This window comes from Chroicocephalus ridibundus, chromosome 5 (assembly GCF_963924245.1).
Source record: "Chroicocephalus ridibundus chromosome 5, bChrRid1.1, whole genome shotgun sequence".
NCBI classification, from domain to species: Eukaryota; Metazoa; Chordata; class Aves; order Charadriiformes; family Laridae; genus Chroicocephalus; species Chroicocephalus ridibundus.
Genome location: NC_086288.1, coordinates 4,759,150 through 5,011,542, shown reverse-complemented (window position 1 = coordinate 5,011,542; position 252,393 = coordinate 4,759,150). Strand labels below are relative to the sequence as shown.

Here is a 252,393-nt window from a genome sequence, read left to right as displayed (position 1 = left end):
TCTTTTACAAGTGATACAATTTTCGACATAAAGATATTGTAACTTTTCCTGCAATGAGATCACAACTTTTTTTTTCTTTGGCGATGTGTTTCTGTTCTGGGGGCTGGGGAGAATGTGTGTTTAAAAATGGATATAACAAATCCAATATTATACAGGAACTTGCCTGTGTTGTTTTAACTTGTGTATTGGGATGAATGGCGCACATAACTTGCCAAAAGTGAGCTGTAGTACTAACAAGTACTTCCACTTGTGGTTCCCTGGAACGGTAGTATTCTCTGATTTCAAAGAAAGAGGGCAGCGCCTCTAATTAGATGGTTCAGTTACATAAATATGAGAGAAAAGTCTCTGAAGACATCTTGCTGCTCTTTATATTAAAGGTCGAGGTGTGCTACGGAACAAAGGTGAAAGCTACCTATTGCTCTTGGGTTTTGAAGAACGGTGTTCAGGTGTTGGGTTTTTTTTCTCACCGGTTCACAAGTAGGATTGAAGGATCTTGTGAGGGGAAGGGAGGAGGAGGAATCTTCCTCAGCGAAATTTCCTGTTTACCTTCTGTGAATTGTTTTATTACAGAGCTGTAAAGAAAGCCAAATAATACATTTATTTTTTTATTCCAGTCCAGCAGCACTGGTACGAGAGTGGTAGCTATAGTCAGGAAGACCGTAAGTCCTTTCTTTCATTTGGATAACTGTAACATTTTACTTAGGAAATACAGGTAAAAAAAAAAAAAAAAAAACCAAAAAACAAAACCCCAACCAAAACCAACAACTACTCCCCCAACACTCCCCCTGGGTATACCTTGGTATGTATTCTACGTGTGCATTGTGGATAACAAGGGAAAAAAATTCCCTCTTTGCCATGGCAGCAAAGGTTTGTGTTTCAAGATAAAGAATCTAGCGGTGATTGGTGTTGGTGCTCAGCCAGCACTGAAATTGGCCAGACCGTTGAAGGAATGTTAAAAAGGAATGTTTAAAAATACACGTGTAACTCCAGACTGCATACCAAATCACGATACGAGGTCTGAGGTTTTACTCACCTGTTTGATCCGTACTGTTTATTATGCATTGAAAAGAGAAGACAGTTTTAAAATAATCAATCTTCAGAGGCAGCCGTCTGCCACTGTTTGGTAAGTACCGCAGACCAGTTGAGGCTTACTTTTTCTAATGAAAACTATACCTTTCAGTGGCATAAAACGGATTACAACTCTTTTAAACAAAAACCAACCACTGCTAATTTTTTTTTTAATTTTACCTTGAGCAATAGGGAAACTTCAGAAAGTATTTGCTGGAAGGTACTCTCGTCTTTGCGTGTTCCTTGTGGCCGAGAGGACGCACTAGGGTTATATTGTTTAGGCATCATATAGGAGTTCGAAAAATGGAGAGGTGAGGAATACCAAAACTTTCTTGAGATGTCATTGTGAGCCAATTCAGCCAATTGCTCCTTAGAAGAACAGCACTTTGCATTTCTGCATGAATTGGGGAAACGTGGATTGAAGGATGTTTTGATGAAAGTGTGTCAAATTTGGTGTTTGAACCACAAACAGCAGCCTTCAGTGAGATTAGAAGTGCTGTCATGAAAGCACTGGTCTGTGGGGAAAAAAAAAAAGACAGAAATGTCAACTTACAAACAGAGCATAATTGCACTGTGTGGAGCATTAATTGGCTTTTTAATGTTGGTGTGATTATATGTTCAACAGCTGTATGTCTAGGTGTAAGGACTTAGGGCTGGTGAGGAGTGATTGCTAAAGCAAGAATCAGATGGTAACTTCTTGCAGATGGGCATCAAGATTTTTGGCAGTCAAATGGTCTAACGAACACCCGGTGGTGTTTTTAAAGCAGGTATTTTTCACGTGTCTACCCAGGTGCTCAGGGCCCTCTTCTGTATAATACTTGGTTTATGATGCCGTAGTCAACTGATGGTAAAACAAGTGTTCATGTAGTGTCTTCATCTCGCTGTTAAGATTTGTCTAATTCTTTCGCCGAAGATGCCTTGCCACCTGTTGAGTCTGCTGCTTAAATGTCACCTTAATTTTTATGATTTGCCTCAAACTCTGCATTGGGTATCTTGTTTATAGAGGATATGGCCAATGTTCAGCAGTCCCAGGTGTTGACTAACCCCTCAGTCCTTCTTCCCAGTACTACGCTGTCTCGCCATATTGCAGAAATAACTAAAAAAAACCCCTCTTACCAACGTTCGTCGTTCTTCAGGAGATTTCTCTAGAGCGGCTTTGGAGATGTTTTACTGATACAATGGTTGATAGAGAAGAAATAATATTGGATGCTGGTCTACCAGACAGTTTTTGCATAAGGGTACTGACACCAGTTAACACATGCAGATGTTTGATCATCCGCTTTGGCAAGCTTAGATTCTCTTGCTGATACAGAGTTTAAACTGGCTTTATGGTGTTGCTTCTTGTAGTTTTCCGTGAATGTTACTAAAACACTTTGAAAAGCCAAGGTATCTTCTATACAGGCAAACCCTCAGGAGTGAATGTCCCAGCCCTGCTGCAGTTGTAGTCGCAGGCGGGGGATTCCTGTCGCCTCTCCTCTTAGAATCATAGAATCTTCATGGTTGGAAAGGACCTTTTGAGATCGAGTCCAACCGTATTCGTCCTTTTTTTTTCTGGATGGGGAGACAGAACTTTGTGAAAATTCATTATACGTTAAGATGATCGCAAAATAAATCTGCATATAGATATTTTTATTCCAGACTTAGAGAATGGGATACATCTCACAACTGGTACATCTTTGTACTAATAGTGACAACACGGAGGACGGAGTTACTTTGGTGTGCATCCATTTGTCTTGTTCTGCTTGTGATTGATTGCTGCATGACAAAACCGTATCTTACCAGAGTTTTATATAATTCATTATCTGAGTTCCATGCAAATAAACATTTTACAGTCCTCATATTTAAGAATAACCTAGGACAAGGCAAAGGTCAAAATTTTAATTTATTATCTATGTTTCTAGTCTTTGTTATGATAAAATAAAATCTTGCCAGATCTCATAAAGCCTGGGAGGTTACTTTTTAGGACTGTGAGGTGATGTAAATACATTGGTATAGGTAGTTTCCTTCTTTATAGAAAAATCTTTCACTGTGGAAAACAAATGAGGACAGCATGGAGGCGTGGGGGAGAAAATGACATGTTTGTTTTGAAATCTGGAAAAATTTGTTGTCCCACTTTGCCTGACACAGTGTTTCACTGGCTGGGCTGTGCGGTGTAATAAGTAACCTGGGAAAGACCTAAGCAGCATTTTATGTGTTTATCCATGCTGGTGTTAGAAGAAAACGCAGAATTACATCAGTTGTTCAAAACCACAAGGGGCAAAGGTGACGGAGGAACTGCTGACCCCACTTGGCAATTTGGGCGTGAAGGAGAAGAGAGGAAACTTTTAAGTGGCTGGTTTGAGATGAGCTGCAAGCAGTCAGTATAAAAATATTCAGCATCCTCTTGGATGCCTTAATGCATGTATCAGCCCAGTGCCCAGGCATAAACCAACGCAAGTAAACCAATGAGAAGTTTCTCCAATTCCTTGGCTTTTGCCCACTCAACAGATTAAAATGGGCAAAAGAGTTCCAGAAATGGACAAGGAGAGGAATGGAAATTGTTCAGCCTGAGGAAAAATAAGAGGGAGGAAAGGAAGATGTGTATTGCTGGAATAGCCACTGCCTCAACAGAACTGTAACACGATAAACCTGATCAAATGAAAGGTTCTAAAATAATAGCACATGAAAGCAAAACGGAACTCACCCATGTGCCTTTCCCCATGAACTCAGAAGAAAATTAAAGAGTAGCACGCTTAAAACTGATTCATAAAAATAAAATACTGTGTTGCGTAATAGGTAATTAATCTGAGCTATTGCCGTGTATCCAGCTCTGGAGCCTGCAGCACAGGAAAGACATGGACCTGTTGGAATGAGTCCGGAAGAGGCCACAAAGATGCTCCGAGGGTTGGAGCACGTCTCCTGTGAGGACAGGCTGAGAGGGTTGGGGTTGTTCACCCTGACGAAGAGAAGGCTCCAGGGAGACCTTATAGTACTTAAGTACTTTCAGTACTTAAAGGGGGCCTCTAAGAAAGATGGGGCAAACTTTTTAGCAGGGTCTGTTGCGATAGGACAAAGGGGTATTAGCTTTAAACTAAAAGAGAGTAGAAGTAGACTAGATAAAAGGAAGAATTTTTTTACGCTGAGGATGGTGAGACACTGGCTGTAGTTGCCCAGAGAGGTGGTAGGCGCTCCATCCCTAGCAACGTTCAAGGTCAGATTGGACTGGGCTCTGAGCAACCTGATCTAGGTGACGATGTCCCTGCTCGTTACAGAGGGGTTGGACTAGATGGCCTTTAAAGGTCCCTTCCAACCCAAACTATTCTATGATTTAATACGTGGCTTCAGCAATAATCAAGAATCACAGAATGGTTTGGGTTGAAAGGGACCTTAAAGATCATCTTGTTCCAACTCCCCTGCCATGGGCAGGGACGCCTCCCACTAGACCAGGCTGCTCAGAGCCCTGTCCAACCTGGCCCTGAATGCTTACAGGATGGTTTGGGTTGGAAAGGGGCAAGGCTTTTTTGTTGTAGATGCCCGAATGTTGTAGATACGTGATGAATATATGAGATTATATTCTGGCTGAGGTTAACAGGTTGCAGATCTTCCTAACGGGTCAAGATGTGAGAAAAGAAGTAACTTACCAGAGCTGGGAAGCAAGTTTCTCCTTAGTTACTGCAAAGCTGCATCCTTTTGCCTGGTATCTCAGGTATCGCTGGCTTGGAGACAAATAGCTAGGCTTGGTTTTTAAGTTTCAGTTACGGGCTGAATCTGCAGTGGTATTGTGCCAGGCTTTAAAGATCAGTAATCAGATTTTGCGTGGCAAGTTTGGACTGAATATCAAACCCCCATGAAGTGAGGAAAGAGGTGCTAGATCGCCACTTTGGAAGCTTCTGTAATTTTTTTCTATTATTTGTACTTCTCATAGGGTGGCTAAATATTATACGGACGTTTTCAAGGTTCATTGTGGAAAGATAGACTGAATTCCTGTGGCAGCTTCATAGGAAGAAAATGTTCTCATTCGAAACACAACCAACTTGTTTACTTCTTGAAACTAAGCAGCATATATGTGATAATCTCAGATATAGGCTTTGAATAAATTCCCTTCGTTGACTCCTCTGAGTTTTAGAGCAAGGAAAAGATTTTTAAGCTCCAGGAGAACCCACTGAGAAAGAACTCTTTATAAAAAGACAGAAAATAGATCTAGGAAAAATAGAGCTGTATAAGGAATTACAGCATTTGCTTATATTTATAAGAGGTTCTTCTCTGTGTTCTGCTTTTCTAGTCTTGACCTTTATGCGTCTTCTGTGTTTCTGTATCTTCCCTTTTTAATGTAGCAGCCTTTCTCTTTTACTGTGTACAGTTTTTGTGTATTTCAAATGTTGATTTGCCTCTTTGCCAAAGCCCCTTGGTATTTGCCAGTCCTCCTGGTACCGCTTTCCTGGCGGTACCAAAACTAGCTGTCCCAAATTTTCCATCCCAATTCTGCTTGTATGGAAAGCTCCCATGTACCCTCTGTAATCCTGGCTGGGCTCTGTTGGCTTTCTGGTGGAGGGGGACTGTTGCCCCCAGGGAACACTTCCAAGCTGAGACCTAAGACCATAACTTTCGTTAGCTGGTTTCATTGCAGACAACACCTTTCAACACCGTGAGCCTCACCTGTAAGCTTCCTGATGAAAGATATGTTTATTTGGCTTTTCCTTTCTGTTGTTTTTGGCTCTGCAGCTTCTGTCTGACGATCCAGAAGAAGGTGCGATGTTGAGTCTTTCGGTGATGCTGAAAAAAGCATGACAAGGAGAAGATGCGTGAATTAAAAATCTGTATTACTTTACTGGAAAAAGAAAGAAATGTTATGGGTGTTGTTTTAGATAAAATCATATGGAATTTGTAGTGTGATTGATCACAGGGTACAGTAAAGGCAACAGTTTTTCTTTCCTGGATCCCATTGCGTATTACTTAGGTGCAAGAGCTTTTTATGTTCTCTTTTTTTTTTTTTTTTACGGACTTCTTGCCACTGGACACTCATTCTGTCATGAACTGCAGCTCGCTGCCTCCCTATTTGGGCAGACTCATCTTTTCTGTGGAGCTGCACCATAAACAAAACCAGTGAGAAGATCCAGGTTAAAAATAGCCCTGCGGAAGTAAAACCTAGGTTATTCCCTGTTTTTTTGTTTCTTTCAGAGCCGCCTTACAAAAGCAGATGGAGCAGTGAAGAAAGCAATGGGTAAGGAGTGACCTGTAATGAGGGACAGGGACCGCATGACTACATGCTTTTGACGAAAAGGCAAATGAATCCACACCTCTTTTACAGCACTTGGGATTCTTGAAAGACTCATCAGTTTCCTTAACCTTTTTTTTTTCTTTGATTTGTGTAACTATGCATTTAGTTGACCCAAAGCGAAGAGCACCTCAAGCCACGAACAGCAGCCTATCGATGGGACCACCAATGGTGTTGCTGTAGAAAGTTTGAAACTGTGTGAAGAAAAGCAAGCTTTTAGTTAAGAAGTTTAAAGTAACATTATGGGTAAGACAAATTTCTTTGAAGTCACAAATAAATGGTCATCGCTGGTCAGATTGTATAAAAGCAGCTTCCTTTAGGACAGGTTATTCCCAGACCTGTGACCAACTTCCTTGACACTGGCTTTTTTGATCATTACCTGATCCTCAGGAAAGATCCCATTCTTGGCTTACAGGGTCCTGAGAAAATTGGGAGGGTCTCTGCAGATGACAGCAGTCCCTCCTCAGAAATACTGCGCTCTCATCAGCCTGGAGATAAAAGCCCCTCATGTGGGAAATGGACCCAAGGGTTGTAATCCAGGGGAGAGAACGATCCACCTGGATCGTGATCATAGTTTGCCCTCTCCACCTTTGCCCATCAGGAAACTCACTTGGGTGGATGTAGTCTATATAACTTGTTCTGGAAACTATTTTGAAGGGGCTTCTGAGCTGGGGCGGGGCTGATGGTGGCTAGGGGCTCCCTAGCAAGTGTGTCCTCTCAGGAGTAAGAGGAAAGGCAGAGGCTTAATGCTGGATCTTCTGGAGGGAAACAGGAAACCTAGCTGTCTCCTTTAGCTGTAGACCCAAACAATTTCACCAGGTCTGTTCATATGGACAGCTTCTGGGCAGTCCTGCTTTCCTGCGTGTGGGAGGAAAGGACTATGCTGTTAGGAAAGTTTGACGCTTCTAGTTGTGTAATATAAGGCAACACGTGTCCAGCTGCGTGGCTTCTCACGTTGAGGGCACACCTTGATCTATGTGCAATGTTGCTGTTGCTGTAAGAGAGAAAACAAGAGGCAATTCTTGAGGGGCGATGGAAGAATAGCAAGCATGTGGCCTTTTCCTCCTCCTTTCTCTGTTTTTTCCATCACTTGGTGTGAGGAGCGTGTTTGTGAAAGCTCATGGGACTTCAAGCCTAGGGCCGTCCCACCATGGCACTGGATGTCTTTCTACTCTGTCTGCCTCATGGTTCCACTACGTCCTTGAACCCTTTTTCAGATCTTTGTCCTCCCAGAAAAGTACACCCCGTGGCCCTCCTCAAGCAATTTCAGGCCACAATCTTTAGCAGTGTGCAGAATTTTTCCTATTCTGCTCCAGGACAGAAGAGACTATTTCGACCCTGCGCTGGTTGATATTGGGTGAGGTTATGTTCTCTGTAGGGAAGTCCTCACGCATCCGCCTTGTGTCCTCCGATCTCTCTCCCACGTTGCTTCCTCATGCTCTTGGCTGTGATCAGGTGTTGCCACAGATTTTCCTGGCTGCCATTTTTTAGCTATTTAGTGAATTTTAGACCTGTACCATTCTGTGAAACATTTATTTTTTTTAATGTACGTACCTGCAACTTACCAGCTTGCTGTCCCACCTCTGTTAAATTGTGTAAAAGCCTTTAGCCCTCTGACTGTAAACTATCGATTTCAACTATATTCTAGGCCGAGTTACCTGAATCACCGTGATCTTCGTAAAACGAAGGCAAAGTTGCGGGTCCACCTTCAGTGTCCGTTGGAGATCTGGATGTGACGAGAGAGGTCTTTCAGCTTCCTGTCTGCGTGTCTCCAGAAGTTTCTTAATACAGGACAATTAGTTCTCAGGCTGGCAGATCCGTGAGAACACCGTGTCCAGTCCCTGCCAAAGACGGGACCACAAACAGGTATGTCGTGTGTTGTTAGAGATCGCTATCCGTTTCCAGATACCAGTCATGCAAAGTGAACCAGTACATTCTCATTTACAAGTTTTTTTGTGCGTCAGCCCTATTCCATTCAGTTGGGCTAAATACCTATATTCCTAAAAATACCGAAGCATTGCTGCCTTCTCCCTCTCCTCTCTGCCTTTGCGTTTTCCTCCTTTTGCTCGGCCTCGCTCTATGAGAAATTTGGAGACACAAGGACCTCCCAGAAAAGTCCCTGCTCAATGGGAGTTCACCTCCACCTCCCCAGCACCGATGCCATGAAATACTGCTGTGGAAAAAAGCCGGCAGAGAGGCTACGTGTGTGGGAAGGGAGGAAAAGGAGTGCTGCCTTCATCTGTTAGGTTGTGAAATGAGGTGTTGAATACTGAGCATGCCTTTTCTGCCGCTCAGGTTTTGTGGTTAGATTGCTACAGTGTACACTTGGCTCTCTGCTTAACAAACTTCAGACCGTATCAGTAGCTGAGGAAGTGCTTGGTGAATAGCCAGCTCCCTAAGACGGGCTAATAAGAGATGAACAAGATACAGTCTTTGGATTTGCTGGAATTACAGGAGGAAGGAGCCGTCAGGAAACAAGACCTGAAATCCTCAGCGAATAGAGGTGGAGGGGGCCGCCTGGTCCAGGGCAGTCGCTGCGGGGTTATGGTATCTAGGGTATGTATGGGAGTTGAGGTTGCTGAGGTCTCAAGAAAATTCTTGATGGGCTACAAGATAGTAGCTTTTAAAGCTGAAGAGGTTATGGCTGACCGACATGTCGTGACAGGTCGCTCCTGTCACGACACGGACAGTGGAATCGAGTGCACCCTCAGCAAGTGTGCCGATGACGCCAAGCTGTGTGGTGCAGTTGACATGCTGGAGGGAGGAGATGCCATCCAGAGGGACCTGGAGAAGCTCAAGAGGTGGGCCTGTGTGAACCTCATGAAGTTCAACAAGGCCAAGTGCAAGGTCCCGCACCTGGGTCAGGGCAATCGCAAGCACAAATGCAGGCTGGGTGGAGAATGGCTTGAGAGCAGCCCTGAGGAGAAGGACTTAGGGGTGTTGGTTGATGAGAAGCTCAACGTGAGCTGGCAATGTGCACTGTCAGCCCAGAAACCCAACCTTATCCTGGGCTGCATCCAAAGAAGTGTGGCCAGCAGGGCAAGGGAGCTGATTCTGCCCCTCTGCTCTGGGGAGACGTCACTTGGAGTACTGTGACCAGCTCTGAGGCCCCCAACATAAGAAGGGCATGGACCTGTTGGAGTAGCTCCAGAGGAGGCCACAAAGATGATCCGAGGGCTGGAGCCCCTCTGCTGTGAGGACAGGCTGAGCGAGTTGGAGTTGTTCAGCCTGGAGAAGGGAAGGCTCTGGGGAGTACCCTTATAGCCCCTTCCAGTCCCTGAAGGGGCTCCGGGAAAGCTGGGGAGGGACTCTGGATCAGAGAGGGGAGCCATGGGACGAGGGGTGACAGTTTTAAACTGAAAAAGGGTGGATTTAGATGAGATATTGGGAAGAAATTCTTGTCTGTGAGGGTGGTGAGCCCCTGGCCCAGGTTGCCCAGAGAAGCTGTGGCAGCCCCATCCCTGGAGGTGTTCAAGGCCAGGCTGGACGGGGCTTGGAGCAACCTGGTCTGGTGGGAGGTGTCCCTGCCCGGGGCAGGGGGCTTAGAACTGGGTGATCTTTAAGGTCCCTTCCAACTCTAACCATTCTATGATTCTGTGACTGACTGGGGTCAAGGTTGCGTTGTTTCACACAGCTGCTGCGTGGTGCCCGCGCGGTCTCTGAATGCTTGCTCTTTGCTCTAGGTGTTGCCAGAACCTGTGATCTGGGGGGTGGTGACGACCATGGGTCCGTCCTGTCCCACTGCACAGCTCAGGCAGGGTTGGGACAAGCCATAGGAGAAGTTGGGCCATCCCCGGCTGCGGGAGCACCCGAAGCGGGAGCTGGCTGGCAACTTGCAACCAAGCATTTTGTGAAAGGGAAAAAAAGAGTTTGTTGACACTGAAGGTATCAGTTTCAGGAAAGGAGAGGCCAGTTCCCAGCTTCTTTGGTCTAGCCAGAAGACAAAGGCAGGAGGAGCTAAGAATATACAGCAGTGTAACAGAAAAAGGGCTTGGGGCAGGTATTTTAGTCAAAGAATGATGCTGAGACAAAAGCAGATGGGTAGAAGTTGGCTAGGAGAATATTTTTGTTGGTAACTTTACGATTTTTATCTTGCGGGACTGGAACGGTCTTTTAAACGGAGCTATGGGAGGAAAATGCTTCTTGGTTTCACCCTGGAGCTTGATAAACTGGCGACCTGCGCCTCCTGCCACACACACACGGATTTGAAAAACCCTTTTTCACCTCGACATCTAGGCATTTCTGGGTTTGGAAATAAGTTGGCAAAAAGCTTTCACTGCTCAAACAGTCCTGTCCTCTGTTTCGTAGCAGAGGCTTTGCTTCTCCCTGCTGTCTGTTTCAAAGGATAGCTTTCCTCAGGAATGCATGCTATTTTGCTTTAAAAAGACTTTAAAAGGCCTAAATGCAAACAAAACAAGCTGATATTTTTCTTTGAACTCCTAGCTTATGGCTTTTTTTTTTTTTTTTTGGAAACTTGTATTCCTCATTCAAAAAACCACTTTCTTCTTGTCGGGGATGAGGTGGAACAGCAAATGCACGCACCTGCGTCCGTGTCCTCATCTGCGCACCCGCGTCCTTTGCGGAGCTGCTTTTTTCAGGGGCTGGAAACACCCCCATCCCACGGGGGCTTTTCCCGCAGCAGGGCTGCTTTCCTCTCCCTCCCCGGGCAGCCTGTTAGAAACCCGCTGCTTCTTTTTTTTTCCCCTCTTCCCTGTCTCCCCTTTCCCCCCCTCACCGCGTCGCCGTCCTTGGCCGGGGCTGCGCTGCCACCTGCTGTCGCAGAGCCGGGCACTGCAGGGCTTGGGCGGGGGGGGGGTGTCCAGATTTGGGGTCCCTGGGGTGGCTCCTTCGTTCCGCTGCCCATTCTGAACTGTAAGGGGCAGAGCTTCACCCTTCTACTTCTGGGCCAGGAACATGCTCCAGAGAGTTAATACTCTTCTGAAATGTGTGTTTAAATCAAATACGGATAACGTGAATGATATCGGTAACGCATAAAGCGAAGCCCTCTGTGTCCCTGTGTTCCCTTTCTGCTACAGGATCACTGTGGTGCAGGGGATTTGCTTTCTCACTAATTTCATATTTACATCAAGTGGGTTGTGCAAGTCTCTGAGGGCAGGATTAGGTCTTTTCTGGCAGAGGCAAAAATCCTCGCCGTTAATATGCCCGACTTTGGAGTCGAATAAAACCATAGAATCGTCTAGGTTGGAAGGGACTCTTAAAATCATTGAAGGCTGGTGAAAGATAAGGATAATATTTTTTTTTTCATTAGCAGAATATGAAATAATTCTTTTAGAAGAAATCTTCCTGGCAAATGCTAGCTGCTGTTTTCAGGTCTTGCTGTTTTCTGGGATGGTGCCACATCTCCAAAGAGTGAACAAGCCTTTCCCCTCGTACGAAATCCTGGCGGAGCCTTGCTCCTGAGCAATCACTGCTCAGGGTGAACTTCCAGAACAGAGGGATGAACCGCAACCATCTTTCCGAAACAGGAACTAATAGTATCACTCCTATTTCCAGTCTGCTTCATCCTAAATAATCAGCCCGTGGTAGCCTGCGACAACCGCTGTTGTCCTGCGATATACCCGATCGCGGTGTGGGACGAGATGCTTCCATTGCTGAAATGGAACCTGGGGGACTAAATCATGCTGACTCTGGCTCTGCAAAAATAAAAAGAAAGCATTCCTCCTTCCTCCAGCCCCATCCAGGCTTTTCTTCCCAGCGTAGTGGGGATATGTTCAGAGATGCCGTTTCGCGGAAAGCCGGATAATGCTGAGTGCTGTCTGTAACTGAGTACAAGGCGGCAATTCAGTGAGATGTTTCTGTTGATGCTATAAAACACAAAAGCACGATTCAAGGGGAGCAGCCGAATCTCGGGGATGAAATTGCAGCCCGTGTGTTGTGCCGAGGATGGGGCCTTGTTTTTGCTAATCTACGGCAGCTCTGCAGCGTTTTCAACTTTAAATCTGAAGAAAAGATGGATGTAAATGCAGCTGTGAAAGGAGTTACTGATGGCAAAGAAATATGATATAAAAACATAGCCAGGATCTGCAGGCAGAGATTTATTTTGGCTGGGGGTGTGTGGTGGTGTGTGTGTGTGTGACATGTGCTTGCACGCGTGGACAAACACAAGTTACCAGTTTCTCTAATCTACCGGGGAAGTCAACCTTAAAAAATAAATGCAAGATGCTGTGCTTCTCCTTTGGCAGGGTTGGTTGATTTTAAGGTATGAGAGGTTGTGTCTTACCCCTTTATGCTGCATCCTCGCTCTCGAAGAAGGCGGGCACGTTGTTAAACTGAATAGCCACCCGCTTCTTTTTTTTTTATTATTATTTGTATTGAGGAATTCCTCACTTCCTGGGTGAGAAATGAGCACCTTTTCTCAATATATTCTCCCTTACTGTTGGACGCAAAAGTAGCGTAGGCTGTATTTTGAGTAGTTTGTATAATCAGGTATTAAGTACTGAAGGACAGTTGCCGTTTCAAGACTTCAGTGTGTTCCTCTCCTCCGCTCTTGCTCAGGAAAGATGCAAATGAGTCACGGCGTGGAAGTCGCCGAATATTGCAAATACGATTTTGTCGCTGATAAATTAACACACTAACCTCCTCAAGGCGACTTTGAAGGTTGTTCGAAGCATGGGTGGCATTGTTGAATGGCTTTTCTATGACATTCGTCTTCAACCCAAATGGATTCTACAATAGTTTAAAAAAAAGAAAAAAAAAAAGTGAGTTAAAACTTTAAAGGCTCAAGAGGAAATGTGTCTCATTACAAACTACCTGGGAATGTTTTGTTTTTCAGAGATGCCCTCTTAACTGTTGTTTTATACTAAGACAATAAAGCTTAAATAGTTTCATCAATCTGTTGTAAAATCAAATTAAGCTGATAACGTATGGTCTGAGTTTGCTCCAGGCCTGGATCTCAAGCAGGATTTTTTTTTTTTGTGAGATCCTCTTTTTGAAACAGAATGGGGAAAATTTTCCGTGATTAACCATTTTTGTGAGATTTTGGATGCATTTAAATGCAAAAAGGTGTGTGGGGGGAAGGTACTCCAGGTTTTATTGCTTAAGTGGCACCTTGGGGCGTTTATCAGCAGAGATGAAACCAGATCATCGCAGGAGTGAAGGGTTTCGACTCCAACTTCTTATTTCCATTTAACCCGTATACAAACCATCCTGCCATATTAGTGCAGTTTATTGTGAGACCATTCGTGTGCCAGATAGGATTCCCCCCAAGGACACGTTTCCTCCTGATTTTGTTTGTAAATATGTCGTTTTGTTCTAGCAAGGCTTTTTGCTTCAAGTTTCATTAATACGGTGGACTATTTACCCATACCAGATTGTGCTATTTGACTGCTCATATAGCAAAAATGATTACGAAGAAGATTAAAACACATCGTAGGTATTGCCTGAAGTTCCAAGGGCAAACTTCTCCAAAAAAAAAAAAAAAAGCTGCACTGCAAAGACAAAAGCTGCAGATACTCCGGTCCATCGCTCATTTGGGCAAGGATAGAAAGGTTTGAAAAGCCCCAGGGCCTAATTCTCCAGCCACAGGGTTGTTGTGCTGACCTTGGTGGAGGTATCCCCAAATGACACGAGTGAAATCCTCACCCTTCGGAAGTGAATTCAAACTTCAGAAGTTTTTGGGTGCAGGTACTATATGTGTGTGTTAAATCATGGTTACTAAATGTTTGTTACCCAGAGTGAAACTGCACGTGACCAGGTAATTGGTGATATAGGGTTGTTTTTTTTAAAAAAAAAACAAACCAACTTTTAATAAATTCTGCATTGTCACTTGGCATTTTATTAGGCTCTGGGATGAAAGTTTAATCCGTGAAAATGTGTGTCAAGTGGTTGATGAGTATAAATTGCTGAACAATATAAGCCTGTGAGGCTGGAGGATGCGGGGGAGAGACATTTCTGTCTTCCATATTGAGGAACTGGACTGTGAAATTAAGCGCACGGTTTTGCAACCTTGTTTTTTTGCCTTTCATTTCTTGGAGTTCCGTTGCTGCGGACATCTTCAATTTATGAAGACACCCAAAGAGATAAGAAATCCCCTGTGACAAAGACAAAAGCAAACAAATAAAGGGAAAAGCTATGGGAAGGAGGTTAAAGAGTGCAGGAGTCTGGTATGGCTTTAGAAAAGCCCTTGAGAAATCCAGATGTTATCCAAATGACATGTAGGATACTGCATCTTTTTCATCTTCAGGAAGGATAAAAGCATAAAACTTCCTGCCCTTCAATACAAGGCAGAAAACGTTCCCCAACACGTGCCCTCCCTGCCTTGCCCAGGCACGTGGAGGTGGGCTCGGGGCTACCCTCCAGAGTGAACCGGGGGGGGGTCAGACCAAAATAATGGGCTTAATTTGCAGGGAGAAAGGTTCTGGCTAGGCATGAGGGAAGCCAGGGGCCATGTCAAGGCCAGGGAGGCATTGTGAGTGCTTGCAGGGAGGGCTCTGGTGTTGGGAATCGTCTTTGGTTATTCAAGGCAGATGGGTCAGGCACCTCTCTGCGATGCCGTAGGGGCATCTGTACTCAGTTTGGGGCTGAAGGGTGGATTAAGTGACCTCTCACGGTCTGTTTCTTTCTCCAGTTCCTCGATGATGAGAGGAGGACTTTCCTGGGCTCTCCCTAGAGGCTATTGCTCATCCCAGTATCAAATAATGTCACCGAGTCTCTTGTCTCCAAGGCACGCTGCATGTCTGCAGCTTTCTTCCGCACAGGTGAGTTTCAAGTCTTGTTGTTATTATCTTCTCATGTTAACGTTAAAACAATCTGGTCTATTCCTGCCGGAGTTATATTGTACCTTCTCAGATGCTTCAGAAGAACAAAATTTGCTTTCCTCATGTAGGAAAACGTGACTTTCATAGGCTTTGGACTTTGGTTTAGTATTCGCATTATAGCAGAGTAAATGAGGTGTGTAATAAACAGAGATGTATAGAGGCTTTTCTGGTCATTACCCTAAGCTAGGAAAATAGCCTCTTATGCTGCTTGACTGAAATCTTGACGGCTTAAATAATTTTACTGGCCAAAGGCTTAGAGAAAAATATTTTGTCAAACTCCTGATTATAACAAAGAAGTAGAACAGACCGCACTCCTCGATTACAGAAGTAATTTCGATCACTCTTCTCCTACAAAAGGAGTGCTCAGAAAGACAGTTGACGTATAACTAAATCCAAATGTAAACCAGAGATTTCATGTTGCTTCTGAAATGGGAGCCTGTGGCATTCGCGGCTGAGGCACACGAGGGAATACAAAAGTTTCGACGTGGAAGATGTTTTCAGTAACATCCCCATTTACAAAGTGTTCTGCCACATCCTGGAGACGGACCAAATAGATTATAAAGAAAAGGTTCATTTACTCTGGATGGATGGCGCTTTCTAAAATAAAATGTCATCAGATAGAATTTTATCTGGTGCGGAAGCTACCTTGTAGACAAGGTCTTCACGATAGATGAATCTGGAGCTCTGAGCCTGAGCAATTTGGCAGGTCTCCCAAGATGACCAGAATTTCACATATTGCAGCTATTTTCTCAGTGCTTTAGCACATCCTACGGCTGCTGTGAGAGTACCTGTGCAACGCGAGTGTGCTCCGGGGGTCTGGTGGCCTCACAGGCTGTTTGGGGCAGTTTGCCTGATGGTTTTTAGTGGGGATAGATAAAATCACGGGGAGGTGCGTATTCCTCTTCTCCTTCATGCTCTTGGCATTACCACTGAAGGGTGACAGAGAACAAGACCAGTTACAAAAGAAACCAGAAAACGTGTTCCCAACTCTACTGCAGGCTTGTCCTCCAGCACACTAGCTGTCCCATAGCCTTTATGGGGAATATTTACGTGCCCGAGCTCACATTTGCTCTTCTTTTTCCTAGAACAGGGTCTAAATGCTTGTTCTTGTAGAGTGAAGCCCCGACTGAAGGAAGCTCTGGCACTGCAGCTAGCCCGGTATGTTTAAACTGTTCAGCAATGAGAAAACGCCCAGCATGTTTTCCTTTGTGAGGGTCACCGGCGTTGCGTTGGTGTCAATCCAGTTCTTGGTGATAGACTCTGGAAAGGGATCTGTTGGATGGTATGTAATGCGTGGTTTTGCTTTCTGTCAGTCATGAAATTAATAGAGGCTCTTTTTTTGCTCTCTTCCAGTGGTGCTTCCTGAATAATTCCATCTTGAGTTACGTTTTGGAGGAAAACATGAGGAAAGCACAAAAGGTATGCGTGCCAGTGAGCCTCGTAGGCACCTGGGGATCCAATGGTGCGGGAAGGTAGGATGGAAATAGGTAGGGAGCTGGATGTAACGGTGAAGAGTAAGCTTTAGCACGGTGGGATGGGGGAAAGCTTCCTTAACGCTGAGATTTACTTGTGTTCTTAATTTCTTTTTCTCCAAAGCCTGTAGCATTGGCCACTGCTGGGATTTGTACTGCCGAGCATCTGATTGACAGTAGGGATCGACATCTGGTGAGTGAGTTCAGTCAGTAGCTTTATTTGCTGAGAAATTAAGTGTACGAAAACATGAGTCAAAATTTATATATCAATGAGGACAAACACACTAAGTGCGTTGACCCGCGCTGCGTGGTTCATTCCCCAGCCTGACGCCGTCTTCTGGAGTGTCCTTGTGTATGTCCCGCTCCCCTGAGTCATTGCCTGCAAAACGGAGAGCCTTCTGATATGGATAATAAACCCATATGGAAGATCTGGGGATTTGCTGTCAGACGGAAGCAGGGCAATGCCAATACTGGCTAGTGAAAGCTGTACCTCTCATCTGATTCTTGATTCCCCAGAGGCGGCTGACAGAATAGTGACAGAAAGACGACAGTCTTCCTTATTGCAAAGGGCTACCACCACGCAGCACGCCAGGAAAATGAGAAATGCAAAATGAACAAGAGATCCAGTCTGCGGGACACTTCCTGCTGTTTTCACTTGATGGCGTGTTCACTTGTCAGGAGCCCCACAGGTGGTATAATGAAACCCTGTCAAATTATTCTGCTGCAATAAACCGGGGACCTGAAAACAAGACTGCCCTAACGGCAAAAATCCCTTCCCCTGGCAAAAGCCCGCCTGCTACCTGCAGAAGTGCCCAGAGCAGCTCGGCGGACACCAAGCACCCACAGGGCCACCACACCTCCTGGAGTGCATGCTTGATGATGTCTTAAACAAATATTCCTTTACTCACAAGTGTATTACGCTCATTAACCGGGGGTCCTCCATCTGAACTAGCCAAGGACGCTCGCCACCAGCTCACAATCTAAATTCGTGATGTCTTTCTTGGAGCTACCAGAAGAGAACGAATGACTGTGAAAAGCAAATGTAAGGCTTTTCGCTTCTTCCATGTTTCTGAGAAGTCAGAACAAAGTGGTGAACCCATGAATTTGGAGGGTGCTGTCTCACTGACGCTGAGCATATGGGACAGGGCTGACTTCTGACAAAAAAAAGGGGAAGGAGCTGCCTCCGTTATTCCAGCTCTGAAGAGAGGTACCATTATCTTTTTTTAAGAGTGGCTGCACAAATGGAGAAAAGTAACATTATTTTTCTTTTTTTCCCCCTAATGGACAGCCAAATCGCTATCTCTACAAATAAATATTTACAGAAAATATTAGTTTACAAATAATTACAAAACACGTAGTAATTGCGAAATAAAATGTATAAATATTTGCAAAATTAATTGCCGTTTGTTTCTAGTGTAGCAGATGCAAAAATGTCTGTTAAAATGTTCCTTCGTTGCTCACTAAATCCATAAGGAACATATTCAAATCTAGTGATGCAAGAGCTTAACACAGGTTACTCTTTTTTTTTTTTTCTCTTTTCTCTTTACATTGCCTGTGTGCCATGAAGATTAAATCAGAATCAATCTTTACATTTGAATGCCACCCCAAAGGAGCGTAATACTTAGGTTTGCGCTAGAGAAGATACGCTTGAAATCACACATTTTGACCAAATTGCCAAACTTTCCTGGTGGAAAGAACAAATAACCTTGTTTATTCATTGTCCGAAGCACATTTTCATGACAGAGGCCCTTACAATAAGTCACAGCGGTAGCCATACCGTGTTTAAGTTCTCACTGTCACGATGAAGTTACGTTAGTTTGTCTTGTCAATCTTGGAGTCACCGAGGAGCGGTGTCAATCTTTGAATCGTGGGGAGCGATGGCGCGGTGCAAGCGGAGGCGGCCAGCGGCACCCCTGGGTGTCTGCAGAAGCCTTGCCGTCAACCGGCTATAGACGTGCTTAGAGAAGCAAATCCCCTTGTCATTGAGTCAGCTGTGGGAAGTGGAGGCATGAAACCCTTGCTCAAATCAGGCACACACGACAAAAAAGCCCCTCAACCCTAAATAAGATAAAGAAACCCTTTGCCAAAAGCCTGATTCACCCAGTTGTGGCTGAGGGAGGCGCTTGCCCCAAGTCTGTCTTTCACCTTTAGAGCGCGAGTTCTTTTCCCATGGACACAGGAGAAGTCCTATCTTTTTGAGATAATAGGATTGAAATTGCCTCTGTAATAATGAGTAAAAGCAAACAGCGCTTTGTCTGCTCAGGGGACTCTCCTGCTTTGTTCCGGCTGAAGCTCATACAGTCCTCGGGATGGCTGGGACCTGGCAAGGCCACCGGTTTTGGACCTGCAGGGATTTTCTCTATAAACGTAGCGAAGGAGCAAAGTGTTTTAAATCTGCCGGCCTGTAACTCTGAGCGCCTGGTGCTGTTCCTCCTGGGCTTTCACGGCTCCGTAAAGCCTTTAGTTACCCTGCAGATAGCCTCAGTTTTGTTCCAGTTCATCCCTTGCCGTGAATCATCCTAACGAAGATGGAAAACAAAAGCTACGGGGGCAAAGGACAGCGGGCTTCTCCTCCAAAAGGAAGTTCAGAACATACCTTAAATTAACGGAGGAGTTCAAACGGGGATTGCGCGTCCCATCTGATGGCCCGGCCTGCACTGGTGCCAGCTGTGTGCCTCAGTCTAAGACTGCTTCCTAGTGGGAGGGCAATTTCATCAGTGCTGTCGCTAAAACCCCTTACGTAAAATAACAACTGCGTTCATATTTCTCATGCGCTTATCTCTGTTGCAGAAGTCTTCATTGTACTGAAAAAATTGTAGCGTGCAAAAATCATATCTTCTTTACCTGCTGGCTGAAGTTTTCAAGTTTGGCTCCCATCCCTTGCTATTTATTTCCACGTCCTCCTGGAGGGGCTGTTTTATCTGTAAAGAGAAAAACATTCAACGTGTTTCAAGTAACCTCGATCAAATTAGAAGCTGAGTGGGGAAACAAATGTTCCTTGGAATTCATGAAAGCTGGCCATCAAAAAAATTATGAAATTATTTAAGGTTTTATTTTCTGCAGCTAGAACAAGGCAAGATAAATCAGAGAAATGACATAATGTCTTCCAAGTGGCTGGATCCAAAGCTTTTGCAATTTTGTGTGCATCTGTATACCAGAGACCGTATCTATTTCCCTTTCATTCATATGCAGATACGCTGGGAAACTAACACATCTGATATTTAGCGGGTAAACATTTACAGAACCAAGTATTATACTTCCCAAAATAATTTAAAAATTGGCCTAGCTGCAAATTACGCCGAATGATGATCATCCGGGGGCCCGACAGGATGCAATTAGTGTTTGCCAAAGTCAGCAGAGCGGCAGGCGAGAGGGTGCCAGGGGGCTGGGGAGGACGCTGGGGAAGAGGAGATGGGGCATCAGCTTCTGTCTGAAAGCCCCCTTTGTCTCTGCCGGCGGCTGTGGGGCTTGGGCGGACCTCCCTGTGCAAGCCCGTTGCTGGTGTGCCCGCTAATGACCACTAATTGCTGCAGTAGAGCCTTGGCCCGTCAACCCAAACACGCGGGAAGGGGCCCTGCTCAGCCTCTCCCCAGTGACACTTAACGGATCGGTGATTTTTTTCAAGTGGCTTTAAAGCCAATTTGATTAAAGGGTGGTGTATAAGGTAGCTTTGCTCCTCCTGGAGAGCTTAGGTTTTTGTTGTAGTTGTCGATTTGCTGGGCCGTAGTCAGTTATCTTCAGACCTCTGTAATTTTTCCCCTGCTGAAGTGTTACTATGAAACGCGTCCGGTACTTTTCCTGTGGTTGGATCTGTCGGTGGAGGCTTCGGGGGGGTGGGAAAAAAAGCAGCTCTGAATAATTGAAATCGGGGTTTATGAAATCCCCCAAACTAAGGCAACCCAGTTAGAAACTCAGAAACCTCTTTTCTAAAGGAAGTGTTGGATGAGGGGGCGGGATGTTGATGGCTGCAGCTGCTGCGAAGCCGTTCTCCCAAGCAAAGGCAGACGGTGTTTGGATGGGGATCGAAAAAGGGAGCCCCAGGGCTGTGTGGATGGTTCTGTTCCAGCTGTAAATCTCTCGGTGCTTGTCTTCATGCTATCGCTCTTACAATTCACGTGTACTGCTAGACTGTCAGCACGTTTCTTTCTCTTAACAAGAAGCCTAAAAAGGGGTTTTATTTTTTATTTCTGTGTGTGGAAGATTTCAGAGGATGCTAAAAAAACAGGTTGGGACGTTTTTCTCAGAGGAGGTTGCCAGACATTGTAATTTTGTGTTACAAAGACACATAAAGGAAGAGAGAGAACTAATTACAAGGAAAACAAATCTGCAAAACCCGATTCTTGTTCTGAAACTCATATTTATTTTCCATAAGAGATCACAATTCAGGTAGCTATTTAACCATCTGCCCAAAAAGTAAGGTCAGGAATATTCCGTTGTCACTTATTCTCTTGCTTTAAGCTAAGCGTGTCCTTAAAAACCTAAGTGCCTTGGCAGATGGAGATAAAGCTTATATGGCTGACTGCATAAGAAAAAAAAACCAGGTCAGTTTGAAAACATACGACCAAAATCAAACTGCTCGGGTTGAAGACCCAGCGACCCTCAAGAGAAAATGTGCCCCTTGAAAACTTCTCTCCCCGTGAAGTGTTGAGGAGAGGGAACTGCGATGGAGTCTCGTGGGCAGGCGGCCATCAGCTCGCGGCAGCTGTGGCCGCAGCAGGGCACGAGGGAGAGGTGGCATCTCCCCAGCACCCTTGTGTGCGCTCTGGGGGCACCATCGCCACGGACGAAAATTAATACGGGGAGCTGAGGGGGATGCGAGACTAATCATTCAACTGCAGAGGAAAGGGGAGGGGGGGGAGGGGAAAGAACAATAAGAGTTCTTTCCTCATGGTAATTTTGTTGACGACTTATTAAATTACATCCCTTGTATGATGCGAAAGGACATCAACGGCCTTGGGATCGGCTCAACAGCCATCGGGATCGGAACGGTAATAAAACTCTGTTGACAAGTGCCACAAAGGTGACTTTGTTTTCAGAGCCCCTCTTAAATTTCTGCTTGATCGGAGAGGAATTAAACCCAATGAAGTTCTCACCGGGCAGTTTTAGGAAGAGGAGGAGTGTTGTAAGCGCTCATTTTAGTTTTGGCTAACTCTGCTGGAAGACCAAAGAGGCGCTTTAGTAGCAGATGATGTGCAAAAGCCAGAAGTTGAGGCGGAGAGAGTGATGTACCGACGACAGGGGCAGGAACACAGCCAACCAACACAGGCTGCGTGGCACCCGTATTGCAGGCATCCGAAATGGCATCTGACAATTTGGGGATTGCTGAGGACAGCGTATGTTTAAACTGGCAATATCGTCACACCCATGAACCGCTAATCACTGCCTGTCACAGAAGTGAGTAAAGAGAGCGGAATGAGGATCACCACATCCTGACGCCCTCTATATAAACACTCTCCGTACACCTGGATGGGGTCGCCGGCTTGTTTATCACATTTTTTGACTCGGTACAAGGCATTTTATAATGAGACAGGCAGGTGGCCCTGCAAGAGCAAAGCCTCCTACCTGGCAGCACGTAATTAATACATAAAAAATAAAGTCAGGTTTTCTCTTTGGCAGCTTGTAAGTATTCCAGGCATCGCAATGCCGTGTATTTTATGACAGCTTTGAGCTTAAGGAATAATAATAATAATAAAAAAATCTGTATTCAAGAATTTAAAGCATTTAGACGTGATAAACTCCAAGGGTGAGATTTTCTGCTGCCTCGCACCTTGTGCGGTGTCTCAATCGCTGCCCGTCCGGCACAATAGTATTCGCTCCCTGGGAAATGTCGACCCCCAAAATGGGGCCTGATTCCAATTTCAGATGAATCGATGTAAGTGCAAAGTGGCTTCTACAAAACCGATAGAGAGGGACCAGAAGGCCCCGGTTCTGCGGCTTTATGTGACACCATGGGATGCCACTGGCGGGAAGAGCCTGCCGTCAGGCTCCGGGAGCCACTCATCAGTATTCTGCTCCTGGCAATGATCTGAACACCAGCCGATTTCCTAGTTCAGTGACTTCCCGAACCGCTGCTGGAAAGCTCCCAGGAGGAGCCCCGCCGTGACCTTGTGCAATCTCTTTTTGCCAGGGAAAAAACGGTCCATCGGTCGCCTGTTCTTACAGCGCATCGGTGACAGGCCAGGGATCAAGGCTGGCGCACACGGGACTGTTGTGAGTCAGCAGATAAGAACGGCTTAAATTTAACTTTCATTTATGCCTTAAACATTGCGGGACCTTTTTTTTTTTTTTTTTCCCCTCTTTATGGTCTTGGAGCAGCGGTTCGGCGGAGGGTTTGGAGCAGGCATGGAGAGTCCTGTCTCTTCCCTGCCCTTGGCTGTGGTCTGGGCAGCCGGCCTCTCGCCCCTGCGATCCCTAGCTTTGGGTGCCGTGTTTTTGTTTGGAGATGGATATAAATGGTTTACATCTGAGCACAGAAGAGGGCTTGCAGGTTTTGGAAACTTCATGAGGTGCCTCTGAGAAATGGGGCTCCCTGAACACGGAGCCTATTGCTCAACCCTACCAGGTGCCCGTGTTCACCACTGCTGATGGCAATCGTGGCACCTTGCTTAGCCAAACCATCGGATTAATTAATCCAGTTTATAGATGGCACTGGGCAGAGGGGAAACGGCCTGCAGTCCCGCTGCGCCGTGGGCACGGACTTCTTTTTTTCTTCTAAATTTATTTTTAATACTGCTTTTAGATATCAGCCAATCGCACCTGAACCGTCGGCGTAGATGTAAGTTTTCCTTTCCCTCATGAAGGCCAACCCTGTCCAGGGGTTCTGCCGGCACCTGTTTAACCTCTCTCCTCCCACGTAAAATCTAGCACCCGGGCAGGCTTTGAGCTGATGTAAATCCCGTATTTCCATTCACATGCTTTGCAGGTCAGGCAGCCCACGTGCAGCTGGAGGTACTGGTGAAGAGAGGCCGTTTTCCCCATTTTTCCTAAAACGGTCGCTATCCTGTGCACTGGAAGGTATATGGGGAGAGGAGAGTCCATGCTGCATGTTATCAAAGACTTTTCTTTGGATTGCAGCTCGTATTCACAATAATTCTCTAAATTTATTCCAGAAGTTCTTTTCCCGAGCACTTTGAAGCCATACATCCAGTTTATAGACAAGAAAGCTGCAGCCCAGGAAGCATCGCTCAGCGGTGGAGGTAAGAAAGAGAACCCCAAAGCCTTCTGTCCGTTTTCTCTGTATTTTCGCGGGAAAGGGCAACACCTAAACACTTAAGCCGGATGCAAAGAGTGTGTTGATTGCTGGGACGTTTTACAGCTGGATGCGATCCTCCAAATTAGCCCAAGCTTGTGGTAAGTCAGTATTAAACACGAGGAGATGCTCTATTTTGGGGATTGCTGGAAACGATCAGGAATTTTCAGATGCACTGGTTTGGGAAATGAGCGCGTTGAACTCATGGTATGGGACTTTGAGAGAAGAGCTCTTACCCTCTTAAGCGCTCTGAGTTACATATTTATTTATTAACCACAAACCACCAGTGAAAAAAAGGCAAGATTTTGCCGCTTGATTTGTGGGTAGATAATGAGCACATAGATACATTTGTAGTCCTCAGGATCTGTATTAAGATTCATTAACTGTCTTGAAATTCACCGATTTCATGCCGCATCATCCAGGAATAGCTTTTTGTTAAATAAGTTTCCAGATTTTTATGTCCTTCCTACTCATGGAGGTTTTTTTTAAAGGGCATAAAAGAGACAGCTGTCTTCTCGAGCGTCGCCCCGGAGAATTGACCTTCCTACTAAGAGAGCAATCTTTCAGTAGGAGATGTTTGTGGGCACATTTTTGCTGCCCTTCAAGTTGATTTTGCTGAGCACATCCACGCAGTCTCAAAGCACGAACAGATTGTTGCCATTAACCTTATGATGAAACTTGATATTAACATATGTATAAGTAGTCTGTAAATGATTAACAGATGTTACGAACGCGTAGCGGCTATGCAGCCTGGAATATATGCGTACTCTAGGTGGGTAGGTGCTTTTGAATGGTGGGTAGCATGAAGCGCCAGCAACCCTTCGGTCACCTTTTTGACCTTATTTGACGCTCCAGGCTATTAGTCACTTAACACCTGTTGATTATATATAGGCTGGACATTAGGAAAAAATTCTTCACCGAAAGAGCGGTCGGACACTGGAATAGGCTGCCCAGGGAGGTGGGGGAGTCGCCATCCCTGGATGTGTTTAAGACTTGTTTAGATGTGGTGTTGGGGGATATGGTGTGAGGGAGAACTTTGTAGAGTGGGGTTGATGGTTGGACTCGATGATCCCAAGGGTCTTTTCCAACCTGAATGATTCTATGATTCTCTAGGCTGGATCTTTTATACTGTAGAGTCTAAACAGCACAGCGGGAGCAACACTCCTCTGTGTGTCCTGGTTTTGGTGGAGAAGAAAGTAAAGGGAGTGAGAACCACAAAGTTGGGGATGCAGAGTCTTTCCTCTGTGTTTAGGATGGCATCGCTGCCCTGGATTGTCACAGGGTCCCAGGTCCTGATATTTATTTTGAAACTTCCCTCAGTGTTTTGTTTTTTTTTTTTGGTGAATTTTATAACTCGGCATTATGTCGCCTGGCCCAGAGGAAACGGATTTATCTAGGCCTTCGCTTCATCGCCCAGTGGGTGCTAGTTTGTTGGTTTGCACCTGCTTGCAATTTGTCAAAGTCTCTTTTAAATGAAGGGGAAGGCGTGAAAGGCAGAAGCTGTTCAGCACCTTTGGGATAATCGGAGGCGTGTCAGACCCCGAAGGATAACGCATGCCTCCCATTGCGTGGTGAGATTTGCAATGCAAACTAACAGCGCGAGGGCAATTTTCTAGAGCGAGTTGAAAATGTATGAATTTGCTCAGTGCTTTTTTTTTCAGTCTGGGCAGCGAGCACAACAGCTGGACACGAATCGGGTAAGAGGACTCGGAGTGTTGCTGCCTCACGTTCTCGTATTTCCCTAAATCCAGGTCGGTAATTGTCTATGCTTGGCCGTCCCTAGATCTTTGCTTCCACTGGGGAGCTGGATGAGCCGGCGCAGTGACCTGGAGGTCACGGCCGGGCTACAGAATGCCGTGCCATTTATAGTAAGAGGAAAGGGTGGAAATCCATAATCGGAAATCTTGTAAAACCAGAAATTCTTTATCAATGCCATAGACAGGGGGATTGGGCGCACCCTCAGCCAGAGGAGCGGAATACGAAGCAAGTCGGAAATCAGGGCTGGAGCTGGTTTTCTTGTCGTCTTTGCAGCACCCGTTCACTAGAACAAACCACTTCTGCAGGGTAGCGCGCTCTGCTTAACTTAATGGCAGGTGATAAATCCCTTCCAGCTTTAGCTCAACGTCTTGGCTGCCTGTCGGCACTAAATTACATTAATGCTGGCCACGAACAACATTGCTGCCAAGGGGTGTGGCAGTGATATCCATGGAAAAAAAAATAATAAAAAATAATAAAAAAGTCAGGAGTGCCCGGAGCAGTGATCACACGCTTGTGCAGCCTAGAGCGGGGAGACGGCTCTCGTGAAAAGTGAAGCCCGAGTCTGGTGTTCATCGGTTGTCCCATCGGTTTGTCCTCAATGTGGGGTGGCTGGGAAACCAAGTTTTAGAAGGAAACGTTGAAGAAAATCAGTTTTTTGTTTTGTTTTTTTTTTTTATCAGGGAAGGAGGAAAGGGGCAGGGAGGGAGAGAAAAAGCTGGAAGGGGTAACATTATGTAAAAGGCTGTAATTGAAATGGACAAAAAATCAGCTGTTTTCCAGCACCCTGCAGCCCACCCTCCTGTCACCCCACCAGTTTCCCAGTGGGATCTTGGGGAGAACTTGCCGGGGTGTAATAAGATGGGGAACGGGCTGCCTGGGGATGCTGCTAGCCATCCTTTGCAGAGAGCTTACAAAAGCAGGGTCGGGCTAGTGAAAACCTCTGTGTAGCTGGTCCTGCTGTGGCCACCAACCGGCGCCTGGCGAGCCACGGGGTCCCTTTCAGTGCTGGGTTTCTGGTTCTTTTGATTGCACGTGAGGAGGCTCGATGACGTTTTAATAGTTTGGGGTTTTTTTTGTGCTGGGTATCTCTTCCACATTAAGCTATTTATAATATTGGTATTATCATTTTCCTTTGTGCCGCTCGAAACGTGAGCGGTGTTGTCTTTCACATCTCTGTAGTGCCGAAAACCCGTGCTGGGCAGTTCTGATATGTTAATATGTAAGGGCTGGAATGAAATCGTTAGGAGGAGTCCGGTATAAAACCAGGAAATTCAATGAATACAATAACTGCTGCACTCAATAAATCCGGTAAGCTCCACGGTGCTGTTTCTACCCGTAAACGCCGTGCTGAGTACGTACTCGGAGCTCTGATGAATTATATATACATCAGTGGTTACCCACGCTGCCTTCTCCGGTGCCTCCCCTTGTAGGCACAGCCTCGCGCTCCTGCACGGGCTGGACCTAAATCCCGTCACTCTCTTGTGCCACGCATTGGAAAATTTTATTTTTCTCTGCTCTTCGCGAGAACGAATAACACAGCCTGACCTGTAATTACTTCACAGCCTTGCGTTACTTTGCAGGGTTTTAATGCTAAACTAGTCTAGGCTTTCGGCTTCCCGGATTTGCATACCGACGATGGGTAGCTGCGTGGCCGTGGCTTTCAGGGGGGGATGGCGGAGGAGGTTTTGGAGGGCGAAAGTCAATAAATCACCACGTTTCACACCTGGAGAATACATGGAGCCTGCCCATAACAAGATTTCAGGTCATAAACTGTGCACATGGTTGCTCTCCCCTGCTCCCTTGAAAAAAAAAAATAAATATGTGTGTATATAGATATATAAAAAAACATATTCAATAGATTCAGTAGCTCTCTGAGAGTCCCTTGGGTACTTTTTTGCCCCCTCTCCTGTCACAGGTCAACACAGCTGATAAAGTATATGTGCTTATAACAGGAGAAAGCTAGCTGATAGCAGCACCTGAAAGCTTTCGTAATTCTGGGAACGCTACCCAGGTAATTAATTCCCTGGGATGAACGGGGAAAGCTGCTTGTCTGGACCAGGGCTGGCTGGTGGGAAGGGAAGTGCCCCCTTTTAAAATTTTTTTTTAAATGTATTTATGTGTATAGTATAAATAAATATATGTATACTATGGGGAGTGGAATCATAGAGTAGTTTGGGTTGGAAGGGACCGTTAAAGGCCATCTAGTCCAACCCCCCTGCAATGAGCAGGGACATCCTCAACTAGAGCAGGTCGCTCGGAGCCTCGTCCAACCTGGCCTTGAATGTTTGCAGGGTTGAGGCATTGACCACCTCTCCGGGCAACCTGGGCCAGTGTCTTGCCACCCACCTGCCTAATATCTAATCTAAATCTACCCTCTTTTAGTTTTTAATCATTAGCCCGTGTCTTATTGCAACAGGCCCTGCTAAAAAGTCTGTCCCTAAAGTGGAGCGTGTGGAATCCACAGCCCTCTTTTGGGAGGGACGGCTGTTTCTGGAGGATATATGGTGGCTAGTTTAGGAGGGGCAAATCTCTTTTAGAAGTTAGGAGCCTGGATGTGCATACCAGTGTGCTTCTGGGGAAACTGAGGCGGGGCACCCAGGCAAAGGCGTAGCAGGGGTTTAACGAGAATAATATTAAGAGCCTCGTTGATAGGAGGGGTAGGTTCGTGTAAGTCCAGGTGCTTTACTGCTAGGCGTGAGGCTGCTGCGTCTTTGAACCGTGGCTTCCGGTGTGCTTCGGTGGCCTTCAGGGTTACTGCTGGTGGCTTTTGTAACCTGCTGCTGGGGGAAGAGGTAACCATTAGCATCTCTAAGCAGGAATAAGAGCCGCAAAATGCACACGTGGATCTAGACCGCATGGATTAATTTCTGTCCGAATACTGGGTTTGGGTTAAGCTATGGCTGCCAGCAACGTTCCCTTCCTTTTGGCGAAGAGCTGCGTGTGCCCAGAAGTTACAACAGCCCCAAGCTCTAGTCCTGGGGACCTGCCTGTTGTCCTGGGGGGAGGCAGGCTTCATGTTTGTGCCTTGGCTACAGCACCGGGATGCTTGGTGGGGCTGGGGGAAACCGGTCCGATTCTCTGCAGCTGCAAAAGGAACGGGCAAGGCGGCACTTGCGGAGCTTCCTACCCTGGGAGCCCGGGAGTCTTGGTGAGAGCAGAAGGTATCTGTGGCTTTTTAGCTCCGCTTTTCTGCTTTACTGACCGCTGCCTCTCTTATCGGACGGGCAACGCATCTAAAATACTCAGTTTGCCTCCCAAAAAAGGGAAGAAAGTGCATTCAAATAAGAAATAAAAATATAAAAAAATAAATAAAAATATAATAATATGTAGTAATTATAATATATATAATGCATTCAATAAATGAGTTAGGAAAGAAGGGGTGGTTCTTTGCTACTGAGAGTATTTAAAGGTGGAGACAGAATTATTAAGGCCCCGTGCGAGAAGATGGCTACCTCGTTAGCAAGCTAAGCTGGCTTTAGAAAGGTTCAAGCCCAGGCAAAGGGCACGGAGAAAACATCCCCTTTTGAGGGCGTTTTTGCCCTCTGTTTTTCCTGCTAGTCGCGGGTAAATTCCTGCTGGATTCTCATTAGTGATGGGAAAGGTTTCTGGCCAGCCCTGTGGGAGGAGCAGCTTTAAATGCCTGAATTCACGGGGTGGTCCCATCCTTTCTGCCCACGGCCGCGTGTCCGACAGCCATGGGGCTGGCTCCCCCTTTATTTTAATGGGGCTGGGGCGGGAGAGGCTTCCACCCCGCCGTTATCCCCGTGGCTTTCCTGGTGTGTTGCGACGAAGCCGTAGCTTCTGTGGTTTGCTGCAGGCGTCCTCTCAGATGCTGAGGGTTTCGCCGACTGAATTGTCATCCCGTAGTTTTGAAAAGGAGCAAAGCTTTTCGATGGGCGCTAGGCTCGGACTTGAATCGCTTGTGCCACGTGGGTAGGTATTTTGTCATTAGGATAATGATATTGTTCGGTGGAAGGGGTGCTCGGTGATGCGCGTGACCACGTGGGGTTTCTTGGACGCGGCTGTGGTTGTGTCTTCTGGGGCGCAGGAGATGAGTGTACCCGTTCCCAAGTGCTCTGGTGTGGGCATAGTCTTATATATTTTGAAGACAAAACCACCCCAAATCCAGTGTACATCTATAGTCACAGCTCAGCCAAGTACTTCAGCGCAAACCCGTCAGTGTTATTTCGTGGGGAGAGGAGATTTTCCGCAATCGGAGACAGACTACATCTCACGCGCCAAACAAGGCTCGCAAAAGAGGAATCGGTTCGATATTCAGTCAGCTAAAATGAGCCGTAGTATTTATTCCCAGAGCTCTGTCTTCCCTAAATACCAGCTCTTCGTAAGTATCAAAGGTGCTTCCAACCAAAGTACCGTGCCTTCGACACCAATAAAAGACAGGCACCTGCGGATAACTCTTCCAAAATGGTTTTATAGCTGGTTAATCAATATATCACAACAGACATATTGCCTTTTATTTTCTGTTTATGCACCACCCAGGATCCGTGTATATAGTGGTGATGCCAGCGCAAGGATACAAGAGCTTGGGGATCAATATGAAACACTTCTTCAGCTGTATCGATCACCAGCTGCGAAGAAAGGGAGGACGATAAATTTTTGTATATTACCGTTCTGTCTCTGAGCCTCTTCAAAGGAAAGAACTGCCCTGTTTTTCTTTTCTATTTCTCTCTTCTGAGAAGATGGAAAAAAAGGTGGCAAGAGCTTGGGGATGTCAGGTCGTCTTTTATTTTTTTTTTTTTTTTTTTTTAGAGAGTGAGAGTATCTAATATATTTCTTATTTGACTTTTTGTCTTCTTTTCTGTCTTGGGAGGAGAGAAAAGTAGGGTGACAGCTAAAAGGGAAAGAATGCCAAAAGAGAGAAAAAAAAAAAAACCCAACAGCCCAAACCTGAGAAGGGGAGTCTTGAAATTCTTTTATTAATCTAATCAATATTTGTTTTAGTATTGAATTATTGAAAAAAAAAAAAAAAAAAAGGAATCGAATCACTTTTCCATTGCTATGGAAAGTGGGAGCTGCGTACCGCAGACTTCTGTAGCGCCGGGATCTAACCTTATTTCTGCAAACACTCGAGACCTTTCTTTGGCACAGTCTTCCCCTCTGAAAACGCGGAGGCTGTGGGTGTGCTCGGCATATCGCGGAATTAGGCGAGTGGGATGGCCACCCGCTCAAGGACACTCTTCTCCGGTTTATCTCCTGAATTACACTGCCGAAGCTTGAATTGTTTCCGTCAGCAAGCGCCTCTTGCCTTTCGGAGAAGCTCTGTGATAAGCGAAGGACGCAAAGGAAAGAGGTGGAATATGCCGAGCTTTGTATCTTTAATACAACTTAGTTTTCATAATTAATTTCGGGGGGTGGGGGGGATAGGGTTGATGCTGAAGCGTCGCGTTGCTCTACACAAACACAACGTCCTGAAGTCTCGGTGCTGCTCCCGCCCGAGTCGGGCACCGGCCGCTTCTCCTTGCTGCCGGGGGAGCTGTTTGGAGGGGAAAACAGTGATCGGAGCAGCCCGCGAGTGCGGCATCGGGTCCTTAATGTCCCCTCGCTTTCAGAGAAGGGAAGGAAAAGGAGTGAGCTTACTAAAGGACGTCTATAAAACAAAGCCTGTTCTTCCGATACGCCTCTTGCTCGTCAGCAAAGAATTACCATATGGCCTTTCAAGATCCGGAGCGTGCCACGGCGTCTTCTTATAAAGCTACAGTTCATGTTGCCTCCTTTTTCTGCCATCCCCGTCTGTACGTTGGAAACTGAAAACGATCCAATGACGCATATGTATACGGAGGTCACAATTTGATTATTTTGTTAAAGTTTTCTTAGCCTTTTCGTTAAATTGGGCTCTCTTTTTTGTTTTGTTTGTTTTTGTTTTAAACAGCTTTCTTGGGAGAAGAAAGAAAAACTTGGAACTCTTGTCTTACCCTTGGAATCTGCTGCACTGCCCGGGTGCGGGAGCAGGCTGGCCCCGGCACCCCCAAGGGAACAAGCCAAGTTTCAGAAGCCAGGCGCTCTTCGGAAAAGAGGCCATTGGATTGAGTTTGGTCTTTGCCTACCGAAAAAAGAGTTGACGGCTGAGGATCATCAGTAAATCAGGTTAGAGAGGAGACGGAGCCCGGGGGAGCGAGCGGCTTGCCTAGCGAGGTCTTGGGGAGGAAAGAGCCGAAGCTTTGTGCCCTGGTTCCTAGACCCGCTCCCACAGGTCCGTGTCCTTGCTCCCTGGTGATTAATAAGGTGTGGAAAAAAATGAGCTTCGCCGAGCCGTGAAATTGTGCTGGGAGGGTGGCATGTGGTGGGAGGGCATCGGTCAAAGAAAAATGTCTGCTGGGGAAAAAGAAAAGAGGTTTCTGCGTTTCCATAGGTTGTGAGTAGGGGCTGGCAGCGGTTTTGTCTGTGAGTCTCTAATGACAAACCTGTCTGTCAAGCGCGTGGTCCTCTACTACCTGGTGAAATCACCTCATTTTGGTTTTTACATGCTGAAACGGGTGAAGCGTTAGGAGGAATTCGGAAATCTGGGTGAACGAGAGGCTGCTGATGAAGCCGAATGAATCGCCTTGTTTGACTGAGTTGAACTTTGGGATTAAAAGAGAAAGCTGGAAGCAGCCGGGGGCGAGGAAGCGTGCTCTATCTGCCAAAACCATCAGCCTCGCAGAGGATAATCTGCGGTCAACCAAAACCTTAAAAAGCCTCCCCCAAATCGGTTTTAACCATTAAAATGGAGATACTGGTGAAATCCGTGGCATTTGGGAGCACGTGTGTGTCTGTGGGTTACCACCTGGGTAAGAACCCTTTCAAGCGCGTGCTCTGTGCGGCCTGCCTGGAGATGGCGTCTTTTTTTCTTGTATTCGCTTTCAAAGTGTGCCTCGTTCTCTCCTCTCATAAATAGCCCGTGCTGTAATCTGCCTTTGAGTGATGCTGGTGACTGTAGCCGAAGCGAGCGGCTCTGTGCGCGGCGGGGGAGGCGGAGGGGATGAGGTGTCGGGGTATGGGGGACTTCCCCTCTCCTGCAGATCCTGGAGAAGTCCGGCTGTGGGAAGAGGTTCACGTTGGGGGGATAGGGCTTGGGAAAAATCACAGTGCCCTTTTTGGAAATTTCCTGGCAGGTTTCACACCTCTGAGATAAACCCATCTCCTTCTGGGGTCGCAAATAAGCTCTGAATAATGCTCCGTGTTCATTTTAACCCCCCCCGCCCCCCATGCTGTAAATACAAAATGAAAAGGGTGGCTGCTTTTTCGTGCTGTAGGTGAGGGAGGATGAATCAGCGCAGCCCCCCCCTCCCCAGGCTGTTTAGCCGGGGGACGGCGAGCTCTGTGTCGCGTCCCGGGCGCTTGGCAATGGGCCCCATCGGCGTACCCCGACTCCTCGGGCGGGCAGCCAATTCATCACAGTCTGATCACGCCGGGACAAGGGTCCCGCTGCTCCAGCGCTGTGCCGGTGGTGTAAATTATGCAGTCCAATCTCGGGCAGGCTGCGGGAAAGACAGTCTATCAAAATGCCATTGCGCGGCGTGCACGGCTTGCTGCTGCTGGTGGCTGGGCAGGCAGGTAGCTGCAGACTCTGTTTAATGACAAATTTAATGATAGACTCCTGAAGAATTACTGTTGATTACTCTCCTCGTATTCGTTTGAGCCTTTCTCCCCGCGGACACAGACAGGCACAGAGCAGCCCTGCTTTAAATCACCTTCCAGCCCTGTATGACACAGCTCTGAGCGCCAGCTGGAAATAAAAAAGGAGGGGAAAAAAAAAAGAAAAGAGAGAGAAAAAGTATGTTTATTAAAGAGCCGGCTCGCCTCTCAGGAGAAGGGGATGTATACGAGGAATTAGAGGGGGCCAGGGATGCCTGATGGGCGACCAGACCTTTGGGGTCCGGGGGGGGAAGGAGAGCCGGTGCTCTCCTGGGTTAACAGCCTCAGCACGGGAGAGGGCCATCACAAAGAAGATAAGAAGTGATTTAAGACCTTCCTGCCAAAAAAACCCCCCAAAACAACAAAAGTTGGAGCTCGGGCACAAAATGTATCTGCAAAGTCACGAGTGTATTTTCCTATCGCTTTATGTCCCAAATTCTCCGCTTCCCGGGCAGAACCTCAAATCCTCTTTGCAGGAACAAAGCTCTTGGTCGCCCCATCCCTGCCCAGGACTTCACCCAAGGCCGGGGAAAAGGAGGAGCGTGGGATCACTGGCTCAGGGGAAAAAGCACATGTACACAGGTATGTGAGACAACGATGTCCATAGCATCGTGTCCGTGAGAGAAAAGGGCATTTGAGACATTGCGCTTCCAAGTGACAACGCGGTTTTTTAAAAATTAAAGCTTTGTTTAATCCCGTAGAACGACGGATGTTTTCTCCCTGACGGGAGAGTCCTCCTCGTGCACCTGAAGGCCAGTACCTCTCGTCTGCTTTGCGCTCTGGGCGAGGGACAGCTTTTGGTGGGACACGAGCAGCGATCCAGCTTAAGCCTTAACCTCCCCTGCCCCCCTCCAAACAAAACGGGTAAGGAGCGTATATAACTTCACGAAGATGGTTTGATCCCAACAGGATTCCGGTCTACCGAGACGCCCACGTGAAATTACATCCTCTCCCATCATAGAGCCCCCTTTAAACTTTATCATCAACGTTCCCAATGTGAAATCTTGCTCTTCCAAAATAACGTCACCGTCAGTGTTGCCAGGGTTTGGGGTTTTTTTTGGTTTTGTTTGGGGTTTTTTTGAGGATCAGGCTTTTGCTCTAACATCGTTTTATGGATTCTTTTTTGTTTGGTTTTTTTGCTCACTTTGCCTTTTTTCCTAAGTGATTTACCGACGTCTCTGTCATCGTTTCATTCCTTCTGAAAAAGCTTTGTTTTTTGAAGAAGCTGCAGCATGTCAGATTAAAGTGCAAATACCCACTTCAAGGCTCTAACAAGTTCTGTGCCACGAAGAGCCTTTGATTTCTGCATTTAATTATGTCTCATTGGATTATAATAATCCTGTTCCTCCTTGTTTCTCGAACTCGGTTTTCCATACTTGTCTTGCACTTAATTAAAAGTGCCTCCTTCGCCGCTAGGCTGGTAGTGAAATTACAGCCGACACCGGGGGGAACTTTGCATCTGGAGGAGTCTTATTTTTAACCTCTAGAACTCGGCACCTACGGGGCTCCTGGCGGGGGAACTTTCCTTCTCATATTGGGAAATCTGACAAGAAAGCAGTCCCATCGGCATCGCCGAAAGGTTGGATGAGGTTCCTCGGAGACCCGTCCTAGGTGGTGCCCAGCTTCCAGAGTGACTGGAAATCCACACGGCCGTACATCGTTTGACTTGGGCTTTGTTTTTTTCGGCTTGTAATTGCGGATGCGCCCCAGGGCGCGGAAAATAAGGGGGAGCTGACACCGAGCAGTGAGAGCCGGCGGCTGGCAGGGTGCTGGGGTAGCAGAGCCTGGACCTGCTGGGGAAGCTGGGGGTGATAATGGCAGTCTTCGGTGGCCGCCGTCCCCGTTGCGGGGTGGGTGGCTCCCCCCTGGCCAGGCCGTGGGACTGGACCCACCTCCCCAGGGCTCTGCGCCGGCCGAGGACTCCAGTTTTCCTCTGGCAGATCCTTTTAACGTATACTACATCGACACCCTAAATCTTAATCACGTCTTGATTCCTCGTTTTCTTTCCGTAAAGATAAATCCCATCTATTTCGTATTGCGTAGCAAAATGGTATCAGCCAGTCATGTTGTACAATAATATGGAAATCAGAACACCTTGAAAGCCGACTACTCGATACGAGGCATACATGATCTTCACTTTTTTTTGCCTTTTTTTTCCCCAGTCCTTGGTCTGCTTCAGCCCTGCCTCTCTCGAATGCCAACGGTTGACGTTCTCAGATTGGACCAGTAGGTTTTTAGGTACCTGAAGGGAAACCAGCTTTTCAGAAGTCTGCAGCTGCTCACACACACACACGCACAAAGGGCCACCTTGGATTTTGGCTCCCCAGTTTTGTTTTCTGGGAGTAAAAATACGTATATTTATCCCAGTTTCATTCTTCCCTTGCGTAAAAAAAAAAAAAAAAAAAAAAAAAAAAAAAAAATACTACTCATCGCAAGTCTAAAAAAGTGAAAGGCTATTCTGGAAATCTGCTGTTAAACATTTGCAAGGTATTTAGAGGTAAAAAGAAAGAAAAAAGTGTTGAACACCGTGCTAAATTTGGCTAAACTCTAGCTAATGTCTTGGCAAAGCTTTTCCACCTCCCCTTTTGCTTTTAATAGTGGCGTTTTACGATGGATCGTGAGTTTGTTTTGGACCTTTTTTTCACGGTGAAAGCAGCTTTGTTAGCAGAGATGGAAGAAGCAGCACTTGACCCTTTTCCGAGAGCCGGGGGCCCGGGAGAGGAGGGCAGATCTGCTGGACTGTGAGTAAAACAGAAAAACTGGGTGTGGGGATGAGAGGGGGAAAAAAAGGAATAAAAATCTTTGGACAAGTGAAAGAGCTGCTGTGTCCAAAACAGTGTTGTCTTACGGAGAGGTGTTTGGTGTTTCTGCCGAATGCCGGATGGCTCCCTGGACAAGAAAATCACAGTTTCACAAAGACTGAGCCAAATTCTTGTATTGCGCTGCTCCATTCCGGTCAAATAAAGTTACAGCGAGGAAAAATTTTTGCCTGGTGCCTGAATTCAATGCTTTATGGAAAATATCAATTATGACCCATGCTACATAACGCCTGTGGGATGCTACAAACTCCACGGCATTAAATGCAGGTGAAGTTGGTAAAGTTGTTGGAGTGCGCGTCTCCTAAATGCATCGTTTGCAGTTGTTTTGTCCAGCCGCTGTTCAGTGTCCGTGAACACGTGGGTGAGAGCCCGCAGATTTAAGAGCGAGATTTTACAAACTCACACTAAAACCTTTAGAAAGCTGTCTTCAGAAAAAATAATAGCTAATGCAGCACAATAAGTAATTCCAGTTCTTCCGAACAATTTCTGGCAGAGCCGTATGCTAGATAGTGTTCTAGTACGTTAATATGATTAAAACGTGGTTCTCGCATTAACCACCACCACGAAATGCTGCGAGGAGATAAAGAAAATGTTCTTTTGGCATTATATATATCGCTGCATTTTGAGTTGGCAGCTGCTTTGAGGCACAATATCTGCCTCTGGGGTCTGTGTTATTTGTGTCTAATTTATCTGGTAACTTTTCAGCTGAGGCAGTTGAGAAAGCTCTTTAAAATTTTCCAAGTACGTGCGGTCATTTTCACTTGTAATCACCTCATTTCAGTTTTATTCCGTTCGGCTCTGTTCGGTGGAGTGGATTTTCCTGCGTGGTCTATGACTCAAGACCCTTGAGTCACCCTGGCTTCTTGGGATCAGCCAAAGGATTTTAGGGCGTTACGCTTCTTACTCCTGAAGCCGTGATTTGGGATTTTTCAGATTAATGCGGCTTTTTCCTATGATCCCTCTTTTCTCCTTCCCGTGCTGCTGGAAGTGCGGATCTGGACATGCTGCTCCTCTGCCCCAGCTGTACCCACAGCCACAGGGCTGGCTTTTCAGGAGGCTCCTCCCAAGTTTTCCAGAGGCTCTTCCAAAGCATTCCCAGCCGGGTCCAATCGCTGCGCCACAGGGATCCCATCGTTGCGCTTGGCTGTTGTCTTTGCTCTGGTGGGAGCAGCGTTTAAACTCTGCCACCGTAACAGGATTATGTTTTTATACCCGGAATGATTCCGGCTTTTGCGATCCGATGCGGATTCCCACGGGCTTTTGATTATTTTGAGAAGCCGGCGAGCGACGGTGCGATTCCTCGAGCTAATGACAGCGAGGCACACGTAGCGTATTTCACACCGGAAGGAGCAGAGCTTGCTGGAGAAAGCCGGCTTTGGCTTTCCCAGGAAGTCTATAACCGGGGAAAAAACCCACCCCTCTTGCAAGCTGGCGGATGGGTCAGGACCTCCAGGGTTGTCCCTTGTCCGTGGGCGATGCCGGTGGTGGACCCCAGGAGCTCCCACAGCAGTGGAAATCCCCGGTGAAAATCCGCCCAGCTGGTCTGAAACCAGCCCCCTCCTCCAACACTGCTGCAAAATATGACAACATGGAGTATTTGAACGTGGCATTTGCCCCTCTGATCCGGCCCCTGTAGAAGTGCCTCTTAAGGCCGGACACCTCATTTGTGTGCCACTAATTTCCCTGCGTTGAGGACTCGTGGTTCGTGCCACCACCAATTTGCTCCTACTCTCACTTGCTAAATGAACGCATTGCACTCGCCTCTTAAATTAGCCACGAGCTTAACCCTCTACCAGAGTTCAGGAAGCCCGTCTGCCGCGAGGATAGGTTCAAATATGCTTTTTTTATTTGGGAAGCGCCACACGCATCGGGTCTGTCAGCTGGCTTTAACGTGGCAATTGTGTGGAGCTTGGTGTTCCTGAGATGGTTGGCTAGGACTCGAGGCTTTTCCTTCACCGTCGAGAAAATCCTCTCTCCAAGAAGCCCTTTCTGTTTCAGGAGGCGTTAAGTCATTTCCTATTCGTGATGGTTTTCACAAACTTGTTGCTGGCGTTACGGTCTTCTCTTCATTAACACATCTCTAACTGTGGTGAGGATTATTAGCAATGCAGCAGAGTTCAAACGGGCTCTCCTGGCTCTCCTGCCAGCTGGGAGAAGAACACTGTCCTGCGGCGCTCGGCCTCTGCAGGTCGTGGGAGATATCTCTGTAATCCAGACGCACGGAACCGGAGCATTTTCCTTTGCCCTTTTATTGCACAGGAGGAGGACGGGTATCTGCCCCGGAATTCAACTTCTGCTGGAAAACCAACAAAGCTATGAAGGAATAAATTATTAAGATAATTAATCAACAGGTGGGAAACGAAAAAAGGCAGCCAAAATGAAATGGAATTATCTGTGGACAAACCGAGTCCAATTTAAAAATTGGCGCTAAGCTTTGTAATTGAACACGCAAGAGCGCAAAACCCATCACTGGAAGAAAAACCAGAAAATGGATGTACTTAAGGTTGGGCATTTATGAAAGTAGTTTTATTGCACGTTACCAAATTTCATAATGTCTTCTTTGTGTCGCTGTTAAGTGTCCAGAATTATTCTTGTTTAATGAGTAAAATAAAAAGGTGCTTAATGTGCCGGCATTCAGTAGGTCCACGGGAAAGGCAAAGGATGTTTCTACTTTAGCACTCAGTGGTTTGTCAAATGGTGCCTTACGGAAGACAGGGAGATGGGGAGCAGAGAGGGGGCTAAAACAGGTGAAACGCTTCGCTTCGATCTCCTCAGGGCTTAATTCTCGGGCGGCCTTTCTGAAAGGAGGACAAATACCAATTTCTCATTGACGACGGAGCAGCGTTAGTGACTGCCGTGAGAACAGCACGGACAGGCCTGGTCATGAATTTCACAGCCCGCGGTTTTCCGAAAACCTCTAAAAGCTCTAGTTTTCAGGCCAGTCAGAGGTCACGCAAAGCCAGTGAGGTCCTTGCCTAGATTTTATAAACGCAGCTAAAATTTCCAAGAGGGCACACAATTACCAGCTCTAAGGATTTCCCTTTAAAATAAGCATTTATTTTGATAACGCTTAACAATCCCGCGGGACAAGGGCTGTCCTCTGTGCCAGCTCAGTTTTGGGGCTCAGGGAGCGTGTGTGACTTTCTCTCCCCGGTCGCTGTGTGATTAGCAGGTGGTTATTAGTGTGTAATTATTTGATTTTGGGCACTTTCTCTCATTGCACAACTCACCTTGTTGCCTGATTAGCAGCTGGCTCTGTTACGTGACCGTGTTAAGACTTAAGTTAAAAGTACTTGGGGCTTATGAAAGTATAGAGTTATTCTGAAAAAATGATCCGCAGCAGTACAGGAACAGTGATTTAGGATCCGCACTAAAACCTTCAGCTGCCGAGCAGGCTCCCGTGGTCATAAAAATTCTCCGTTATCCAGATGTTTTCCATGCCAGAGCCAAAACCCTGTTGCAAGATGTCCCCAGTATAGAACACGTCTGTCCAAATTTTGTATCTCGGCTTGTCCCACGTGGGAGGGGGAAGAAAGAAATTGCTTCTCGTGAAATGGGCTTTAGAAAGACCATGACAACGTGGTCTGTCTTAGAGCACCTGTAGCTTCCCACAGCGGTCCAGGCAAGCCCTGAAATAGTTCTTCTCCAGCCAGATCTTAACATGGGGGAAAAGAAAAGAAGTTTGGCTTCTTGGCCGTGCATCTGACCTTTGGAAAAATGAGGCTTTTGTCCATTCTGATTGTCCCGGCTGCTTTGGATTGCCTCCCTGTATCTTCCTAAGCTGGCAGTGTTTTTATCTTTGAGGTACTGGATCATATCTTTTAAGAAGATTGAAGGGAATTAAGTCTCCAGGCTCAACTCTCTCCGCTTCCAAGCAGCTGACAAATTTTAGTGTGTTCTGTGTGGCAGTTACTGGAAGTAGCTGAAGTCTGCAGAAGATGAACCGGGATCCATAAAAATGTTCTTCCTACTTAAGATGACAATTTATAATTTAACTGCAGCTCCCAGCTTAATGCTGGCAGATTTACGCGCGGTGCCATCCAACTCCAGCAGCTTCCCCGGATTGGTACTGGGCAGTGGAAAAAATGGGGAAATAATGTAGAAAAGCTAGCAACATCAAAGAAAACCTCAGCACGCTCCTAGTACGCGTGGTCTTAATTAGCTAGGATATTTAGAAGTAATTCAAGCGGGTACGGTTTGGGAAATGAAAGACGATGCTTACTTGGGAGACTGGTGTTTTCTCCTCCGTGAAAGCTAGGAGCATAAGAAATTAGTACAGGAAGAAATTGAGTTGGTTTTGAAATTCATAATTTCAATAATAGGTAAAATAAGAGATCTCGATGGTGAGGAGCAGCCCCACGGAGCGAGGGTAGGGAGGAAGACGTGGAGGGGAAGCAGGCCACAGCGGAGCAAGGAAGGCGGCCTTTTAGGAGGAGGGAAAATAAGAAAACTTTCTCCTTAAATAAAAAATTCATGAGCCCTGTATATCCGTATAATAAACAAGCATCAGTGAAGGCTACTGCAATATATATGTATTATTTTTTTTTCCTGAATATAAAGCCCTTGCTTCAGTTCACGTTGGTTTTTGTTGCCAGGTGCAGCGTAGGAACCCCGCGCAGCAGCGGATGTGGTAACTCTCAGAGGCTCGGTGGGCTTCTCATCTCCCCCCCAGCCCCGCCGAGCAGATCAGAGCCCCCCCGGGGAACCTGCCTCTGGGAAGGTGGGGGGCATCCCCCTGCGCTCTGCCGATTTTGACATCAGCGTTCAGCTGGGTACCGTACAGGGGGGGTCATCGCTCGGTAAGAAAGACGTGGACTGCTGAATATAGCCCGGGCACTAAACGTAGGACTTCTTAAATGGGCTTTTTTTTCTTAAACCGGCACCAAGTTTGTGGCGTGCTGTTTTAGACGGGTTCCCTGCCTACCGCTGAACCTGAGCAATCGGGAGTTTGGCTTTGGATCTCCATCTGAACGTCTCTCCAGCATTGCGGCACATGGGGGATTTCGTATCGATAAAATGACGGGGTTACCTAGTGATGCCGTGCTGGCCGAAAGGTGGTTTTGGCTTTTTTTTTTTGTTTGTTTTTTAAAGCAGATTGCTTATGAAATTTTAAACGCTTCACGTTGCAGAACAATTTTGCTTTGCTTGCTTGGTGTGATTACACACAGCTCTGCGGGAAGATGTGCTGTAACTACAATGTCATTAAATAACATTTTCTGTCGCTGGGTTTATTCTCTCCCTGAGAATATTTAATTGTCGTTGATGCCTAATGGGAACTGTGTGCCTTTGGAGGGCGTGCAGATTAGTACTGAGATGATTCCCTGGCCTAGACAAACACAGCCAAACGGAAAATTATTAAAGAAAAAAAATCTGTAAATAAATATCTGCCTCGCAGTAAGCTCTGTAAAAACTCGTCCTCTCCCGTACCCAGCTCTTTCTTGTAGTTGCGAGCGTAGGATGAAGGGAAGTTAAATTCCCCAGCAGGGCGTGTGTCTCACAGATAAGTCCTGCAAGACAGCAGAGCGTACAGCAGAGCGAGAGAAGTGGCGAGTACAAAGTCAAGTGACCGGCGTGCAGTTATCTCCCGAATTGTAAAGTGCATTTTTCAACCCCCATAGCGTTTTCTGGAACGGCGAGTTAGATGGAAGGAATCCCCCTCCACCCACCGCTGACCTGCCTCTGGCTGGAAAGAACCGCTGGAAAAAAAAACCCAACCCCAGGATGATTCTAACGACCAGCTCGTAAAGTTAGTTGACCTTCTGCGATGAAAAGGGAGTTGTGCATTAACATGTCGCGTTGCTATTCCCAAAGAAACGGGAGCGCTGTAAAACCAGCCCGGGGTTGGTTAGAGTGAGCCGTTTCAGGAGAAATGGATTCGTAAACCCGAAGTGGCAGACAGGGCGTTATTTAGATGGTTTAAATGTTTTTCTCCCCGCCCGGCAGCTGCAGCTGACTGAAACGCAAACATCAATCTGCTTTCCCTAGGAAGTCTTTTAATTCTTCACGAACGGACATGGGAGTATAAATTACACGTAGAATTAATTTCTGTCGTTCTGTAAATCAGTTTCTAACCGGAATTTGGATATTTACGTGCGTGAAAAAGTGGTCTTCCTCTCCTCTCGCTAACCGCGGATAGAAAAAGCCCTTTTCACAAACGGATGGGCTCGGAAGTTCATTTAGTGCTCCCAGGTTTCCACAGGTCTGGGGGGGAACAGTCTGATTCCAGGCGCTAGAAGAGAAAATGCGAACCTTAATGAATTTGATAAAAGCGGTAAATTTTTGGAAGAACTCCACTATCCTTTTACGAAATCGGACTCGGGCAGGAAACTCTGCTGAGCCTGGAAAGATTTCTCTTTAAGTCAAAAATCATTCAAGGTTCATCGGCGGGTTTCAGCTGTGATTTCCACACGGCTTCCCCCCCCACCCGGGGAGCAGCAAGGAAATAAGAGAAGTGGTCAAAAAAGGACAGGGATCTGTGAGTGACAGGAAAAAAATTGGCTTTATCATTAGGTTTTTTTCAGTAATCTCTTCATTTAGATGTAGAGAGGCATCTGGGATCCAAAGCAGCAGACAGGCGAATGTCTGCGAGGGCTTTTAAAAAGTGCCCAAGTGTCTGACTCCATTGATAACAAATAATGATGATAGAAACCCAACTGCTTTTGGGTTTCTAAGGGCCTGCAAGGCATTTTGTTTTTTTTAAAAAAAAAAAAAACAGACTTGAAGTTCTGAAATATTTGGAAAATTTTGCCTACTATGTCTGCCTTGTCTGAAAGCATCAAGCAGATCTGGAAAGAAGCCAAAACGGGTATTAAGATGTCTGTAACGTCACTTCTAATTTGCTTAACGATAAAAGCTCTAGCGAGGCGTAATTTGCTGTTCTGTAAGGCTTGTACTAGGAATCTTTGACTCTGATACGACTTAACCTCATTCCGACATAGATCTGTAAAACAAATGAATATTTTATAATAAAAAGTAGAAGCATTATGGTATTTTGGGGCGGGGGGGGGGGAATAATCAGTATCTCGTAATTCTGAGCGCATGGTTTGAGCCACCTTCAAGGCAATTTGCGTCAGCCGAAATCGGGCCCTTTTAACATTCCTCCAACAGAGCAGAGGAAAAAAACCTGGTGGGATCATGGAAGAAAGAACTTGCACAGGGCTGTCCGAATATCCACACCTCTCGCTGGGCACAGGTGGGTGATACTTTTGAAAGGCAGGGCCATAAATGCGCGTTCTGCAGCTTAACAAACATCTAAGCCTCAGACTTGCCTGAATTAACGTTCCCTGCCCAGGAGGAGGAAGAGGAGGAGGGAGGCAGAGGAGGAGGTCGACGGCACTCCCGGCGCCGGTGCCGTAAATCCCACGGTGCGTCGAGGACGGGTGAAAGCCTCGAGGAGTCGCTGAGGCAGGAGAAGCTGAGTCAGGGCACGACTTGAAATATACGGCAGAGGTTATTCGCGGGCAGATTTTGGCTCGGAAAATGGGAAAGAGGATTTAAGGAAAGAAGAAAAGCGCTCGCTCTATAACACACCATCAGAAGTCTTTATTCTGCGGCAGTGAGAAGAACCGATAATAAGGTGTGTGCACATCAATTATTTAAAACAATTCCAGCAAATACAGACTTTGACCTCCCTCACCACCACCCCCCTCAACAAAAATACTTTGAATGATCAAAATTTATTTGGATTCCTTTTTCTTCACCACCAAATGTTTGTTCAACGGGATTTGGTGTCGTCGCGTAGGAGGGGAAATAAGAAGAAGAAAAAAAAGAGCTTGGGCGAGACAGTGAAGGTTTTCCTCAGCTCTATCTTTTGTTTTGAAGTACTACAGAAATGATAAGAAGTCTTATAAAAGTCATCCAGTCACTGGAGCACTGAACACTTCAGAATCTGTGTCGCTTGCAAATCCTTATTTATTTCCCGCAGCTTTTCTCGATAGGATAGTGATGGAGGAATCGATTCCACAGACGGGTCCACACCTTTGCAGTCACACTAAAAGGATGAACTGGAAGGAAAAAGGAGAAAATAAAGCCGATGTAAGAAATGTTGTCTGAGAGGGAAATTCCTATCCCGAGACAGGACATTTAAATAGAAAAAAGTCTCCCAAGCAGGAATTCCTGGCAGATGGACGCAGAGATGTATATGAACTGGTTATGATGACGGACAGACTGACTGTTAAAGTTTCACGATCTGCTAAGACGAGGACGAACGCAGCGAGGTGATCGTATGAGATTTCAGCTCTTTGAGAAAGAGAATACCTGCTGGTAAGAGCGAGATGGCTCTGCGCCGAGCGCTAAACGGCACGTGCAAAGAGAGCCGCTCCTGACGCCAGCGGCCAACTTCATCTTACTTAACTACAATAAAATTAGACCCTTAGTCTCTGCCCATTTATATACCTGTGTTGTACCGGTTTTACACAGCTGCCACACGCTCATACACCTATTATAAACATCAATTTTAAAGCCATTATAAACATAATTTGCTACTGATGGAAACTAAATGACTAGTTTGGACTTGATGTCTGACTGTAAGGTGGCCCAGCTCGGGGGAAATGAGCACCCTGCACCCAATTTATTCTCGGCTGAGCGTTCTGGAGATGAATAATGTTCCCCCGTCTCATGGGCTCTGCCCGCCGCGTGCTTTTCAGACGCGTTGCGCCGGCTCAAACTTTAAGACGAATGGGAAGGAAAAGGAGGAGGGGGAAGGAAGAGGAGAAAATAGTCAGCTTCTCCTTTGGTATTCAGGGCATGTCCCCGCTGCCTTATTATCACATCAGAGAGTCCGGACCCATCAGCGCTTTCATTACGCAACATTTTCCTCCCCCGGGACTTTATAATTCCGCCATCTTAATTTGTTTTGGGGACACTCGGCAGTCTGATTCCCTATCAGGGAGAAAATTTGTGTTATTAGAAAACATCTTTGAGCAGTTAATCTGGCAACTTTATTTTAGACCTTGAGAGGTCAGTGCATAATTTAGAAGGTTTTGGATTCCGTTCTGATTGCTTCTCGCTCGAAGACGACCTCGGTAATACAAGCTTGGTTTTCCGAGGGCCAAAGTCCTGCTTTAATCTTCAAATAGGCTGCCACAGCCCCTGACGCCTGTGTCTGGCCTGTAGGGTTTTCTATTTCTGGTAGCCAGCGAGGAGAGGAGAGGGCCACGCGTGGTACGGGGAGACCAGAAGTGGTGCAGCCCCATGGCGGGGTGGTGGTGGGGACAGCTTGCAGCTCCTACCACGGCAGAACACCGACCAGGGGCGGGGCGGGGTGGGGGGGGGAAGAAATCACCGCTCAGTAATAGAAATCCAACCGGTGATGGATTTCCAGCAGCGACAGGGCTACGTGATGCTTGAACCGCATGGATTGTGCCTTATGAAACCATCTCTTGGGGGCCAGCCGGGGTCTGCCGGAATTAATAGGAAGACTCCCAGTGGTCTCCAGGGGCAGTAGGTCAGGTCCTTGGTGTGGCAGAGCTCCTTCAGACCTCTGCAGGAATACGTATTTCCAGAGGAATGGGAGCAAACTGCAGCCAGTAGGTAAAGCTCTTACTGATGTACGGCCTGCGCTGCACGGAGGTACGGCGGAGATGAATCCCGTAGCTTATGAATAGCAAAAGAAGGGCCAGCATTATCTTTCCCAGCTACAGCCCCCTTGCCGAGAATAAATGGTTCATTTTTATTGCATTTGTTTTGCTGGTCTTGAAGGATCCCAGCAATTACGTGGTCAGCGATATGAAAGGCATAAAAGAAACAGAGATCATTTACAGCGAGTTCACAGAGGCTCCTCTATCACACGGTGGCCCAGAGAAATTCTGTGTTGATGGGTCTTATTACAAGTGGAAGGAATGAAACTTTGAAATACTGTTATTTCATCTTTATATGACACATAATGAAGTCAATTCAAATGTCAGTTTTCAATGGAACACGAGATCTCTCGGAAATGTGATGCCCGTTCAAACTTAAAAAATAACAATGAGGTATAAAAATATCCAGTGTGTTTTGAGGACATGATGCTATTACGGAGCCAACACTTGGAAAGACTTAATTCTTTTTTTTTTTCTAAATTAAAAGCTAAGAACAAGAAATAGTTTTCCGGATTCAAAGCATGTGTCTTCCTTGAAAAACTCCTGAAATCAATTTCATGTCTATTTAGCTTTTAATCAACAAGTTATGAAGTCATCTTTTAATTAATGCTGAGCCAATTCTAATGTGTTTTAACAGCTAAGGCTGATTTAGATATTCTCAGATGCTCTTCTGTGACCAAGCCTTACCCAAAACTCTCCTCAGCCTAGTCATCTTTGGCTTTATCAGTGCTAAAACTTAAAAGCGTGTGAATTTGCCACAAAGTATGTAACTGACTTCCCCCTTCCCCCCAAAAGGCCCCAAACCCCACGTAAGGTTCCTTTTATTTGGCATTTAGTTTGCCCTAGCTCATTTTGAAGAGTCCTCCTGGTCGAAATGTAACTAGAAAAATTAGTTTAGGAAAACAGAACAAAATCAGAACCTTCCCTCAGACGCTGCCAGCTCCCTCTCGTCTTCAACAACTACAGCTGCGAGCAGAAATGCCATCTCCTTTTCAGCTCACCTAATTTTAGACCTACGCAGCTGAGCTCTCCCTCTGCACGCGTCGTCTATTGTCCTTTTACAATCAATAGAGAGGAAGAGGCAAGATTAATCTCGCGCGTTTAAGAAGCCTGCTTGGTGATGAGATGAATGGTGTCCTAGAAGCGCTATTTCCCTTCATCACCTATAAAATAGACGTCTCACTTCTGAGAGACGCACGCCATTTCGATATTTGAAAGCAAACACTGGGCAAACGCTTGTCTTTTGGGCTTTCCTGTGTGTTCGTGTACGTCCGTGTGTGCGTAGGTTAGTGCAGCACTGGCGGGGCTGGGATCTCACGGCGGGATCCTTATCCTATTCCCGCTCCTGCTGTGGGTCCTCCTGCAGAAGGAGCGAGGGCTGAGGTGGAGAGCCGGAGCGTAAGGGCCCACGCAGGGACTTGGTGCTGGGGGCACCTCAGCCTCTCCTGGAGGAGCCACCTCTCCCAAGGAGGGCAGTGCCGGCTCCTCGCATGGATGAGGGACCTGGACCAAGGCAGTGCTGGGACCAAGAAAGGGGCTGGAACGGTGGGGAGGGAAGAAGCAGCCGGGCACGTTCAGACGGACAGTGGTGGAGGGAAGCGGTGGAGGCCAGGTGGTGCCAGAGGACACTCACCAGCCAGTGAGCTCCTGCCGAGCTGGGAGCAGGACAGGTGGCACCGGGCTCGCTCTGGGAAGCGCTGGATTTATCAGTCCAAAATAAGGTAGCATCAAGAGCTTGGTGGACCCTCTCGTGATTTAAGAGTCTGGAAATGCTAAGATAGGTAGCTACGTGTATCAACTGGCTGGAAGCCCAAATTAAGTCAAGTGGTTTCGAACACCACAGTCCATAATATGGTCTGATTTGTGCTCCCCGCGGCTAACTCTCACTGGTCCGCATTCATGGCGCAACCCCAACCTCCGGTTCCGTCTCCTGAGCTAGGAGGTAAGGACCAAACTCGTGGGGAGGGGAAAGCACAAAGCCTCTGCGGCACCTGGAATGGCTTGTGCCGAGGGACTAAGACGGGGAAGTGTGAAAACTCAAACCTACTCCATTTTGTGCTGCATAAAGCACACGTAGCAAAGCTTTGCCAGCTTTGGTTTTCTTGAGAAAAAGTGTTAGAAGGCTAAAATGCCTAAATGCTGTTTGTTCCCTCAGCTTAAATTTCCCAGCGAGTTTCTGCCTGGTCTCGTCAACCTTGTCTGCATGAATCGGAGAAAAAAAGCACAGTTCATAATACCCTATTTTTTTGTAAACCACCCTTTTGTTTACCTCTGGGCACAAAAAAGTAGCTATTTAAGCGTTATGTTTGATCTAGATATACAGTAGGTAGATAGCAGGCACAAAAACATATGCGTCGTGCATGTGTATGTGATATATCGTGGATATGCTTGTCCTTTCAACTCCATTAAAGTCTACAGAAATAATTTATCCTTCAACAGACTGTAGGGGTTTTTTTCCAAAACCTTAAAAAATACTTTTGGTTATTAAAGTTTTTTTTTTTTCTGTAATAGCTTGCAGGCCGAGCTCCTAAATGACTAACCCAATCTCTTACTTTGAAAGCTTCGGAGCAAAAACATCGCCTTCCAGATCGAAACAAAATTGTCGATATTAGGTTATTGTCGGTACGCTGCTTGCACGGCCTGCTTAGATTTTAAAAGGTTTTGATAGTGTTTGAAGGAGTCGTATGGCGTTATGGCAAAATATTTGAAGGATTTCACATCTCGGAGCTCTGTCACAGCTGCTGCAGGAACCCAAAGGATGCGGTGAAAAACCTTATCAGGGTGGCAAAGCATCCATGTCCGAAAGACAGGCATCGAGATCTGTTAATAGCTATATCTGTACTAATACCTAATACTCCATGTGTCATAACCACCATGGATCCCAACTGCAAAGTGCTGAACCTCCCCCTGTGAAGCCATAGGAAAACTTGCAGGGGTGGGGGAAAAAACAGCGAAAAGAAATGTGGAAAAACCCCAGGGGACGACCAACCTCACGGTCCAGCGAGAGATGTTCCCATCCTTTGCCCGTGTCCTGACAGACTGCAATTCGTCACGTACACTGAAGTCAATCCGTCCTACACACAGTTTCTGGTTCTTCCTGGTGAACAGAGGAACTGGGCTACGCAGGAATCCCGGTCTGGATAAAGAGTAATGCCACGTAGCTCCGAATTATTTCCTGGAAGCTGACAAAAGGGGTCGATGCTAATAGCTGTCAGCGCGTGCATAAAAACAGTTGTCGGGTTTGGCTTTTTTTATTCTTTTGTGTGTTTTGTTGTTGGTTTTTTTTTTTCTTTTTTACTAGAAAGAGCGTTATTCATGAGGTCCTCTACTGACGATCACAAGTGAGTCGGAGAAGCAGGGGGTTTGACGGTGAAGGAGAATCGTCCTCAGGCGGGTCCCCCACCCTTGGGTGCTACCTGACCTTCTGCAGCTCCTGTCTCAGCCAGGAGGGCAGGGGCTGCCCCAGCCTGTGCAGCAGCTTGGACAACTCCACGTTGTGGTCTCTGTAGTAGCTCGACAGAAACGCTCGAGACTGAGAAGGGTGAGAAAAGAGAAAAACAACAGTCAAAGTAGGAACCCACCCGACGGCAGATTTCAGCGGGGGCTCCTGCCCAGGAGCTCCGCACCACTCCCAGAGAGGGGCTCCTAAGAAGGGGCAATTAATCTCCTGTCATTCAAAGCTCATTAAAAGCGTCTGGTTTTTAAAAACATCAAGCCAGCGAAAATAATAATAAAAAATAATCAGTGTGTTTATTTTAGGAGTCAAACAGAGGGTGAATATTAGATGTTAACTTAGATCTCCAGAAAGCCCTTACCTCTTGGTCCATTGGTGGATATTTTCGACCTTTGCTTTTTCCCAGGCACTTTGTTTTCCCTCCTTCCAGTAGCTGGCACCAAAAGCCTTTCTGAGGGTCAAACCTATAGAGGAATATATTTTTTGAAAGACCTCACAACGGAAGAATCTCTCAGCTACCGAGACTTCAGTGTTAGCCAACAATTATTGCTGCACACATCTCTCTAGATGACCAAAATACTGAGGACAGAGTGGGAAACAGCTTTCCACTCTTGTGAAACCTCTGGGGATTTCTTTTTTCCACAGATTTGCCTTGGGAGTGCTTCTTGCTCAAGGCAAACAGTGTTTTCATGTTGCGCTTTACCTACAGAGGCTAATTTTTATTCTGCTTGTCCAGCATCCAGGGTACAAGTTTCAAGCCTTGATCTAGAGGATGCCGGTCGAGGTCCTGAGTCTCAAGGATCTTACACGAGCCCACTCCAGACCGTGCCTCACGTTTTGTTCTCTGGTTTTGGTCAGAGATTGTATTTATGTCAAACTGCTCCGTGTATCCCTGCAGCAGGACGCTAACATTTTGATCAACTGCCGCTTGAACAAAGAACGTTTCATTGAAAAAATTACTAATTGGCTCCTTTATGGGAATTCGATGGGCCGTATTCTCCAGGACGTCACCGGCTGTGCTGAAGGGAAGCTCTCCCTCCACACGGCCAGTCGGAGCTGACGTTATCGCAGGTCGACACCGTCAAGGTGAGAGGGGTTAAAAAGGGCAAGCGGATCTATTTGCTGACTCCAACAGGCACAGACTCGCTTTATACAGAAAAGTGACTGTTGCACGACTACGGAACAACGAGAAATATAACACTAGAATGGTTTATGTTGATTTTTGAGTGAAATGAGCAGCGTTTGCGTCTACTGGAAGAACCGCTGGTTGGCTGGTGATAATTTAACTGCAACTGAGACGTTGGTTGTTCCGTATCGTTAGATCTAAATATCATTTTCATTCCAAAGCTGGCATCATAGCATAAACACTGTCTTAGCAGTCTTATCTGAAATACGCAATTTGATTTTGATGTCTAAAATTCAAAGATATAGGAATTTTAGATTAAGGCTTTAAAACACGTACTCACTAAGGAATGAACAAGACGCAGCGTTAAGTTTGGAATTTATTGCTGTGGGACTTGCAGCGTGCATAAAACATTGAAAAGCTTCGCATTTCTGCTATTCAGCAGATGTTTGAAAAGGATGAAGTATAATGGGCTGGAGCAGGGAGTTAATTAGTTACAGACTCCCTTTTTGCCCTGGGTCTATCCGTACGACACGGGCGCACCTGTAATTTCCTGCTGTACATAAGTGAGCTCATTTCTGGAGAAGGGTCGACCTTCGTGATTTTTTTTTTTTCTTGCCCAGCCTATTATTGCAGGCCTGACCCTTGCTTCCTAAATTGCCTCAGTAGCTGTATCAATTAAAAGTAAATAAATCATTGATTAAATGGGCATATCGATGATAGATTCATTTCTACTTTGGCCTTTTCCATCTGCTCATTGCATGGAGAAGCGCTTTAGCCGGCTTGAACTAATTTCCCAAGAGAAGCAGCAATAGAGTGATCTGGGTAAAACTGCAAAACTATGCCCCAAACAATATTTCCGCCTCAGAAGGAGCATATTGAACATTATTAAGAGGATCTGCAAATTTGGGTAGGGGAAAAAGAGGGTAAGACAGCTCGGGCTGAATTCACCCCATTGCGTTCAGGATCACGAAACTCTCAGGACCCCTGAAACCATCACTGGGCACAGCGGAAGTATTTATTTAAAAGCAGCGATAGCCTTAAGGCTAATGTTACAAGTGAGCTTTTTAAAGCAGTCAGCGGAAACCCTTGCTCCAGGTTATCTTCTCTTCCCTTGCAGAGTACGCCTGTGGCAGATGAAGGGCTGAAGCTGGACACGCGCACCCCCACCCCACCTCTCGGGAAGGCAGCACCCTCGCAACATCAGTTGATTTTTCCCCCTTTGTTTCCACTACTCTAATAAAAACTGCAGGTCAGGGAATCACAGCATCATAGAACAGTTTGCGTTGGAAGGGACCTTTAAAGGCCATCTAGTCCAACCCCCCTGCCACGGGCAGGGACATCTTCAGCTAGATCAGGTTGCTCAGAGCCCCGTCCAACCTGGCCTTGAACGTCACCAGGGATGGGGCATCCACCACCTCTCTGGGCAACCTGGGCCAGTGTCTCGCCACCCTCAGGGTAAAAAATGCCTTCCTTGTATCTAGTCTGAATTTAGGTCCTCTTTAGCAGTGTGTGCAAGAAGCGATGGCCCATCTCAGCCGTGGCTCTTACTAACCCAGCGCGATGTGCGCTTCTCTCCAGATGCCCGAGCCCTGCCGCTGTGTCCCCTCTGCTCTCTTTCCGTGGCTCAGATCAGTACCTTCCTTCTGCCTGGGTTCATTTTCCTCTCCTACAAGACGTTCATGTAATTACTCAGGGTGATGGACTTGTTGCTCGCTAGTGTTTGCAGGACTGGGTCCTTGGGCTGCTTTGTGACAACTTTAAAAATGTGTGGTATACAGTTATTAGGCAGTAATGACTAGGAACGATCCTGTGCAATCTTTTTTACTTTGACAGTCCTACCATAAAGCAACTACATTCTTTAATGCATGTTTCCCTTCCTTCCGAAATCCGTAGAGAAGCGTGTGCTTCCACAGCATATTTGCATTCTCGATGCCTCTAAACGGTGATTGCATAATTTTATAGATCTGTTTACAATCCCTTTTTCCTGTCCAAGCACATATAAGAGGCCAAATTTTTTCCTGGTGTGTGACTCCGCTAACTTTAATTTAGTTACAGAAAGGAAGATATATGTATGTGGGTGTGTATTTTTAAAAACCTAGCAGAAGGCACTGCAGATGTGCGGCAGCAGTTGTTCAAACATCAGTGGCTGAGCTGTGTATTCCAGCTCCTCCTGTATTTTATCTGCTTGGGAAAGCAATGACTTAAAAAATTACATTCTGGAACTCCAATTTTTTCCTCTAGAAAAAGATTTTGGCAAAGCAACATTTTTAAGACCAAAAGAGCAAAAAGCACTCCACTCTCACTTTATACTTACTATATAAATAACCATAAGCCTCCCAACGGAGAAAACATTAAACAGTAATCCTAAGCAGCAAGGAGGCACTGTGGGCTGGGTGGAAAGTCCATGGTCTCATTTTCCCGTGGTTTTCCTGGTACCAGCCTGCAGGGAAGGTGAGGTTCAGGCTTTTCTACTTCCCACCCCATGTGCAGGCTCGTGCTTGCACACCGAATTGGAAAAAACCTTCTTCTCAGCCCACAGGTGTCCTGGGGCTCTCCCGGCCCAGCGCTTCTGGCTGTAATGAAACGATGCTCCTCATACGGAGAGGCTCAGTGCAAAAAGCTTCTTACGATTTTCTGCTGGACTAAGAGGGGAGAGAGAAATTCAGCCCACTCCCGCCCCTGCAGAGACTCTGCCTTCCTGCGGGGAATCAAAAAATGGCAGAGAGAGAGTGTCACACAGGCCATTAATCCCCTTGGACGGTGAAAACCTCACCCTCCGGGCAGCGAGGATGAGAAATGTGATCCGGGCTCATCCCCGCTGCCTTTGCTAGATCCCAACCAAAGGCTGTGGGAAGTCAATCAAAGGGCTTTCCCTAAGTTCAGGGGACCTTGATTTGGGCATCTACTATTAGGAGCTTATAAGTTTACCAAACTTTAAGTGTACAGACTAAATTCTTCTATGCCATGTGTCCGGCTACTACCAGGTACAAGCTTGTCAGAATTGGCTCAACCATCTACGAAAATGGGATTAGAGAAGGATATATTTGGTCCACGTTAAAAGCAAACAATCAAAGAAACCACGCGACCAGATGAATCTTATCATACTGAGTGCTCCTAACCCAGTTGCTGTCATTAGACTCCTATACGAACGTGATAAATTAAGCTAAACCTTTCACACCCAAGTGGTTTTCAGCTTTGAGAGACCATCGCAAGGTCCAACAGCCCGATCAGCAAATGTCTGCTGAGCTCTTACATGCACAACTCACATCAGCTGAACGTACATTTTAAACAGTGGAGCGATGAGAGCAAAACTAGGTACCCTGAGAAAACAGGTCCTGGGCATCTCTGATCGAACACTCAAACTGAGCAGGTTTTTTTTTTTTTTAACATGAATCTGGGCCTTTGTTCTGCATCTAATAAAAATACCGCACAGTGATTGGTTCTGTATGTTGTGCAAAGTGGAGTTTGCATGTGGAAATGTACGCCATCGTGCAATTAAATTCTATAATGTCTTATATGTACGCAAGTTAAGGGAAAAATGGATGCGTGTTAAACATCACTTTAAGAAAACCCCAAGCTCTGCAAAATTATCATTGTTGTAATGTGTTTTTTCTTTGTTTGTAATTAACGATCAAGCGATATCGGTAGGAGGGGACGTAGACCGTGGTCCCATAGGGCAGATAATAAAGGAATAGACTCACGTTAGAGCTTCAGAGTAATTATAATGAGGAGAGACTCCAAGAAACTTCTGCACTTCATCCATCACAGTAGCTGGGTCACTTCTTAGCTGCTGTCCATCAATAATTAGCAACTGTAGGGGTAAATATGCTAGCTGTTTACAAACAGGACTGAGGTTAACCAAAGAATGACTTTATTTCCCTTCTGTGACAACATGGATCTAAATTAGCCCGTGACTTTGTACAGTGCTAATTACAACCACGTGGATGAACTTCTTTTTCAATTTACTTTTTACTCTGGTATGTTGAATTTCTGTAGGCGGGCACCTTGTGACGCTGTGCGTGCACATTGTTCAAATGCAAGAGTTAAATCGCACAAGCCAAAGCCCAGTCTCAGAGAATTCGGAGAAGAAGCGATAAGGAATGTAAAAATATTATTGAGGTTTACAACGTGTCCGTAGAAAATCTGTCATGGCATAAGAAAAATAACAAAAAGCTCATACAGACCTTAAAATTAGATGTTCAGAAACTATACAATTACATGTTTAAATGTGATATTGTGGCAATTTATCTGAAACTTACCATCAGCCTATCAACCATATAGGCTTGCAGAATTGTTAGCAAAGGGTTTTTTCTGTTTTATTTTTAATTAAAGATTGATGTGATGTGAAGTTACATTGATGTCCACAAGCAAACAAATGCTAAGACAATGTCTCAAAAGTCTCGTGGAATCTCAAGCAGTATTACTAATAACTATTCTGGGCAGACGTGTCTTATATTTATGGTGAAGGCTTATTATGAATTATTAAGTTTTGGAGTGCACAGGCCGAGTGAATGCGTACTACTGAGTGCCCATTAGTAAGCACTGTGAGTGCACTCTCTGTGTGCACCTTATTAAGAATGAGTGCATTTTGTTGTGGATCTTGTAAAATTAATCACTCTAACTATGAAACATGAGCGGTTACCGGTTTTACAAGAAATATGTCAATGTGCCCCTGAATGTTTAATAAGAGGGCCGTACTCGCTCTTTGCTACGTCAGGAGAATCATAGAATTGTCTAGATCGGAAGGGACCTTTAAGATCATCGAGTCCAACCATTAACCCAACACTACCAAAACCACCGCTAACCCATGTCCCTCGGCACCACGTCTGCCCGACTTTTAAATACCTCCAGGGACGGCGACTCCACCACTTCCCTGGGCAGCTTGTTCCGATGCTTAGTAACCCTTTTCAGTGAGGAAAATCTTCCTAATACCCATCCTAAACCTCCCCTGGTGCGTGAAAGGCGTGAGCAGCCCCGAGTGAGGGCAGAGAAGGAGCACAGGTAACAGGGCATGGGATGTTGGGCACCCTTTGCGGGCCCCAAATTTGCCAGGACAGCCCCTTCTGCTTTGGAGGACTAAGTTGGGAGGTGGCGGCTGACGAGGAGATGTGCCCTGTGTGCTCCTAGGCCAACACTGCCTGGGAATGCCCTTGCTGCAAGCTCAGCTGCTGGAGGCGGTGCTCCTTCCCCATTTATGAAAGAGCAGAAAGGCTAGAGATGAAAGGAGAAAGTAAATGACTAACTGAGACTTTCTCCTTTCTCCTGGAAATGGGATTGACCCGCTTCTCCTCTTTGTCGTATAGCTGAGACTGTATAAAAAGAACAAGTGAGGACTGCAAAAAAGACGGAGCTTCTATTTTGTTTTGTTTTTCCAGATCACCGACTAAATCGGCAACACTCAGTTCTGCCTCCTTTCAGCAAAATTCTGTCCCACATAGAGCAATCTCTGGAGATACTTGTTTGTTATTCTTGCTCATTAAATACCCTTTTACAACTTCTTCTTATGGTAAATACACATAATAACTGAGCTATGGACCACGTCCACAGGCAAAATATTTTGCAGTACTAAAATGTCTGCTTTAGGTTAATATCTGTAAATAATTTTTTTTAGTAATGGGAATATTCTTTAGGTCGATGTGTTTATGTAAATTTTTCATGGGAAAGATTATAAAAGAGGATTCAATAAAATATCTGAAGGAAGATGGGGCAAAAGAAAGAATTACTGTTCTAACACTGAGAAAGGCTAATTCTTTATCAGGATCAAACAATTGTGAAATTTTCTATGAAAGGGAGTGAGTGGGAAGCGTAATGACGTTTCTTTTTAGAAAAAGCCCTGGCATTTTCTAAATTAATTTGTCAAACCTTCCCACGTCGTCTCATGTTGCAGCTGCTTGTTTCTTGGGACCCAGAAGCCTTGGCAACCTTGGATGATCCTGAAAGGAACCCCCAAACTCCCCCATCAAGCCCATGTGGCCACAGTTCATAGCATTTTCCTGTTGCATCTTTTCCATCAGAAGACAGAAAAATCAACAGACTTCTACCAAATAGCCTGATTTTGTCAAATCCGCATTTCCTAAGAGCTAAGAGTTCCAGTGGGAAATATCTCATCACCTCTAATGATGAGGCCATACTCATTTTGGGACTTCCCGAGAATCGATAAGCTCAGTGAAACAACAGGTTGGAAATTACCTGTGAAGCAGGGTAGTGAGTTAACCATCTTTCGATGTGGACAGCGTACCATCCGGGGGTCAGGCATCTCTTCTGGAGAGTCCTTATCTCCGAGGGTGCCCAATGGCTGGACGTTATGACTTCGTAAAAATTGAATTTCAGGGCAGCGGGGTCCTCGTGGGATCGCTGATGCTAATGGGAGATATTTAGACACGTATCACAAGGATGCTGAAGATTAAGCTGTAAGCCTCCCGAGAGCTGTCGGGAGGGCTGCAGCCTCAGCAGCCCCTCGGGTCCCCACCAGTGCCACTTCTGCTGGGTAGGAGCCAAGGGGGGACCAGGATCCAAATTCTGCCAAAGTAGGCACAATTTTTTTTTTACTGCTTTTTTTTTTTTCACTTTGCATCTCACATCGGCAGTTGTAAAGGTGCAAATGAGATATTAAAAAGGTGCAAACTGCAGCCCTAGGCCATGTTTTATTTCTCGCAGAACTCATAAAAACAGTACCACAAATGGTGCATTTTATCCTTATTGCAACATTAGTAATTTGTGTCTGTGTAACACTGCTTTTAGTATTTTCTTCATCTGTATGACTACACCATATTTTACATGCATGCTTAAACGTCTCTCTAAAGGTAGGTGGGTTTTTTTTTAAATAGTGCAGACTTTTTATGGAAAGGTGTGGGCTCAGTAAAAGGCAAGAAAGAGCATCCTGGAATTTCCTCAGAAAAACAACAGGCTTTCTTTTGTTTCCAAGGAGAGAAAAAAAACCCCACAACAACTCTCCAGACACAGCTCTTTTTAACTCCTTGGAAACTCTAGAAGACACTGCATATATTTGCACAGCGCCTACACGCTGGAGGATGGGATGAGGTTCCGCATTCTCAGCATCAAGAGCTCTGATTTTCTAGCTAGGCCATGCTCCTTTTCCCCTGTGTACCTCCCTGGGCGAGGAATGCTGCTTTTCCTCCATGCCGTGTCAGCTGTAATTGAGATTAAACTGTTTGTTTACAGCTGGTGGCAGCTCTGTGCTGAGAAGTTTCATCGTTTATGACACTGGTGTCACAGGTGCCAACTGCAAAAGCTGGCACGCAGCAGCCTTCCGCTTCTACAGAGTGCAAATGCTTTGCGATAAATCCCATTCTTGCTCAAGGACACAAATTCCCACTGATGCTGGCCATCATCCCCTGCCATGGATTTCACTGTCCGTTTCTCAAAGGCAAGGTCCGTACCTGGTACCAGGAGTACGCCCGATCGGATGGGTCGATGAGGATGGTGATGATCTTGGCCTTGGGGATGAGGGAAGCAGCTCGTTTAGGGGCTTCCTCAGAATGGAAATAGTTGGCACTTTTCTCAAAGAGGAGGTCGGTGGTGATGTTGGAAGGAGTAGGGAAGAAATCCATGTACCTGGGAGGTGAAGAAACTTGTTGGAATTAGCAGGATCACAAAAGGGACACATCCCTGTGCTTCCTATTTCATGGTAGGTGAAAAGGTGAATTTTTCAGACATAATTCGCAGGAAGGAAAACTGAATTTCTCAGCTCACTCCGGAACTGGAATAGGGGGCCCTTACATGGTGCTGGTAACAGCTAAAGCCTCCATGAAGTCAGGTAATTAGGTTTTTTTCCTTTGATGGATGGAATTTTTGCTAATAGGTTCAATGTCAAAGGGATATCTTTCACCGGTTTGGAGTGAGTTCAGCTTTAGCTGCAGAAAAAAATGGGAAAAGTTTCAAAATGTCAACCATTTAATTTTAACATTGTTGAGATTTTCATTTTGGAACCAACACATCTTTTCTTTCAGACGTTTTCGGAATGCCAGATCTGAATTTTGGCTTTGAATGGTCTTTTCCACTTAAAATGGATTCTAAGTAAGTGAAACAGAAGGTTCAACTGAAAGGGCAAAGAATTCAAACAAAGCAGAAGGTTGAAATTGTTCCGCAGGCATTTTTGGGTGAAGAAAAACGCCACGGTTTTCTTTCCCTTTATTTTTCATGACACCTTGAACCGAGAAGCTGGTCGTAGTTGCGGGGAGAGCCTGCTTTTATCGGTCGGCCTCGTTTGCTCCGCACGCTCTCCAGGCTGTGCGGGGGCAAGGGAAACCGCTCCAGATTAATCTGTCTCGGTCTCGTGTGATGTTTGTCTTGTATTTCAGTTTTCACACAAGGATGAGAACTGCTGTTCCCCGTGGAAACGAAAGCCTTACAAAAATGCTTTTCTTACGCAAAAAAGAAGTAAAAGCAATATTTAAAGTTGCGATAGGAATAGCAGCTGAAATGGTGTACAGTGGCTTTTTTTCCTCATGAAGAGACGAATTGAATCTTACTTCATGAAAAGCTGCTTTTGAAGAAAAAGAGTGTAATTCAGTATAGATAACGGTTATGAAAAGTCAGAGGTTCTATTCAGCATGAAGACAGAGATCGTAACAGAGCTGGCTATTGTATTAAAATGCATGAAAAAAATAAGAAATTTGTTACTGTAATATCTAAACAAAATTGAGGACTTGATTAAACGTCCCATCATTACAAATCAGTTTCTCTTTCTGTCTGATAATGCCACGCGTAACAAATTCATCCAGTAATTATGTCGATGTCCTACATGCTGCTGTAATTGTTCCACTGTGATTTACCATGTATTAATAATGCACACTTCTTTTCCTGTTAGTCTTCTTACCAGTCAATTCCCTTGTGGTAGTTGTTTCCGTTGAAGAACTGAACTTCTTCAAAAGTTTTTGGACTAGGGAGATTACTGATAATGGAAGGATGCATCAGAAGAAATAAATAAAGCGCTGTTGTTCCTACGACAACAAAAAGAGATGCCGTTAGGAAACAGAAAAAACCAAACCTTTGACTTTATTCATTCAAGAAAGTACTTTACATCAATGCACGCTGAGATGTACAGGAAAATGACGTTAGCTTTTATGAGAAAGTTGCCTACTGATGAAAGGCCTGGGTAAGCACAAGGGGCTTTCAGAGGGAGGGGGGAACACATGCGGATTTCTCCGCTCAGCGAACTTTTCCCATTTCCAAACTCTGAATTCTGCCCTCTGATGCAAGAGCGATATTGCTGTTCACAACACTGCTTGCTTGACTGTGTATTTAACCAGTGAGGGAATTTGGCCTGAACACGTTTGTTTTGAAACTATTTACGTCGCACAAAACCTTTTGAAAGCGCTAATTATGGGACTGTGCTTTTGTTGCTGCCAGACCTGCACCTCTGTCCTCTGTGCGTTTTTCCTGGGGGTCTGCTATTGGGGAATAAATTGTCTACTTCAACGCTAACAAACCCGAATGTAGTAAGTATGCTTTGAAGTGCCAGTAACAGTACTTTTTTGGATTTTTTTTTTTAAAAAAACAACTGGAAATGATCTATGGTAGTAAATGAAATTTTGGAGAATGTGTCTTTAAACTTGCTCTTCAATGATTTGCTGCTATGCAAGCTATCATCGGACTATGAATCAAGACCTGCCGTCTCTATGTCACTGTCGCAGAGTTTCTGTGTGATCTTGGATTAGTCATTCATTTCCCTGCCTCAGCATCCACTTTGTGTAATATGTCCACAACAGCAAGAGCTCTCTTGGGAGTGGGAATATGGGGCTTAATTCAAATAATGCCCTGAGAGCCTCAGAGGCCAGCAAGGTGGTAAATACATTTATTGTCAAGTAGGGGCTCAGACGATGTTTGAGTAATTTCTCAAAGAACTTAATAATCTTAACATAGGGCAGCCTGACAGCATAGGGGGTTTTTTAATGGTGAATGAATGCAATTTTACTATAGTTGTCCCTTTCTGTGAAGTGAGGGAGTTACTGTCTGAATCCCGTAGGGATGGGGAGCCACCATCTCTATAGCAGGGAGCTGGCTTCGCTTTACAGGACACAAATACACAGGTACAAAATTGGGTGGTGGGGGGGCTGGCTTCGCTTACAAATTCATGACTTCTTACCTGTTTTCTGAGGTCCTATCACAAGAAATTTGGGTAGGTGGTCACAAGTTTTGTCTCTGGACCAAATATCCCTGTGTCGTTTATCGTCACACGGATTCTGAAGAAGAAAAGAAGATCATGCTGGGGGTCTCCTAAATGTACGCATGCACCCGAGTCGTTGCAGGATCTAAATGTTATGCACTAATGCCAGAGCCTTACACTAAACAGTAAAATCCCACATTTCCTCATAAGAATTCACTCTTGACAGATATTGAGCACTTGGGTACAGATCTGGTACGCAGGGACCAAACTCCTTCCAGGGATCCCAGTGAAGCCAGTAACGCTACACAGCTGTGCAAATCGTGGAAGGACTGGTGTCAAAATCCACACCCTGTGAGACTACTGCTTTTCCTTCTCTTCGTTAGTCAGGCTCATTTAATAAACTCAGAGTCCACAGGCACATAGGCAGGCATGTATGTGGTCCCTTTGACTAAAATTCAATGTGTATGTAATGGTTTTGCATGACTGAGGATTAAGTTCAGTCGTTAGAAAAAAAGAAAAGAAAAAAAAAGAAGGAAAAAAAGATTAAAACATTGATTTAATCAAGTTTTCATTTGAGGTTAAAATGGAAACCTCTGTTTGAATAGCTTCAAGGCATTACTTTCTTAGGTGACAAAACGGTTTCAGATGCACAGGACTTAGCGCCAATTTTAATTTATGTAAGAACCCGAAAGGAAGGACAAAATAGAAATGTGGGGTATTATTCGTCTCCTTATCTTTCTGCTACTTATGAATGCAAAATAAAAACGTGTGAACAGAAGACCCTACAGAAAAGGTTAGGACTGACTGCTCTTTAAAGCAGTTACCGTATAGATACTGCTTTTGCGTAGTATTTGGCCGGTAACAGAAGATACAGTTTGCTGGTGAATAAAGTTAACAAAATATAATGGAGAAAATCATTAACTGATGTGAATCACTGCGGCTCTGCTAAACTCAATGGAAATGTTATAGATGTATACTTCTTTTGCCAAGAAGATCTGGGCCAAAAATAATAGGGAAATTTCCTTCTCCTTTTTGCCAGTGTAAGGCAAAGTAACTGCACAGATCCCCGTGGAGTCACTCTGGATTTATGCCTGCATAGCTAAAAGCACAGCATGGCACAGCATATTCTGAATAAGAGAAGACCCAGATATGCGTAACAATGATTAGGAAATTACAGCGTTGAGATTACAAGCAGCGCTATTGTGCGTTTGAAACAGGGACAGAGAACAGTGAATCTGTGCAGAAACCCTCTTCCACTCTTAAAATCGCTGCCCATTTCTGCGTTTGCTGCGCTGACCCCTCCTGATTTCCCTTTTCCTCGCTATTTCATTGAATGGGGTTCAGATGGTGGGAAATCCTCCTCATAGCTGTGATCCAACATTACCAGTTCCTCCCTGAAAGGGTGCAATGAATCTGCATCGTTTGCCCTGAGATAGTTCTCGCTGCCAGCTGTCTGCGGGCATCTTACCAGTATCAGTTAACACAACGTGATACATCGGCAAAACTACAGACAGGAGGGATGGGAAGGGAAGCTTTCTCTCACATAAACGGCACTAATTGCTTTTCGCGTGCCTGGTTTGGCGTAAGCAGAAGCTAATCCATTTCTAGTCAAAAACACTGGTCCCTCAAGAAAACTTGAATAATCTAAGGCAGCGTGCAGGAAGAAATAACGTATCTGAATGTGAAGTGGGGATTTTTTATTTTTATATTTATAGAAAAAGATTCTTATTTCAACAAGCGGATTGCAACTGGAGGAGGAAGAGGATGCGACATTACCTGCCAAAGAGGGTCCGTCTGCTCCGGGAAGAGCTCAAAGTACTTCTGAGCCAGCTGAACTGGGGGCAGCGTCTGCAGTTTCAGGTTGGTCGAGCTCTTAACGAAGTTGGCCAGGTTCGCAAAGGTGTATAAGCCCAGGCGGTCGTTCCCGTAATTAGACAAATGGGTCATGAAGATGCTGATCTAGGAGGCAAGAGAAACCTTTCAGGGGCTGGACATCAGGAGATGGCAGCTTCTGGCTGGAAGGGCAGGCATGGGGGCTCCCGGGAGCTTTACCAAACCATCTCCACTCCCCCCACCTCCAAACCCGAAAGAAGACGATGACAAAGTTAAACTAGTTGCACTTCCTAGCCTCTCTGTGAGGGTCAGATCATAGAACAAGAGAATCACAGAATCATAAATCATAGACTCGTCTATGTTGGAAGGGATCTTTAAGATCATGGAGTCCAACCATTAACCCAGCACTGCCAAACCCACCACTAAACCATGTCCCTCAGCACCATGTCCACCCATCTTTAAATACCTGCAGGGTATCAAAATGAGTGCTGTTACTTGGCTGTTTTACTCAGTACATTGGCCTAAGATAGCACGCGCGATGACAATGGAATTTAATTACAGTGTTATCAAGAAATAACATCATAGTGGTAACTGAACAGTGTATATTTTCTTCTTTTTCAGCACCACCTCTGAAGCTGACAATCGATAATATGCAGCAGATCACACAAAGTACAAATTAACTAACGTGACCACAGCAAATAAACAGGAAAGCATGTCAGGCAGTGCACTTCTCAATAACGGCATCATGCCTCAAGGAGGCCTCGACGCCAAGTCAAAAATTAGAGGTATAATGTTGGTTACAGCGAACTTTGCAATATGGTGGTGGTAAGTTTAGCAGTTTAATTCCCAGGTAAACTGCTTGCTTTACAGATAGGTATCTACATCCAGGTGATCTCTTTTCGGATGATTAGGAATGGGGATTGCCAGCACAACTGTGAGCTTATAAAGGGATGTGCAGGTAGCAGAGGGGAGGCAGCATCGGCACCTTCCTCCTTTGAGAGCTGCAGCAGGAGATCTGGGTCTCCAGCACCCTGGGTGGGCGCTCAGGTCAGTGAGGCTTTTTTCTCCCCGTGTCTTGAGGGAAGCTGGTTGTAGTCTGAGTGATGTCTTGCACAACCCAGACGTGGGGGACAATGTTTAGGCTGTGTATGTTAGATATGCCGGAGATGCCAAGGTGTAGGAGGCTGAGGGGAGACCTTATTGCTCCCTACAACTACCTGAAAGGAGGTTGTAGCAAGCTGGGGGTCAGTCTCTTCTTCCAAGTAACAGGTGATGGAACAAGAGGAAACAGCCTCGAGTTGCACCAGGGGAGGTTTAGGATGGATGTTAGGAAAAATTTCTTCACCAAAAGGGTTATCAAGCACTGGAACAGGCTGCCCAGGGAAGTGGTTGAGGCACCATCCCTGGAGGTATTTAAAAACCAACCGTTGCTCCCACATGAAGATGAAGTCTGCCCTTTCGTACGTTGCTGTTTTGTGGTCCCGGTTTTGAGCTCTGCTGCTGACAAAAATACTGCGTCCGTCGCGCACCACGCTGGCCTGGCTTTCAATTAACCACAGAAGAAAAAGCCACAAGCTTTCCACTTTCACCAGCTTGCTCTGCCAACGTGGTGCTTCTTTAAGCATCAGCCCACAATGTTTAAAAACATGTCCATTAGTTTGTTAAATTATTGATAAGGCTTTTAGTACTCCTGTAAGGTGAAGATGGATGGAACTTAGGAGAAAGTGTCCCTTATGGCCCATCTGCAGTGTGTTTGCGCTGTGCCCACTTTATTTCACAAAAGGTAATTTATTCTTCGCTTTTATTCTGTTCTGAGCCCCTGTTGAGCCGAGACTGGCAGCTGTACAAGATCTTTTTTTCTGTCGGCTTGACTGCGCGGATTCCAGCGCCTGTGCATTTTATGACTGAAAGTGTTTGACGCAACTGGAGAGAACACTAAAAATTGCCCTGGTCTTTGTGCATGCCCGCGTGCAGTAGCCCAGAAACTTAGAAGCAAGGTAATGAATCTTCTTCTTTGGGTTTCCAGCCTACTGACCTCCTCCTCCCCCCTCCAGAAACCCCAACGCAAACGTATCCTTTCCGGTTTAGAGTTCAGCTCCTCAAAATGTGACATGCGCTTCCTGCAAACTAGTTTAAAATGCTGAAAAGGAAAACACTTCTAAAAAATGTTGATAGAGAATATAATTTTGTCTCTGAAGTGTTTTTTTGGTAAGTGCTAAAGGGTCTGTCAATGACATTTAATATTATTGCAGCAATTTAATATTATTGTAGCAAATAAAGTATGCAAGCATATCTACTTGCTCTTTTTGCCTTTTTTTTACACTTGATTTTGAATGAGATTTTTTTAAATGTAAAAAGATACTTATAGGAGATGGGTATTAGCTTATTTTAAGAGTTTCATTAGGCTGCACTCCAATCCAAAAGATCCAATTGATCACTCTTTATGAAGTCAAAAGATCTTGGACATCTCTCTTGACTTCTTTTGCTCCATTGATCTTTTTTGAAGTGGAAAAAACCCTAAATAGGATGCATTATGCATGGGATAAAACCATAACTAATTCTTTGCTTTATCTCCGTATCAGTTGAGACAAAAGGAGACGGGTCTTAACTGTTCGTGTTTACAGCAGGGATGGACACAAAAGTTTGTTTTCATGCTGATGAATCAATCCATAGAAAATGCAATAGCCTAGAAATGTGCTGAAATAGCACGATGCTGGTGCCGGGACACACACAACGCTGTCGCGCTGCTTTGCTGTGCTGTTTTGGTGGACCCAAAAAGGCTTCAGAACCAGCTTGGAGGGCAAGAGTGAAGAAATGGGTGCAAATCAAGGAGTGTCCCCTCCCGCGGCACTCTCAGCAAAGTTGGTGGATAAAAGAGAAAGAGCTTTGTTGTCATACCTTCTAGGACAAAAAGGAAGCTACAGCACAGAGACTGAGACTCACCAGCAGGCAGCACTTCATCAAGGTGAGGAAAATGCTTTTAGGAGGGAGGCAGGATGCCGCTCTGCGCAACAGAGCGCTACAAAGGCAATAAATAGTTTCAAATTCCCGAGGCTGGGGAAGGGGCTCTGGCTGGCTGGCATTACTCTTAAGGTTAAACTGGCACAAGCAAGGCGCGTTCCACGGATGCGCAGCGAGTCACCAAGTAAAATCCCTTGCTGTCACTATACGATCTCTAGCCAATGCGCCACGGGAAGCGAGGTGGGTTGTGTGCTGCTTTGGTGCCAGAACACAGACTCTTCGCAGGATGGTGGTGTTCAAATGATGCGGTTGGTTTGTACCCACGCGGTGTCTTATTAGCTCGGGCAATTTCTCTCTCCCTCTGTCCCCATTGCTGTGATCACTCATAATTTGAGAGGCGCAGAGGGACGAGAATGGTGAAGGTGTAGGTAGGAAAACTTTCTTTTTGCTTTTTTCTCTCTTTCTGCCATCCACCCTCTGATCTAGATCTCAGCCGCTGCCTCCCTCTAATACCCCGTAATACATTTTTCTCAAAATCACTTTCTCTCTTTTATACCCAGGGTCCTTTTTTTACAGAAACACACTTTTTAATTGTATTTTTAACCCCTCATTTTATTGTAAGAAACATCTATGGGTTTTTAGCTATGGCTTTCGAAGTCTTGCACAAAAAAAGAGAATTCTGAGATTTATGTTTTGCTCATGACAAAACTGAGGCGCAGAGGGATGGTGTGATTTGCAAAGAATTAATCTCCTCTCCCTAGGGTGACCCATGCAGCCCTTCTAGGAGCATCTTATTTCTATCTATATTAAATGGGAATGAATGGAGAGCTGTGGCCCACAGACGGTGGAAATTCTGATTTTACTGTTGTAATGGGCTTTTTTTTTTTTTCTCCTGGTTTCTGTTGCCTGCTCTGTATTAACATTTCAGAGATACCCACAATGGTCTGCAATTTCTCTTCTCAAAAGAAAGAGGTGGGAGGAGAACAGTGGTCCTAAATTTCTCAAAGCACCTGTGCAGTTAATGTGCCATCTGGCTGATGAATCGTATTAATTCCATTAGGCTGGGTGGGCAGGGGGAAAGAAAGGGTATTTTACGATTCCTCCACCTGACAGAATCTAACACAAGCTATATCCTGCATCCGGCTATTTACCAGCTCCTCTGCTCCTAAACCGTAATATTTAGTTAGTGACTTACTAACAAACCTGAACCGGTCACCCTTATGAGATTGCTTGTAAACCAATGACAGCACCACCACACGGTTTTACTGTCTGCTTCTTGTTTCCAGGGCTTTTTAAAATCAGTTATATCCAGAAATTTTAGATACACAGCGTATTCTCTATATGCGATGCTTGTATACAGGTGCCTGTGTTATATATATAAAATGACATCTAGATTAGTAGAGAAAAATAAAGGGCTGCTTTCAAATTTATTGGAATATAAACCATGCTAGATCTGCTTGTAGTGCCCTGAAACTGCATTCTGTACTCAGAGGTAACTTTCTCCAGATGCACAGCCCTGTGTACTTATTAATGCAGAATACAGAGGTTTATCTACTCTTAAGCACAGTCTTAACTAAAAGCACTTGCTTTTGGATGAAGGTTAGCTATCCATCTCTGGAGGGCACTAGGGTGCTAGTCTACCCTGAGAATGGAAATCCTATTCGTTTGTTTGGGGAGAATCATCCCAGAGAACTGCAAACCACTGCAGATCCTGCAGGGTGGACGTAGCTTTAAAGGGAAGTTTTCAAGAAATGTTGAACTCCGGTGGGATTTTCAGACTGGCTGGGTGACGCACGTCATGCTAGCAGTAGCCACGTAGCTACGAAGATCCCGTTAGCCGCTTGGCTATGCTTCCAGAGGCTTAAATTCCTTACTATACATGACCACTAGGAACATAAACATCCTGAAGGTCTCAAAGAGTAAAGGGACTTCCAAAATGAGGACGCATTTGCTTTTAAAACTCTATCCTTCCCATGTGGGCATTTGTTTACTACAGAATTTAGCTTATGCTGTACACGCAGCTTTGAGTGCAGAAATGTTTGATGTTTCACTTCAAAGCTGTGCCTTTGGATGACCGAGGGTACATCCCACCCTCAGCTGGTGCGAATCCCTCCAGCCTGAGTGAAATCTGCAGTTGTGTCGATTTGTACAGGAGCTGATATTAAATATGGCTGCTTCCTCTCTGTTCCCCAGGAGCCCGTGCTCCATAGCCACCACCGCCCTTGCCATCTATCCTAGACAATTAAAACGATTATGAAATTACCACAAAGCTTCTGGTTTCTCCTTGAGAATAACATACACCTACATGCTAGGACGGAGATTCACGGAAAAAGGACTGTCAGTGCTCCGGCTTCCAGCCGAAGTGTAACCCGACCAGTCTCACTGGTGTGCCCGGCCAGTCTCAAGGATGGCTATCCGATATTGGGAATCCAATATTGGCTGATACCTTTATGTTGATATTTGAAACTCTGCCTGTCCATCGATCTAGCGCTTGCAATGAAAAAAACAATTGCAAAACTTATGTACGAACGTGCTCCACCTCATCCCCTCAGCCATTCAATAATGGAATGGGATCAATGTTCCCTTTTAGGTCCTTTCCTCCTGCTCGTCCTTTGTCCCTTTCCAGCAATGGCTGGGAAGCCCAGGAATAGAGACAGGTCTCACATGTGAATCCTGTTCCTCTAAGGGGAACTTGTTCGCTGCCTTTAACAACTCTTTTCCTTGCTTCTGCACCTCTTAAATAAAATTTGCAAGAAAGGAGGAACTAATGCATGCAAAATAAACCAGGGGTATAGCTCAACCTCGCGCAAAACAAAGACGTGTTGGGAAATATATGGTGCAGGCATCCTGTTCTTGTAGAAACGTGCTGGCATATTTACTGCTCTTCTCCCTTCCTCTCTTGCATGAATGTTTCCCAGAAAAAAATGAATTTTGCTATTCTGTCTATTTCCATTGTGCTCCGAAAAATGCTGTACAGTTGCTCCAAGAGCAAACTCTCATAATTGGATCTAGATGGCAGCATGTTGTATTTCTGAATGTGTAAATGGGATGTCATGGCTGAGAAATGCAAAACTGTCAAGTGTCCATTTACTAATACCAAGTAGCTCTATGCTAGGCTGACCACAGAAATACCTCTTTCAGTTTCGAGTGTTTAATATATTTCACATCCTGACAGCCTCCTATTATGGATTACAGACTTTTCTTGTACCTTATGAGCCAGAGCCCCATTCACTGATAATGAATCCCAGAACGCGTGGGCCCTTAATGCAGCTGTTTGTGCAGCAGCACAAAAAGGAAGCTGGGAGTGAGATTTTTGTGTTGACAAAGCACTAATTTTAATAATGACAAATTGTTTCTCTAGAATTCAGCGCTATTCATATTCATGACCCTCCTGCTACTGAAGCAAAATCATTTATATGCCTGAAAATCGCTTTTTTTACTTTTACTCTATTTCCGCTCTGCACATCTTTCTATATTTTAGCATTCTTGACAGGATAATCAAATATTTTCCAAACATGATACCTCTAAAGAAAGCAACAAAGGCAGTGTTTGGAAAGAAACATTTTTGTCTTTGATTGAAGGGGAAAGAAAACCGTTGAATGGCGTTTTATTTCCCGTGCCCATATTCATTAGAGTGTCTGTATTCCACCCAAAGTGCTCCCGGCGATGGGAGGGGAAGCTGCTGTCGATCAGTGGTGCTACGTGGCCTTGGGACAGCTCTGCAAATGTTGTAGGGTATCTATGTTGTTTTAACATTCCCTATTCAAAGAGCGAAATTGTTTCTCATTTACCCAGGAACGCTTTCTACTTTTGCATTATTTAGTTGGTACGATTAAATGAATTCTTTATTATTGACAGAAAAATCCTGTGCGTTGTTCCTTTCCCTATGAGAATCAAGTTGCTATGTCTGTTTTTTATTTTCTAATATCTACCCAAGTCTCACTTTTAAAATAAAGGCTAAATCATGACCACATTCCAACACAGCAACTGTTTCCTGTGTTATATACATCTTTGGTATCCCTGACAAGTCAGGTCCTATATGAAGAAAGCTAGTTAGGAAGTTCCACTCCATTAGTTTGTTGTTTTTTTTTTTTTTAAAGCCCGCAATTAAAAAAAAGTGGATTTTTTTTTTTTTTTTTTTACTATTAGGGCATGCTTTCAGAGCCTGTGAAAAAATAACTGCTGCTGTTGATGACTTTATGCAATCAGTGCGTAGCTGCATTAGGGTGGAAAAACTAAATGGATTTTTTTATGTCTGTTCATTTGTCACACTTGTATAAGCGATCGGCAGTACATCTAATTGTGGCCAAGGTTTAATGACTTCTGTGAACGCGGTCCTACCAGTTACGTCTATGGGCTCCATGAAGTCTTTGCAGAAGTCTAGAGCAATTCAACCCTCCTGTTATAAGCACGTATTTTCTTTTTTAAGTGAAATTCATGATACAAGAATTTGTTTCGTTGCCACCTGTGTTTTCTCATTGAAAAGGCTTCCTTAGACTATAAACTTCCTCTAAAAAAATAATCAACCTATTCAGTTCAGACTCGACAATAAACCCCATTTAAAATCACACAAATGAAGAAGGTGAAAATGGATTTGGGTTAAGTCAGATTTGTACACCAACCATTTCTGACAGAATAACAAAAGCATCATCAAAGACACAGCTCTGAGAAGTCTCCGATGGTTTTGGTCTTCAGTTTTCAAAGATGATCACAGGAGTTTGTGTAAGGAGATAGCTATCAATAACCCTTTGCCTTGACGGTATATATCGCTCGCTCCTTGTTAATTCTGTCAAGCAACTACAAAATACTGGTCGAGGCTGTCGACCTCTTTAGTCATAATCCTCTGCAGATAAAAATCAGTTCAGCTTCAATTACTTTGTGCCGATGAAGAATGTGAGTATTCCTTGGCCATCGGTTTATGATACCAAATTACCTCTGGCTGCATCTATAGAAAATCGTGAAGCTTTCTCTGTTACTGCACTGAAATAATGATAATTCTCCCTTACTGTTCTTAATGTTGCATATATTGTCCTGACAGTACTGCCACGGCAGCAGGAGGGCTGGCCTGAGCTGATGGGTGAATGACCACTGGGGGCCAGCACCAGGCCAAGGTCTTCTGCAGTGCCTTTGAATGGTGTCCCCTAGGACACCATGAGGCTTGCCTCACAAGCCTTGTATTTATCACAGCACGGAAAAAGGCAAAAATTATTCTAAATAATACACTCTGCCTCCCCTGTATACGTAGGTAAAGTAAAATTTTTGCTTTTGGGTCTGTGGAAGTGAAATAACAACAGCACCGATTGTTTGGGCCCCTGACTACAGAAGCGCCAGTCAGGATCCAGAGAGGGGGCAACGGAGCTGGTGAGGGGTCTGGAGAACAAGTCTTGTGAGGAGCGGGTGAGGGAACTGGGGTTGTTCCGCCTGGAGAAACGGAGGCTGAAGGGAGACCTCATACCTCTCTACAACTACCTGAAAGGAGCGCGTAGCGAGGTGACAAGTACCAAGTGACGGGATGAGGGGAAACAGCCTCAAGTTGTGTCAGGGGAGGTTTAGATTGGATATTAGGAGAAATTTCTTCACTGAAAGGGTTGTCAAGCATTGGAACGGACTGCCCGGGGAAGTTGTGCAGTCAGCATCCCGTGTGGGGGCATTGCTCACGCGTGTGTGTGGGGAGATGACAGATGATGTCGGAGGGCTCAGGCTGGAGCCATCACCATCAATCCGCCTGCAGGCTCTGCTGCTTTTGCCCTCCTCAAGCTTTCCTGCTCCTTGGCCTTATTTCTAGGGAAGGGTCAGCTCTGCTTTCTTATTTGTGCGTGCCTGTTGATAAATGCCTAATACCTAATTAAATAATGACATGTTTGAGTAGCATGTAGATATTGCACATAATCCAGGAGGGATCACTTTATAGCACAGATTAAATATCTCTGTAGCAAAACTAATTAGTTTTCCAGAATTTCCAAAATATCTTATGGGGCCTCTTATTTGTGTGAGTGGAAAATAGTCAGAAAATGTCTTCCCGTTTGACTTTTATTTTAATGGAAATAAACAGGGCTCTCATTACTTCGAAGAAATCTAAATACGTTGCTTATGTTTTAAGCAACATTAAACCTCAGTTATGCGGACCGCAGAGGATACGATGAGATCCAATTAAAGAGCGTTTGCTCTACTCGTGTAGTACCTGCATAGCTGTGATTCTTGGGTAAGAGGAGGAGACCCTGCCACTCAGGAATCTGTGAAAACAGCTAGACAGCATTCAACCAGGGGAGCCAGCAGTGGCCAGGCTGCCAAACAGCTAATCACAGTGGTAATAAATATTTATGAACGCTGTGTTTGAGCCAAGCTTTGTGCTTGACTTGAGTCTCTCCGCATAGACACTGCGGGTCACCGGGGAATGCTCCGTCAAATTTCCCTCCCCTGCAATGACCTGGGGTTAAATGAATGTCGTCCCCTCACAGCTTGGAGATGTCCCTTGGCTACTCTGGAAGGTTCCAGGGAAGACAATATTTCTAGGCAGGAAGAAACTAGTCCTGAAACGAATATGGACCTCAAGTTTGGTGAACTGACCATCTTAAGAAACGACGCATTAATACCCATAGAGGAATCCCGGTATTTCAGACCACAGTTCAATACACCGGGCCAAGATGCAACTGCTCTATTTGCTTCAGCAGGACTTCAGTAAGTTCAGTAAGAGCCTGCCCTAGTGACAGTGCTTTTATTTTTTTAAACTGGATCTTCAATCATTTTTCTCTCTGTTTACCCTTCCAATCAATGAGTTAAAACACAATCCTTTGAGCCGGCTGACCTTTGGGAGAAAAGTGCTCACGTATCTGCTAATGGCAAATAATGGTCAAAATGGTTATTAGTTTGGAAAAGCATCCATAAATGGCTGTTTCTCTGACATTTATAGATACGCTTAAGTAAGATCTGGTTCTAACTGGTTTCTGAATGATGGAATGAATTATGTCTATTATCATTAACGTGGCACTTCATAGTCTCCGGGTAGAGGAAGGTAAAGTCTCCCAGAGCAATACTGACGTTCCCTGTGGAAATCACTGCCCAGGACCTTGTGTGGCACACAGAGTAGTACAGCAACTATGAATCATCCCGTTTAAACTGAGCCCTTTTATAAACACTGAACAAGAGTTTTCACCAGGATCCCTTCTCTCAGACTGCAAAGAAAGGAATGCCAGGCAAGTTGATATAGACTGGAGATGCAGGAAACGTACCATTTGTTTTTATAACTGTTCTACTGTCATGTTGCTATTTTAGCAGTTTTATGAAGAGCTGACTGCTCTATGTTACAGAGTATTCATAAATGATGATTAATTAATCCATTTTGGTGGCCTACTCTGAGCAAACAAACCTCAGAGTTAATTTAATTCTCCACTCTTGGTTTCAGAGGAAAAAAAAATACAGCATTTTCAGTTCACTAGAGGATATAATATTCTCAAATCAGCCACTTTCCAATTAATTTTGAATGGCGAACATAGCAAGGAAATTTTGTTCTTGTCCATTTACTTCTATTAAGGATTCATTTTCAATAATCAGAGAATTCTGAGTCAGCTCATTTTTACCTTAAAGGCTTGCTCCTGACAGTTTAATAAATTATTGTATGGTGTGTGCTTGAAGGTAACAGATTCTTTTTCTCTTTACCCAATAACCCTCTTGTTGACACCCAGTCATTTATTACTATTTCTGCCATCACCTAACTTGCTGGGAAGTAATTCTGATAAAGTACCAAAACACATGGTGTTGGAGTAGCAGCTTTCATAAAGAAGGAAAACGGCATGAAAGAAAGAAAGAAAGGAGATGTGTTAGCCTTGTAGTATTTTCTTCATGCTTTGAGTTTCAAGCTAATTAGTTTCTAAATATGCTGCTGAAGGCTTGAGTTTCCATGGGATAATATTCTCCCGTACCAGCTCTTTGCAGCTGGGGTAGCCATGTGGGATGAAGGAGAAAAGAATGATTTACAAAGAGGGGAAAAAAGATTTGAAAGCCTGAGCAAGGTTGGAGTGGATTTAATCAAACACTTGGAGTTGGAAGATAAAAGTGGCTTCAAATTTTCCGTTTGTATTATAATATTTCTATCGTGTTATCAGTGCTCACAGGACTTCTAGTTGCAAAAGGAAATACCTTTAGGGGAAGGGGCGATTGTGCTGTAGATACAGGCACTTCTGTAGTGTGCTATCTTTCAAATGTGTATGGGTTGTATTGAACCTGAATACGTGTTGTGGCAGGAAGAAAACAGAAGTGTTTATGATGCCCAGCGTGCGTGGGATGCAAGTCTTTTTCCGAATAAAGAGGAGATACTTCCCTTTTCCTCAGGCAAAAGCTAATGACTGAGTCCTGCAGTTACGCTCCCTGCCCCAGCAGCGCTGGCTGGATGCCCCTGGGACAGCAGCCCCGTGCTCCTCTCTACAGGGACGAGCATCTGGACACCGCCTTGTGCTTCGCTGTGACCTTCGCTTAGACGCAGTAAAATGGTTCTTTACATTCCTCTGGCAGGTTAATGGCCCCTGTACAAAGAAGAATAAGGCCCAACTCACCCTCTTTTTTCATTTCATTTGGTATGTTTGTGACCATTAAGATGAATTCTGACGTAGCTGCTTAATAGCAAAACCCCCTTTTAATTTGGCAGAATGAACATATCCCTCTTCCCGTGTTGGAGAGGGACAAGCCTGTCCCTACAGGCGATAGCCTGCTAATTATGGCTCAACGAGTATTGACATTTTTGTAGCGGGGAGGTCGCTTGCTTTCTTTTTCATGTTCCTGAAATATGCTGAGATGCTCTATTCACAGGGCCCTTAGCAGAACTGCGTTATGAATTACTTTTGGATTGCAGTGTATTTCCTACAATGCCCAAGGTTATTTTTTATTCTTTCTACAGCAATGCTCAGAGAAACAAAGCAAATAAAAAGAAAAATATTATTAACACTCGAGATGTTTCATAATAACACTCCCAAACCTCTTATGGAAGGTATAAATTAACCCCTCTCTGCATTTACTTTTCATATTTTGAAGCAATAATGTGTGATTCTCATCTGTTTTTGTGATGAGTGAGAGCAGGAAACAAGAACAAACTGTTCAAAGTATGGCACATGCGGGACGTGCGGAATCTAGATCTAACAGGCTGGAAAAGAACAATAACCCTTTAGTTACGGTGAGAGTTTAAAAATGTAAATGCATTTAAGTGGCCTTCAAAATGAAAAGTGTCCCATGACACCTACAAAGAATTTGCCGATCTCTGCAAGCGTGATCACGCCTTGTTCTAAGTTAGAATAATAATGTACCTTATTATGGACTGTCTGTAGCTCCTGAGTTGAGTTCAAAGTTACCTTTCAATCAGAAGTCTGATTCCACTCTCAACAACCAAATTCCCACAAAAGGAGCTAATCTGCCTGAATTTCATATGCCACATTTCATCTCAGGTTAAAGCTGCTTAGGGATGTTTGATTGAAGTAGGAAGAGGAGTTTAAAGAAGTGTTTGACTTTTCCCTCTTTCTGCTGCTTTTCTTTTTTTAACTTGAAAAATGGCTTGATCTATGAGTTGCAAAGATGTCTTATTTTGTTGGCTTTGTGGACAAAACCCGTTTTGTGCAGGGTATGCATGTGTCTCTAGATACTATGGGGTGATGCAGGTATAAATCTAGAGTAGAGAAATTTATATATATGAAAACAAAATGCAGGAATGGCTTCTGAAACTTCTTTATTGTGGAACTATGAAAAGGAGACAGTGGGAGACTGAATTAAAACATTCCGTGAGAAGAAGGGGAAAGCAAGAGTTAGCCCAGCCAGGTTCATGTGTCTAACAAGGAGGAAAAGGAAGGAAGAATAGGCAAAGAGAAGCAACTCGTGAATTAAGACATGGGATATAAGTAAGAATCTGCTCCTTGGCAGAGATCTTCAATTTAACCACCTGTCTAGGGACATCTGCCCTTCTGGGTTCGGGCAACAGAAAATCTTAATTCACTGTGTCCAGCCGTGACCCAGGACAGGGGTCGGAATGTCTTGAGATGGTGGGGGTCTCATATTAGGTTTCCGACTGGCAAGTAAATCCAATTAAGTGACTCCTCAACTAAGCAAGTGGGTCTTGCTGGTTCTTCTCCAAGCCTGATGCTCTTATTTTCGCTTTAGTGTTCGGCTGAGGCGCCTTTTGTGCTGTCACTTGCTGGCTTAATAAAAAGCCCTCTGGTTTAAAGAGATTTTTTTTTTTTTTTAGGAGAAATTACTCTCTCCCTCTTGTTTGTAGGGGCGATAATATTTAGGGCTGTATTTATTAGCTTATCTGGGCTGTTAAATGTTTATGACTGTTCTTTATCGTCTGTGAAGCAGGGGAGTAAAGGAGAGGAGCTAGAAAACAGATACCGGAAGACCTTGCGCATGCTGAAGATGTGATATATAGAACAGTTTGTAAAAGCAGGCTTTAAATATGTCAGAGCATTTCTCAGGAGACTGAATGAAGGGCAACGGTCAGAGAACAGGGACTGAACCCTCTTAGTTTTGAGCCTGACACTTGGATGTGGAAAATCCTCCCTAAGTTTCAACTCCAACAGAGTTCCCTAACTTTGCTGATGAGAAACCTGCTTTTTGCCGCTGAAAGTATTTCAGTTTGGGAACTGTATGTTATGAACATTATTCTTTAATTCTAAATGTTCAGGGTTTACATTTGGAAGCAAAGCAAGGGATCTGCTCTGTTCATCCCATTTGCTTGCTCCACCTCATGCTCCGTCTTTGTTCACGCCAGCGGGTGATGTGACTGTGAGCGTCCCTTAGAAAATCTGTTGCTCTGATTGATACCAAAGGTCTCTTTCAAAAGAAACAAGGTACCTTAATGCAGGTTGATGTTAATGCCAATTAATTTGCCTTTCTCTACTGGGTATATCAAAGACAAGAGCGCACGTAAAGTTGGTTAGGGTTTGATGGGAAGGTATTTAAAAAATAAAAACGGGGGAAAGAAAAGGAATATGGCGCAGCACTGCTGCAGTGAACAAAGAGGAAGGGGGATTTTACAAATATGTTCTGGGAATGGATAAAGTTATTCTAAGGGCAATTAAGCTATGTAAATAATGAGAAGTAGAATGAGAAAAAAAATGCTGAAAATGACTGAAATGTTCAACCCCCTGAAATGCTATAAATTTTTTTTATAGTTATGTGACCCAATGAAGCAAACATTTTTTAAAAAGTACCTTTGAAAGCACCTCAAAGCACTGCAAAAAGGTTGTAAAGAACTGGCGAGGTTTAGGAAGAGAAAAGGAAATGATGCTGTTTGAAATGGCTTAAAAAGTAAATAAACTTATGAAAGTCTTAAGTTGACTTTGTTTTCCTGTTGAAGCAGTGGAATGCTGTACACCTGCAGAGAAACCTAAATATTTACTCACAAGGGACTGGGTCGCTAGAACGCCGGTCAGAGCCAGAGAATTTTCTATCCCATTTGTGTAGCTGGCTAGTGTTATGTTCAGATTAAGGACACGGCACTCCTCTTGTCTGATGCTCTTTGGTATTAAATTCCTGGCTTTGAAGATATATCTTGAGTAGCAACGTAATTCCTTGTTTTTAAGATCTAACTACAATTAATACAGACATACATGCTGTTGCAGCGCAGTGGTAAGAATCGTATTCTTGTGGGAAGTTTTATTTTATTATCAAAATTAGATTAGGTACAAAAGCAGTTTTGTAAAACTTTTTTTACATTTTTGATTGAAGTTGTAGAGGTCTCTCTCTTTTTTTTGTCCTCTTCCCTTGCTTATTTCTACTGATTGTGGCGGTTTTGCTGCTTTATGTTAACCACTGCCGTGAAAGTGCTGACGCTATGACTTTTAGTTCTGTCCTAATTAGGATTTAGTGAATAACTGATTTTTTTGATGTTGTTTGTCAAACCACAAAGTAAATAACATCCATGATAATAACGACATAACATCTAGCTTTGGTCTAGCAAGAGAGAAAAACATATTTTGGTTGAATGTTTCATTGCTTTTCTTGTATCAAATAGGAAAGGAAAAATCCAACAGCCAAAGTAACGTCTCATTTTCCATCCCAAACCGTGTGCGTATTTCTTATTTGTAAATACATCTGAAGTTCCTTGTTATTGTTCTAAGCCTCCAAATGAATGAAACCCTTCAGAGAGGAGGCGGATTGATGCCGTTTGAAAGAGTTGCACTTATTTAGGTGTATTTCAAACCCAGTCTGTTCGCTGAGACTTTTTCCACTAACTTTAATGAGCTTTGCTTTGAAGTGTTTACGCAAAGAATAACCCCAAACTCTAGACTTGAGCAGCCTCCTGCATTAGCCGGATCCTGGAAAGGTCTGGCTGGGATTCTTGTAACCCTCATTAAAACTCAGAGGAAAGTTGGTTTGATTTCTGTCTGTCTTGGTGGAATTTATCTCCTTCCTCTGCATACTACTAAATCATCTCTGCCAGACATGACTCATCTTTAGGATTCATAAATTAGAAAGCGAAAATATCTCTCTGAGCCATTGAGTATTCAGTAGAAGCTATTTAAAAAAACAACTCCATCGGAAGATCCCCTTGACAATCTCTCAGCAAACTCTTTACCCTAATGCAATGTCACTGGGGCATTTTCTAATTTAACCATCTATGTGGTGTTGCTTCGTGGAAGTGCAAACATTTTTGGTATACGAGCTTAATATTTATTTATATTTGCTGAAATTGCTACCTCCAATCTGAGTAATGGAGAGGGTTTCTGTAAACCACTTGCTTGTCAAAGGCTCAGGAGGGGATAAAAGAGAATCTGCCAACAGCCTTCCTTGGTGGCACGTTCTAAAGTTAGGAAGGGCTAGCAGATATTCAGCTCTTGCCTTTTGCAAGGTTTAGTTGCAGGTTCCTCATCTGCAAAACTTCATTATCTCCCACCTGCTCCCTGCTGAGGACGCTTTGTGAACTTCTCGCATGTGAAGTACATGGAATATACACTCACAGAAGAAAGCGCGTTGCAGTCCATGTAATGCGATGTCAATCATACTGCCCATCATTATCATTAAAAGAGTTGTGGTCTGACCCTAAATTAGTTGTAAATAAATTCTTCCTATTTGATACATTATTCCTATTTAGTAAATTTGCTTCCCCACATTTAATTATTCTTGAAATGTGCTTCGGTAATCAAACTAATTGAAAAAAATGTTTAATCAGAACATGATTATTTAAATTGTGTTCCTACTTGCACTTGTTTGGGGGGATGGGATAAAAGATTATAAATGGCCGTCATAACAGCCTACGGAAACAGGAACTTCTCTGTGCCTTTACAACCCATCTTTGCTGCTAAGGTCCCGTTAAAAACACAACTACAAACCAAGTCACTGATCTGTGCCTGGAAACCCTGGTCTACATCCAGGCGAGGTGTTTTCCTGAAGAAAGCAGGATTGCAATGCAGATGCCATGCCCATGCAATGAGAAGAACCATGAGCTATTACTTGGTTTTTAACTCTTCTGGGGGCTGTTCCAGTTCGATGTGATTGACCTGTTAAATGTATCGATGCCAATGCAGGGAGAGTGTTAGACCGCTGGCTATGGGGTTGAAAAGCAGGCAGAAGTCCTCCTAGAAGCTGGCGTTGACGTTGAATTTTGTTCTGTTGTGCCTCGGCTGCTATTCATGCTAAAGTTTATTCATCCACTTATTGTGCATCTGCGCCTCTTCGGAACAGCTGGTGTCACCACTTATTCACAGACTTTCAGATTTCTGTTTCTTCGCCTCTGACATCCAAAGTTAGAAGGCCAGAAATAGCTGACAGTTTGTTTTTAGACAGCTAAATAGCTGTAATCCACAGCAAAAGGTGGTGGCGTGCTGATTTTAATCAAGGCACAAACTAGATAGCTGCCTCTGAAAGGGAAGCCAGGAGCAAACAGACACTTGGGCAATGTGTGGGACACCAGCCTTCACCATAGCTGCTTTGGGAAGATGTCACTGAACGGCACAGCTCACTTTAGTTCTTGTTATTAGCCATTATTTATGGGTCGGTTTGTTTTTATAGGTGAAGCGTATAGATTTCCAAGCATCTAAAGCCAAAATGTTGTTATATGTCACATCTAACTTGGAACTGTTGCCCAACTATTGTTAGGATCATCTACAGAAACATACCAATGTGAAAACTGGCAAAGGGAACAAAAAAAAACCTCCACAGAAACAAGACAGACGGGCAACAACCACAAATAAACCTGCTCAGAAACCCTCTTCTAACTTCTAGCCTACCTGATGATCAAGAAGGCACCTCATAAAATGGTAACAGAGTGATCATCTACTGTAGTTGTAGAAAGGGCTCTGTGAAACCAGATATTCCTTTTTTTGTTTGGTGTTTTGTTGTTGCTCCTGTGCTTTATCGAACCAGGCCAGGGTAACAAACAACACCACAGGGCAGATAACTAGCTATATAAGGAGATTTCTAACCCAATCCAGGACTCTGGAATGTGATCTTTTATGGTAGTAACACACATAATTTATATATAACTTCAGTTGTCATGGTAGCCTGGCAGTGCTGTGCGAGTGCACATGCATCCATTCTCTTTCTGCAAGCAGAAATAGTTTTATACCACCTTCACCCTCCAGAACAGGTTCCCCTTTCCTCTCGCTGTAGGAACGTAACTCATGCCAATGCCGGTGACGTTATTCAAATTCAACTGGATTTGCAATTGGCCAGCGAAATACGCACTCTGTCGATCCTTTTAACAAGACACCGTGTATTTTATATACTAATCTGTAAACTTTTTCAAATTAACCACCAAAACACTACACCTTCTCTTACAATGAATAAAAGAAAGGTCTTCCCATTTGTTCATTTGTGTGCTGTCCAAACTTGGTATTTAAAAAAAAGAAAAAAGGGTATATGAACATAGATGATTTTGTTTCCCACTCACACCAGTTTCCTTCTGAGGTAAGGCTAGATTTTTGCTTTTACTGTTGTCAGTCGGTGCATATTTCATAGGGTACTGTACCAACCTGACTTGAATGATGGTGAGGTTCCGCGGTATATCTTACTTCAGCTCACACATGATTAAATTATATTTCTTCCTGTCTGAATAAGCACTTATATTGGAACAGATTCATACTTAACTCAGAGTTAGGGAAGTGCATGTCAGTATTTCACTTGTGCTGCTTAGCTCAGTAAAGTATCAGTTTTGATGAGGTAAAGGTAGAAAATCATAAAAATGGGAGAAGGGAATCAAACATTAACAGTATAGAACTGCTGTTCTTTTCAAATACCACCCAATAATACATATTGCGCTCTCAAGTTATTAGAACATAGCTTGGTCAAAACAATGACTTCATGTACTGAAGAAAATAAAAGAAAATCTTTTTTTTCCCCCCTTTTCTTTGGAAGATGGTCTTCTAGCTCTGTCATGAACATCGCAGGTGCATGATCAGGCCAGGCTGGATGGGGCTCTGAGCAACCTGATCTAGTGGGAGGTGTCCCCGCCCATGGCAGGGGTTGGAACTAATGATCTTTAATGTCCCTTCCAACCCAAACCATTCTATGATTACATCTGGAATGCTTTGCCTGCCATTACAAATTGCCTTCCTAGGCAAGGTCCTGTGCTGTATCACTCCTGAAACCTAAGAGGCAGATGGTAGAACTGCTTCTCTTAATATTCTCTGTGTCACGCTCAGCTGGGCACCAAGAGCACCTGTCTGTGCTGCAGGACCCACCCAGGGAGGGATTTGGCCCTTTCCTGGGGGAAGCAATTGGACCCAGCTGGGGGAAACCTCCTGTGGGGCCAGCACGAGTGCTACAGCTCCCAGAAGGAAGACGCTCCGGCACTTCCAAGGTTGGTCCTGCTTGGGAGCTGCCTGGAGAGCCCAGGTTAATGAGTTCTGGAGAGTAATACGTGGTGGCACAGGCCTATCTGATTTCATTCAGGGTTCAATAATAGCCTTGAAAATAATTTTTAGACTAACTGAAGAGCTACCCTTCCCCTTAGCGTCAGCCTGTCTTTGGAAAGAACATTTGGACACGTTTGTTTAAAAGATCCCAAGGCTGAAATTGCTAATAAGCAACTGTGAGCTTTTGCCTTCTTGCTCATTTGCTGTGTCAGTAAGGAAGAAAAACCTGAAATTAGAGAAAAGATGAATTGTAAGGTAGGAAATCAGGGTGGCCTGAGCATGCTCAGAGGCTTGGGTGTGGTGATTGAGGAACTGGGGCTATTCTAAGCGTCTCTTATGGAGTAAGAATATACTCTGCTACAGACTGCTGCACTGCCTAAATCTTCAGGTAAGTGAAAGGTGCACAGGTATTGATCAAAGTATAGTAAAGCTAAGGATAAATTCCAGCAGCATCCCAAGACAGTGATGAGGCAAGTTACACTTAAGGAAACTACAGGAAGAAAAGCCAGCCTGGGAGAACTGTACGTAATGGAGAAGGGGGATAAAGAACAGGGATATTTTTTATTCTCAAATTAGATGTCATGTGTATGGTACAGAAAAATTCCGAACAGAAATGTCACGTTTCTTTAAGACGACTGAATCTTTGACTCGGATGCCAACTTAGCTTCCCAGCCAAAATTTTCACCTAATTATATAATACCAAAATCTATATTTAGGTCTCTAAATAAAAAGTGACCGGGATTTGGGAGTTAGCTCCACCTGAAGTTTCTTTAACTGCAGAGAAGTCAACGAGTACTGCAATTTAAAAGCACTGAAAATCAGGCCACCTGGCAAGACCCAGGACATTTATCTTGTGAGTAGTGCTGCTTGTTTGGGTGGAATGGGAAGAAGGGAAGACAATGGCAAAAAGATACTTGATATATGATTATTTTTTTGGTTCTTGTCCTTCTTCCTTCGACCTCTAGGCTGCTGTCTTAAATGGCACCACGCTGTTGTTCACAGGCGAGAGAACTGTGACTTTAAAATACGGTATTTGCACTTAGGTAGCTTTCCTCCTTGGTCCTTGTGAAACCCAACTGCACCTATGCACCCACCTACATCGCGTTGTCATAGGTGTATATTAGCACAGCGCAGTTCAGACCGCTTTATTAGATAAGAGAAAATTTCGTGGTAGCTCTGCAAATTGCCCTTAAAATCTGTGTTGCTTTTGTTTAAACCATAAATATGTGTGTGTTTATACATACATAGGTTGGTTGTATACGCACACATACGTACATACGTACAGTTAATGGTTCATGTAACGTTGACAGAAAAGAAGAAACGCAGCACTGAGCAAAGCAAAAATGTTCAATAGAAGGCTATGTACTGCTTGGGGTATTCTTTAGCTGCACAAAATCTATTTTTAAGAACCAGTGGTGGGGGAATGTATCAGGCCTGAGCTCTGAGGTTTCTATCGAGCTATATCAGGCGTGCCTGAGGAGCCAAGCTTATGGAAAAAAGGAAAAGCGGGATAAGATCACCAAGTTTTTTCTGCCCTCACTGGTTCCTCTCAGTCTCAGTTAGGCAAGTCAGCGCACTCTTCTCTCACGGGGACCCGGCTTCAGGTTGGGAAACAGCACAGAGCTGAAACTAATACATTTTCCAGTAACTTGTTGCATAGAGTTGTAGTTAGAAATCAGCGGAAGGCACTTTGCTCCTTTCCTCTTAAACTGCTTATTACCCCTGAGCAAGGGGTCTTGATTTTTATTTTCCAAACAAGGTCAAAGAAAACTGATCTCCATCCCTTCCTCCCTCCCTCCCTCCTCCCCGTTAGTCAAAAAATAGCAAAAGGAGGTACCTACGGGATTCAGGAGAATAGTGAGGAAGAGTTCACCTCCTCGGATACTTTTGTCGAGCTCCTGAGGACCCCCAGGATATTCCTTGTAAAAAATAGTATGGGTGAAAAGGCCACAGGTCTGTCGAGGGAGCACCTGAGAACAAAATAACAGCGCTGTTGTGACACTAAATTTTTCTGCAAATTTACCCTGGCACAGCCACCCGAATCCCTCCAGCAACTCCAAGAAATAAACCAGCAACCCTTTCTGCCTCTCTACTCTGGCGTGCTTATTTATGGGCTCCTTTCTGCCTTCTGTACTCTGGTGGTAAGCAAGCGCAATCTGGCAGATGTGGAGATTTCCAGCTCTGAAAAGCTGCGACACACATGGGCTGAGCTTTCCTGCAGTCCCGCTTTATTCAGCTCAGACACTCATAATAAGGGTTTGTTTCCTGGCATTTGGAAGAGGAGGAAAACAAAAAGCCAAACCTCTCTTCCCTTAGCAAGGTTAGTTTATTAGAAGATAAATAGTGCTTCCTGGCCATCTTCGCTATCTCAGGCAATTAATCTTACTGTTCTTGAGACACCAAATTTGTATTCGAGGCTGTGGACCACAAAAGACCTGTTGTTTTATACATTCCTCGGTCCTGAAAACCATCCTGAGCCCCTCATTCCTGGTTGTGAAACGTGTTCAGGACCGGTGGGATGCTCGTGTGAGAGCAGCCTGAGGTTGGCTCCCTGTCCCCTCATAAATCAAGAGGCTGCGTGTCGGAAACCAGCCATCGCCGGCGTGCGAACACAAACTCATCTTGGAGAACAAGACGGTTTAGTTACATTACTAGCTAGGTACTGCGGTAGAGACAACAATTGTCAGGGCGTTTGGGTATTGGGTATTTCGTTTCCCTCCAGTCAGTGTTGTCGCTTTCCTACTCAGTTAAAGCAACAAATAACACCGACATTCAGCAGAGCATTTTAATACATGTGTAAATGCACAGCTGAAATGGAGTCTATTCCAGTAGTAACTGGACTCCGTGCAGTAACTTCTTGGTTTTGATTAAGACGTTCCTTTTGTCTTGTTTAGGGGATGGCAATTTTGACTTTACATGCAATATTCAAGTCAGCTGGGACTTTAGAGCATCCTGGGACCTACCTTTGAAATACGTCTGACTTGTGCATATTCAGTTTCTGTGTTTCGACTATCTATAGGGTTGCAGCTGGCTGGTGAGACAGGCCAAATAATTTTATACCTTTTCCTGCCCTTCCCTCAGTGAAGTGTATATGTGAGGAACCTTTTCTCTCCTCGCACAAGCGTGTGGTCGGGAAGAGTCGGGCACGTGTCCGGTCCCTGGCTCTGGGAGTTTCGGAAGCAAAGTTTGGAAGGAAACCTGGGCCTCAGAGCAGTGTCATGCTTGCTGGAGGAGATTACTTACACCTGCTCACCTTCCCAGGTGGTGGATTTCTAATCCTTTCATGCATAAAGATGAACCTGAGCTCAAAACATAGGTCTTAGGCAGTTTAATGAATTTCAAAGTATGTGTCGATAGTTGATGGGACTACAAGTACATTTAGTTTCTGAGGATTATATTTGCAGTTGCCTGGGTTTGTGCGACTCTTTTTTTTTTTTATTAAAAAAAACCTGGCTGCATAACAAGTGCACTATTTTGGCATCCTTACAAATCCTCGATCACAGAGAATTTTAATGATTGCTGTAAAACTCGAAGCATTGGTAAAAATAGCGTATTTTTCAGTCACTTAAAGTACAATTGCTATGAAGCATGGAAATGCAGTGTACCATGATGCCATTGTGGATGAAGCCCCGTCTGTACCGTGCAGGTTTCAGGTGTGGGTATTCTTCTGTGCTGGTCACTCGGATGCGCCAGACTTTCTTCCAGGCCTCGTAGAGCTGGATGTGGACCGGGTAGACCCCGGAGTGGTGCGGAGCCACCGCGTACCCCATGTCAGTCGGTATGCCGTGCTCCTGCAACACAGCAGAGGGGGGAATAGATTTAGGAACAGAAAAAGAAGGTGGAATTATTCAAAGCTTATTTTTTCTGCAGACGGCAGCATTGGGGAAGCTGTTGTCCTTCGACAGACTTGTACCTATTTGTATGTAGCACAAGCTAAAAATGGAGGGGAGGTGAGGGGAAGTGGAATTACAGTCTGATAACTGGAGAGTGATAAATAATCCTCTTGGATTACGTACACTGTTATATGGAATAGATTTGCCTGCGTGTTCATTACATATTACATGTATTTTAATATGCATCCTACCTGTTTGGTTCTTTTTAAAGGTAATGCGGCAAGCTGATGCTGCATATTTACTAAGCTACCAAACAGCATTAGAGCAGTAAACAGATGGGGGGAAAAGAAAATGTTGCAGTGACATATGTGGGATTTTTTGCTTCCTATTTCTGAAATGATAGCAAGATTCCTTCCTGGTTTAATGAATAAATAATAAATAAATAAATATCCCCCATAGGTTCTGACTTGGCTTATATTTTTTCCATGGTATTAAGGCAGCAGCAAAACAAGCTGGACTTTGACGGACATATTTTTCATTTCATAAATATTTATTCAGCTCCATTTCTATGAGGAAATATGTGCATTTTCATGAATATGATCTATAGGTTATCTTGAAAATATCTTCCGCTGGCACAATGAGGTAGTTAATGTGCAGGCAGAAGGAATTAAGGAAGAAGCTTAACTGCGAGCGTGCTGGGCATGTTCCCTTCACTCCTGACGCTCTCTTGCCTTTGTTCTGCTCCTCATCCCTCCCGCTCCCGTCTTAGCGTGGGCTGTCTGAAAACCCCATCTGATGATGAGGCCTGATAACCACATCTATAGACCGGGATATATTTAAAAGAGAGCAAATTATTTGAAGTGTAAGCTATACATGTGAAAATGAGGTAATTAGTTTCATCGGTTTGAGTGACTGTTCAGAAACGCATCCGGCGTTTATCAGCTCCTGGCAGAAAGAAATTTGCGTTCTGCCTCTTCTCCTGCCCAGGCTCAGTTCCAGCAGCAGTTCCAGAAAAAGCCCTTTTCAGCTCTCCCACGGCATCTCCAGGTTGCAGGGTGTCCTGCTGCTCTGGCTCTTGCAGCATCCCTTCCCGCGCTCCGGGGGTTTACTGAAATCATTTTACTCCCCATCGTACAGGATGCATCAACTGTTTTCTCTTCATATAAAACTGATGTTCAGAGCGCAATGGCTAAAATGTGAGATGATGACTTTTTTTTTTTTTTTTTGTCCTTCCTCTTGCCCACATTATCCAAGAACTGTTGATTACTTTAATTCCAGGAACAGCAGGTTGTGCTGGGCATTTTTAAGTACTTTGCAAGGAAAGGCTTTTGGTTCTTTGACAAAAATTAAGTTAAATCTGTGGGGAACACTTGTTCATACATCACCTAATGCAACCACTTAAAATTATCCATTCCTTATTAGTAAAGATCTTAGGTTGCTGTCCAGTCTTGAAAAAAAGAAACCCAAACTTACTATTTTGTAATCTACTGAGAGCAAAATGTAATTGCTGCATATTAATGTTGTTACCTAGCTGAAAGGCATGAGTCAGTTTAAGGGTGAAATGAGGAACAGATCTATAATAATAAGTGTTGAATCACTCTCCACTATTTTTTTGCCAAGGAAAAAGCTGTATCTAAAGGTTTCTGAAAAATCTGGCCATTTATTACTGAGGAGTCTATGATGCTCACACTGTAAAATACGTTAACTTAAATATACTGTATTAATTTGAACCTGCAAACCTTCCCCAAACCTGTGTTAGGGAGTATACAGACAAAAGTGTCCTGAGCTAGATAATGAACACTGCTCTGCATGTCCAAAAGTAGGTACCTGGATGAATACATGCAAAATACTGTTTATCTGCTTACTATTTGCTGCTGGTATTGCCATAGCAACAGAATGGTGAAATGGTAATGTGCCATTCACAAATAAAATAAGGCATCTTTTCATAAGTTCTCAATATAAAAAGCTAATTAGCCTCTGAATAAAACCTGCACACTGCATAGTTCGTCACATAACCACATGTCAGTCACTCAGAAACCCAATATGACTTTTAGAAGAAACAACTGAGAAATAATCAGATTTTCTTTGGTCGGCTCCATGTTCAGTTTACTTGGGTAAATGAAATATTTTACTCTTTTAGTGGTTTCTGTTGCTCTGTTTCCTTTTTTCCTCTCATTTTGTTATTAAATTTAGTTTGGGATTGAGAACTAATGTCTTAAAGGAGGAGTATACATTTGAATCTAAGCTGTTGGGCAAAATGGGAGAAGCCTGTAGTGAGTATATTTTCTTATATATTCTACAGAACAATTTCCTACAAGATTTTATTAGGTTATTTTTATATTCAAGATTTCCACTGATTTATTTTTTTTATTTCAAAATTTGTTTATAAACTTTGGGTGTGTGTTCGTCCGGTTTGGAAAACTTCCGGCCCTTTTTGTTACGTTACGGTTGCAGTGTTACGGTCCTTCACACGCTTAAGCTGGGACCCCAGCGCTATTAATTTTGGGCAGGTTAAATTTGTATTCCTGTTTCACTTGTGCCTTAAGAGACTTTCAATTCTAACTTAATTGACAGCGGAAGCTGAAGCTGAAGCTGCAGCGGTGGATGCGTTCAATGTCAAAGGAGAATCAATGTTATAATCTGTTAGATGGGGGGGAGACAATTAAAACAGCTGTTGCATTTTTGGCAGAAAATTCCCTGAGAGTTGTCGTTATTTCCCATGCATTGGTTCGCATGATGGTGCCGTGGGGGAGCCGTCAGACTGTTTAAGGGCTGGACCAGACAAGAGGATGCTCTCCAGAAGCACACCTCACGTCCTCCAGACAGCAGTGAGCAAGGGGGATGCGTGCTCAGAATACCTCAGATTACCTCAAAGTAACCCTGCCTCCCATGCCTGCGTCTGGCCCGCACATCTGGCCAGCGGCAGACAGATGCTTCAAACCAGGCCACCCTCCAAAGTTACCTCGTCCACAGCCCAGGCGTGGGACTGGTACTTCTACAGGTGAGCTGAAAGGCTGAAGCAATCTGCCAAGGCTGCTTATCTCTCTCAATTATCAGCTTCACTCCAGCAAGGGAAGATTTGCTTGAAACTAATAACCTCTCTTGACCTTCCTATTTGTATAGAAAGGAGCTGTGTTTGCCGTGAGTCAGCAAGTGCTGTGTGTTTGCAAAAAAACCCTCGACTAAAGAAAGGGCAGGTAATGCAGAATGAGCACTGCCCTCCAGAAGGAGGTATATTCTCAACGAAGTTGCATTCCTACAGCAATTTTTCCATCAGCAGATGTTGGAAATTTGAATAAAAAACATCGTATGGAAGACTGACTATTTACATTAGCAGGATCTTGTCCAACAGAAAACCCCCAGTTTTTTATTGCATGAAATATTACATGTCCTCGTTAAAACACAGTAAGCAATAAAATGAAACAAATCCTAAAACTGTTTTAACACAACTGGCATTCTGGTTCTTAAAGATCACCGGTGATTTGTTTTACAGAAACACCTAGTATTGGCTAGTCAGAGAAAGAATAAAAAAGCAACCTTTTAATTTATTAAATCGTATGTCTACTGTAGGTCTTTTCAGACAATCAGTTGAACTGCAGCATTCCCTTTGGTGTACAGACTTTTATTAGATGAGAAAGTTAACACTACAACCTCAGATAAGTTTGCTAAACTTCTTGACTTTGTCCAACAGTAGGTGATAGAGTAAATTTAGTACTTTTTAAGATGTTACCTTCCAACGTTAAAAGATTTATGTAAGCTTTGCATATTTTTAGTACTGAGATATATTTTGTATATTGCTGCACATGGGTGAGATTTCCTGTAACTATAACTTTAACTGTAACTATAACTTTTCCTATTAACTTTCCTTAGTAAAGTTTCTCTTATTTGGCAAATGAATTTGCTACCACCTTGCTTGTCAGCACTCACAAAAATGTTGTTATTTTATCCTTTACGGACACATGATTTTTGTTCTCAAGGTTTATGTTTCTGGATAATTTTTATTGAATAAATATTTCAGCTTTCAATTGCTTTTAGTTAAATTCTAAACTTTAAAATCTGCTTAAAAGCTCTCTAGCTAGACAATACGGTTCGGCAAATGAGAGGTGGCTGTCATTGAGATATAGGGCTCTGTGTGGTGGTATTTGCTTTCTCCGTTGTTTCTTTCATCTCTGTGGTGTCCTTCCTTGCCACGTGGCTGTACAACGCGCCAAGCAGAGAGTACAAGGGGTCTTAACGAAGCGGATTTGCTGGTGTCGGTATCAGATCCAGGACTGACAGGGACACGGGCAAAGCCATCTTTTCACCAGTCTTGCACAGGAGTCTCCCAGATTTCACTACGACTCCTGTTCTAGGCATGCTTCACACTGTAGCAGACTACCGAGAGGCAGAGAAGATGTGAGATCTAAATCTTAGGTTTCTGAGGATGGGAAATGCAGAAAGGCAGTCCAGCGCTGAGGAAGCTATACATGACTAGGAAACGTGTAGACTCTGCATGTGCGTGGTACCAAATAAAGCTGAGAATGTAGAGGCAGCCTTAGAGATGTGCTGTCAAAGCACGCTCCTGGTGCGGACAAAAGCACTAATGAAGAAGGACCTTACGGTTAGGTAGAATAAATCTCATCCTGTCTGCAAAGGACAATGTCATCCTATATATGCAGAACATTTACAGAACATTTTCACAGGCAATCTCTAGAGGGCATCTCTCCTTCCTGACATTTACTACAGATATAAGTAATGCGACAAATTAGACTTTCTCTTCATCACATGTAGCTACTTTGCCTTTGATATGTGGTCACTGGTCTTCATATTCTTGGTATTTAATTGGTATATTAAAAGATCGTGGTTTCTTTGTGGTTTGGGCAGCTCAAAAGCTTTAGGCAGAGGAAGTGCTAATGTGCATCTGTAGCTGGTTTATAAACCGGAGATTGAAGCCAAGGAGCGTTACTAGACAGGCTCTGAATTGATTTCTTTGTTTTGTATATGCGTATCTCCGAATTGATTTCTTTGTTTCGTGTTTATGTCTCTCTCTCTCACTTCCTCGTATCAGATCACAGCTACCTTTTTACAGTCGATGATAGTTTTTGCCCTATCTACCGTGCTTTGGGCACGTGTGCTCACAAATGAGCACAGAAGATAATCAGTAAGCAAACAAATCGAGGGGAAAAATTTGTTTTTTCCTAGCTAATCCAAAGCTACAAGCTTTGGATTAAATATATTCTACTTGGTTGTGTCAGATAAGGATGTACAAAAGGGAGGAGGAAGTATATCTTGTGATTAAAGGATGGCAGTGAAAAGTTGGTTTGTTTTATTTTTGGAATATGTACTATCAGAGACTTCTGCTTGGGCAATTTGTTTACCTCTGTGTATCAACTGCATTGCCCATAACCAAGGAGAATAATACTTGAGATATTATCAGTTTGCAAAATTTAATCCAAGGCTTAATCCACTGGTGTCTTTAAAGGATTTTGGGATCCTCTGATAGAAAAGAACCTTAGAAAACATGATCAAGTTAAACCCAACTGATAATCAAAATAAATGTCATTTGCCTTTTCCTTCGCCAGACTCTGGGGCATACCATCCATATTTACATAAATAGGATAACACTGGGATAGCAAAGTTCTGGGTAGACTGCAACTTACTTTACCACAGTTAACATCTCTGGCTCTTGTTCCCGTGAGGCTATCGTGAGCGCTCGAGAAGAGATTTGGCAGGGAGGGTGGTGGGAATGGGGCTATGGATGGGGGGAACTGAGGGGCCCATCGCTCAGGCACACGTGCACGAGGATTTTGCCAGGCAAAACTTTCCACACTGCCTGCTGGATCCAGAGCAGCGGGGCAATAATGTTTACGGAAGATGTGAGAAAGTGTCTTACTCTCACCGACTAGGCATGAAACAGTAGAAACGACAAATATCTGTGACACATAAAATACAATAATTTGGGGGGCTCTTGTTAAAGGCAGTCTCCTGGTTCACAAGCAATTCATGTGTAAGGGAATCCGTTAAAGACTGTTGATTTTACTAAGCCCTAGATACGCAGAGGTATCAGCACTCAAATCAAGGCAATTAGATACCTAATTAGCAATTAGTTGTATGTATACAAAATTGTTTAGGTACCAGATTTCTACATCTATTTTGTGATACAGCTGTTTGAGGCAGGCTGCAATTGTAAGCCCCCATTTTTTAGGGCATCATAATGAGGTATGGATATATCTGTGTAAAACAGAAGAAGGTCATCTTTAAAAAGTGTCATCTTTACCAGCAGCTAAAACAGGAGGTGGGGAGATACAGTCAATAAATGGGAAATGCAACAGAAAACGGCATCAGCATCAAGCTGTGCTCCCCCGAGTATAATACTAAAGATGTTAGAGCACAAATAAAACATGTATGACATCAAGCAGATCTTCTATGTATTGCTCTAGATCTCCAATTTAAATTTGGATTCACACCGTGAAGTCAAACAATAATGAAAAGGGGTTTCCTTTAACTTTGGAGAACTTGCGGAAGCGCAGCTGCAGAACAAGGAGTTCCCTTCCCAAGTAAGATACGATTCTGAGGATGAGAAAGCAGGGGAGGATACAAAACTGCTCTGAAGTCATGGCTGGGACCTCTCTGATAGCTATCAGGAAGGTTGTCATATCGGGAAGATAAATTTCTCCCACAGAGAGGATTTCACAGGAAGCCTTTTGAAAAGAAATGTTCTCGTAAGTAAATTGTACAGCTCGTATGGATTCAAGGTTAAGAGGTCGGTACAAGCCCTGTCCAAATGTTAGCAGGAAATAAAACTGTAATAACAGCAGCTTTTCACTGACATCATCTCCTTATTTATAGGCACCCTAAGGAGTCTCTACCCTTCAGTGAGGATAGGGACATGGGCTTTATCTTTTTGTAGTTGAAGCTGCAAACAGATTCTATTACAAGACCTGTTTTCAGGCTATGTTATAAATTTTACTCCTAAAGGCAGTTTGACCCAGAGGACTTCATGTTTCCTGAATATACTTGAAGAATTTCCCCATAGGTTTAAAGATGAGCTGACCATGTATTTTTGAGATACAGATTACTTAAAAAAATTACTCTTGCATTTAAAATCTCAAATATATTTGGGTCTCCGGGCCAGGCTACACAAAAGGCACGACCAGGAATGAAGGCTGTGACAGTAAAGCAGCACTGTAGAAAGGAAAACAAGTCATCTAAAATGCCTCTGTCCTAACACCCTGCCAGGCAGGAGACGGGATGGGGGGAAGTCTGGCAAGAAGAGTAAACCGTTAAGCCATTTTTAATGAATTTTCTTTAAAGGTTGTTAGGAAAATATTTTCCTAAACAAGGGAATAATTTGCTTCCAACTGCTTGTTCAGGTATCTGCTTCTGCCGGTTTCCTGATGCTCCTCGGCTCCTGTGAGGGATGGGAGGAAGGGGCAGCTGCTAGCTGGCCTTTCTGAGCTGCAGAGGGCTGAGACTTGGGTTCCCTGAGCAGCAGAGAAAGACCCACCGTGTCACTCTGCTCTTTTGAGGAGCTTGGCACTTCTGCACCTTGTCAAAGACCACACAGTGCCTTTTCCAAAGCGAGCATTTATAGATTTCGGGTTTCCTTTGTCGTGCTTGATAAGCAAGTGGCATTAGCCTGCAAGGACTCTAAATGGTTTCCACCTGACCTTGGATTACAAGTACTCTGGGCAATGCTGGGAGGATAGCTCTTCTAAGTTAACAACACAAATGAGCAAAAATGAAACATCATTATCTACAAATATTAGCAACAGGTTAGCTATGTAAAAAGCATATTTTCAAGCAGGTTATCTAAAAAAAGCACAGTGAAATCCAGCAGCTCCTCTTATTTGCATCATTAGCTTCAAGATGCCTCACAAACCATACACAACGTTTAGGGTTCACTGCAACTTTCTCCCTCCCCTATTGAGGATGTTTGCACCAGACTTCAGGAAGCTGATAACCTTGGTATAGGGGTATAACCCTTTCTAAAGCTGAAAAGGCCAGCTGATACCTGCTGAGATTTCACTGCTTCTTGTCCCTATGGTCTCACAAGGTGAAGGTGGGTGAAGGGCTGCTTGCTTTCCAGAATGCCCGTGTCACTGAAAAAGGCTAAGACAAAATTCAGCCCAAGTTTGAGTCACAGAAAGGCTTTTCTTTTGGGATGAGTTTCCAATCTTGCTGCCTTATTTGCATATCTATGTAAATAGATATATACACACAAGTATAATTTCCCTGCCCGTGGCAGGATGGTTTGGAACTAGATGATCTTTAAGGTCTCTTCCAACCCAAATCAATCTACTCTATGATTCTGTAATATAGGTAAACGTAAGAACAGCTTGGAAAGCATAGCTATAATATGCAAAAGTATCCTAGTGAATCCTTTGGTAACTTTTACTCACTATTGCAAATTCTTTGTTGAGGATCATCTGCTCCACCAGTGACGACTCATTGTGGAAGAGGTGAGGCTGCATGTGACTCCACATATGGGGGAACCACCAAAACTCATCCACAGATCTCAACAGCAGGTCATCGCCTTCATCTTCCTCTTCAGTCCCTGCAAAAGAAAGAAAGAAAGAAAAAAAAAGGTAATAGAAAAGCAAGAGCAGAAATGTCCATAATTGGTCTTTAAACACAGAATAGGCTGCCATAAAACCTAATGTCCTTGGCCTGGATGTCTCCCTGTGCTGCAGACAGGCTCTGCCATATCACAAAAAGAGTGAGGTGAATCGCCATGGATCGTAGCTCTCCCTTTCCATTCCTGCCATGCTGTTAACTGACAGCGATTCTAACAAGAATTAGTTTTCAAGGGCTGATTATCGTGCGATTTAATGCACTAGGAGTATTTAAAAGTTCCTGCTCCCCATGAAGATGGAGACTGGATGGACTTCTAACCACCTGCTTTGGTCCGGCGTGGTTGTAGCTGGCCAAGGTGGCATCACTGAGAGCTGTGCGTCAGAGTCTTGCCAACTCCCCCTCCCCACTTATAGCTACTTCATTATTAGCCTCGGTAAACTGAAATCTGGAAATTTCTGGTAAAGTATGAAGCAAGTTTGCAATCGTTTCAAAATATAATTAGGTGGAAAACATGAAGCTGTAATGGCAAAGGGGTTCCAAATGTTTTTTCCTATGGTTCGGCATTCAGTTTTTGCCAGGTTTAATCTTGAAGTAAAAACAATAAAAACTCCTGTGTTAGTGAAGAGCATCTGCTTCAGGCAGAAGCAAGCATGTGTGGTTATAAGAAAGAAAACCTTCCATTTGAGAAATGATACAATGCTGCTTCCACCATTTGCAGACGTGTGTCTGCAGTGCTTTTTCAAATTGGAAAGGCAAAGTTACATTTCAGTAACTTCACCCCCAAATTACTCAATAATATTCAGTTTAATAGCAGCCTTCCTTCTTGTGCCTTTACCATTAAAATGCTTTTATTTAGCATCAGTCAAAGAAATAATTGTCAAAATCAGTCTACTGATGCAAACGTAGATATCTTTTCTTCCCACAAGCCTTCCGATGTTTTGCAAAACTCACTGGAAGAAAGTGCTTCATGGATGTCACTGTTTACTTTTGTGGCACGAGGCAGGAACATAGAGAGATGGCTGTTCGGTGCACGCACTTCAGCTCTTTATTTTTACTTTGCACTTCTGCGGTGTTTTTTGAAGAACGCCACTACACAAGGAGAGCATTACTTTGAAACTTTCTCCTGGTGTCACCGAATCACTTCACTCCCCTCCTTTGCAGCACTCTGCAAGCCCTTAGAAAGTTGCTCCTGCTGATGGGAGTGCTGCTGGAAAGAGAAAACAACCTTGTTTTCTAGGTAATTCCTTAGTGAAAATAAAGGACCGATGGCTGCTCCTTCTCTGAATGTCTGCTCCTTCGTGCAAAACTTCTGCACGCTGCATCTGTTCAATGACCGCTGTCTTGGTTTTGGGGGTATGTGGTTCACTTGCGGTCACACGCGAGGGAAATGTGATTGGGGGAAGAAACCTAACACAGGCTTTCAAAATAGGGCAGGAGAGAAAGGAATAGGAGTTTGTGAAGCCATCTGAAGATCTCTTTGGTACCCTAAAGGTAGAAAACTGAAGGTAGGGACGAAGAGGAAAAAGGTGGATATTTGAAATATATCAAGAACTACAATCATCTGACATAAGCCTTAGGTCAAAGTATAATTTAGTGCCATATTAACATTTGAAGTACGGTACGGTTCTTGAAATAATTTCATTTTTAAAAACTATGTTTTAAAATCCTATTTTTTCCTACTAATTTCTGTGTAAATTTAGGTACAACTAATCGAACTTCGCCCTAGTTCTTACCCTAACAAAAATCAAATAAGATAAAGCATGACACTTTCTAGTTTAAACAAAAAGTCCCCCACCCTGTAATGGCAGACCTGAAACAGAAAAGCTGGAAGTTTAACATTTGGTGGTGGTGTTGCTTTTGAGCACAACTTTCAAGCCTTTAAAAAGAGTGTTGTTTGATTTTATAAGTTCTTAAGTAGCGTTATTTCTAAAAAATCTCATGCAAAGAGGTGCAAAAGAAATGGATCGTTTGGTGAGTGCTTATATTGTTGGAATACTTTTGCCCAATCCCTTATGTTAGAGTATTGGAGGCAAAACAAGGGATAGGATTTTGAGGTTTTAATTTCTTCTACAATCAACATTCTTTATGTAACTTTCTATCTTTATTTTAATGTGAAATCTGAAAAATGCAGTAGACCTACAATGAAGGCAGTGAACACCTATCTGCTTTGAGATGCAGCATGCACTTTACACAGGTAGGTAATAATTCAAAGTTTGTTTGTGCATAATAAATAATCTCATATTTTAAAAGTACAGTCATAATTTAGAGTTCTCTTTTGAGCTCAAAACTCAAACTAAGCCTGAAGTTGCTATCAATCATCTTATAAATCTTAAATGCAAATCCTGAGAACATCTTAATTTCTATTGCCACAGCATGAACAAGTAGAAAGTGTTTGCACAACTGTGTAATTTTTTGCTAATAGCGTTATCTCTACAGTGCATAGTTTACCAGTGCCCCAGAAGGCAATGGTGGTGGTGGCGGCGAGATGATGAGCAGTGAGGCTGATGTGTCAGCTATTGTACTCGCGCACAGGCACACCAACTAGAATTGGTATTTGTAGTACAGATGTCAGCAACATCTTTTGATGAAAACGTATCGCTGTTTAATCTGCCAATGCGTTCTCACGCTCATCTCCCTCCTGTAGTTTTAAAATTATCCAGGTTTTGGAAAGGAGAGCAAAAGCACACATTAAGGAAGTCAACGAGGCACAGCAGTGGCAGTGCGCTAATAAAACATGTTGAATATCTGATGCTAAAAGCCCCTCTGGGTGAACAAGCCACTTTCACCGTAATTAAAGAATACCTTTCCATGTTCTATTTATAACGAGTCAATAAAGCGTATATTGCACGGAGAATACTTTGAAACCCTTCCCCTAAACTGATATGACAAAACGCCACCAACAACCCATAAATGAAGTGTTCACTTAAAAAATCAGATGCATCGCTGAGTACAGGCAGCAGCAGGTCCCTTAATGGAGGCAATGACACGCTTCAACTCATTAAGTAGTTCTGTGCTATTTTCGTAAGCCTTGAGAGCCTTAGAAGGACAGGCACACATGCACATTCTACTATTTTCTCTCTCTACAGCAGTAGCAAAACTCAAATTGGTCAGCATTATGTCAGCTGGGCAAGAAAACCTGTGACAACAATGTGGAGGCTGCTGGGATGAAGGAAGAGAAAATGTATTGGCAGGTCAGGGGTTTCATTTTGTAGAAAGGCTGCATGTTTTGTGCTAGCCACTGTTCAGTACATCATAGTAGTTATAATAAATTATCTCTTTCTCCACCTCCTCCCCTCCTTGAATTACCTTTCTCTGCAGCGTAATGACTGATACAAGCTTTACTCTGTAAATGGCCACAACCAAGCAGCATCCTATTTTAGAGTGGCTCAGAGCCTTGGGCTACTTTTGTTTATTTTGCTGTATTACGTGTGTGTCCAATTAATCTCCAGAAGGAATAACGACACAGGCAGGTCAAGATGAAGTGAGGAGAATACTGAAGTTTTGTCTCCGAAGTTGCTCTCTAATCACAGGTCGGCCACTGGCTTGTTATATGACTCCAGGCAAGTAATTCCATCTCTCTCTACCTCTCATTTTTCTCAAGCTCTCCAGCCTGTATCTTTAGGCTGTAAGGTTTCCTGGGCAGCAGTTGCTTAGCGTTATGTGCTTGCACAAGGGAAAACAGCCTGGACTTTGAAAGAGACAGTGATACAAATACATAATTTTGGTTTCCTTCTCTCTTCTCATCCCCCAGATTCTTCCTCATCTCCCTTTCTCCCAGGGACCTCTGTACTCTCCTAACAGGTGGTGAAACGGAGACATAAGAGCTGGGTAAGCTCATCTGTTTGGTGTTCAAATACTGGCGATCAAAATGCCTGCGCTGAGGGGGGTGATCTGCCTTACTCCACAGCTACCTCACGGCCCATGACAGTTGGGACTGCATCGTTTCCAGCTTTTAAACTTCCCCTCCCATCCTCTTGCTGCTCTAATGCCCCCTCCTCTGCTCCAGATAGATAAGCTTCTCGGCCTCCCTAGCATCACTCAGTGTCACTAAATGTGGCTGGATGGGTTGAGAGCTGAGGATTTTGGAGCTGGTCTTCAAAGGTGGGATGGGTACAGGGTTTGGAATGGAGAAGGACAGGAGGCGTCTCCTTTGAAGGGAGTCGCTGAACTTGGCTTTTTTTGCCTTAGCTGTACTAGGGAGCAACACGGCTCAGTGACAGCTGAGGGAAGCCTGAGGGGAATTGCAGTGACGTATTAAGGAGAAGGCAAATGAAGAGGGGATAAAAAAAAAAGGGGGGGGGGCCCATCATACTGTGGAGAAATGTAGCAAAAGAGAGAAAGGAGTCACAAGGAGATGTAAAAGATCTTCCACAGAAACACAGTGAAAGTGTGCACCTTGTTACTACACGGAGTGTGAAAGGAGCAGGGTTTCAATACAAATTTATTTCCATCTTGTTTTTCTTTTATCATCCTTGCTGATTTGCAGACCACTGAGATAGATTACCTTCACAGCCATAACAAAATCTCGTGCATCCCATTCAAACACCTCTGCCCCTTCAGAGGTTTTGACATACGAGTTTTCCAATCTGTATATTTCATCATACACACATCCTGGAAAAAACTTTAGTATGTCTTCTGTGCTTTCCTGTCTTTTGTGGAATTATAGAGATCTTAGCAGCTACTTTGCCTCCTTTATAACCCTGAGATTTACTACCACACATCTTTCAGAAAAGCACCAAGGGCATCTAGGTGTTCCTGAGTTCATCCACAGCATATCTTTGCCCCTTTGGACACTGAATTAGACACTGGATGTTGAAATGGTGGAGCATGTATTTCCCACTGCTCCACCGAGTCAACATGTTATTTAAAAAAGGGCATGTTTAAAGCTAGGTTTAAAACCCTGTCACCTATTTAACTGCAGCTACCTGAGAGCATGAAGTTCCTTCTTACCTGTGTGGTAAAATTTTCCTGAAAATCCAAGGTTGAAGGTAAAATTTGCAACCTGAGTGCGCAGTAAATTTTGAGTCTCTAGTAAAGCCTGAAATAAATAAGAAATTAACATGCATTTAGAAAAATGATTATTAATTTTTGGAATGCCTCATTTTTAAAAGTTGTGTCGAACTGAGGAGATACAAAAAAGAAGATCCTGTTAAATGTTTCATGTTTTGTCTCGGGCTTATTCTTTTTATAAGACTATTACAGTGAGCTTAATTTGTTCCATCCGAGTCTGATGGTCTAGCAATGCTAGTAATAGTACCTAAGTAGCAAAGTAGGTGATGGTTCTGTAACTTGGACCAAGATACTATACATTGTTTGCAGTGATCAATGGCAGGACTTTGATCGGGCCATTCAGAGGCAGCACTATACAAAACCACTAAGTCATCCATGCTTCAGGTTATTAATGAAGCTTGATGAAATGTGCTTAAAACCCAAAGCAGAATTAGGAATACAACTTCCCATCCACATGTGGAGGCACGGGGATTTACTTACCTGTGGAAACATTTTTGATTATATCTGAATACCCGATTCAGGCTTAAGTGTGAATGAGCAAAACTCCAGTTTTGACCTATGGTAGAAGCGTTGTCTGTGTCAGAAATTAAATCCCTGTTTATTTTTATTCCCTCCTCCAAGCAAAAGATAAGACCAGTCTAAATGAAATGGAGGAAAAGGGTATTGCTTCTAGAAGCAAGAGGTGTCATCTTGGTCACCTACCCATTTTTTCTTGGACTTATTTGCAACCACTAGAGAAAAGATGGTTCAGCCTGCGTGAGCTGCCTACGTTTACCGTTAGTTGTCAACTCTGCACTGCTTCTACCGATAGTCCTCGCTGCACAAATATCAGTCCGCTTTCCATCACCAGCCCACATAATTTAGACGTGCTACATATGTGAGATAGATAGTGCATGTATCTCCCTACTGCTCTTGCCAATGTCGAATGGGTTATAAGCTCTATTTTCATCAATTTTCCACATCTCCATTATGTGGCTCTCGATGACTTTTCCTGTTACCTATTAATAACATTTCTATTGATCAAGTGTTCACGTTCTTGCACGGCTCAAAGACAAAATGAATGCAGTGGTTTACACACAGTCCGAGTCCAGCTAATGTTTCCTTTCATTTGAAAAAATTACATTTTGTATGGTCATTAATAATTTCACACAACATTACAGGAAAATAGTTTTACCTTTTTGCTCAACCCACTGGTCTAATTTAAAAAACAACACCAAACTCTTAATTGTGACCATAAACCAAAAGTATCGCCAGTCCAGCGCAAATGATGAAACCGGGGTTTAAGCAGCTGAGATGCAGCCGGATGGTGTGCAACCCTCGTCCAGAGCAGAACTAAGCAGGTCAGGTTTCTGTGGTCTCATGTTTTATCATGTTTCCTTTGCACTAAAATGGGCTGGAAGGTACTGTCAGTTACCATCAGCGTTTGCTATAGGACCTTGACTTTTTCAAGTTCCTGACTCCCTCCTAATTACACAGATTTTTGGGCACTGCGCGTGTTAGACCAAAAGCCTCTTCTCGAGCCTCATTTGCTAACAGCCACCTTCCATAGAGGCATCGTTCAGGTGCCAGGGAATTCGGGAGTGTAACACAAAAGACTGCTAGACAGTGTGCATCTGCCTTCATTTTTTAAAACAGAAACATTTATTAGGTGCTAAGGAAGGTGGAAAGCAAAGAGAGTGGTTATCAGATACAACAGTCACCAAGCAAATTCCCTTCCTCGCTAAAGGAAATAAAGTCATGTAATGACAGTAAATCTTGTGCTTTAGTGTTAAATATTAAAATAGCAGTATGGTTTCCTGCCTATCTTGCCAGACATTAAATAAGTTGATTATTTCAATCCTGTGACAATTTCACATGTGGGACTATATTTACATAATATATAACAACTAAATATTCACTACAATATAAAACCTTAGAGATCAACACCCTGGTTAGCTAAGATATTGAGGGAAATCCCCAGTTGGTGAAAACTGGCACTAAATTGATACCATTAAAGTCACAAGCATAGAATCCGAGTCATTATATTTTAGAACGTAATTTTCCAAGGTATCTAGAGCATTTTATATATGTTGAGAAAAACTGATGGGCCAAGCAAAATCAATTCAATTTTCCTTTCTAGAAAGAACATCTTGAGAAATTATCATCACTTAACGTACAGTATAAGAGTGTATATGAAACAAACATCATTATATCGCTTTGGTTTTTCTCTCTGATTTCCCTCACACTCACGTCTCAAGAAGATGACAGAACTGCGGGATAGGCAAAAACCTTCCAGCCCAGTGAGGTCTCATTAAAAACACAGAGCGAGGATTAAGATGTAAATCCTGTAACCTGCAGTGTGTCAAGCATTTTTCTCTGTCTAAAGGGCAAATCTGTCACTCAAACTGGATTTGGCTTGGTCCTAAAGACTTTTTTTATTGCAATTTCCATATATGCATATTAATTTATATAATATGCAGCTAAACTTCCTTTTCATGACTTCACCGAATTTTAATACTAAGAAGATACTGTCAGCTAAGTCAGTCCAAACTTAGTTTGTCACTACTTGTCTGTTTGTACGGGGGTAACATCTTCGACATACTTAATATAAAATATAAAAAAAACAATCTCAGTTTAGGTGATCAGGGCCTACCTTCCCTATTTCTAATAAATATATATTCAAACAAAATTGCTAATGCTACTGCCTTCACTGATAATTTTGCACAGTAAATAATGAGAACTTTTGTTTCCTGTAGGTATAGACCTTAACAGCATGCCGCATAGAAAAGTGCCGCAGCAGGAGAAGAACAGAGAACTTTCTTCCATCGCCCTTCTTGCACTCTCCCAGGTGGGTAAATCCCTGCTTCTTTGCCTGTCTGTGAGGATAGTTGCCAACGCTGCTGCTCAGGCAGTCACAGAATCATAGAAAGGTTTGGGTTGGAAGGGACCTTAAAGATCATCCAGTTCCAAGCCCCCTGCCATGGGCTGGGACACCTTCCACTAGACTGGGTTGCACAAAGCCCCATCCAACCTGGCCTTGAACCCCTCCAGGGATGGGGCAGCCACAGCTTCTTTGGGCAACCTCTTCCGGTATCTCACCACACTCATAGTGAAAAATGTCTTCCTGATATCTAATCTAAATCCACCCTCTTCCAGTTTGAAGCCATTACCCCTCGTCCTATCACTACATGCCCTTGTAAAAAGTCCCTTCCCATCTTTCCTGTGTGCCTGTCTAAGGTCTTCTCGGCGTCTTCTTTTCTCCAGGCTGAACAACCCCAACTCTCAGCCTGTCCTCACAGCAGAGGTGCTCCGGCCCTTGGATCATCTTTGTGGCGTCCTATGGACCCGCTCCAAGAGGTCCACGTCCTTCCTGTGCTGAGGACTTCAAAGCTGGACACAGTAATGCGGGGGGGGGGGTGTGTCTCAAGAGAGGAGAGCAGAGGGGCAGAATCACGTCCCTCGACCAGTGCTCTGGCTCCTGGATGGTGCATGGTGGACAAACTGTGCATCCCTGGCATCCACTGCCAAAACCTTTCTGGGACTTACACAGCCGCCGTGCGATGCTGAAGGTATTTATTTTATTTTGAAGGGTTTTGCAGGACAGAGAAAGGCTATTGTATTTTAACAGCTGGAAATCCTACTCAACGCCAGGTGTGAACACAGCTATTCACACTCTGCCTGGTCCTCCTGTGCTGTCCCCAGCAGCCCTCCTTCCCTGGGGACTCATGGGTCCCTCTCCCATCCCGCTCCCTGTTGTATTCTAACGTGGGAACTTGACTGCCTTCACTGAGGGAGAATGGTAGGTGCTACCCACAACTTCAGCAGGCTAAGCAAAGTGCATTCTTGTAAGAGTCAATCCAAGCTGTTCTTTCAAATACAAAACCCTAATTGCCTGGAATCTCTCAAAACTTTCATCTTATTAATTGATTCTTTGCTTTTTAAATGAGGCTTCTCTCTGTGACATCCACAAGATATGGTTTCTTCTATATATTGCATTTACATTCAGCAGTCTTTTACATTAATCCATATAATTACCTTTTGTAGATTTGAAGTTGCCATGTCTTTATTCTTCATAATTGGTGCATCTATTAAGAAGAAGTGATATTTTCCCGCTATGTCCTTGTTAATTATAACTCTATCCTTCATTTACATAATAAACTTTTTGGGGCAATTTCTGCAGTAACATTTCATGCCTAATAGGAAGCAATTTGCTTTCCTTTATTAAGTACATTAAAACTTCATGCCCCAGACATCATTGACTGTAAACATTTGATTCTGCTCAAATTTAATGCACCAAGGCATTTTGCTCTGCCATATTAGGTTTATTTATGGGCTATGTTCTGGATTGTTAGCTGCTAATGAGACTTCGGCTCTTATTGCTCTAAGGCCTAAACACTAACCTCATTTTAATGAGTTCATTATTTGCTGCCTTCTGAATGGAAGACAACAAATTTTCCTTTTAATTAAAGGTCAAAACACCTCTGGCTAAGGGAAGTGTAGAGGTTATCAAATCCTTAGAGAAGGTAGAAGAACGACTTTTTCTGATTTTGATGCGAAGCATGGGCAGGCCAGGCTGAGGTAGAAGGTGTTTCTCTGGGGACCAGAACTCCAAATCTAGGCTAAGTGATAACAATGCTAAAACGTGGTACTAGTCTTCCCAAGCCGTGTTTTTTTTTTTTTTTTAAAAAAAAAGGAAACCCTGAAAGTCAGCCAAAGTAATTAAAGAGGCTTTACTCCTAACCCAAAGGTCTACGTGGATCAATGCTACTGCTAAAGCATGAGCCCTTCTTTGCATGTGCAATGATTTGTAGGGTGCAGAGGACAGATGCCAGATTAATTGAGCCAACAAAAACTAATCTCGTGTTTCTCATCAGGGAAAGTGAGGCAAATGTGATCAATATTGGGGGCTGTTTGTAGTGAGGCAGGGGTATACGCAGTCATGTGTTTGCGCGTCTGCAAATGCATGTAAAGGGGATTGGTGATCCCTTTCTTTTAAAATAGAGAGTGGAAACTTTAGTCAAACCAAAAAAGGATTAATTACAGGAATTAATACACAAATCTTTGTCCTTTCTCTAGCATTTTATACCTGGTTACCATCTTAAAGACAGGCTAACGACTGCCAGTTCACGGGCCTCTGATTTGAGAAGCTGCTCACATTGCAGGCAATAGTGTTAGAGACAGGAAAAAAGGTATTTGGGAAAGAAGGGATCACTGTCTGTGAGAGCAGCTGGTGAAAACTTAAAATCTGGTTTTGGAGGAAAATCCCAACAGTTTGTGAAACAGACATTGTTTAGCATGCAAACTGAAATTGTCAAAATGTCCTTACAACAGCTCTAAACATGATTTCTGCAAAACTGAACCAAATTCCTCGCTCTTGGAAGTGTTTCAGGGACCTTCCCAGAAGTTGTGAACATGTCTGAGAGCATCAGGAGAAGCCTAGGAGGGACCCAAGATTTGCAGGACCCAACGTTATCCCAATGTGGAGCAGGAAGCCCAGCATTTCATTTGGGCTCCTAGTCATTTGTGTGGCCTTCCAGGGGCAATACTGTGAATGTGAATTTTGGGAACCAGCAAAAACCTCAAGATCTTGAAGGTTCCTGTCTCTGTGGCAGGGACCTCTGTGGTGAGGGTGCCCAGGGTCTCCCAGCCTCTGGGGCATTCCACTAGCTAGAGCTTCCCAAGGAAACACGATCCCAAGTTACTACACAGCCTGTCCATGAGGACTGCACAAGGTGGAAGACAAATGAGAAAGAAAGGATCTAGTTCTTCATGCAGTTTGGAAGGAGTTCAAGGGAAGGAGGGGAAGTTAGGTATTTCTGCTTTTCAGTGTATCTATAATTTGCTGTCATCATGAATTATTTTATTTCCACAGACTCATTCTAGGAAGTGCTTCTGGCACGGGAGGATGTGCCAGTGACTGGCATCCCAGGGCTACATGGCCAAGGTTACGTTGCCCCATCACCATCTGAGGGATATGACTGAGAATCCTGTCAAAAATGGGCTAACTTGCCATTACTCAAAGTCATCATTCATTTGGGAATGGATCCTAGTGCTGGGTACCGATTCCACTCCTGCATGTTTTTTCCTTCTTTCGCGTGCGTGCATAAGATATATATATGATCACTATACACACATTACTATTTATTTATATGTACTGTAGATATAAAATATGTGCAAATATATAAACATAGATATTCCTTACAGTAAATTTTCTGTATGTGATGTTTATATACACTGCTTAGTAAACAGGATTTTTTCCCTGGACAGGTTGCTGGGGAATCTCTGTCCTTTGAGATATGATCTGATGTAACTTTGAAGTCACCTTTGCTCTGAGCAGGGGCTTGGACTATATCACCTCCAGATGTCCCTTCCCACCAAAATTATTTTAAGATTTGATGAAAATTTTCCCTGTATTTTTCACTTCAAGACAGTTTTCTCAGGCTTCTATGGTACATACTTGTTATTGATACCAAGAAGTCTTTCAATGCATCTATTCATTTTTGTTCCTAACATCTGTCCTTAATGCTTTTGCAGTTATATAGCACTGAGGTTCATTCCTAAGGTGTTCCGTGCAGCAATTTGATGGTGGTCTGTGGAAAGCTGGAAGACTACAAAGTGGTAGTTCTGGTCTTGATTTCCAGCTGAAGATTTGTAGAGAAAAAAAAAGCAAAGAATATTTTCAGCAATGTTTCTTTCCACTGCAAGCAGTTGCTGTCAGGATGTGATTTTTGATTGCCTCTTCCAATCCCCGAGATCTATGCTAGGAAAAAAATCTGATGATGCCTGCTGCGGTCCTGGCAATCTTCAAAGCCAATGCAATCTTCATAGGATTACCATGAAAGAATAACAATCACAGTAACTATTATAAGCATGGTGCGAAATAGCTAGTCACTGTTGTTCTGATAGGAAAACTGAATTTTTTTTAAAAAAGTGATGATGTCTGGCCTGACATAAGCGACAGGATCACTGCAAGACCAGGACTCCAGGTTCCAGCTTTTGGCGTTGAGCGCAAATTTCTGCCATAAGGGGGACAGTCAAATCAGCGGTATCTGCACTTCTTAAAACACAACTTGGTGAGGAATTTATAAACCCAGTGAAGCCGAGTCATTGATTTCTGTGTGGTGAGGATTTCAGCCCACTTCACAAGCTTATAACAATACAACAATATAACAATATAATAATACTATAGTGTAGGAATTATAAAGAATTCACATTATTGACTTATTGGCTAGATTTTGAAAGCAGTAGAGGGCTTAACGTTAGTCAAATCCTTAATGGGATTTTGAAATCACTCGTACGATTTACCCTATGCCAAAACTGATTTGAATAGCTGTTAACCAGGCACCTGATCAATGGGCAACTGTCAACCCTCACAGATGTACATTCCCTCTTAAGATGCTTTTCACCCGGTGCGTTATACAAATGGTGTCATTCCCCGTGCTTGCCGCAGACCCCTCATTGCTCCCAGCGAGGCAAGCAGGGCTTCGTCCATTGCTCTGCCTTCCTGAGATACGGGACCTCACTTCTTTTTGTATTTATTTCTGTGAAGTACTATGCTAATCTATAGTGCCATATAAAGAATTAATAGGAAGGTCTCTGATGGTGCTGAACACAGCCAGCTCTGTCTGCAGATCTATTTTTTTTTTATTATAGAGCTATTACTTGAGCCTGTTCAGCATTTCCCTTGAGTAACTGTCTTAGTGTGAGGTCTGAGAGGATATGTGGGTTTATTTGGAGCAAGAAAAAAAGTCATGTTTTGCACTCATATGTAGTATGTTTATTGCAAACAGAAGAATTTATTTTTCCTTTATGAGTGGGATACCCAATTTATCAGATCTACTTCTGCTGCTATTTCATAACTCCATGCTTAAGTCAGAAAATTGTCAGGAGCCTAATTGCATTTAATTCAGCACAGAGGAACGCATCTGTTCCGGTAAAGGTTCATCTAGTTTCAGCTGAATGGGATGAATGGGGTGATATTGCACCAAATTTAGTAGCACTCATGGCTAACTGGCTAACAACATCACTTGAAAACTCAGAAGGCGGCTTTTGGTTAAGTATTATGGGAGAGATGATGCTATAACAGTGACACAGATAACCCGGCAGTGAGAGCACCTTGACCAACTGCACATGTGTGGGTGCACGTATATAAATAACCGTGGTAATTATTCAGTCTCTCTTCTTGGAGAAAGGAATTCATAGCCACAGTCTTGTACTTCTTAGAAGATCCAGCCACAGAAAGCCCAAATGAAGAGCAAGGGGACAGTCTAACAGGGCAAAAAGCAAAAATTACAAATAAAGCACATTACTAATAAGCAGGATTTATTTTAACCAGCACCACACAGACGAGTCAATGAGATAGATTGCTTCCAATTCTCCAGCAGGATCTGGCTGGGGAAGGCGGAAGGCATTAGGGATGGTGGTGAGTGAGCGTCCACAGGACCTGCTGCTGGTACTGTCAGAGCAGGGTATGGCTGCAGTGGTCACCTGCTAGCAGTGATCACTGCTCTGTGTCAGCACTGTCTGCTCAAAAGATTTACAGCCTATTTGGAAATCACTGAGGGTCTTTAATACAAATCACTACTGATTCTGAAGGCTTTTTTAGGAATCCTGACCAAATCTGCTGACAAATCCTGGAAGGGGAAAAAGCAGCACGTGCCCAAGCTAAGAACGGGTGGTGATTCCGTGTGGCTGGGCAAGAGCCAGCTGGCACTAGCCCCACTGCTGACCAAAGTCCCTTCCCACAAGTTGCAGGGACAGGAGCCGGTGGCACTTTGAAGCAGGGCAGCGAAGGGACTTATTTCTTATCAATTCTGATTTTTCAAAAGTTGAAGCATTTTCAGCAAGAGAATCACAGAATCGTAGAATGGTTTGGGTTGGAAGGTCCGTGTCCTGCTTTTGTTGGGGGACAACAGTACCCCAGGTAGGGTCTCATGAGGCTATTTAGGCTTGAGAATCAGGAGAAGGTAATCTGCCAGCTGCAGATGAAGGATTTTTGGTCCAGTTTTTAAAACAAACAACATGATCAGGAATGCTTAGTCTAATTTAAATAGCTCCCCCATCTTCTCCCAGGTCACTCTATGCTCCCACGCTCCCTATGGTTGTAGTTCTGCTTGGCCAGTACAACAGGCACACGGAGGAAAGATAAGATGATGCTTCTTGCATCTTGTCCCGTACCCGCATCTGCACGAGGCAGGTGGAGTTTGTCTTTCTGTAATTCTGCTGGAGTGCTAGCATGAGAGAGGCCAGAAAGCCAGAGGCATCATCTAGCTCTGATTAATCGCCAACCCCCCCCCCCTAAAATAAGTATTGAACAGGAAAACCATCTTGAGGCTTTAAAGAGACAACATCAAGATTTAAAATAGTATTTTAATGCAAAATTCATGTTCAGTGATCGTGATCCTGTTGCAGCAAACCACATTGGTGTCGGTCATTGTGCTGTATGTCACTAACAGTAAAACATAGAGAGTGGCATTTACAATTCCTCTCAAGTAATGTTTGGGCTGTGCCAAAAAAGGATCAAAGTCTCCCCTTCTTTGCTACAATACAGATTCACAGCAAAGGACAAGTAAGAGTAATAACTACATTCTTTTAGTTGTATACGCTGCCTTTCTTTCTTGTCAGAATTGCTTCTTTAAGCAAAAAAATCCCCTAACAATAAAAAACCCCCAACCTGCTATACGTGGGCACTCAGTTGTTATAAATTATTTAAGGGCTGGACTAATGGAGGCTACCTTATTTATCTTCTTTAATTTATGGATTTGGATCTACTAAGGTTTAATCAGAGTGGGTTTTCTGTTCCTTTACTGCCCTTGGAAATTATTTACGTCAGTAACTTGTCATAAAAATAAAAATTCCTTAAAATTCTCATCATGGACATTTATCTCAAAATCCTGAACTCCTACCAGCAATCTCAAATTTCTACTTCAAATTTACTGCTTAAAAACTGATGTTTATGCTTTGTGGTGGAATTAAGCTTTTATTTTTTTAAACACACATTCAGTCATAAAGTAGAGATTGGAACAGAAGTGATATAATCAAAATTCAGGTCTGTCCTTCAGTTTTCAGCATGGGCGTGTTTGCATGGGGATGGATATAACCAGTGGCTTTGAGAGGGTACCACTTCTAAAGCTTTCGGGGGGAGGGGCGGGGGGACGGACACGGACAAGGAAACCACAGCAGTTGCTAATTTCTCCGTTCCTGTTCCTGCTGTCGGTGCTAAAAAATGGGGAATGTCCAAAATATCCAAATGCAGAAGGGCAGAGGAGAAACATGGTTCCCCTCAGCGCTTTTTTATCTGAGAACAGATATTTTTGAACTCTTTATGCTCAGTGTGCAGACTTTTCCAATTTTGTTGTCTTTCTCATTGTTAGTTGCTATTTTTCCTTGTAACCGCTTCTAAATGGAAATCTCAAATAGTTTCTGCGTACTTTTCCCATCACTTCTAGCACCTATACACCAGTTGTGTTTGTGGTTTGTTATTTTCTTTTCCCCTTGGCAAGTCTGTCCATTGCTTACCCTCTCCCTAAAAGTCAGAAACCAGGGAATCTAAGTTAAATGGATCCCGAGGAGCACCACAGAATCCTAGAACTATTTAGGGTGGCAAAGACCCTCAAGACCAGTCAGTCCGACCATTAACCCAACACTGCCAAGTCCACCACTAAACCATGTCCCTGAGCACCGTATCTGCCTGTCTTTTAAATACCTGCAGGGATGGTGAATCAGCATACAGTCTCCTTTCCATTTACTTCCAATGACCTAGGAATGCCTGTTTTACAGAAAGCCCAAATCACATTTAATCAGTCTGTTAGTTTCATAGGTCCCCTTCTATCCTCAATAGATTGCAATCAAAGATCTGGCTGCATTCTGTATAAAGTGTAACTGTGCTAGAACTGGAGTCCCTAAAATTGAGTAGGTTCACAGAAACCTCTGCAACATTTTTCTTTGTTCTCAAAAAACAGGATAGCTCGCTAGGAAACTTTTATCACGCAGCCTTCCCTGGTGGTGCTGTGGAGACTTCTATGTCTTCGTCAGTTATTCTGAAAAATTGAGTTTGCAAAATCTTGATGCGTAAGGATGTGCTTTAAAAATCACTAGGATTAAGTGTTGCTTTTTAATATTTTTGAGATGCTTGATACTTGTCTAGCAGAGCTTAACTTTTTTGACCCTTCTTCCTTCTTCGTGACGCCGTCTTGGATTATCTAGGGAGCTCACTTCAGTGTTTTGATCGTGTTTGTTAACTGGCATTGGAAGTTTCTGTAAAATGAAAAGGGAATTGCAAGGCAAATGTTCTTGCTTTACACCACGCTCACCTCTCTTACCAGAGGTCAGATTGCTTCTGCCACCCCCGCGTCCTTCAAGTTTAGAGTAGTGGGGGTTAAGGCCTGTTTTGTCCTCGAGGACCGGTTCAAAATCCCTCTGTCCCAGAAAATTCTCCTGCTTACCACTGTTTTATTATCCTTTTCTAGCTTGAAGACAGCATAGTAAGTTGTCCAGAGAAAGAAGCTGGAAGATCCAAAGCAAAATGGCAAGGCCCATGCTAAGTTTTTACTCAATTCTCTTGAGTAGAAACATCAAAGGCCAGTACATTCTCCAAGAAAATCAAGCCAGATCACCAAATGAGCCTGAAAAACTTGAAATCAACCATTTCAGAGGTTCCAGTAGGTTACTTTTTCATAAGACTAAGTGATTTTAGGTAAAATTGAGAACAAATCTCTCTAAGAGCCAGAGGAAATGCTTCAGGTCATAGCTGTATGGTTAAAAATTATCACCGCACCTTTCCAAAAAGTGGGAAAATTATACTCAGAGCAAAACTGAAGTACTGCCCTTCTTCAGAACACTCTAGATTACAGACTTGAAAAAACCTCAAACCTGTACCCTTGAGAAATTCAAGTGGTACGATGAAATTATCGAGAAGTATGAAGAAGCCTTTCATCCCTTCCAGTGACTTCCTAGGAAGGAAACTTCTGATAACAGGGAGCCCTTCTACCTGGCACCACAACCCAAGGCAGATCCAGAGACAGCAGAGAAGTCCAGGCTCCTGCTGGTTGTGACAGATGAAGCTGGGTGCCCAGATCGCTGGATGAGTTTCTACGCCCTCTGCTATTTAGGATGTCAAACCAAATTAGCCCTGAGCAAGGATAATAGCTGCTCCCTTGCCCCACCGGTGGGAGGTCTGGCAGGCAACTTCAGCCACCAGAGAGAAAAAGAGGTTTTGGGTGAATTTCCTACCGTTTGATAGAGCTCATCCCTTTCTAGATACCACTAAATCATTCCTGACAGGGATGACTTATCCCCAGGGCTTCTAAAACTGCTTCTGACAAACAACCTTTTTTGATTGGGATGCATTGAATTTCCCCAAGCACCGTGCATCTGTAAAGTATTTCCTGTTAGAAAGGTATGCTTGCGTCCTCTTCAAGCTCCTCATTCCTGATTTTCTAAGCTACACGGGGCGAATGCTGTGCTATGCCGTAAGTACACAAAGTGACTTATTTGGAAGGGAGAGTAAACATTTCTAGCACGCATTTTTAATCAGAAAGTGTTTACTGATGTCTTTTACGACCTGTTTTCTTGGCTGCTTGGAAGAGAACGGGAACATAATTTTGAGATTTCTTTTTCTCTTCCCCAACTTATCATTTGCCTGAGAACACATTCCTGTGGTATACAGAGCTTTCCACAGGGAATAATTATTGGTGAAAGATTCAGCCCACACCCTAGAAGAAGGGTATGTCTTCCAAGCGTAATGATGTTTGATGACAATAATAATACAGGGAAAATCAGTGTTTCTAATGTTTGTGATCCTTTGGTAAGTTTCACAATAGTTGAAATTTTTGGTTTTTCTCTGCTCTCACGTATATGAGAACACCAGCTGTCAATCTTTACGGTGAATAAGTTTCTAGCTCTTAAGAACAGTGACGAAAGCTAAGCTCACCTGCACATTAAATGCTTGCATAGTATTATCTCAGAAAACAAAAGATGCGCAGAAAGGTTGGGGGGGATGTTTGTTTTGGTTTTTGTCTAAAAAAAATATTCCTATTTCAAAGCCATTCACATACATTTTGGTGGCAGGCAGAAAGTGGCATTACTGAGCCAGTTAACTTTTAAATCTAGTTGCTTTTTTTATCTTAGTCATTATAGGTAGTACTTTTCTCTCTAAATATTCCCATAGAAAACTGGGTAGCAACCTGTAGTTTAAAGTATGAATCCATGTAACTTAGGATCATTAAACTGAGAAAAATGTTCAGCAAAGTATCAACCTTTTAATTATAGGTGTTACACTAAATTTCCACTCATTTCTGAAGTGAGAGGTTCTATTACTCTCCTAGGTGTGGGGGAGTGCCATAATTTTATTTTATACGGGAATATCTGTTTAAAATCGTAAATACTGGATTGTTCTGATAGGTTTTACTTGGCTAGTGCTCTGCTACCCAAATGGCATTGTTTGACAAAGTGTACATTCACATCCCGAAAAGAATTTGCAACTGTAAGATGAGAATTAGCTAAAAGATAGGTGGTATTTTTCCATTGTGGAAAACCTTCCTTATTCCTCAAGCTCTTCTATGGGCTCTAAATTCCCCCTTCTTTGTCCCCTCTCTCCTCCGCTGGGGTGTAGCCCACCTCAAACCTTCGCCGTCTGAGGCTATAGCGCCAGCAACCAGCCACTGGAATTGCTAAACACAGAATATTTCTGTGATGAATATCAGCTGGGTTTCATCAGTTCAGAAGAATATTCAGGCAGAAGAATATTAGAAGACTGGTTTTAACAGTCACATTTAGTCAGTTAAATGGTTTCAAGTGATTTTACTCTAGCCTGGTGAGCCCTCAAAGGGCATTCAACCAGCATCGCGCTGCCCTGTTGTACCCTCATGTCCATGGACGGGCTTTGTATTGCTTTCAGAGAAAGCCCAGTGCAATACACAGGGGCTGGTCGGCCGTGCCCCCAGCGTAAACCATAAAATAATGGTGAAAGATTAATAAACTCCTTTTTCTAAAGACAGTTTCTTTTCCCCTATGGCTTAGTCCACTGTATTATCAGCTATGAACACATGAGAGAGAAGAGAAGGGAATTTCCGCTTACCCTTCAGGAGAGCCAAAGAGTTAAGTTGAGCGTAGGTAATTTTATATTCAAGTCTCAGCCGAGATCCTGATCTTTGGAAATTTCTAAGCCACCCTTCGTCATCATCCTAAACCCCTGAAATCAATGTGTGTCTCGTCAACTCAAAACGTTTCCTCACATTAAGCAAACAAATGACAAGGTGTCACCTAGTCCGAGGCTTTGCCTCTTGCTGCGGAGCTTTGGGACGTACCTGCTGCCTGAAGGCTGAGAATAAATCCCTGCTGGTCTTTACCACCGAGCTGCTCCGTAACACCCACCTTGCAATATTTACAGCAGCGACGGGTACTTTTTATTTCCTGATAATGTACTGGCAGCGTGTTTCCAGTTACAAGAGAAATAATAGTGAAAGCATATGGGAAACCTTATTCCCTTTCCTAATAACAAATACAGTGGAATTACACTTTATAATACCACAGACATATTTGTTTACGATGCACATAAATCTTGGGATATGTTACTAGGAAGACACATGCAGAGCTTTTTTATTAAAGAATTCACATTCTGCAGCTGAACCTATTTTTTTTTAAAGAAATATGTTATTATTAACCATGCAGAGCGTAGCCTCATCAGTTCACGCTTATGCCTGGAGCCCTATTAAAGATTCAATAAATTAATATGATTATAGAGTATTTAGTCTCTATTAATTATAGATACATATAGATTAATGCTTATTTACCCATGTATATTCAATGAATATATTCAATATATTCAATCAATTTCCAAACGTTTGTGCTAATTTGTTGAAAAACCTACAGTAAATATTATTACAAAGGAGGTCTTCAGTCTGTATAGCCCTTAGGCTAATAGCCCTGGAAAATAGCCCTGATCCAGGGTCCACTTTGATCCTCATCCCTTGGGCTTCTCTCCCACGTTCTTCTGCTCTCCACCACGCTGCTAGTCACCCCAGAGGTGGCCAGCTGTGGCCTCCCCCCTCTCCAAAGCCCTGAGATCACAGTTGGAGCTGCTCTTGCCGAGAATACTTTTGATGCCAAACCCCCCCGATACTGAAATCAATATCAAAACTAAAATGATCCTGATCTTGGCATTGTATCTACCTATTAATGAGCCGGCTAATGTACAGACCCACAGACTTCTGCGGAGTTTAAAAACCCAGGGAATGGAGGATTATACCGAGCTTTACCCTGTTAAAACAATTGGATCTCAACCAAAAAAGCACTTGCGCTTTCAAGAACTGACGGTTTTAAGAGCCAATATTTCATGAGTTTCGGGGAAGGCAAGCAAATACGGTATGCTGTCAAAAATGTGAATTCAAGCATTCTTTATACAGCCCTTACTTGAAGGTCTGATGTTTTGGGGTGAAAAACATAGGTCCTTGAAGCCCATGGCTTTGATGCTATTGAGGCAGTTCAACTGTAATATTGAGACAACTTTTAGAAATTGCTTAAATGTTGATATTTTAGATTTAACATGTAATGTAAAAGTTACATTAATAATTCTGGCTTTTACATAAAATGAAGAGGCAGTAAAACCTGAAATATGCATTTCCTGGGATATTCTCATATTAAAAAATTCTCTCAGCAGAGTGTGAATTATTTGCATTTTTTAATTTCTGGAAGATCGGCAATTCCAAAGCTACATTTAATTATGATCTTTTGGATTTTTTTTTAATATTCTTCAAACTGTCCACTTTTCCCTCAGCCTGCCAGAGCAGACGAGCTGGCAGAATATAATTTTGTTTAAATCACATTCCGGTGGAACATTCTGCATTTAATAAATCAACATTTTGCCATGGGAAACTGTTTCACTGGAGCAGTCCAAGTTGATTGAGTAACAAGAATATGAACTTCATTTTCCCCTGCCTTGCCACTTTGCCATTTTGGAAGGATTTTTCACCCATTTAGTTCAAGGATATATGGCTAAACAAGCTGGAAGGAAGGAAAGATAAAATCCTAGTCTCTAATTCTTTAATTCCATCATACCTTGGTCAGAAAGTATTGGGAAGTAGGTACTAGTTTTAATATATTTAATTAGTGATTTTAAAAAAAATCGTGCAAAAATACCGATTAAATGACTACATCAATTGAAAAAATTAAACTCTCCCAGATAACTAATTCAGTCTTCTCCAATCAGAAGTGTTAAAAATAGCATGGATGTCACGTGCTAGAGAAGCTGAGTGTGTACTGTGCCACAGATCCCACTTCTGTTTGGGTGCTGCCTGAATGAAAATGTGGACAGCTGATTAAGAGAGTACTGGTAATGTGAAGACAGAACAAAAACGTAGAAAAGAGTCAGTTTATAGATAGGGAAACTGTCGCAGCCTGGTAAATGGTGTTTATAATTTGTGCTCCTGGAGGGGGAAAAAAATTATTCATCTGTGGCTTTATTTCCTCAAGAAAACATGAAAAATTAACACTGAGGTGATGTTTTGCTAATAGAGTATGTTTGGGGATGGGGAGGCATTAGTTTCTTTCAGGTGAAAATTAAACTAGCCAGTCATTGGTTCTGCTTCTCTAAAATGAGCCAGAAGCGGGATAACGGCTTTACTACTCAAATTTAGTGGCCTCAGAAAGGAATAGGTGACTCTAACCTTCCCTAGCTTGTCATAAATCTTACTGATAATTAAACAAAAAAGGAGATTTCTTTTTTTAAAGGAATCCAGGATTTAGGAGACCCTGTCTCACAAAAAACAAGGGAAGAAAAAAAGTAAGATTTTCACTCAACTTCAAGAATTTCAACTTGCTGAAACTACTTTTTTTTTTTCCCCAAGCGGCATCCACGTGTACTTTAACTTATCCACAGAACAACACTTTTGAGCTCAATGACCTTGGATGACAGACCTGGGTAAGACAAACTCTGGACTCCAAACAGGCAAAGTCGTTCTGAAAGAAACTCTCAGATCTGAAGGACACCACGTGGCCTTAGTTAGTCTTTCCGTGCTAAGCTTAACTGGAAATACAAGAGCTTTTTCTTTTATGCTTTACTAATCAATGATAAATGCTGGAGTTTTAAATCAGAAAACTTTAATATATGCAATGTGTTGCAATAAATCAAATCCTAATGAACAAAAACACTGTTCGGAAAGCTCCAGTGTTTTTACTAATACACTGGTTTGCAGGAAATTATGAATAACTTATACTTTCATTTTCTTGTTAATTTTGAAAATTAAATTCTATTAATATTTTTAAAAAAGTTTTGTTTTCATCCTGACATTTCTTGAGAGAAATTCCTAACTTTTATGAAATATTCTGTATAAAATATTGTAAGCATTGAAATTAGACTAGATGATCTCTAAACGTCCCTTCCAACCCCTACCATTCTGTGATTCTATAATTATATTTAATATTTCCATAACAAATTTAGAAATTTTGTCCACATGAAATGATGTGTACAAATCACCAGATAGTCTTGTATTATAGTAATATAATTGCCCATGAGACCAAAAAATTCTTTCATGCTTTCTTTGGAGAAATGTATTAATAGCAATAAAAATATTTTTATGTACCTATTGTAGAACTAGAGAGGTTTTTTTTACGATGTCATATTCAATACTAAAAGCAAGAATGTGAAAGAAATATGATTTTAATAAATGAAAAGACACTTATACTGTAAGGTCCTATGCAGATGAATCTGATAGAGTTAGAAAACTTGATTTTAGGACCACTGCATATTCTGGCACAGATAGAAGACTAATTTTAAGGAGAAGTATTATGTTATTAGGACAATGTTTCCAGAATAAAAGGTTGCTGTCAAAATAAAAACGTAATGTGTGGCTTACTCTCTGTGGGTGATGATGCTCTATGGGCAGTAGTCCTCAAATTACTTTTGCTTATCTCTAAGAAAATCTCCATAGAAGCACTGCCTTGTGTGTTTGGCCCATAAGGAACAAAGTTTTATTCCTCTCACCTCCCGTATTTATGCAGTAATTGTGTTTGCTGCCTGCAGAAAATGATTACGGTTGGACACAAAACTATGCTGCATCCACGTACATCACTCGGAAAGGGTACCACTGTGCATTCGGAAGAGGTGCTGTAAAAGGGATGTGTAGACAGCAGTGCTAATAAATGTATGGATAAGACATTAAAGGCCACAAAATGGAAATGAAGGGTAAGCTAAAACTGATGTTGGCATCCTGCTACCAAATTGAGAATAGGCTGGCAATGAAGCAGTGGTGGGATTTACTGGAGAACCTTGTTTCTGCTACCATGTGTGCGGCAATAAATAAACGGGAGCTCACCCGACCTGGCGAATGAGGAACCTGTACTGGCGGAAAAAATGCATGAAAGAAGGGAAAGCCCCTCTGTGAGAGAGTTTGAAGGAGTGGGGCAGCAAACTGTGATCTCTGCAAATGGAGTTCGGGTGTCCTGTAGAGCGAAGAGGGGGGATGTGTTAACATCTAACCCCCAGCGGGTGCTTCCAGGCATGCATGCAGCACACAGCAAAAACCACAAAGTGATCTCATAAAATTCCTAAGCACAGGGGCTCTGGGAGCCTATGGAAAGGGAAAGTTTTTCAGGAACTTCCCAGCACTACAGTGTCCACATTTTCACTGTTTTGTAAGTTCATGTGAGCATGGGTGAAGTTTCATGGGTGCTGCAAGCTTTTAGCCCCAAATAACATCAGCACTGTCACATATCTTGGTACAAATATTCCCAATCAACCCTAATATGGAGACAACGGAGGCAACCGAAAAAGAGTCTCTTGTGGCTACTATGGCTGCAAGCACTGCCCTGCTTTCTGAGCATGGAGAACATGCGACCTCTCCTCTTGGGACACTGTCACTGGCATGCACCTGTAGCATGGGCCACGGTAATGGAGAACAAGGGGATCTCCCACATATATCTGGTTCAGCCTGCTATATATCTTAGCAATGACATAGAAAACCCTAGAATTAGCTCAAACTATAACGGGTACTGGAACTTGACAATACAGACGGATGGATCAGCACTCAGTACTGCTGGTGCACAGATGTTAACCTTATTCTGGAGACTGGCATCTGGGGCGTCAACCATCTGCAGTTTCTTACCATCACCCTTTGCAAGTCCTAGCGATACTGCATTGCCACAGGGTCTGGTATAAAGCAAGAGACTGATAGAAACTGTTCGGTGCCCAAGAATCCCAGATGTGTACCTATTCACAGAAGCTGGCAGAAGCTATAATAGGTGTAACAACCAGACCTTCCCAAGAGATCCATTAAACACCAGGTCTTTGTGTGAAGTGGGTTTACCCATCACTTCCCATTGGTGCTCTTGGTTTTAAACTGGAGAGCCTTGATTTGTGTCTCCACAAAGGGTTGGAGAGTTGCCATGCCAATGGTCACAGGTCAAAAACTGACCATCAGGTCTAACTAGTCGGTATCTGATGGAAAACCACAATGCGTGTTTTATTACAGCTCGTGCTCTCACAGCAAACCCCGAATGCTTTGCATGATTTTATCTTCTTTTGCTTGGCCTGTCACCAGAATATTATCTGGTGACATAAACATAAAAGGCAGGATGATTTTCTCATCAAATTTGATTCTTTGTGTGTGTGCTTATGATCATTGCAAAAAAACCTCAATAAACTCTCTGATGCACAGACATCCCCCTCAGCAGTGAAATAACTGTATCCAACTGTCACAATTTCAAATGTTCAATGAAATCATTCTTTTTCTTTGTTTATTTATTAAAGTAGCTACACACAGACCATATGAAATTTCCTAAATAAAGCAGTTTCTTGCGAAGTGAATTTCTCCAGACGAAATCAATGTGTTTGTATGCAAAGCACTATTCTCCGACAAACTGCTGAAAGCAATATATGACTCACTCTAACAATTCCAAGCTATGCATGACTCATGTTGAACGATGGAGTCAGAAGGTCATTTGTTCTTATGTCTCTGTAAAAGTATTTGGACTCTGTGTATGTCCAGAGGAAAAGGAACCCCTGATGAAAATTGTCCAGCCCTTTGGGGAAAGCCCAAATCTTCCCATAGATGAATGCACAGCTCACTAGAAGCAATGGTCACATCCTAGATTTTGAACAAAGGCATTGTAATCTGCTTACAGTTTACTGGTTTTGAAGTTCCACGTGCTGGAATGTGATGTTTACCTTCAGGAATGATAATTAATAAACAGCATCTATCTACTGGAAAGTAATTTTGCACTTTAGAGGGACACCAAGCCCAGTGTTTGAGGTGCAGCTCTTTCTAGACTCTTATTCTGCCCTCTACATAAGCTGGAATTCGGTAACTTTTACCTAAAAGACATTTATCTACCTGTATGGAAAGAAGACAGGTGGAGACATACAACATTAGAAGTATTAATTGAAGTGGTCTATGGCCACAGTCATAGAAGAGACAAAGAAGATCATAAGATTTGATATAATTTGTGTGAATGTATGTGTATATAGGTATATGGATAGATTGACCAATCGATCGATCTGTCCAAGAATTTGAAACCAAGCATAGATGAAGAGTTATTTTCATACTACATTATGACACAGGGGTGGGCAGAAAATGCCCAGTTAATTATTGCTAAATATTTTAAATTTCAAAGTTCTCCTTTTCTCTTTGAGATTTTCTCTGTTATCTCACCTGTTTGTTCATCCTTCCATCTATTCACCTTTTTCTGAGCACTGCCATTTTCAAATCATTTGAATAATGCTAATGATACTAAATTGAGCTTTTGCTCTAAGTGTTGTTTCTTCTGCTCACACTTGGATGACAAAGGCATATTTAAAGTTACTTAAGCAAGACTGCTACTAAAGTAACTGCATTATGTATGGCATTCACAGTAATGTGTTTATGGCTGCATTGATGCTTTTAAGGCAATAATTATGACTGCTCTCTAAGTCTGCATTGGCTAGCCTTTTTGGAAAGGTATTTGATCGTTTCATAGAGTGTTATTTTGCTATATAGGAAGCAATTGTTATTGCTCCTTTTTAACTAATATGCATTGTTTTAAAACTCAGGTTCACGTAGGCCTCTTGAAAGGCTGATATAAAGCAGCCATGGGTTTGGATTCCTACGGATTTCCTAAATGTTATGAAAATGATTTAAATTAAATTAAATGAAGCCAAATTAAATAGAGTGCCACATATGTCCTGGAAATATACTCCAGCGTGATACAACCTATGACTTCAGAATTATTTTGGAGAAAGAATTCGAGATATCAGTACAAATCCAGGAAATTAGTGGACGTGTAAACAAAGGTATGTCTCACAAGACAGCGATGCTGAGCACAGGACGTGAGCATTAGATATTTCTGAATTAGACCAGTAACTAAAAAACTCTGCCTCTTCTATACGTTAAAAGACTTTGTGCTGTTTTTTAAAATTTCAGAATTATTAATCTTTTTCAAAATTAAGTTCTATTGAGTTCTTACAGCCAGTTAAAAAGCCAGAAGAATGAAGGAAGATTTTTCTCTGTTTTTTTTAATTCATTTGCTTGTTTTGTAATAGATTAAACCTCTTTTCTTGGGAAAAAACCCCATTCAGATTCATGATAATTCTGTGGTGCTTGTACAAACAAGATGAAATTGCACTGCCTGGAGTCTTGTAACCCTGCAGACAAACAAGACAGCGTGCCCTTTGGGACAGAAGAAAACCGAGTGATTTTTCAAACATTCAGGAAAATCTTGATTAGATTTGTGATAGAGGTACCCCTTTAATGTGTGGGACACGTGGAAGAAACATAATTACCTAAACTAATGAAATGAAAGAGCTAGAAAATTAGAGCCGCTAGAATTTGTGTTCTGGTAGCACCGTATTAAACAGTGTCAAGTTCTACCATCTCTTCAGCGGGTAACCTGGCAGACGAGAAAACCCCAAATCTATTAGAATTCAGGCAGGATAGACAGTTGATCTGCCAGGCTGCCAAGGAGAAAAATAAATTTTTTACTGATGGCAAAGGAATTGTGTTTTTTAACTACAGCAGTACTGAAATTCTGAATGAAAGAACAGGCTTTACTGAAACAAAAAAGTATGGAACGTTTTGTGTGATGGAGCTTGACAAGGCACTTGAGCAGTATTCACCACTCAAGTAATTGCAGAAAGAATTGGGTGATTCAAGAGACCCGAACAAGGAAAATATTGAATGAACTGTCATCTCTGATGAAGCAGAATGGAGTAGACACTCCCATTTTTTAAAAAGATTGTCTGATTATTAAATTTTTCTTCTAATGACTTCTCAGCTGCTTTTTAAATTCATTTTTAAAGGCTTTAAGACCATCCAAAAGTGGGAACTCCAGAATTTTGCTTCATTGTGCTGTTCGCTGCCACTCTCAAGTGCTTTAAAAGGTGACACGAGGGCAACGCAGCCTGTAATGACTAATGCTTGGCTGTCTCCTCTAGCTTCCTAGGCTCATACATCTTCAGGTTTTAGTTTCTCGCTGTACTGTCCATTGGTGTGGCTACTTTACTGACAGGAGTCTATTATTATAAAAAGGCTGTAGGGATGACTATTGTATCTTACATTATCAGCAAAAGTGATTGCAGTTTGCAGCTTCTGCTGAAAGAAAAAGACGCAGATGAATGAACAATAACAAAAGATTTCCTTCTAGTTGCTATTTATAGCACCAGGAGTTTCAACTTTTGCTCAAGCACTGGGGATTTTGGGGACTGATACATCTGGAAGCAATTGGATGCAGACTGAGGTACTGGGCTGCTGTAACTTCCATCATAATCTTCCCTACGGTAGGATGTGAGCGTAGGACGGATACAAGAGAGTAGAGCATCCAGAGAAACCCTTCAGAAACCTGAGTCAGAAATCCAAGTATCCATTATAATCCTCCTTGACTCTTAATTCAGGTTGTGACCACTGCTGGCAAATTTATACAGAAAACTGGCGTATTTTGTGACTCCAGCTGCCAAATTCTGCAAAGGGATGCAGAAATGTGTTCTTGTCTGTTGTTAAACAGAGCTTCCTCATCCACACGCCTGGCTTGGGGTCCATACCACCAACTCCAAAGAGCATGACAGGTGAGGCATCCCAGCAGAACTGAAGCAGGAACAATCATTAGTCTACAACAGTTTATTAAATTCCTTCTTTCAAAGGGCATTTAGACTTTACACACAGCCAGACGGAGAGCTTTACCCACCCTGTGCCCACCCGCAGCTTTGTGCTGACTATGCTTCTGCCATGCCTGATGATGTGGCGCAGACATTTCTAATTATTCCACCTGAAAGCAATTGTCCTTGCAGAAAGATCAGAAAAAAGCATAAGCTGGAGAGATTCAGTTATTGACCTCAGCCTCCTGCTGAGCCAGTACTCTTGAATTTGGAATTACCAGAAAAGATGCAACTCCAACATGAATTCTTGCCTTTCAAATACTTAAAATGAGCAGGAAATCACAGCCTTCAGGTGTTCAAGGCATTTTAATGATGGTGAAGGTCAAAGACAAAGCACAGACTTGTGGAAGTGAGGAGGTGTCAGAGACCAACGTATTTCAACTGAAGTAAGTGGACTGAAGCTTAGAGCAGAAGAAGGGAGTAGAACGCAGATGGCGATTCGGTGCTGCAAGGAGAAGGAGGTTTTGCCGTCAGCAGTAACACAAATGACATTCCCAAACATTGCTCCATCACTTTATGGTATCTCAGAAAGCACAAGGATCCTCCTGTCCTTACGGCAGCAATTAGAGGGAATACAGAAAAGGGAAGTGTAGTTTTTAGAGAACAATAGTGTTGGGATCAGCAATTTCTCTTTGATTATCAGCTCCAGCTGGGAGAGTGGGGGAAGAGAGGGAAGCAGGTGGCTCCTGAGAGGGTCCACCTGGAAGAAGGCTCTAGAAGGGAAGCTGTGCTGCAGTGCAAGAGTTTAAGAGGAGGGTAGAAAGCAAAAGGCTAATATTTTTTGATTTATTTTGTTATTTCTTAAAGAGTAAGAGCCTTAGTTTGTATTGTGATCTTGCAGGATTTTTTGAGTTAATAACAGAAAGTGTATTTGTGAAAGATGCTGAAAAAGCCATGGTCACTGTATTGAGCTCTTCCTGGGTGAGTAAATATTTTACTAGCTCATACTATATCAACAGAGAAAAAAAAAAAAGATGACTTTAGCAAGTTCTTACCACCTGTTTGAGTAACGCACCTCTGTTTGGGTGCTTGTGCAGTTAACGCAAAACCTTTAAAGTTTCTTTTTCTTTCTGTATGGCCATCCTAGACACAACATAACCAGACATTTCTAGTTTTTTTTGCTAAATCACTAATGCCAGTGATCCTGGATGACTTGTGTGGCTGGGAACCAATATAATTTGCAAGTACACGAAATCAGTAATTCTGCGAATTAACTGATGAATTCTTGAATCTTTTGCCTTCTAAAATCAAGCAGTGAGATAATATATTAGCAGGAGGGCAAGGGAGAAATTCATTTGCGGAGGCTTGCTAGGCTCAAGATAGATCTCTGCAAAGCTTGGGAAAATAGCTTTCTGTGGCTCTGCTGAGTTCCTGTTTAATTACTTAGCCACATATGACCTTGCACAACTTCTATAATACAAGGGACTAGGAGATCTTTTGTGGTAAACAGAGCCCATAATAACTCCGTTCTCTAATTTCTGTTCCTCTAGCTGATACCACACTTTCTAGAAACTATATATATATATCCCTGAAGCGCCTAATTGAGAAATGGCTTTGTGAGGGGATAAAAACGTTTTGAGTTGCAGGAAGTAATTACACAGGAACAGAGTTACTTGTCTTTTTATTGTTACATACAAATACTGTTATCAGAAAACTCATTTCAAGTCGTGTGTCCTTTGGGTTGGCAGTTATTGTACATCTGGTCACTGGAAGGAAGTGCCTAAGAGCTATAAGAGTGATGTTATTTAGCTGTGTTTTTCAGACAGTTTAGGAGGTGTGTAACTGTTCATTTGCAGATTTTTGCGTGCGCCTGGGAATCTGGCATGTGTGAAAGCATTCCCAAGGGACACGGGTGCGCAGCGCGCCTTAGGAAAGCCTGACAGAGTCTGTGTAACTCTGCAAAGTGAACCCATGCTGTTTGCAGTGACAAATGCCAAGAACTGAAGGAACTGGAGAAGTAGTGATGTGGTGTAACGCAGTGGATTGTACTGCGCTGAGAAATTTTCATTACAAGCCCTGCTTTATATGGTCCTCTTGTTTTTGAAAGCACTGTATAAATAACAAATACTTTCTTTTTTATTGGTGATGCTGATATTTTAAACGAGTGTTGCAGGGAACAGGATGAAGTGAGTTTTAAGATGTATGGCATTATAAATGTGGACTGGGGGGATTCTTTGGTTTTTGGTGGGTGTTTTTTGGTTGGCTTTTTTTTTTTTGGTCCTAACTATGCCTGGAAAATGCATTTCAGGAAAGAAAGAGGATGGTCCAAGTTCTGCTACGTTCTTGTAGAACAACATACGGAGCCTGTGCTAATCCCTCTAGATATCAGAGCCACCCACACTTACACATTATCACAGCTCTACAGGACAAACATTACCTGCCTCTAAACCTCATGGTGCCTTCATGTGTCACGAACAGCCTCTCACCTGCCATGAAAACACAACCCTCTCTGCCACAGCCGCTGCTTCAAAATGCATGGCAACACTTTGACGTGGGTCAAACATCAGCCTCCTAAATACTGTCTCCCTTTGCTATTTTTGCCTTTCAAGCAAAGAAGCTGCCTTAAGGCAGGCCCACTGGTTCTTAATTGCCTCCTTCCCCAAGTGACTTGGGAGATTGTTCTCTAACTGGCTGTAATTATCCTTTACTGTAAGCTAACCAAAGTACACTCTGATTTCAGTGTTATGTTCATTAGCAAGCATCCTGTTTTAAATGTTAATGTATTCTGGGAATGTCCATCCTATAAGAATGGACTGATTTTGTGTAGCAAGTGTTTGTGAAATACCCTGAGGAGCAAATCTGTACTGGGTAACTGATTTGAAATGAAACCCCTGATGTTCAGGGCAGAATATCAATGGATGGTCAAGTCGCAGAGTTGATGTACATGTGAACATTCCCTAAAAGGGAGGTAAACTTTTTATTGTCTCCAAAAGAGCACTCAATGTGAAGGTTGGTTCTGAGCCACTGCCTGCAAAAGACTTCTCCCTGTGGTTGTTGTTTTTGGCATGATCTCTTGCTTGAGTTGAAGAGTGGATTTATCCCATGAGTGGCACTATTGGTGGTTTTGTGATGGAACTGAGCTCCTAAATTAGGATGGGAGAAATGTGGGAAGAATGAAAGCTTCCCTTCATACCTTGACTCAAACGTGATCCAGAAAAAGACGACTCACCACACATTCCTTTAAGAAGCCATCTAAACAAAAGTCTGAATCCTAACAGATGTTTTCTCTTGTTATTTTCAAGATATGCAGCAGTGTGTACTGCTGGGTTTTTGGATGGGTATATCAGTGCAGCATATAAAAGTGATGCTGAATGCTTTTAACAGCTAGTGTTCTGCCATCCAGCTCCTACTCAAGCCCCTGGATTTGGAGTTTTCTGCCGTGTAATGAGCAACGAAGCATGGCTGCTCTGCCAACCACAGGTGGAAAGGTTTGCTTAGTAATGTTGTCAATGGCTGGATAATAGAGGAGGTGACTTGAGGTTTTTCTGCTGAGTGAGATTATTCCAGTCAAAAGTATGATTTGAATTTCCAAGTGACTCTGTGTGGACACTCTTTTATAGTAATAGGTGCTCTTTAACCAATGTAAAATAATAGACTTCCTTAGTGGAGCAAACTACATCAGCAAAAGATGCTCTCAAAAATGTGCAGGCAGAAAGCTACTGCAGAAAAACTTGTTCCACAATTGCCTTTTCAGTTAATTTCCTCTTGTATATAAGCCCCCTCTCAGAGCATTTTACCATATATTTCCGGAGAGAGAGCACTTGTGCACAGCGCTCACGTCTCAAGACGCCAGGCACTTGGAGTGCCTGGTGCTAGAAATCAGCCCTGATGAGCATTCATATGCCTGGTTTAGCTAATAGAATTATCCAGACTGTACTGATGTGCAAAATTGTTTTAATTGTATATGACGCTACTGCTTTTGCTGGGTACTTCGATACCTCTCTTAATGAGCTGGATGAGAAGGCAGATGAATACTTAAGTTGTAGAAATGGAAATAAGAGTTAAGAAACAAAACAGAAATCCGCATTTGTAAACAAAAGGCTCACTTATTGCTCATGAAAGCATTGGGGTGTTTACAGGAAAAAAACCCTCTAGAATAAAGGTCTGAGAATGTGATGTTGCATGCTCAGAAACTTCAATTAATTTCTGAATCTGACAATTCCCACATGTTGAAAACTGCAAGGAAGTAACTGTCATGCTATGAGCTCTGTCTATTCTTTCCAAGTTGCACATATCTTTGAAAATTACTCTGAACAAATGTAATGGTGTCCCTGGATACCACAGACTATGAAAACAGCTTTAAAAGAGCCCCCGAAGAACAGTCTGTGGACTTTTCACCATATCAGATAGTTATGTCATTTGCTAAAGTGTACGCTATGCTTCCATCCTGTCACTGGTAACTTTAAATGCTTATCTGACAGTCTGCTAATTAAAATTATCCTGCTAATTCTTCTAAGTCAAAAAGTGCCTATAACTTTTCCAGGCTTTTTTTCCCTTTTGCTCTTTTTAAATATAGTGATAGTTATGTGAGATTTAAAAAGGTAACCATCTTCTATCGCTCTGTCTACTCTTCAGAAATAGCGAAAGAAAGAATGCAGAAAATGCCTCTAAATGGTATTCTATATGTGTCACATACACGTGTGCACGTCTATATGCGCATAGGGAAAAACAAATTAACGCAGTATAAAACATAGGTTCTTACCTAAAAAATTCAGACATCTCAGCAGCAAACTTGCTCAGAAACAGTGATCCTTCCTTCTATTTAGTTTAAAAAAAGATCTCTGTTATGTGAGGAATAAAGTCTCCTTTGCTACCCAGGTGCTCTGGGTGAAGCCCTGGAGCAGAACAGGCTGCAAGAGGCAGCCTGTACGTTCACTGTATGCGTTACTGTATGAGGCCATCTCTATGTATCAACCTATATACACATACATAAAAGCATCTCCATGCATGTGGGTAAACAGACTCTTAAAATAATCTCAGGTTACGGTTTCTGTATCTGCTAGCCACACTTATACCCGTTCTTCGCACGTATATGTATCTGGGATGGTATACCCCAATTCTTGCCTTACCTTCACATCATTGACATTCATCCTGGTTCCCTCCTTCCCAACAAAGATGTCATCTATGTCAACCAGAATGTACCTATCCAAGGACAGCGTGAGCTTCTTCCCTGACAGGAAGGAGATGGCATCAATAAAGATCAGTTTGTGCAACCAGAAGGTCAGGTTGTTTCCAAAGAGGACTCTCTGAATCCCATCATGAAGCCCCAAGTCTTGGATGACAGTTGCATACAGAGCAGCCTTTGGCAATGCTGCAGGGGGTGGTCTAGAGGTCTGCAGTTCAGTTAAAAGCACAGGTTGATAGGTGGAATGGTTAAACTGGAAAACTGACCAGTCTTCACCAGGCAGCGGACCCTTCTCAACCCTTGGTGCTTTGGTAATGCGCAGCAAGGGAGACTGAGCGTTTACCACACAGTCTTTGAGGGCGACGTTATTGTAAAGATGTAATGGCAATCCTTTCAATTTTGTACTTGGGACGCTGTTCTCGTTGGCTTTATGAAAACCAATTATGCTAACACTGTATTCCACACAGTATTTTTCCAGAAGCTCTCTATTCCATGAGTCCATGGATACATACTTTAAAATATTCTCATATATAACAATCGTGTATTTTCCTCTTCCATTGTCTGTGAGAGGGGGAATATCTCCCTTAGCTGGCGCGATGACCATGTGATACTGAAATCTGCTGGACTCAAGGATGGCTATGATGTCTTGCCCCAGTTGGGAGTACTGGCTTTCCACAAACAGGAGGACAGTGGGATCAGTTTTAGATGGATCAATTGGCTTAGCTGTTTTCAGCTCCACAGACCTGTACGGTAGAAGCTTGAGGTCTTCACACTCCGCTTCTCCGGTGGTTTCCACAAGGGCCATTTCCTGCTTGTAGCCGGTGTAGAGGTAATAGGCAGAAATGACAATACTTGCCAAGCAGAAGGTTGCCAGGAGAATGACCAGCGTTCTGAAACTTCTGCGGAGCTTCACAATTAGATTCATCTTTTGCAGGACGTCCAACTTCTGTTGGACTTGCTGTTGTTTGTTTTTTTTTGTTCTCCCTCCCTAAAGTGCCATAGGAATGAGGAGATGCAGAGGTGCCGATTCCCCTCCCAAGACATTCATGTGACCATTGCAGTGCATTTATGAACCTGTTGGGGAGGTTATAAAGCTGTTGGAGCAGGAAGTCAAAGGATCTGGAAAGCTAAATTGAAAGAGGTTTTCTCAGAATGCAGCAGCTGCCAATAATCAATGAAGAGGACTCTCAACATGATCTGCAACAAGAAGCAAAAGGAGAGTAAATAAAATAAAATCCATAAAGCAATTAAAAACACACGTTGCTAAAGACGGTGATTGATACTGGTAATCTGAGTTAAGAGGGAAGTTTATGAACAGTTCAAGGAGCACTCAGTGTCACTTGCTTTCTTGATGTGTTAAGATAAGCTGCATTAAACAGCTCTCCCGTATTCTTAGGGTATAAAGTCTAAATGTGCCTTTTTGAGGACATGGATCTCTCTATGGATGGGCACATAGGTATGTGCCCTGGGCACAATGCCTCCAGCTAAAGGACCGGGACTTCGGCCTGTCCCTGCTGGGCTGAAGTAGCAGGTGCTTAAACCTGACAGCCTGGCCACCTCTGAGTCCCGGTGTTTCTACCGAAATTCATGAAAAATTACCATTGGTAACAAGAAACCATATGACTCTGAGGCAATTAAAAGTAACTAAACCTATGGCATCTTTCTAAATTATGTATCTTGTTTACCTATCAGAACAATGCGAGACTGTAAACAATGGCTGATTTTTGAACTACAAGGAAAAAACACTCTTTCCAGTTAGATACTTGTCAGCTGATGTGCCCTCCTCCATTAACTCCGATTACACTTCTGAGGTTTTTCACTCTGAAAACCATTCACCTTAAGCTTTACACCTCAAACTGGGAAACGCTTCTAAGAAAGGTATTAAAGAAGTTTGCCTAGCAGTATATTTTACAACTTGGGTATACGGTTCTAAGGAACCTCTGTAGAGGCCCAGACTAACAAAAAATACCTCAAACACTGCCTGAAGAGTGTCGACAGGTTGCGGTCGGAGCGGCGCGGCCCGGCCCGGCCCGGCCTTGCGCGGCCCCGCGGCTGAGGACGCGGTGGCACCGGCCCCGCTCCGGGGAGGGGACCGGACGCCTCAGGGAGGCAGCGCTTTCCCGGGCCGGCTTCCTCACCGCAGGTCCGCCGCGAGTCCTCACCGAGCGACTGTCACCCAGGACTCCGGCGTGACCACCCCAAGCCCGCCCAGCTTCCAGAACGTTCCAGAAAGAACTGCGCGTGACAATTTACCTGAGGCTTCGCGGGAGGGGGGGGGGAGACCGGCCGCCTATAGAAGCCCAGGGGAGGGGCTGCCCCACGCGCTCACCGGGACCGGCCGCCATTTTGTGGGCTGGGTCCGCGAAGGGTGAGACCTTTCTCTCTCTTTTCCTTTTCTCTGTTTTTTCTCTTTCTCTGACTACCTCATTTTTCCGAAACGGCAGCTCGATGACACGATGCAAAGCTCGCATTTGTAAGCTTGCTTCAACTTCAGCAAGGTTAGCTTGGTTAGTAAATGTTAATTGTTGTTTGGGCTCTTCTGGTGTCATTTTACCTCAGTTCTGACACCGGAACGCTGCAAACCTGAGTTGCGACAACCTTTTGATTGTGTCAGTTCAGGATCTTAAAAATGCGAGTGAAAAGTTTTTAATTTTGCTTTAAGTGCCTTGTACACCACTGTGCTAGTATTAGAGTACTCCACTGCTTGTGGGAGCTTATCAAGCAATGAACAGAGTGCTGGAGTAATTGTTAAATAATAGGTCTGCTTGCTCATGTTGAGTGAGGGTACTTTATCCATGGAAAGAAGTGAACAGAAATGAGAAAAAAAATATGTATTTAATAATGTCTTACGTATGACAGAAGAAATAGAAAAGAAATCACAGCTATCAGTAGGAACTCCAAATCATCCTGATAATTGTAGGTGTATTTGCCCCCCTCTGGTGCTTTCCTTGTTCTGTAGTTCTCTCTGCTTGCTGGGATCTCGCTTCTTATTGAACCTCCAATTAAGATTTTTATCAAAAGATAAAACTGGATCAAGTGAAGCATCCTCTGCGAGGCTGTGTTCCAGTTTTGGTGACATTGACGAGTCACTCAGCCCGACTCTGAGGGTTTATGGGATCAGGAGAATTGCTCTCCGTGGGACGGGCAGCCTCACTGGGTGGGTAATCTGCCCACAAAACAAGCTGTAGTTTTGTTAGCATGAGATAGGCAGGTATCTTGGAAACAATAATTAAAATCCTTCTTGGACTCTGCATTCTCTGCTCGTTTTCAGCACTAGAGGGCAATATTTTCTTGCTTTTTAGCAGGCAGCACCTGCTCTAACCTCGCCTCAGAGCAGGGTCTTGGAAATCCTCAGGGCAGATGAAACACCTTAATTAAGACCCTTATATTTAAAAATAAATAAAAGCCATGACTTCTGCTGTAGGACATCTGCCACTAAATCACACTGAATACTTGCCAAATGTCTCAGCCTACACCTGTAGCACAAGGGAGCAACATGCAAGGAGACCTAAAATTGCATGTTTTTTCCTCACTGTTCTGTCCTGCTGGATCTCCCAGGTACTGGTATTGCAAGCTATCAAAATGATAACACTTCATGAGCCAGATATTTGCTGCTACTATTGCTCATATTACTAAAATATGAGAAGGCCCTGACTTTATATTAGCTAAAACAAAAATATTGTCTTTATCACAAATTATATGATCCAAATAACATTTGTAAAATCTCTTCTGGTTAAAATATTAGTAATCAATTTAATGTAAACTAGTGCATCTGTTGTTGTACGCAGATGTTATATAACAAGTGCAAATATTCAAACTTATCTGGATGTCTAAATATTAGAATTGATAAAGAATTTGAACTTGCATATGGAAACCTGGCAATGGAGCAGATCTTTTTAGTTTGAGCATAGTGTTTGAACCGCACTGTTGAACTGATTATACTGTTCGGTAAAAAAAAGAAGTGTGAAGTAATTAAAGTTTATGAAAATAAATCAGCTGTATTAGCCATTAGTGGGACATTTTCCAAGGCATAATTGGAAGTTAAGTGCCGTTTGTGCCTCTGAAACTCTCCCCCTTAAAGTTCAACGGCTTTATATTCGCTCAGAAATTCAAATATCTTTGGAGTATTTCTGTGCTATATTAATTTGAAAAACATGAAAATAGGCCATGTTTCTTAATTAACATTAACAAATGTAGTTTCTTTTTAGAAGCCGGTGTTTGAGTTCCTGTGTTCTATTGTCACTGGTCAGCATTCATTGACTCTTCAGGTGTAAAGCCCAAAGCTGGGTACATCTGATCAAGGAATCCAGGTTACATTCATCCAGAGTTGGTCATCGTGCGTTCAGCTGACTTCCTAGACATGGGGCCTTCCCCAGAAAGGGCAGAACGCTGCAATATAACTCCATTGTGATGCCATAGCCATCTGCAGGAACTATAATTTTTCTTTAATTCAGGCAGCCAAAGAAAAACAGAGGTTTAAAAACTGCTACCTCGTTGCTAAATAGTACTTCCTGCTTCCCCAGAAAAATGCTTTTGATTGATGATTACAGCATACTGATTTGGAAGATGATTGATTGGGAGATTAGGATTCAACTATTTAAAACTGATCACACAATAGTGAAGAGAAGCAGGCTCTTATTAATACCATGTGTTAACATCTCATCAGGAATTAAAGCTGATTCTCTCATGGTCTGGTTCCTGTATGCAAACTTTCTTATGGGGCTTAGGGATTTAACAAGTGTCTTGACCAAATTAGGCGCAATTAACCAGTGCGGGGAATACAGATGTTACAGAAGGCAATTACATATTGCAAATATGTTAATTGCTAATGAGGGATACCTGAAATAATGATGTTATTGCCTGAGTAAACAGGGAAAACCCCATTAAGAGGGGGGGGCTGCTGCCTTCCATCAGAAATAGATGATATGTGGCAGGAGGACAGTGGTGAGTTCTCAGTGTGTAGGCTACCAGCAGGAACATCACAGCCTCACAGGGCTGTTGTGAGCTCTTCTCCTGCCCTTACCCCTCCTTGTAGGTAGGCTATGGATCTCTGGTCTAATTCAGCGTCTGGAAAGCAGGGATCTTGATGTTAAGCAAACAGTTGTGTTTATCCATCTTAAGGATTGAGCCAATAGACTTCCCATCTGCAGCAGGTTAGGAGCCTGGAGCTGATTACAGCACTGAGGAAAGGAGCAGGATGCTTGCTGATCCTTTGCAATACGGTCATCTCTGGTTGCCTGTCTGTAGTAGAGGGGAACGCTCTATGGGTAATTCCTCTGGAGGCAGGCCAGAGGTTTCCTCTCATCTGATTCCAGCATAAATCAGAAGTCAGAATGTCTTTATTTTCTATATATAGAGCTTTCCTTTAGGCAAAAAAAAAAGTAATGTAAACTCTTCCCTTTTTTTCCTTCCTTTCTAAGCTTGTATGACTCCTGCCATTTATTAGCAGCCCGATGATTCCATGATACCAACTTGCTGCTCCTTGCATATGAGTGCTCATTCAATACAGAAACAAGCAAACTGGTTTGAGTGAAAAATGACTCCTGTTGACCATTAGGAAAAGTTCAGGGTTTCTGTTCACTGCAGAGGAGAAAACAGCTTTTTTTTTTATCTCAGAAAAATTTCCAGGTGACTTCTTTACTGAGCTTGTGCAATTTGGGTGCTTCCTGAAAGTAACTTTTTTCTTTTTCAAGGTTAACAAAGTTGCAATGTGTTTTGTGTTGATAAATGTGGCTTTGCGCATGAAGGGTGCTGATGCCAGCTGCTCACAGCTTACCGCAAGGTTTTAGAAAACTCTTTTACCTAGGATAAGGTAACAGCTGGTAAAAGCTGTTGCAAGTTGTCTAACTTTGTTCTAACTCTCTCTTATAATTTCTGACTGGAGAGGCTGTTCAGGTCTTTCGCCTCTTTTGTTTTCAGTGCATAATCATCTGTAAGTTAAAACATTATTTCATTGTTTTCAGCAATTTGATCAGTCTATAGTGCACATATCATCTTCTGTGATTCCAGAAAGCTAAATGTTGCCAGAGATTGAAGTCGATAATGAATATAAAGCGAAGTGTTTGAAATACCTCACCTTGTGCACTCAGTGAAAGCTGGCACGATCTTATGCGTGAAGCAATACTTGGAAGCTAGCTAATCAACCTTTTTGACTTTTATCTTTCTTTGGATTTAAACTTTTCCAGGTGATTTCAGAACTTGGAGCTTTGAAGAAAAAAGGCTTCCTGGAGGAAAGGCAGCTAAAGGCATACTTGGAGGTAGGTTTTACACATACACATATTCTCACACATGTGGACATATGCTCACACCCCCACACCTCTTACTCTGTATATAAGATAGTTGGGAAACATGGTGTAAAGGTACTTAGGAATTCTGTAAACTCTTCACTCTCGATAAACTGATAACATCTGATTGGTGCAGACAGATTCATTCAAAGCTAACAGTTTGTCTCGCTCCAGGACCATCAAAGTTGACCTGTTTTTATCATGGTTTGTATTTTCAAGTGTGATTTGAAGCATACTATTAGAGTGGTTTTCTTTGTTTTCAGTGTTTTACTTGTCTTTTGACTGAGTAGGGGAATTGTGATTAGAGAAAGCCTTGTAATAATTATTTCTATTCCTTTAATACTTCTGAAAGCGTGCAGATAGCCACCACTGACTTGCCACCAGTCCCACTTCCTTGAACTCGCATGATAGATGTGCTGTCATAACAGCATGTAAGCAAACATATTTTATTCTCATTAATGCATCTGTGGTCTGAAGCTGCTGACTCACCAAGTGTTTGGGTTTTTTTTCTTGTTGATGCTTTTAGATAGGTAACTATAATCTCTGCTGATGAGACCCCCCACAAAGATATTCTACGTGAATCAGTGGGACGCTTTTAAAAATGTGAACTAATGAGACTATAAGGAAGGTACTGTTCTTTCTGCAAAACCTCCCTCACAGAATTATTGCTGCCTTTGATTCCCCAGCCCATATTTGACACTTCATGTTGTTTAACTTCTGGTAGCAGTTTATTCTAAGACTTAATCAGATCACACTTCTGGTGAATGTTGCCTAATGTTCAGTCTCAATACTTCTTTCTCCTGACCCATTAACTTCTAACAGTCCCTTGGTCATTTGGACCACCTATAAATGCACGTAAATATCCCATCTGTGATGTTTCAGTGACCTTTCCTGCAATTTATCAGTCTGCAACACTTCAGTATTTTTGAACATATGTAGTTGTAATGATTTCCTCAGAAATCACTGACTGCTGATTTTTCTTGAGTGTCAGGTGTGGAAGCTCTTAGAAATCAGTAATAATTTACGTAGTCTTAGGAGGACCAGGCATGAAGAGAGAACCTATATATATTTCTTGTTTCTTGACAGAGTGGCTCTAGTCACCATTGCAACACATAGGTGTTAATGACCACATTAATCCTTTGTGCAGCTCCATATGTGGCGAAAATGTTGCATAGCAATATCGAAATATCTGCTTTACACCAAAATATACATAGTATCTTGATGTCATCAGGAAAAACACCTTAGCTTTGTGTCCAGACTTAAAATAAAGAAATAATAATAAATGTATTGTCTAAATGATGTTTTCCAATAAATGTGTCCATTTTGCCTGAGTGATGGTAATGATATCTATCACTTTTCACCCGTAACTCACCAAAAATTCTGAAAAGCTGAATAACATTATTCTTGGGTACAGGCCTGACTTTTCCAAGGTCATTTGGCAGACTAGTCGTGGCTGAGCTGGAAGCAATTGCCCCTTGCTCTTGCATGATGTCCTTCAACAGGCTGGTGTCTTTACAGCCCTCATGACATCTGTAGAAAAGTAACTGAACTACCAAAGATGAAAAGAAGTTTTGAGAGATGATCTGAACGTCAGAAGCTTACTGCTTAAGCCACAATGACAGAGGCAAAATGTCATGGCAGAAACTTGTGGCTGAAAATGTAGCAGAGATTCCCATGGTACAAAGTTGTGCGTGTCCTACAGGATTGAGTCCTTGGAGCTGATGTTTTGCTTTCCCAGTGGGATTAATGGAGAGTACAGGTGTAATGAACATCCTATGATTGCCCCAGTCCCTTTGAATGAAGCTGGTGAATAAAAGCAGGCTTCACACGTTTGCAGGCTGCCTCAGGAAAAACATTCCTCCTGACCTGATGCAACAAATCTTCTGATCTCACTTGGTTAATGGCTTTTCATCACTTTTCAATTCATAGTTTAATGCTTCAATGGAAGCCAATTTGAATTCATTTAACTTTTCAAATAAAACTTTTGTGAGATGCTGTATCAGATGTTTTATTACAGTCTATCTATTCTGTTACTGTTTTCTAGTTTTATAAGGCTGTCAATTAGCGATCCAGTTTCAATAGAATGATTTGTGTTGTGAATTCAGTTGAGAGACAACATTTGTGCAATATAATGGCTGCCTAACTAGAGCTCCTTAAAGTCAATCAGTGCAATAGTCAAACTCTGTACATCTTGTTTGATCATATATAAAAGCTAAGGCTTTAAAAAAACAAAAAAATCTTTTTCTAGTTCTATTAGCATCCAAATAACTGCAGATTCCCTGAATCTATTCTGAAAATTTACCAACGATTATAGATTTTCTGGATAGCTATTGAAACTTTACTTTTTGGAGGTTTCTTATAGGAAAAAAAAAAGATTAAAAGCTCCCTTTTTAATTAAAAGGCCCTTTGCCTACAAGACATAGGGACAGGCTCTGGAATAGCTTATTAGAAGCAAAACTCTTTGGTCTTTATACTTTTTTTTTTTTTTAGTAGCTAATGGTTTCCCGCGCTTTCTGTCTTCCTATTGCTTTTATGGGACCTAAAAATGTTTGCCACCATACAAGATGATTAAAATGTCTCTTATATCAATGACAACATATTTCACTGAATAACATGTTTTGTGGTGTCTGTATCCTGTCACAGAGACTAGTTGTGAGAAAGTCTGATGTGGTCACATCTGTGCTAGGAATTAAAAGGAGGCCACTAACTTATTTCAGAGAGACTACTGCTGTCACATAGTAATGATCTATTACTACTGCAAAGGAAGTCTATTTAAACTCAGATAACAAAGATTTTGTACCTAAATCCTTAGAGCAGCACGTTTACCGCATGGAATTTAAACAGAGGTTTATTCTGAGTTTACTCAAGCCAGGTTCCAGCCAGCAAGAGAGCATTTTCAAGCTTTGGGTACATTAACTCTCATTATAACAGCTTCCCTATATTTATTTTTTAAGTAAATTCTACTGGTATCCCCTCTCCCCATCTTCATCCTCATTGGGTGAAGGGTTTTGTTATTGTTGAGAAGATTTGATAGAATACATAGCGAGTGAATTTGGTCCCAGCAACCTCTGATCAGAGCAGGTGTGTGGGCTTACAGCATTGTCTAAGCCACCAGGGCTGGTGACAACCCGGCAGGTGTTAGCCAGCAAATAGCCGTAATGGCTTTCAAGCAAAGTAAGGTGAGCAGAGTGAATGAAGAGAGGGGACCCTCCACGTGCCTCTTTGTGTGTGTGTGTGCTTCTTGAACTCCCAAATGGCATTGTTTTAAAAAGGAAAATTCAAACAGTCACTTCCACCTTGCTCATAAAATACTTGCATTTGTCACTGCTTTATCACATGACGGTTTTGGGGGCAGGGAGTTAAGTTTATTATGTCTCTCCTGTCCTTTCTATATATATTTAAATTGCTTAGGCTAGTCTCAGTCCTAGACTAGGTTCCAGGCAGTCCTTCAGAAAATTCTAGGTCTTATTAGGAGTTCTTTAAAACTGGAAAGATTAGCTTTTTGTGGGAACCAGCTATGGCTGCACATACTACCATTGTCAATAAAACTAATCTAGACAAACTTCATCATGTACTAAAAATATTACAATATCCAACAGACTATATCTCACTTTAATGTATTTAAGTATTTCAGAGGCTGCCAAGCAGACAAGAGAGTTCAAGGAAGTTTTATGGAAGATATTAATACAAATTCAACTTCTTTCTGGTTTTAAATGATTGGATGGGTATTGTTTGCCTATGAAGAGGAAAAATGCCTTGTGATGAGATGATGAGGCAGGGAACTGAAACTTTGAGTTCTCTTTCTGCCACCAACATCATGCGTTGCTCTCTGGAGGACACTGATTATTTTTTTCTTCAGTATTTCAGTTTTTCTATCTGTGCCGTGGGAACAATACCCTTTTCTACCTTTACATGGGCATTAGCTGTAGAATGTTCAAAGATGATTCATATTTGGTTCAAACGTATATAGCATAGATATTGCAAACAGTGCATTTAAGAAAGCTAGTGCAAAATTCATACTTTCATATGCAGTCAAATGTATTTGCAGTGCTTGCTTTCTTCTTCTTAATACCCTGGTTGTCGTTCTTTGTGTTTATTTCTGCCACTATTTTACGAGGTTTCTCTGAGAGAAGCCACTTTGTCAGTCAAGTGAAAGATCTCTTTAGAGATTTCTGGTGTGTCATCTGTGACCTATAGATACTGTTTTTCTTTTGGTTCAAAATATAAACAAATGTTTTCTTTCAAAAGAACTATTCTTTGTTCTGTCTAGATAAAGTTCAATTTAGAAATGCCACTAGTAGGATAAGGGTCCTACTTGGGAATTCAAGGGATTTTTTTGTTGAGTCACGCTAAGCTCAGAGACTGGAACTAGAACTAATACCATTAGAGCTATGTGATAGAATAGCGAGGGCTTTGATTAACCTGTTGTTTTTGTGAAAAATCTCTGCTTATTGAATTACTGAGGCATTAACTTAGTTTTGGAAGAAGAGAGGGGGTTATGTGTGGAATAGAAAAAAAAAAAAAATCTTACTGGTTGTCAAAGATCTTTCTGAACATACTGCCCCTGCACCAGGTTAGAATTAGTTAACGTTTCTTTCCGTTCCTGTTCTCTCCAGTGGACTGGGTGCACACCTATATTGTGTTTTCCAATATGCATCTCCAGGATGCATCCTGGAAGAGGAAGTCCAGCCTGGCTTTCTGGTTTATGGAAGAGGCTTACAAGCCAACAAAATTATGTCTCATTAGTTGTCACAATGATACACTGTAATCCATAAAGTTCTGGTTCAGACAATATATAAACAGGTATTTAATTTTCTGGCTGAACCTAAATATCTTCCATGGAGGAGAAAGCCTTTTCAGAAGTATTTTAGTTAAAAATCTGAATATGCAGAATGACTGCTGCAGATTCCTGCTGGCAGGTAGATCTTGCTACGTCCAAAGCTGATGAAGAGTTAGTCTCGTGTGAGTCTGAGAGTGTCAAGTGTTTTGAGTCATGCACTGCTTGCTTTGCTTGTCGTGTGGACAGTATGTACCACGGAGGTGTGATGATCTTTAATTGTGATTTTTCAGGTACAACTTATAGTAACGTGCACCCCTGCAGGTAGTTTAGAAATTGTAAGGTATGGGGAAACAAGGCTCAGTCGATGTTGTGTTAAAAGATGAAGCTCCAGAATCACTGCTTTAGAAGGAGTTATGGTTGCTCAATCAATTCAGAACAAACCTGGACCCTGAGTTGCCAACAGTGAGTACTGGCTTGTAGAGTGCCCTGTGGAGGAAGGGATTGCAGACTGTGTGGGCATGCATGGTTCCACCCTTAACAGCGCAAATCCTGTGTGGGTAGAACAGTGAAACCACTTAAAATGGCACAACAAATACAGTCTACTGACTAGCAATGAATAAAAATGCCCTAGTCCAGAATACCAGCTATTTAGGCAGGTAGTCTGGCAAAAGTGTCAAAGCAGATGGCCCTGCTTTTGTTAAAATTAAAAAAAAAAAAAAAAAAAAAAAAAAAAAAAAAAAAACCACAAAAAACTATGAGAGCTTTAGCATCAAAAGTGGCCAGTAAGTGTAATTTCTGTATCTTACCCAGAAGCCTAGACACTACTGCATTTTCCTCTCATTTCCAAAAATTTCTGTGTGAATCACTGACCACCTGCCCTCCCCTCTGGCGGTTTAGGGGGTGATAAGTATCCCAGTGAGAAAGAATAAATTCAAAGAATGCCCTGAGGCTCTCCAAGTTGAGCTCTGGCCTTCCTGCAAAATACAGTCCCATGAAGAAGGAGAGGATGTTGGATAAAACATCCCCTGAAACTAGAACGTAGAGGTGGGTGCATATTTCATGACAGACTGTTTTAACTTTCCAAACAGTCGCCTCTTTTATGGCCAGCAGCGACTATTAATTATTTATCAGAACACTTATTTATACACTAAAAGCTAAATGCAATCCTTTCAGTGGAAGCCTGGCAGAGTGCGGGCTGAAATAAGTAGCTGTGGATAGTCCTTCAGGAGGATTCGTTTCATGCACAGCTCTGCTCAGGGAAGAGCCTGTTCACAATATTCTGTCTGCTGTGTGTCTGCTAATGATACATACGTACGGGAGATTTAAGTCCAGCCCTTAGTAAAACTCTATGGCTGTAGATGCATTAGCTGTGTGTGCATTTTGCAGGGCTCTTGTGGGCTGTGGCAGGATGGCAGATGTTCCTTTCATCCGGCGGCTGCTTAAGGACTAACTCTGGAGTTGCAAGATTGTCCTAGCCAAAATTCTGCACCAGCAGCTTTGGGTGCAAAAGCGTACACTCTGTGAGTTTAGCTGTACCGTGGTCTGGGACAAACGCATCGGCAGCTGTACGTGTACAGATTTTAAATTGCTGTCTGTGTGATACTGTCTGCTTTAGGGCTGTGCTATGGAATACCTTGTCTTAGCATGTTTTGGGGGAGGAAGGAAAACTTGCATGGTAGCCTCCACGTGACATGAAGAAGCAGGGAAAACAAAGACTTCCCTAGGTTGTGAAAAGCACACCAGAGGTTCAGCAGGTTTTCCCTCACCCAAGCTAACTAAGCCAAGTACAGTTCTTATTTCATCAGCTTCCAAGGAAGAAGAAGGGAACCCCTTTCTTTTTGCTTATTTTCTCATGAAAGAAGCCCACCCTGCCCTGGCTTCTACTTCTCTGTCTGCTCTGGCTCTGCAGAACCCATCCTTACAGCAGAAGAGGCAGGATTAATTTGCTCCAGTTGTCTGCACTTGGGGAAAGCAGTTGTGACCCTTCCTGTAGCCAGAGGGAAGGAAATAGGTTTTAAATACTTCTCTGCGCCTTTCAGAATTGAGTTTAAATACATTATTTCTGGTGCCAATGTGTTTTCCTCATGAAATACTGACATGGTTTCTACACTGCTGTGCTGTTGCCATGTATTCTGGTGGCATTACTGTTTAGATAAAATATTATTAGTTTTCTATAGCAACTGTTAATTTCAGAAGAATCTGTGACTTCATTGTAATTATTACTGACAGTAGTTGTAATAAGTGTTTTGGATTGACGTACATGGTTTTCATTTTTTCACAGCACCTGATTTTTTTTTTTTCATAGCTCAATTTTCCTAATTGAAATGTTGAATTAGACATATTCTGTGTTTGTAGCTTGTGCTTCATGAGGGGCATTGCTTCAGCATCTCAATAGTAGCAGTAGAGTTGTTGCTGTGATATAAGCATTCTTCAGCCTTTCTCAAAATGTGAGACAGGACACTTTTAAGTTCCAAGCATTCTCCATCACAGAGACCCTCCTTCTCCCATAGTCCAGCCCCTCAACCTGCCCTAATGGTCCTCAACTGCATCCCAGGCCTGAGAACAAGGGACCTGCTGAACTGCCACTTTACACTGTATTCCTTAATCCTTGCAAATGATTTCAAACCCAGGCTCCCCTCACCTTGGGAAGTGTGGAGAGCCCTTGGCTCATCTTAAACTCAGTGCCCTGTTCCTGAAATGACTCCACAGGGTGGGGAAATAGCCGCTTTCCGCACAATTCTGAGTTATCCTGTCCTCCAGCCACACAGGCCCCAGCTTGAAATGCTTTGCTGCTCTTAGCGCAGGGTTTGCTTTGTTCAGAAAAGCCCATTTTGCAGGTATGGAAAGCATTTTCTTGGATGCATCTAGGAAGCTGAAGCATTAAGAAAGCTTTGCCAAGCAAACATTAGTGTATACATGCAGCTGAAGCTCAGCCCTATGGTCTTAGAGGCAGTCAAATCAAAATTGTTTGTGGGCTAAATCAGATTTGGAACAGAAATGATCTCAGGTTTTTTTTGGTTAAAGATCATTATATTCTTTCCCTTATTGCTTGTAGAAAAATAAAATTAGAAACTAATCTTTTTCTGATGGCATATGGTTAAATGAAATTTTTTGTTTATCTAACTGAAAAGTCAGTCACAACTACTCGTAACTCATCAGCATTTTCTTTGATTGGTATGTTACCCTGGGTTTGCAATGCGTGGCCATGTTTTCCTTAAAGTATCCCATTATACCTCTGAGATAGTTCCTGCACTGTAAGCCTTAAAAAAAAAAATATCTTGACTATTAGCATATTTTTCTCCCACTTACACTGAATGATAGTTGAACTCTAGAGAAGCTCATATTTCCCTGCATGCTGCCACATCAGCTAAGTTTGATCAGTGCCATTGCAAAGAGCAATATAGCAGATATCACAACCTCTAAACATCCATAAAGTTTTAATAGGACTTCCAGAACTTTATAGTGTGAGTTAACAGGGTGATCGGACTGAAATGGAAGTGTATGGGGGGGGTGTGTCTGTATATATATGTGTGCGTATGCAAGTGGTCAGTCGCTCGATCATCCTGCTGTGTGCTTCAATCTAATCCTTTGGATTTGATTTACTCCAATAAAATGAAAGTTAGAGGAGCATTTCTCCAGCCTCACAGAAAACAGTGGTGTCAACAAGACATTAAGATACTCCTGCTTTCATTTCTGAGGCTTTCAGGCATTAGGCATTTATTATGAATCAAAAAAAATGGCCATGTTCTGAGGAAATGGCAGAAAAACTAATACACAATCTTAAACTTGTGCACAGAGCAATGCCATTAGGAACATCTAATCTAATTGAGCAGAGCATATTATTTGAATTTATAAGGTTCAGAAGAAAACTGGAAGCCAAGAATTTCCTTAGTTAAATGCGACTTGGCATTTCCCCCCCTCGCCTCCCTCCGCTTCTTTAGAGCCGCATTTCAGAAAGCAAGTCAGACAGTGCAGCCTGGCTGACGGTAAAATGTGTGTGATGAAAGTATACAGATATAATGGGGTAAGACAGGGAAGCACCTGGCAACATCACCAACTCTTTAAACTTTAGGAACAAGGAGATTCTGCTATTCTTCTACCACCTGAACGTCTTCTAGCAGGTGGATCGTAATTAAAAACTACGGAAGAAACAAGGTGCAAATTACTTATTTCTCTTTTTATCTTTTGCTCTGATAACAGTCAGAGGTACAAAAGGCAGAATAACCTGCTACACGGGTAGGCCAGATTCTGCAGCATTTATTCACAGGGAGGGAGGGTCCAATCGATGCGATTAAGAGCTGTAGAAGTTAGTTAAAAAATGATACGGTAAATTCCCTGGGGAAAAGAGAACTTAATGAGTGTGCGTTTTGTATGTATGTGTGGTTACATTAGTGTAGTGCTTGTAGGAAGAGACTTTTATTCACCTCTGAACATTTCTCCTTTGAGTGTTTATTCCCAGCAGCAATGACTCGGAGCTGGTGTGTCAGCTGTAAGATAAAAACACTGGGCTCTGACTCTGTAGTCCTGTGAAGAGCAAACGCTGATTTCTTCAGTTTACCTCTTACTACCCGAAAAGATCCTTGCTTCCACACTGTGAATGATCATGCTGTTTTAAAAAAAAATAATGTTGCTGATGGATGTTGTTTGGATATCAAACCACTGTAAGAGAGCAGATCTGCAGGGCTTGGTTTCCTCGCAGTACAATTAGTCTTACTTTAAATAGTGCATGTTTACTATATATGCATGGAAACCTTTCACATTGTCATTTTAATACACTAGTTTTGCTTAACTTTGCTAGATGGTAGCAAATAAAAGCAAAGTATACAGAGGAGACTAAGAAGAATTGCAACCTTATCCTCTTTTATCCTCCCATAACTTCCCATGCTCTAACTTCTGTGATCTTTCATATATTTAGTCAGACGACTGTTTCCCCTTGGAGGGCGCGCATCCGTTTACATCGAGGGCACTTACATGCAAACATGGCACAGACTATCCCAAACTTTCAAATAATCCTTTGAACGCCAGTCTCTAAGCAGCTTTCTGAAGTACTTACTGTACATAATTAGGTTGTAGGCATACCATTTTACACACCATGTGGATATTTATAGCGGCTGAGAAACTGTTTTCTTGCCTCTGAGTACAGGCACAGTCTATATAGTCGTATGAATACCCAGCCAGAAGTATAGGCTAACGTAGCAATATGTGCAGAAGCTGAACAATAGCTTACCTAGTGAAGAATTTCTCTTCCTAGCGTGCGGGAAAGAGACATCTGCTATTCAAATCTCTTCACATGGCTCCAGGTAAACTAGGGAGAGTTTTTCAATTGATAGCAGCTGTCTGAGCGGCATCCCGGGAAGGTTCCTCTTGCTCCAGCCCCAGCAACTGAACTCTACCAGCACAGTCACATCTCATTTATACACAGACTGTCCTTTTCAAAACAAGCAGCCAGCTGGAATGATTCAAACCTCTGTTCAGCACACCGTTAAAAATGCAGCTTCCTTCTTGGACATGGGGATTACACCGGGGAGCAGCCAGGCTACAGCAAAAAGGCTGCGAGAACTATTTAATCACCCGAATACCAGCTGCTCCTGTTACTACTGCCGGTGCTGCCGCCGTGCCTCCTGTTTGCTGTAGTCAGCCTCCCTCTCCCTTGTATCTACAAGAGTATCGAGGCGGCTTTGCAGGGTGGTGATTGGCAGAAGCGGCCAATTCCTCCAGCTAATCAACCCCCAGACTTTCAAGGACTCGGAGCTGCTCTGATGTCATTCCAGCCGAGGGGGGAGATGCTTCACGCCAGGAGGACGAAGCGACGGAGGCTAATTCGGAGATGAGCTGCATTCCTCTCCCACTGCCGTGATTGATTAGATGCTCCGGGAGGATTTGCATAATCTGTCATTGTGCAGTTGGACCACCTCCCCTCCTGCCCGCCCACTCAAAATGCGGGAGGAAAAGGCCACTTTCAGCTTCTGATTTTACACCTGGAGTCTGCAACTGAAACCCTGGGAAAAAGGAAAAGTTGCAAGAGTCATTTTCCAGCAGGAGAACACTTGAGCCCCCAGCCCCCCACACCATCCCCAGGTGCTAAAGGAGGCTCAAGAAAATGGCAATACTTGAAGACTTTTTGGTTCCTACTCTTGTTAGGTCACTGATAAGATCACCTGGTACAACAGAACATGTTTTTTTTAATGCATGACCAAAATCAAGCAGAGGTTGCCCAGCAAGTTGGTTAGAAATGATCTCGCTGACACGACCTCTGGGTAGATACCAGCAAACAGATACCAGCAAACAGAGGCGCTCAGAGGTGCAAAGTATTTTCCTACTGTATGGGACACAAATTCCATCTATTTGTCGCATAATTTCTTATTAAAATCCTTTATCTCATCCAGCTACAGATGAAATCTACTTCCATAGCCAAGAAACATGATTGTTATGCGACTTTAAATTATATTACAGAGGAAAAAATAAACACTTCCTATATTAAAAAAATTAGATTTTATACCAATCTAATTTTCAATTTTTGCCAGCTTGACACCTTTCACTCCAAAACTGTTCTTTGTACGATACACCTTGGAATTGAAATTCAGCCAATTCTGTGCAGCAAATGTGAGGAGAAAATAGTTTTGTTCAAGGAGACTGGAACAAACCCATTCTGAGATGATGAATGACGCTGTAAACTCAGATTTGAATCATAGGAGGGTCAGCTCAACCTTTTGTGTTTCCAAAATAGGGTAAATAAATGGTGTTCCATGCAGTTTACCATTTACATCCTTCAGCTGGGACCTTCTACATGAAGAGCTATTTGCTCTCTGTGAATATCCAAGTTTCAAAGATGGTAGATATTCCTAACTGGGGACTAATTTATTCCTTCTGGCTAAATTAGAAACTGAGGGAAAATTAAAACTCGAAGTATGTCTGAGTCGTTTCCTGCAATTTCTAATTACAGAGCACTCGCTGGGGTCTTCTAAAAATGCCTTACACCTTTGGCTGGCTGTGGATTTGGGCTTTTTTTTTTCCAAAGACTGTTGCAAAGGTTCGGTGTTGGGTTCCCGCTGCAACTGGGTGGTGAGCGGGTGCCTCCTTGCATCCTGTGTGAACGTCAGAACTTAAGTTAGGCTGTAAACTGAAACCTCCAAATCAAGCGAGAGAGTCTTTTCCCAACACGAGGAAGACTTCTGGTGCCACTGGTCAAAAACCGCAAAAAATGCGAGAGCTTCCTATTACTAATCTGCTGGTGCAAAAAGAAAGAGCCCAGTTGTTTTGTTCCTCTTTCTACCCCTATTCTTGACTCCTAGCTGTACTGTAAGCACTAGAGACGTGCCTGTGAGCGGAAGGATTTGGCCACGGGGTGGGAATGTGCTGCAGGATGGCCCACGGCTGACGCCAGATGTGGTGGGAGCAACATTCTGCCCTTTTGAAGCTGCTGCCGCAGATGTTCCCAGGGCGGGCCAGTGGCCAAGTGGTTACGCATACCCTTGGGAGTGTATTTTAATTCAGCTGCTAAAGTCACTCTTTGAACTTAAATCCTTGGCTTAAGAGCGTGCCACACTAGATGAATTCAACATGAAGAAGCATGGCTGTTGGTTCACGCTGCCTCCGTATCTGTTAGCGATTCATTTTAAGTGGAGGATCAGGCGACTTACTATGCCAGGGTCTGCCCTTCTTAGAAATGTGTGGAAAGCAGTTGGTAGAATTGCTCCAACTTTCTTTATGTAACAAAAAGAACATGCTAACCCTTGGGAAAAAGACAGTACGATTTGAATTTTCACTTCTCCCTCCTTTGGGTAGTTGTGAGAATTGAACTCTTCTTGCTCGGATGCAAATGCATCCGAGTTGCCTAGAATGTCCTTCCAATCGAGATATTATTCTAATGCTCTGCTTTAGGGAAAAATATACAAGAAAGAAGATAGGACATCAAGAAACAGAAATGAAGTATGGATGGGGAGAAACAGTAAAATAAGGGAAATTCTAGTAATAAATCGACATATTAATGAGGTACCACATTTATGTTGAAATCCTTGCCACAGGGTGTGTGTTTTTTTGGATCTTCTCTGCAGCGCAGGTTTTGCATTAGCTGTCTTAAATTCTTTATTAGTTAATACTGATGTGATTTATTTACCCCTTGTATAGGTAGGCGATCACAACTGCCCAGCCCTCGCATCTCAGTGGTTCAAAGGTTATAGATGAAACCTACCAGTACTTTGCCCAAAACTGGTGTTACCTTTCCAAAACAATGACTTTTTGGTTTTGTAACTGTGGTTTTGTTGGGTTTTTTTGGTTTGTTGTGTTCTTTTGTTGTTTGTTTTGGTTTGGTTTTGTTGGTTTTTTTACTTCAAACTCGCTAGTGGAAGAAAGTGTTACTTTGTTCTGTCCAAATTTTCTCAGAGCTTACACACATTACAAGACATACAAATGCTTTACTTTTCTAAACCTAGTGCTTTCACATGGACTCTCTGCTTAGCACTGTGTAAGTTAACAGACTTTGTCAGGTTTTTTTTTTTTAAAAGGGGCATCTGCACTTAGACAAAAGGCAACTGCTGAAAATTCAGCATCCTTCTCCTATTTAGTAGCTTAAATCTGGACTCTAATGCTTACATTTATCTATTCTAAGTAGTATACTATCGCTACAATGTCTGCACACCTATCTTTGATGTATTTATCTTCACAGCATGTTATGAGGTAGAAAAACAATTCCTGCAGTTCTGTGCTTAGAAAGATGATACAGAGCAGACAAATACTTTCAGAAATTAACGCGTATAATATATGGTATCTCCCTGGTTCGCTCTTCCAGATTATTTGAAAACTTTCACTGAAATATTTGGATTGATGTTCTGTTGTAGTTTTATCAAGCTTTTGTTTTCTCTGACTGCCCCCGGTTTTCTCACCTGTTGTTACAGTGCTCTGATGACACTTTAATAGGTACTCTCTACGTCTCCTCTCAAAAACTACCTTGCAGCATGAAGGCCACACTTCAAAATTAAGTTGACTACAGTTCATATAACTGTCTCTTTCAGCCAAACATACCTCTATGGTCTTTATTGAAAGAAAGGTGGCTTTTGACACTTAAGTTCATGATGAGTTTCAAAGAACAAAAAATTACTATTGCTGAAAGGATCAGCTTTTCCTTAAGCTGTGGAGACTTCTTATGAACTTCCCTATAATTAAACAAGTGTGTCTTTAATTAAACATGCAGAGCAGTTCCTCAGCTGATGTAAATTGTGGAAACATCCATTGATTTCAGAAGAACTATGACAACTTATAAGAGTTATAGATTAGCCTCTAATTCTCTAGCAGCTCCTCAAGATATGCAGAATTTAATTACACTCACATCAAAAGTGCAAGAAACATAAAGGCATAGCAGAATGTGCTTTTTTTAGAGTATTCAAACATATATTTCATTAAGAAAAGTCTGTTTGGTTTTTTTGATGTCTCAATAAGTTGTCAGGTTTTTTTAATCTGAATATTTTGGCTCTGACTCAAAATGTGTTAGAGGTTTTATATGCTCAGAAATATAGGGATGAAATATAGATACACTCGGAGCCGAGTTTCATGCATCACAACTCAGTTATGGCATTCATGTCTTCTACTGAAAGTGCCTGCCTTGTCACAGGTTATTATTATTTCCCAGATGACAGTGGAGAATGTGTAGTCCACTTAAGCATGAAGCACTGATTGGAAACAACATCAACAGCAAAAATGATGCAAAGTCCTACAAACAAAAAAAAAAAATCAAAACCCATCAACTAGATTCCCTGACTGCTGACTTTCTCCAGCTGTACAGTTTCTATTCAGCTTCTATTATCCTCCCCTGTTTATGGTTGGACACACTTCTTCTGCAAATGATAAAGGCAAATCAGTGCATACCAGTTCTGTAATGACCTTTATCTTCAATTTTTATTCCTTTGTAAAATAACTTTGATGCCTTAGTGTGTTTTTGTTCCTGTAAGTTTTCGGATATATTAGTTTCTGAGAGTGTGTTGATATAAACTAATGTTGAAATATCTGTTAAACCAACATACATTCATTAACATCTAGCATTAGAGCAGCTCCACATCTCTAATTACATTACTATTTTATGTCTTAAGTGCTTACTCAACTGTAAAAATACAAACTCTGATCTCTTAAGTACTGTTATCAAGATACTATCAAAGCAAAAAATGAGTTTCTTCTGCTTAATCCAAAGCCTGATCTGTGTCACCACTTCCTGAGTTATCAGTTTACGGAGACAAGGGTTTATGTTGTGTGAGAGAAACATGTCTTTGTGTATCCATAAAGCCTTTTGGGCGCTTTCCCACAGTTTTCCCTGTGGAATCCTTCCTGGGTTCAGCTTTGGCCTGAAGTCATCAGAAAGCTCCTGGGAGGTAGGACTAGAACTTAGGAACAAAAGATCTTTTTCCCAAACCATGCTTTCATTCAGCAGGAGAGGCTGAAGCACCAGAGAGGGTTTATATTCTGCTCAGCCCCCCTTGTGAGTTGTGTTTGCAGCTGTAACACCTTGGCAGTGTACGGGAGCTGTTTCTCATTTGGTCTGTTTTCATGAACGCTGTTCTTGTGACCTCCCTGCCGATAAGCAAGTCAATCTATATTTGTAAATCCTCACAAAAACTAGGCTAAATGCAGGTCCAATTCATCCAATGACTGCCTCGCTCAGAGAAGCTTGCTGCTACCTCCACTGCATTGCAAACTGTCGCAAATATGGACATTTGTTGATCTAGAAACTCCGATTGCGCTCCCATTTCCCCTTTCTGTGGAAGTATGAAGAACCATTTATTGTGTTTCTTTCTCCCGTGTGACTCACGAAGTCTCTTCATCAGAGATCTTCACATAATTCCCCTTGACTCACAGAGAGTGCACTGCAATGAGAAATGGGCAAAAAATGGCCAGTTGTCTCTGCCTCCAGCGGGGGAAGAAGCCAGTCCAAGAGACAGAGCAACGCTGCTGGTGTGGAGAGACTGGTCCCTGCTGCATCGTTCTTCTGCTGAGGTCCTTTAAGCCTTTCTGCTTTCTCCCAGTCCAAGCTTAGTGGGGCTATTTTTGGAAAAAATAGAAATAAAGGAGGAAACCAGAATGTGCTCAAAGGAAAGGTATGTAACTTGGCCATTGGGGAGTAATATATATCCTTTTCTCTTCTCCCATTGCATTTTAAGGAGTAATTATCTAACAAATTATGGTATTATTTTGTGAAAGAAAGAGGTAATTCATTCTTGTTCCTCTATCACAACACTTGGGACCATGAGAACAATTATCTCTGTATAATATCAACATTCGCTTGTCATGTGCCAGCTGCATATCTGAGCCTTGGTGGCTTTTTAAGTAAAGAGAGAGTAATGGGGTTGTCTCACTGCAGTATGTTGTTTTCCTGATGGATAAATCAGCAAGTCATTACCTCAAATAAATTCTTTGAGGATCCAATAGTTAACAGCTCATGCAAGAGAACAAACAGTATAAACAGTGACGTAGTAGTAGGGCTGGTAAGATGCCTAGAGGAAGGTAGCTTCTAACGAAGAGGAATCCAAACCAACTGTTGGCAAAGCTGTTATCACAAAGAACGTCATCCATACTACTAAGTGATAGCATACAAATCTTAAAACTAAGCATTTCTTCTTTTGTTGTTAAAAATTAAGAAGCTCCAACACCTGGTTTAATGTATTAGGTGATTTTTAAATATTTTTTTAATTTGAGTTATTCAGACTGTGGTGTGATTCGTAAAGTAGCTTAATTAGACCATGGCTCCAATGGGAGTCCCCTTTAACACGTCTACAGAGGCTCTTTAAATACTCTAATCTACTTCTGAATAAAAGGTGAAACCAGGAATGATATTTTCAAAGGAGGAACTACAAAGAACATTTATGTTTCTCTTTTTACTTTTCTGTCCTTCCCTTCTAGATATCAAGCTTCCATTACATTCTAAGGATGACTTTTTTCTAGGTTAGTTCTCACAAGCATAGCTTTTTATATGCCCTAATTTAAAACTTTAAAAAACCCTCAAAGTGAAAAATCCATTACTAAAACACTTTCAAACTGGTATTCTGGCATTGCTGTAATAAATGGATCTTGTTGTACAGAGTGTTTTGTTTCACTTCTTAGCAAATTTCTTTTATATAATCCCATTATAATTTGTTTTCTGCTTCATCTAGTCCTATAGGAGGAGGCCTTATGCTTACGAGCTACTTCTGCTAATGCTCCAGCTAGCGTGGGAAATCTTGATGTCGAATGAAGCTTTTGTAAATCAGTTTCTGTTCTCTTCTGTGCCCCTCTCCTTTGCAAACTAGTCCGTGGTACTTGGAGGGACTTGGTCTTCCCTCTTTTAAGAAAATTGATTTCCTCCTGGTGATTATTGGGTACATAACGTTCTGCGCTTGAAAGGTCTCTGTACCGTGTTGTACAGCCTTTTGTTTTACGGAATTGTGGTTGTCTAGGTGTGCGAACATGTTCTTCTCCCTACGATGAGTACCTCTGTTAGCTTCGGTGGGATTAGTTGTGTAAGGAAAGTAAATACTCTGGGTCCAACGTTTTTATGTTACTATAAGCTCTAGCTGTTCATTACAGGAACGTTTTCAGTATCATAACTTTAAAAACTATGCCGGAATTTCGGCGTCCTCTCCAGTCTGGCAGAAGCTCTGGCTTACACTGGTACACCAGGAGTGATGTCTTTGTTTCTCTTGTGGGGCGCAACATTCTGTGCCGAACTGCAATGTTCACGAAAGCTACCCCAAACCATGAAATGTGACACACCACGCTAAAATGGAAATACAAGTATTGCCTCTGAGATCTGTGTTGGGACTAACGAAACTGTGCTTTGTCTCAACATTATGAAAACCCCCCACAAACCTGGGTTCAGCAAAAGGGAGGCTAACGTACTTCAAGAAGTTGTACTCTGACAAAGGATACCAAGATCGTGATTTTATATTTACATTGCACTGACTTTAGAAATGTGAAATCTCTCTGCAATGTCTGTAAGAAGAATAGAGTTAATAAGCTACAGAAATGCTTTTAATGTCTCACTGCTATTGATTCATTTTTCTGTGGTGGGAATTACTTACAGACTTTCAGCACTGCTCTCTTAGAAAATCAGGAGGGCAGCAGACGGAATGTGTTGGGGCTTTTTTTTTTTTTTTTTTTTTTTTTTTTTTTTTTTGAAAAAAAACCCACAAACAAAACAAAACCTTTGGAAAAAGAACCATTTGTTCTCTTCTCATGCCACTAGTGCTCAACAGGTTACATTTGAATACATCTGTTTCTGTCTACAGTGATGTTTTGGAGTTGCCTCTTTGCTCTCTGAGGACTTCTGGGCACTCTAGAAATAAAATTCAAAATGTTTGTGTATTTATACCACTGATGTGACTGCTGGGTTGTGTGCATTTTGGTTGAAGTGTTTGGTTTTTTTAAAAAAACATGTCAGAAAGGCATACACACTTTGAGCAGTGACTCTGTGAACTGAAATTATCATATAAAAGCTAAACACCAGTAGTAGATACATTTGTTACAATATGAAATGTAGGCTCAAAAGAAATAGATTAAATGATGAGAGAGTGATAGGTTGATTTTCGTGCTGGCATAGAGCTTTTAAGTTAAAAAGAAAAGCGTTTTAAGAAAGTAGATATTATACTAAACAAAATTAATAAGACAAAAGAACAGCAGCATGCTTATTTCAAATCTGTTACATCTTGTGCTCCCATAGAGGGCAATATTGTATAAAAGATAGGTTTAAGCCATGTTTTAGGGGTCTGCCAATTCATCTCTGCTAATATACTTTAAGGAAAATTGCTGTTACAATAAATTTGATGCTGCATTTCCCTTCAGTCAGGCTATGACTAATACACACAATAATGCACACCAAACCACATAACAGAACCTCGTTAAAGGTGAAGGAAATTAATTTTGTAGATTCCCTAATTGTAGGTTGTAATGGAAAAACCGACACATTTTAGCTTACAATTTTCTATTCAGTAACTGAATCACAGTAAGTGCTGTCTTTTATTAAAGTTGATTGAACAAACCCCTAAGAAAAAGGACGCAGGTTTGTGTTGTCAGTCCTGGGAATAGGATTTGTAGAGAGAGGTGTCTTTGGTACAGTGAAAGTATCTGCATTTCTGTATTGTATCTGGTATTTTTTTCCTGTGGAATGCATGGGTGAACCTATCATAATGTTTTAATTTACTTTTGTGCTTCTCTGATTTTGATGTGTTGTCAGCAGAAGGCCCCGGACTTCAATCTTTCTCAGCCTCCTGGGTAGTTGAAGCGTGGAAAGGTCCATACGCCTTTAAAATAACCTCATGTACTAAATTTTTCTCCTATCCTTATTCACCTGCTTCACAGTTGCTACCGTAGAGTTGTGTCACAAGGAGTTGTTCACATTCTCTACGCTGGAGGGTATGGGGGGTCTAAGTTCATCTATAGTGATTGGAGAGGCAATTGCCCCTTTGAGGGGAGCGTGAGCCTCACAGTTATATGTCTACAAGTAGACAGTATTAAGTGTCCCCGATGTTTCAGGTAATATTGTTTCAGGCAATGACGATAAAATTCACATGAAGAAAACCCCTTCACACGTGTCCTTAAATGATTCAGTCGGATTCGAGATGACTCTGATTAAGTCTCAAGAGGTGATAAGTTCCCAGATTTTGACTGAAATCATATTGGTTGATGCACTGATGAAGGCCTCCTGAATTAAACAGTAATAATTATTGCTCTGAGTAGTATACTGTTTACCTTCAAACCTCAATTAAAAATGAAGTTAGTTTAATGAGAAATATTTGCTTAAGACTGCACTTGACTGACTTTAGGCAGAAAATGAGATGTCTTCTTTGAAATGGGCATAGGTCACTTAGGGCCGGGATTCTGTATTTTTATTAATGTTAGCATGTAGCTCCTTCAAAGACTAAAGCCGCTGGCTGAGTCTAACACCTGAGGTGACTATACCTCACCTCAAGGTCCCGTGATCATCTGGATAGAAAAGCCTGTTGGAGTTTGCTGGGTTGCTTCCCCATCTCTGCTTACAAGTTGGCTTGCAGTTGAGCTCATAGCGTGTGTGTATGGAGGGGGGAGAAGGTGGTCACTGCATGATGCAGCTGAGCTGCAAGGTAGGGAAGGCACCCTGTGGTCCTAGTGTGGATATGCCCAAAAAGAGCCCTTCCAGGAAAAAGATGCTTCTCAGATGCAAACGCAGGTATCAGAATTTGGGACTACTGCAGATTGTGTTAGCTAAATGTGAAATAAATACGTGTATTCCCACCTAAGCTGTATACGTGCAGTGATGGTTACATGCTTCTTTTTTGATTTATATTCCAGTAGTGATACTAATGACAGGCCCCACTGTAAATGCTCTACTCAACCCTGGAGTTCAGTCAGTGAGGCTTAAGTTGCCTCACTGAGGCACATTGAGGCACTACTTGTTTCACTAAATGTTTACCAACATAAGTGTTCTGGGGAGGCGTACAGTCATTTCTCATTGCTGTCATCTCAGAAATCTTCACAAAGTAGGAAAGAAAAGCAACCAAGAGGAACAGATAGAAAAGCAGTTCTTCTGCCCATTGCATGTGTTTCACCGCCCCTATAGGGATGTGAATTAAGCCTCTTTCCATGTGCCAGAGGACCACCGCAAAACAAAGAACAGAAAGGGTATTTTAGGCATCTATGGTATGATCCTACTGGATGCCATAGCTCATTGAAGATGGGCAGGAGGTGCAGACTGAACGCAGAATGTTGTATGAGAATTGACCGTAAAGAGGTAGAGCTCATCGTAGATGATGTGGCCCTCAGGTAGGGCACTCCACACGATGTTGGGAGACAGAGGCACTGTCGGGGGAAAGAGCAGTCCGCTGACAGATACAGGAAGAGCAGCAAGTCCTACGTAACTTGGGCCAGAAAAGGGACAAAAATCTCATAATTAGTTCGGGGAAAATTTATAAGGGGGGCTCTATTCAATAAATACTAATGGTGTTTAGTGCAATCAGCGCTAACGCACTGGTTAAATAGTTCAAACTGTTTCAACTTTTATAAATATAATAAAAAAATATTTCCTGTCATCCGTCTGTATTGGGAAATATAAGAATACATACATTAGATCAAAAATAACAATTAAAAAATTAAGTCCAATAAATTTATTTGAGGTTTTTCTAGAATTACATGTTTTTATGGCCACATAGGCTACTGAAAGGGAGGATGAGAAAGAATGAAGCTTAATATTTGCTTTGTGAGTACAATTTCTGTTCTATTTAGGGCTAAATTCAGGCCTGACATTTCAAATGTAGTGTCACTAATGGAATTTTATCTGACCGCACTGGATTCAAACATGGTGTTGACAGAAATACACATTACCACGGAGCAACAGGTAGTTTTAGCGTTTAGTCATGGGAGAGAAAAAGAACAGAGAGCTTCCTGTTGTACAAAATCTCTCAATTTCCTTTTTCCTCCGTTCTGTACTCCTGATTTGCTAAATGAGACAAGAATCAAAAAGGGTCAACTGGTTTGGTTTTTTTCTGTCTGAGATTCTGCTTTAATGGACTCTAGTCAACCTTTCCCTTCCTACTTTAGGCTGGCCTGTACTGACTTTCTGAGACTCTTCCCTTTCTCCCTCTTCCAAAAGTTGCCTGGAAAATGTAATGATCTATGAGAAAATCCCAAAGACTATATAAATATATGAAATTGTTCCATTTTTTTGTCAGAATGCAGATTTTAGTAAATTCCAGCTAATCCAGCTAGTCATTTTTCCAAGACAGATTTAATTTGAAAAATAAATAAAAAAATGAATATTATAATAGGAAACTTCAGGTTTAACTATAGAACAACTACCGTCTCTAATTCACTTGTGAAGAAACATGGATACTTCACATTTTTTAACAGTGTGTTATTCAATAATCAATAATTCTCCAACAGTGTTGTTCTTTTCATTGATGTTATTCTACTGCTAATAAGTCATCAGTAATGACATTCCAGTGCAAAACGTATGTGGAAAATGAAGATGTGTCAATAGAATGTATTTAAAAATTATGTAAGTCATAAATAAGAGCACTAATTATGGCAGTGGATCTGTCTTCCATTGGATATGAATGAGGTGTGGGGTTAGGATATTAGTATTTTCTTCAGAGCTCTGTTCTGCATAACTATAGCCGATTTGCATAACCTCTGGGCTTTAGATAATCCCGCTGTAACATGGACATAAGAATTTTAGGTCCATTGTAAAGCTCCATAATTTTAAAGGCTTTGCACAGCTTGTGAAGTCTTATTGCATTACTTCTACAACAACTGAAATGCTGCCAACAGAATTATAGTTGGAAGAGGAAAACTTAAAGAGAGATTGGGTTAGTAATGGAAAACCACATAGTCAAGTGCATCCTAGAAGTTTAGTCATGCAAAAGATTCACCGAAGTTATGAGTTTCGGGTTGGTTTTTTTGTTAAGTCATAGCAGGTTTCTGCTTTGAAATGAAGGGGTAAAAATCTCTTTAAGAACTGCTCACTTTGACTTGCTTTTCATGCAAAATCAGGGCTGGAAAAATTGGAGAGAAAGTGTAATATTTGTATTTATGGTGTAAGAATAGGGAATTATTTTCATTCTGTCCAAGTCTGGAGGCAAAAACTCATTTTGGGGGCATTGCAGAAGCTTTCCGTTGTGCCTCATGGCCTTGCCAGAAGAAGAAACCCATCTGTCCCCGCACCCTTGTGTTGCATCTCTGGCCCCGCTGGCACAGGGGACATTGGGATGTGACTGTCCCGGGGGGATCCTAAGCACCCTCCATCCCAGCTGGGACCCTGCAGGTGGTAGGGAAATTGTGCAGGGTCAAGTACAGCAAGCTGTCAGCTCTTCACCCTTTCATCCAAAACGCTGGTGGTTGGAAGCCCTCCAGGTCGTAGACAAGCGAAGCCATCACGTTAACAACTGGGAGGTCTGTTCGCTCATTTCCTGCCTTTTTATCCTAATCTTTGCCTTTCATAAGCACCGCAATATGTCTGACAGAGATCCAGCTTCAATGAACACGTCCCTTCCACCTCATGCATTCCCACACTAGCAGGGAAAACAGAGGCGGCCAAAAATCACGTAATTTGAACACAGATACATCAGAATACTTTAAATGTACTGGAAGCAACCCAGCACAACTGCAGAATCTGCAATAGCATATTTGGAACTATAATTTTTTTTTTCTACTATAGGTTTAGGGGCCTTCTAGTGTATGTTTGGGCACCTGACAGCTTGGAAGGGAGAATGGGTGAAAATACAGATAAACCTGACCAAAAGATTGCCTGTCATTAGCTGCAGTGTGGGGATAGTGAGATTCCAGTTCAGTAGAAATCGTGTCGTTTCAGGATAAATCACAGTTTGAGGGTGCACCTGGTCTGATACAGTTTCCACAATTCAAAGATCTTTTGTGTCTGTTGCAGTTAAAATATTAGCAGGAAAAAGTACCCTAATTAAAAATATAATAGAGAATGCAAAAGGATTCAAGATTAACTAAGTAAAGGTTCAAAACAGAAACAGTTTAAAAGTCCTCATTGATTATTCTCCACTGCTTTTCTTGTTAGGTGGCTACACAGGCGTGCAGAGGAGACATTACGAGCAGGAGATGCTATTTAAGTCAGCATTTCACATACGCTTTTCCAGACACCAAGAACTTGTAAAACAAAGATGCAAATCTGAGGTGAGTCACAGCCTTAAACTCGGTTCAGGTAAACAGGAAAAGTCAATGACGTGCCAAAGCACGGAACTCTAAGTCCCTCAGCTGTCCAGACAGGGTTCACATTATTGTGCAGACAGGGCACACAGCCTTCAAACGGATTTAAAAAAATCACAGCGGCTATTGCTTGGATTTATTTGATGTTATCACTAAAATTTTCTTGAGTCAGCGGCCAAAAGTAGGTTTATTCTCATGCCCATTGTAAGAACCAATTCTGTTTCATACCAAAACCCACTTCCATTTCAAGGAAGTGCGAATTTAATTTGAAAACTAAATTAATTCCTCACCATTCAAAATTCTCTTCACTTTTTGTTGATGACCGGAGAATATTCACTGAAAACAGGCTTACTTAATTGTAATTCAGGACAGCCACACAGCTTTCTGTACTGAAAGAATGAAGCAAACAAAGTCAGCTGAAATAGAAACAGGTGTTTCAAACCCAGCAAGAAGATATGAACATGAAAGCTCTGCTATTAGAAAGCAAAAAGCTCATTTTCTCAGTGTTTAAACTTACTTTTTTGTGGTTGCTATGCTACCGTCTCTGCACTTACTCTGTGGTACTTTGAACCATAGCAAAAAAAGCCTTTTCTGAAAAAAACAGGCCTGAACTAAACTGAAAACCAATGTGAGACCATCCTGTGTAGTTTTTATAGTGGGTAAAACGTCATATTCGCCAGTATTTAATTCGGTCAGTCTGAGGAATCAACTAGCCTCAGTGTTTTTCCAAGAGTTTTTACATATAATATCTTTTACTAAGCTTATACCACCAGCGTTAACATTATTTGTTTCAGGATATAAGCGTGTTGCAGCTACTGATAACAGTAATAGCTGTTATACCCTTTAATATACGTGAAAACAGATGAAACTCTCAGTAAAAAAAATAATATTTGCATAATAGGAAAAAATAGCCTGTATTCACATGATATATCACAAGAGCGCTAGGCAAGTACTGTGGTATTCAGAAAGCAGAAAGTCAATACTAGGCAAATGTTCTAAAGATATTCAAAAGCTTTAATAAGCATATTGGTGAGGTAAGAAATATGGAAAAGAAGGATCACCCTTTGGAAATCCAGGAAACACAGTCAGCTATGAGCATAAAATTGTCATGATAGATTCCTTTCAAGGACGTTTCCAATAACCCTTTTAGGGGAAATGACAGTAGAAGACTTGAGCTGAAGAAGGCACAGGGGTCAAGGGGATGAAGCTTGTAACAAACAGTTGCACGTCTCTGGTGCTGGTTCAGCCAGGTGAGGAAGCACGGCATAGCTTCCACGACATGGGTCGTGGTGGCACTCTGCCAGATCATCCTGATCCGCTTTTCTGGAGCCCTGGGGCTTAACCACGGGCTCAGACAAGCAAGGAAATCCTGTTGTTTAAGGCTTGCGCAGCTAAACGCAGAAAACATGGAGCATTATTATGCAATGCCTAATGGTAAATTGGTGGACAGGATCCCCTCCTGTGCCTTATTTCATCTCCAGATTGATGGTTGCTGTGAAGTGAAAATAAATAAAATTGCTTACTGATAGATCCATCTCACTGCTCTCAAAACACCTTAAAAGAACCATTCCTTACGGAGGAATATTAGTCGTGCCGAAAATCTGTTCTCTTTTTCCTTTCTCTTTTACACACCTGTGTGCATACACACATGCTTGCACTTGGGATTATTAATTCCTCTTTATGCCTTTGAAAGTCTTCTCCCACGTGATTTCTCAGTTTTTCCAGCAGATTTGCTGTTTATCATATGGCTGTCACTTCCATGCTTCCATATTGAAGCAATAAGGAAGAGATGTACTTGTCTATAAACATCTAACTATAGTGACAATAAAGATGGTGAGGAATTATCGAGTACTTAAAAGATGTAATGAACTGAAACTAGAAAAAAGAAAATTCATTTTATGCATTAGGAGGAAAAGGCACTCTTAAGGGAAGGTCAGTCTTACAGTGGAATAACTTACTTAGAGAAAGTTCACCATCTCTGCAGAGGCGATGATGTGAATATTAGATAGGGTATGTGAGAAAATAGAAAGGTATAGAAAAATAAAGCTGTAGTAAATATTTTGTAGAAAACGTTAATGCACTGATAAGCAGCCGGAGGGCAGAGCTCAGTATTTTTGCTATTTAAGATTCTGCTCCTGCGCCACCAGCAGTTGTTAACAGCAATGGGAAGGGAGGGAGAACAAGATGATCTAGGAGGCCCCTCTCAGCTTTAACATCTATAGGATTCATTTGGCTCCCTCTTGGCACAGAAGTGAACTCACCCTACTCTGATTTATATATCCAAAGTTTTTATTTTAATACTCTTGCATGGAGCAGAAAAAATATTACAGCCTGACAGGAACTTTAAAAAGTTACTTGCCATGAGAAGAAGTGCATTCTTGCTCTTGTCACCGGGTATTGCTTATTTTCTGCCCACTGGCCACAAGTGCATTAAGCACTCAGTAATGGTAACACCAGTAATAAATAATTATCGTAAGCTGCAATATATGCTGTGCAAAGACTTTTAGCCATCATAAAGATTACTTTCTGTATTGTCAGATTTCTGTACTGTGGAATTACAAGGATTTATTGTACTGAAAAGAAAAAGCTGTCTGCTGATAAGATCACATATCAAAAATATGCAGAAAGGTTCCCTTTACATTTGGCTAAGGCAGAGACTGCGTTCTTCTTCTGCATCCTAATTTGGAGACTCAAAAAGGCTAGCTGTGCTAATGCAGAGAGCACTTCCCCAACCTGCCTTCCTTGTGTTCAACCACACGGGACCATCGTCTACTTATTCCACTGATGAAGTGCAAGGAGAAGGGGACTAATTTTTATATAGGACCAGGGTGTGCTGTGACCCAAGATCGGTGTGCAGTCTTGGGTAGTTGCTCATCTCTGGAAAACTGAAGAAGTCAGGCAGGAGTAAAACCCGGCCTCTCTTTTACTCCTAATATAAACAGCGAGCCAAATGAAGAAGGGAGTGGGAGGTGGAAAAAAAGGCAGTGTGTCCCTCTGCCTTTTCTTGAACAGCTTTGTGGAGTGCACACATGCTTCCCAAGGGTGAATCCCTCACAATATTAACGGAAACCATTTTCCTGGGGGATAAGTATCTGTTCTAACTCAGATTTTAGCAGTATAAATGGAATGGACAATTTTCCTGCTCTTCTATTTTTAAGATTGCCGTATCTGGGAAAAGTGGAAGCTTGGTTCCTAGGGGAGGCATATCATCAGGTGTTCTAAGTGATCATAGCTTCGTTGGCTGTACTTTATGAGAAGGAAGGATATGCCTCAGGGATTTTGATTTCCCTGTACTTTCCAGACTTTCCCCTAGGACAGTAAACGGCAATTATTTGCCCAGTGCAGATAGACGCATCCAAGATGTTCAATTTCCAGCAACTGCAAGGCAGCAAGTGTGAGTAAACGTTGTTATTTCCTGTTTATTTCTTGATTTCAATCTGTATTTCTCCCAGAAGGACTTTCTTTTGTGCTTTGTTTTCCTCAGTGATACACAACATTTTGTAGGCTTTATCTGCACAAAACAGACCAGACTCCGTTCCACTTTGTAACATCAATGTACTTCTTTCCCCTTTTAAAACTTGGATAGTCAAGAATGCACACAATACAGAATTTGTGAGGTCCTTGCACAGTGACCTTTATATCTTATCTCTTCATCCACCCCTCTCTAGTCCTTAAACTCTCTACTGTCTTGTTACATTCTTACGTGCTCCTTTCAAGTTTATGCAGGTTTCTCAGATTTCTTCCCAAGCATCCCATAGAAAAGCCCACAAAAATACACCTCAGTCTTAATTTCTTCCATCACCAACTAAACATTCATGCTTGGGATTCCTTTTAAATTTTTGCCTTTCCCCCTATTTTGACCCCAGGCTGTAGAGGGCTGTTGTCTTTCAGGTGACCTCATGTTCCAACCTTACTTCCCCTCTTTGGAGGCCCTTAATATTGATGAATTCAGGCAAGTGATCTCATGACACCTACTGTATATAATTATTCCTTGAGGTTTCTCTGGAAACAAAACTACTACTTGTTTGGTCCTCTTGATGAAAGCGCCTTCCGGCCTAGAGCAACGTATAGGTAATTAATTAGCAGCAATATGCTGCCACAGGGAGGGATGCTGCTGTGCTTGCCTGAGGAGGCTACACAGAAGTAAGCTCCTTCTCCCTGGAAGCCAGGCTCCTCTCATTTGAGACCCTGGTGTTTAAGATTTAAGAAGTTTAAGAACTGGTCAGGAGCAATCGTGAAACAGTGAATACAAATGAGGGACGAATAAAGCAGATGCCGGGTCTGCACTGCAACAGGATGTGTAAGCAGGGACATTGTCAAGCCTTCTCGGTGAGAGACGCATTTAAAGGCATGGCCAATTCAGTAAATTGCTTTTGTAATCTGTAATTTTACAAGGGTTTAAAAGTCTGGTTTTCTGAACTAGTAAAATTTCAAATGGAATATCAACACTCCCATTTTGCCGCTTTCCCTATGAATTTGTTTTGAGACCATAAGCTTTTCTCTCCCCGTTGTCTGTTGTTAGGTACTTCACTGGAGCTATCAACACAGTATCTCTGTGACAAAACAACCACGCCACCGGCTAAAACATTACTACAGCCAGCTGCATTCTATGGGATGCTACCACACTACATTAAGTGACAGCTGCCGCTCCAAGCCCAGTGCTGAGCAGAGCCTGAGGACTGGTGTGCTCCCTCCGTAGGGCGAGCAGAGCTGCACAGATGGCAGATCTGAACCACCATCATGCTCAATAGCTGATTGAGACTTCAGCGTTTGTGTCGGAGAAGGGTCCAGGCTTGAGACATGGACTGGATCCAAGTTTTACAGCTACTTATCGTAGAATCACAGAATGGTTTGGGTTGGAAGGGACCTTAAAGACCATCTAGTTCCAACCCCCTGCCCTGGGCAGGGACACCTCCCACCAGCCCAGGTTACTCCAAGCCCTGTCTGACCTGGCCTTGAACCCCTCCAGGAATGGGGCAGCCACAGCTTCTCTGGGCAACCTGGGCCAGGGGCTCACCACCCTCATAGTGAAAAATTTCTTCCTAATATCTCATCTACTCGTTCAGATTAGGTGCGGGTCAGAAAACTTGCCAAGATGGCCACATCAACATTGTGAGGGAGTTGAAGGGAGCAGATATGACAGCTTTATATGTATGTGTTCCTTAACTATAGTCACTGTAAGTAGGTGTAAATTGCCTACATTTTAAGAACACTTACTTGTTTTCATTGACGTGCCAGTGAATTTCTGGTAGTTTTCTTAAACATGATAATTTTGCAAAAGAAAAAAAAAAAGTTCCTTCAAGGGAACTAGCACATCAAATGCAACTCAATGTAGTGTTTAAAAATCCATTTGGCCTTTATCAGTCTTTTTGTTCCGTGCTGCAGTGTGTGTCCTGAGAGCAACGGCCAAATTAATTGAACAGCATTCCTAGTAAATGTAACTAGTGCCTCATTTAATCACGTTATACATTGTCACCCCCTTTAATTTTCTTCTAGGCTGAAACCCAGCATCTTGTTTGTGAGTTTAGATTTGGTGCTGAAATGAGCTTACGGTTTTTAAAGATTTTTCTTTCACTGCTACTCAAAACTCTTCTGCTGTCAGCATGCCTTCAACAGTATGACAAGGTTTTGATGTTTTGTTCCTGGGCCCTACTTTTATTTTATTCCACATTGCATTAAAAGTTCCCAGGCCAGGCCCATAGAGTTCTGAAAATCCTTCTGAATCTCTTAGTTTTGCTTCCGTTTTTCTTAGTGATATCTTTCAGTCAATTAGACCCAAATTATCAAATGAAGTCAAAATCTTGTCTTCATTACAATGGTCTCAGCAAGCAACAGCAAACAACAGAATGAAAAGTCTCTGGGGCTGTGGGGGCATCCTGTACAACCTGAAGTCCAAGCATCTACCCTTTTATGAATGCAGGAAGAATGTGAAGTGCTAATGATACATTGGACACAGAAAACAGGCACCAGCAGGGGAATTTTTTACCTGCACTATTCCAACAGAGCTTTTGAAAATAATTATGCCTTTTTTTATATTATTTCAATAGATCCTCACGCCTACTGTATTACAACTGTGCAATTCGAAGTACGAAATCACTAATTAAAATGTATTCACAGCAAGGTTATGTATTGAAGTGAAATAGTTGGGGTGGACACAGAATGCTCTTGAGACTAAATTAGCCTTTCACCTATCAACACAATGGAGAGAGAGGGAAAAAAAGAAAAGAAAAAGAAAAGATCCTGATTCCAAATTATTCTACTTTACTTGCATGTTCGAAGAGTTACAATTAGGGAATTGTGGTTTACTTCTATACAGCAAAACTAACTTAATGATATATTTCACCTTTCCACCAGCTACCCAGAGTCATGTTTGTACTGGAAGTCTCCAAATGAAAGGAAAGGTAGAAGGAAAAAAAGGTAGAAACAGTATTGAAAAACATTAGGCTGAGAAGCTGCTGCTGTCCCAGATGTGAGAAGGAGCCGTCGCGTTGACACAGCTGCCACAGGGCACGCCAGTTGGGTATGTTTTTTTTCTGAGCGAAGTGTGCGCTCACAAGTGGGAAACAGGGTAAGCAGGAAGGTGGAGGGAGTACAGGTAGAAGGGAATTTCCTCTCAGAGATGAATCTGTCCTTGGAGCTGTCGAATGTGATTTTCTGTGCCAGCCCTGGTGAATATGACCCTTGGACTTTTATTGTAGAAACCTGTCATCAGAATTGATGGAGGGTATTTTATGTCCCTCACCCTCCATCACCAAATTCTTTCATATTTGAGTCAACTGTGTTAGTTCATCTAGTGGGATTATGAGCTGGGCAATGAGCATTAGTCAAACCAGACGGTTTAAAGCAACAATTGCTGAACAGTTACAGCAATTAAATTTGGAATTGTGAATGCAAACATCAGGACTCTGGTTTTCTAAGAACTTGCATACAATCAGGAAGGAACCCGTATCAGGAGCACCAAATGTTTGATCAAAATGTACTTCGTGTTGAATATTGGTTGCTTGTGAATAATCTGAAGCCAAGGAATTAAACTAACTTTCTTTAAATTTCATTATCCAGAAAGAAGACTGAATACCAAATATCTAACTTCAAATTGAGCTCCTTGGTATCTCCTGCAAAGAGCCTGGAAAGATTATAGAGCCATGCTGCGTTTTCACAGCTGCGTGACTCACCCCTGTACTTGGTACAGCTTACGTATGAAGTAAATCAAGGTTGGTTGTTTTGCTAATTTCTGTATTCCACATGCTTTCCAGAGTCAGGCTTAGCATATAAAAAGTTTACTGCCAATATATCTGCAAAAAAAATGTAAAGATTGGAAAAACTTTATCTTTCACATTCATGACTAGAAACTAAATAAAGCGTAGCTACCTCAAGTTTTAAGGCACTTGTGGTGGCTTCTCAACTTACAGCATTTTCAAAGTAGCTGGTTTTCAGGGAATGGACACTCGCACTTTTGAACGGCCTCTACAACATCTCACAAATTGGGTGTCAAAGTTTCGGGGACTCAAAAGCATCACTTGCTGCAGACAGCCTTAGTTCTTGTAAAATGAACGTGAAGATATCAGTGCGGTGTGGAAAATGCTGAGCGTCAGTAAGGAGGGCTGTGTTTTCATTGCAAGGGTCTCTTCTGTGGTTTGGTGTTCCTTGGGAAGCTTATTACTGGTCTGTTTGGCTAGAAGAGTATGCAGTAGGGTCTATTACTCTGCTCAACCTATAGGTGTCATTACCCTAAAGGGAATTTACTCATTAACTTTTCTAGGACAAAATGGGCCTAAAGTAAAACTGCTTCCTCTAGCTTTAATTCCAGCTAGGGACACAGCTCCAGCTGAACGGATTTTGTTATTTAAGCTGCACCACTATTTTAAAGCAACCTTAGACCCAGAGAGCTAAGTGGAAGGGTTTGCTGATAGCTCACAGCTTTAGCATTTAGGTAAACTGCTAACCCAGACCGTCAATACTTTTTCAGGGAGCATTTTAACACCTTTTACAGCATACTGTGCTTTGCATCTGTGTTTTCTGGTGGCGATGCCTTCTATAATTGCTCTCATACATAGGTCCCTAAAGGTGTGTAAAAACTCGCCTTGTCATATTCATAATCTCTCATGCATAATCCGCTAAGTATTGACCTTCCGTTTCATCTTCTTACAGCTAATAAACTTGTGATGGTCACTATGAAACTGTTTTGGAGACTTCAAGAGCATTTGGAATAACAATAACGCTTTTACAGTGCCTGTTAACTTGACTTTGTTGAGTTTGAACAGAGCGCCACTGTTTCTACGATATACACGATTCTTGGCTTTTAGCTGTTTTCCCAGGCACTTAAATTTTAACAAAATGTTGGTTTCCACCTCTAAATCCCATGTGAAACAAAGACTGTGCTCAAGTCTCCTGGATTACATGGGTGTCTAGAATATGGTATGTCATATTTTTGAACAGGCTAAGAAAAGACTTGAAATCAAATAGGATAAAATGGGGTTGTTCTTTATTTCCTGATCTTCATCACATTTTTATATTTCAATTAACCAAATATTCATAACCACCTGATGCAGCGGTCTCATCCCATGTTAGCAAATCAACATACCTGAATACAAATATCTTTGTCCATAAATAAAACTTCAGAGCAAGTGTTCTAGAAGATAATTTTGTTCAGTATATTCATTAATGACCTGGATGATGGGACAGAGTGTATCCTCAGCAAGTTTGCTGATGATACCAAACTGGGAGGGATGGCCGACGCTCCAGAGGGCCGTGCTGCCATCCAGCGTGACCTGGACAGGCTGGAGAGCTGGGCAGAGAAGAACCTAATGAGGTTCAACAAAACCAAGTGCAAGGTCCTGCACCTGGGGAGGAAGAATGCTAAACACCAGTATAGGTTAGGGGTGGACCTGCTGGGAAGTAGTTCTGAGGAGAAGCATCTGGGGGTCCTGGTAGACAGTAAATTATCCATGAGCCAACAATGTGCCCTTGTTGCCAAAAAGGCCAATGGAATCCTGGGCTGCATAGGGAAGAGTGTGGCCAGTAGGTCGAAGGAGGTCATTCTCCCCCTGTACTCTGCGCTGGTGAGGCCACAACTGGAATACTGCATCCAGTTCTGGGCTCCCCAGCTCAAGAGGGACAGGGAACTGCTGGAGCGAGTCCAGCGAAGGGCAGCTAAGATGACCGAGGGACTGGAGCATCTCCCTTATAAGGAAAGGCTGAGAGAGCTGGGACTCTTTAGCCTGGAGAAGAGAAGGCTGAGGGGAGACCTTATTATGGCATACAAGTATCTAAAGGGTGGGTTGAAGGAGGATAGTGCCAGACTCTTTTCAATGGTTCCCAGTGACAGATCGAGGGGCAATGGGCACGAGTTGGAACATAGGAAGTTCCGTTCAAATACAGGGAAAAACTTCTTTACAGTGAGGGTGACAGAGCCCTGGAACAGGCTGCCCAGGGAGGTTGTGGCGTCCCCTTCTCTGGAGATTTTCAAGACTCACCTGGATGCAGCCCTGAGTGATGTGCTGTAGGCAGCCCTGCTTTAGCAGGGGAGTTGGACTAGATGATCTCTAGAGGTCCCTTCCAACTCTGAAGATTCTGTGATAATTGAAAGACTATATTTTTTCTTTTTTTTTTTTAATCATAATTACTTATAAATGGCTGTCTTGTTTGCAATGATTAAGATGTATTGCCTACCTACAATATTTGTTCTTACATTAAACATTCTGGTTCTTGACCTTACAACAGGAAAAAAGTATTCAGTCTCCTGCATCTCTTCAGCCTCCTCAATGCAACTGGGCTTCTGCCCGGCCACACTGGGCTGTTGTTGAACGTCACCTAAAATTACACCTGAAACGCTGATCCTGGAGGATTTGTATCTCCACTTAGGACTGCGCACATCCATTTAGCAGGTAAACAGGCGTTTCCAGGGATGCTTTAATACCCTATTATTCGGCAAAAACAGATACCGCAGCACTTTTATGGGTGAAGCTCAGAGGGGGTTGCTTAATTTTTTTTCTAGATGCTTACATAAAATTTTCTAAACTCCAAGATGTATATCTAATATTCAATCACGTGACAGTAATAGTGGTGCAATGCTGACAGAAAAGGCTATAGGTATACATCTGAGAATGTAATTTTCAGTTTTCCTTTATTTACTGGCACATAGCAAGCTGTCTTTTCTCTCCCTTTCCTTTCCTCCCTCCTGTTTTTGTTTCTTTTTCACGGGTATTAATTTGCTCTCTGGTGCTTGAACACTTTCTCTCTGTCCACCCATCCGCTGTTCTTGCTGTGAATATGTTCTTAATTAGTGTTCTAAAATGTGGGTTTATAATTATGACATAGTAGGCGGAGAGGACTGAGGAAAAACAGTACTAAAAGAGCATAATTATATTCAAAGGAAACAAAAGAAAAAATGAAACTTCAAATGTTCTCGCTTTCCATTAGGTTTTAGCATTGATTTCTGCATTAGCTCGTTCATAGTGATTCTGAGTTTAAAGTTAAATTATGTTGTCCATTATAAAGAGGGAGCTTTAGACCTCAGTTCAGCAGAACAAGTCTATTTAAATGTTTGAAGTTAAGCATGTGCTTAATTTTACCTTTCAGATGGAATTTTAATAAGGTTGTAGAGTTTCACAAGAACAGAATTTACACCTTAGTTTCAGTCTGGTCATGGCTTTGTCAAAGCGTTTTGACAGTGTCTTATCTTACAAAAACCTAAAAAAAAAAAAATCATCAAACAAACCATACACAGCAAGACTTTCCTTTCGGGGCTGATTTGGGTGTCATTGTATAATTGTGGTTAATGATTGTGGCTATATCAGATAAATGAGATAACTTTGCTGAAGTTGAAGAATAAATGGCATCTGCAATGATGTAGAAATGTTGAATACAGCAGAATAAAAATCAGTAATGGCCTATTGTGAAATGCAATATATAGACCTCAGACTGCTGTAGGCATGTGTCTGGTATATATTTGCTTCCTAAAGCCCAAAGAGCAGGGTCTGATCATAACTAGTTACTTACAGAAAAAGATTAAATCTGATCCCACAGTGTTCTAATATTATTAAAGGACACAAAGCCAAAGAGAGAACTATGGCTAAAATCTGGAGCTCACAAAACTCAAATGCAAACTATTGAGCATACTTTTAAGACTCCAAGTAGTAATTTTTTTTTCACTCACTTGCAGAATGATAAAGTAACTTCCCCATTGCTTAATGTCTCGGAATCTGATTATTTTTGCAACGGTGCGCTTTACCGAAGCTATTGATCTCAGTTCCAAATTAACATGTTATACAGGAGTTAATACAATTTTGTCATAATGGGTCCTGTTGCTTGTAGATCCGTAAACACGATTGTACTCTAAAGGAAGATGTACAGCATTTTTCAAAGTGATTAGATGACAGTGTTTCAGTGTCACTCGGTTTCAGCAGAAACCACAACTATTTGCCAGAAGAAAAAAAAAAGTACCCTGCCCAGAATGCTGCATGAATTAGTTTTATGATGTTTATGCTCTAGTCGCAATAATGAAAGACAAGAAAAATAAAACCAGTCATACCTTGTGAGTAAAATTAGAAACCAGAATCATTCTGAAGCATACGAATAACTTAAAAAAGAAAAAAATCAGCATTTCTGTAAGCGTGCTTACTGATTTCAGTCTTACCTAGAAGGGAAAGAATGTGGCACCCTGGATAGATGGAGTCCTCCTTCAGCTTCCTCCCTACCAAGAGCAAGGCAGGACTGAATATTTAGTGATGAGGAAGTTTCTTGTAAGCTTGCTGTCTAGATTTCTGTAGAAATAAAGCCCACATATTTTCTGATGCAGATCTAAATTTTTGAATGCTTTTCTGCGCAGACCGCAGAGCTACGTCTAAACTACCTTTGGTTTCTGGTTTGTAAAACCACCTGTATCCAAAAACACAGAGGTGTGAGGGACAGAGATCAAGCAGGAATCAGTGCCTTTTCCATGAGGTCCTCTGCCCATAAAGCCAGTTTATTTTTCCCTAGAATGAGGCAATAAGCCAGAACAGAGACTCTACGGACATCAGGAAATTTAACCCTCAGCTGGAAGGCTAGTCTTAAACTCTCCAGTTAATACATAGGAAAATCCCAGAAGACCCTGTGGAAATTCATGTATCTTGTTTCTAAAGTTCATAGAAATGTATGGAAAGCAGTGCAGGAGGCTGCAGTGCCACTAAGGCATTCTAAACTTGTAAAACAAGGGAAAATAAACACAGCATAAAGTAATATCAAAAAAGCATGGGATGTATCAAATTCTGATTTGCAGTATGGGAATCTGCTCTAACAATACAAAAAAGCAGAAAGATAGAAGAAGAAAGTGTCTGTGGTTTAGTGGCTGTTCCGCCTAAATATAAACTTCAGTTAATTTTTAGTTTGGTATTTCGAACAGAAGTATTCTGAGCATTTCACTAAATAAACCCTACAGGAATCCAGGTGGTAGCTGGATTTCAATCTGGATGTGATGAAAGATATAAATTTAGATGTCCAGAGTAGGCTGGAATGTGATTTCTCCCGTAAAGAAACATATTTAATGTGGGTGCTGACAGAAACTCTAATACAATTGATGCTGCCAACTTACCACCCAACGAAAGCAGAAAAACACAAGGAACGAGGCTGCTGCTTTGACTTATTTGAGAGAATGGATCTTGTTATTACCCCGATAATAAGGCTAAGCGGAAAAAAATAACAAATGTGTTTTATTTTGATTTTATCTGTCTGGGTCTAAAGCTGTTGTTTAGACAATATAACCTTCCCCTCAGTATGTTTGAGAAAGGAATGTTTGGTTGTTTATTTTCTGGTATAGAAATATGCACAACATAGAAACTTTCCCTATTTCTAGCTGCAAGTGTTGAGTTACATTCACTTTAGAAGCACAGATGAGCCCTGGCTTAAAAATCATAAACAAGGCATAATAACAGACTTATTCTGCGCTGGAAAGAATTATCATCTGGCATTTTTCATAAAGATTAGGCTACAGTATTTTCTTATCTGACAGGTTCGGTAATTTATAGATCTGCAGCATTTAAGGTTCTTGACTCAGTCCTTCCCTTGTTTGTTGGTTCTAATGCCTTATGTGCCTTCAGAGTTAAAAGTTCTGCCAAGTTTACATAGAAATTACTCACTATAATGTTTAATTAAAAACCTTAATCTAATTTGCAAATGTAACCCAGGGATTTTTTTTATCAGGATGGAGAAAAAATGTCAGGGAGATGCTTTTAGAGCTTTAAAGTTGGTCTAGTTTATCTGTGGAAATAGCTTGGTTTTCCTAAATGAACTCAAAAGCTGTTGAAATACCTTCTAAATTGTACCAAGTGGTTTTTTTGATTCCTGTAGCAATAACTGTAACCTTATTGCCTAGACTACTGCCACACCAGCTTGACTTTCAGGAGCTGCCTTTTGCTTATTCCGGGGCATATATTTTGGCTTGAAATTCAACACAAGATCACGTCAGTTTGAAAATCTTTCTTTCTGGAGGATTTTTGCTTTTTTGACAGCAGCTAACCTTTAAGGAAATTTATGAAGAAAAGAAATCAACGTTTCTCCCTTCCTTGTCCTAGTAAGTGCCCCCGTCAGGGATTAAGGGACCTCAAGGAATTTGGAAAGAAGTTGTGTCTTGGCAAGAAGATCTTTATGCACGAAGTGTGTCCAGGCCTGCATTGTGTTCTGTCCCTTTGCAACGGGCAGAGGCATACGGAGTCATGACTTCTCTTTCTCCTTCTCCTGGCCATTGTTCTGGAGATAGGCAAGTACTATGAGGTCCCTGGTCAGGAAGAGAACTGTTGTTTCTCAAAGTCTTCATCACTGCACAAAGGCCATGAGCAATCTATACCTAAGACTGGGTAGCAAAATGTGTAAATTTGGGGGGTTTGGGGTTTTTTTTAGCTCCTTGTGACTACTTTTTATATCATGTTATTCAGTAATAACTAAATAGAAGTCCTGCTGATGACTTCTGCATAGAATATAGATTAACAGTCTAAGGCTGATGTGGCTAATCATATTTTGGTAGGAAATAGCCATTATCTGATGCTCTAGAGAACAGACATCTTTGTCCATACTTTTTCACTGTTGAGGATTATATATGTCAGGTTTCTTGGGAAAAGATGCTGGAGATGAGGTTGCCCAGATTCCTCTAAATTTTGAAGTAGACTTTGGTTGTTAAAAATCTGTCAGGCAGCCTCTCAGTCAGAGGGGACAAGGGAAGAACAGATCTGTTTGTTTTAATAATCAGTAGATCCAAAACTGACCTACATACAATTTGTAGCTATTCTATTAGGAACTTCTGCCTGTGCTTTGGCTGACGTGTGGCTCTTCTGTACGTTCCTGTGAGAAAAAACTCTGGGCTTGTCGATTTTCTGCAGACTGTTCCTTATTTTCAGTAATACCTCGCATGGAGTTAATGTCCCTGAACGATTAGCTGTGAGAAGTGTGTGGACATAGGACAAGTTTGAACAAAGTGCAGTATTTGTTATCTTTGGCATCAAAGTAGGGGGTTTATTTGCTGGATATGTTTGTGAGGTCATGCAGTGCTCAAAATAAACTCTCCCCGCAGGATTAAATATAACTTTTAATTGTTATGTAGCTGATATAATATCCTAATCAACATCTTATCTTGGGTTTATAGAAACGTTATTATAAACATGCAACTTTAACCTTCGTTGATTTCAAGGACTCTGTCATTATCCCATTTTCCAGGGTGAGGTGATTTCTAATTACTGAGCATTCTGGTGCTTAATTTCATGTGATAAGCCTGAAACTAATAGATAAATGGTCTCGCTTCATTCTGAGGACAAAATCATTTGTAGAAAACAGAAAAAGGTGGAGAAAAGATATTTGAAAGAAAAGTCTGTAGACAGTACCTAGAAACATACATTTCACATAGCAAAATATCATTTAAATAAGGCTCACCTACAAGTTACTATTAGGTCACCAAGAAGTTTCTTCTGTGTGATTTTTTTTTAGCACTGTGCTAAAAGATCTCCACCAAAGGAGGTGATCATTTCATCTTTTTAGCCAAACATCTAAACGCAAGGCACACTGCACTAATCGGAGGTTCATTATTCATTGGGGTATTTTCTTTGTACCCCGACTATTTCCTTTGAAGAAGGCATGTGGATTATAGTTTCAAAATGCCATTTCTTTCTCTGTAATAGTACTGTACCTGCTAATGTAAGCTACCCACGTAGTCCCACAATGAATCATTGCTTTTTTGCAACTGACTTCAAATTTCTTTACTACCCTTTTTATTGCAATATTTTGCTAGGGCGTTTTAAGGACATGCTAGGTGGCTTACCTACCCTGAAAAGATGAGGAAGGCATATAGATACATATACACACACCTCTCTATGTATATATATAAAGACACCCAAAGATACCTATTACTGGGATGCAAGTGGCGAGATGGGCGAGACCTTTGAAGTAAGCCTTCATCTTATTGAAAATACATACAACCTCTTGTTCTTTTCTCTAACGAAGATCTTTAGAAGATTTATTTTTTTGTGAGTTCCATTTTGCAGCATGTGCATAGCCAAAAGTGGACTCTCAAAACAGGGTTTCTGTAACCCAAGTCTATCTAATTCCCGTCCACCATTGCCATTAGAAAGGCAGCCAAGTGCCCTGTACTTAGCTCTGCAGTACTTGTTACCCTCAAGTACAGATTTTCATCAGTGAAAAAGAAAGCCAGACGAGCAACAATCGAGGCATTTTGTGGCAGTTAAAAACCTCTCCCTTTTTCTTTACCCTCTGCCCATTGAGCAGCTTTGTTTGAAACAGCTGGTCAGCCTCAGCTTAAAGAGTCTTGGGGACTGTTTATGTCATTGCTTTTCGTTTTAACCGTTCAGCACTAAGGCTAAATTGCAAAGTTGGGGATGCCAAATTAAGAGTAAATTCCTGTTCTGACTTGATATCTCTGCAGATGTCAGCCCTTACAAAACCTGATCCACTCCTCAAGTGCCTTGTAATCAAGAGAGTGTCATTGATCTCTGTCCCACCTCGACACCTACTGTGTGACACTGCAGAATGTGGAAGCTATAGTGCCATGGCTCAATGGGGGTCAAAAGGATAGAGACACACATAAGAAAAGATGAAACAATAATTTTGACCTATGTATTACACACTCTGTTGTACATGAAGTTACCGTAAAAATAATAGTCTTACAGGAAAATCCTCTGACAGGGCATCAGGCTGAATAACTCTTTGCCTAGGCAAAATATCGCCTTCCAAAGGACTCTGCTTTTGTAAGTCAGGTTTCGTCTGTGTTTTCATCTGGTGTCTTTCTTAACTGTATCTTTGTGAAGATGGCTTCATAGTATATTGCCATGGGATTCTGTAGGTGCCTTGGAATCAGTGGAACGTTAGCAAGGAGCCTCTTTAGTATGTATAAAAGAAACTCTAATTCCAGAAACAGCAATTTAGTGTTTAGGAACTCCTGGAAGATAGACCAACGTTCCACCGGTTAATAAAAATATACGAACGGGAAAAAGTCCATAGGTGTGGTAGGTGTGCATATCCTTGAACTGTCTAGGTGAATCGAAAATGCTTTGAATTCCTTTAGTAAGGACAATAATGCACCCTTTCTGAAATGAAAAATCCTTTGATACAAATATTTTTATCCTTTTCCTCCTGTTGTTGCATCATAGGAAGAGAGAACAGAAACCGAAGGCACAGTTCGTAAATACCACAAAGAGTTCTGGTTTTGTGCCTTCCCAGCTATCAGATATTTCCTGGATTTTCAATTAGTGGTGCAGGGCACGGACTTTGTGATCAAGATTAGATGTTTTGCTTCAGAGAGAGTGGGGCTTGTTATTTCCTGAGCAGAGTTACTGCTGTACCTTGAGGGGCTGAAAAAGAAATTCACTCCTATGTCTGTCCTGTGATATTTCAGGTATCTATATAGGGTGCTACAGTTCATTACAGAAAAAAAAGTACCGTGGAAAGTGTTGCGAGTCCTAAATGCTCAAAAATAACTTGTCTAGCAAATTAAATGTAATGCTAACAGTCTGTTGATAATAGTCTCCCACTGCTGTCTAACCTGGGCCCACAAAGAACAGGGACGCCAGCAATTGCTAGCTACACGAGCTGTTCCTTCAGCTCAGATGTTGATGGCTGAATGTTTTTTTGTTGCTGAAAGTCAAATAGGTGATTCCTGCTGAGCCTGATGCAGGTGTGCATACAGCCAGCACCTGCCCACTGTACTAGGCTTACACACGTTTTTACGTGCTATGCTCTTTGCATATATGCAATTAATGTCACAGAAATGTAGAGCCCTCACAGCAGCAGGCAAGACCCTCTCTTACACTGGGGCCGTGCTCAGTATGGAGAGTGGGAGGTGTATGTGCATCAGCAGAATCTCGAGCATGACTTGGATTTGCTATTAATCATTCATCTTTGCATGGAATCTTAAAAAGGACTTAGACTCTACAGTGCCTTGTGTTTGGGTAGTGGGCCCTTGTGTTAGCATTCAGAGCCCGTGCAGGTTGTGTAGGCTTTCTAGACAGTACAAGGTTACAGTGAAGATGTGCCCATGCTATATATCTCTGAGAGACGTGAGCATCAGCTGAGTACTGCAGGAACATGGTATTTGGCTGACTGCCTAAAGGAATCCAACACGGCCAACACACTAAAGAAGCAGCCCCCTGAAATAAGGCTGTCTAGCGCACAGTTACTGAGAGCAAATTACGGGAGATGCTGAGTTTAGTCATGGTGAAGCTGCTCCTCAAGAAAGTGTCTCCTTCTATTGATGAACCTGGAGGAAATCTCCAGAGGGGTGAGATGATTTCACAGAATCATGGAATGGTTGGGGGTGGAAGGGCCCTCTGGAGATCATCTCGTCCAACCCCCTGCCCAGAGCAGGGTCACCCAGAGCAGGCTGGACAGGAATGCATCCAGGCGGGTTTGGAATATCTCCAGAGAAGGAGACTCCACACCCTCTCTGGGCAGCCTGTTCCAGTGCTCTGTCACCCTCAAAGTAAAGAAGTTTTTCCTCATCTTGGGGTGGAATTTCCCGTGTTCCAGTTTGTGCCTGTTGTCCCTTATCCTGTCACCGGGCACCACTGAAAAGAGTCTGGCCCCACCCTCTTGACACCCGCCCTTTAGATATTGATAAGCACTGATGAGAGCATTGATTTCACTCATTTCTTTGTAAAGCACAGCTGCCAAAGACAGAGCACACGCTGGGAAACTATCCCGCTCCTACTCACCTCTTTACAGCATCTCAATAAGTAAATCACTCAGGCATGGAAAACATAGAATAATTTTCATTTTCTGCTTTAGGTTTTTAAAAACTTCATTGTTCCCCACACTTTAAACACAAGGGTCTAGGGTCAATGTTGAAAAAATGACCAAATACCCCCCATCTCCCAAATTTTACTTCAAAATTATTATCCAAATAAATGGGCCAGAGGGACGCTCCAGGCAAAGCAGTGTTCAGTGGTTCTGGCAGAATTATCGATGGCTCGCACAGTAGTTGGAGGAGAGCTCTTTTTATTGACTTTGTGTTGTAATAAGGAGCCATAGATTCAGTAGCACATCTATCTTTCTAAATAAAAAAATGCATTACTTCTGAAAATGTGTTATTCTCTGTCTCCATATGTATAGGAAGAAAACTCTATGTTTCAGATGTGATTGAAGCGATTCCTGTGTATAATACTTTTAACATGCACTTATCAGCATGCACAAGCACGTGCAGACAAATAGTAAAGTGCTTCAGAATGTTTCGAAATAAGAGGCATGTTACTAATGTATTGCTAGTAAAGACTTTGCTCCTGATGTCATTTGTACAATGCTCATATTTAAGCCATGCCTTTAACTTTCCATTGTGATTAAACTAGGGTGGCTATTTACCTACAAAAGGGCAGAGTGTTAATGTTCAGCCCTGTTTATTAACAAAACATGCATATGCATGTTTAGCTCTGAGTGCTGAAGTACCCCATTTAATTCTTGTAATGTGCAAGCCAGAGTTTGATCAGAGCTAAAATCTTGAACACAGACTCTGATTTTGATTAGTGGCACTTACGCACCGAGGCAGAGACATTTTGTATCTACATTTTAACTCCATTTGGCTTAAAAGTAGAATCTTTTTTTCCTTACATAAAAACCTGTAAATCAGATAAGAATTGATTATATTTGTTGGTTTAATGAAGTAAGATAGTGGATTTCTGATTAATGCATTGGAAAGTATTTATATAATGGAGAGTCCTGCCATCATAAATCACTTTGTGGCGAATGCAACAATTTTTTATTGGAGGTCACCAGAGTTAGCAGCAAAATCAATTCAAATCAAATCATCAAATCACACAGCTGCTGTGTACGTCAGAAGACTGCAAAGGAATTAATACACTCACATATTTGCTCACCACGCATGCCTAAATTAAATATTAACAGTTTGCATGAAGTTGAAGATGTGTTGCATTACAGCCGGTGAATATGCTTTTATGCCAGGCAGTTCAGGTACCTCTTCAACAGAGACTGACTGGAGTCTATATGTAAAAAAGCAAACTGCATCCTGTCAGCTAAAGAATACATCAATAGTGTTTTCCACTATAGAGACCAGGATCCAGTTTTGAAAATGTGATTAATTGCTCTCACAGTGAAATTAGTTCTTTTGGCAAGAAAAGTTCAATTCTGAACTTTTAAACTTTTTTTCATGTTGTCTACACTAATACCCATGGAGCGAAATTGCTGCAGTGGGTGGTGTTGAAGCCATTTCTGCTTCCTCTGTAGCTCAAGTTCAGAGTCTGCTATCTCATAATTATGTTTAATGAGCAAATTCTAAAATACAAGAATATTTTCCTTCCTTTGTTTGGATAGAACTTGGCACAAGGATGCATTGCTCAGAGACAAAGAATGATGGGTCTTAAACTGCTTTTTTTTTTTTTTTTTTCCCAATAAAAACAGTAGCTGTTCTCTGAAACTGAAAACTCCTATGGAATTATAAGGAAAAAACTAAAAAAGCCTGTTTCTTCTGATACCCTTTTTTCCTTTGGGAAAAATATATGGACATTTACTATTCAGTCTGTCCAAGGAAAAGGATCATAATGTATGTTCGCCATTACTTCCCTAATTTATCTTCTTTTAGGTGGTAGTAATTGATGCAAATTCTCAAATAAGTAAGTTTCTTGGAAGATTTTAGTACTTCTGGTTTAAAATTACTGGAAGTTTCTTGTGTCCGCCTGGAGTCAGGACTCCAGAAGAGATGATCTCATTAGAAAAGTAGCAAGACAGAAGAGCGAAAGACCCCGGGGACCAATTTATATCCTCCAGGTTCTTACAGTTAGTTCATACGCCAAAGTATTGGTGAATGACAAAGGACATAGGACGCAGAATGGGAAACCTCTGAACAAAACATCAATAACACAGTTAAAAGCACCGTCTCTTCAGCAGCAGAAATACCACTTAGTGTGATACTCTAATGGAGAAGACTTCCTCTAATATTTATGAGCATCTGCTATGCAGAGGACGCCCCTAGGTTCCTAGCTGTGCAAGAGGGAGTCAATTTATGCTGCGCGTCCTATTTACCACCATGACACAGTTTATCAGTGTTCGGGGTGAAAACTCCATCTCGGTTGTGCCGTGTTCAAAAACCTTGCAGTGTCTTCAGGAACATGCGAGTGTTTGTGGCTCTGCAGTGCCACAGACTTACAGCTCGGCATACTTCTGCTGCCACTGCTGAAGATAAGTCAGTGGCTTCCAGTATGCATATGGTGAGGACTTAATTGCTGGTTCGTACATCAGTAATATTCTAGACCTTCTAAACCATGTGCTTGGTTAACAGAAAGATCTCTGAGCAGGTATCGTTCCGAATTGATCTGTTCAAAGTTTAAGCTGTAAACTAAGTGACAAGAATAATTATAACGGCAAATAGATTAACAGACGGTCAGTTCCTTGCCATAGAACTACAGGATGTATTTAGCAAGTCAGTGATCTAAATTTAATAGCGAAAAATCCTGTGAAATGGCCTAAATTGAAGTCTTTTTCCAGGATCTGCAATTATATAATGTAATTAAACAATAGAGTAGTCACTTGGGGAATTAAATAAGGCAAGAATTACGCCTGCTTTTTCCCTACTCTTGTTTACGAATTAAGCTCCAAGTCATGTCCAAGGGACATCAGGGAAAAAAAAAATTCTGCTCTTTATTTACACCTGTGCAGCTCCATTTGGCCCTAAGCCCAGAACACCGTGAACAAAGCAGAACCACTTTTCACTGGGCTGTGGCCCCTTGAGCACAGTAATGCAGTAAAATGGGAAGAAGCGATATAAAATTAGATGAAGAAAATCTTAAACCCGTTCCTGAGACCTATAGGCTTGTATGAATTAAACAAGATCACTTTCATGTGTGCTAGATCCTGCCTTCTATTTCATTTCACAGGAGATAACGTGCCACCATCTATTAATACCATAAATAATTTGAGTCAAAATAGATCAGGCTAATTTCCTGATTTCTCAGGTACCTAGTAATAATGTAAATGAACTCTTCCTTTCAGAAGCTAAAAATTGACTATATAGTTATACATTATGAGTTATGAATTTATATGTCTTACAAACTTATTTTGGGTGAGGGCAGGCCTCAGGCCTCAGCGGGGGCCTAGGCCCGGGGATGGTGCTTGCTGGGGCCTTGACTGTATGGGTCAGTGGGGCCGAGCCCCTCCTCGTTCCCCTACTGGATGTGGGGCTTGACAGAGGAGCTGCCACCATTTGAAAGCCCCACGCCGGGTGCTCACCAGGCCAAGCACCGGGAGAGGGATCGGTGCGCTGCTGGAGAAGGGCCTGCCTGCCGCCACGTGCCGAGGGCAGCGCCTCGTCCACACGACGCCCTGTGCTGGGCTCGTCCTCGCCTCACCATCTGGTAGGAGAAGCTCCTTTGGCCGGCTCCAGTTGGTCCGTGCTCCTCGGCCCCTTCCCGGTTGGTGAGGTGAGCACTGTGCTCGGGGCAGCCCCCGGTCTCTCCTCAGCAGCCCAAACGCCATGGGGATGGCTCCCACGTGTCTCTCTATCAGAGGTTAGACTGGATATTAGGAGAAATTTCTTCACCGAAAGGGTTATCAAACATTGGAACAGGCTGCCCAGGGAAGTGGTGGAGTTGCCATCCCTGGAGGTATTTAAAAGGCGGGTGGATGTGGTACTGAGGGACATGGTTTAGTGGTGGTTTTGGCAGTGTTAGGTTGGACTCAGTGATCTTCAAGGTCCCTTCCAACCTAGACAATTCTATGATTCTGTGAGTCTATATAAATTAAAAATTCATTTATTATAAATTACATATTATAAATTATATAATGAGGCACCTAAATTAGGTTTCAGCACCAACATATGATAAATGTGGATTTGCTTCACCTTTAACAGTTAGAATGGGGGTACCTTTTCCTCCAATGTTAACCCCTAAACTCCTGCTTTGCTTGCAAATTGTGGTGTTCCCGAAGGCTGAGAGAAAACTGTACTTAAAAATATGCTGTTAAAAATACTATAACACAGGAATAAACAAGAGGCCTACTGGGAGCTGACTAATGGAGTGTTTCCTTGCATATATGAATAACCAATGCGGCGCAGACTGAAATCTAACTGTTGTACATCATACCGACAAAAAGCTAGTTCTTAATGCTAGAATTAACTTGACTTATGTGAAGCATTCATAACTTGCAATCTTCTTTTTCGTGTTTTGCTGGAAAAGCCATGCCTGATGTTTTCTGCTGTAACACATTAAATTTAATGTAACTGAACTTGATTCTGCAAAGTGGGTAGGCAGCATTTCCTGTGCTAAATTTACCTCTAACAGAGAGGTTACTCAGACTCAACCGATATAACTCATCATATGATGCATTATTCATAGTAGTGGATTTATTCTTAATCCCATCAGCTTTATCTCCAAATAAATGGGATCGTCCTTTTGAGGGAAACCAATCTTAAAAGATGTTCATAAAAACTACGCTAGTAATTGCCGTGAAAAGCATTGACTGAAAGTTTGGTAAATCTTTCCTTCAAAATTGGGTCTAATTTTTCTCACCTTCACTTAAAACAGTTCTCTTGGGTTTATCTTGGCCTATATAATCCTGTTTAGTCTTTCAAGTACCAATTTTCAAGATGGAACTTAGGGAAACAGGTAATAATTTTGCTTTTCCCCAATGTGCAGAGCACTGCAAAACACAGAGGACAAAACATGCTAAGTTTTGCAGGGTGCAAAACACTACTAAATCCTGCAGTCCTTCTCTATTAAAGCTATGAGACTCTTTGCCGCGTGAAGACTTTGGTTTTCTCAGAGTGGATTGTCAATCCTTTTGCAGTCAGTCACCACCTACCATGCTTTAATTAGAGATGATTGTTATTTCCAGGTTATATGGGTGAGCTTACAGGTAGTAAGATTCAAAATATTGTTATTACTAATGACATTATGACATAACAATCTAGGAAATATGATTTTAAATATATAGCTGTGATTTAATAAAGCTGAAACGGTTTGAATGGTGATACTGCCTATGATATAAAATTAAGATGTCAAAGACTCAGCCAGCGTCAGCACACCCATCACACCAGATAATGCTTGAAAGAAGACATTTAGGGCAACTTCATAAATGCCCTAGGTACAAGGGAAGTCACAAAAAAAAAAGGGCAACTGTCATCAATAAAGGGAAACTGCGGGCTGGCATGTGGCACCTTTCTGGCAAGCCTTTTCCCTCAGCTTGGGATGCCAGGCCCTGCCAGCCAGGTCATTTGGGGGTTTTGTCAAAATGGATCCCGCTCTCAAGTTGGGCTCAGTTTAGTGTCTTCGTACAAGTCCATAAAGATGCTTGTGGTGTTTGGGATGTAGGTGACTGAGCAAAGTCAGGTACCCAAGTGTGTACCGTACTCTGACAAATTCAAGACTGAAGGCTGGTATGACCAACAAAGGCAATACAGAAATGCCTAGTTTTCAGAAGCTGGGTGTTGGCAAGGAACTGTGACAAAGTTTAAGGAGTGACAGAAAACTTGCTTACAAATCACCATCCCTGGAGGTGTTTAAGAGATGGGTAAACGTGGAGCTTACAGACATGGTTTGGTGGTGGGTTTGTCAGTGTTAGGTTAGCAGTTGCACTCGATGATCTTAAGGGTCTTTTCTAATCTAAATTATTCTATGATTCTTTGCTATTGGTCAGTTTTTTAACTTGAGAGACTGATAAATATATTTCTGTGCTGCTAGTCCATTTTTGGGACAGTTATCTGTCCCTCCCTTTTTTCCCTTCTTTAATCTAAAATAGGTCTCTGAGTTTTTACCGCATATGAAAATGGCAAGTTGCCCACAAAAACTCTTAAGTTTTATGACGTTGCACTACATCCCAAGTGGGTAGAGGATGGTAGAGGGATTATCTCTGGGATGTTTATTCTTTTGTAGCAGCTAGAAAATTCTTATATTTGCATTCTGTTTTGATCTCCTGAGTCAGTTCCTTTTTGTGCTGATGGATAGTCGATGAATGTGTCAGTGTGACACCATGGAGCGTAGTCTCAGTTAGTATTACGGGAGTTATACATGTTCACAGAGAGAATAATAGTCCCTTGTGACACAAACATTTAGAAGCAAGCCCTCAAATAGAGGATAGTGTAACAAGCATTTTAAATAGACAGTGTCATTCCTGTTAAATAGACAATATCATCCTGTTAATATCATTGCTGGTGCAACTTCTGTATTTTGTGGTAAAGAGCCATGTACAGGCAGACAGGCTGAGAGTCTCTGGACAAACCCCATCAAAGGTGGTGCCTGTTGTGTGCAGACCAGCTGAATTAAATCAGCACCAGGGCTGTTGCCACCTGCAAAACAGTCCTAAAGCACAGACGTGGTGCAGCACTTATTGACATGACACACAGTGTAAAGATCCTACACATTTGCAGAAGACTTTGCACATTGACTGTTCCAGATCAAGTCGCTTAGGAAGTGGAGAGCCTTAAGGTATATTTTGAAATGCAAATAATGCAGATCATCACATGGTGGGTTTGTTTTCCCCTCTCTATAACAAGGAGGAGCAGCAGTCTGGGCAAGGGCTGCTGAGGAGCCTGACAATTATACGCCCCAGCTGTGGGAATCTCATTACCTGCCCCAGTTGTGGGAGATCAGGCAATTAGGAGTGGCTCTTAGAAACGGGCTGGGAGTTGAGGGTGGTAGTTTTGTTAGAGGGAACGTGGTGGGAGTTGGTTGGACGTGAGACAAGGATGACCAGGATCTTTTGTAATGCTGGAGGTATGTGTGTTTTATTGGCATGGTAGATGAGTTTTGTTCGTGTTCATAGCAAGAGATGTTATGGGTTGCTATGGGGTTGCAGTGATTGTTCTCTGCTGAGGGTACCGGAGCCTCTCCAGTGGGCTGTGCTGGGTGTAGCTGTGTGCTACTATAGTTCAGGGGCTTTCAGAGCTTCCAGGCAACCTGGGCTGTGGGGACAGCGAGTCAGGGTCCTTTGGGGATGTCTGTGTTGGTATGGTCTTATCTCTCTGCGTTGCTGTCAGCTTCGCTGTGGGCCAAAGCAGGATTTCTGGTTTTGTGCTGAAGCTGTAGGCTCCTGCTTTTGTACCCCAACATATCTCTTAGTAGCATATGTAGCATGCGGCTATGTCAGAAATATAGCTATCCACGCACGAGGGATCAAATCTGCTAGGAGGATGACATTAACTTGTGTGTTTGAACAGTCTAGTTGGTTCTGCCTCCCAGTTAACGCAGTCTTCTTGTCTGTCTTCTGGTAATGGGGAATTTTTTTTTTTTTTCCAAAATACCTGCAATCCTGAAGTACATGCTCAGTATTTGGATTAAATATAGTTGAAGAAAGTGACTGAAAGGACTTTAATGTATATGTATATCTGTAGTACTGTGTAATATCTTGGTATATCAGCCCAAGTTGGGTTTGGCATCTTCAACTTTAATACTGGAATGCTTGGGCTGCTCTTGAAAGCAAGAGACTAAATGCTTGTGAATGCCGGCCAGGTGTTTCAGGTTGAACCTAAATTAAAAAGCAGCCCCATAGAGTCACAGGCTGACCTTCCCTGCTGCTACTTCAAGAATTACCTTATCCTGGTGTCATCTCAGTTCCTATCACGTAAACTCGCACAGTTACATCAACATATTTTCTTAGGGATACTTTCATACACCCCCCAAAAAAATGTTCTTGAGAAAGGATAAGGCTCATGATGTTAAATAACTGTTGACCTCTTAGATACTTCACTTTTAAGCTCTTCCCCCTAATTTAGCTAATTCTGAAGCAGCTTTGAATGCTTTCGCCTTGTTGTCTTGAATGCTTTTGCAGCTCACTTCTAAATGACTCTAAAAAGTGCGTGTTTATTTTACCAGCAAATTGCATCTGCTCAACTGAGTAACATCTTACCTACTTTTTGCCTGTCCTTTCCTCTTAGGTACATAGTTATCTTTAATTAATGCCAATATTTGTAAGTTGTTTACAGGAGGTTCTGGGTTTTCTGCAAACTGGCATACAAATGTCTGCTTAGGAATATTTTTTTTTATCTTGCTGTGAGCCAGTGTGATAAGAATTAGGTCAAATGCTGTAACTACAAACAATGAGGGGGGGAAAAAAGGAAATGAAAACTAGCCTTTGTAAACATAGACAAAAAGATTTTGGTATTGGTAGCAAGGAAGACATAATATTTTGTATGATGGCTGTGAAAATATTTTTCTTTCCCCAAAAAAGTTGATGTTACAATCTTTAAAGTACAAAGTAACTGTTGGAGGCTGAGTTATTGAAGTGTGTACTGGTGGGGGGAGGAATTAATGCAAAAATTACAGCAAGCTTTTAAAGCTTTTAGTACAAGAAACTTGCTTTTATGTCAAGAAAGCACTATCTTGGAGCCTTGAAATGTTTGGGCCCTGGGTTTTTTAATGCTGTTTCACATTCCATAAAGGCTTACTGCCTTCCTTCTAAATACGTGTCAGGGAATTTTCAAGTCAGACTTGTAAATCAGTTCAAAAGATGTTGGGGAGGACCCTCTTAAGATCTGGGCTGCTCAGGCTCACGACCTCTCCCAATTTAACAAGTCTCCCTGAAAGCAGCTCGGTTTCCCCATGGTCAGATCCTGTTACAAACCCCGCTTTGCGTTCAGTCTCAGATCTAGGCGCAGTTGGGACGAGGCCCCGGGTTTGATACAGCAAAATGAATCTTTATCTAAAGAAAACATATTTCTCCCTTTTGGATATGATTCTGAGAGCCAGAATAGAAAAGTATTGACTGAACTGAAGCAATTATGGGTGGTGATAAAATGTTCCAAATCCCCTGCCTGGGAAAGCTGCGCAAATAAACTTTTCTGTCTCCTTCTGAGCCCTCCCTTCTTTCTCCCGGTGAGAGGAGATGGCTCAAGTAGACTGCAGCAGCCTGGTTTGCTCCGGAAAGGAAATACTCCACTGATGGGAACCAACAGCTCTTTGACCACACTGCCTAAGCAATACCCATAACAGAGGAAGGCATATGAGAGAACTTCGAGTGTTTGCCATCTTAAATAAGGTTGAACTAAAGATTTTTCCTTAATTGCCCCAGTGGAACTGAAAATGGCAATTGTTTCTATCATGCAGGGAGATACACTTTATTGTCAGCTTGTGGATTTGGCTAAAAACTTGTGCATTGGTGTTTGTCAATTGCTTAATATAAAAAATAAATGCACACAGTGCCATACAGAATGTCAGTTCTGAGAACGCTCTCCTGTGACATGCAGTCTAAAAGCTACAGTAACTGAAAATTTAATGTGCATTGTAGTGTGGAAGACTCGCTTTCAATTGAAGTAGGTAGAGCACTTAATGAAAAGTTTAAAGGAGAACAGCTTTCCTCATGACTTTTCTGCAAATGTGTATGGACTACTTTGCAGCCTCATCAGTAGAAGCTTATGTTTCTTCTAAGATCTTGTTTTCCAAGCATGCTTGCTGCACGTTTTTTTTCTTTCAGTTGCTTCATCTTCTGGAAGCAAATTCTGCACAATGGGATAGTTGACTCTGTCTGCAACCTCAGCTCTTCTGAAATGTTTGTGCTAGGAGTTCCTTGTTTACATTAAACTTTGCCCAATAAATAACTTTTAAAAAAATTTTTGCAAATACTGCAACAGCAAATAATAAATAATCAAAGAAGGGCAAACACATTTGGAAATGTCCAAGATGCCTGAAAAATTAAATATGTTACATATTGTGAAAGGATGCAGTGTGTTTTCTGGTAGTCCTAGGTTGGTGTCAGTACCTTTGCTTTAATGACCTAATAATAAATACTACCTCCTAATTGAAAGAGTGAGGCGCTTTTCTTCTTTCTTTTTTGTTTTTGTTCTTTTTTTTTTTTTCAGAACTGCTCCTAGCTAATGTAGCCATAGTCAGAATTTGTAGGAGGAGTAAACCTGGTTGTCTTTTCGTCTATTACGGGATAGTAGCCAACTCTTGTGCTGCTGGGTCTCAGCTGAGATCACCTGCCAGCCCTGCAGACAAGCTTTTGTCAAAAGAAGATATGAGCCTGCTTCAGTTTTAAGGGGAAACTGGTATCTTGTTTGTTATCGGTTAGATAAGAGGTAACATAGTTTTCCACTAAGGCTGGCTGCACTGAATTATGAATGAAAGGTGTTCCAGGCACAAATGCATAGCCATGGGAAGAGTTCTTAGAGATAACTGTGAGCCTATAATAGCTTATTAAAAAGCATGGGACTCTTTAAATGAGCAAAGAAGGGGGGAAAAAAGCATTGCTTTTAGTCTTCTTTCTGAAAACTTTTCTCTCCTGCTGTGTTTTGTCAGACGTTTGACCAATGTATGTCACAAGTGAGAAATCTAGCACTTCATTTTTGATTGAATATTAAATGCCAGTTGTTTTTTCCCTTATGCCAAAGCCTTAATGAAATTCTTCAGGCACTGTCCACTCAGTTGCTCTGAGAAACCTTAATGAAAATCAGAAATCTTTCTGACAATTAATGCAGGAGTAGACTGCAGAAAAGCTGTTTTTTTAAAAGGGTAGTGTCTGCTTCAGAGAGTAGGTGTGGAAGCATTCAAAAACCGCTGCAGTGAGGGAACTTCTCCACAGGCTGAACATAAGTCTAACCGTGAAAACAGTGTTGCTGGCTGTTTGATTTCTGACCTAGATCTCAACTTTATCTTCAGAAACCGTTCAGCCGAGGGATCTTGCCTGTACGTTGTTCCAAACACCAAATTAATTCCTCAATTTTTTCTTTTAATTATTTTTTTAGATATCTGTAATTCGTTAAGTTTTATCTTCCAACTCTTGCTATATTCCCAAACTTCAGCATGAACTAGAAAAAAAATTCTGCAGGAAGCAACAAACATATGAAATTTCTGAAGAAACTGGAAACTTGATTACTTTCTCAAGTTTATTCTCGGTTATCTAGACTGAATATTTCCTGGCTCTCAGTTACGAGTTAAAACATGAGCTATCTGCCTACCTGGGTGGGGGGGAAGAGGCATTTTGTACTTAGTTTTACCCTGAGCTATGTTCTGCCTTGTAAATGTCAAATGTAACAGAAGATCTTCTGGTCTCAAGTGATCCCATGCTTTGGTTTGAGTCCCAAAAAAGTAGGGAGTGATACTGAGGCTGTATTTGAGCAACCATGTTCCTAGTCAAGAATTAACAGTCGTGGCTCTTCCCTGTGCTTGGATATGCTGTAGGAGGGTGAAATGAGTGGAGGGGTGAGGGCGGGGAAAGGGTGAGGGAAGTAATGGAAGAAAGGAGAAACAAGAGAAAAGAGAAGCAGTGAGCTGTGAATATCTATTGCTTTGCAGCATTACTCAGACTGTATTCCACACATTGAATTTTTTCAGGACTCAAGTCGCTTACAGAGATGTTGAACTGTAGGTGAACTGCATTGCTCACCTCTTTGAAACGCCGACCCTCGTAACTAGCTGGGGAGGATCAACTAGAGTGTGACCTGTGCAACTTAAATGCAATGCTGCCTGATGATATTGAGCATACACAATTTTATTTTTTTTTTTCTATAAGACCTCTTTTCCCCGGGAGAAACAATTGCAAATAATGTTGATTAACTTTGAGATGTTGTATGTCGAGTGCACATTAATTTTTTAAAAAAGCTGAGTGCTTTGGGAACTTAGTGGAAGTAGACTTAAGGCTTCTAATCAAACAAACCAAAAAATCATTCAGCTTTTCTGAATTTAGGTGAATGGTTGTAGACATAAAAACTAGTTTAATCTGTGGCCAGGTGACCTTTACCATACACTATCAAACTCCAGTCCCTTGTGCGTGTTTATGGGAATCTGATGATAGCTGAGTAAAAATAGCTGTATTTCGGTATGGATGAAACAAAGTCTTCTAGGGTGGGGGAGAAAAGGAAAGAAGGTGAAGAGAAAAATATAATCTTTCTTGAAAATGACAGGCTGTTCTAGCTGGAACTTCCAGCTGAAATACTGGCCTGAGGCACTTGTCGAGCATGGACTATTACACTCCAACCAGTTTAGCTTTTGCAAAACTATTGTCAACAGCAAGCCCTGAGAAGTGTCAGTCAGCGTTAGCTGCTGAGAGTAGTAAGCGCTCTTAGAGGTAAACGCCACCCTACAAAGGGAGGGGGAAGAGGTGGAAATGGGCAAACTACTTGGAAGCCCCAGAGTCTGGGGTGCTTGAATAAAAGCATCAGGGGGGTTTTATTGCCTATTTTGTTGTCTTGCCTGTAAGGTTTGTTCTGGTTTTGCTGTTGATGTCCAGTCACACATCAGCATAGTGTTTAGTATGAGATTAAATGAGGAACATAGGATTAACCTTATCCCTTGTGCGAGACTGAGAAAGTACTGTTGATTCGGTGTGTAGTGTCTGGTTGATGATGTGTATATCATGTTTGTCTATGTAAGTTTTAGAAAAAGTAACAAAATGCTATGGAAATATATTTTTCCTAATTATGAAATAAAGCTAAACTGGGGCGGGGGGGAAATTCTAGAAGATTTTTTTCATGATAGCGTTCTGCAAGGTGAGTTTTGTTCACGGAAGACTATTGGATTTTTTTCAATAATCTGAAAAGCATTTCAATGTTAATTTGTGCTTGGCTTAGCAGAAAAAAAAATATGAGTATCACATCAGCTTTGAGCGTGTTCTAACCTACAGAATTTTTAATAAAGTATTATTCAGGGCGAACAAAATTCGGTACAATTGTACAAAAGCTTCCGCACCTAAGGAATGTGCAAGAGTCTCCCATGATTTCAGAGCTTCTATTGTAGCATTTGGAAAATGTGAAGACAGTCTGGTTCCATGGATAGAAGAAAACTGGGGAAAATGTAAGAAAGGAGAACCTAGACAACTTGGAACAAGTAAGACAAAACTGGGATGTAGAAGGGGGAAAAAAAAAACCCACAACAAAACAAAGCCCCTCAAATGCTTGAAGAAGTTTAGAGAACAGTATAAAAGCAGATAGTTTATAAAGATGGTATGTCAAAGGACTGAAGAATGAACAAGAAAATGCTTTAAACTTGAAGGAGAAGCATTTTTTCAGAAACCTGTTTGACTCGCTGAGCATGTTTCTCCAACAGCAGAGAACTAGCAAGCATCTTCAGGCAGAACACTTACTCTTATAGCAAATATGCATGCAGCACTCTTTGATATAGTGAAAATGGAGTATATAGAGTATTAAGATGTTTAACACAATCATTACCATGGATTTATATAGCATTTAGTCTATTATGTACTGACAGACTGACAAAACTATTTCTAAAAACAGCGCTTAATATACATTGTTAACTCTTGGTGACGTGATTAAAAGGGTCCAATTCTGCTTAATCTGGAGGAAAAAAATCTGGTTTACTTGGAGGGAGTAGGATTACATTTTAACAGAGGAAAGACTAGCTGATATGTACCAAGGGAATCTGAAACGCAGCATAACTGTGAAAGAAAATAGTTTCATAGAACATCAAATTCAAAGTAAAGCTATTTTTCAAATTTTATTTGCTTCTAAGTAAAGTCAGTTTTCAATAGAACGATTTTCACTTCTGAGCTCTTTTTGCAGCTCTTAATGTACTGTTAACTTGTTGCAAATCTTGCTTTTGCCTTGGAAATTCTTGGCAATGAAAATTTTCATCCTGACTTAAGGCCTAATGTTATCAAGTGAGGAACAGTCTCCAATTTTTCAAAGGTAAGAGCATGCCTACTATGATATACAGTAGCCTTCCAGTTAAAACCCATAATGCTTGATATCTTGCTGCTATTATTGCTGAAGAGAAAACTGAAGACTGAAATGGACCCATAAATATATTTGAAAGTATCAAACTGTTGGTATTGGTAACAAAGGCAGAGAACGAGAGTCGAGGTTTTTTGACTGGATGATGCTGTAGCAGCAGTACCTGACTGCACTAGAACTAAGGTGTCGCCAAAGGTTGACCGAGACGTTCAAGGGGTTTTGTGGGTAGGACTTTATTCTGTAGTAGTTTGAGGTATCTTGGTTTTTAACTGTACAGAAGCTTTGCTCATAACTGAAGAGAAATCAAAAGCAGCAGGAAGGCTTTAACCTGCAGTGCTGCTTGGCCACTTCCTTCCCCCCCCCTCCGATGTGCATGCCCTCCCTTCCTCCCACCTTCTGTTTGTTCTTTTCTGACAGTTATTCTTCTATTGTCCCCTTTGGCCTCCTATCAGGGATACTTTTCTTCTCTGCTTACACCTGTCCCCTGCCATTTCCATGCTTTTATTTATGTCTTCTACTGAGGTGGTCGGGAAAGCAGAGCAAGAGTTACTGTAACGTACAACTTCCCTGTGCGCTAGAAAATTGGCTGCCCTGCCTGCAGGGGATGGAAAAGGGGTTAGGTAGTGGTCCAGCTCTGCTACGAGGAGTGCAGAAGAGGCTGAGCACAAGGAAGGCTCATGGAGGTAGCATTCACGTGGGAAAAAAAAAAAAAGTTTAGTGTGTTGTAGGAATGGATCTCCCTGACAACTTCAGTCACCGCTCCGTTGTGCAAGCAGCAGCTTTAATGGTATAGAGGCAGGCTTCTATGTTTTTATAGCAAAGACAATGAGCAAATATCTTGGAATCAGCCTGATCTCTCCATGCCCAGGTCAGAAGAAGGCTCAGCAGCCAGAATAACACTGGTTGCAATGTACGGTATAATTTGGTTCCAGAGCACTGGCAACCTTGGAGGTTTATGACAAAGCCTAAAGGAGATGCTGTGATAAAAGGGACATTCGAGGTCAATGTTTTTTCCTCTGTTTCATTTAAAAGAAAAAAGTGCAAAGAATTCCTTTCCTCAAGTTACTCTAGTGGAAGATGTTACTGCTTTAAAAAAAAAAAAAAGTTCCTCAGACTTGCTTATGCAGACATCCATGGATATTTTGCTACAGAATCATTTTCCTTAGTAATGAGGGAAAGTTATTTAGCTGTTATCAGTAAATAGTGCATCTTAGAAAACTTGATGCTTTTCTTGACATTTTAATCTCTTTCTAGATCCCAGAAAGCAAATAGCATCATGATTTTTCTCAAAGTATTAGTGAGATTTATTTTAAACCCCCACAACCAAGCCATGTAAACAGGTGTTAAGTTCTTCAGCGATGGCTCAACTGTTAGAGCTCTAAAGTAATGTTAATCTTTTTTCTGTCAAAGTGCCTTTCATAATATACTAGGATTGTATGAGTTTCTATGCCTTACATAGGATTAAATTTTCAACTGTCAAAAAGTTCTTTCAGAAATGATTTGCACATTTTGTAGTCTGAGTCTATGTGCAAGTGGCACATCAGGTGAAGACCATCTCCCTAATAACTGGATGGTGCAGGACACATCTTTAAGATTTTTGAAGTAAGTTAATTGCAGTTGTGGATTGGGAGAGCTAATCTCTTAAGGCATGAATATATTGAAAACCTTTGGTCTGTTTTCTTCATTTCAGTGTCTCTGTTCTGTAACATTGCTATGCATGACTTAAATGAACAGCTAGTGCGGTTAGTCAAATGATAGAAAATGAGCAGTTTCAATGAAAATGTTAAGTATTTTCTATGGTATCATAGCATAGAAAGACTGATGCATTTTTGCTGCCTTGTGTAATAACAATAGGCATCTGTATGCTGCTGCTTCTGAGGTTCAGACCCTCTGCAGTCTCTTTGCTGGCTGTATTTCATTAACTTTTATAAACCTCTTGCCTTCAATAACAGCAAATGAAACTGGCACAATGTCTCCCTCTAGGCCACAGACAACTCCAACTTCCAATAATTCAGTGTTGGAGCTGAATAAAAGACAAATTATTCTGTCATGTGTCAGTAGCTACAATACATCAACCAGTAATGCAAGGTACTTACTGTGAAAGAAGCAGGGATATTTTCAATTACTGCCAGCTCCTTAATTATCCACAGCGCAGGGGTGTGTGAAGCCGCGCAGCTCGTTGTCTTGTAGAAAGCACCGCTTCCTGTTTGGCTCCAAAACCCTGGGTTTCCTGTGCTCGGGCACATGGGACCAGAAACAAAACTTGTGGTTTCGGTGGGTTTTTTATGTTAGTTTAAGAAAGTACGATGTGTGATAAACTGAACTCTGTTTAAAAAAAAAAAAAAAAGGTTACTGAGGGGTAAAAGGAAAAAAAAGAGTACCTTCTGGAGAGGACGTGTTTGTGTACAGCAGAGCTGGAGTGGGGCACAAGCAACCACAAGCGCTCTAAAACTTTTGCTTTCTCCTGGACAGACTTTATATGAACTTGCTCAAAGCAAAACAACACATGTCCCTTCCAGGCAGCTCATGGATGCTCTCTGCCTTTCGGTTATTCTTGTCTTAACGGTCTAATGTCCATGCCTTGCCTGTGGTGCAACTGCAATGGTTGAGAAGTGATTCTGGTGACCAGGCTGAAGAGCCATCCTCCTGCCTAACCCTGCTCCAAAGAGTGACAGAAACAGTGTTCTGGTAATGTCCTTCCCAGTCAGATCTATCTTCTCTTACCCCCTTGAACTGCTGCAGCTGATTTTGGTCTTTTTTTTTTTTTTTCTTTTTTTTTTAAACTTTGTAAGACCCCAGCAGCACATTACTCTTTCAGTTGGGCAAAAACTTTGATGCTGAAAGGCAACCTACTGAAAATTTAGCAAGTGACTTCCCTTACAGGCAATAAAAGAATACTGGCAAATGCTTTTGCTACAGCATCTCCTCCCCTCATCTTTCTTTGTCACTTTCAGTGAACAAATATCTGGGTTTACTCTTGCAATCAACTTCCTGAAAAAAATGAAGTTAGCAGTTTCATTTGTCCAAGTAGTTCAGAAATACTATGACTCCAATCAGTACAAGTTTTCCCTCTTTAATAACTCAGTGCTGAAAATAAAGATATTCTTCCTTCTTTGAGGCTTTGAGTACCTATCCATGAAGGCCAGTCATCTTAAGAAACCTGATTTGAAATAGAAAGGTCTCTTATTGATGAGCTTTTTACATAGCAGGCAACATTTTGGAATAACGATGCCAAATAATGTTTTCTTTTTTGGACTACAGAGCGTTATTTCTCCACTAAAAAAAACCCACCCAAAACAAACAACCACCTGAAATCTGGCATTGCAGGCATATGTGTGATCTTACTGTGAGCTGATTAATATATAAGGATTCAGCCAAAATTCTTGTGTAAAGGAGAGGTTGATTTTCTTGAGGCTCACTCTTTCTGAGAGGTCTTTGCTTATTCAGATTTCAGAACACAAAACACCTTGCTTGATAAACGCTGCCATCGTGTGTGTGTGGGGGGGGAGTTGTGCTGGTTTTGTCTGGGATAGAGTTAATTTTCTTCATGGCTGCCTGCATGGTAGGTGCTGTATTTTGGCTTTGTGACCTAAAAAGTGTTGATAACATACCAATGCTTTAGCTATTGTTGAGCAGTGTTTGCACATCATGGAGCGGCAGGGTTGGCAAGAGTCTGGGAGAGGACACAGCCAGGAGACCTGGCCCCAGATGGCGAAGGGGATATGCCATACGATACCACATTGTCCTCAGCAGTAAACCTGGGGTTGGGGCAGGGAGTTTGCCAGGGTTTGCTGTTCAGGGACTGGCCAGGCAGTAGTTACCTGGTTGCGAGTGCTGCTTTTTGCATCACTTGCTTTTCTTTTGTCTTGTCATCTTTTTCTCTTTTACTTATTAAGCTGTCTTTATTTCAACCTAAGAGTTTTCTCATGTATGCCCTCCTGATTTTCTCCCTGCTCCTGCCCAGTATGGAGGTGTGAGCAAGCAGCTGTGTAGTGCTTGGCTGCCTACCATGGTTAACCCACAACAGGGGTCATGGCCAGTTCAGAAAAATTGCATGGATACCGGGAGCTGGAAATTACCTGATTTAATGCTGTCAATCTTTAGCTTCTAGTTGGCAGAATTATACAAGTTGCTTCTGTGATTTATTGCACCGCTGGTTTTCAGGAGAGGACAAATATGTTTAATTTTTGCTAAGTAATGTATGCATACATGCATACAACAAGCTACTTTGTCAATGTCACATTAATTACCCAATAATATTGAACTTAATTCTTTCCGTAAACTTAGATGTGTGTTTCCTTACATTGTAACAAATTATGTACTAAACCATACCTGTTACTGCCGAAATGTTTCTAGTAAAGCTTATCCCTGCCAATTAGCTTAAAAATGAACAGCAAGAGATTTCCCCTGTCCCTCTACTTACTACTTCAGGTATTATAAGTGTTCTCCTTCAGTTTGTATACACACTTTGCTGTTTAATAAGCATCATCATATGGTGGTTATGTTGCAGAAATAGCAGTCAAGTTAGTCGATACAAATTTTCTCTTCCTGGCCTAGATTTCAGTCAAGGAAAGAACTGTAATCATTGTATCCAGTTTCCCTAATCCTATCCTCTGTAAAGAGAAATACTTCAATTCTTTATGATCTTTCATCAGGATGCTCTGCAGATGACCTTAAAATAACTGTTTCAATTTTGAAAACATCTTTGTTCAAATGAATCCTTCAGATTACATTTCTTGCTTTTAAAAAACCCAAGCAACAACAACAAAAAACCCCAAATCCTGTGCTCTGGGCGTTTAAGAGCTTGGAGAAAGCATCATGACTTGCAGTTGTTCTGTTGGAGGGAACTGCGAAAATTATCTTCATCTAGTTTGGGTCTTTGTTTTATGGTTGGCAAATGAAAGAAAACAAAAAGAGACATGTTATAAGAAATGTTGGGTTGGGTTTTTTTGCAGTTGAAAACTAGCAAACTTAGTTACTGGCTGACTATCAAAAACCTTTAGATATGTCAAAATACTCTAGTACAAAATAACGTGGACAAACAATTGCATCTGATGAACAGGAGCATGGAAAGGAAAACCAGATTAGAGAAACATAAAAGAAAGGAAGAGGAGGAATACTTTGTTTCCTGGCAACTTCTTAGCAATATACTGCAGTCCAGAAATGGTTCCCTGTAAATTCCTTCCGTATGACAGTGATGTGAAATCTTACAGCTCGTATTTGTAAGCTATCCTTTTTGTTCAGACAATAGAAAGCCCTGTTCTTGACAGCACCAACAAGAAACCCAAAGGTGGTAGGACTTCACTTCTAATCAACAGTTTTGCATTTGATGCTGGTGTTAATGATGAATAACCCAAAGCTATCACTTGGGATGCTGGGATGGCTTCTCTGCTGCACTGAATTTCTACTGTATTCAGTAGATATAGAGGCACCATCAGGGTACAATTTGTAGTTCTCAGTCTAGCTCCACGGTTGTTTAAAGCCATCCAAATACTTGCCTAACGTTGGCAGGTACGTTTCAGGAGTTTGTCAAATCACTTAAGATAGCAAAGACGAGTGAGCAGTGCCTTCTATCCCTGTGGCTTTAGACACAATATCTTATGAGTCGGGGAAGCACAATTCAGGTGGGTTTTCTATTTTTAAGAGGGAAGACTCTTGCTAAGCACTGGCTGCTTTCTCTTTTTTTGGCTGCCTGATTGAAAGAGATAGTTGCCCTATTTATTCGGTCCTTGCTGTTTGCTCTCTTACTGAGAGCTTATATGGGTAACATAAGAAACAAACATGTACCTGTTGCTTTCAAATGTGTGCTACCTGAGTATCTGAACAAATATGGACACTTTGCAAGAAAGCAATTTGTTTTATATACAGTAAGATGTAAGGAAACTCAGGAGCCATGTTCAGCGCTAAAGTTGGTGTAGTTCTGCTATTTAAAAAAAAAACAAACCCAAAAAAGACCCAAAATTAGGCAAAGATGATTTTTTAAAGTACTCTATGTTCACTGCAGAATATGTCTCTTTAAAAATATCTTCTTGTAACCTTTAGACTTAAACTCTCTGTACAGAAAATCCTTCTGAGAGTAACTGTCTGACCACACGTGTCCTCCTTTACAAAGGAAAACTTACTCTTCAGAATAATCCCTTTTTTTTTTTTTTTTAAGAAAGTTCTTAAACAATGATGCCAAGTTATGCTGTCTGCAGCGACTTTTTCCTAGATAGGCTCATGTGAAAAGATAATGATTGGTGGGCTATATTGTGTCCTGACAGAAGTTCTGTTCACAAAGATCATCCAAAATGGTTAATCAGACTAAACTAAGGGGGTTTTTTATGCTTTCCGTGGATTTATCTGTGGTGCGAAGGTTATGGAACACTGTGGCCTGTGGACCAGCTCTCTGGGGGCTGTCTACATCTTACGTACATCTTCCCTTCACCTGGGGAGGTCCACACAACTGAAGAATCCAGATTATTTGATGCTCTGTGTGGGCTGGTATCGAGTGCTTCTCTTCTTCATAATGGCACTCGCACAGTGTAAGGCAGGATTTGATTAACGAGAAGGCAGATGTTTTTTTTTAAGAATAGCTGAGATCCTTCATGTCCCCCAGTTATAGTACAAGGAAATCATCACAACAGGTCTGGCAGGACATGCTTCATTCATCTCTTAAGGCTTATTATCTGAGCAAACTTCAGAAACATGTCAATGAATGCCTTAAGACTATGACAGCTCATTAATCGTGTAGTCCTGCAATAAAAATAGACATAAAATGCATTCGTTACTTCTCAAGCAGTTACATTTGTTGGGTTTTTTGTTAGCTAATGTTGAATGATAGCTAATTTTCCATAAATAACACTCACTTTACTTAATTTTTCTAAGTAATCGGTAAAGTTTTAACAGAATATCTTGACTAACAATATGTGTAAATGTAGATTAATGAGCTTGAAATTCTAAGTAAAAGTTTGTGCTGAAATATTTATTTCTTTAAAGTGGAGCTAACTGAAGATTATTCTCCTGCAGTTTTATTACATGATATCACTTTTGCGACTAAAGAAAAGTCATATAGAATAAAAGATACACAGTTCAGAAAATGAGAGACACAGAATGAGGAGTATATATCATGTCAGTGGTTCCTCCTTTGAATCATCTTTAAAAAAAAATAAATTATTTCAGTTCTTCTCCTTTGATGCCAGTTTACCTGTACTATCTCATCCAGGAACAGTAAGCAAGTTTTGTGAAAAGTAGCAATGGGGGCTGGTTCCCTTAAAGCACTAGGTGTTTATTTCCCCTTCTCAGTCTACAAGTGTTTAACTAAATACGAGTTAGTGTCTTTTCTTGAAAATATAGCCTTTGAAGATCATAAATCAGTGGACCGCACTAGTAGCCAACAGTTAAAGTTTAAAACCCGATGCGTAGAGGAAAGAAGATACTGTGAACCGATAAACCTTCAGAAATGAACGAGTTTGCTTAAATGCGTGAGGGATTTTGGCGAATCAACGGGGGCAAAGCTTGGTCTTACTTCTACACAGATGGTTTTTTTAGCTAAACTTTGAAAAATTGAAGAAAAGAAAAATAAAATGCGTAGATGACGTATAGAATGAATATAAACAAAAGTAAAACTAATGCTAAATATGGAAGTGTTATAAGTGTTGGCTTGAAGACATTAGACATTCATCACAGGGTCTATTAAATACAAATCCTCTGCCTGGGTCTTAATTGTCATTCCTACTCTGCACAGACCTCACCCCAATGAAGTCTGTAATCATTTTGCCTTCGGCTTAAATAAAATGCAGGATTCATTCTTTTGTATTTTTAGTGTCTTTATGGGATTTCTTCCAGTGGCATATTCTATGTTTAAGGGGGCTCTGAGGTGGAAATTTAAAGTGAAACCCTGCTTTCATGCAAATTAATAGCAAAAGTCTGAGAGTTCCATGAATTTGCCATTAATGTTTGTCAGAACCAGCCTGGAACTGGAGACCAGAATACACAGTGATTTAGGTGCAGGTTTGAAGCACGTAGATGATTGTGTTGGCACCTCAATATGAAAACGCTGGAGTCATCAGCGACACCGGAGTTTGAAGTCTAGCTTAGCAATCAACTTGGCGTTGCTTGCAGAGAAAGATATCATTCAAGGGGAAGAAGCAAACTATATATTAAGCACTAAAAAAGAGGAAGACTATATGTACTTTCATCATAGTGAAATAAGGGCAAAATGCTGGAACTAATTTGTAATGAAATTGATACAAACTTTCCCATTTCTGTTTTTTCTTATGATCGTAGAGCAACATTTCCCTTCATTTGACGCTTTTGATGATTTATCAGTTCTGTTTTTGAATACAGGTGTGGTGATAATATTTACCAAACTCTGAAATAGGTGATCCTGGCTCCTGCCTGATAAGGGAAGCTGTTTGTTGGTCTGCAGTACAAATATGTATGAGTTTAGTGACAGAAAAACAAAGGAAAATGTGAATGCATTGATGTTTCCTTTTGCCTTTTTTTCTCCCATATTTTTTGAAAATAATATCTTTCAGTGCCAGAACTGTGGAGCGGTCAAAAGGACCGGGGGAGTATCAACTAAGAGAGCAAAGAATAAAGAAACAAAAATGAACTGAAGTGATTGAAAGACTAATCGGATTTATTTTTTTAAAATCATCCAACCTTGATGCTGTAAGATGAAAGGCTCAATAGAAAAACAGAAGCAAGAGTAATGGACAGAGCACAGCACCAGGAATTAGCCAAGACATTAGGCCACGTTATTTCTACTGGGGTGTATATAAATCTAGATCAGATATTCCTGAATAGATTGTGGTCTTGTGTCCATCGCTGATTCCTGCTGAGAGTGAAGGAGGGTTGTGCGCTGTCCTTCTGAATACCTGTCATGGGCTGTTTTGATATCTCAAATTTACGGGACAATGTTCTATGTAAACTAGTAAATTTAGTAAATTAGTATGTAAAACTATTTTATGACCTCATTAAGAAATATAACAAAGAAGGGTTCAATTTCCTTTGTGCAGATTATAGTCCATCTTGTGAATTCACTTATTTACCACTCGAGTCATGAGGTTTCATAACTTTATAACCTGTAACTCTTAACTTCTGCGCCTATGAGAAAAATTAGTTCCCCAGCCGATGACAAGAGTGTTCATCCTTCCTCCTCTGTCCCTGTGCGCAAGTTCCCTGTATCACAAGAGGGAGCACAAAAGCCTTGGCAGTCCAGCTGCTGTTAGATCTGCTTCAAAGAGTTTTTGGGTAAACTGATGTTTTTATACCTTCCAGCAAGGAAATTTGATCCTAAACCATTTCCATTGTGAAAAATCTTCCAGGCACTCAATATGTAAAGGTGGTGGCTGCAGGAGGCAGCAATCTGCAGGTGATAATCTCTGTATAACGGCCTTTGAGCTCTTTCTGGCCACCTCTCCCGCTTCTGTGGTGCTCTTTCTTTGACTTAGTGGTGCTGCTCCGTTAGGTCAGCATATGTCAGGCCTTAGGATGAGCTGTGTTAGACGAAATCTGAGCAGGCGAGTGAACAATCGCAATACCCAGGAAGGTTAATTTAGGCATTTATGCTTTGATACCAAAGTGGTGTTTTGGGATTATTCTAAGGACTTACAGCTAGATTGCCTGGGCTGGGAATGCTGATGTGTAGATGGTGATGCTGAGGAACGTGGCTTAGTGGTGGAGTTGGCAGTGTTAGCTTAATCGTTGGGCTTGATGATCTTAAAGGTCTCTTCCAACCAAAACGATTCTATAAATCTATGCTTCTGAGAAGACCACCCCAGCCTCAACACACAGAGAGGAAGCCTGGGCGCTTGGAGCCTGCAGAGGAGCCCAACTCATTACTGTACCCAAATTTTTGGAAGTGAAATTAGTTCCAAGGGCTTGTCTCTTCTCTCTCCAGCACCCTCCAAATACCAGTCACTGATCTTGGGCAAATCTTGCATAAGCATGTATATAGCTGCAACTCTGCGCAGTATTGTTGCTGTGATGTTCCCCATTTTCTTTACGCAGCAGGACATAATCAATTCAGGCATACAAAAATGACTATGTATTAATGCCCCTAGGAACAAATTTAGATAATTCATGGAGCTTCTGTTAAATTGGTGTAAATTGGAGATGTATTCTCATCGTACTGCCTCTATCAAATTCCTCTGCAAGTGATCTCCATTTTCTTTTTAGCTTTGGGTGGTGTTGCCCAATTTTCCTACATAATTTTTACTGTTTAACAATAGAAGGCTGGAGATTTGATAGTAATTTCCTTTCTGTTCTGAAATAGCGGCCTAATTTTTTAGGATGGTATACTGTAAATTGCTGTGTGTTCCTCAGAAATGGCTGTAGATACTCAGCGCTTTGTAGGTCTTATCAATAGGATATGAAAGCACTGGAGACTGCAAGTAAGGAACGTACATGTTTTATGAGGTAGTTATGCCTATAAGTTCTGGCCTGTTGTAAGACATTAACTCTGTGTTCCCACTTTCAAGCCTAGGTGAAAGTTTTCTGTACTTTGATGTTGATTAATACTTAATTTTCATAGACTCTGAATTCATAGTAATTTCATTTTTGAAATAGACATCATGCAAGTTGAAGGAGACTGATTTATTTCTTTTATTATTTTTTTCCTTGTGCAAAATGCAAAGACTTCTGAAAAGGAGAGATAATCACTGTACATTTGTATGTTAATGTTACCAGGTAATCATCCTGAAAGACTGAATATGATTAACACCTTGAATCATAAACTAGAGAAAATGTACAACACTTGACAGGGAGTGAAACATCTAATACAATGTGAAAACATCTGGCCAGGAAATTGTTTTCCAAACACTGAAAATTACAAGCAATTATCAAGTATTTTACCTGACTATACTCATAACTCTGTTTTAGTGACACTTTAACTGATATTACGCTTCATTTCTCAGCAGTCTGATTTTTGGATAATCACCCTAGATTTGTGATTTACACTCTTTCATCTTGCCGCTTGATGTGCACGGCAAATACTTCTGTGGTGTACTTTAAGGGGGCAATCAAGGCTGGAGATGAAATAAGGCACTCTTGTGACAATTGAAGGGAAGAGCTTAATTCGGCAGTTCTCATCAGTGAGGGATCTGACAGGAGATCCAGGTGGCCCTAAATCAGCTTGAGCTAAACTTCTGGGGAAGTGAGCCTGCGCATGCCAATTTTCTTAGCGTAACATAGGCGTTATTTTCAAGAGCTTTTCTTGAGGCAGATGTAGGTCCACACAACTTTGGGATGTGGCAAATTGCCAGAATGTGGTGGCATGTGTATTGGCTAATAATAACTTAGGATGATGCTTATCTATGACGTAGATACCAATCTGTAAACCCTTCATGAAAAGAAAGGGCAACTCCATCCTTTGCATACACATTTATACTCAAGTATGCATTTTTTTTTTCTATTGCATATTTTCCCGGAACAGAAAGTAGAGTAACAGGGGACAGAGTCAGAGGATGCTAGGTTTCTTTTGACTCCAAGAAGGCTTGTGGCTCATAAATCCGGATGCTGTTTCTGACTTTGGAATATGATTGTGAACCATTCGTGATTTTTATTGTGCTAATAACCCTCTTCCTGTAGCTAGCCTCGGTCATTAAGTAGAAACTGCCTTTTCATCTCGGAAATGGAGCTTCCTATCTCAAATCATTCCAGCACATGCCATCAAACTGACGTCCCTAGTGGCCACTTCCTCATCTCTTAGATGAAAGTTGCAGTAAGAAAAAAATGGCATTCTGTCCCTCAGCGGGAAAGTTCAGAGTCAGTCAGATCCTGACATACTTACGTGGCTCTAGCAAAACAAAAAAACTGGATGTAAAATCAGGTTGGTTTATTAAGGAAAGTGAATTTGCACCTCGGGTGGTGATAGTGCTTCACTGTCAAATGGCCTATAAGGTATGTAAGGTCAAACCATTGCATTCTATAGTATGACTACTGACTGTACTACATCAAGCGATGTTTTGTATGTGAGCCTTTTAACACAACATGGCAGGCCACTTGGTATCGAAGATAACATAGAAATGCAAAGTGTTACTGGCTTTCATTTTAACTTCAGGTAACGTGACCTCTTGGAACGGCTATACATTGATAATCTAGTATTTTCATCATGCCAGGAAACCATATAGGTTTTATTTTGAAATTATTTCATTCTACAGTGCTCTCTTTCTTTAATATTTTCAGGTTGAGGAAATGTTCTTGCTTTTTTCCCAATAATCATTTTCTTATTTCATGAGCTGGAAAAACAAAAGGGAAACTTTCAAGCAATTTAGTGTTTTCAGTCTGAATTATGCTGAGAAAATCAAAGGCTCAAAATATTTCAAGGAAAGGCTGAAATAATAAAATGAAAATGTTATTTTTCACTGCAATTGAATAATTCATATCTATGCATACAATAGGATTAAAGATAAATGGAACAAGGGAATTTGAAAAAAGAGGAAAAACTTAAAATGAAATAGTAAAACAACCTGAGTTCTGCATCTTGAATTTTCCTTTTGTTTTTCTTTGAGCAATTAGTTGCAATAAGCAACCATTAATTGCAACTGCAACCATTCTGGTACTAATATAGCAGCATTTTCTGTAGATGACCTGCTGGAAATTTTTTCTAACAACTCTACCAAATGCATAATTTCCTGCTGGAATTCTGTTGCATCGTTTGACAGCTGCTTTCAGAACTTACTTGCCGTACTTAATCTGTATTTGCTCTAAGGCTTTCTTCTTTTAAAGTGTTTCAGGAGATGGAGTTCATAGATTTCCGAGCCATAGGTGAAAGCATTTTAGATACCCTTGTGTCACTTTAGGTGACAATTATTTGGGGCGAGAGAGCACAAAGTGAGATCTGTAATGGGGGGGGATTTTTGAAGTATTGGAACTGTACAGAAGGGTTTATGTAACGGTCCTGTACAGGTTGTTTCAACCTGGAGGTTGGTCCATCGAGTTCCCCAGCGTTGGTGTATCTGAGAGGCGGCCTGCTCCTGAGCATGCTGGCCTGTGGATGTTCTGAAGTAAAGCTTTTATTTCACTGCAGGAGCTGAAGTTCTACCCAGGCTTGGAGTCAGCAAGCGTTTCAGTGCAGGACAGTGGCCAACCTGCTCAGTTTCTTGCGCAGATGTGTTTTGTTCCGTAGAGTAGCTTCCATGCTGTTGAAGTCCCGATACAGACATTAAAAGTAGCAAACAAACTAGGAAGAGTTTCTGAGGGGAGTATTTTAGACTATGAGTCAAAACAAGTGAGTCATGAATCCAGAGGGAGGAAAAATACTTGTATATTTAGAAATTTCAGTTTGAGATATTACTATAATCCTGTCTTATTTTTTTATTTTCTTATATTCCTGAATTGTTAACCTCATAAAGGAAGCTTTAACCAAGCTAACTCATTAACAGTTCTGTATGCGAAGAAAAAAGTGCTAATTTAATGAAAAATTTGCAAATGAGAAGGCTAGTTTTAAATTCAAGCAGTGAAGGAACACTGAATCCTCTACGGACCTGGCCTGCTTATACTTTAAGTGGCATTTTCAGTCAGACTGGAAGCGGGTCAAGGTAAGTCCAGGGAACCAGAAAGGTGTATGTGCTTCTGAATATTCAAAAGAAGCAAAAACCAGGAGAAATAAAGATGACTGTTGATTCGTATTTGAAATGAAATATTTTCAAGAGGTGTTTAAGAGTATACATCAGTGTGCCTTGTTGCATTACACATCTGTTATCTTCAGCTAAGACTATGCCTGACTCTGAGCACAGAAATTCACCTACAATTTTTCTATTTATAAGAGTTTAAAATCACTGCTTGGTATTACTTGTTCAAAATATTTTAGGTATTCCATTTAATTCATACACAACATGTAATCTGAAAGTTACGTGACTCAAAGGTGTCTCCTTTAATCTGTCTAACCCCAGAGACATACTTCAGGTATATCTGATGTATGGAAAATGTTGCCAGTACAGCAGTCCACTGGACCTCTGGAGACCTGACCTTGGTTTTGTCTACCGATGACTAGGCGGCTCTAGAGAAACCACATCACTCTTCTACACCCTTGGTTTGTCTTTCAGGAGGAAAAAGATAGTATCACTGACCTTTATAAAAAGTTTGAGACCTAATTATTTATGGATTAGGTAACGTTATAGGGTAGGTAATATAAGTACTAACTGATAAACAGCTATCTGAGAGAATACTGCAAGCAGAATAAGTGGGAAAGGTGTTAACAGCCTCATTTAACAAGATGACCCATAAATACACAGGCTTCAACTGTGTTATACTGAGTGAATCTGAGAGTAATATATTGGAGAATCAATATTTAACTTGGAAAAATGGCGTGTTAATTGTGTCAGGGTTTGGTGTCCTTGATTTCAAAGCGACATTTCAACAATGACACTTACGGGATCAAATACAGTGATTATGTAAAAACTTGCTAGTTTTTTGCTTACAAGGAGAGCGTTTTTACCTCTGCATTTTTCTTAGATGAAATCACAGCTTAGCCAGTGCTCAGTCAAAAGCACGTGGTGGTTTGAAGAGGAGGCTGAAGGCAAAAGGTGGTTTTGACCATTGAAAAAGTATGTTTCACTTACAATAGGGTTAAACACCATTACATTTTTTTATATGTGCTGATCTAATAATCATGGCTCTTATCAGGTTTTCATTGAATGACACTGTAAAAAGTAGCTTTAAAGGCTCTTTGTTGTGATTTCATTCAACTGAATGTCTTGTGCTCACGTTTTACCTTCTTCAAATTCTTTAATATGGAGATTTCAGGAGTTTTGACATATTTATTGTACTGAACACTTTGAAAAGATCAGTAGGCTATGATTTCTCTTTTTTAATAAGTTAGAGTAAGCAGCGTCTGTATTTTTGTACAGCACAGCCCTATTGCTCTTTTAAACAGTGTGCTGACAAAACAATTTCAATATAATGAAACAGCTCACTGCAACTTCTCTAGAGAAAATAAAACTGAAGTTGATGGCCTGGTTGTTTCTGGCAAGGCATTTTGTCATGAATACTGTTAAAGTTCCACTTTTCTCATTAGACTAGTTTAGAAACAGCAAAATACCTAGTATTAAAGTTGCCTTATTTGTTCTTAGTGTGAACTTTGTGTTGTGTAGTGAATATTGATGTAAGTAACAGAAAATACCCAGAGCTCTGAAGCATTGGGTTTAATGATAATCTTTGACTAGAAAAGTGATACTAATTTATACTAATTTCGCCTTTCAGTTGCCTGCAAGGTTCGTTAACATGCTGTAAAACGTTTCGACATAAGAACATAATGGAAACCCAAATATTTGATTGACGTGGCATATATACAGTCAACCAAAGTATTTTGCTCTAGCTGATTCAACAATTGAAATTATGAAAAGCAAAAATGCAGCAAAATAAGGATCGTTCTGGTTATTACCTTGTACTCCTGAAACTTTACATCAGTTATCCACGGTTTAATCATTCAGCATGGATAAATCCTAGCAGAGAAACCATCTTAGTCTGTGTGGACTTGCTTATGTTGAGTATTTGCACAGGAAATGCACTTAGGAAATCTGGTCTGTGTGTTCAGCTAATGCATTTAACCTACCGAAACGTGAATTTAGGTATTTACTTAAGTAAATGACTTAAAAATTCCAATGACCGTCAAATCCTCCCCTCTCCCCACCCCCCCCCAGAAAAAAAACACCCCAAAAACCAACAACAAACCAACCCAACCCTAAGCATTGTAAGAATTAGGCTTGATTGCTCCTTCAGCTATAGAGTTTTTTGACTACTTGCCTGCTTGATACAGATTCAAGTCTTCTGTAATCCTGTTGTCATTCAGGAGGAAACTGGAGGAAAATAGAGTGGGAAAAGGATGCTTTCTTGGCTGGGAACAAGATCTGCTGAGAAAGAATTTATGGGTGTTCTTGGGGACGAGAAAGACCTAAATGTTGTGATTTGGTTTGCTTTTTTTTTTTAAACTTTGACCCTGGTAAATACTAGAAGGGAATGTTACTAATGTGGCTTGTGGTAGTTTCTGTATGTGTGGTATGCTGTGCCTTGTGATGAGAGTGTGTGGTTTTCTAGTGCTTCTGCAGAGCGATGACACAAATGAGATACTTGTCTCATATATTTGGAAATAGACTTGAGCAGAACATTCGATCGGCTGCAGGCTTCACCTAATGTATTCACAGGTCTTCAAAGTTAAAACCCGAACAAGCTTTACAGGCAAGGTTTGTGCGATGGTTTCAGACTACAGGAAACGAAATAAGAAAACAGATCACCATAATCAACGCTGTGGTTATTGGGATGGTTTGAGCTCTTGAAAATACATCCTTGAGAATCTTTAGTAACTTGCTGAGTGAAGAGTATTTGTGCTGTTTTGACATCCATATGAAAACACAGCTTCTGCGGTCAACAGATAGCTTTGAAACTCATGCAAAATGTAGTCTTTTAGGTGAAAGTGTCTACTGCAGTCTGCAGAATGCTTGGCATTTACTGAGCTTGAAAAGTAAGAGAAAAGGTCTGGTGGCACTGCATGTTAGCTCTGGGGAGTGTACTTTATGCAGATGGCCTAGAAATAAGATGTCTGTGCCCTTGCGTCCTTATTTCTGTCCTAGCCAGAGAGGTATGTGAGGGAGAGAGCTGTCTGGAAAGGAAATACAGAACTCGGATCATTTCAGTTTCTCCAAATACGATGTTTTGTACGCAGGTGTAGCTGCTCTGAAAGAAGTTGTAATCACAGCTCTGGGAAATCCTTAAGGAATTGCTATGATTGTGTTCACATCGTATCCCTCATGCACACACCTCTTAGAGCTCTCCTTCAGAATTGTTCTCTTTCTGAACTAACATCTTGATCGATCTGTCCCGCTATCCATATCTTTGCCATTAGATCAAGCTCAAAATGAGTAAAATAGGTTACTCTGCTGCTGCACTTTTCTCCATGGAACATTGTCACCTGCTTCCTTCTCTTGTGAACTGTCTGTGATTCGAGCATATATAACCTCGGGTATTAGGTTTTCCTATGTTGCTTTAACTTAGTCTTTTTGGGTGCCTCTAACCGTTACAGATTCTTTCTCCAAAGCATCTTTAAGAGGTGTGCTCTGCTCTATTGCTCCCTCAGCAGACTTTCAAAACTTAATGTCCCAATTTTTGTAACAAATTCAGGTATGATTTGAAAACACTGCCAGAAAATTGTGTACTGCTGGTGGCTTTGACTGTTTTTTACCTCCTCTTTGTATTCCTCTGCAGGCTTCCAGTTTTCTTTCACGTCAAACATTTTAACTTCACCTTCAGAGGCCCTTGCTTCCCTTTACACTTTTCACATTGTTGTTTACCCATAGGTTGCATTCTGCCTAGGTCCGTTCTCTTCAACTAGACACTTCTGTATACCTTTTTCCCCATATTGACCCCACGTTAGATTTGACAAAATTTCTAGAAACATCTGTAGGCCTCATTCTTTCAAACACCTTATTTAAGCTCCACAAATCCTGACAGTGACTCTTCTGCATACATGTCAGCTGTCCATCATGATGATCTGCGTGTCCCTTGATTTTTCCAGTGCTGCTCCAGTTTGTCCCTGTTGATTAGCCCTGGCTGGTTTTACGTTGCAATAATGGCTTTGCTGCAATGAGTTTATAACCTGTAGTGTGCTTGTAAAGTGCTGCTGCAGTGAAATTCTGGACAGTGCTTTTTGGTGTGTAGGAAGGGTTTGGGATTAGGGGATTTTGGTTCATCTCCTGTCAGTTGTGAGCTGTTTATTTTAAATCCTGACTGCTCAAAGTGAAAAACTTAGTAGTATCCCATAATCAGAAAGTGTTGCTCTGAAAACGTGTTCTGTACCTTTGTCCAAGACAATACAGGGGCAATTCACGAAAAAAATCCTCTGTCCAGAAAGGAATTAAACTAACAGTTCATGATGATTCATTCTCCATTAGCATTTTATTCAGAATGACTTCAGTAGTTTGAGAAGAGAATTTCATCCGGATAGTTGAACTGCTCTTAAAATGCTTGGCTGATGTTTCAGGATTTACATAAAATGTTGGATTTGTTTGTACTTCACCCTGATTTTACACCATAAGAATTTAGACATGGATGTGATGGTTCCTTGACACTTCTATCGCTAATTTAAATAAAAATTATTGTTACGTGACATTAGACAAATTGAACACCCTGCACACTCTGAGGGGCAGAACTACTGTGTTACATGTGTATATATATTTTTTTTTTTTTCTTTCTTGGTAAAACATAGATGGAAAAAATTTCCTGAATATTCAGATGTTCAAAAAATAGTTTTGTGCTCCGCTATGTTTATGCGCATTGTTAGCAAGATACTTTACTGGATCCCTAAATATTAAACGTATAATCCACAGAAGCTGATAGGTGCTGGTTCACTTCCAATGCTTTCAGACTGGGTCTAGATTATATTGCTTCAGTTGCACATCTTCTTTTTACTGCTTATTTTTCTGCTTTTTGTAAGTGCTCTTTTACAGTTAGATTTTGTGTCCTTTAACAAATGTTATAGGCTCTAAACAAGGACAACGTTCTCTCAAATTTTTATCCCTGGTCTTCAATTCTAGCCTTAATTTAGCTATTGTGGACTGTGTTTCAGTGGATTAAGCGATCTTTGTGCATAAAGTCAGTCAAACGTTCTCGTGGGATGAAAATGATGGATGATGTATATTGCAGTTGGACATAGGTGATTGTTGCTAGGTTCCCTTGCAACTGAAATATTCTGTTCTTTGTTATTGCCAAGTCTTGTGGACAGCGATGTTCAGACTGTTGTGCGCTATTAAATATGCGGAGGTGCTCAAGAGTCGCATGAAACAAACTGTAAAGAGAAGTAATCATATGAAAATTTATTGAATGAGTCCTTTCAAGAAAGGATTAATTCCTGGCAAAGTCTACGAAAAGCAGAAATAAAACAAACGTCCAACCTATAAATCTGTTTGACAAAACCGATCCCACTTGGGTGGGGATCTAGGTGACTGACCTGGGCGTTTCAGTACCACAGTGACAACGTTGGACCACAGCATCTCTGTTTAACCTGGGAGGCAGGTGCTCACCACCTTATCTGCTGGAGTCTCGGAGCTCTGGTTACCCACTGGGTGTTGTGGTTTTCTTTTCGCTGGAAACCAGGGTATGGGAGGAGATGACAGATACCCACATCTCAGCAGGAAAACGGTCCTGGCTTTGCAGCTTTGGACATAGGTACTGTTGCCTCTGCTGCGTGGCATGCATGGGAGAGGTAAAAAATAAGTTTGAGTAGTAAAGAAGCAAGATGCTTTGGAAACATTTTACCTGTCTTGCAACCCCTTTGGATTATCAAACAGCTTACATTTTGTCAGTGCCATTAATATACTTCTTATGAATAATTATCTATTTGCGTGCATGTTACTCTCCCTGCCGCATAAACTTTAATAACCCCTAACCTGATCAAAGATATTTTGTTCAAATCCATTTTTAACAGTAGGCTCTTAAATGTCTTCTGATATTCTATGGTAGCAAGGATAAATTTAACAGTTTCTGATACCCCAAGAAAAAGGAAGCTAAAAAAGAGTTATCGTCATCTCAGAAAAAGTATCAAGAATGTTAATTCCAAGAAGTAACTTGCTTTTCTACAACAGAAAAGTTGAAGACAAACTAAAACTAGAGCTCTCCAAAATGTTTTAATCGCCCTTATAGTATGCTGATGGAGTATAAGAAATGCTACTTTTTAATTTAAAATAAATCCAACTTCTGCCTAATGTCTGTGGTGGGCAATTTGCAATTATGATCCTCGTGATGAGATTCCTCCATGAAATGAGAGGTGTATTATAATTTAAATAGAGTTGTAGATCTGGTTGATTTTAATTTGTGACCCAGGGGTCAGTAGTTATTGGGTGTAATAACCCTGCAGTAATGTGACTCTTCAAGGCACATTTGTATAATGAGAAATCATAACTAGTTATAGGAAGCATGATGATATTTTTTTGCCTTTCCAATTCAAATCGGCTGCTCTGTCGGTCTCCGTTTTATATGCTTAAAACTCCAGTTAACATGGGTTTTTGCTATAAAAAGCTCTGAAGCTGTTACAGCAGCATCTGACTTAAAGAAGTTTACACATTTCTGTTGTTTTCAGCATGCAGCCGTAGTCTGTTGTTTACTTCTTCCTGAAAATTCAGCCTCTCGTCAATGATATTGCCAGGAGTTGTGATTTTGGTGCACTTCCGCTGTTTGCCACTCTTCCCCATCCTTGTGACTTGGGTGACTAGTTGATTACAAAATTTATATACTCTTTAACTACCAGGAGACAGTCCAAACCTGTAAGAGCTACACAGCTAGTTGTTCTTTTCACCTAAGCATTTAAATATGTCTTGCGCTGAGACATGGTAACCAGCTTAATTTTTTCCTGTTGAATACTCGTGCGCCTGTCGGGGATAAGTCAGCACTACCTTAATGTGCTTGCCTGTTCCTGAGGAAATGCTGTTGTGGCTTCAATTCCAGCAGTAGTAACGATCTAGAGAGACTTTATTTTTCATTTCTCGTTGGTTCTACTACTTCCGTTTCTGCAGAGAGCTGGAGCTTTCTGCAGGATCGGAGGCTGGATTTGAGCTGAAGGGAGTCACATCCTGCTGAAGCCTCAGCCCAGGGACACGTTAGAGCCCATCACATCCTAATTCCCATGCTTTTTCCCCAAAGGGAAACCTGAAAGCGAGCACTTTGCCTTGTTTCAGGCTGCAGGTGGAGACACCAAGGAGTGTCTGCTCCCTGTGCTTGGGTGTCGAGGGGCTCGAGCTGCTCAGGCACCCCGTTATGCCCATGAGGCTTCTCTGATGGGGGAGCAGGATCTGGGTGGTCCCTGCTTGAATATAGGTTTGGCCATGCTACACACTGCTTAAAAATGTCAAAGCTTGGTGTCTCAGCACGTTCTTGCTGTAGTATTAACTGGAGTTACTTGGCTTTGTCAGCTTGCAGTGAGGCCACTCTTGCTCGCATATGTCCATATACACCTGTGAACACAGAGAGATGCAGGCAGGGATCAACGTGCTTCCAGCATGGCTGGAAGTTTGCTGGAGTAGATCTGGCTGTTCTTGTTGGAAATGGGTGTGGATTGCCTCTGGAAAGAGACATGGGATGAGCAACAGAAAAAAGTTGCCTATGCTCCAATTAAGAAACACATCAGGGATCGTTAACGGCTGTCCCAGCTGGCTTTTCAGAAACGCTGTTGGCAAAGAAAACGTTGTGATAGTCCGCAAAGACAGTGTCGGGAGTGGGAGGGGGGAATAACAGCAACGACTTCTGGGAAAGAAAGGAAGAAGTACTACAGGCGAGCAAGAACTCAGATGAGTTTATATTTTTATATACAATATATATTTATTACATACACTTATAATAAATCTTTATAATGTATTTATAGTTGCACTGCACCCACAACTATTGCATGACACCGTCGGAAGTGGCTGCAGGGTTAAATGCTATTTTAAATAAAGTAATTCTGTGCCGTATTGGTTTCTTTATTCATAACAGATTTGAAATATGAGATCTAACAGTGTTCTTGGACTTTAAATTGAACGTGGTGCGCACACATTGCCTTTCAGAGTGTGAATTTCTTCAAACCTGAGTAAGGAATGGCCTTATGTTTCTATCCTTTAGCTTATCAGCTTGATAAAATAAGTAGTACCTGTTGAAAAATTAATGAGCCTACTTCATTAGTAGTAGAGACAGAAATGATTATCAAATGGAATTTTTGAATCACAAGATGCTTCACAGATGACATGCAGGTGGTGTTGTAAGAATGGTAAGTTCAAAGTGGGCATTTAGCCAGGCCTGCTACAGTACGTTTTTATGAAGAAGTATTCATGGAGTCAGCTTTTATAGCAGTGTTAGTTCTCATTTTACCTTAATACATCAATGCTTATTGTCAACAAGCTTTCTTAAGGAGTTTATAGGCTAAATTCTTAAATTCTTCCTTCAATTGCACTCAGCAGAGGTAGAAATAAAACAAAAATAACTCCCACTCGTGTATAAGAAAATATTTTCCTGCTGCAGAAACAAAGCAACTTTACTGAGGGTAGACTATTTAAAAAGGAAAATGAAACCCAGAGGTCACATTTGCTGTTCAAGTCAGGTTTATCTTCACTGAAAAAGTAATCTTAATGCTCTCTGCTTGTGATTGACTATCACTTTTTAATCCCATGGATTTTTTTTTAACTCTGTAGGAAAGGTATATTGGCTACATGCCACTCATCAAAACTGTATTATTTGTATTAATGTATCAGGACTCTCAATGAAAGAAGAAAAAAAGCTGTACGAACACCACAAAAGCAGTGATTCTCCCTGTAAGCTTTATAATACAAGAACAACTGGGTACCGGATGTTAAGTCCGCAGATAGAACAAGATAATGCGCTCTAACGAGGTTTTAAGGCTAATTTCTGTTTGCACAACTTTTGGCTCAAGTCAGCGACAGCTCTCAAATCTGAATTCACATCAGAAATCCAGTTCGTGTGCCATTTGCATCTGAAATATTTAGTTGGAGTCTTGCATGGGATTTTGATTCCGAAATTACCCTGGTAGAAGTCAGTAGCTCAAACACGTCTTTTCCCGTTCCGCTTCTGGATGAATTACAGAAGATCTGAATGCTGGATTTGCAGTGCCTTCTCCTGACAGGGTTTTACTTTTTCATTTCTTAGTTAGACTAATGACAGCGTCTGGTACAGAACATAAATGGACATGACACTAGTGAAATGTGACTTCCAAAGAATATCTATCAAATATTTTTTGTTGCTGTTCAGAAAATCCAGGCTGGAGTCTCTTTATCTTGAGTCTTGTCATAAGTGAACAAGTCTCTGCAAACAAATTAAACCTGGAATAATTTAGATATACTAAAGCAGGTAGAATTTGATTCTGAGCTCAATATGTTAGAGGAGATCAATGGAGCAAAATCAGAACTAATGACTGATCATCGGTCATTTGTATCAAGTAAACTAAACCGAAACTTGCAGAGAGCCCAGTGTAAGTTATAGTCAGTTAATAAATAGCTCTTTAAGCCACAAAAGATGCATTAATTTTTTTAATGTGGGATATAGACCTAATTAAAATTTCTTCTTGCTGACCGAGGAGTACCTTTTATGCTATAGTTTGGGACTAGGAATGCCAACTTTACTGCTGTTGTTCGTATGGCTGATGAGAACTGCTGCGCTGTGTTTCTTCATTTCTGTAATACAGGAAATAAGTTTTCTTTTGTTCTGCCTTAGTCCACAGCTTTCTTCCCTCTGAACTAGAATGGCTTTGTGTCCTGGATTTAAATGCTCAGCGTGACGCGATATGAATTCCTACATAATGCAATGCTGCTTTTCACTGGAAAGATTCCTAAAGACGCGGTTCCCTGCATCTTCCTCCCAAGGCCAAACAACAACAAAACATTAACATCTCAACACTTTAAAAATGTATAAGCAGCATACAGAATAACAATGCTCTAGTAATTTCTGAGGTATCCGGCGCGATGCGTGGGCGGTAAGTGATTAGGCTATTAGTACATAGCGGCTAGGTCTGCACATCCCCCTGAGACTTCAGCGTCACTGTTGTCAGGCAGCAATAAGACTATTAGTTTAGTTTTGATCGCGGCAGGGCTCTAAATCAGTGCCCTCTGTGTTTTTGTCGCTCCTCATTCTTTTGTCAGTTCTCCTGGGAGTTTTGAGATGATGTCACTTCGCTGTTCACAGTGTCTGACTGCTTGGGAGACAGCTTTGCAGAGCTGTGCCTGTCACGGTGACAATCTTCACAAACAGCCTCCGTGTCATAAGGGCAAAGATGCACAATGTTTTGTGGATTTTCTCTTTTTTTTTTTTCTGAAGTAGCAGCAGCTCCCTGGATTTCACACAGAGTGTCTTGTTTTGCTGTGGATATTCTCTTTACGGCTGCAAGCCTTCGGCGCTTGCTTCTTCAGTAGGCCAGAGCTTGGCCTGGTTTCAACAGCAGGATGGTCTGTATGGGCTGTTCCTGGTGCTGGCTTGGCTGAACTCAGGCCATGCCTTCCCGTGCTGGGGCTCCCTTGCACTAGGTGTATTTCTCAGTCACATTCATGAGTCTTAAAGCATTTCTTGCTGGCTTCAGCGGGTAAAGAATTGCTTACACTTCGTGTCGAATTCTGGTGGGGTCTTTCAGTGGATGGTATTCAAGTGTAAACTCTTCTCCAATAAACCCCATAATTTCGTGCCCTAAATTTTAAGATTCCTATGGTCACAAACTCTGGTTTCTTTATTTTTTTTTCTCCACCTTTACAATACAACCTTCTCTTTCAGATTGTTCTTTCAGATGGGTCTGTCTTCACATTGCATACTGCAGTTACTTTGTAACAGAGGTAATGAAAAATTAGTGAACGTCTCATAAACATAAAAATCTGTTTTCAAGGAAAAACCTGTACCTTTCTTGTTAGTGTCTGGTGTTCTATACGGAGAACAAAAAATTGTACACCAAAGGTGCTACAGAGTACATGTGAAACAGGCAAGGAGGCACAAGCCCTAAAATACTATTGATTTGGCAGGGTGGGAAATGAGCTCTGCATGCTCATTTTGGGGATATCGTAACTATTTTGGGTATTTGGTGGGCAGCATCACAACAAAGAATAAATTTTAAGGAATTTTAAGTTCTAAGGAATGTTGTAGTCCTGAAGAAGTCTGCCATGAAGTTTGACGATGCTTGCAGTGCAGGGCACAGCAGGGGGCTCCTTTCGGGTCCGACTTCTGAAATTTCGTTGTTGCAGATACGCTCCCTTTAAACCTTCAACCTAGCTAAAATTCTCTCCTAACTCCTTAGCGTTCTCACAGCATTGGTTATGGCCATTTTTGTATATCCGTGAGAAATTTGAAATCTTGAATCTGCACTGACTCTTAGATTCAAGTGGAGAGAAAAAAAAACCCCACAACTCAGAAAAGATAGGGTTGCCCTAAACATCTGTTGTAAGCTATGACCAAGGCTTTCTGGTGTACACCAGTAGCAGATCAGAGCTACTCTGTTAGGCTGGGCTGTGGACGGGAAGGCAACACCAGTACAGACCTTTCCTGTGTATTTCTGTGACCTTATATTGCCTATGATATACAGTATATTGTGTATTGCGCATATGCCCGTGGACAAGGAATTGCAATTCAGCTGTTATGAGTGGTGTTATAGAGCAAATATATGAAGGATTAGTTCAAGAGACCTCACTGCCTAATAGCTCCTCTGTCTGACCTTTCATAGCTTCTTCCCTCATACCTGGTTTGCGCTGATCCTCTATATCTTTCTTGTATTAGCTGATTCTTTTAGCTAGCTCTCCTTTTTCCTCTCTTTTTGTCTGAAATAGCTGAGGATGTACCTCCATCTTTCAGAGCACATACTTGAGGGCTTTAATTTCCAAGAGCTTTCACAGAAGTATGGGTTACTTGAGCTGCAGGTTATAGTCGTAAAACCCCAGTATTTTCTCTAATAATTTAAAAGCAAAGTAGCGTGTGCAAGTATACTACAGTGGAGTCCCATCTTTTCTTATTTTCTACCCACTCGAAGGTTAAGGAAGAAATCACTAGTTTTGAGGAGACTACTGCTTACACAGTGAAGTCAGCCTAGAAAGAAGACGAGGACGGTCTTCTGACCAGAAGCTTTGAGTAGGGTAAAATCTGGATGTCATTTTTCAAATCAATGTGCCGTTAATGAAAATAGACAGAAGGAATAAACAATATAGTTTAACAAGCGGGAAAAGAATTCCCAATCTTTCACAACAGAAGGGTGGAAACAGTAGCAGAAAGGTGACATGCAGTAAATCTGTACAGTTTTGACCTTGAAGAGAATGGTGTGTAACTGTATTACCTGATTTCCCTCTGGATCAAACCCAAAAAGATGTAGGAATGGCTTGCAGAAATTGTCAGAAAACAGAACCTTCAGAAAGTGGGCACAATTACGTAAAGTCTTTTCAGATTTCACTGAAAGAAATGAAAAGGAAGTAATGTTGTTGAAAGTCCTCAAATAGTTATATAGGGTGTGCAGGGTTACCACAGCACAGTACTGTGGAAGAACAGAGCATTTTCCTACAAAGTAATGCTAGAGGGGATTAAAAAGGCTCACCAACACTTCAGTCAACTGTATTGAACCAGTAGAAATAAATTGCTCCACAAGATTGAAATACAGGTTCTTCAAAACGGCTATACTCCACAGGGCTAGGAAATACTTCGCCTATTCTGTTGAACTTCAGGTTTTCAAACATTTTTCTATTCTACACTGGGGGGAAAAAACACAGTCACTAAACCTTAGTAATCAAACTGTCTTAAAAACTAAAAACATCAAAAGCCAAATGAGTAAAAATAAATATTTATGCACTGCAGGACAAAAATAGAACTGGGGCTTAAAACCTGGATTTCCTGTGCTCTTTCTCCATAAACCTGATGATACAGATCTAGATTTGAAGTGCTTTAGAAGCAATATTCTTAACGTTTGGGGTGTTGTTCCCAGGAAGCTGCTGAGGCTTTTTTTGTTGCAGATCATTTCATAGCTGCACGGCTATGTATTGCTCTCTTGTGGCAGTGGGAGGAGGTCAGAGTGCCAGCCTCCACAGTGCAGGCAGAGCTCTGGAACACCCCGCTTCGGATTTGGGGAAGCCTGAAACTTCTTGAACTCAAGTGTTTTAAAAATCCAAATTCGCTACCTCATTCAGAAACACGTCCACCTGAAACTTCCTCAAAGAGGAGAAATATAAACATACACTTTCATGTTATGGATGGGTGGTTTTGTGTCCTTGCTGTTGTACTAGAAACAGAGAACAATGGGGGCTGATGGCAGATGGGGAAAAAAATCTCTTTCACCTTTGATTTACAATGGCTTAATATGACATGGGTCTGGAGGCCACGGTCAGGCAGAGAAGGACTAAGAAAGGATAATAATCCTGGGGTTAGAGCATGACTGCAGAAATCAGTGTAGGTCTTGTTAAGCCTTGGGAACTTACTGAGAAACGTCTTATGTGCTGAAGAACTTCAGAAAGTATCTGGGGAGAGACTAGCTTTGAAGGTCGAATTTTTGAACTTGGGCATCTGTGGTGAGAACTAAATGGCAGTAAAATAGTTCTGCTTGTATCTCTTGTTTCTCATTCCGGAGGGGTTCCTGCACTGACACAAAAGCATTCGTATTCTTTAAAATTGGATGTAGCATTGCAAGTATCCGTTCTCAGAATGTGCGAAACAAATGTAGTAACTGAGCTCACGAGGCCAGTATTTTTTCATCTGACTCCTTCATCCTCCTGTGTGAACTTCCCTCCCAGTAACAGGCACTTCATTTTCCAGTGCAAGAGAAACACTTTCAAATGAGTTCTTAAATGGTCCATAAGTAATGTACGTGCCTAAAGACTGTGCAGAGCCCAGGGGGTCCAAATCTCACAGAGGAGTTCTAAATCTCTGCAAATATGTCATCGGGAAAGAAGCACCGAAGGTTTGCTTTGATAAATTTGGAATAAAAAAAAAAACCCAACACCTAAGTGAAGAGAGAGCTAAACAAATGCAGTGAGTAACCAGGGTGTTTCTTGTGCAATTTATACTCTGTTACTGGCTGGAGTGGATGGCATTCTGTTTCAATACGCGTCAATCTTACAGTTAGTAAGCAATACGTATTTATATGTTTATATACTCCAGAAAAGCAACAGTGCAAGCAGCATGCATTTTTCTGGGCTTACTGCATGTTTATATTACAAATGTATATAAATACACATCTATATCTGAAAAAGTGTTGCCAACCTGCTCCGTATTGACGCTTAAAAACTTTTTTTAACCATTCTTCATCTCAGAAACAGAATCTCTAGGTTATGAAATAAAAGCAGAATTTTTATATACGGAGAAGTCTTCACAGCGAAGTTTCTGGATTAGTTTACTTCTTACTTTGTTAGAAGTTAGTTACTTGCATTTTCTGTAATTGAAGTTGCTAGCTAACTCTCTTGGTTTAATGTAACGGTGAGGTGGAGCCTTTTCAGACTGAGGCACAGGAATTCCTCAGGAGAACAACTGATAATGCAGAAATGCAGACTCCTCGGCTCAGAGCAGGAAAGGGAGTCATTTGAAGGGGCTGCTTTAATAATATACGTGTTAAATGTATGTTGCGTTGCATACCTGGGAAAGACATATGGTTGAAGAGCCTTTAGGAATCGCTCCGGGACCGGGTACTTGAGAGATCTGCTTCATTCGGTGTTTGTTCCAGCTGTCTCTAAATCGTATAATGTTAGTCTCAGACGTACAGTTTTCCAGTCAAACTTTGCCGTAATAACCGTGAATAAATGACGTTATATAACACAACTTAGAATATTTATAACCACTGCCTGAGCTCGCTGACAGCATTCAGTCCCCGAAACAGCGCAGACGCCCGCACGTTATCAGTAGTTGCTTGGAGTTATTTCATCTCTCCGCTCTGAGAGGCGGATGCTTCGGGACTCGTCTGTTTTATCCAGCTGTGCCTGTAGAAGACTTGTCTGAGGGCCCTCCTTAGCACACCTCCCACCTGGAAACAGGAGGAGCTCTCTTCTGCTCCTCCCTATGTTTATACCTCACTGGAGCGTGAACGGTCCCCTCTGGGTACCGCAGGTATTAGTAATAAGTAACTCGCAGTAGAGAGCCATGATACTGTCACTCTGAGGAATGGAAAGTACCTTAAAGCACGTTGTATTTCTCTTCGGTGGCATTTTTTTCTCTTATCTCTTAGCGAACGTATGGAATTTGTTATGGTGAGCATGTTTGCTCTGCTTTTTCTGTTAAGTGCAGGATCAGCAGATTTAAAAAGCCATTTTTTACTACTCTCTAATTTCAGTACTAAATGCAAGTCATATTTCTCCATCATTTGCTTAGTATTTTGAGACCTCACCACCAGCCATTCAGACTGTTTGATTACTCTCTTCGTTAATCTTTGCAGTTAAATGTAGCTAAGGCCAGTATTTCTTTCTTATTGACTCATTTTTTTAAAAAAGTACTACTCCTGCCATACCCTGGAAGGTTTTTCTTTGTTATTGATGCGGATTCTTTCTTGACAACCTGTTTTCTAGCAATCAATAGAAAATATTTATTGTCCTTCTTGAAAATGTGAGCTCTGAATGATATTGAAGTAGCTACGTTTTTCTGTGATGCACTCAGTATCCTGGTGCGTTTTGGGTTTGAGAGGTCTCCTTTGCATTGATTTCAGGGCTGAAATGTTATTGTGGCTACTTTTGCTCAACCTGACCTGTGAAATTCTGTTGTTGTTCACGCAATATCTGATATCAGTCAGTATATTTAAAAAAATTTGGGAGTTGTTGTGTATGGTTTTAAGCTCTGAATGTTATTCTGCAGTTCCTACATCTCTCTAACAGATACTAAGCTTAGCATGGAGTTCTTTTGTCTCTGGTGACTGTGTTGCCCGTTACTTTGATCATGACTCGATTCGTGCAGAAGTACTTTTTGTGTGTGTGTGTCCACAGATGCGCATTGTGATGCCCAGCATAACTCTGGCAAAGTGATAGAATCTGTAGCACTTTCCCCCTCTCGTCTGTCCTTGTAGAATCCTTGTCTTGGCCTCTGTCAGTTGTAATGTTGCTGTAACTTGAAAATGTGGGTTTATGTCACTGCCCCCCAAAAGTTCATTGAGTAGTCGTAATGTATTTCTGATGTCTTAGTCCTGATCACAAAGCTGGTTTTTGTGGGCTTGTTGTGTGTGTTTGTTGGGGTTTTGGTTTGTTTGGGTTTTTTGGGTTTTTTTGGTTTTGTTTTTTTTTTTTTTAGGACCCACAAACATTGCCAACAATACAACTCCTGCTAATTGAGTATAAGCTATATTTTTAAGAGGACTGGTTTGTGGCCCAGTATAACTAAGTCCTATGGGTTTTGAACTGAAACTTGGGCGTCTGTGGTGAGAGCTAAATGGCAGTGAAATAGTTCTGCTTGTACCTCTTCTTTCTCATTCCGGAGGGTTTCCTGCACTGACACAAAAGCATTCGTATTCTTTAAAATTGGATGTAGTGTTGCAAGTATCTATTCTCAGAACGTGCAAAACAGAAATGTAGTAACTGAGCTCACAAGGCCAGTATTTTTTCATCTGACTTCTTAGAGACATTAAAGTGCTTGCATTGCTACAAAATTTGTTCCCCTTAATCTACCTCAAAAAAAGAAGTTTCCTGAAAGACTGGGATGATCTCTGCAGTTGTGCTTCTCCTCTTGCTCTATGAAATTACTCTAAGTTCATGGGAAATGCCGAGACGCCTGGCATTGTTCTGTGTTTGGTGCTGCGACATGATGTTATCTTCAATGTGCATCACCATCCTAGGTACCGATAATGCAAAATGAAGCTTACTTTTTCCACTGCGGTGAGCTTGACGTGAACAAGAAAAAACAATGAGATGATCCAAACGAATATTTTTTTTTTTATTATTATTTGCACTTACTTAATTGTAAATATGCAAACTCTGTTGGTGTGTTGCATTCCACAGTCCCTAAAGAAGGTCCCCTGCGAGCACGAGGCTCCAAATACGGACGGATTCCTGCAGCTGAGTTGCTGAGGAGATTCTCCTTTACCAAGTGCGCACCAGAATGTGTCCTAAGATAAATAGAGCTTTTGCTTCCGTGGAATTAAAGCTGAGGAAGTTACTTAAAACTTTCCTAAAATGCAATGATGGGGAAATTATGCCTCTGAAAAAGTACTGCGCTTTTTTTTTCTCTTTTTTTCTTTTTTTGTTCCCCGTGATGTATTATTCCTTGATTAAGAGAAGAAAGCCTGAGCAATGAGTCTTAAATTAGATATCTATTATGCTCCAGGCAAGGAGGCCTTCCAAGCAGAAGAAACTATTGATCCCGTGTCTGGCTTTATAGCACATGAATACAGAGTGCAATCCATTATAAAGTGAAAGCAAAACCATTAGCCTCCTCAAGCATTCAATTAGACTATTACTTTATCTACCTTAATTGATGCTGCTAATAGTATCATATTTAATTGTTTCATATAGGTGGAAAACATGCTTGTTAGTGAGTCTCTGCTAATTCCCAGACTGACATTTAGCAATAGCGGCAGAGCTGTAGGTGGGTTCCCGATCAATGTGTGACATATCACCTTAGTGATATCACTGGCATGGTCTAACACACTTTGTGCTCATTTCGAATGAATTCAGTATCCGGCAGCTTATGTGGAGAGCACTGAAAGTTTACTTTCCAAGGGATAGTACTTTATGAAATAGTATCACTATAATTGTGGGAATTATTCAATAACCGTTTTTTAATATTGTTCCTCATGTCCCACAGTCTCCTCTCAAATGTTTTGATAGATTATTTTAGCTACAGAATCAAGTGAGAGTTTTTCCTCAGAAGAGACACACACACATATATATATATAGAGAGAGAGAGAGAGGTGTGTGTATGTATAATAATATATTAAAAGTGTATATTTGGATGTGTATATACAAATACATTGAATGCATTTGTGCATATGTAATACACATATACACATGTATTTGTATCATGGATAGGAGATCTGTGCCTCAGATCCAGAAATACTGCATTTGCAATAAAAATATCTTCTTTTACAACTCTAACTCACCTTATACATCTGCAAGGATGTATCTAACAAATTAAAACTGGCTCAAAGTAGGGTAACAAAAGCCTCCTGAAATTTGATTGACCTAAAAAAAAAGAAGTCATTGAAGGCACATGACAAAAAAATATGCAACATAACAGTAATTGCAAACTCTTCCATCCATTCTGTGTAAAGGTTTGGTTTGTCTCTACTAGTAGCCTGTTCTTCATCTCATAAATATTTGCAGAATTTTTTGTCTGAATGCACGTGTTCTGAGATGGCGCTTAGGATCTTGCATCTTCCTTTCAGCTGATAAAGTTTCCAGTCTTCACTGAAGAAATGAAGTAGCACTATAACTTCTAGATTGCTTAGGATGGTGCACTATATGTCTTACCTTTTCAGTATTTAAAACTTGTATTTTCTTAATGTTTTCTTCCACCTGGAAGCTCCTTTAAAAACTGGTAAAGACTTTGTCAACTTCAAAGATAAATACAAGTTCCAGTTCATCTTTCTTGAAGTAGCTGTTTTGTGGAAGCTTCAGGTCTGGGTTAATAGACCCTTACTGTTTCAGACACTTCTTACTGATACTGGAAAGAGGTTTTTATTTTTCTGACATGAAAGACGGACTGACTCCCTGGGCTTGCTTCCAACAGTGGTCAGAGTTGTACCGTGCCTTGCTTGCGGGCAGGTGGGCTTTGCCTCGTTTTGTTGCAATAATGGAAATCCGGCAAAGAATACGTGCCAGCTGCTGCCTGGGTGTCGAGAACCGCAGCATCCCAGAGGTCACATCTATTTCGCTGGGTTGTAAATAGGTTAAAGGATTGACATAAAAATGTGTTGCAAATCAACTTAATATGCAAGGGTAGGCTTGAAATGGCTGAAGAATTAAGTAGGTAGTGAAAGCCCAGAAGACTTTAAGTGGTATTTTTTTTCTAGTGCCAGGGTGCCATGTGTCTTACGAATTTGCATCTTCTAACAACCATCATTTTAGTCTCTGGGAAGCTACACATGTTTGGATTGCACGGTAAGCAAGAATGGTTTGATCTCTGTATGTGAACGGTAGCTAAAATTTTAAATGTTACTTACCTCTTATAACTTCTTAATTACCTGGAGAGCTGATGAGAGAAGATAGTTCTAGTTACAGGAGGACTGAGTGTCTCTACAACTTGGAGGGCAGCATTTAAAATGAATTTGATATCATAACTGTATAGAAGAACTTAAAAGGTGGTTTTCATTTAAGAAAACAAACAAACAAATAATGTTATCCTACTACTTGATACTTTGTTTGGAAAGTTAAAAACAACAAATATAAAAAGGTCCTTGTTAAAATTACTCGCTGCTGATGTTTAGAGAACAGCTGCCAACTTTCACAAGGATTCTGTGTGAGAATGAAACAAAAACATTTATATATTTTTATGAAATGGAATTGGTGAAACATCTATCACCAGTCTGAAAGGTCAAGTTTTCAATTTGAGCCTCTCTAGTCAGGAGTAAGCAGGGAGTGTTCACCTTGGACCTTAGATATCGTCATGTTCAAAGCTTTATCAAAACTGATGCATCTCTGAACTGTTCTGCTTGTGAAACAAAACATTTCAACAAAGACGGATCTTACACTGCTTGGAGCTGTTATATGCTTCTGTGTTAGCTTATCAACTAATAGCTTATTTGTAAGCAAAAGACAAATATAATTTAAAACTATTTACAATATATTAATCGTTTTATCATATGATGCTAACTACATATGAGTGATACGCAGTATAATTTTTATGCTTATTTACAGTTAAGGAAAACTAAGTAATTGATTTCCTCCTCCTTTATGGGCGTAATTGTTCTAAAATGTGGACTTCTCTTTTTTTTTTATATGCTATTCATTTCCCTACTTAAACAATACTGGTTTTTCTAGTATACAAACACATGTAAATACATAATAATATGGTTGTGACATAAAAAGCAGTTGTAGGAAAGTATTACAATTATATGTATGAAGTTACATAATTTACATTTAGAAAACTGTCAAACCAATCTTCTTTCAGATGTCCATGTATCTTATTAAATATTACTGTCAATTTGTACTGCTGGAAACTTGAGAACAGTCAACTGCGTTTTACTGACAATAAGTTTTGAAGTAGGATTATATTACTCGCCTGGAAAATAACCGAAGACAAATTGGAAGAGAAAAGTCTCTCTATTTTCCAGCTCAATAAGATCTTTAACTGTTACATAAATTCTAAACTATACAGCATGTAATATTTGAAAAGCACTTTTGACTTGAACATGAGATAAGTGGTTTTGTTCTTATATTGCATCAGTTTTGAAAGTCTAAAGGACATTTCAAATAATCAAATGGCAGCACTAAACCATGAGAATGTAATTATCTTTCTACAGCTATTCTTAGCTTCGCTTTGAACAGTTTGATAATTGAATAAGTCTCCTACCAATTTTAAGTCAGATTCACAGTCTACATCACTGTGTAATGGCCTTTATAATTTCTTTCTCGGAGTTATTTTGTTTAGCATCTGGGTTTTTTTTCTTGGCTCTATTCTCTCGTACCAATATAAAATATAAAGCAAATCCTCCAGTGATAGATTTCGTTCCATCGTATTGCTTATTTTCTTACATAGTTATAATTGCTAGGTGAACTAGCATCGCAACAACAGCTTCTAATGACATAACATTTGAATAACAGAAGAGAAATTTTGTGGTTGGATAACCGGCTTCTATTGCACTGCTCTAAAATCTTTGTAGGAGGGCAGTGCTGTGACCCGGTGTCACAATAGTGATATAATCTGCTTTAGATCTGAATAATTGCGTATTGATGTTTATTAATACTATATACGCTTCGAAACAAATTTACCAAGCTTTTAATTTTAATGAATGCCGTTAGCAGGTTTTTCTTGTCGCTTATTGCTATTATTACAAGTAAGTAAGGTAATTAATAATCTGCACGGCCCTCTCTAGCAAGGGTGTGAAAGCACGCATCCTCAACTGGTGGGCATATCTTCTAGATCTATTAATCGACTGCCGTCCGTAGATGATTGACTCATTTGTTTTTAACGCAGTGTACTTTTCTTAGCATCACAGCAGTCAAGATAGGTATAGGAGAGTGAAGAGCAAGTGCAAATAGTCTGCCATTTTGATTTGTAAAAAAGAAAATTCTGTCAATGTTATTTAGTAGTGTTCCTCAATTGTTTGGGGTTTTTTTGTATTTACAAAGATTACACAACCTTTTTTACATATTGATTTCACCGGTAACTCAAAAGAATTCAGGCTAAACTGTACTTTTGTATGTTTTGTCAGCATATGTTGTAATGTGCCTATTAAAAAACAGGTGCTTTGCTGTTTCGCAGTCTGCCTCTGTTCTACTGACCATGTGTGGCCATGGGATACAGCCTGAGAAACAGACTCAAATCTAAACCCCTCGTTTACAAAACACTTAGAGGTTTTCTAGCTATGTGTTTTAGTGAATGTGCATTTAGCAGTGGGCAAGAAGTTTTACTAGTAAACACCCCCTCTTCTTGTTAGACAATATCGGATTTCCTTCAGTCATCATCTCTAAAAGCACTCATTTGCCCCGTCCTGCTTAATGTAGACACTGATTAAAACCCACGTCCTGATGTTACATACAAGTATGATGGTTCTTGTCATCAACTGCACACCACATGGTCCAATCCTCCTTGGAAGTGAAGAATAATTCTCTTATTAGCATCATAATAAAGCATAAAATCTTCAAGGACGGATTGAAGTCAGATACTTGATTAACTTAGTCCAGAATATGGTTGATCGCCCTGTTCTTGAAAGGGGGGGGGGGGGGAGGTGGGTGTATGAAAAAACAACTTCAGCCTTCTACAAATGTGTGGAAGACTTTGGCATCCGGACACATGTGTTACTTCATAATTTTTGACAGATTTCTAAATGACTGGGGAGGGATAGGCATGTAGGTATGGGGGTTTTTTATGTTTATTTTATGTTATTTTCCCATCCAAGAAAAACAAAAAAATGCCATTTAATGATGGTGGCGGCACTAACTGGAGAAAGGGAAGAAAGGAGAGCATGGCTGTAAAACTCTTTCCCGTTTGTTGTGAGGAAAGATTTGAATCTGCTATACCTGTCAGCAAAGCCATAAAAAAAAAGATGGACCATCTTATTACTGATTATATAGCTCTCTGAGTTTTTATGATTTCACTGACAGCCAAACACCAAATGAAGATATTTATTTTTTTCCTCTCTTCCAATGTACGCGAGGTGTTTTATAGTCTAGTGCTCTCTTCCACCCCTCCCCTTATGCTTTCATCTCTCCATACTTGTTACGGCTGTCCCCGCCTCAAAGCTCTCACTATTCCCTCTCTGCTTCCATGTAAATGAGTCACCAACACTTTCTGCTGAATATTCTGATATTCTCTCTCTCTCTCTTTTCTTTTTAAGCTGTCTTGAAGTAGATATATGTAGGCTGGTGGGATGTTTGAGGCCATACTGTGCCTGGTTGTATAGCAACAGATCTACCTGTCACCTGCAGCATGCTCAATTAATCACGGCAACAATTCTTTGTTTTTGTTGTGACATATTGTTATGGGATCAGCCCAGTAAATCAGAATGTGCGACACACCTGCAGTCAATCACTGAGGTTCACACTTAAGTTAAAAACAAAGTTTTGGCAAAGTTTACTATTTCTTTCCACATCCACAGCTATGAATCCTATGCCTGAGAACATCTAGAGCTGATTTATGTGGTGTGTTGGTACACACATCCTTTCGCTGGTTCTTCAGTGTAAGGTTCTGATATTAATTAATTCAGCTTTTTAAAGCACTTATTAATTAGGTACAGAATTTATAATGGCATACCTGGGGGGGAAAAAAACCTGAGTGCAGCTGAAACCTTAATTACTTATACAGGAACAAAATACGAACACTAAAGAGGACTCATTTCGGAGACTAATTTGAAATTTTAGTCTCACTTTTTCCCACCTTGTCATTATCTTATGTCTGGAAAATAATTTTTGTCTCTCTTGGCTAGGAATAGGGAGTGAAAATGCAAAAAAAATCATCGAAATGTCAATTACTTTTTCTAAATAAAGACTTATTAAAACTTTTTCTAATGAGCCTTGGAATTCTATAGCTGATCAAACACTTCAGCAAAAGCAGTAATAAGCCCATGTGAGGGTTTGCTCAGTTTTTAAAATATTAATTTATTCGGTATGTTTGCTTAACATGAGAAGAAGTTTTCTTATTGTGTTCCAACAGTTCTGGTTTTGTCTCAGGTTAGAAACTAAGGATAGGTAAAATGATTTAGTACAATTTTTTTTTAAATTAAGCTCTTAAGAGTGTAAATAAACCGTCAGTTTGTTTCATTTCCAGTGTGGAATAAAGCTCTTATATTTGTCAAATCACAGTATGTCATAATCAAAATCTTCAAAACCGTCTGACGAAAAGAAGTAGCGTGAGGATTCGTTCACTGGAGAGACAGATAAAATGAAGGCACAAACCAAAGAAAGCTTCTTCATAAAAATTTTTACATTTTCTTTTAAATTATTGTACATAGAAGTAGAGAATTGCTTTCTGAATTCCAGCTATGTGCTCCTTTGAAAGTCTCTTCTTGAAACTGATTTCAGTTCTTGAGATAAATGTTCCTTTAATCCAGCAGGGAAAGAATTATTCAAGATGATCTGTATTAACCTAGCGGTTCCCGTAGAAGCAACAGGTAAAAACTCTCACCGCTTTTAATGTGCTCAGGGGTGGATTTATCATTAGGTATTTCAAAAAGCTGCATTCTACATCTCACAGCGGTTTTGCCCTGGTGACTGGATATTGGGGTCGCTGTGCCCCACCTGCTCTTAGCTCTGACTTCACTTTCACCTCAAATGAGATCCAGTGCAATGATTTTCAGTGCTATTCCTGTCTGCCCCAAATCCATCCCGGCCTTGAATCAGGATTGCAGGTTTGTGTCCAGTACCTGGCAGAAAAATCTCATTGAATTTGGCGTGTTTCCATTATGTCTTAAAAACTAGTAGATAAATAGAAATCATTGTTTCTTTGCTGCCACTAACCATGGTGCCTCATCTATGTATTCTTCTAATGGTTGAACTCTTTTGTAATAAATATATCACTTTGGCAGGGTTGCCTCACCTTAACGGGAACATTTTGCAGCTACGCAGCAAAGAGACCAGAAAAAGTGACGAGACTGTCCCTGTCAGCGCTTCTGCATCCTGCTGCCTTTCTGTAAATAGACTCCCCAGCCTTAATTGACAATTTTCATGTGCACTTACAACTAGACCTTGTGGGATGCTCTTCTTCATGGGGCTGAATGCAGTTACCTCCTTTCCACATAGATCTTGTTGGTGCCTAGGAACGAATCGCTTTATCCAAGACGATGTCTGTCCTCCTTGGGAAGAAAAAACCCAACTTCAGAGTGCAAGAGATGAGTCAGGAGGCTGCCAGCAATATGGTATTCCATCGACAGTCCTACCTCTTCCCTTGTTCTTGTCACATGCCATCCATGCTTCCCCCTCTTACAACTGCATGCGGATTGCCGGGTAGCGTAAGTGGCAACAGAGGATCCTCAGCTGCACTGTGATGTTGGCAACTTGCCACTTAGACCTACGTCCTGGAACAGAGACAGAAATTGCCAGTAATTGCACCCATTGACATCTGTACCACTGGTTGTCATACACAGCAAAGAAAGGAGCTTGAGAAATGCCGCTGGAAATTCAGGGCCAGCTGTGGAGCTTTGAAGCCGCCCTATCATGCTGGCATGGACAGGAGTGCTTTTCTTTTGATTACAGGTAGGAATCTTAAAGCTAGCTAAATTAAAGATAACTATCTTTTAAAAAAAGAGGAAAAAAACCCTAAATAGCTGAATATTAGGAAGCATCATTCCAACGGCTATGTGTGAAACTCCAGAATAACGTCCTTTCATTTATGTATTGCGTCACCTCTTACGCCACGTTCAGAGGAGTTGTGCCTCGGGTAGTGTACAGGATGTGTTAGCAGAGAGGAGTGAGGTCCACAGGTGTTCTCAAATCTAGCTACCTTTTTTGTGTCCTTTAGTCTGCAATTACAAAACAGGATTTCAAATCTACTTCTTGCAAGTTGTTTTTTTTCTTTCTTTATTTAGCTGTAACGTTGCTTTATGTAATAAAACTCTTTTTTAAAAACAAAAAAAAACCAGCAACAAAAAAAACCCAACCAAACCCAAAGAACTCCAGTGCAGTTAATCTCTTATGAAAAGAGATATTTAGAAACTGTCTTTAGGCCTTGATCATCTATATAAAGTCTTCGATACACCACGTTTTCCACAAAGGATGACATTGCTATTAATCTAGTCAAAAAATCAGCTCTAGGGGGATGCAATATGATAGAAGGAAGCAAATATGAAAAATTCCCAGTCATGACATACGGGAGAATCTTTTGCCTCTAAAGCTTTCTTAGTGGTATCATAAAGGAGCTCTCGTCTAGCAACATGCCTTATGATAGATTTATTACTTCAAGCTAATTTCTGACTATAAGCAAATACCGCGGGTAATGTTCAGGACTACCTATAAGTGGTTTCATACAGCAAAATTTGAAATATACCCTAAGCATTAATTTATTGGAAGCTGGGGCTCGTGCGCCTGAAGTTCTGAGATTCACAGAATCACCTAAAGCAAAATTCTTTGGACTTAGTCACCTGCAGCTGGAGAGTTAATGCTTTTTAAAAAATGTACATGGGTACTTTATCACATGGGGATGAAGCACAGGAAATGAATTTCCACGCTTCTTAAACTGAGATATTAACATATAATAAACTTAAAGAACTTGGAGGGTTTTAAATAATTTAAAAACAAAAAAAAAAAAGAAAAGAAAACAAAAAAAACCCAAGTGTAGTATGTAGATACGGTGTCCTGAGAAGTAGCATTGAAAGCGCTTGCAGGATGCTGTGTGAGGTATCCAGATACAGATGCATTTCAGGAACATAGGGGAATGTTATACTTTGATTTATGTCAACAGATAGCGTTCTCTCTATGGAAATTTTAATACTAATCTCTTTCAAAAATGTACACTGAAAGTTGTTGGGTTTTTTTTATTAGCGTTTGTATCTTACAGATTTTAATTTTCTGTTTTTCTCTGTTTGCCACTCCAACACTCTCCACTCTTTTAATACAGCAGCAGCAATCGGGCTGCTGAGGTCACAACTAATTTTATAAATCCTGGCATTTTTCTCTTCCAACAGTCCAGCGTAGAGGATATGAATCTGTGACAGACTCACCAGCTGGTAGAGGTGATAAAATATCAGGTTACAATTTCATAAATAATGTTAAAATATATATATCATGATCTGACAGATAAATTGAACCCATTTGAAATGGCAGTCTGTCAACTTCCCAAGGTGGAAAAAGCTGATGTATCTATTCTTGAGCCTCTGTTTCAATGATAGTTTGTCACAGTTTAAAACAAATGCAGGGTCTTGTGTTTTGGGGTGAGAAAATAAGGTGCTCTGCAATGCGCAGGCTAGAAAATACCTCCAGGTTTCTTCAAAGAGGTCAGGGTTGAAGAATACTTTTAAAATTTGATTCTTTGCCAGTTATCACCCCTCCGTTGCCCGGATTGTGCCATCGCATGTCACTTTATAAAACCTTCCCCCTCTGCCCCTTCTTTAATGCACTTCAGGTTTCGGACGTGCCCCTCTGCAGCTTTTAACTACCATACCAGGTCACTACTTCTTAGACTTGTCTTTGGTAACGTCGCTGTCCCTGGCCTTCCTAGAAAAGCATCTTGTTTTGAAACAGGGAGTTGAGCATGTGCCCAAATGATGAGATGCTTTTAGGAGCTGCATGAATTGTTTGGGAAGGACACCAGCCCCTCGTTGCTGCTTTATGAAATCTGTCTGAGCTCCGTATCAGCTTTTGTAATGGAACCTCCGCTCCCATCCTTCCTGCATTGATGGCTTGCCCCTCACCTATAGCAACGTAGCTATTTTTTGTTGTATTTGTAGCTGTCCCTCGGTTCACAAGTTACAGATTCAGCTGCGAAGGAGCAAAAATATAAAAATTACTTTTGCGTAGGATCGCTCAGATCTAAAACCAGTCGTAAAGAAATTTAAGAGAGGAAAATACCGTCCTGTTAAACTTCTGATGGGTTGTTTGCTTTTTTTCTTGTATAAATCGTTCAAATAATCAGTCTGCTGATTAATTATGCTTTCCATTTGGAACAGAGTGACCAAAGATCAAGCATCACTTTGACTTTGTTTTTTTTCCTTTTTTCTTTTTTTCTTTTTTCCTGCTGTGTTTTTAAAAAAAAAAAAAAAAAAAGTTTTAAAAAAACCCAAACCTGTGATGTCATATAAACTTAGTCTGGGGTTTTGAACCTTAAGAAGCATGCTTACAAATCCTCTGCTAAAAGAATGTTTTATGCTTGATCATCGTGGCTTGTATTATTATTATTCTTCATTATATTATTTTTCCTTCTCGGAAAATTGTTGGGTTTTTAATTTTTTTCTTTTTCTTTTTTTTTTTTTTGGACGTTAACTTTACAAAGCTCAAAATGTATCTACCATTGTCTGCCCGATTTAGCAATGGGCTTTTTCTGCTTTTCCTGGTGTTAGTTGTCATAGCTCGATTCAAATCAAGAATTAAAGATGTCTATGTTTTGCTCCAATTCCCAGGTATTTTTTCAGGTCATTTTATTACTTTTTGCTTTAAAGTAATTGAGTAATTTAATTCCTACCCCCATAAAGAGTATACTTTCAGACTGATATGTTTTCCATGTGGATGACAGAATATTTGGTGGAAGACATTACAATCCAGCTGATATGCTACATTATAACCAGCCTGATACAGGAGTATGTTGGCCTTTTTAATACTTTTTTTTTTTTTCTTTCTTTCTCTTTGCTGTTACACTGTAGATACCCTATCACTAGACTGGTAGAAACTTCCCTTCTTTCCAGCACCACAGGAAGATTGTCGAGAACAAGCCTGGCAAAGTATATTTAGTGAGAAACTAATGTATCAGTTGCGTTTTATTTTCAGTCTATCTCTAAGATTATATGTTGTTCAAGACAGTTGTGTGTGCAAATTAGAATTATTTGTGTGCTTTACTAATGAAACGTTAATTAAACAACAAAAATGTTATTACCACTAGAAAACAATCCTTGGGACCAAATGGCCTTTTGGTCGTGGAAAGGACTAGGACTATTATGAGTAATTTTTATTTTTTTTTAATATTAAAAATAGGTATCAAGTATAAGAATAAACGCACCTTAACTGCTAATTCTGAGAGGTAGCTGCAACGCTGGTTTTACACCTGTAATTCAGTTAATATTAGTACCTGTTCTGCATCAAGCTGCAAACCTTTATGTTTTACTTGCCAAAATACCTGTCTCTCTTCTGTATTTCTGAAGTTCCTTGTACAATAGCTACAACAACTACAGGTGCGTAAGGTCACCTCATGCACAGCGGTCAGGCATTTAATTTGCCGGTTTTTGCCTTTTTTATCATTCTGCTTGTAGTGCAATCAGCCTCCTGCTCCTGGAACTTGGGGTTGTAGTGATTTCTTAATATTGTGTATTAAACTGTTCCAGCTCTAATTTTGAACCCCGGGTTAGATCTTCTCTCTTATCACCACTTCCCTTCCCTTAGGAGTTCACTGTACCTGAACACTGAGCTCCTGGGGAGGTTTCAGACTCTTTCAGACATGGTTTAGAAACCAGCTCTTGGCAGGGCTGCTTTGGCGGAGTATCCTGAATATCCAACGGGCTTTACGGGAAGTACGTGTAACACTGAAAACAAAAGTGCAGATAAAGTTTGGCACCAAAGGAATAAAAGCTCATGGTTTTATTTAAATAATTAAACTGCATATTGAGCAGTAATGAGCGCACTGTCTTGACTGTGCTGGCAGCGAGCACATATCTGCCATAGCCTGGAGGGACTGCACGCTCTTTAGCCTTTCCCCTCTCGCTGAGAATGCTGCTTAGTGCTTGTTGTGGTCCTGGCTTTTTACAGCTTGGATACCTGCCAGCTGGAAATTTCCTGAGACCACAAATCCATTTCACTTAAGCCCGGTGTACATCCATCAAATGCTAACAATATATGCTGTACGCTCTCATTTGTTCCATCTAGTTGCCATTTGTAGAGACATTTGGATGGTGAAGGGCATGGGTCTGAATAGGCTCTACCATTCTTTATAACATAAATAATCTAAATATATATATATGTGTGTGTATGTTTGTGTATTGCATCTAATAACGTCACCCTCAGGCAAAATGGTTATCAGATGGGAAGGTTGAATTGTTGTGAGTACCAAAGACTTCTGATATGCACGAATAAATGCCTAGTATGTGGCTTATGAAACTTCTGTTAATTTAAGGGTGAGGCTCTATTTCTTTTCTTTTTTTTTTTTCAGGACCTGCAAATTTTTGCTGGTGTGGAAGTAATTATTGATATCCTCTTCTCATCTCTCTGTTTATCTGGGCCCTGTGACTAGAGTGCTTTATGGACTTGACAAATGAAATACAGATTTCCCACTTAGGGGAGGAAAAAAAAAAAGGAAAAAAGAGGGTTGGGGAGAGGAAGTCAACATAAGGAAAGACAAGTGGTCACTTTAAATGTACCATGGGAGGCAAATGAGTATCGGATAGTATTTCCCAAAACCCCTATGTGAAGCCATCTCTGATTTTCAGTAAACCTTTCAGGGGGTAAACTCTGGCCTATAGGTTGCATATCTGCTGGACTTTTCCTTGTCCCCACTTTTGCTTTCAGACGCTGTGGCCAAGAGAGGATATTCACAAATGTTCAAGTACAGGGTTTCTATCACAATTATTTCTCCTTAAGAAGCAACGCTATTTTTTCTTTAAATACTGTATGTGAAAAAAAGTAGACTAAGTGTTGTGGTGGTGAAATTGGCTTTGAAACTTACTCTGCTGGATATTGGAGACATAAGAGATTCACAGCAGTTCAGCGATGTATCTCCTCTGAAATGATAAACCTCTGAATGCTCCCTTTTATTGATGGCAACAACATGCAGGGCTTGTTGCGGTGGGGTTTTTCTGCCTGTGTGGTTTGTTTGCGTGGTTTGTAATGACCCATTTTCTGGACATCATCGTGCGGCTCTGTAGCTCTTACCCATCACTCTGCAAAACAATGTGCAATGCAGGGTCTCCCTTATGGTAGTTGCTTCTGTACTCAAACACTGGAGTGCTACAGCCTACCTCTGTCGCTACTCAAATGGCCCAAATGCCCCCAGAGAAGCAGTCGTCGATGTACTGATCCACAGAGGAATTGCTTGGGGGGGTTCTCCCCTCCCACTTCAAAAATGTCGCTAAAGAGGTTAAATCCTGCTCCCTTACTCATGCAAAACCAGTCACTGATTTCACTGGTACCCCTCGTGCAATCAGGGTTTGCATCGTCATCTTCAGGGCCATCGACAGGTTTCTATCTGTGAACTGAAATCGCACCAACTAATTGGAAATTCCTGATTCCTGGGAATTCCTTGGCCCAAGCATAGCTCACAAAACTGCTGGCTGTATCAAGGTATCTCATACTATTTAATTCAATCACGTTGTTTGGGTTACATATTTGAAGTAGATTCCGTATCCACAGTTTTGTACAGGGATAATTCCTCAACATGTAATTGTAGAAATTTTTATAGGGTTACACTGAATCATAAATCAATAACCTGAGGGGGAAAAAAAGTCGAAAAATAATAGTAATAAAATTTATAAGTAAATGAAATTCCCCCTCTTTGACTTGCTATTCTCTAATAACTGCATTTGGTATCTATAAATGATGCAAGAAGACAAAGTGTTTTCTGCAGGGAAGACAGCATTTTTTAACGATCTTTCAATGTTACATTTCTGACAAGGTGTTAATGCAAATTTTCAGGAAGACGGTAGGACTTGTAAATGTGGCTGACAAGTATTTATTTTTTCTAGTTTGTTCCCACCTTTGTCATTTTCTGTGTGACATAGTTGTTTGTATTTCTGCAAGTTCTTACAAATGTAAGTTGCAGAAAATCCCATCAAACAAGGTGATATCAACGTCCCTTGTTTTTGAAACAATTTAAAAACAAAAGGAAACCTCGCTTTTATACTGACTCCTCTAAAAATGAGGAAAGATAAACAGGGAACAATATAGAAAAATGTGATGAAGTGAGGGATTCAGGCAGTTCTAATCAACCGTCTAAAGACAGTTTATAATGGCAGACAATCCCAACAAAACTGTCCCTGTAAGTCACCTGTAATAACTTGCTATATAGGAGAACGTTATTAAACTAGGTTGGTATTGACAGCTCTCTACCAGGCAAGAAATGTTTATACTGACTGTTAGTATAGAGCAGGTGAATGGTTTTGTGAAGATACGTATTAATCAGCGTATTTCCATTAGTAACTTGAATTTCCCTTCCGGCCAGCAGGTCTACCTGTCTCTGGTGTATTTTCAACAGTTAAGGAAGGGGAGTTTTAAAGTTAGAATTTAATTGGCATTTAAATGATTTAAGATAATGATTTTGTTTCTCTTCATGGCACCAAGTATTTGTACAAAGCTAGAATCTTATATACTGCTATGCCATGTTATTTCAGTAACAGAAATTCTACTGTGACATGGCAATTTGTTATTAAATTAGTTCTCAAAATAGGTTCCTTTTAAACTATATTCAATTTCTTTTATGTGATTTCTGTTACGTCTGGGCAAAGTATATTGAAGGGGAAATATACTTGGTATCATTCAGTCCAGGCTGTTTTTTTTGCAGTAAACTTTCAAAGTGATAACTCAATATTTTGACTTACTGCAAGATACGTATATTAGGTAATAAACATATGCACCATAGACAGACATTTTAGTTATGATTTTTCATCTTCCTTGTAAATGTAGTTTGTATTCTTTATTTGGGGCCCAAGTTATGTGCTTGAGTACGTAATTACTGTAGTTGAAAAATCCTATTTAGGTAACTCTTCCTCTTTCAGAATTTTATCTGCTGTCATAGAAAAGGGAAAAGTAAAAATGTATTTCTGCATTCCTTTCGTAAATCTTCTGCCGTAGGGATTATTTATTGTGTACGTGGTGAATAGAAAACTTCAGAATTTGTCAGAGTTGAAATTTCATCCCATGTACAAAAAAATGATTAGGGCTGTGTTATCAAGTGCTACTAGGAAATAAAATTGAATTTTGCGTTTAATTTTCCAGGTGTGAATGGTACCCATTTTTATTTACTGTTAGTAGTAAGTCCCATGTTTATTCCAAGTTTCTGTAGAAGTTTGGTCTTGTAAACACTCAAATTTTATTTATTAACAATCTCAAATTTTAGGTAGAAGTAGGTAGGCTTTGATTCTCAGGCTCGGTTGATTTTGCCCCAAAAGTTCTATTTATAAAACCCAAAATATTAATCAAACTATATAACCCCTGATAGGACTGGAAGGAGAGGGCCATATGGTGTTTCTGTAATCAGTCTTTACTGGGACTGTGGATATAGCGAAAGGACTTTCTGTCAATTCATCATTACTAATAACAGCCGTGCCCTTGTGTCGCGCCATTGACAAATGATTTTGTTTCAGTGCTGGTATTGGCATTTTGGCAATCCTTCAAATAGGCTAACGTACTGCCTTCATTAGTTTAATGAGAAATACGTTTGCATTTTTTCGTGAGAGAGACCTAGTAGAGAGCTGTATTTGTGGAACATGAGGTTGCTCAAGTATTTAAAATATATGAGCAGATGCAATAAGGTCTTTGGTCAAGCTGAACGTGCTATCTCATTTGGTGTGTGTCCTAATGAATTTCAGGCGGTGTTGATACTAATAATTTGAAAATGTGCACTTGCTGTATTTCTGCAGAAACACATTTCCAATATTCCTTTTCAAGTAAAATGACTCTTTGAACTACTTGTCAAGTGTATTTTAATGTGGCTAGTGGTTCCTGTTATCGAAAGTCAATATTTAAACTGTTCTCGCACACCTTGAGTAATAATAAATGGAGAAATATACTTCAGGCAAACAACCTTTATTTTAAAGAACTGGGGCCAGCTGGGGTTTGCAGCACATCGAAAGTGAACGGAGCCTTTTCAATAAAATGATGCAACTGAACTAATGGCCTTTGATAATTGGGGAGCGAATCCAGTGCCTGTAGTTAAACGGGTCTTCTACTACCACATAAGAAAAGCTGAACTAGAAATAAATAGGAAGTGTCTCTCCCAGCTGTACTTTAGACTACGTAAAAATCTGTGTGATAAATAAGGATAATTAATAAAGAAAAAAAATAGAAGAAATAACAGCCTAGGCGTTTCGTTACTTTATGTATCAGTAGTGTAATGATCTTAGTGAGCGTTAGGAATTAATACAACATCCTTTTAAATTGAGTCTTTACATTGATTCTTACAAGGTTTAGAGAAACACTGCAAGTTTAGGAATTAAGATCAGTAGTTACTGTTTCCAGCGTTGAGACAGTAATTTTAGAAATCTAAAGCAAACTGCAGTACTAAGAAAAAGGGAAAATCTTGCAGGTAACATAACAGATCTATCGTATTTCAGAAACAATGTGCAGTGCATCATATATCACAAGATACTTGCAAGCAGTGATTCAAACTGATAAAGCAGACCAAAGAGCAGCTTGGTGGGAGCGAATTCAGCAGCCTGAAGTGTAAGTGGTAAAGCAATAAAACATGTTTTTGTGCTGCAGTACTTAAAAATACTGTCATGTGAACTGGGTAATACTAGAGCCACACCATTAGAAACACAAAAATATCGTAGGTTTATATTTATTTTTCAGATTTATATCTCATTAAATTTGTCAAACGTATGACTTTTCCACAAGAACTGTATGAATCCCTGTTCTTTTACTTTATTTGTGTGTACAGTCATTTAAAAATGCAATGTTTAAAACCTTAAAATTCTGTCATGATCAGCGAGATGCTTAGATGTGAAACTTTGGCAAGTTAAACAGAACTTAGAAGAGCCTGCCTCATTGTGGTAGCATTAGGGAAGAGATAGGATCCAGCATTCCTCAAGGCTCTATGAATTTGAAAGGCGTTTCTCAGGCTTGAAATGACAAATGATTCTAGAAAATTGTAGTATCTTGGAAACCAGAACAAAGTTTTGTCAGGAGTATCTCCTCAAGTAGTGAAGCGCAATTGAGAGTGGGGAGGGAGTCCTCATCTGCACAAATAGTCCCAGCTTTACGAGTGAAGAAAGGTGTAGAAAACTGCTGAATCTTCAAGTGGTGGTGGGAATTGGTAGAGTTAGGTAGTTACATAGACCGAATACATTTTCCAGTTAAGAAAATATTAATAGAACTTCTCGGAGTACAAATCCTGCTGTAAAGTGCTCAAACTAATCTACGAGGACTGTTAACAAAACATAAAGGTCAAAGTAATTTCTGTGGAAAAACGTATCAGCATTTCTCTGTGTTGGAATAGTTTAGATCACAGCTTCAAGAGGTGGTTGCATATTCTGACAAAAACAGTCTCAAGGCGGGTAGATGAGATGGCTCGTTGGGGAACCCCAACTGCTGACCTTCCCTGACGAGCCATCGGGGTGTTCCTCACCTCCGCTACACTGATCCTCCACTCCGAGGATCCTCCTCCTCTTCCCTCCTTCTCCTCTGAGCTGTTTGGAACCCAAAAGAGAACAGGTTTTTCACCTGCTGTATTTTCACATGTCTCTTGCCCTTTGCCTCATGGTTGTGTATATGGTCCTGAGCATATGCCGGGCTGCTGGAGGCTCCAAATAGCTCCCTCACTCAAAGGGATTTACAAGAAGTCAGCTTGTGCTCTGCTAAGCAGGACCCACAGAAATGGGGGCCCACCATTGACTGAGCAAATAATTCTCATCCAAGGCTTTACATTTTTGACATGGTAGAGGCTTTAATTCTAAACTTCCAATTCTCTGAAGTTATTGCAAAATTTTACCCATTCAAATACCTTTTCCGAGCTAGAAAATTAAATTAAAGAAATGGAACTATTATTACAGTTCTTTACAGGAGTGCTAATAATATCAAATATATAATTCTTATGGGAAAAATTCAAATATAGTGGGTGATTAGGGTGGTATTACTGCCTGGCAAACAGAAAATTACTGTAAGCGGAACAGCGGGATGTAAGGATATTGTGGTGAATTATAAAAACATTTGGCACATTGCTAGAGTTTCTCTCTATGGTACTGTGTTATCTCATTTCAAATATTGTAATTAAAATTGGACAAACTTTGAATTAATGCAGCTGAGACTTATCTTCCCAAATGCACTCTAAAATTTTCCTCTGTCCTTATTTTGCATAAGAGAGAGTGAGAATAGAGAATTGTCATAAGGTCCTGGAATTTCTTTCTTACCACACTGCAAGTTGAGTTCAAAAATCAGTGTTCTTGCTTGGGCCTTTCACAGGCATATGATGCTTATCAAATGTTTCTCAAACATAAAGAGGCTGGGAAAAAGATTTTGACTTCAGTAGCTTTGCCTATTTTAAAGTAGATGTGAAATACACTTATTGTGAGAGCCTGGGTGGAGAGCTGGAAAGGGAACCGCATTTATACTTTTTCAGAAAGGAAACAAAGCATGTTTGTAATACGGTTTGATCAGTAACAGCAGCACAGCTTAAATCTTGAAAGAGGCGATGTCAACGAATGTGAAGGAAGAAAGGTTAAATTTGTATTTTTACCAGTTAAGTTCTGAAACCTTGAAAATTTTACGAGAGATTTTTAGATCTTTTAGGAAAGAAAGAAAAGAAAAAAAAAAGGACAACAGGTGATATTCAAAAGGATCAGGATGGTCAGCTCCACTGGGATTATGTGCAGTTTTCGGGATGGTGGTGGGGGAGCGGATTCCCCTTGGGAGATGCCTCCTGCCACACTCAGACCCACTGCGCAGGCACGGCTGCTCTGGGGGATCGAGATTGGCAAGGAGTTGATCCAGCAGGAATTCTGGCAGCAGGTGGCTGGAAATTGTTTAGCCGACTTGGAAACCATCTGGTTTTTAAAAGAAGAAAGGACAAAAACAAATACAGTAAAGGATTTATAAGACTAAAGCTACTTGCTAAACCTTTTTAAGACTGGTATGGAGTTAAGGTACCTGCCAATGATTATGTTTTGGTCAGCGCTCATACTCCGAAAATAAACCTTGCTTCAAAACGTAGGTAACGTAGCATAACACAAACACCATTCCCCAAATGTCTCTAAGACAATTTTTGCCTTCACAGTATGAAAATCTGTGGTTCCTGGACATCTGAGCACTGGCTTGTTGTGTGTTGTTGTGCCAGACAGGTACGGAGAATAAAAATACTTGCGGTATCTGAACAGTCTATTTGAAATATGTGGAGTATGATTGTTATGATTGTTTTGGTAATCGCTACCAAGTCTTCTCCATTTTGTCTGTTCTCTTCCTGGCACAGCTGTCGTATTATTGTAATAATAAAAACCGTATTGGTAAAATATCATCTATACATAACTTTTCCTGCCAAACTTTTCTTCTTCTGCCTTTCTTCCGTGTATCCACACATGGATAAGAGAAACCTTGCAAAAATACCTACTGTTTTTCTGCTGTAGAAAAGGTATGGCCTTTGATGAGAGATGAGCACCCTATCTTTTTGCTAGTTCCTCATTTTCTTTGCTTGTGGTACTTATTCCATACAAAATATATCCATCCAACTTAGCAGGACTAGTTATGTTTCATTTTTAAGTCCTAAGTGGGCAACTAGAAGTGTAAAAGTATAAAAGAAACAAGAAGGACTCTCCTGGAAACTGACTTTTTCGGTATATTATTGCTATGGAAGGCTTACGTGAGAAAACACAATTTGTCCTTCTTTGAAGATAATAAAGAAAAGCTACTCATATAACAAGTCTCCAAAGTAAGGATCTGTAAATCAAAACCAGCATGCTGTTTCTTCAAAAGCTTCTCTTCCTATTTTGTTAGATTTTATTATTATTTTTCTTTTCATCCTATGCAAAGATCTGCAAAGTCAGTCCTGAAGCTGGTTCTTTCTGCAGTGCCTTCCATGGAGCTAACGTCTTATTTTTTTAAAATGCACTGCTTGAGTAAGTGCTAGTGAAGGCCTGGCCCCTTGGTAGCAGTAAGTGGATGATTAACTCCGCTTCCCTGGCAGTTTAAGGGCAGATGATGATTTTAGCTTCTCTAACCGTATGATGATCAAATGGAGTTCCCAAACTGTCCAGCACTGACAGACAAAAAGTTGATTTCCCCAAGGCTGCTTTGACTAAATTTATAGCATACCTCTGACAGAGAAGACTTTAGATTTAGATTTAATTTATGTTTGTGTTAGTTTCCCTTCTGTTGCCTTGGGACTGACCAAACCAGTCAGTTTCTCTAACGGGGCCGGTGGAGGTTTTCCCATCTGCTGCTTTTCTTTTGTGTCTATTGATCCCCTTGGGTAAGGACAAAATCTTGTGTAAACTAAGGAAGGAGGTCACACTGGCCAGCGTACCATTTTGCTGATGCTTCCGTAACGTTGGATGTCATTCAGTAGTTTCAGTAGTTAGAGTATTCAGCCGTATCCTTAAGAATGTGATTTCATCTGGAAACACGAGCGTCCTTCAGATCAGCTGAAGATAACTACAGGACCTCTACAAATTCATTAATGCATATGAACAGACAATTGCTCATATGTTGTTCTTTGAATTTTTTAACATTTAGAAGCACATCAGTATACTAGACAGCAAAAAAAAGAGAACAAAAGGACTTCTCGTTCAGTTCTGCCTCAAAGAATTCTGTGTCTAAGCTTTGTTCCTGTTCCAGGTTGTATCTTTATAGCCTACAATCCAGTTTTCCCACAGAATGCTGCTTTCTTTGTTACTTGTGAATAATTTTGGCTAGCAACAGGTCTTCATGGTTTTCCTGATTTTTTGTTTCAATTTTTAGCAAGGAATTGGTATTTTTTTAATGCTGAAATTCAAACGGTGAAGCACGTGATATTTTCCTTCAAGGTGTATTTTCAGAAGATATTGTTCTTGAGACCTGAGTGAATTAGATACGAGCATCTTATTGGTATCTGTTTCTCACAGTTTTTTCTGTGGTACTTTTCCTTCCCTTCCCCCGCCCCCCCGTTGAAATATCACTATCCTGGATAACTTAATTTATAGTCAATACTGTAAAAAGAATATTCATCCATTCTTTAAAGAATGCATTTCTTTGGTTATAAAGTACCACTATATGTTTAAGACATTTTCCTTGAGGTAACATCAGTTACCACAACTGATATATTTTCTTTTGAAGCCGCCTAAATAATTGCAGTGGCTAACTTCTGGCAGCCTCTAGAAGGGTATCAGGTCTTTCTTGTTTTAATTTGTCATATAAACTCGTGATTTGCATCACTTCATAACCACCTAATCGCGAAGCTTCGAACAGACCACATGCTGCTACCTTCGATCTTGCTGGAGACCTGGGGACTTGCTGTGGCACTGCGGTGTCCTGGTTTATAGATTCAGCGCGCCTTTCAGTATGATAAATTCTGCTATCAATTTACATTGTAATTGCTCGTAACTCAAGCTATATTGTAATGCAAATGAAGATGTTTATTTACTGCTTCCGAGATAGTCAACATTACTACAGATTTTTCTAGAAGACATACGGAGGGATGAAAGAACAACCTCATTTAATCAGCTTACACAAAGATTAGACTGGAGAGGCTGTGCTGTTGCTTGTAACTTGCTGACATGTGTCTTCTGAGACGCTCTATCTTTTGCATGCCGTACGCCAGCGTCGCACACACCGGAGACAATCCCTGTCATAGCTAATCTCCTTTTAGAAGTCCTCCTGTAGGTGGAAGCAGACTTAATGTTTTTTCTTCCAAACTCGCTCTTATTCAGGAGACGGTCTTGCCAGTTGTGTTTCCGTAAGCTGCCTTTTCCTCTTCCCCGGAGATGCAGATGTCTCTTGATTAGAGCAGATGCCATCTCCTGTCCTTGAAAAACCAATTACCTCCCTGGAGTTGACTCAGCACGAATCTGAGTCTTTCAGTAGCACGGTTGCCTCTGCTGAACTTCATAATGCTTCGGTGTGTATGTTTGTAAACATGTCTGACGGACCACTAAGTGGGGTAATTACCTGTAGTTTATTAAGAGCTTGTTAAGATCAAGCACAACAATAATAAAAAAACTCTGTGGGTGGATAGCACATCTGAGATTATTTTTCCCCATCTTCTTTATCCTAAAGACACTGGTAATAGCTATAATTAGGAAATGTGAACCTCTGTTCTGTTATCTAGCAGGTGTTTCCCATTAAATAATCATTTAGCCTTTTCATCCTTGCTCCGGCTTAAACATCTTTAACTCAGGAGGACTGTCGTGTTAATAATATACAACACTCAAAATCTCTGTTAGTTTTTTGAATGAGAATTAAGCTGAAAATATTGGTAATGCAGAACTATGAGCATTTGAAAAAAAAAAATAGCACTGAGGTTCTAATTGCGTCATTCAGAAAAAAAGTTGCAACTATTTCACGTCTTATGATGTCACGTAAAGGCCTTTTTCTGTAGAAAAGATCGTTACTTGAGGTGCGTGGAATTGATTCCTCCTTCAGCAGTTCAGTCGTGGGCAGAGTGCCCAGACTAAATGAGTTTTGCAGGCCCTGCACTTAGAGGGATACGTTTTGTCCATTTTTTTTTTTAAATGCTTGATTGATTTGATTATATTTATCAAATTAACAGCAATTGATTAGTTGTCCTCCATTTCAGAGGCCTACCAGAAAATAGCTACATTGGTGGGGAGGAAGAATTCTTAGTTATCTGAGAGAAAGGCACACATGACTTTGTAATCACAAAGAGAGAAAGGGGGAGAAGTCTTGAGCTTGTTTTCATATTCAGATTGGTTTAAATAAATGCAGACAATACACTTGCTGAACTACTAAACTACTTAATTAGCCAAGTTTTACCTAAGGACAAATTGGTCCAGCCGCTGCAAGTACTCAGTGCAGCCTCATTTTACAATTTCTGAATTAAAAAAAGTAAACAAAATAGTGGCCAGTAGAGGCAGAGGGTGGAAGGCTTGAGCTCCTCAGGCTCTCAGGAATCTGTCTGAGCTCTGTCATCTTTCTGAGTTTGGATAATAGTCCTTGCCGTACCTTTATGCTAAAAGCAAGGATAAAAGCCAGCCTTGTAAGTACAGGCTGTTCCAGTGTTTGTGGATCAGACTCTAAACCTAGCTGTACAAAAAGAAGGAAAGGGAACAAAAGGCTTCACGTCGTCCAATAACAATATGCTTGAGTTTACTTTAAATTGAACGATATTATTCCTGTGTCTTTTGTCAGCTTTATTGTTAATGAAGAGCATTCTCCATTTGTTCCTTGCCATTCATATAAAACTCATTTGGAATGCTCTGTGTTTAATAAATATAATCTCATTGCATACTTGTAAGGTGATAGCTATCATTCGTAATTTCTCCTTGAGGACTATAGATGAAAGAGACAGTGATTCCTTGGAAAAGGATAGTAAAACTGGTCATTTAGGCCACACATTCAGGTTTAAAACAGTGGATTTTACGTTACCACAGTGGTAACACTAGTTTTACAGTGAGTAGGAGCCCATCTGTAATGTTGTTGGTAATATAACTACGTGAACACAGTGACAGTACCCAAATCAGGTGTTTCCTGCAGGAAAATAATTAATGTAACAGCCAAGAGAAGGCAATTAATTCCATGTGTGGAAATTTCTGTGCTTTAAAATTAAACATCTAATAAAATAAGGAAGAAAATATTTAAAAATATTTGCTATGCCATTTCCATAAACCAAAAGAAAGTACTGAAGGTTAATTTGAAATAATATGCCTGACTGTTGTGTATTTCTTTTGAATTGTCTGGATTAAGTACGTTGTAGATGTAGCCTGACGGACCTGAAGTATAAGAAGTTTCATTCAGCCTTGTCTTATCTCCCTCTAGAATGATGAAAACCAGAATATTTATTTCCTGAGACTGAAAACTGTCCATATTCACATAAACAATTCCATGAAATACTGCAGAATTTCAGACTGTATAATGCTTATGACATCTAGAGAATTCATCGGTGAGATCTTTTGAATACTGGATTGTAAACTTGATACCAGTGACTTAGAAGATGTTAACTCCTGGTGTCTGGGTGTTTTGTTTTGTTTCCCTTGCTGTAGTTGCTATAGGCAAGGCTTTGGCGTTTGAAAAGTTAGAGACAGGAAGCAATGAAATTATTTTTAATGTTACAACAGGAGTGGTGGCAAGCATGGTTAAAAGAAGTTCCGAGTTATTTTAATCTGATTGGGGGAAATAGAAGTTTTTCAGTTTGTGTTGCAAGAAACTTAATTTGTCTTATTTCTGTCTTTGAATGAATTGGGCATTAGGGCAGCTTAGAAAGAGACAGCAGTCACCCAAAACAGGCTCGTTCCTTCAGTTGACCATCCTCAGTTGTTTAGACAAGACTTGGGGGGGGGGGGGTGACCAAAACCAAACGAAGGATGCTGCTTTTCCCATGTGCCTGAAAACATAATGAGGGGCTGACTATAGCTGGCCATCTTGATAGCGTGCCATGGGATGTCTGAGGGTGACTTGGTCTCAGGTGAACCATCTGGAGATGAGCGAAGGTGCTTCTACCTGGGGAGCCAGAGGCACTTGACAGTAAGGCCCAGGAGATGTTTTCTTGGGAGGCCATCAAATGCCCTCTTGGGAACCAGGTTACTCTGGATGCCTCGTGCTGGAGCGCGTCTGGAATGACTCAATAGACCTGCTGGTCCAAATGAGGTAGAACAATTTAATTTTGGCATTGGGATCTTTCACTTTAGGCAAACTTGTGTTGCAGCAGCTGATGCAGGGAGGGGACTGTTGCCCCTGAATAAAGGCAGCCAACTTGTAGAGGCCACCTGAGATCACGGCGGGGCTGAGAAACCTGATGAATGCCAGACATCCAAGCTCAAAGGGAGCAGAGATGAAGAGAAATAGGGTTGTCTAAAGGCAAAAGCAGGACTGCAGCTCGCCCAGAGCACCTTTCTCTTCATGCTAAACTGGTTGGTTTCAAGGAGCTTGATGCAGTTTGCGATGCTGGGAGCCCTGTCCTAGTTGTGGGGTTAGCGAATAATAAGGGCATGAAAAATAGCAAGGTGGGCAAAATTCTGTGTCGAATGTAATGGAAATAGGCATCCATTTTCAGCTATCCTCCAGAGAGTAATGCAGCACAAAAACCTGGAGGATGTAATTTTCCTGTCCTTGCTGGAAAAGGACATTGTAATAGGAAGAAGAAAACTGTGAGGTTGTCTGCTGGGTTTCCCCATATTTCTTAAATAGACCCTTGGTGTCAAAATTCAAAGACAGAAGCATAAAAACAATTAAGTAATTAATTTGAACAACTGCCAGTGTGCTGTTCCTTTGTTTTTAGATGGCTAATTGTACTTAGAATATAATCTGGTCACGCTATTATTTGGGAACTCCTTCTGGACTGAAGTCCTTATGAAAACAATTTCTGATTCAGATCATGGTGTAAACATCTTCCATCTTTAGCTCCTAAATAGATTGCTGAATTTTTTAGCCATCTTCCACAGATCAACTCTTTTTCGGCTGGACTTCATAACACTCACTTTCACACCACGTTCCCTTCACGCACATTTTGCGAACTCTGGACTGTTAGATGTCTGTGATGCGGTAACATTAGAGTCTTCTCTGTTGGGTTAAAATACTAAATGACACCCAGCCTACTAGAATTGTTAAGCGCCGGTTGAAATTGGCACAGTACTGCTAATTTGTTTGATTCTTACGTGGCTAGCTATTTGATAAAGCATATATAAGCTGCTGGATTTAGCAAAAATATTAGCAACTGTGGCTAAAATGCCCCAGGAAAAAAGCCATAAGAAGATAAATGCCCACAAAGTCATTTAGGAGTTGCTGTGATCCTGTCTTGCCAGCCGAGAGCATAGGAGCATCTTTCATGGGTTTTTGGGGCTTTGAGTCAGTATGAAGGAAAATCGGGTCTTGAAAGGACAGGGTAGAGCACAAGAATCCTGTTACAGTTGAAGAATATCTGTGTGCCGCAGCCCGTATACAAAATTATATCCCCAGAGGGTTTGTGAAGTCAGATGTGACTACAATCTATATAAGCCAAAGGACTTCCTGGAATCCATCCATCTAGATTAGATTCCGGGATTCCTACCTCGACTGAAATTCTATTGCTTGTGTAAGAGCTCAAGTATGTGGTGGACTTCTTTTTTTCTGTGCAAGCAACTTTAAGGAAACTAGTTTGCCTCCTTCAAGACTTGTAATTGAAGTTTAGACTTGGTCTCAAGGAGAGTCTCTGGGCTGTCCTAAAGTTGCTGAGAGTCCTGGAGTCTGTTCATCTGGCACAGCAATTACTGCCTGCCTTATTCCTTGCACATACAATAAAACTTTACTGTTGGTTTTTTTAAAGGTAGTCATCATAGTAAACTACAAATTATTCCCTTTATTTTACGTCTAATCTTCCCTATTGAAGTTTGATTTCCATTTATAGAGGAGAAGGCAGAAAGAGATTCATCAGAAACTTTAAGAAAAACCCATAAAACAATCTATTGGGATATTAGAGCTCTTTCATGCCGTTGCTTTTGGTTTTTTAACCTCGCTTATTTCTCTGCTACCAAAAGAAATTATGTCTTTAAACTCTAGATAAACCTATAAATGGATCAGATTTTTTTCTGACGTTCAGTAAAAATAGCTGACAGTTCAGATAAACGGCAGTGAAGGAGCACAGCAGTAGCACTTTGGTTAAAAATAGTGGTGCACTAAGAGTTTCTTGCATTTAATTTTTTTTTTATTGCATTTCTAGGTCAATAATGCGATTATTGATAATGATGGTTAAAATGAACATTTGACCCTAATTTTTATAGATCTGTCTTTTCTAACTATTGAAAGCTGGTATGTAAAAATAGCATGAAGAATTTGACTCGGGCTAGACAGGGGAATTACGAAGTTCTTGTTCTATACTTAACTCATTCCACTGAATTATCTTTTGCCCTTTTATACCCATGAGTGGCCATTTATTGACATAAATGGATGTCTTTTATGTGTGTTTCTGAAAGTGGGATTTAGCTTTTTGTATGTGAAGATTATATAGCATTAGGAAAAAAAAAACAACCCTGTTTATACTACCTCTCTCATAGTGCGCAAATGGCTGTTTTCTTCCATAATGTGGCTGGGATGCAGAAGGAGAAGAGTGAGTAGAAGATTTCCGGGCGAGGTACGTTCCCTGTCTGTCTGTTAACTAGTCGAGGTGTCGGGGGGCGCTGCTATCTGCATACCATGTGGGGATCCTTAGGGAGCTTTGAGGATCTCTCTCTCAAGCATGAAATGTTTCTGTTCCGTTTATCTTCTTCTGAGGACGCGATATCTGGGATTTTTGCCCACTCCTTGGTTCAGATCAGAAGAACCTAACAGGTTCCACGGTCTTCGAAGGTATTCTGGGCTACCTGTGGCTAAACTTTAAGCTTTAACGTTTTGAAAAGGAGATGCACATTCAGGTCTTTCAGGTGGTATAAAGGCAGCAAATTTGAAAATATTTGCTCTGTGCAGTGGCACTCCTAAATGCATGTTTCTAATGGAATGTTTTACAAAACTTAGTCTGGAAAAGAAATCTTTCTTTTTTTCTTTTTTTTTTTTTTGAGGAACTGAACTGTAGCTGAAGATCTGGAATGTGATAATTTCCCCGCAAGCCCTTTACAATAGACTTATAACTCAATGGTGAATTGTATTTAGAGTGGAATTACTGTCAATATCATTATTATTTTTTTCCGTACAACTAACCTGATTTTGAATTAATTTGTATGTAAATAGCAGGCCTAAGTCCGAGTCCTTGCCAATAAACTACAGTTATGTATCCCTAGTAGTGGTTACTGTGTCAGTGGAAATGTCTGAGCCAGTGCAGTGAACATCAGACGAGGGGCTGTGTGAAGCAACCAAAATTAGCATAAAAAAATTGAAATGTGTGAGACTGCAATTACTGTAACATCATAACAGGGAGACATTGCAGTTGATATCGTAATGGCTTAGATGTCAATGGAATAAGTCAGTGAAACAACTTTCAAATAAATGAATAAAGAATTTTAATGGCATCATATGGGTTGGCTCGAGAATGATAATGTTTTAGGGGTACTGAATCTGCAGTTAGCTATTAAAAATGCTATAAAGTATGCATGCTGTGCCTAGCTGCTCTTTCTCAGTGGTTGGTGTTTTGGATGCTGTCAGCTTTTTTTTTTTTTTTTTTTTTCAGATTGTTAACAAAGGAAAATTATTTTAAGGATAAGCACATAATAAGTTTTATTTTCTTTTTTTTTTTATTCAAGTTCTTTACCCTGAAATGTTTCGACCCACTGAAACTAAAAGCGTAAAAACAGATATTATTAAAATAATCTCATCCAAATAAACTCATCCACCATCTTAGATTTCCTCAAAATTAACCAAGTCCAAGAAAGTCACACGTGTCCGGAAGAACAATGTGCCACCACCACTCCCTACCTCTGTGCTTCCCAATGAGAATGCCAGTAAGATGACTTTGGGAGACAGATGGAGAATTGTAATGCAGCTGCAATATATTCGGTATTTTTCAAAGGCTGTGTTAGCACAGAAAGGGTTATTTTCTTTAACTTGCCCAGGCTTGCTGGTGGGAGAGAAAAAAGGCTTTTTTAAAAAAGAGAGAGAGACATTCAAAGGGTTGTATGCAAATATATTCAAAAAAGAGGAGGAGCATGTACTTGCCTTTCATCAAGGTGCTGCTGTACTTTCCACCCCAAAGGAGTTACGTTTCACGTTCATCAATTAATAGAGTTCATCCCAGATTTCTAAAAAGGAAGCTGAGGGAAATCTCCATCAGCTGACATTCATTTTTAATGTCAGTTGTAACAAAGTAAAGCTTAGAAACTCCAGAAAAGAAGAGAGCGTACGTAGGATGAAAAGAGCTATTTATAGATTGGTTATGGTGCATCTATCCTAAACAGAAGAGTAAAAAACCTCATGAGGAATTCAATTTAAAAAGACCGAAGGATAGCAATGTAATTAATAACAGGAAGTCTTTGAAATTATTCTATATTTGCTTAATAAAGTTACCTGCATGAAATAATAAAATTAGATTTGGTAAAGGTATCAGCAGTATCACATGGCATTTTGCTAATAAAATAGTACAAAAGAATATAATTAAAGTTTAAGTTAAATGAATTAAGAATTAGGCCGTATCTGCAGAGAAAAAGATCGTGTTTTGAAAAGCAAACTATCTCCGGAAGAGGTTGGAAACACCGACTCAGAATGAGCGCCACAAAGTCAAAACCGGGGAGCAGCTGGAGCAAGGCGATGGGTTTATTCCTGCCTCTGAGCATTAATGCGGCAGTGCTGTATCCCGCCCTTTCGGGAGACTACTTTTTTGAAATGATTTTTGAAAAACCGGAGACAATGCAGAAAGAAGCCATAAAGGTTGGAAAAAGGCCTCAGACGAAGCAGTTTAACTCAATCTCTTCAATTGCAAAATTAGTAAATGAGAGATGACTTCCTGAAGAATGTAAAGGAGAACTAAAAGCAGGCAGTAAAGAGCTCTTCAGTTGTTATAACCCAAGAGTCGGTATTTAGAATTTAGAGTATACCTGCTTCAGCTGGAGAAACAGCTTTTTAAGACTGCTCAACTCCTTAATATATCTGGTGGTTAACAGCGGAAATCTCCGGGTGGGGGAAAGAAAAATTACCTGATAAAGCTGAAGAGTTCTGCCTTTGCTCTCTAGACAAGGCTTGGATTCCATTCTGAAGCATTGATTCTATTTAAATAGGAGTTATTAGATTTAATTAAATTTACTTGTGATATTTAAGAGGCTGTGGTGGTAGGAGACCAGACTACGAATAATCCAGAAATGCTGTCAGCTCTGAAAGTCTCTGAAACTGTGAAAGTTCTGGTGGTTATTGCACTCTTTCCATCACCTGCTGATTAATTTCAGGTGTATGTACGGACACTGCTTGATCTGTCTGAAAAAGTGAGAAAATACTAGCAATATCTTCAGTAGGTGCAAATTCCGTCTTCCCCTGTTGTGATACTTGCTTATTTTTTCTTTTTTTTCAAACCCGTGCTAAGGAGTTGGAATGCGCTGTGTCTTTATTTTGCTCGGTTCTCTCCGTCACTCGCTGCACAGGAATGTATGAGTGTTTCCTTTGAAGGGAACACTCCTCTGTCAGAAACTTGACCGCAGTATCTACTGCTTGCTTGGATCAAGGCAGGAATTTTCTCCAAAAGAAAATAATTTGGGTTTATTTCTTCGTCATTATGTCCCAGATTCTTATACATTTGCAGTTACGTAGCTGCCAGGGAAATCAACGCGAGCTGAGCGATCCTAACAAATGTGCTAGTGAAAGATCTTCTCTAAGACACTTTAAAAGAAAAGGGAGCATTTCTGTTAATTGGGGTTGCAATCGAATTGGAGCCCAACAGTGAATGACTACCTTAAATATAAAAAGAAGAAAACTGGAATTTAAACACTTGAAACTTAAAGATGTGTATATTTCTGTACTTGTGATTACCTGAAGCCTCCTTTTAGCAGATATATAATTAGTGAAGTTTTTAAAATATAGAGAACGCTTGATGCAAACAGATCCAAATTCTGCCTTATTATATCCTTTGATCTCCGATAGAAGTGATGTCACGCTCCAAAGGGTGACGTTTTGCCCAGAATGTAACACATTCCTATGGCAGCTTGTGAATGGGAAAGGGCAGATGTCCTTAGTGCCATAGCGAAGAAGGAGACAGTGGGCAGTTCAGTGAAAATCAGGAGTGTAGGACACGTTCAGCTGTGCCTCAGTGTAGGTATTTGCTTTTCCTGGAATTCAGCTTGATTCAGACATGAATTATGTTCATGCTGTTGCACGTTGCTGCAGTCCGGCCCAGCGCTGGGTAATACACAGCCAGACAACGGCCCTGTCTGCCCAAGAGAAGACATCAGCAGGACAGAATCAGAAGTCTTCGACTTTCTGATGATTTCAGGTTTAAATCTCAAGCCCAAACTTTTGTTACAATGCAAATATCATGCAAACTTTGAAATGCTCTGGATTTTTAAAAATCCTGATTGCACGGCAGAGTACAAAGGACAAATAGTGTATGTGGGAGCAAAAAGTTTTACTTTTGAAAACTGAATAGAATTTTCTAAGGAAAATGAACATTTATTTGATGGACGCTGAACGCAAGCGGAACACCATCATTATAATTTCAGCCGTACTATTTTGAAACTCTTCACTCATTTGCAATTCTGAACTTGCTCTGCAGTTATAATGGTTTGCAATTGTGAGCTTTTAAGTGGCAAGCATGACGCTGTGCGTATAACATAACCATAAAATTACGACCCAGTGATGTTTTAATATCCTAATATCAAACGGCTGTGTCTTTAAAACTTTTTCTATGCTAACAGATTACCCAGAGCAGACTGAGGAAAATCAGATGAAGATGAAAGTTCTTGAAATGAGAGCAGAGCATACTTTGGTGATGAACAAATACACAAAAAGCATTGCCTTAAGATTTTAATGACATCTGCAGCTGAGGAATTGTCTGTAAATAATTAAACCACCTTAACTACCACATGAGCAGTTTATGATCCTGCTCCTACTGAGTTTGTGGTAAAATATCTCTGAGTTTAATAAGGTGGAAATGAGCTCGAAGTATCGACACCTTATCTAGAAAGATGCTACACCTTTTTGACTTTATGAGATGGCGTAGGGATCAAAGCCAAGCAGTTAACGCTGAATTAAGCCACATCCATCTTCTATTTTTCTCAATATTACTAAACTAGTTTTCACACGGAGCCACTTAAATTGCATTTTTCTTATGTCTGAAACAAGTATGGCGACAGACTGTAGGAAGTCACATCTGCCTCTTCTGGCCTTGTTTTCCTTTAGGAGGCAAGGACCAAAAGCAAAGAGAAGGAAAGGAGAAGGGAAAAGTGCTAAATGGGCGTTAGTACAACCACCCCATTGAGTATGAAGCTGTGACTTCCCACGCTAACCGTGAGCATTCACATACTGCGAGCATTGCAGAGGCTCTGAAAGCCTTGCTCCGTTTCCCATCTCTGCTGCAGCTCATTGATTGGCAAATGGGGCAGGAAAGACTTCTAATTAAACTCATCTGTGATGCCTCTGCTTTAAATTAGTGCCAAATGGCTGGGCTCAAGGTGTGTAAATTTCTTAAGCACATCTAACTCTCTTCCTCGAGCTAAACTAAGGGCAGAGAACCATTAATCTCAATAAACATTGTATGCACCTTTTTACAAATGACAACTGATAATGAAGTTAGAAATTCTCCACAAAGGCTTTTCTTCATTGTCTGACAAAATGAGAATTCCTAATATGCAGGACATGAGCGTGTGCTGGTGATGCTTCGGCTTAGAAAATTACGAAGTATATGAATATATTTTGCTCTTTCCTTCCTCCCTCATGACAGTGATCAAACAGCAATTTCAGCTCTACAAATTTGTGTTAAATCAGATGTGAATCTAAGCTCAAATTTTAAACCTACTGCTACAAATTTATCTGCCAGCCTTTCAAAGGAAATTCTGCTTGATTTGACCTTTCCTTGATTTGATTTTTCCTTTCTCGTTTGTTTCATGCTGAACGAAAGAATACAGTTTTAATTTTCTGCAAATTGCAAGCAGAGTCAAGTGCAAGAGCAGAAATAATTCTGTAGCTCAAATGAGATTGAACTGTTCTAGTTATTACTGTCCTAACGGTGCCTCTAGTTCTGTATAGTCCTTAAAAATAAATAAAAAAGGAAACAAAGACAAATAACCCGCCAAAAAACCAAACCAAAACCCCAAGCCCACCTCACACTATGGAACCTTGACTAGAGAGGTTCTCCAAGGCTAGAAAAATCCCCCCAAACTGTTGAGCACCATGTATAGAAGAGCATTTAATATTTTTAAAACATGCAAAATTTGAAACTGGAAAATAGGAATTGTGCAGTTTAAAAACGCCTCTGCCTTTATAATTTGAAAATACAAATTTAAATTGCGTTCTGAAATAACTAGCAGAAAGTAACCATCTATCTGTATCTCCCTGATAGCATTTGTGCTGTTGGTAATTTTAAATCATTTTGAATAGTTTTCTTAAGGTAGTGTGTCAGATAACTGATGACTGGAAATTGAAATTGCTATTTCAGTGAAGAATTTGTATTTTGAAAAACTCTTAAAGATTTCCAAAATACGAATTGTGAGTACTTACATAATTTTTTTCAGTACTTAATCTGGAAACAAGCTTTTCCTCTCCTTTTTGTAAACAAATGCTTCCCACTGTGTACTAAGCAATCTTTCTATGTCATCTTCTCCTTTCCTTCAAATCCGCCATCCCGGAGGCTTTGAGTCTTCCCCTACGGCTTCATCCTGAAAGAAAAATGAGAACTAGGGCAGTTTTAACCACTAACTGATATTCTTCGTTTTTGCGGTCAGGTTCAGAGGTCTTTTCCTGTCCCTGCTTGGCTTTTCGTTTTGGTTGCGCTGCTGCAGAATGAGAGCAGCGTGGGTAAAGGGCAGTTGAACGTCCTACCCAGGGGGGTGGAGCAAGGGTTAGGTTTATTCTATGATTACCTGAGTAAAGAAGCAAGTTGAGATTGTCAAGGAACAGTCAAAACATAAGGAAATAGATGAAATGCAGGAATCGTGCAGTGG

At 41.5% G+C, this 252,393-nt stretch overlaps 1 protein-coding gene across 1 annotated transcript; it reads right to left on the bottom strand.

Annotated features, from left to right (window-relative positions):
* Nucleotides 1-43,079: 43,079 nt before the first annotated feature.
* Nucleotides 43,080-190,538, bottom strand: NDST4 (N-deacetylase and N-sulfotransferase 4). The gene is made up of 16 exons (XM_063336645.1): nucleotides 190,487-190,538; nucleotides 142,860-143,631; nucleotides 126,513-127,765; nucleotides 98,286-98,373; nucleotides 93,161-93,315; nucleotides 84,552-84,737; nucleotides 82,788-82,916; nucleotides 62,096-62,278; nucleotides 60,299-60,395; nucleotides 59,030-59,153; nucleotides 57,591-57,765; nucleotides 56,380-56,550; nucleotides 53,892-54,001; nucleotides 49,426-49,528; nucleotides 48,600-49,142; nucleotides 43,080-44,035 (listed from the first exon to the last, which is right to left on the bottom strand). Exons 3-15 carry the CDS (start codon nucleotides 127,491-127,493, stop codon nucleotides 49,023-49,025), a joined length of 2,622 nt encoding a protein of 873 aa, XP_063192715.1. The 5' UTR covers nucleotides 127,494-127,765; nucleotides 142,860-143,631; nucleotides 190,487-190,538; the 3' UTR covers nucleotides 43,080-44,035; nucleotides 48,600-49,022.
* Nucleotides 190,539-252,393: the final 61,855 nt, after the last annotated feature.

Coding starts and splice junctions, on each gene's coding strand:
- NDST4 (XM_063336645.1), bottom strand. CDS start 127,493: ATGAATCTAATTGTGAAGCTCCGCAGAAGTTTCAGAACGCTGGTCATT. Junction 49,529..53,891: donor AATTACTCTGAAGCTCTAAC/GTGAGTCTATTC, acceptor ATTCCTCTATAG/GTTTGACCCTCAGAAAGGCT. Junction 49,143..49,425: donor ATCCACCAATGGACCAAGAG/GTAAGGGCTTTC, acceptor CACCCTTCTCAG/TCTCGAGCGTTTCTGTCGAG.